This window comes from Microcaecilia unicolor, chromosome 2, assembly GCF_901765095.1.
Source record: "Microcaecilia unicolor chromosome 2, aMicUni1.1, whole genome shotgun sequence".
Taxonomy (NCBI): domain Eukaryota; kingdom Metazoa; phylum Chordata; class Amphibia; order Gymnophiona; family Siphonopidae; genus Microcaecilia; species Microcaecilia unicolor.
In genome coordinates, this window is record NC_044032.1 from 197,737,641 (window position 1) to 198,009,838 (window position 272,198).

General features: G+C 43.4%; 2 protein-coding genes across 4 annotated transcripts; both read right to left on the reverse strand.

Moving 5' to 3' along the window:
* Nucleotides 1–19,957: 19,957 nt before the first annotated feature.
* Nucleotides 19,958–150,263, reverse strand: SECISBP2 (SECIS binding protein 2). 3 transcript variants are annotated; one of them, XM_030193616.1, is made up of 14 exons: nucleotides 150,078–150,263; nucleotides 134,623–134,784; nucleotides 125,432–125,589; nucleotides 120,878–121,027; nucleotides 110,111–110,224; nucleotides 103,905–104,042; nucleotides 94,218–94,356; nucleotides 67,413–67,582; nucleotides 63,995–64,148; nucleotides 49,571–49,712; nucleotides 43,998–44,218; nucleotides 39,278–39,432; nucleotides 30,641–30,824; nucleotides 19,958–20,225 (listed from the first exon to the last, which is right to left on the reverse strand). In XM_030193616.1, the coding sequence occupies exons 1-14, from the start codon at nucleotides 150,103–150,105 to the stop codon at nucleotides 20,116–20,118; spliced, it is 2,025 nt and encodes a 674-aa protein (XP_030049476.1). In that variant the 5' UTR covers nucleotides 150,106–150,263; the 3' UTR covers nucleotides 19,958–20,115. The 3 variants fall into 3 exon arrangements, with proteins under 3 accessions (XP_030049476.1, XP_030049473.1, XP_030049474.1); XM_030193613.1 differs by having other exon boundaries at nucleotides 134,623–134,861; XM_030193614.1 differs by having other exon boundaries at nucleotides 134,623–134,861; nucleotides 150,063–150,263.
* A 31,455-nt stretch (nucleotides 150,264–181,718) lies between these two features.
* Nucleotides 181,719–209,133, reverse strand: CKS2 (CDC28 protein kinase regulatory subunit 2). The gene is made up of 3 exons (XM_030192333.1): nucleotides 208,849–209,133; nucleotides 196,336–196,463; nucleotides 181,719–182,569 (listed from the first exon to the last, which is right to left on the reverse strand). The coding sequence occupies exons 1-3, from the start codon at nucleotides 208,905–208,907 to the stop codon at nucleotides 182,448–182,450; spliced, it is 309 nt and encodes a 102-aa protein (XP_030048193.1). The 5' UTR covers nucleotides 208,908–209,133; the 3' UTR covers nucleotides 181,719–182,447.
* Between the last annotated feature and the right edge of the window lie 63,065 nt (nucleotides 209,134–272,198).

The following is a 272,198-nucleotide window of genomic DNA, read 5'->3' on the forward strand; positions in this document are numbered from 1 at the left end:
TTGATAGTGAGCACATTGTCCTAGTCCTCTCATTAGACTTGTCCTCCGCTTTCGATCTTGTGGATCATGTTCCGCTCATAACACACTGTCATGGCTCTGGTCTATTTGGCATAAAATTCAAAAGATTTCTCTCTTTCCTCAGTGACCATTCCTTCTCAAATAATGTCCACTCTATCCTTTTGTCTCCTCATGGCCTTTTATATGATGTCCCACGGGGCTCTGCCCTTGCATCACTTCTCTTTAAATCTACTCCTCAGCCCTCTTGCTACTGTTATTCATGACCAAGGTTTGCTAATCTATTTCTATGCTGATGATGTCTTATTTTATGCCCCATTGAACTATATTTAAATTGATAGCCTTAAATTGGCTAGAATCATTGAAAGACACTCAAACCCCCCCCCCCCCCAAGTCCACCCTCCTCTTTTAAGTCTAGAGGAAGGATTCAAACTGATGATTTCTGTTCGAACATACAAGATACTGAACTCATAGCCATGTACATTTATAAAAGATTGAGATGTATTAAGTAAATCAATACTAGACTCCGTGGCACCAGTAAAAATTAAATCTAAATTTTAAAAAAAGCCAATCCATTTGGTTCAATAAAGACATCCTATGCATCAAATGAAAATATAGGCAGCTTGAAAGAAAATGGCAAAAATCCAAAACTGAAGAAAATAAATTACATTGGAAATCAGCTCTAAAGGCCTGTTTACTAAGGTGTACTAGCGTTTTTAGCATGCGCTAAACAATAGTCACCCATATGTTCCTATGGGCAACTTAGCATTTAACGCATGCTAATCATTAGCATGCACTAAAAATGCTAGTGCACCCTTAGCACTGCTTAGTAAACAGGGTCCTAAGACTCTATAAATATACAATAAAAAAAAGACTAAAATAAACTAACACGGAAATCTAATTTCAACTGATCCTTTCAATACCAAACGTATTTTCAATATATTCAATTCCATCTTAAATACCCAGGCTATTATTATCTCCAACTAAAAATTCTCAAGGTGAAGATGCCCTTAAATGGGTCCACATAAATCAGTTGAGACTGTGTCATCTCAGTCATTTTGTCCCAGATGCGTGCATTGTTGCATAGGCGCCGACTCCGTGGGTTCTGTGGGTGCTCGAGCACCCCCAATATTTTCACCCGCCGGAAGTCCAAAGTTCCCTTCCCAGCCAGTCTGACCTGCCCAGTGCCCGCCCTCTTCTCCCTCAACAGTCCTCTGCCTTCCTGCGTGCCGCCCAGAATTTTAAAAGTCATCTTACCTCGGGATCCCGGCAGCAGCAGTGAAAGGCGAGCAGGCTTGGCGCTTCAGCCTTCCCTTCTCTCTCAGCTCTGGTCCCGCCCTTGCAGAAACAGGAAATGAGGGCGGGACCAGAGCTGAGAGAGAAGGGAAGGCTGAAGCGCTGAGCCTGCTCATCTTTCACTGCTGCCGCCGGGACCCTGAGGTAAGATGACTTTTAAATTCTGGACGGCACGCAGGAAGGCAAGGGCGGAGGACTGTTGGGGGAGAAGAGATCGGGCTGGGGTCAGACTGGCATTCAAAGGAGAGGGGGGGCCTGTAACTCAGAGGAAAGGAGAGGGGCCTGGAACTCGGAGAGGGAGGGGGGCCTGGAACAAGGAGGAGAGGGAGGGGAGGGGAATGCACCACCTATATAAAAAAAAAAAGTCATCACCCCCAATCATTGGCTCCTATGCATTGTTGAAATGACCCAAACTAACCATCAAGCAGAATGGGAAAATGTGGGATGCAAGTAGACCAAATAAATAAATAGCTGCTGCTTCTTTGTTTTTCAGCAATAGAAACAACTTTTGAAGATTCGGAGCTGTTGCCAAACTGATTGACCCTGTTTCCATACCTGATGTCATTCTTTAAGATGTTCCTGACTTCCTGCTTCCCAATCCATTTGTGGTTTTGAACACTTCTTCCCTTTGTTCCTCATGATTTCCATTGTCTAGTCATGACTACTGGATTTTCTTTTCCCAAGAATTTTTCTTCTTGTTGGGGGAGGTTTTTTTTCTATTTTACCTTGCCAGATCCAGTTGTTCCTGAAATTGAAGTTCTATATGTGTTTTGTGGACATTTTATTGACTTTCTTTTTGAACTGTGTCCAATTCTTATGTCTTAAGACTTTCTACATCATCACCATTATGTGGACCATCTTGTTCCTGTTTGTTGTCTTCTTGGTGCGAGAAGTTGTCCATTTACATCTCATCATTCATCAAGGTCCACCACCACTGACCATGAGATTGCAAGATTTTGTGCAGGCCAATCATGAGTAACTCTCCACTATGCAGCATCTTTGTTTCATTATCAAGTTCTGTACTAATTTTTGCTGATGCTTTTGCCATGCATTATTATGCTTTGATTTTGACTATAGGTTCATGTGTTAAGACATTTTACTAACACCATATTATTTGTTCTAGCATTCAGTAATTTGCTGTATTAGCATTTTTGAAATTACTTTTGAACATTGTTCTATGATCGCATGAAGTATTTGCTTCTAGTTTTCATTTTTACAGAGTGTTAGTTTTGAGTTTGCTGATATTTACTGTTTATGCTTCTCTCTAGTCTTGACCATGAGTCCTGGTTCTAACCTGTCTAGTTGTATTGTTAGTTAGGTTGGAGATGGCATTTACTCCTTTGTAGTAATTTCCATCTCCAAGGGTGGGGGGGGGGGGGGGATCTGTAGGAGTATTTACCTGAGATCTCACCTTTGCTGGTCTTGGCCTATACAACCATTCTGTTATAATAATATGGATTTTACAGCCTGTGGCCTATATGCATCAGTAACCATCAGAAACCAGCTTTGTTACAAAAAGGAAAATTACTGCTGAGCATACCATGATGACTTCATCCAAGGACATATTATTTGTTGCCAACTAGCCAGTTATCTTCTGGGAAGAATGGAGGAGAGAGACACCCATGGCTCCAGGAGTATGGGATCCAACAGGAGGTTTACATGCCATCGATAACAGTTTCATTGCTACAACAAAGGCTCTCTTCATGACCGTGAAGCTGGCTGGACATTATTACATTGTCTATGATTGGTCCACAGGTATCATCTGACCCATGGATGCCAAAAAGTTGGACTGAAGAAGAGGAGGAGGACCAGAAGACTGGCAGGAGGATAGAAGGCTCAGAAAGAGCAAGAGACTGATTTCCTAAACACCAGTAAACTGCATACCTTGTAACAAACTCACAAGGTTATCTCAGCTACAATATGCGGCCTTACCTAAAGACTGTGTCATCTGCATCCAGAACACAGATCTCAGACTTTATTCCTTTACTGAGAGACTCGCTGAGGCTTCAGCTTGAGTCTCAGAGGAGGAATCCGCTTCTTTACCATTGGAAGTCTGCCACAGACGGCAAGGTGAGATAACAGGACATACTACCTATGGTCATGGGGATAATTAGTCCTTGGCTTTTATCTGAGACAGATGGGTTTTATGTCATGAATTATGGTCTGTGAATTTAGCTGCTAACTGTGTATTTTGCATAAGACGTGTGGTGTAAGTTCTCATAATAATCATTAGGATATCAGTATTGTGATTGGTTGTGTAATCACTCATTTAGTTAGTCCATTAGGATAATCATATATCATTATTTATATTTTGGTGATACTCTATTTTTATAGCAAGCTATTTTGTATTTTGCTTGGCATTTTGCTTCAGAACTATTTATATATATATTTCTTTACCTAATAAATAATATATATTCCATCTGTGGCATTATTCCTTTTTCCAGCACAGCTAGCTAGCCATTGGGCCAAAGAGGTACGTTTCCCTTAGGCACAAGTGCAGAATAATTGCTATTTAGTAGTGCTTTGTCAGCTAAGTACCTCAGGATATATATATTAGGAGTTGTCGTCCTGGATATTTACCCTTACAATCCCTAAGATCACATATCTCTTTTTTGCTATCCTTAGGTCATTTCTCCTCAGAAAAAGGGTCCATAACGTTAACCCCCATCCTGGCAAAAATAAATGATTTAATAAATTACAGGCCAGTGGCCTCTATCCCTTTACTAGTAAAGGTGATTGAGGGCATAATCACTCACCAATTTATGGATTACCTGTCCTCCTTTTCCCTTCTTCACCATAAACAATCTGGCTTTAGACCCAATTTCAGCATGGAAACAGTCCTAACCACATTAATTGTTAACGTCAGGAAAGAAATTAGCCTACGCAGGAAAATCATCCTTATGCAATTTGTAGTAGACCATAATTTGCTACATGCACTAATGAACAACTTAGGTATAGGAGAGTCTGTCCTAAATTGGTTTGAGGATTTGGCCTATCAAGGTTTGTCCTATCAAGTCAAAGTTCCTAATTCTATCTCACCCCAATGGATTCCAGACTGCAGAGTCCCCTAGGGACCCCCCTTTCACCCATCTTATTCAATATTATGATGTCCCCTTTAGGAAAGGTGCTGGATACCCATGGTTATAATAATTTTATTTATGCAGATGATGTAACCATCTACATCCCTTTCAAAGATTATGTTGAAGAAGTGCTATCATCAAATCTGGTCTAGACCTGATGGAGAATTGGCCCTCCACCTTTAAATTAAAACTGAATAGAAAGAAAACAAAAAGTTCTGTTATTATCTAACCCTCACCGTGTCGAACAGTCAAAACTTCACAATTGGTAATGTAACATTTATTAGAGTCCCAACTAAAGATACTTGGTATAATAATTGATTCTTACATGTTATTTGACATCCAAGTCCAAGCAGTCATCACAAAAACCTTTAAAGAAATGTGGAAACCAAAAAGGATCAGGCATCTCTTCCTTAATGATACGTTTAGAACCTAAATACAAACATTAGTATTATCACACTTTGATTATTGCAATGCCATTTATGCTGGCTGTAAGGAATCTTGAGCAGACAGCTCAAAATATAGCAGCCAGATTAGTCTACAAACAAAGCTATGAGATTTGAAAGTGCAGCCCCTTTACTTATAAAGTTACACTGGCTTCCAATCAAAGCCAGAACAACATTCAACTATGTACACATTTGTTTTTAAAACTCAATATGCCGTAACCCCTGATTATATGCAACCTTTAATTCATCTCCCGCTTCGCAACACTCTTCCTGGTTCAAGAGATTACCTATCCCTCCACTATCCCAGTTGCAAAAATGTGGTCTGCAAGTCAATCTACATGTCAAGATTCCCTTACCTCTGTACCAAATGGTGGAATTCCCTCCCGAAATTTATCAGATGGGAACCTAATTATTTGATATTCCGTAAATACTTTAAAGCCTCTCTGTTTAAGCAATTTCTCATGAATGATCATAATTAATTTAAACCCTTAATTGTACAATTATTCCAATTTCTCAGTTCCATTCTAATTGTTATTATACATGGATGACTATAAATTACTTTTTTTCATCTAACATTTGTTTCCATATTACATATTGTAATAATCAATCCTCAATTACTTTAATACTTCTTAATGTATACTATCCCGTATCACTTTTTGTACTGTTAATTACAATAAGCTGTTAGCCACATTGAACCTGATCTATTGGGATAATGTGGGATTATAAATGAAATAAATAAAATATATCTCTGGATCTCTCTCATGTTCAATGCTGCTTTGACAAAGTTCATCTCTAGTTACAAGACAACCATCTTATTTTGAATCATTTTATAACTGTAGCTTGCTGGATCACAGTTACAAAAGACCATCCCACTATTTTGCCCACTTAAGCAGGAATACCTATTCTTCTTGTAGACTCATGTAAGTACCTTGGAATTTATATTGATCAATAACTTTCTCTTGACATTCAAATTTCTCACGTGACCTGCATCTGTTTCTGGGTGCTATAATATCAATCTGCTTATTTTTTGACATTGACTCCCAATTCACACTCCTCTAACAAGGTTAGATTACTATAACACTGTGTATGCCGGACTCTCTCAAGATCTTATCAAATGTCTCCAGTCAGTTCAAAAGACAGCCATCTGTCTTCTTTGTCATGCTCACAATTCAGATCTATTACTCCCCTTCTCTCTCAGCATCACTGGCTTGCTATTGTCTTTCAAATTCAATTTAAACTGCTGATTCTTGCACATGACTATCTACATTGGTTGTCCTCTGTACCATGCATTTCTCCTCACACCTTGTCTTCTCACCTCCTTCATTCATCTAATACGTTCCATCATTATATTCCTCCTCCATCATTAGCCCGCCTTGAAACCATACGAGACTCAGCATTTTTCTTTGTTACTACTACCGTATGGAACCTCCTGCCACCGTCACTCCAACTTGATCCATCTTCTGCTAAATTTAAAAAGACCTTGCTAACTCACCTTTATAGGTAAGCTTTCAAAGTATTCAGTCTGTGGAGATGGCATGCACAGGGTGGCTCTTTCTTCCCCCCTCTTCTCTGTGCTCCTCCCCAGTCCCTTTTCTCTGCTTCTCTTTTCTCCTCTACTGTCCTTTATCATAAAATGTTGTTTCTTTTTAGTCTCTTGTTTGATTGTAAACCAGCTTGTTTTGTTTTCAAGAAAGGCAGTATATCAAATGGAATAAACAAACATGAGGTAAAATGAACTTCAAGATCTCATTGCTCCCTAACTGGAAAAATAGGTGACAGTGAGGTAAGGGGAGGATTTGTGGCAGGGATAGTATAGATGTCACTGAAGTGAAGATAAGAGGAACCAAGCCAGCAGTAAGGACTTGTTTTTATGCAGCAAAAGCACATTCTTGAGAGGAAGGTGACAAAAATGATATGGGGCTTGTGCCATAAGACATATGAGAAAAGACTGGAAGACCAGAATATGTATAGCATAGAGGAGAGGAGGGACAGGGGAGATGTGATACAGATGTTTAAATACTTGAAGAAAAAAATAGAAGCAAATCTTTTCCAGAGAAACAGTAAAACTAGAGGACATGAGCCGAGGTTGTGGGTTGGTAGACTTAGGAATAATATTTGTTTTTCACAGAGAGGGTGGTCGATGCCTGGAATGCCCTCCTGAGGGAAGTGGTAGAGACAAAAAATGGTGATGGAATTCAAAAAGGTGTGGGATGAACACAGATGACCTCTATTTAGAAAATGGATGGTATATTACAAAAAAAACCTTAAATGGCTGCATGTATGTAGATGTGTGAGTAACGCTTATATGGCGACTCCAGCTGTGAAGAACCAAGGCCGATGCCGGTCAAACTTTGTAGGTTTTTGTTATGTATATGGCAAACCAGTTTAGGATTGGTTGGAAAGAGCTTCAACGGCAACTTCAGTAGTCGGAACCAAGGACAGTGTTAGGCAGACTTTTACAGTGTAAAACATTAGTAAAAATATTGATATTTAAGAACTGGCTGATATGAAGGTTAATCTTCAGGCTTCTGACATGGCAACTTTGGTACTGGTGTAATTTATTCCTGTCAGTGGTTATTCAAAGGATTATGGTATCAAAAACATCCTCCTGTGGCTCAATTAATGAGACAGGCATTAGAAATTCCAAATCTGCTAGATTCACTCACTCTGATCCCATAAATTCTAACAACCTTTAAAATTTGTCACTATCACCTACGGCACCTCCGAATTCTCTCTCCATATATTGAAAAGACGAGTCTGACCACAGTGGTCCATGCCATGATAACATCATAAATAGACTACTGTAATGCCCTATACCACTGGTCAAACCAAAAAGAGTTTGTATCAGATCAAACTAATTCAGAATGCTGCAACATGACTGATAGTAGGCTGCAAATGACACATCACATCCTTTCTGCAAAAACTACACTGGCTACCAGTATCTTACAGGGCTAAATTTAAAACTCTATGCTCGATTTTCAAGACCCTCAACAAAATAGGCCAGAGTACTTAAAGAGTAAGTTAGCCATTTACACACATTTGAGACCTCTAAGATCATCTCAAGGAGCATCACTATCTGTCCCCTGATAAAAAGAAATTGTACAATGTGATACCCGCTAGCAAGCCTTCTCAGGAGTAGCCCACATGCTCTGGAATTTACTCCCAGAGGAGCTACATATAACTCGAGACTACCTCTACTTCAGGAAGCAGGTAAAAGCCTGGCTCTTCTCCCAAGCCTTTAATACATAGGGTGACTGACTATACACTCATTCTGCACCTGGACTAGCTTGCTACTTACATTGTAACTTAGATCAGTTCCTTATCTCTTGCTTAACTACACAAAGAACATGCCTTCAGTTTAGTTAACCGTCTAATTATCCCAATAGACTCTGTACCACACATCTTTTGTTCCCATCATATTTCTGCACTTGGTCCCTTAGCTATATGTTAAGCTGTATTGTAGAAAATCATTAGCATCATCTGTGCTAGTTGAATGTTCTAATGCATGCAATATTAGGTGTATCAGTATTATAATGCTAACATTGTTGCCCCTACAAAATTCTTTTACTTCATTACAGCACTGTGATGTTCTTGAAAACAGAACGGAAGCCACAGAAAAAATAATAAAAGTGGAACAAAAAGATATGAAGGTACCCAAAGAGAAAAGAAACCCCCAAATCACTAATGTTGAAACGCATACCAGGAAATGTAGATGGAAAGCGATGACCACAAATGCTCGCAGTCTAAGCAATAAAGTTCATGACCTTCAGGCCCTGATGTTGGAGGCAGACTTGGATGTTGTTGCAATCACAGAGACGTGGCTAAATGGTTCCCATGAATGGGATGCAAACATACCAGGCTATAATCTATTTAGGAAGGATAGAGAGGGTCGTAAAGGTGGCGGAGTAGCTCGTTATGTGAGGAATGATATCACTGCAACTGAAATGACAGGGACCTGGGGAAAGGAAGAAGTGATATGGATCACCTTAAAAAGAGATGACAGTACCTCTGTCCACGTGGGTGTTGTCTACAGACCTCCGACACAATTGGAGGAATTAGATAAAGACCTGATCGCAGATATTCAAAAGTTGGGAAGCAAGAGAGAGGTGCTGTTGCTGGGAGATTTCAATCTGCCGGATGTAGATTGGAAGGTTCCGTCTGCGGAATCGGAAAGAAGTAGAGGGATCGTGGATGCTTTCCAAAGTGTTTTGCTCAGACAAATGGTGATGGAACCCATGAGGGAGGGAGCGACACTGGATCTGGTGCTCACAAATGGGGATAGCGTGTCAAATATCCGAGTGGGTGCCCACCTGAGCAGCAGTGACCATCAACTGGTTTGGTTTGATATAACAGCTAAAGTGGAGAGCGGCCACTCAAAACTCAAAGTCCTGGATTTCAAGCGTGCTGAGTTTAGTAAAATGGGGGAATACCTGAGGAAGGAGATGATGGGCTGGGAGGAAGTACGAGAAGTGGAAGGACAGTGGTCCAGGCTGAAAGAAGCTATAAATAGGGCCACAAACCTTTATGTAAGGAAAGTAAATAAAAGCAAGAGAAAAAGGAAACCGATATGGTTGTCCAAGCAAGTGGTTGAGAAAATAAAGGCTAAAGAGTTGGCGTTCCAGAAATACAGAAAAACTCAAGAAAAGGAACACATGGAGGATTACCGGATGAAAATGAAAGAAGCCAAGAGAGAGATACGACTGGCAAAAGCGCAAGCGGAAGAACAAATGGCTAGAAATGTAAGGAGGGGTGACAAAAATTTCTTCAGGTATATTAGTGAAAGGAGAATGACTAAAAAGGGAATTGTGAGACTAAAAGATACTGCGAACCGCTATGTGGAAAATGATGAAGAAAAAGCAAATTTGCTAAATAGATACTTTTGTTCTGTTTTCACAGAGGAAAATCCTGGAGAAGGACCGTGATGGTCCAAGAAAGCACAAAGGCAGACGGTCTGCAAACTCCAAGGTGGAAGATAAAAAAAGCAGATCGTGTAAAAAGATAAATGAAGTTTATTTCAAACAATATACTGGTATAAATATAGATAGCCCGACACAGGCCGTGTTTCGCCCAACTGGGCTGCTTCAGGGGCTATAAAAAACATATATATTAACAGTTATAATATTGAACTATACATATAGATACATATATACACACATACATATATGTACACGCACAACAAATATAATGTCTATATCACTATACATATATAGATCTAAGCTGATATATACCAAAACATGCTCTATATAAAAACCATAACAAAAGATTATATTAAATATTAACAGCAAATTACTAAACAAAAATACTAAATATAGACAATAATAAATAATAAATAATAATATCCTATATTTATAGTGATTTACCTATACTATATATGTAATGTTTCATTTGTACATATAGTAACAAACAATATTGAAATTATTAAAACAAACCAGGATTATAAAAGCAAACCGAAATTATAAAAGCAGACCGATATTATAAAAAAGACCGATATTATAAAAAAGAAGTTAAGACACCCACCTATATAAGACTTCTTTATTACCAAATATAAGGCGCTCTTTGCTACCAGATATAAGGCACATGTAAAATGTCCTATTAGCCACTACAAAACAAAAAGACAGTTTTTGCAATTAGAAGATGTGGAAGACTGAATTAGTGCTGTTGAAAAATTGCTGTTGAATACAGACTCACGTGTATGAAGAATAGATCTTGTTTGAGAAAAAAAACAGCTGAATCAGAGATGCCAAACGCAAGCCTTGCTAATCTAATGAAAGAAAAAATAGAAAAAAATAGAAAAGGAAGAAAAAATGAGAAGGTGATGATCTGTGTACAATCATGTATGACCAAAGCTCTTCTCATAGAGTAAATCTCAAACAGCATATGATACTTGCTATATGGAAAAAAAAGCTTACTATTTGGATAAAAATTTTTACTATTTAGATAAAAAATTGAACTATTTAGAAAAGATCTTTAACTTTAAGCAGGACTATTATTGTATACAGATCATCACCTTCTCATTTTTTCTTCCTTTTCTATTTTTTTCTATTTTTTCTTTCATTAGATTAGCAAGGCTTGCGTTTGGCATCTCTGATTCAGCTGTTTTTTTCTCAAACAAGATCTATTCTTCATACACGTGAGTCTGTATTCAACAGCAATTTTTCAACAGCACTAATTCAGTCTTCCACATCTTCTAATTGCAAAAACTGTCTTTTTGTTTTGTAGTGGCTAATAGGACATTTTACATGTGCCTTATATCTGGTAGCAAAGAGCGCCTTATATTTGGTAATAAAGAAGTCTTATATAGGTGGGTGTCTTAACTTCTTTTTTATAATATCGGTCTTTTTTATAATATCGGTCTGCTTTTATAATTTCGGTTTGCTTTTATAATCCTGGTTTGTTTTAATAATTTCAATATTGTTTGTTACTATATGTACAAATGAAACATTACATATATAGTATAGGTAAATCACTATAAATATAGGATATTATTATTTATTATTTATTATTGTCTATATTTAGTATTTTTGTTTAGTAATTTGCTGTTAATATTTAATATAATCTTTTGTTATGGTTTTTATATAGAGCATGTTTTGGTATATATCAGCTTAGATCTATATATGTATAGTGATATAGACATTATATTTGTTGTGCGTGTACATATATGTATGTGTGTATATATGTATCTATATGTATAGTTCAATATTATAACTGTTAATATATATGTTTTTTATAGCCCCTGAAGCAGCCCAGTTGGGCGAAACACGGCCTGTGTCGGGCTGTCTATATTTATACCAGTATATTGTTTGAAATAAACTTCATTTATCTTTTTACATGAAGGACCGTGATGGACTGGAAATAGTACAGTTGAGAATGAAGTGGATAGAGCACTGTTCACGGAAGAAAGTGTGTATCAACAACTTGAAAAGCTAAAGGTGGACAAAGCCATGGGACCGGACGGGATCCACCCCAGGATATTGAGGGAGCTCAGAGAGGTTTTGGCGGGTCCTCTTAAAGATTTGTTTAATATATCCTTGCAGATAGGAAAGGTTCTGAGGGATTGGAGAACGGCAGAGGTGGTCCCTCTTCACAAAAGTGGTGATAGGGAAGAAGCTGGAAACAACAGGCCGGTAAGCCTCACTTCGGTTATTGGAAAAGTAATGGAAGCGATGCTGAAGGAAAGGATAGTGAATTTCCTGGAAGCCAATAAGTTGCAAGATCCCAGACAACATGGTTTTACGAAAGGGAAATCGTGCCAAACAAATCTCATTGAGTTCTTTGATTGGGTGACAGGAGAACTGAATCAGGGACGAGCTATGGACGTAATCTACTTAGATTTCAGCAAAGCTTTTGACATGGTTCCCCACAGGAGGCTCTTAAATAAACTGGAGGGGCTGAAGATAGGACCTGAAGTGGTGAACTGGATTAGGAACTGGTTGACGGACAGACGCCAGAGGGTGGTGGTGAATGGAATTCGCTCGGAGGAGGGAAAGGTGAGTAGTGGAGTGCCTCAGGGATCGGTGCTGGGGCCGATTCTGTTCAATATATTTGTGAGTGACATTGCCGAAGGGTTAGAAGGTAAAGTTTGCCTATTTGCGGATGATACTAAGATCTGTAACAGAGTGGACACTCAGGAGGGAGTGGAAAACATGAAAAAGGATCTGAGAAAGCTAGAAGAATGGTCTAAGGTTTGGCAATTAAAATTCAATGCGAAGAAATGCAAAGTGATTCACTTAGGGAATAGAAATCCATGGGAGACGTATGTGTTAGGCGGGGAGAGTCTGATAGGTACGGGCGGAGAGAGGGATCTTGGGGTGATAGTATCTGAGGATTTGAAGGCGACGAAACAGTGTGACAAGGCGGTGGCCGTAGCTAGAAGGTTGTTAGGCTGTATAGAGAGAGGTGTGACCAGCAGAAGAAAGGGGGTGTTGATGCCCCTGTATAAGTCGTTGGTGAGGCCCCACCTGGAGTATTGTGTTCAGTTTTGGAGGCCGTATCTTGTTAAGGATGTAAAAAGAATTGAAGCGGTGCAAAGAAAAGCTACGAGAATGGTATAGGATTTGTGTTACAAGACGTATGAGGAGAGACTTGCTGAACTAAACATGTATACTCTGGAGGAAAGGAGAAACAGAGGTGATATGATACAGACGTTCAAATATTTGAAAGGTATTAATCCGCAAACGAACCTTTTCCGGAGATGGGAAGATGGTAGAACGAGAGGACATGAAATGAGATTGAAGGGGGGCAGACTCAAGAAAAATGTCAGGAAGTATTTTTTCACGGAGAGAGTAGTGGATGCTTGAAATGCTCTCCCACGGGAGGTGGTGGAAATGAAAACGGTAACGGAATTCAAACATGCGTGGGATAAGCATAAAGGAATCCTGTGCCGAAGGAATAGATCCTCAGGAGCTTAGTCAAGATCGGGAGGCAGGGCTGGTGGTTGGGAGGCGGGGATAGTGCTGGGCAGACTTATACGGTCTGTGCCAGAGCCGGTGGTGGGAAGCGGGACTGGTGGTTAGGAGGCGGGGATAGTGCTGGACAGACTTGTACGGTCTGTGCCAGAGCCAGTGGTTGGGAGGCGGGGATAGTGCTGGGCAGACTTATACGGTCTGTGCCCTGAAGAGCACAGGTACAAATCAAAGTAGGGTATACACAAAAAGCAGCAAATATGAGTTATCTTGTTGGGCAGACTGGATGGACCGTGCAGGTCTTTTTCTGCCGTCATCTACTATGTATCTCTGGTACTTGTTCCAGTGCTGTTAAATGTGTATATTTTTGATACTGTTTCACGATAGTTCTATTATTAGGTTTGAATTTACTGTTTTCAAGTTTACCCCATTCTGCACCTGGACTAGGTTGCTACACACACTCTTAGATCAGTTCCTTATATCTTGTTTAGCTATACAAAGAACTTGCCTTTAGTTTTGCCACCCATCTATTTATCCCAACTGACTCTGTCCTCATCTATATATCTGCACTTGGCCCCTCAGCTATATGGTAAGCTGTATTGTAGAAAAGCATTAGTATTGTAGCTATATTATTTGAATGTTCTGAGTGCTTATTAGATATTTACATAAGTACGCAAGTATTGCCATACTGGGATAAACCGAAGGTCCATCAAGCCCAGCATCCTGTTTCCAATAGTGGCCAATCCAGGTCACAAGTACCTGGCATGATCCCAAAAAAGTACAATACATTTTATTCTGCTTATCTTAGAAATAAGCAGTGGATCTTCCCCAAATCCATTTTTAATAATGGTCTATGGACCTTTCCTTTAGGAAGCCATCCAAAACTTTTTTAAACCCTGCTAACTGCTTTAACTACATTCTCTGGCAACAAATTCCAGAGTTTAATTACATGTTGTGTGAAGAAAACTTTCCTCTGAATCGTTTTAAATTTACTACTTTATAGCTTCATTGCATGCCCCCTAGCCCTAGTATTGTTGGAAAGAGTAAGCAAGCGATTTACGTCTACCCGTTCCACTCCACTCATTATTTTATAGACCTCTATCATATCTCCCCTCAGCCATCTTTTCTCCAAACTGAAGAGCCCTAGCCGCTTCAGCCTTTCCTCATAGGGAAGTCGTCGCATCCCTTTTATCATTTTCATTATTACGCTGACATTGTATTATATCTCTATTTGAATTTAAATGCTGTTATACATGTTTCATGGTAGTCCTATTATCATGTTTCAAGTTTAACTCATTTATTGTATTTATGTTTATACTTGGTCATTTTACTATTGTTATACTGTTAACAAATTATATGTTAAACTGTACCTGCTGTAAACCACCTTCGGCAAAACTCTTCATGAATGAAGTTAATAAATCCCAAGAAATAAATAAAATAAATCATTCACAGTTCAACAGAGATTCCCTATTTGATGTCCTGGCCTTTCTTTTTCGTTTGTGGTTAACTGGAAACAATTTTTTGCTTTTAGTCATGTGAACCTTGAAGATTGTTGCCATAGGTTTCATTTTGTTTTGGACCGCGATGTGAAATGTGTAACACCCTAGTGACCTAGGGAGGACTGGGATGTTTTGGCCTCCCCACAGGGGCTTGCCCTGGGGAAAAGGTATAAAGAAACCTTAGTCCAAATGGGGACCTGAATTCAGTGTTGGAGGTGGACTGGGTGACTGTTGATAATCCATTTTGTGTGCGAGTGCCAGATTCCACACACAGTAACTGTTGGTCAACCGGAGGATATTTGCAGCCAGCTACCATTGAAAGGACTTCAGAGCATAGGATGCATCACACACTATCACCTCCATTCCTGTACAGAGTCCAATGTCAGACCAACTTGAAGTTGCATTGGTGTATCCAATGTCTATGCCAACACCAATGCAAGTTCCTTGTCGAGTGCCGAATCTCCTCCAATGCTCAATGCGAACACCGAACCAAAACGATTTTCACGCTGGACTCTGGGGGCTTTAAGGGTCCTCACTTGCATGCACAGGCAGAAGCTACACTGTATAATCCTAGTGCTCCAGACCCAAACACTGAGCACACCAGTTATGGGGTCTGTGCCTGAAATAGTCAATGCACTGATTCTTAAAGCCACTTGGCACCCTCATTGACATGGAGGGAAAAAAAAACCAGCCGACGTAGTCAAAAGGCTCTATAGTCCAGGGAGCTTGAGTAACATAGTAGATGATAAAGACATGTACAGTCCATCCAGTATGCCTGAGTGAGAGGAGAATTATTACATAAAGTATGAGGTGATATAACATGAGAATTATTACATAAGGTATGAGGTGATATAACATGTGTGTACCTGATCTTGATTTGTCCATGTAGTCACATACCAGAAAATGGTCAATGCTTCCCAGGGAAAAAGAAGGGCTCAGAGGCCCCAAGGGCTGAAAAATGAAACAAACTGAACAAATTATAAGGGAAGGCAACAAAAAGGGACAATTCTGATGTGCTGAGATAAAAAGAAACTCTGCTCCGCAGAAAACAATCCTTCTGGTCCCATGCTTGACCATTAGGCAGGAAGGCATCCACGAATGTACAGTGGAGATACTGCCTCAAAGACTTAAAGTGACAGTGGACTTGGTAGTGTCCACACTGGGATCCATGGATGATGTCACCCACATGTGAGATTATGATGCCCGCCTGCCCTCGGAGAATGGACAAGAGCCCCGGTGCAAGTTTTGGCCAGCATTTTTGCTTATTTTTCCAAAATGACAAAACATCATTGTCAGCACTACTTGAACCTAAACAACTTTCCAATTCCAGACATGCCAAGACATGTATTCAGCATGTGCCATACGCATTTATGCATTCTGGCTCCTGGTCAACATTCCCTCTAGGCTGCGTACCATTTTTTTTTTTGAGTTACCAGGCTGCAGTTTTCCACTACTGCACAGGACTTTCCCCAGCAACTTCCTACTGCTGTTGCTTCTCTAGATAAGCAGCAGTGATAGGAAAAGCAGCTACACTCACTGAAGGGACTGACTCTACATAGGCATGGCTGCTGGTCCCATCTCTGTGGATGTCACTTCATGTTCTGGGGAAGATCCAAAAGCAGCGCAATGGAGAGTCTGGCCCCATGCTGAGTGTAGCTTCTTTTGCTGCTTCTCATCTAGAGAAGCAACAGCAGCAGAGGTGTAAGGGCAGAACAGAGAGAAGGCAGATGCTGGATTGGGGGTAACAAAGAGGGGACAGAGGCTGGATGGAAGGAGAGAAAGAACACCCTGGATGGAACGGGACGAGAAGAGCAGATTCTGGAGTGGGAGATAAGTAGATCAGACAATGGATGAAAAGTGGGGTAGAGGAGGGCAGAGGCCAGATGGAAGGGGCAAGAGAAAGAACACACACTGGATGGAAGGGGGAGATAGAAAGGGGGCAGATGCTAGTTTGAAGGCACAGTGGAGAGCAGAGGCTGGGTGGGAAGAGGACACATCCTGGATGGAAGGGGAGAGGAGGCCAGAGGCTAGATTAAAGGTGGAAGAGAAAGAGGGCAGATGCTAGATGGAAGGGTGGAGAGAAAGAGAAGGAAGAGAGATGCTGGTCCAGGGGGAAGGACAAGTGGGAAGGAGGAATAAGGGGAGAAGTTGAACATGAGGGATAGGGACACGGAGAAGCGATGCTGGACTGGGCAAGAATAAAAATACAGAGACATGGCAGGAAGATAGGGGAAAGTTGAATGATGGTCAGAGAAGAAATGCCAGATGGACCAGGAGACCCTGGCAAAAGAGAGTTACAGAGGAAGGCACTGGAACCAACACAATTAGAAAAATAAATAAAAAGGCCAGACAACAAGATAGAAAAATAAATTTTATTTTCTATTTATTGATTAGACTTAGTTTTTACACTGTACATATGCCAGAACTGGTGTTAGACCTTTCTGGGGCCCGTGAGAAAAAACCCACTTATTGATTTTCAATCTCCCGCACAGCAGTGTTAAATCTTGGGATGGGCCACCCTTGGAGTTTCTGCAATTCCTAAACAGCCTTCAGAGACATTGTTCCATAAGAGTGCTCAGAAAACTGCTAATATTCATTTTCATTCTTTGGGGAGGGGGGGGGGGGGGACTAGATTACCAGGTAAACCAATCCTTCTATGCTGCCTCACACCTGGTAGCAAATTTCTCACATTGCAATGTCCTGTGTATTTTTCTGCATTGCTGAACAACAAATAATAGGTTTGTTACCATACTATGTGCCCATCTACTGCACAAATTAATTCAAGCGCTGAACCCCTTTTTGCATCCTTCATCCCCAACCTAATCTCGCCAACTTCCACCCCCAATTCTGTTCTGACTTAAATACCAACCTCCCATCCTTCTCTTTCCATCTCTCCTTAATTTTATCTCTCCTTACCCTTTCTCCCAAATTACACTATCCTATTCACCCTCTTCTATCCTAGTCATATATTATCTAGCTCAACTTATCATACACTACTAAGCCCAACTTTACATTGTTTTACTACTGTTTTATTAAAATTCTATTAACTTTGTATTTCAAATTACTACGTAAGCTGCATTGAGCCTGCATTGTGTGGGAAAGCGCGGGGTACAAATGTAATAATAATAATCTGCTAATGTGGGCGTTGAGCCCTCATTTACATGCTTTCGCCCACAGTAGCATTCTGCATTGACACAACCATAGGCACAAAATCAGAAAGAAATGCCCTTATGAATAAGATTTTGTGACTGGTTGGGGTTCACTCAGGACAGGTTTGGGAATTACTGAGTTAGGTGTTAGGAAAACCCCTATTTAAAGCATATTCTAGGTATATACTTATGGAATATCTCTTAGCTTGTAATTTCTCATTAGAGAATGACATAAGGACAAATGTTTGTCCCCAACCCTGCAAATTCTGTTTAAATTACTACCATTACTGCATATTTACCGTGGGTACCCATCTCGGTGTCACTAGCCACAAGGTCATACTGATTTTTCCTTCCTACTGCTTTCTGAAGCAGTTTGTCACTGCTGAGCTCAGGACCAATTAGATGAGGTAGAAGGAGGTCCTGGGAGGGGACTATGTGGGATAGAGTATTCAGGAAATGTATAAAAATTATTCAGAAACAACCATGGAGGATGGGTGGGAGATTACCCAAGTAAAGTATGGAAGCTGCTTGGAAAGGAGCCAAGGGTGATTATCTAGGTAGGGATCAAGGAGGGCAGTAGGTAGGGAGGTGGTCTAGGAACAGCTCATGGAGGGGGGGGGGGGGGGGGTATGGATATGAAGGAGAGGGCTCAGAAAGGGTCAGTGGTGGTGCAAGGAGGGGTGAAACAACTCAGGAAGGGATCATGTGAGAGAAAAAGATCCATAAAGATTTTGAGGTAATAGCAGAGGATACCAAGGAAGGTATTTACCAAGCCACTGCAATTTCTTCAGATAGTGATGATCCCCTTCCCCATTTTCCCCCACTTCCAACTCAATAGAATGGAAGTCCCTCCTCTGTTTCAAAACTTCCATCTCTGATATTTTTGCTTGGGGGCGTGTGGGAAGGGAAGGGATAGGTTTAGAAGTCAATATTGAAAGAAATCCAGTTGGCTAATTAAAGCAAAGTAAGGGTCACTAGATGGCCAAACTTATCCTGACAAAATCTGGGAGGACCTGAGGCTAGAATTTAGGGGCAGAAAGGCAGGTGACTAGTACTGAATCTCAGAGGTAGCCATGCTACATGGCTAGCCAAATTTAGGCACAGCAATAGCAGACAAATTCATCTGACAAAATCAATCCTGTTAAGTTTTTAAGAAAAGCCCCTTCCGTCAGCCCCACTAGTTTCCTCCCTCCCATTAAAAAAAAAAAAAGATTCACCAAGAAGCTCAGCCTTTTACCTTCCTCCTCCCTGAAATGTTAAATAGTGCCCCATTCATCAGCAGTCTGCTTTCTTCCCTTCCTCCACTCTGCCTGTCTAAGCCAAAATTGTGGCAGCTCTTTTCTAAAACGGAGAATGATGGATGTGGATACCATCTTCCCAGTCAAAAAAATTATTTTAAACTTAGTACAGGATGCTTAAGTTTCCCCAGCCTCTCCCAACACAGTGCTATCAAGCCTCTGCCCTAACACAGCAGTCATTGTCACTTCTATGCTTCATTGCATCAGCTGCTCCTGCTGTTCTGAATCGGAACTGCTACAGCTGATAGTGTTAAACCTCAGGGTTCACACTCAATCTGAACTCCTATGGTTTCTATACTCCAGTACTGTTCTCATGACCTGCAACAGCCTTGAGGAATGGCAAGAGCAGTGGCGGAGAGACTGTAATGATGACAGTCGCTGTAAGGTTTGACTCAAATGCACTAGAAGGATTGGGAGGGGAGCAGTCAGAGCAACAATTCTGGTCCCTTTAAGTTAACTACTCAAATTTTTGAGTTGACATTTGTTAAAACTGATAACACCCATTTTACATAGGAGAAGGAAGCTATAGAGATTTATCAATTGATAAATCAGCAACCATAGATACTCTAATCACAGGTGAGAAAAGGCTTTCAGGTAGGCTCAACATTTCACCACTAAGCTGAGCAAAGTTTTTATAAATGACTTTTTGTGGAAAGTGACCCATCTAAGACTTAATTCTATTTTTTTTCAAGTTAATTTACACCTTTCCTTCAGGTACTAAAAAAAATGAAAATACACAAATACAAATCTAGAAAATCATTTGTATTCAAACATAGTAAAAATAAGCATATTTATTAGAGAGGTGGAGAGAATTAGTTGCACTTGAATAGATATATATGGTGCGCAATAATAATTATCTTTTTATGTTACAAATGTACATTTTGACACAAGTAATATATGACTGAACAGAGAAAACAATGTCCAATGATTTCTTTAAAGATCTCCTCGCGACTTTAAGTTTAGTGTGTCAGTAGTTGCATTTTCTTCAGAGGTCAAAGAATATGGTTCGTACTCTTCATTAAGCATTCTCTTCCAGATTTTAACTAAAATAAAAGCAGATAATAGTAAGCAAAACTTATTAAAATTCAGTGTTATATCTTTCAATGGTGCATTTGCATATCTGAATTTCTTTAGTAATCCACTTAGACCCCAATGATCAAACCCCCCATGCTATTCTGAACAGCGTTAGAAAGCTAGCACTGGAACAGCATGGGGGATTAAAGCCCTCATGATCAAAACTAACAGCATGAAAATTTATGCAAAATAAGTTTTGATCATAGGGGGAAACTGGTTGACAGGTCCAGGCTGTCAAAAAAAATAAAAAAAGTCTGGACCTATAAAAATAGGAGGTCTCCCCCACCCCCCCATGCAAGGGGCTGGAGATCCGGTGGACCTCCAAGTCCCCTAACAAGTTTACCTGGTAGTTAAGTGGCTCCCCCTTATCCCCCAGACACGGGGGGGTGGGGGTGGGGGTGTGTGGATGTCCAGTGGACTGCAGCCCGCCCCCGACACCAAATAAACTCCCTGGTGGCCCAGGGGGCAACTCTACTCCCACCCGCCCTGGTGGTCTAGCACTCCCCAACTCCCTCCCTGTACCCTGTAATAACGGAGAATGGAGAAGCACTCACTCCTCCTTCCAGCGCCACCTCCAGAATGGCGGCGCTCTGGGATGCACTGGGTAAGACTTCCCTACCATGTAAGAGAGAACCCTACCCTCACCCCCCAAAGTCTAGCATCCCCAGAACCCCCCATATCTTGCAATGGGATGCACTGGGCAGGGTGCCACCATTTTGGAGGCAGAGCTGGAAGGAGGAGGAAATGCTACTCCCCCCTCTGTATTACAAGGTGTGTGTGTGGGGGGGGGGGGGGGGGGGGGGGGTGATTAGATAATCTCCAAGAGCATTATTTGAGTCTGATTCAAGAGACGCTACAGCTCCATTACAAGATCCACAATTGTAAGACGAACACAAGATTTGACATATCTGATGGTGAAAGACTCCTGATGCAGGCCCTGTAGGCCGAAACACAGCTGTGTCGAGTCTTGCTCATCAACCATCCAAACTGTATTTTTTATCTTACTCATCGACCATTAAAATTGTATTTTTAACTGGACTTTTATATGAAGCGTCGTCCTTTTTTTATTTTTTAGTCATCTTCGCTGTTTTGTAGCATATTTTTTGTGAAGACTTGTTTCTTCTGTTTTTGTATTGAATTACAAATATCAACACACATAAGGAGAATTACCCATGTGAGGGAGTCTATAGGATGCGGCCCCTCTCCCTTAATAGCACTCCCTCAATGTCAGAGCCACCTTAAAACCCATAGTCCTGCCCAAGTGGGAAGTGACATAGGTGGTGTGGAGCCAGGAGGGCATGGTCCAGGAATTATCTAAGATGAAGCCATTGCTAGGTTTAAGGAGGCTCAGAGGGTAGCAGTGATCCCCCACAGCATGCGCCGCCACCACTTGCATGTGAACTGCAACTGCTACAATCAAGTAGGCCAAGCTTCACTTGGAACCTTGCAGATATTATGCTTTGACCTGGGTAATTGCTAGAGACTTCCCTGGTATCTTTGAGGAACCAGGACAGGGATAAGTGAAGTGTGCTGCTGTACTGAAAGGCAATAAGATACATAGTGGTCCTGTATAGGGTTACCATATGTCCGGTTTTACCCAGTCATGTCCTCTTTTTGAGGACATGGCTGGGCAACTCGGCGGGTTTTGCCAGCCTGCCCGCTTGTCCTGATTTCGGGACAAACGGCAGGCTGGCGGGCGGGCCTAATGGTGTCCTATCCTAGCCTCCCCTTACTTACTCTACTGCCCTGGTGGTCTAGTGACCTCTTCGGGGCAGAAAAGAGCCCTCTCTTTCCTGCCCGGAGCGCTGCCCTGCATCCTGTTCCCCTTGCAATGCTGAGTACTGACGGTTCTGGCGCCGATTCAAAATGGCCGCCGAGAGTTTAAGTCTCACGAGGCCAGTTTACCTATCGGCGGCCATTTTGAATCGGCGCCTGAACCATCAGCACTCAGCATTGCAAGGGGAACAGGATGCAGGGCAGCGCTCCGGGCAGGAAAGAGGGGGCTCTTTCCTGCCCCGAAGAGGTCACTAAAACACCAGAGCAGTAGAGTGAGGGGAGGGGAGGACACCCTTAGGGGGGTGTGATGGGGGGTGTGAAAGCAGGAGGGGTGTGGTGGTGGACGGGGCATGTGTCCTCTTTTTGGGGGGGGGGGGGGACCAAATATGGTAACCCTAGTCCTGTAGGAGCAGGCCACATTGTTACATTTACAGACTAGTTTTATGTTGCCTTTTTCCTCCTACCTGTGAATGGAACAGGACCCCTGATCTAACAGCTTTAATAAATGCTCTTTTCCTTTACCTGCAACTGCTGTGTGGCTCTGTCTCACCTGGGCACTTGGCCCGCCCTTATTCACGTTACCACACCCCATAATACCACAACCATCTTGGAAATTCAAACACATTCATCCGTTAAATAAGTCTCCACTGGCTTCCATCTATGAAGAATTTTAGAATAATGATTAATCTATTGGTAATTCAGGATTTTACTGCAAGCAAACTGCTGGTGTCATAGTATTTCAAAAGGATTCCCTTAGTTGTAGTCGGATCTTTCACATCAAATCGTTCCACTATCAATATGATCATTTGGGAATGTCATTGTTGTAGAATGGGAGCCTCCACTACTATCCAAGAGGACAGTATAGATTTCTTAAAAATTAAAGTAGAATATTTCAGGAAACCCCAAACTCCCTTAGGAGTTGGAGAAGAGACATCAAACTTCTGAAGAAATGTAAAAATCATGGGATAGAAGGCACTGTCCTATTGTAGATTAAGAACTGGTTAAAAGAAAGAAAACTGAGTAGGGTTAAATGATCAATATTCTCAATGAAGAAGGGGAAATAGTGAAGTTTCCCAGGGATATGAATTTTTGTTTTCACTCAACAAGTAATTAAGCTCTGGAACTCATTGCTAGAAAGTGGTTAGCATAGCAAGGTGTAAAAAAAAAAAAAGTTTGGATAAGTTTCTTTAAAAAAAAAAAAAAAAGTCCATACACCATTTTAGTGTGGATTTGGGAAACTCTACTGCTTATTTCTGGGAAAAGCAGCCTACAATCTGTTTTATTCTTTTGGTATAGGGTATGATACATACCTGTAGCAGTTGTTCTCCGAGGACAGCAGGCTGATTGTTCTCACGACTGGGGTGACGTCCGCGGCAGCCCCCACCAACCGGAAAGAAGCTTCGCGGGACGGTCGGCACGCAGGGCACGCCCACCGCGCATGCGCGGCCGTCTTCCCGCCCGTGCGCGACCGCTCCCGCCAGTTGAATGACTAGCAAAAAGATGAAACACACAACTCCAAAGGGGAGGAGGGAGGGTAGGTGAGAACAATCAGCCTGCTGTCCTCGGAGAACAACTGCTACAGGTATGTATCATACCCTTTCTCCGAGGACAAGCAGGCTGCTTGTTCTCACGACTGGGGTATCCCTAGCTCTCAGGCTCACTCAAAACAAGAACCCAGGTCAATTGAACCTCGCAACGGCGAGGGCATAACAGAAATTGACCTACGAAGAACAACTAACTGAGAGTGCAGCCTGACCAGAATAAATTCGGGTCCTGGAGGGTGGAGTTGGATTTACACCCCAAACAGATTCTGCAGCACCGACTGCCCGAATCGACTGTCGCGTCGGGTATCCTGCTGGAGGCAGTAATGAGATGTGAATGTGTGGACAGATGACCACGTCGCAGCCTTGCAGATCTCTTCAATAGTGGCTGACTTCAAGTGGGCCACCGACGCTGCCATGGCTCTGACACTATGAGCCGTGACATGACCCTCAAGAGTCAGCCCAGCCTGGGCGTAAGTGAAGGAAATGCAATCTGCTAGCCAGTTGGAGATGGTGCGTTTCCCGACAGCGACCCCTAGCCTGTTAGGGTCGAAAGAAATAAACAATTGGGCGGACTGTCTGTTGGGCTGTGTCCGCTCCAGATAGAAGGCCAATGCTCTCTTGCAGTCCAATGTGTGCAACTGACGTTCAGCAGGGCGGGTATGCGGCCTGGGGAAGAATGTTGGCAAGACAATTGACTGGTTAAGATGGAACTCCGACACCACCTTCGGCAGGAACTTTGGGTGGGTGCGGAGCACTACTCTGTTGTGATGAAATTTGGTATATGGAGCATGAGCTACTAGGGCTTGAAGCTCACTGACCCTACGAGCTGAAGTAACTGCCACCAAGAAAATGACCTTCCAGGTCAAGTACTTCAGATGGCAGGTATTCAGTGGCTCAAAAGGAGGTTTCATCAGCTGGGTGAGGACGACGTTGAGATCCCATGACACAGTAGGAGGCTTGATAGGGGGCTTTGACAAAAGCAAGCCTCTCATGAATCGAACGACTAAAGGCTCTCCAGAGATGGCTTTACCTTCCACACGATAATGGTAAGCACTAATCGCACTAAGGTGATTCCTTACTGAGTTGGTCTTGAGGCCAGACTCTGATAAGTGCAGAAGGTATTCAAGCAGGTTCTGTGCAGGGCAAGAGCGAGGTTCTAGGGCCTTGCTCTCACACCAAACGACAAACCTCCTCCACTTGAAAAAGTAACTCTTTTTAGTGGAATCCTTCCTAGAGGCAAGCAAGACCCGGGAGACACCCTCAGACAGACCCAACGCAGCGAAGTCTACGCCCTCAACATCCAGGCCGTGAGAGCCAGGGATTGAAGGTTGGGGTGCAGCAACGCTCCGTCGTTCTGCGAAATGAGAGTCGGAAAACACTCCAATCTCCACGGTTCTTCTGAGGACAACTCCAGAAGAAGAGGGAACCAGATCTGACGGGGCCAAAAGGGCGCTATCAGAATCATGGTGCCGCGGTCTTGCTTGAGCTTCAGTAAGGTCTTCCCCACCAAAGGTATGGGAGGATAAGCATACATGAGGCCGGTCCCCCAATGAAGGAGAAAGGCATCTGACGCTAGCCTGCCGTGTGTCTGAAGTCTGGAACAGAACAGAGGCAGCTTGTGGTTGGTCTGAGAGGCGAAAAGATCCACCGAGGGGGTGCCCCACTCTCGGAAGATCTTGCGTACCACTCTGGAATGGAGCGACCACTCGTGCGGTTGCATGACTCTGCTCAATCTGTCGGCCAGACTGTTGTTTACGCCTGCCAGGTATGTGGCTTGGAGGAGCATGCCGAACCGGCACGCCCAACGCCACATCCCGACGGCTTCCTGACACAGGGGGCGAGATCCGGTGCCCCCCTGCTTGTTGACGTAATACATTGCAACCTGATTGTCTGTCCGAATTTGGATAATTTGGTAGGACAGCCGATCTCTGAAAGCCTTCAGTGCGTTCCAGATCGCTCGGAGCTCCAGGAGGTTGATCTGTAGATCCTTTTCCTGGAGGGACCACAGACCCTGGGTGTGAAGCCCATCGACGTGAGCTCCCCACCCCAGGCGAGATGCATCCGTCGTCAGCACTTTCGAAGGCTGCGGAATTTGGAATGGACGTCCCAGGGTCAAATTGGTCCGGATGGTCCACCAGAGCAGTGAAGTGCGGCAACTGGTGGAGAGGCGGATGACATCTTCTAGATTCTCGGTGGCTTGGAACCACTGGGAAGCTAGGGTCCATTGAGCAGATCTCATGTGAAGACGAGCCATGGGAGTCACATGAACTGTGGAGGCCATATGACCCAGAAGTCTCAACATCTGCCGAGCTGTGACCTGCTGAGACGCTCTGGTCTGCGAAGCCAGGGCCAGGAGATTGGTGGCCCGCGCTTCGGGAAGGTAGGCCTGAGCCGTCTGGGTATTCAGCAGCGCTCCTATGAATTCCAGAGACTGGGATGGCTGGAGATGGGACTTTGGGTAATTTATCACAAACCCCAGCAGCTCCAGAAGTTGAATAGTGCACTGCATGGACCGGAGGGCTCCTGCCTCCGAGGTGTTCTTGACCAGCCAATCGTCGAGATATGGGAACACGTGCACTCCCAGCCTGCGTAGGTACGCCGCCACCACCACGAGGCACTTCGTAAACACTCGTGGGGCGGAGGCGAGCCCAAAGGGCAGCACACAATACTGAAAGTGCCGTGCGCCCAGGCGGAATCTGAGATACTGTCTGTGAGCTGGCAGTATCGGGATGTGAGTATATGCATCCTTTAAATCCAGGGAACATAGCCAATCGTTTTTCTGAATCATTGGCAGAAGGGTGCCCAAGGAAAGCATCCTGAACTTTTCTTTGACCAGGAATTTGTTCAGGCCTCTCAGGTCTAGGATGGGACGCATCCCCCCTGTTTTCTTTTCCACAAGGAAGTACCTGGAATAGAATCCCTGCCCTTCCTGCCCGGGTGGTACGGGCTCGACCGCATTGGCGCTGAGAAGGGCGGAGAGTTCCTCTGCAAGTACCTGCTTGTGATGGGGCTGAAGGATTGAGCTCCCGGAGGACAATTTGGAGGCAGGGAGGCCAAATTCAGGGCGTATCCGCACCGCACTATTTGGAGAACCCACTGGTCGGAGGTTATGAGAGGCCACCTTTGGTGAAAAAATTTTAACCTCCCCCCGACCGGCAGATCGTCCGGTACGGACACTTTGAGGGCGGCTATGTTCCCGTGGATCCAGTCAAAAGCCCGTCCCTGGCTTTTGCTGTGGAGGCGCAGGGGGCTGCTTAGGCGCACGCTGTTGACGGGAACGATCGCGCTGGGGCTGTCCCTGTGCCTGACGAGGCCTTCGGGCCGGCTGGTTGTACCTACGCTTTGCAAAAGAATAGGGTGCAGCCTGCCGGGCCCGGGAAAAACGTCCACCTGCTGAGGTGGATGCTGAAGGCGCCCGGTGGGAGAGCTTGTCGAGAGCGGTTTCCCGCTGATGCAGTTGGTCCACCATCTGCTCGACCTTCTCACCAAAAATGTTATCCCCCCGGCAAGGGACGTCAGCCAGTCTCTGCTGGGTGCGGTTGTCCAGGTCAGAGGCACGCAGCCATGAGAGCCTGCGCATCACTATACCTTGGGCCGCAGCACGAGATGCCACGTCACAGGTGTCAAAACTACCCCTGGACAGGAACTTTCTGCACGCCTTCAGCTGCCTGACCACCTCCTGATAAGGCCTGGACTGCTCCGGCGGGAGCTTCTCGACCAGGTCCGCCAGTTGTTGCACATAGGTCCGCATGTGAATGCTCATATAGAGCAGGTATGACTGGATGCGGGTCACGAGCATGGAGGATTGGTAGGCCTTCCTCCCAAACGAGTCCAGAGTGCGAGACTCCCGCCCCGGGGGCGCCGAGGCGGTATCCCTCGAACTCCATGCCCTCTTGAGAGCAGAATCCACGACCGCTGAGTCATGGGGCAATTGGGGCCGCATGAGCTCTGGGTCAGAGTGGATCCTGTACTGGGACTCTGCTTTCTTGGGAATGGTGGGGTTAGTTAATGGTCGCACCCAGTTCCGGAGCAGCGTCTCCTTCAGGACATTGTGCAGCGGCACCGTGGAGGACTCTCTAGGTGGTGATGGATAGTCGAGGACCTCGAGCATCTCGGCCCTCGGCTCTTCCACAGAGACCACGGGGAAGGGAATGCTGATAGACATATCCCGCACAAAGGAGGCAAAGGAGAGACTCTCAGGAGGTGAGAGCTTCCTCTCCGGTGAAGGCGTGGGGTCCGAGGGAAGGCCCGTAGACTCCTCTGAGGAGAAATATCTAGGGTCCTCCTCTTCCCCCCACGAGTCCTCATCCTCGGTATCGGACATTAGCTCATGTAGCTGAGTCCTGTACCGGGCCCGGCTCGACGTCGAGGCACCGAGGTCTCGGTGTCGTCGAGCGGTGGACTCCCGCGCCGGCGGGGACGGAGCTCCCTCCATCGACGTCGACGGGGACTCCACCTGCGTGGCAGTCGAGACCGGCACCGCAAGCGGCGGCGGTGTCGACAGCCCCGGCGCCGGGCTAGAGCTCGCCGGCGCCACAGTCATCGGCGCCGAGGGCGCAAGCACCCCCGGCGCCGGCACAGCCTGGCGCATCAGCCCTTCCAGGATCCCCGGAAGGATGGCTCTGAGGCACTCGTCCAGGCCCGCTGCCGGGAAAGGCGGTGGGGCCGGTAAGGATGTCGGTGCCGGAAGCTGCTGGGAGCCAGGAGACGGCACCGAGGTGCCGGAACCCCGACGCGTCGGTACCTCCACAACCGACGGAGACCTCTCCTCTCGACGATGACGCTTCCGCGTCGACTCCTCTTCGGGATGCACCGAGGGCGTCCGGTGACGACGCTTCTTATCCTTTTTTCGATGCACGTCACCGGCGCCGGAGGGCATGGAGGAGGAGGAGGTCGATCCCCCTCGGTCTCGAGGCACCGGGTCAGACAGGGGTCGGTCCCGTGGCTCACGAGCTGAGGGAGTGACCGGGGCCGACTGCCCACGCGGCCTCTCAACCCCACTCTCACCGGCGGACCGGCGGGCCAACGGGACCTGTTCTCCTGGGGTCGCTGCCATCGGTGCCGATGTCTCGGGCATCGATACCGGTACCGAAGAACCGGCCTTCGATACCGATGCCGTCGAGGTCGACGTCGAGGGGCCGGCGCAAGTTCCAAAAAGACGGTCCCGCAGAACTTGCCTCGCAACCTGAGTCCGTTTCCGGAGACCGAGACACAGAGCACACGACTTGAGATTGTGCTCCGGCCCGAGGCACTGGAGGCACCAAGCGTGGGTGTCGGTCTGCGAGATCGGCCGGCCGCAGCGACCACACTTTTTAAATCCACTCGGGACCTTCGAGGACATCGACGGAAAAATCGCGTCGGCGAAGTCAAAGTCGTCAATGGTGGCTAAAATCACACCACGAAAAGATAAACGACCGAGCGACCACTAGGCCGCAATGTGGCGTCCCCGCTGGAAGCGAGGGAAAAGGGGAGCGCGTGCTCCACACGCGCAGAGATTTTCTTTTTTTTTTTTTTAACAAACAAGAAAAAAGGAAAACCGAACGGTAATCCGAAGCGAAGCGACGATCCGCGTAAACGCGGTCGAAAAATCCGGCGGCTGAAACAGAGAGAGTGGCAGAAGCACAACTCTCTCCAGTCGCGGAAAAAAAGGAACTGGCGGGAGCGGTCGCGCACGGGCGGGAAGACGGCCGCGCATGCGCGGTGGGCGTGCCCTGCGTGCCGACCGTCCCGCGAAGCTTCTTTCCGGTTGGTGGGGGCTGCCGCGGACGTCACCCCAGTCGTGAGAACAAGCAGCCTGCTTGTCCTCGGAGAACTGTTAGATACTTGTGACCTGGATGGCCACTGTTAGAAACGGAATACTGGACTTGATATACCTTTAGTCAGCTCTTAGGGGGCGATGCATATGTACTTACATACTTAATAAAAATCATGAAAACACCTGCTTCTCTTGATGCTTTTAACACTACAAATATACTGTAACTATTAGACTGAATACCAACAATAGCTTCCATGTTGCAGCTGGCTACTAATAGGGGGCTCTAGAGCCAGATTAAATAGTAGGGGGGTGGGGGATAATGGGCACTCTTGTCTTGTGATGCAGCCCAGGTTACATAGGCAAGGATAGTATAGTGTTGTCTTGTTTTCTGGACATGAGAGAGTTAAAAAAAAAGTGTAATAGTAGCAATGGACTGAGAATCTGGGGAAGTGGGTTTGATTCTCACTGCAGCTCCTTGTGACCCTAAGTTACTTAACCCTCCATTACCCCAAGTATAAAACTGATTGTGAGCCCACTAGGAACAGTGAAAGTATCTGCACATACTGTAAACCACTTTGGTTGTAGCACAGGAAAGCAGTAAATCAAATCTATGACCTTTACCCTTTATTTAATAAACGCAGTTCCTAGGCCAAACCAGTGAAACACTAAACAGATTTTCCAATTCAACTCTGTTGAATGCCTTTTCTCTGTGCTTTGGTTTTTATTCTAGATTCAGGAGATAGTGTCTAAGGAATACTACTGCAGAAGTTTCAATCCTGGTTTTAGTAACAGCGCTGCTCTGTGATCTCATTTACCAAATGAGGGAACACATTCTAATGCTACCATGGACAACAGTAGAAAGAGTGGGTCATATGAGGCAGTACTCTATGGCAGATGCTCCACATTGGTACTGACCACCACCCATATATGTGGTTCGTCATTCTGTTTATCCTTGGAAGGCAGACACTTGTTCTACAACATATGGCCAGAGCAGTATTCAACTTTCAGACAAATCGTTCTTTAAATTCGAGGCTAAAAGGGAATTCTGAGTAGTGTTCAGCTTACTATGCTTGCCACAAGTTTCTTGAGCTTTTTTGCAGACCAACTGTCTGGTGTCCTCCAATTAAAATATGGGTTGCCTCTGAAATTGCTGCATAGCCTCAACAGCTGTATGCAAATGTGGTATATCAAGCAAAATTAAGTAAACATACCTCACCGCTGTAAATTCAAGGTACTAGAAAGCTAACTGTTCGGTGTGCTGCAGGGAAAATTTAAAAAATACAAAGGAAAAGATTGGTTTATTACTTACTATAATTTGGCTCATCTTCTAGTGCTGTCTGATTACTTTCTGAAATGTTTTGGCTTCCTTCAAGATTATTCAATAAGTCCTTTTTGTTTTCATCTTCAGCCTGCTCGTTCTCTAAAGCTGTGATCATGTCCTTGTAGGCCTGCCTACCTTTCATTGTAAGTTCAACCATCTTGTGAAAATAATCCTAAAAAAATGCCACAAAATCACAAACAAAAATAAGCAAATCCCAACAATTATAGTATGAAAACAATGTACTAGCGAGAAACAGTTATCACAATTCAATTTTAATGCGGGTATTTGTCTGACAATATAAATAAAATAAACTAGGGAAACAATGGCAAAGACTGAGCAGAGTCTGTAATTTCCCCACAATTTAGAGTTCATATGATTGTGACCAGTGATCCCAACACAATAATCAAAGCCCACTTGTGAATACCCAGATTAGAAGTGTAGACAAAGCAAACATTCTGCCCATTATTTATAGTACCTTGTAAAGTCTCCTCATTCTACACTACAGGTGTACCATCCCAGACGTATGTTAAGATCGGAATCTACTCTGCGTATTTCTGTTGATGCAGTAATGCAATTGCACTATGCTGATACAAGAGCTTTAGCTTTTGTGTCAGCTGGAATTTCCTCGTGGAATGAATTATCTGGCCAGCTTTGTTGATGCTCTGACCTTAAGCAGTTCAAAAAACTTTGAACACAAAACTGTTTCTGCATTTTGGTAATTATATACGAGTATGCTGTGTTATGCTGATTAATGTCTTTGGCATTGTAGTTGATTATGAATGTTTTTATGGAAATCACCTAGTTATAGGTGGTATATAAGTTTTTAAATAAATAAATTATAGAAATACTCAAAAATAAAAGCAGAAAGCCTTAACTGCCCGAGCCTTCACACCCCCTTAAAATTCAAATCAGCTTAATTTTCAAAAATTGCCTTAACATCACCATTAAATAGAACCCACCTGTTTCCATTCACAATAGTTGAGCTGATTCAAATAATCTTGACTCATTCAGCTGTTCTTATTGTATGAGTGGATTTGAAGGAAAGGTCTAAACATTTCTAATATGGAGACCCAAAAACTGGGATAAAGTTATTCAAAGAGACATGTTGGGGAAGGCTATAACAAAATTTCAAGTTTCCTGAAAACCTCCTTAGGGCACTGTTAGGTCCGTCACTAAAAATGAAAGCATTCTGAGACAAAGAAGACACTGCTCCAATCTATGGTTACTGGCTTTGGAGGTATGGCCTGACTAAGGAAACTGCCGAGGAAGAACACCAAGAGGCCAAAGATTATTTTAAAAGAACTATAGAGGTATCTAGCTGCGAATGGTGAAAAGTTCGACTCCCAACAATTTCAAGATTACACCACAAACATGGGAAAAGAGCAAGAAACTGAAGAATGTGAATGAATAATGCCCTAGTACATAAAAAAGTGTAAGATGGACCATCAGAAAAAATATTGCTCCCCCTGGTAAGAGATACACAAGGTCCAGATGGGGGGAAAAAAAACTGCTAGCAATTCCCGTGCAGTGAATGCAATGCAGCCCACTCAAAATGAATGGGCTGCAGCACATTTGCCATGCCGAGAATCGCTAGTGTGGTTTAGTAAGAGGCCCAAAATATGCCAATGCTTCTTCAAAATATGGGTAATTTGTGGGGCCAAAACACAACATTCCAATACAGAGATCTAATTTGTCCAAACTATCTCTATGATGATTGGCGTCCTATTGGCCTCTGCTCCAATAATTCACAAGTACCAACATTTAGCCACGGGGGGGAGGGGGGGAGAACATGTGGCCAAGCTTACCTGGAAGTAGCAGTTTTGGATCTATGACTATTGGACTGTTCAAAAGAATAATTACTTTATAAACTTTATTTCACATTCAGATACATACTCTGCAGTTTGTTGCATCAATCTCCTGAAGGGACATTTGATTTGTATTTGTCTGTTTCAACAAAGGGTTTTTTTTTGTTTTTTTTTTTAACACAAGCCATGACCTCATGATTTTTATGTATACTCTGGTCAATATTCAGCCACTACTGGCCAGCAGTTTTGTGTTTTTTTTTTTTAAGCACTGACAGACTTCAGCTAAATTAGACCTGGATATTCAAGGCAGTTGTATATCAGCTGGGATCCACATAAAGGGAGTCTGTCAGGTCCTCCACTCTTCCGATTCTCATCTTCTTTCCTGGCTGATCCATCAAGCCATGATCCCCCCGCAACATGAGCATTGCCCCGCTATGCAAGACTGCTGCTAGAAGTTGTGGCAGTCATTATTTGAACCCAGAGCTGCCATGAACAGGAGCAAGTGGGGATTGCTCTTACTCTTCCAGCACTAGACCATATGGGACTCTTAAAGAAGGCCTGCAGGAGGGAGGTCTTTAGGAATGAGGCAAAGCTTGTGGGGACAAGCTCTTGTGGTGAGGGAGTATGCTCTTGTTGGATGTGGTAGGGTGGACGGGACAGCAGAGGAATAGTCAGGCCGCTATCTGAAGTTACATGGATGCCGGCTGATATTCAGTATCAGAACCTGCATAGGTACAGTGGGGGAAATAAGTATTTGATCCCTTGCTGATTTTGTAAGTTTGCCCACTGACAAAGACATGAGCAGCCCATAATTGAAGGGTAGGTTATTGGTAACAGTGAGAGATAGCACATCACAAATTAAATCCGGAAAATCACATTGTGGAAAGTATATGAATTTATTTGCATTCTGCAGAGGGAAATAAGTATTTGATCCCTCTGGCAAACAAGACCTAATACTTGGTGGCAAAACCCTTGTTGGCAAGCACAGCGGTCAGACGTCTTCTGTAGTTGATGATGAGGTTTGCACACATGTCAGGAGGAATTTTGGTCCACTCCTCTTTGCAGATCATCTCTAAATCATTAAGAGTTCTGGGCTGTCGCTTGGCAACTCGCAGCTTCAGCTCCCTCCATAAGTTTTCAATGGGATTAAGGTCTGGTGACTGGCTAGGCCACTCCATGACCCTAATGTGCTTCTTCCTGAGCCACTCCTTTGTTGCCTTGGCTGTATGTTTTGGGTCATTGTCGTGCTGGAAGACCCAGCCACGACCCATTTTTAAGGCCCTGGCGGAGGGAAGGAGGTTGTCACTCAGAATTGTACGGTACATGGCCCCATCCATTCTCCCATTGATGCGGTGAAGTAGTCCTGTGCCCTTAGCAGAGAAACACCCCCAAAACATAACATTTCCACCTCCATGCTTGACAGTGGGGACGGTGTTCTTTGGGTCATAGGCAGCATTTCTCTTCCTCCAAACACGGCGAGTTGAGTTCATGCCAAAGAGCTCAATTTTTGTCTCATCTGACCACAGCACCTTCTCCCAATCACTCTCGGCATCATCCAGGTGTTCACTGGCAAACTTCAGACGGGCCGTCACATGTGCCTTCCGGAGCAGGGGGACCTTGCGGGCACTGCAGGATTGCAATCCGTTATGTCGTAATGTGTTACCAATGGTTTTCGTGGTGACAGTGGTCCCAGCTGCCTTGAGATCATTGACAAGTTCCCCCCTTGTAGTTGTAGGCTGATTTCTAACCTTCCTCATGATCAAGGATACCCCACGAGGTGAGATTTTGCGTGGAGCCCCAGATCTTTGTCGATTGACAGTCATTTTGTACTTCTTCCATTTTCTTACTATGGCACCAACAGTTGTCTCCTTCTCGCCCAGCGTCTTACTGATGGTTTTGTAGCCCATTCCAGCCTTGTGCAGGTGTATGATCTTGTCCCTGACATCCTTAGACAGCTCCTTGCTCTTGGCCATTTTGTAGAGGTTAGAGTCTGACTGATTCACTGAGTCTGTGGACAGGTGTCTTTCATACAGGTGACCATTGCCGACAGCTGTCTGTCATGCAGGTAACGAGTTGATTTGGAGCATCTACCTGGTCTGTAGGGGCCAGATCTCTTACTGGTTGGTGGGGGATCAAATACTTATTTCCCTCTGCAGAATGCAAATAAATTCATATACTTTCCACAATGTGATTTTCCGGATTTAATTTGTGATGTGCTATCTCTCACTGTTACCAATAACCTACCCTTCAATTATGGGCTGCTCATGTCTTTGTCAGTGGGCAAACTTACAAAATCAGCAAGGGATCAAATACTTATTTCCCCCACTGTAAGTGACGAAAGTTAGAACAGCTTTTTGTGCGGTCGTATCTGGTTGCTTAGCTATTCAGACACTGGCACTGAACACCGTCGGTACTCTAACTCCCGGCTCTTCCCCAACTCTGCCCTCAGACTTGTAAGGTATATTCAGGAGGGCAACTCCTAATATATATATCCTGAGGTACTTAGCTGACAGAACACTACTAAATAGCAATTATTCTGGACTTGTGTCTAGGGGAAGCGTACCTCTTTGGCCCTATGGCTAACTAGCTGTGCTGGAAAAAGGAACAATGCCACAGATGGAATATATATTATTTATTAGGTAAAGAAATACATATATAAATAGTTCTGAAGCAAAATGCAAAGCAAAATACAAGATAACTTGCTATAAAAATAGATCATCACCAAAATATTGATAATGATATATGATTATCCTAATGGACTAACTAAATGAGTGATTACACAACCAATCACAATACTGATATCCTAATGATTATTATGAGAACTTCCACCACACATCTTATGCAAAATACACAGTTAGCAGCTAAACTCACAGACCATACGTCATGACATAAAACCCATCTGTCTCAGCCAAAAGCGAAGAAATAGTTATCCCCTAACTAATAGGTAGCAAATCCTGTTATCTCACCCTGCAGTCTGTGGCAGACTTCCAATGGTAAAGAAGCAGTTTCCTCCTCTGAGACTCAAGCTGAAGCCTCAGCGAGTCTCCCAGTCTAGGAATAAAGTCCAAGGTCTGTATTCTGGATACAGGTGGCACAGTCTTTAGGTAAGGCCGTATATTGTAGCTGAGCTAACCTTGTGAGGTTCTTACAAGGTCACTGGTGTTTAAGAAATCAGACTCTTGATGTCTCAGAGAGCCTTCTATCCTCCTGCAAGTCTTCTGGTCTTCCTCCTTCTAACTTTTGGCATCCAAGGGTCAGATGATACCTGTGGACCAATCACAGATGGTGTAATAATGCCCGGCCAGCTTCATGGTCATGAAGACAGGCCTTTGTTTTAGCAAAGAAACTTATCAATGGCATGCAAACCTCCCTGTCATATCTCATACTCCTGGAGCTATCTGTGTTGCTCTCCTCCATTCTTCCGAGGCGATAACTGGGCTAGTTTGCAACAAATAATATGTCCTTGGATGAAGTCATCATGGTATGTTCAGCAGAAATTTTCCTTTGTAGAAAAGCTGGTTTCTGATGAATACAGATGTATGCAGGCCACAGGCAGAAGTGTCATATTGGCTTTAAAATTAATTGGGGGCAAGACCATTAGGGACATACCTTTTGGTAAGGAGTTGTTTAAATTGGCTCTTTTTGCTGATGACCTCCTTATGGCCTACACATCTCCCGAAGTCTCCCTCCCTAGATAGATGTGCTGTTAGAACATGGACAGGATTCTGGCTTGTAGATAAATGCAGACAAATCTGAGACATTATGATTGACAGAAGGCCTATAGAAATGGTGGAGGGGAACTTTTCCCCTTTGCTGGGCTGAGAACCAACTAGAATACTTAAGCCTTATTCATCTCACCTTTATACCACGAATGTTTCTCTCCTTTTTCATGATACCGAATATCTTGGTGCTCGATGGGGACCCCCTCCCACTATTGTTATGGGGTTGAATTGCACTATTAGAGATGCTGTTGTTATCTAAATAAATACCTGTTGCAACGTCTACCAATTGTCTTAACACACACTGAATTGGTAAAGTATAATCATGTGACCAGAAAGTTTGTTTGGGGTACAAAAAAACCTCACCTCGCCCTCAGACATTTACAACTCTTCTGCACCGATGGAAGTTTGGGGCTCCCTGACCTGCGCGCCTACAATGCAGCTTGTCATCGACTTTGTGAGAGATTAGAATTCTGAATCCTCGGAGTTTTGTGATTATCAGTTCGAAAGCTGTATGGGTAGAGACCTAAATTTATCCTATTTGATTCATGCTCAATATGGCGCTTTTCCTCCCCATCTTAAACATTTTCTTCAGCCCATGAAATGGGCATGAACGGTTCGGAGAAAGAAGTATGGATTGCTTTCTAATATACCTAAATACTTACCCTTAGTAGGTAATCTGGATTTTCCTCCTAGAATGACTGATATGCACTTTCAGCAGCAGGCCTTCCCAAGTCTGGCTTTAAATACAAGACGCTCGAGGGTGAAGAACCATAGATGTCTTATGAAACCTATTTATTACAGTCCCATATCACCAGACGCAATGTTATATTTCAAATGCTCTTGCACTCTCATCCTGCGGATTTTTCAGAATCTCAGCTTGACGAAAAATGGCCACAGTCGGCCTTGTTGGTCAATACTATGCTGGGATTCAGAAATCTTTAACCATGTCTCCACTTCAGAGAATAGAGGACCACTGGACTCAGGACTTCAGGCCTTATACACTGGAGGTTTGCCTTAATAGCCTGAAGGACGGTCCGCGTTTGGTGCATAATATAGAATGACAGGAGCTCCATTATAAATGCCTCATGCGCATGTTTATACATCCATCTACAGCTAAGAAAATGGGTCTCGCTTCTGATGGGATCTGTCTCAAACGCCAAGCAGCTGAAATCTTCTGCCCAGTGTGTGGCAGCAGCCAAAATAATAATTCACAAGTGGCTCAGTTGTCAGCAATGTAGGAACTGTGAGGCCTGCTATAAGTTCCTGCATTGTATGAAATTATAGATGCAGCAATAAACAGTAAGGCCAAGTGCACTGTGCCTCAGTTACTAAGGATGACGTGTGGCTGGATATATATGAGAGAGAGACACTGCTAATAGCACACTTGGGAAAGTGCATCAGCACATGAAAGGACTGATTCACTACACTTTCTTTTCTTATAGATTCAGAAGGGGCAATTCAAATTCTAGGCGCCCACACTTATGCCAGCAGGAAGGATGTATGTTTGAATCTGCTTGATGGTGGGGGAGAATGGGGAGGAATCTGTTATTTAGAATAGCTCCCTATCAAGAATAAATAAAATCTTGCTGGGGGGGGGGGGGGGGGAGTTATATATATATATATATATATATATATATAATGTTGTTGTTTTTTTGAAGGACAGAAGCAACTCAGAAGAGAAAGATCTCAGAAATTATTGTTGAAAAATAGCAAAAGCAGTCGAGTAGTACTGTTGTACTATTGTTATAGCCTTGTTGAAGTACATTAAGTTGTGTTATGCTATTTTATAACTCCAGAAAAATTACATAAAAATAAAGTTTAAAAAAGAAAAATAGCAAGAACAGGAAGGAAAGCAGTCCATGTAGTAGCTTGCACACACACAAAAAAAAAAAACACACCTGAAGGAGGCTCAAAGAGCGCAGCTGCACAGCAACTCCCGCACATACTCAGACCAGCTGTGTATGTGCGGGAGTAACATTAGAAATTTTACCAGATCAGATACTAAAACTAATGCGAGACTGGCAAATGGCATTAGAAAAAAAGATAAGTAAACGGGAAAATACCTTCCTGGAGACAGACTACATTTATTATATTCCCTCAAGTTTAAGGCATAGGATTTCCTTACTATAAGAACAGCAGAAATTTCTCCAAATTTGGTATTTATCTAATTCTTCAGTCTAGTGGCCATGTAACTGGCCACTGGATTTTTAGTGTCTTTGCAACTTAGCTAATATACTATACTATTTATTTTCTTTCTTGAATGATGTAAGCATATGAGAAAGCACAAAGTAGCTTCCCACTATAAACTTTTCTAGAAGCTCTCTAGTTTTCTTTCTATAGCCTAGTGGTTAGAGCACCGGTCTTGCAATCCACAGGTGGCCGGGTTCAAATCCCGCTGCTGCTCCTTGTGATCTTGGCCAAGTCACTTAACCCTCCATTGCCTCAGGTACAAACTTAGATTGTGAGCCCTCCTGGGACAGAGAAATATCCAGTGTACCTGAATGTAACTCACCTTGAGCTACTACTGAAAAAGGTGTGAGCAAAAATCCAAATAAATAAATAAATAAATAGCATACTGAACACTTCAATTTGCTGTAACAATGTCAAGCCATGTAACACTGTGCGCTTCTTTTTATTTCCTTTGGTATTGCCAACATTTTTTTAATCACCTGAGGTGTGACAGCTAAGGTAGCACTAGTCTACTCTTTTTCAGAATTACCTATTGAACGGCCTTTCATGATTTTGAGAAGCTGCAGCAGAGGAACTAGGTACATGGTGTTACCAATCTTAAACTTTAAAGTTCTCCTAGATTTCTGCTCTTTTCATACCAATTAGTTTGAATGCTGTAAACCGTCTACTTTATTTCTTATTAGTCACTATTATTCCCATACTCCTTGATAATACTAACTTAAATTAAACTTAAAATCGTGTTATGAAGCCTGACTGCAAAAAGGCAACATGAATAAAAGTTTCTTGCACAGGAAAAATGAGATTCTCAATTTAACAAAAAAGGAAATAGACTAAAGAATGTTACCCTGCAAGTGTGTCTATAAAAACAATCAAAAGAAATGATAAAGTAACAACCCTGCTCAGCTCACCTGGGCACCATCATAGCTGAAAATTCCCACCACACTGACAGGCACTGCTTTATTCAAGCAGCGCCCTAGAGCTTTGCGATTGAGAGCAAAGACAAATGGGATATTTTGTTCACAAGCACAAGTGATAATGGTATGTAGAGTCTCATCCAATCCACCTGGAGCAAAGACAAAGGAGTGTATCACTAGAGAGGTACAGGAACAATACAATGCAATCTAAAATCTTAAATACTGCTGTTCCCCAAAAACAACTGGATCAAAATGTTTTTTTAATACAAGATATTTCCACTAGATATTTATCAACATATTTTAGAAAAAAAAGTTTTAATTTACTCCTTAAACTCAATTTCTGAACTCAATTCTGATGGAAAGGAATTCAATACCAAAGCTACTTGATACAACAATGTTAAAGATGTCTTTCAATGTAACCTGTAAAAGTGGTGGAAACTGAAGAACTAGATAATTATGTTGATGCAGATTCTTGTTTCCAACCGGAAAGGAGAAAAGAGGAAACAGATAATGAGAGGGTTTATAATGAGAGGGTTTATTCACTGAAAACTTGAAATGTAAAAGTGCACAATTTGAATAATAATCTAAGTTCAATTGGAAGCCAGTGCGGTTTCAATAGAACTGGGGTTGCTTTCTCATATCTTTCCACTTTATAAACAAGATGCCCTGCAGTATTCACTTCAATAGCTTTTTTGGAACATCCTATATAAAATATGTTACCACTAGTAAAAAAGGCCCGTTTCTGACACAAATGAAACGGGCGCTAGCAAGGTTTTCCTCGGAGTGTGTGTGTTTGGGAGAGTGTATGTGAGAGTGAGTGTTTGAGAGTCAGAGTGAAAGTGTGAGTCCAATCCATGCTCCTCTGTCACCTGGCCCCTCCATTCATCCCTATCCAGCAATTCCGCTGTCTCCCTGAGGCCTGCCCTGCAATCGATATGCATCCATGGCCATCTGTCCCCTCCATTCATCCCTATCCAGCAATTCCCCTCTCCCTGAGTCCTGCCCTTCCAATCCATGCCCATCCATGCTCCTTTGTCACCTGGCCCCTCCATTTTTCCCTATCCAGCATTTCCCCTCTCTGCCTGAGGCCTGGCCTGCAATCCATATCCATCCATGGCCATCTGTCCCCTCCATTCATCCCTATCCAGCAATTCCCCTCTCCCTGAGTCCTGCCCTTCCAATCCATGCACCTCTGTCACCTGGCTCCTCCATTCATCCCTATCCACAATTCCCCTGTCTGCCTGAGGCCTGCCCTGCAATCCATATGCATCCATGCCTATCTGTGCCCTCCATTCATCCCTATCCAGCAATTCCCCTCTCCCTGAGTCCTGCCCTTCCAATCCATGCCCATCCATGCTCATCTGTCACCTGGCCCCTCCATTCATCCCTATCCAGCAATTCCGCTGTCTCCCTGAGGCCTGCCCTGCAATCCATATGCATCCATGGCCATCTGTCCCTTCCATTCATCCCTATCCAGCAATTCCCCTCTCCATGAGTCCTGCCCTTCCAATCCATGCTCCTTTGTCACCTGGCCCCTCCATTTTTCCCTATCCAGCATTTCCCCTCTCTGCCTGAGGCCTGTCCTGCAATCCATATCCATCCATGGCCATCTGTCCCCTCCATTCATCCCTATCCAGCAATTCCCCTCTCCCTGAGTCCTGCCCTTCCAATCCATGCTCCTCTTTCACCTGGCCCCTCCATTCATCCCTATCCAGCAATTCCCCTCTCCCTGAGTCCTGCCCTTCCAATCCATGCCCATCCATGCTCATCTGTCACCTGGCCCCTCCATTTTTCCCTATCCAGCATTTCCCCTCTCTGCCTGAGGCCTGCCCTGCAATCCATATCCATCCATGGCCATCTGTCCCCTCCATTCATCCCTATTCAGCAATTCCCGTCTCCCTGAGTCCTGCCCTTCCAATCCATGCCCATCCATGCTCATCTGTCACCTGGCCCCTCCATTTTTCCCTATCCAGCAATTGCCCTGTCTCCCTGAGGCCTGCCCTGCAATCCATATCCATCCATGCCCATCTGTCCCCTCTATTCATCCCTATCCAGCAATTTCCCTCTCTCCCTGAGTCCTGCCCTCCCAATCCATGCCCATCCATGCTCCTCTGTCCCCTGCCCCCTCCATTCATCCCTTTCCAGCAATTGCCCTCTCTCCCTGAGCCCTGCCCTCCCAATCCATGCCCATCCATGCTCCTCTGTCCCCTGCCGCCTCCATTCATCCTTTTCCAGCAAGTCCCCTGTCTCCCTTCCATGACCCCCTCTTGCATCCATGCTCCTCTCTCTCCCATGTCCCAGCCTGGGCCGCCCTCTTCTTCCCCCCCCCCCCCCTTCGCATCCATGGTGTCATTTCTCCCCTGCCCTCCCGCTCCCATTGTTTTTCTTTTGTGACCACCCTCTTCGCTCCCCCCAACATGGTTTTTATTTTTTTTTCTTGTTTTTAAATGTACCTCCGTGGTTCCGGCAGCAAAGCGTCAGGGAAGGAGGCGGTGCTCCCGACGTCTAGGTTTCCCTTCGCTGTGTTCCGCCTTCTTTTGACGTCATCCTTGACGTCAGAAGAAGGCGGAACACAGCGAAGGGAAGGCTAGACGTTGAGAGCGCCGCCTCCTTCCCTGACGCTTCGCTGCCGAGCGTTGCGATTGGATGAGTGTCATTGCTCCGCCCTCGACGTCATCACGTTTGACGCGTGGGCGGGGCAGACACAATGCGATCTCACCCCCTTCACTTTTGGCTAACAGAGGCTTCATTCGAACGTTGGAGGTGCGTTTTATATAGAGAGATATATATTTTACTCTAAGCCTAGATTTTTCGGCTCAAACAAAAATAAAATCAAATAATGAAAAACAGACAATACTAGTCCACATTTGTCTCAAACTGGATTTGACAAGAGGCGGGAGAAAAAGCCTCAGTTTCACAAAGGGAACGTGTGACAATCACAGTCAACATTCAATGGCTGGGTAACTGTCCTTTTGTAATTGTTGAAATCATGGGCAAAACCCCTTCCTACAAATACAATGATAAATATTTTTGTCAATGATATTTTTTTAGTGTTTTTTTAAATTATTATTCTCAATGTGACAGGTACCCGTTTCACTAGGGCTTTATCAAAGAGATCTGAGCCTGTGTGAACGCATTGGTGATTAACTGTCAATGCATTCTGCCAAAAAAAAAAAAAAAAAAGTTTAAGAATGATGTTCTGGTAATCCCATAAGACAGCATATAGGCATGCTGATTTGAAAGACACCCCTGAAGAAGACTATATTGGTTGAAACATGGCCCGTGCTGGGTCATTTTATCAGCTATTTCTTCTGAAAATAAACCTTGGTCATCCTGGACATTTTGGTTGGCTATTTCCACTTCTTTAGTTTTGATTTGTGAGTTGTGTGGAACTCGTTGGTGCCCTCTGGTGTCACTATTGCTACTCTGTTTGACTGGATTACTAAACAAGAAAGTCTTAGAACTTGATATTGTTAAGCAAAGAATTTTCAAATTGTATCTGAATGCAGAACAGCTACAGGTATTTGGTCCTGAAATGCAATCTAGCCTTCTGTCAAGTATATCGTTCCTACAGTTTGATGGCTGCGCCTTTGTATAACTCAGCCTTTAACTCTTGCTTTTTATTTCTCCTTATTCTGCCTCTGATCTCTGTTTTCCAACATGAAAACCAAATCAAGAAATACACTCGCATGTGAAACATTCAGTTTACAAAAGTCCATGAAAATAAAAGTTCATATCCAGAATCAGGTGCTGTTGATCTTTCAGACACATATTTTGCTTAGAGACAGAAAGATATGGGCAATTTCAGAAGTTTTATTGTGTAAATGTGGCTATTTTCATTAGGAGAATTTTTTATTTTATCTGTGTTTATTAAAAGAATAAAACATGAGAACTCAGTAGGAAAAGGAGAGACTGACTTTTCTAGGGAGTTTATTTTGGTGGATAGAAACCAGGACAGTAGAAATTCAGTAGATTAAGCCATTTTTGTGAATTCCCTACAGCCCCTATTTCTTGCTATTTGCCCCTCCTGCCTGGTTCTCATTGCTCACTTTGGGTTGTGAAATGCTAGTACTTAGTACTTCAATGCTTCACACCAAACACTGTGAGAACAGCATGGGAATATGGGTACTATGCAGCTCAAACTTAAAAGCCACATGGAGCAAGGTGTTGGAAGTACAATGCTGCACCTCTCCCATCCTCCTTCCTATTTAACATAACCAGAGCCACAACTAAGCTTTCAAAAACACAGCTTTAGATAGCTGAACATTGTTTTAAATTGACAGTGCATACCATCAGGATGATAAAGAGGGAATAGTGCAATTGAAAATGCAAATTTAGTGCTAGTCAATACTTGATACTTAATAGTTGATAGCTGATCATTTTCCAGAGAACTGAAGGCATTTTGAAAAAAAGACTGTGCTCTGAAAATGAGTTGCTTCTTTCCTCAACCTAGAGAATGTTTTCCTGCAATGAGCTAATTCCAATCCCCTCCTTCCCCCCAAATTTTGAGCAGGAAGTTCAAAGCCTTCCTAGCTCTTCTGTATCATATGAGCCCCCCCACTATATCTATATGTCTTTCTACCAGTATATATAAACAAAATAATTCAGAATAACTTGCTTCCTAAGTTTGAGAGCAAATTTGAATTAGTGAAAATCTGCTACTGAATTAGTGAAAATCAGCCAACTGTCACGTCTCACAAATGTAAATCTTTACCTTTGGACTGAATCTTCTCACAGTTTGGGGAAATAATAACACATTCCAACTTTCGCAGCTTTAGATGCTTCAAGACTTCTCTGAGCCCCATAACAAGTCGGCGTTTGGTCTTGGCTTTTATTGGGTCCTTCTGATACACACGATCCTGGAAGCGGACCAGCTCCTTGAGCAGCTCTGTTACACAACTGTCAACTTCTTTACTTAGTACCTGGCTGCAGTACCTGAACAATTGAATGGATTAGTCAATTAAACATGTTCTCTTGCCAAATATGTTCACTAGTCAATAATACGGTAGAAATAGGCCTCAAAACTTTTTTCACTGAATCTAGGAGCCCAGTCTAAAAATATAGGAGCCAACAGCTGAAACCTTTTTGTTTCTCCTCTACCCCACACCCAACCTTGGCCATAGTGAAGTTCAAATGGAGAGGTGTGTGTGTGGAGAGGGGGGGGGGGGGAATCCTCTCTAAGATCAGCAGCAGCTACTTTAGAAACTGATTTATTAAGGCTCTTTTCACATTCTGTCTCTGTAGGCAATGAAAGCTTAGTAAATTTGTCCCTTAAATACCACTGCACATCACTGCAAAAAAAAAAACAGTAGTCTCCCTTCTGGAGGCATGGTGTCAGCTGTGTAACATCTGCGTAACATCTATGTAACAGATGAAGCAGAGAGGTAATTGCCTCTGTTTCACATATCACCTCTCTTCTCCATGGGTTTCCACCTTTCACACACTAGTCTCTCTCTCAAACCCCCTCCCAACTTTTACTCAGCCTCTCTCATACCCCCGCAGCCTTCACCCAGTTTGTTTCTCACCCAGTTTGTTTCTCAGATCCTGCCAACTATTTCCCCTCACCTTACTGACTACAGCTGCAGAAAAAAAACCCCCCAGTAAGTTTCCTACTTCCCCACTGCATTCAGCAATCTATGAGCTTGAGCCACTCATTACAGGAAGTTCAGGCTAGTCTTGCAATTTCAAGTCTCATGAGACTTTAAACTGCAAGATTTCCAGAACTTCATGTGCAATGCAGATCAAGCTTTCAGAGAGCCAAATCACAACAGGGAAATAGAAAACTTGTTTTCTGTATCAACACACACACAAAAAAATCATTAGTGCCAGAGTACAATTTCTAGGCACCACAGCTATCCAGTACCTAGGATTTGTCAAGCTCTGGGTTGGAGTTTTCATGTCATTATATCTTACTTGTAGATCAGAACGGGAATGAACACTCAAATAGGGTTACCATATGGCTCCAGAAAAAAAAAAAAAAGAGGATAGATTGAGCCAGTCTGGATTTTACTTCCATTGAAAGCAATGGATGTGAAACCCAGACTGGCTTAATCTGTCCTCCTTTTTCTGGAGCCATATGGTAACCCTACTCTCAAAGCTTTGGTAAATAAACAAAAAATATCTCCTCTCTTTTGAAAACAGTTAGCACAATGATATGCAAAGGGTTGGTTTTGTTGTCAGACAATAAAACAGGATTGCACTTTTGTAGTAGGTGCTCTCTCAAGAAACACGTTCAATATGTCTTGTGACCACTCATGGCATCACTGATGCATTTACATCAGTGGAAGAACACAGTTACTCCTGCCAGAATTCTGTGCAGAATTTAACATTTCTGTGCAAAATCTGTGCTCTGCCTCTGAGGGGAGCTGGCTGGTTCCCCCTGCTGCCCCTCTGAGTCTGCGGTGCTGGCTGGTTGGTTCCCCGGCTGCCCCGAGCCTACTTGAGCATACCCTGGTGGGTCTAGTGACCTCTTCAAGGGCAGGAAAGAACCCTCCTTCCTGCCCACTGTCGCTGTTTCTTCAAAATGGCCGCCGAGACTTCAAGCAATAATCTCATGAGACTACCACAAGAAGTCTCAGCAGCCATTGTGCACTGGCATCCGAGATTTGAGGCTAACGAGAGAGAGATAGAGAGAGTGTGTGTGATAGAGTGTATGAATCCCTGAGAGAGAGAGAGAGAGATATTAGCTGAAGGTTGGGGGGGGGGGGGGGTATTTACGAGCTAGATAGACTGGGTGAAAGATTGGGGGGGGGGGGTAGATGTTTGAGAGAGAAAGAGAAATACAAAGAAAAAGAAAGGCTGGGTGAAGGTTGGGTATTTGTGAACAAGAGAGAGAGAAATAGAGACTAGGTAAAGTCTGAGGGGGTGGATATTTGTGAGTGAGAGACTGTGTGAATGCTAGGGTGGAGGGGTATTTGCAAGTGAGTTACAAACTGGGTAAAGTCTGTGAAGAGAGGTGTATTTGCAAGCGACAGAGAGACTGTTGGGGACCCAGGCTATGGTGACACATGAAACAAAAAGAGGCAAATGCCTCCATTTCACCTATCTAGACGGTGTTGTCACACAGATGATAGCATGCTTTGGGAAGGGAGACTACCTGCTTTTGCCAATGATTTGCAGAAACACTAAGGAAATTGATTTAGTAAGGCTTCTTTGCCCACAGACACACGATAGGAAAAGAGCCTGAGTAAGTCAGTTTCTAAAAGAGCTACTGCTGATCTGGAAGGAGTTCCTCCATCTCCTAACTTGACTAGGATGTCGGAAGGATGGGAAAGGAGAAGAGAGGTTTCCACAGCTGGCTCCTAGATTTACTGAAAAGTTGTCAAGGCCTGTTTCAAAGAACAGGGAAGGGCCCTGCTGGGGTTAAACTAATGATTTAGTGTCAAGCATCATGTCTCTGACAGCAGTCATCTCGGATCATTTGAAGTTTCTGGCAGATCATAATAGCAAAATCCATTCTCTCCTATGTCTGTAATGAACAGGAGGTGGCTATCCCTATGAAAAAAGGTAAAAAATTTGGGTTCTTCAGCTTGGAAATGAGATGGCCAAGAAGACATAAATTATACAATGAATAGATTAAACAGGTAAACAAAGAATGGTCATTTTCCCATTCAAATTGTACAAAGATGAGGGGATGCACTATGAAACTGATAAGTAGAACACTTAAAAGCATATCAGAGAAAGGTTTTTTTTCACTCTGTATACAATTAAATTGTGGGAATTTGTTGCTGGAAGAAATGGTTAAGCCGTCTCACCCACAACAATTCCAACATTCTTTTCTTGGGTCAGGACTCTAAATATGACCACCAGCATCATATACAGATAGTTAGGATTATTTTTTTTTCCTCTGTCATCACTTTGCAATTCTTTAAATTTCATCTGCTATTCGCATCATCAGAGATCACATAATGTGCTAAACATGGGAGGTGCGCCAACCATCTCCTTGCCCATGATGCTGCTAGTTCTCCTGCTTCACAACTTCTCCCACAGAGGTGGTTTATATCTGAGAGTGTGGGACCAACCGAACTAGCAGCATCCTGCACAGGGAGATGGACCTGCTCATCTTTCTGTTATTTTTACTGCTGCCACTGCCACCACTGACTTCAGGAAGAAGCGGGTCCAGAAGCAGTTGAAGCAGGACAGAGAGAAAGATTACAGTCTGGGCAAGGGAGGCTTAGCTTCCTCAAGACTCTTATATAGGGGGCCTATGTGTATCTCTTTCTATGAGGATAACATATCACACATTATCTCCTCTCCCTCTTCTTCAGATAATACTGCATGGTACCAAAAAAGAAAGAAAAAGCAAATCTTTCCTCCTGCCCCCTCTGCGATCTGCCTAGGTAGGGAGGGGTGCACATGCTCAGTTCAGAGACAGCAGTGGCAGGGCCATGGGGATTGATGCAGCCATGGTCACTTGATGAAGGCAAAGGCTGCATACAATGTGGAGCAAGAGACAGCCAGTGAAAAAGAAACGCAGGCTTGTTGTATGAGTTAGTTGGCCATAAGCTGTCAGCTATATGTACATTGCTGCAACCCCAAATGAGGATTTTACAACCCAGTTTAGGAACTACTGCTGTATAGCATGATTTGTTCAACAGCCAAGACTGTAAAATAATGGAAGTGATATTCCATGAAAGAGGGAGGGGGAATGCACCACCAGGAACATATGCAAGAGACTGAATGTCTTTCATGATTCTATCAGGATATTTAACTGTCTGGCTCCTGCTTTCTTCTCTCAGTTGGAGTTTGGCAGGCTGATCAGAGGACCCCCCATGGAGGTATCCAACCTGATAGGGCAAAGGCTGTTTCTGCCAGTCTTTACATTTAGGAATCCCAAAATGCCAACTCAAAAAAAAAAAAATTTAAACTTGTACAACAATGATGTTGATCATGTGAGATGCTCCTAGGTGCCTAAGGGGGAACACTATGCCAACCAAATCTGATGCATTTACCAAGGTACTCAAGGGCTACTTAGTTTCCCACAGCTATCAGGAGGTAATGCCCTGGAAAATAAGGGTCTCCTTTTCTAAGCATCCTTCCCACCATCTCCTGAACCTCCTCTTAACCATCTGATTGCTTACACTATTCCAGCCAGTCAAGAGTTCTAGCATCTAACCACTGCCAAGACAAGCGTGGGCTTCCTTCTGTGTGGGGACATGGAACATGAAGGCACACCCTATTCTCAGACTGCAGCAAACTTCATGCACCCCAAGACTAAAATCATGTTACAAGGCATTCTGTGACATTTCATCTGTATAGAGGGGAAAACAGCCAGTCTTGCAGGCTGTTTGTCTTTGTTCTAACTGAAAGCACACGAAAGATAGGCTCAAAATGCACCACCTGCTGAAATAACTTGGGAGAATACTGGAGCTATGTGGACTTTGTTGTGTCTGAGGACAGATATGCAGCCTATATGAACTCCCCATTCATGAACTCTAGGGAAACTACCCAGCTTCATTTTTGGCTAGGAGCCCACCCTGCTCATAAGATAGACCAAATGCAGTGGCTGACATGTTGTGCCACTGACAAAGGAGGTGCAGCACCTCCCATAACTTGCCCCCTCCTACCCCCCCCCCCGAAATACCAGAAGCAATCAGTTCAGATCCCCGTCACCAAATCCAACTCAGCACCAGGAGGCAGTCTAGGGAACAGACTGTATTGTAGGTCTTTTTTTTGGGGGGGGGGGGGGGGGGGGGAGGAGTAATCTTTAGTGCCTCCAAGAATATTTGATCCACCATCAGTAAAAATGTCAACAGAAACCACCCTTTGCTGGACCTATCAATATGGGAATTCGGACACAAACAAGTTGGTTTTCAAGGGTGAAGGGAATTCGGTCTCAACAGAACTGTTCCTGAGAGTATCCAGACTAAAGTCTATGCTCTACCAAAAACTGGGTTCTAGTCTTCCCAAGAGTAGCCTACTCCTAACTGCTGCACCATCTGCTGGAAACCGAGAAATACAAAGTAGCTGAAGTCATTTTTGACTCTCTCTATCAACTGGAAGGGTGACGTAACCCACTGTAGAGAGAAAAAAATCTCAAATCTGATTTTTGAAAATCACGATTTGCACATTTTTCAGATAAAAATCCACATGCCACTTTATGCCATTTTTGAGATGTTTCTCTCTTTTGAAAGTGAGCCCCACAATGTTGTCTGTTTCTGGTAAGATTGTTCCATATGCAGAAGCTGCAACCAAGCTTTTGGAACTATACAAACAACTTTTATATTGTCACCCATGGAAGTAAAAAGCCCAAACTATTTGAACCTTCTATGATCATACTGTACTTACTCTCTAAATCTTCTGCTATGAATTTTGGGAAGATTGGATGGTGGTGGACCTGAAGAGTTAACATCTGTAGAATCCTGAAGAATCTGTGATCCACTCTGAGACACAGAAATAGGGGAGACTGCAGTGCTGTCTTCCGTCGACACTATCATAGAAGACAATATTATTCAGTATGTGGAAAAATTATGTCTTACCTGATAAGTTCTCTGTCCTTTAGTCCTACCAGACCAGTCCAAAAATTGCGGGGTACGTCAACTAGCAGAGAGAGACAGAGAAAGCAGTTCTGTGTGATTCACCCCTTAAGGGAATTGTGCAGCCCTAAAATGCTTAGTATTCCGAATGACAAAGCAATGGAGCTCATATGCGCATTTCTGGCCAGATCCCATAATCATGCATTATCCATACTAAAGAGGTACTATTGAGCTCTAGTGAAACAGTTGCACCAATTGAAGCAGGAGCTATTGTACTCTACTGACATACAGTTCTGTATCAGAAGCTTGAGCTATTGAACACCACTGGTACACAGCTCTCCAACTGAAGCAGGAGCTATTGTTTAGTAGAGAGACACTATTCTTCAACTGAAGGTGGATTTGAATGAAGAAAACAGAAGAGAAATTCCATAATAGAAGCAAAACAAACTGTAATGGGAAGAAACGGGAGAACAATTCAGAAAGGAGGTAAACAATGTAAGAATCCAAGAGAGCAGTCTTCTGGACTAGTCTGATAGGATTAAAAGAAAAAAAATTAAGATAATTTTTCCTTCCTTAGTGTACATAACATAAGAACATGTGCTGTCCATCAAGCCCAGTAACCTGTTTCCAACAATGGCCAATCCAGGTCACAAGAACCTGTCAAAATTCCAAAAGAGTAAAACAGATTTTACATTGCTTATCGCAGGAATGGTTTATGGACTTTTCTATTAGGAAATTATCCAAACCTTTTTTTAAACCCTGCTAACTGCTTTTTCCCACATTCTATGGCAACAAATTCCACAGCTTAATTATACATTGAATAAAGACCTATTTTCTCCAATTAGTTTTAAATTTACTACGTAGTAGCTCATTGATTATTCTTTCCAAAAATATGAGAACTAAGGGACAAACAAGTGATTCACATTCTGCCCATTCGACTCAGTATTTTGTAGACTTCTATCATATTGCCTCTCAACCAACTTCTCCAAGATACCCTCTTCAGCCTTTTTAGGGAAGTCATCCCATCCTTTTTATCATTTTTGTCACCCTTCTCTGTACCTTTTCTAATTCTGATATATCTTGAGATGTGGTGACCAGAACTGCATACAATATTCAATTCCTAACACTGTTTGCTTTCTTAGCTGCTGCTGCACACTGAGCAGAGGGTTTCAACCTATCAATGATGACTTATAAATCTTTTTCCTGGTCAGTGTCTCCTAATGTGAAATCTTGCATCAAGTAGCTACAGTTTGGGTTCCTCTTCCCTATATGCATCACAATAAATGTCATCTGCCATTTGGATGCCCAGTCTCGTAATGTCCTCTTGCAATCTTTCACAATCCTCTTGTAATTTAACAACTTTAAATAACTGTGTCAAGAGCAAAATTTGAACACCTCGTTCATTATTACTTTTTCCAGATCATGTATAAATATGTTGAAAAGCAGAAGTCCCAGTGTAGATCCCTGAGGAACTCTACTATTTACCCTTCTCCATTGAGAGTATTGACAATTTAACCCTACTCCTCTGTCTTCTAGCTTTTAAACGGTTCTTAATCCACAATAGGACACTGCCTCCTATCCCAAGATTTTTAAATTTCCTCAGGAGTTGTTTATGATATACTTTGTCAAATGCCTTGTGAAAATCCCGATATACAATATCAACTAGTTCACTTTATATCTACGTTTGCTCACTCATTCAAAGAAACATAGCAGATTGGTGAGGCAAAATTTCCGTTGACTAAATCCATGTTGGCTTTGTCCTATTAATACGTGCCTACGTATATGTTCAGTAGTCTCTACTAGTTTAAAATAGTCTCTACTATTTTGCCTGACACCGTCAGACTCTCTGGTCTACACTTTCCCACATAACTTCTAGAACCCATTTTAAGAACTGGCATTACATTGGCCACTATCCAAACTTCCAGTACCACAGATTATTAATTACAGTTCTGCAGTTTCATTTTGTAGTTCTATCAGTACTCTGGAAAGTATACCATTTGGTCCAGGTGATTTGCTACTCTTTACTTCCGGGGTTTTCAACCCAGTCCTCGGGGCAATAGGGATATCCTGAAAATCCCAACTGGCAGGGTGTGCCCTGAAGACTGGGTTGAAAACCTCTGCTTTAGTTTGTCAAATTGCCACATTACATCTTCCAGGTTTACAAAGGTTTGTTTCAGTTCCTCTGCCTTATCATTAAATACCATTTCTGGTACAGGATCTCCCCTACATCTTCCTCCGTGAAGATCACAGCAAAGAATTCATTTGGTCTTCTACTATTGCCTTGTCCTGAGTCTTTGGTAATGTTGGAATGGAAACTGAACCAATAAGGTGCCAGGAAGCCTCAAATCAGAAGAGGCTCATAGAACTTGGAGGGAAAACAGTAGTTAGGTAACTGAACCTCAGAGTTAGCAGCCATACATGATCTCAGAAATTTTCAGACACACAGACATCCAAGGATAATATGGAAGACCTGGGTTTAGAGTGCTACTAGACTGGGCAAAACAATTCAGCAGAGCAGGAGAACCAGATCAACTTCTCAGCCAAGAAACAGTTCAAAATAATGTTACAGTAAGAACCAGAGAGAAAGGAATTGTGGTCATTTAATACAGTTACAATTGTTTAGATTACTAGAATAATAATAAGGAAACATATTTACTCTAGAAATAATGAACGGGGGGAGGGAGGGAGCAAGCATAAAAGCCAGATCCCAAGCTTAACAGCTATGGAGCGCTAAGAATGGAGCCCACCACTTAGTCTGCTCCTGAAGCAGAACAAACATGCCTTCCGAAAGCCACCTGTAGAAACGGAGGATGCCACAGCAGAACAGATGTATACAACCATTCTGGGAGTGATTATCCAGTGGACATAGTGTCTATGCCTTGTGACAGAGCAGCAGTATTACATCAATAAGAAAGAAACCTTACAGAAGCATATAGCAAGGGTTGTAGTAAAACAAATGGCTTGACAGAGGGATGATATGAAAATGGGATCCACTTCAGAAGGATACCTCCTTTTTTTTTTAAAGGAAAGTAAATTCCCAACAGAACCACACTGAGCTCTGTAAAATCTTGCTTAATCCCTGAGAGGTCAAAGCGCCATTCTGAGCTCTGTGAGGCTAACCACAGCTGATCTTGTGATACCTGAGGCAGAAGCAGAGAAAATATTAGAATCTAACTTACAGATAATACTTAAGCATGGTAATAGGCTCCTGAGTTTTGAAGCTGAAACATGGATAATCCCATGAAGCTGAAGAAGAGCTGAGATTTGCAGTCTAAAAATGGGTAGAAAGCAGAACAGCAAAAACATTGACATATGGAGTAATAGTTCCCAAAAAGATTTGAAAAAAAGAGGCTGCACTGTGCTTCCAAAATAAGCTTGGTGAGGGAACTCTAAGCTGGTCAGATACCCCCAAAACAACTGAAGGAACCAGGAAGGGAAAAGCCTTCTAGTAGAAAAACTACTAACAATACAATAAAAGTTCCCATAGACTGCTAGTAAGAAAGAACAATGGAGTAAAGTTGAACGGGCAGAAAAAGTTCTGCACTTAAAGCAAGGAGACCAAGAAAGCTGCTGGAATGCACAAGAAACCATACTGGAACTTTAACAAGGTTTCCTTAGTTGTGAACTGCTGGATTAACTGAGACTACTCCTCCAGGAAAGGAAGGACAGATAGCCAATTAGAAATCAAGGACATATGGCTCACAAAGCAGGACAACCCAAACAGGCTCTAGCAGGGAAAAACAAGTAAGAATATTCTGAAAACTACAGTTTCAGCAACCAGGAGAGGAACTGTACAGCAAAGGAAAGGCAAGCAATGGCTATACATCACCAGGGCTGATGAGTGAATACATGAAAGTAAAGGGGGGGAAAATTGCTGATAGAAAAAAAAAAAACAGTCCCCTACGTTCATTGCCTTTTGGCTAGTGCTTATCTAGCAATCTAATATAATAATTTGCTCCTCCAACATTCCAATGTGTCTCACTGGGATCGTAACCACCTGTTGACGTCACTCCTCCAAAGTTCTCCGTCCCCCCTCCCTCCCAGTTCCATGGGACCCTGGAACTGGGAGGGAGGGAGGGACAGAGGGAGAGGGGACCCTGGAACTCGGAGGGAGGTGGAGGGGGCAGGGGAGAGATGGTGCACATGGATGGATGGAGGGGGCAGGGCACAGAGGACGTTGCCTGCATATGGATGAATGCAGGGGAGAGAGCATAATGTACACACTCTCATGCTCACACACACACTGTCTCTCTCACAGACACACTCGCACCCAGTCTCACACACACACTCGCACATTCACTCTCTCTCTCTCTCTCACACACAGTCACTCTCTCAAACATACACACTCCGAGGAAAACCTTGCTAGTGCCCATTTCATTTGTGTCAGAAACTGGCCTTTTTTTACTAGTTTATTTAGAAAGTGAATGATACATACCTGTAGCAGGTGTTCTCCGAGGACAGCAGGCTGATTGTTCTCACGACTGGGTGACGTCCGCGGCAGCCCCCACCAACCGGAAAAAAGCTTCGCGAGACGGTCGGCACGAAGGGCACGCCCACCGCGCATGCGCGGCCGTCTTCCCGCCCGTGCGCGACCGCTCCCGCCAGTTGAATGACTAGCAAAAGATGAAACACACAACTCCAAAGGGGAGGAGGGAGGGTAGGTGAGAACAATCAGCCTGCTGTCCTCGGAGAACACCTGCTACAGGTATGTATCATTCACTTTCTCCGAGGACAAGCAGGCTGCTTGTTCTCACGACTGGGGTATCCCTAGCTCTCAGGCTCACTCAAAACAAGAACCCAGGTCAATTGAGCCTCGCAACGGCGAGGGTACAACAGAAATTGACCTACGAAGAACAACTAACTGAGAGTGCAGCCTGACCAGAATAAATTCGGGTCCTGGAGGGTGGAGTTGGATTTACACCCCAAACAGATTCTGCAGCACCGACTGCCCGAACCGACTGTCGCGTCGGGTATCCTGCTGGAGGCAGTAATGAGATGTGAATGTGTGGACAGATGACCACGTCGCAGCCTTGCAGATCTCTTCAATAGTGGCTGACTTCAAGTGGGCCACCGACGCTGCCATGGCTCTGACACTATGAGCCGTGACATGACCCTCAAGAGTCAGCCCAGCCTGGGCGTAAGTGAAGGAAATGCAATCTGCTAGCCAATTGGAGATGGTGCGTTTCCCGACAGCGACCCCTAGCCTATTAGGGTCGAAAGAAACAAACAATTGGGCGGACTGTCTGTGGAGCTGTGTCCGCTCCAAGTAGAAGGCCAATGCTCTCTTGCAGTCCAATGTGTGCAACTGACGTTCAGCAGGGCGGGTATGCGGCCTGGGGAAGAATGTTGGCAAGACAATTGACTGGTTAAGATGGAACTCCGACACCACCTTCAGCAGGAACTTTGGGTGGGTGCGGAGCACTACTCTGTTGTGATGAAATTTGGTATACGGAGCATGAGCTACCAGGGCTTGAAGCTCACTGACCCTACGAGCTGAAGTAACTGCCACCAAGAAAATGACCTTCCAGGTCAAGTACTTCAGATGGCAGGAATTCAGTGGCTCAAAAGGAGGTTTCATCAGCTGGGTGAGGACGACGTTGAGATCCCATGACACTGTCGGAGGCTTGATAGGGGGCTTTGACAAAAGCAAGCCTCGCATGAATCGAACGACTAAGGCTCTCCAGAGATGGCTTTACCTTCCACACGATAATGGTAAGCACTAATCGCACTAAGGTGATTCCTTACTGAGTTGGTCTTGAGGCCAGACTCCGATAAGTGCAGAAGGTATTCGAGCAGGTTCTGTGCAGGGCAAGAACGAGGTTCTAGGGCCTTGCTCTCACACCAAACGACAAACCTCCTCCACTTGAAAAAGTAACTCTTTTTAGTGGAATCCTTCCTAGAGGCAAGCAAGACCCGGGAGACACCCTCAGACAGACCCAACGCAGCGAAGTCTACGCCCTCAACATCCAGGCCGTGAGAGCCAGGGATTGAAGGTTGGGGTGCAGCAACGCTCCGTCGTTCTGCGAAATGAGAGTCGGAAAACACTCCAATCTCCACGGTTCTTCTGAGGACAACTCCAGAAGAAGAGGGAACCAGATCTGACGGGGCCAAAAGGGCGCTATCAGAATCATGGTGCCGCGGTCTTGCTTGAGCTTCAGTAAGGTCTTCCCCACCAAAGGTATGGGAGGATAAGCATACAGGAGGCCGGTCCCCCAATGAAGGAGAAAGGCATCTGACGCTAGCCTGCCGTGTGTCTGAAGTCTGGAACAGAACAGAGGCAGCTTGTGGTTGGTCTGAGAGGCGAAAAGATCCACCGAGGGGGTGCCCCACTCTCGGAAGATCTTGCGTACCACTCTGGAATGGAGCGACCACTCGTGCGGTTGCATGACTCTGCTCAGTCTGTCGGCCAGACTGTTGTTTACGCCTGCCAGGTACGTGGCTTGGAGGAGCATGCCAAACCGACACGCCCAACGCCACATCCCGACGGCCTCCTGACACAGGGGGCGAGATCTGGTGCCCCCCTGCTTGTTGACGTAATACATTGCAACCTGATTGTCTGTCCGAATTTGGATAATTTGGCAGGACAGCCGATCTCTGAAAGCCTTCAGTGCGTTCCAGATCGCTCGGAGCTCCAGGAGGTTGATCTGCAGATCCTTTTCCTGGAGGGACCACAGACCCTGGGTGTGAAGCCCATCGACATGAGCTCCCCACCCCAGGCGAGATGCATCCGTCGTCAACACTTTCGTGGGCTGTGGAATTTGAAATGGACGTCCCAGTGTCAAATTGGACCGGATGGTCCACCAGAGCAGTGAAGTGCGGCAACTGGTGGAGAGGCGGATGACATCTTCTAGATTCCCGGTGGCTTGGAACCACTGGGAAGCTAGGGCCCATTGAGCAGATCTCATGTGAAGACGAGCCATGGGAGTCACATGAACTGTGGAGGCCATATGACCCAGAAGTCTCAACATCTGCCGAGCTGCGATCTGCTGAGACGCTCTGGTCTGCAAAGCCAGGGCCAGGAGATTGGTGGCCCTCGCTTCGGGAAGGTAGGCCTGAGCCGTCTGGGTATTCAGCAGAGCTCCTATGAATTCCAGAGACTGGGTTGGCTGGAGATGGGACTTTGGGTAATTTATCACAAATCCCAGCAGCTCCAGAAGCTGAATAGTGCACTGCATGGACCGGAGGGCTCCTGCCTCCGAGGTGTTCTTGACCAGCCAATCGTCGAGATATGGGAACACGTGCACTCCCAGCTTGCGTAGGTAGGCCGCTACCACCACGAGGCACTTGGTAAACACTCGTGGGGCAGAGGCGAGCCCAAAGGGCAGCACACAATACTGAAAGTGCCGTGCGCCCAGGCGGAATCTGAGATACTGTCTGTGAGCTGGCAGTATCGGAATGTGAGTATATGCGTCCTTTAAATCCAGGGAACATAGCCAATCGTTTTTCTGAATCATTGGCAGAAGGGTGCCCAAGGAAAGCATCCTGAACTTTTCTTTGACCAGGAATTTGTTCAGGCCTCTCAGGCCTCTCAGGTCTAGGATGGGACGCATCCCCCGTTTTCTTTTCCACAAGGAAGTACCTGGAATAGAATCCCTGCCCTTCCTGCCCGGGTGGTACGGGCTCGACCGCATTGGCGCTGAGAAGGGCGGAGAGTTCCTCTGCAAGTACCTGCTTGTGATGGGAGCTGAAAGACTGAGCTCCCGGAGGACAATTTGGAGGCAGGGAGGCCAAATTCAGGGCGTATCCGCACCGCACTATTTGGAGAACCCACTGGTCGGAGGTTATGAGAGGCCACCTTTGTTGAAAAAATTTTAACCTCCCTCCGACCGGCAGATCGTCCGGTACGGACACTTGTAGGGCGGCTATGTTCCCGTGGATCCAGTCAAAAGCCCGTCCCCGGCTTTTGCTGTGGAGGCGCAGGGGGCTGCTTAGGCGCACGCTGTTGACGAGAACGAGCGCGCTGGGGCTGTCCCTGTGCCTGACGAGGCCTTCGGGCCGGCTGGTTGTACCTACGCTTCGCAAAAGAATAGGGTGCAGCCTGCCGGGCCCGGGAAAAACGTCCACCTGTGGAGGTGGATGCTGAAGGCGCCCGGTGGGAGAGCTTGTCGAGAGCGGTTTCCCGCTGATGCAGTTGGTCCACCATCTGCTCGACCTTCTCACCAAAAATGTTATCCCCCCGGCAAGGGACGTCGGCCAGTCTCTGCTGGGTGCGGTTGTCCAGGTCAGAGGCACGCAGCCATGAGAGCCTGCGCATCAGTATACCTTGGGCCGCAGCACGAGATGCCACGTCACAGGTGTCATAGATACCCCTGGACAGGAACTTTCTGCACGCCTTCAGCTGCCTGACCACCTCCTGATAAGGCCTGGACTGCTCCGGCGGGAGCTTCTCGACCAGGTCCGCCAGTTGTTGCACATAGGTCCGCATGTGAATGCTCATATAGAGCAGGTATGATTGGATGCGGGTCACGAGCATGGAGGATTGGTAGGCCTTCCTCCCAAACGAGTCCAGAGTGCGAGACTCCCGCCCCGGGGGCGCCGAGGCGGTATCCCTCGAACTCCGTGCCCTCTTGAGAGCAGAATCCACGACCGCTGAGTCATGGGGCAATTGTGGCCGCATTAGCTCTGGGTCGGAGTGGATCCTGTACTGGGACTCTGCTTTCTTGGGAATGGTGGGGTTAGTTAATGGTCGCACCCAGTTCCGAAGCAGCGTCTCCTTAAGGACATTGTGCAGCGGCACCGTGGAGGACTCTCTAGGTGGCGATGGATAGTCAAGGACCTCGAGCATCTCGGCCCTCGGCTCTTCCACAGAGACCACGGGGAAGGGAATGCTGATAGACATATCCCGCACAAAGGAGGCAAAGGAGAGACTCTCGGGAGGCGAGAGTTTCCTCTCCGGTGAAGGCGTGGGGTCCGAGGGAAGGCCCGTAGACTCCTCTGAGGAGAAATATCTAGGGTCCTCCTCTTCCCCCCACGAGTCCTCATCCTCGGTGTCGGACATAAGCTCATGTAGCTGAGTCCTGAACCGGGCCCGGCTCGACGTCGAGGCACCAAGGTCTCAGTGTCGTCGAGCGGTGGACTCCCGCGCCGGCGGGGACGGAGCTCCCTCCATCGACGTCGACGGGGACTCCACCTGCGTGGCGGTCGAGACCGGCACCGCAAGCGGCGGCGGTGTCGACAGCCCCGGCACCGGGCTAGAGCTCGCCGGCGCCCCAGTCATCGGCGCCGAGGGCGCAAGCACCCCCGGCGCCGGCACAGCCTGGCGCATCAGCCCTTCCAGGATCCCCGGAAGGATGGCTCTGAGGCACTCGTCCAGGCCCGCTGCCGGGAAAGGCGGTGCGGCCGGTAGGGGTGTCGGCGCCAGAAGCTGCTGGGGGCCAGGAGACGGCACCGAGGTGCCGGAACCCCGATGCGTCGGTACCTCCACAACCGACGGAGACCTCTCCTCTCGACGATGACGCTTCGGCGTCGCCTCCTCTCCGAGATCCGGATGCACCGAGGGCGACCGGTGACGACGCTTCTTATCTTTCTTGCGATGCCCGTCACCGGCGCCGGAGGGCATGGAGGAGGAGGAGGTCGATCCCCCTCGGTCTCGAGGTACCGGGTCAGACAGGGTTCGGTCCCGTGGCCCACGAGCTGAGGGAGTGACCGGGGCCGACTGCCCACGCGGCCTCTCACCCCCACTCTCACCGGAGGACCGGCGGGCCGACGGGACCTGTTCTCCTGGGGTCGCTGCCATCGGTGCCGATGTCTCGGGCATCGATACCGGTACCGAAGGGCCGGGCGTCGATACCGATGCCTTCGAGGTCGACGTCGAGGGGCCGGCGCAAGTTCCAAAAAGACGGTCCCGCAGAACTTGCCTCGCAACCTGAGTCCGTTTCCGGAGACCGAGACACAGAGAACACGACTTGATATTGTGCTCCGGCCCGAGGCACTGGAGGCACCAAGCGTGGGTGTCGGTCTGCGAGATCGGCCGGCCGCAGCGACCACACTTTTTAAATCCACTCGGGACCTTCGAGGACATCGACGGAAAAATCGCGTCGGCGAAGTCAAAGTCGTCAATGGTGGCTGAAATCACACCACGAAAAGGAAAAACGACCGTGCGGCCACTAGGCCGCAATGCGGCGTCCCCGCTGGAAGCGAGGGAAAAAGGGGAGCGCGTGCTCCACACGCGCAGGGTTTCTTTTTTTTTTTTTTTTTGAAAAAAAGAAACCGGACGGTAACTAGACCGAAATAAACAAAGAAAAAAGCACGATCGGCGTAAACGCGATCGAAATCCGGCGGCTGAATCCGAGAGAGCGATCGAGGCACGACTCTCTCCAGACGCGGAAAAAAAGGAACTGGCGGGAGCGGTCGCGCACGGGCGGGAAGACGGCCGCGCATGCGCGGTGGGCGTGCCCTGCGTGCCGACCGTCCCGCGAAGCTTTTTTCCGGTTGGTGGGGGCTGCCGCGGACGTCACCCAGTCGTGAGAACAAGCAGCCTGCTTGTCCTCGGAGAATACGATATAACAGTAAGTTGACAGCTATTTGAATGGTTCAGTTCCGCTTCCAGGTAGGGAAAAGGTCGGCATCCTGTAGCCAGTAAGTACCATGTTTGAAGTCTGCGTGGATCAGAATGCAGTAAGTTTGTATACTCTTGAGATTACTATTTGAGTATACTGAAGGCACTAAAATGTTGCTATATATTTTATAGGTGATGTGATTTGAGCACTTAGTCCCCTGTTGAAGCTTGATCAAAAAGTGAAACGGAGAGCCACATTGGGCACAAGAACTAAGCTAAGTGCTTTATTTGCTTGAAGTTGCAATATTTTATGAAGAACTAGAAAAGCAATATTTCATGAATATTTGAATTATAAAGGTAGAAGACACCTGGAGAAGTTAAAGTGCACAATATATATATATAAAACAAAAAATGATTACTTTGGAGGTTTTTTTTCGACCGATGAGAATATTGGAGTCCAGTAAGAGCTGGCACCAAGATAGTTTATTTGCTGCCAAGCCGGGACATTTGAGATCTTTTTCCTCCACGTGTGATGACAGTCAGAGGAATTAGAACACTATATTGAATATGATTTAAGATGAGAGATATATAAATAGAGTGACATATTCAGCTTATAAATTTGTCATATAAACTGCAGACAAAGCCATGAAGTGAATGGTGACACAGACTCCTCAACAGGGAAATCCCTCTCTAAAGCTGCTTTCATGGTAAAACAGTGCTTTAAAAAAAAGAAAACCCATAGTTTAGCCACACAAAAACCAAGAAATTATAATTACAGGCGATGTCATCAGATTGTGTGGGGTGGGGGGAAGAACCCAGACCTGTCTGAGTATTCCCACACAGTACTTCAATCTTAAGCTGACCTTAAAACTGAAGAACCACCAGAATTGAACTGGCAACCAGAAAAAAAAAAATTAGGTCCAGGAGCCAGCTACACATAACCATTTCTTCCAACTCCAAGGTACCTCCAGGTACCTCAACTACAAGTATTAAGGTCCTCAACAGGGAACAAGGGCAGTAAAAGAGAAGGAACTTGGATCCCTCCAAGTATTCCCACACTCCAAATCCAGCTTGAATTCCATGATGAAAAGAAGCGTAGCTCAACTGAACTGGTGGAAACTGCCTAAGGAGCTTATAAAATCATTCAGTTCAGAGCCACATGGCTATCTGTTCCATCCAGTGGAGACAAAGAAATACTTAGCATTCTAGGGAAAGTGAAAGGGGATGGCACTTGATATAGCACCTTTCTGTGGTTACAATCAAAGCGGTTTACATATTTGTACCTGGGGCAGTGGAGGATTAAGAGATCTGCTCAGAGTCACAAGGAGCTGCAGTGTAGTTACCATATGGGAGCTCATTTTCAAAGCACTTAGCCTTCCAAAATCCCATAGGTTTCTATGGAACTTTGGAAGGCTAAGTGCTTTGAAAATATGTATATGTCCTCTTTTTGGACTTCTTCAGATATGTCTTCCAGGATTTTTAATTTTTAGGGAAATGTCCTCTTTTTATTTTATGTGCCTATGACCAACACATCTATCCACATAATGAGAGAAACCATCTGTGGTCTATTCTCAATGGGGGTGCTAAAGAGAGAGAAAGGCATTGTTGATCCCTTCTCTGTTCCCCTGCTGGTTGAATCTGTAAAAGGAATTTTGTTTGTGCAGCACAACTTTAAGAATGTGTCATGCAAAGACTTTCACACATATCTCAGAAGCAGACAAAGTTGTTCAGAGATATGCGATCTTCTGATAAGTATGCTTGGGCTCAGACTCGGTCAAACTCAAATCCTGAAGTTTTCAAAAAGTAGATCGTCTACTGCTGTACTGTAAGTCACTATTTAATGTGTGTTCATTAACTAAAGGCTACAATTAAATATTTCTTTAGCGGAGGTAGCAACTATTTTTATTTGTTCTGTCCTTTTTTTTGTTTCCGTAAATATGGTAACCCTACTGCAGTGGGAATCAAACCTAGTTCCCCAGGATCCAAGGCCACTGCACTAACACTAGGCTACTCCTCTGCTCCAGGGCTGCACAGTGCCCTTAAGTAACAAATCACATAGAACTACTACTATTTTGTTTTTTTTAAATCTCCACCCACTGGTGAACTGACATAATGCCCAAGTTCTGGACTGTTAACGGACACAAAGGAAAATTATAATTTAATGAAAACTAGATTTAATTTGTATTCTTAAGTGAAATCCTGAATTTTATAAACTGTACGCTTGTCATGTGCCCCCCTCCCCTACTCCATTTTATTTACAAGGCATTGCTAGAAGATTTCTTCTTTTTGTAGACTATTTTTGAATTCATTTTTCATGGGGAGGGAGGGGGGGAGATCAGATTCCAAGACTGAGCTTATCATCTTTCCTCCTAAACCCACCTCTCCTTCTCCTAATCTCTATTTCTGTGGATAAAACATCCTCCGTCTTGTTAGCTCATAACCTTGGGGCCATCTTTGACACCTCTCTCTGTCTATGCACACATCAGACTGCTAAAACCTGTCATTTCTTTCTTTATATCACCACCAAAATTCACCCCTTAATTTCTGAACACACTACTAAATCCCTTATCCACACTCTTGCCTCAAGCTTAGATCACTGCAACTTGCTTCTCACAGGTCTCCCACTAAACCATCCCTCTCCTCTTTAGTCTGTTCAAATTTCTGCTGTACAACTTATATTCCGCAGTGTCGCTTCACTCATATTAGTCCTCCCTTCAAGTCTCTTCATTGGCTCCCTATCCATTTCCACATACAATTTAAACTCCTCTTATTGACTTACGTAAGTATATAAGTATTGCTATACTGGGACGGACCCAAGGTCTATCAAGCCCAGCATCCCGGTTCCAACAGTGGCCAATCCACACAATATAAGTGTATTCATTCTACAGCTACTCAGTATCTCTCCACTCATACCTCTGCCTACACCTCTCCCTTGGAACTCCATTGGGTAAGTCTCTCCTGTCTGCACTTGTATCCTCCACTGCCAACTCAAGACTCCGTTCCTTTTACCTTACTGTACGTCTGGAATAGACTTCCTGAGTCGGTATTGTCAAGCTACGTCTTTGGCTGTATTCAAATGCAGGCTAAAAGTCTAACTTTTTGTTCAGTACTCATCTCTTTAAATCATTCCCACAATAATCTCTAATCCCTTATTTGTCCTGTTTGTCTGTCTTGAATAGATCTAATCTAATACAAACATTTAATGAACACCAATTCCAAAAAGGTCCTAAGCAGTTTACAAAAATTGTAGCTCTGTCAAGCAGGGGCAGTCTCATAGGTGTTTAGTGTAAAGCGGTGCATATGTCTAGAAGCATATAGAAATTTTTAGTAGTAGTAGTAAAGCATCGGGGAGGAGGGATGGGTACACTGAATGCCGTGCAAGCTATCACTTTACTATTTTGAGTGCTATAGCTGTATTTCCGTGAGAATGTTTAGCATGCTGTTTTATTCTATAGGGAACATATATACTTGTCCTTTCATGAGATCAAGTACAGCACATCTGATCTTGAAAGTTCATGGGGATAATTCTTATGCTGATCAAGAAAGATGCCCTGAAATGCTTGTTTAAATTTAGACTTTTGACCTTTTTGCCTAGCCCCTTTACTTATGGAGAGCCAAAAAAAAATTTAAAGGGCTGATGCAGTCTAACACTAATGTTCCCACACTTTTTACGTTTGGCACTGTTTAGAAATAACATCAACATAAAACTAATGTAATTAAATATAGCAGCAGCAACACCTGTTTGAAGTACGTTCTCCTGGACAGCCTCATGTGTCCTCTCTTCAAAATTCACTTGCTGATCCTGTGGAGCAATGTCTTCACTCTTTGCTACCACTTCAGGCCCTTGTAATAAATGCTGCTGCTTTCGCTGTTCTCGCTCTTTCAAAATTATCTAAAAAAAAAAAATAATAATAATAAAGTCACTTTGAAAAACATTCATTAATACACAAAGCATTCAGCTGTTCACTAATCTTGCCTCACCAATCTACTACATTTCTTTGAAGGGGTGAACAAACATGTGGATAAAGGTGAGCCGGTTGATAATGTATATCTGGATTTTCAGAAGGCGTTTGACAAAGTACCTCATGAAAGACTCCAGAGGAAATTGGAGAGTCATGGAGGTAGTGTTCTATTGTGGATTAAAAACTGGCTAAAAGATAGAAAACAGAGAGTAGGGTTAAATGGTCAGTATTCTCAGTGGAGAAGAATAGTTAGTGGGGTTCCCCAGGGGTCTGTGTTGGGACCGCTGCTTTTTAACATTTTTATAAATGACCTAGAGATGGAAGTAACTAGTGAGGTAATTAAATTTGCTGATGACACAAAGTTATTCAAAGTCATTAAATCGCGGGAGGATTGTGAAAACTTACAAGAGGACCTTACAAGACTGGGAGACTGGGCGTCTAAATGGCAGATTACGTTTAATGTGAGTAAGTGCAAAGTGATGCATGTGGGAAAGAGGAACCTGAATTATAGCTATGTCATGCAAGGTTCCATGTTAGGAGTCACAGACCAAACAAAAGGGGTCTAGGTGTCGTTGTTGATGATACGTTGTAACCTTCTGCTCAGTGTGCTGCTGCGGCTAAGAAAGCAAATAGAATGTTAGGTATTATTAGGAAAGGAATGGAAAACAAAAATGAGGATGTTATAATGCCTTTGTATCTCTCCATGGTGCGACCGCACCTCGAATATTGTGTTCAATTCTGGTCACCGTATTTCAAAAAAGATATAGTGGAATTAGAAAAGGTGCAGAGAAGGTCAACGAAAATGATAAAGGGGATGGGACGACTTCCCTATGAGGAAAGGCTAAAGCGGCTAGGGCTCTTCAGCTTGGAGAAAAGGCAGCTGATGGGAGATATGATAGAGGTCTATAAAATAGTGAGTGGAGTGGACTAGGAGGCATGCGATGAAGCTACAATGTAGTAAATTTAAAACGAATCGGAGAAAATATTTCTTCACTCAATGTGTAATTAAACTCTGGAATTCGTTGCCAGAGAATGTGGTAAAGGCAGTGAGCTTAGCGGAGCTTAAAAAAAGGTTTGGATGGCTTCCTAAAGAAAAAGTCCATAGACCATTATTAAATGGACTTGGGGAGAATCCACTATTTCTGGGATTAGCAGTATAGAATGTTTTGTACTTTTTTGGGATCTTGCCAGGTATCTGTGACCTGGATTGGCCACTGTTGGAAACAGGATGCTGGGCATGTACTTATGTAGAAAGCTTGTGTTTGTATCAGTGGACTATAGATCTCCACTAAACCAATAAAAGGATTTTCCCCATTTTGTGGCCCATGGAAAATGTTCAGCACACCTGGCTTTAAATGTGAACCAGAAGCAGTCAAACCCAGATCATATATTACAAAGCAAAAAGACATCTTGGTTTTACATTTAATTGAGCTAGAACTGCATGGAATCTTTTGTGCGCTAATCATCAGATACTAACACAGGGCATTGGTTTTACCTAGACTCGCTGATATTTTCATTTCTGTGCAATGCAATGCATAAAGGCCCAGATGATCAAAAGCAAACGCGGGTGCTAGAGGTCATTAGCGCTTGAGTAGTGCCCGTGTTTCCTTGTGTCCTAGGATCAGAGCCAGCGAGCACATGTAATGCTGGCTCTAAATGCTAACAGCATGCAAATGCGTGCTAAACAGGGACCTTAGCATTCCTCCCCAATGCTCAATGGGCAGAGCACCAAACTACCGTGCTACCACTGTACACCTTACATTAAGAGTATAAAGAGCATTGGGAAGGAATGGTGAGCCCTGTCCAGCATGCATCTGCATACTAACAGGCCCCCCCATCTCCCCACAACAGGAGCCCCCTAACCCCCCACACCCAAAAAGTTTCCCTGGTGGACCAGCGGGTCAGAAACCCAACCCCACCACCACCTGGTGGTCTAGCACACGCCCTCCTCTTCCAGCACCGCCTTCAAAATGGCGATGCACTGGGGGGGCTTCACTACCATAAAAGGGAGAAACTCCCTTATATGGTAGGGAAGCCCCCACCCAGCACATTGCAGGGTTCACTGGGCAGGGTGCCACCATTTTGACGAAGGCGGTGGGATAACTTGTGAGCAGCTATATGTCCTGAACTCCCCAGATACTATTTAGATAGTAAACAAATGTTTAGATAGTGTTACTGTTTGCTGATTGAACCTTTTCTGTTCATTTTTCTAATTTTTCAAGACAATAAACATGTTTAGTTTATTGTCTGTGCTTGTCTGGACTGACTAAGAATCCTATTGGTTTGTATATTGGGTCTGTGAGTGCTTTCTAGGAACTGTGGGACCACTGGGAGTGTGGTTCCAGTAATCTAGAAATCACTGGGGAATACCTTGAGAGTAAGAGACATGCCCAGAGGCACGTAGGGACCCAGTTAGTGGGAGGAGGGTGCTAGTGTAGAGCACAAGCAGCAGGTGCAGGCAGACTTGAGCTGTGCTGGGGATAGACCCTCAAAGTGGCCATGGGGTATCCCCAGGTGGGTGGCTAGGTGTTCTGTGACAGATACCCCAAAGCTTTAGTTTACTAATGAGTCCCAACCCTTACCCACCCCCAAAACAATATTCATGGGACTCAACACTAAACTACTCCAAACAACACTTCCCCCAAATTCTGCAGTTCTCAGGGTTCATCTCTGGTCTAGTTTTCATATTTACTGTGGATATTTATATACAGTGAATTAGACACATTTTCATGTACCACTCATGCATATTCAGCACTATAGATACCTTGAGCACTAGAACAGTTAAGAGAAGTAAGAATTAGCTATTAAACCATTTTACCTACCTAATTTTAATGCTATCAGTGTTAATTACAAAAGCTTTTATTTTTAGACTAAATGGCTAAAAGTCAGAAGTTTTCAAAGACAGAAGCAATCTGTGCTGTAACTACCTGGTGCATGAATGTTCCAAAAGCTGCTTCATATCCTGTGGCAAGTTTTCCACAAAAATATAAACACATTCACTTTTAAACACAGTAACATTGTAGATGACAGCAGATAAAGGTCTGCACAGTCCATCCAGTCTGCTCAACAAATATACATAACCTGTACTCTTCACTGTAAACCAACAAAATGAAAGGAAGAATTTCTGGTACCATAAAATGTACATTTAAAGAAAATAAAAGCTTTATATTATACTCCTTGAGTTGATACATCACCTTCTTAAGTGAGGTTGGTTTCTTGGCTTTGGGGACTTCTCTCTGCTTCCCTTTCTTGACCAGAGGAGCGCTAGAGTCCAGCGGGTTATGAGGTAACAGCCCCTGTTTTAACTGCTGATGCCTGGCTGCAGTCGCAGATTCCTTAGCGAGCACTGGGGCAGCACTACCAACTGAAGTAAAAAAAAAAAAAAAAATGGTAACAGGCAGCAAGAATGCAATATTAAAAAGATAAAGCTGACCAAAATTTTTACAATTTGACTCACAAACTCAAATCATGATGAGTACACAGCAAACGAGTAAGTGCTGTAAATGTTAAGGCAGAGAAGGAGAAATTAGATCTTACCTGTCAAGGGAACAAATGGCAACAGACACAAAAAACCAATTCAGGAAAATCAGAATTGTAGAGAGCCCCAAGACAGAATGCCTCATACTCCCACCTGAGCACAGGTCATCTACTCCTCAAACCACTTCTCTTCCAATGCATCTCTGTAGGTGACCGTGACTGCAACCGGACAGATTCTGGACTGGTCTGGCGTGATTAAAGGAAAAGAAATTAGCAGGTAAGATCTACATTCTCTTTCCTTAGCATCCCTCAAACCAGTTCAGATGCGTGAAACATATTAAAGCAGTGACTCTTAAGGGTGGGATGCCATGTCTGCAGTCACATTTGCTTCAAACTCCACATTCTGACTAGCCTGCAGATCCAGCTTGTAGTGCTTTACAAAGGAATGTAGCAAACACCATGTGGCTGTCCTACAAATATCCTGAGCTGGGACCAAAGTAGATCAGCCCATGAAGCTGTCTGACCCTTAAGTAGAATGAGCCTTCAACAATGCAAGAGCCTCATGCTGTTTGAGAATACATACCCAGGCAATGGCCTCCTTAATTCACCAAGCCAACGTGGCTTTTGAGGCTGCCTCTCCTTTCCGTGCCCCCCCCTCTCCAAAAAAAACCCCAAAAACCAAATGATCTGACTGATCAAACTCTCTGCTTTTTTCAGATAATTATATGTATCAGGGTCCCTACACTGCAGAGCTTACAACTCAATCACTAGTACTACACAGGGCGTTCCATCCCATTGCCTCTACCAGTAGCTGTCATGTAGATTGCATATGTTGTCTGAGAGATTTTATTTTTATCTTGTCTCTAGAAACTCTGAATTGTGTGGCACTCAGAATATGCGCTGCATCTCCTATCTGGTTGTTCTTATTAGTCTGGCCTATCCTTTCTGACAATACACACCTCAAACAACGGATGGCTCAAGCAGAAGCACCACCTTCTCCTTCGAGAATGAAAGGAATGGCTCTCTGCAACATAAAACCTTTAACTGTGGGAGAGCAGAGTTAATATGGCAGCAGTTTGCAATCTAACCGCTAATACTTTCTTGCTGAATTCTCTTCTCTATGGGAAAGAAAAGAAAAGTGGCTCGGGCTTCATTCTCAATGACCCTAGCATCTACGGGGATGATCCAATGGACCAACATATGTTCTTCGCGGAATTCCTCCGACGAGCCAAAAGTAAACTAGCTAGTGTTGAGCTGGTGCCGGCTGCAGCTGCAAGCATTTAGGTCGGAGAAACATCCCTAAGCCCGACTCAGCGATTCCCTCTGCTGCAACCGCCAGCTTCCCCGGCTACAGTGATTAGACCTGATGAGATGAGTTCCAAAGTGATCGATGTTTCTCAGGGCCCAGGTGTCAATTCAAGAACAAGTTTGCTGATTTAGTGACTTGTGACAGCAATTCCAGCAGTGAAGGAGGAGGAGTGGTCTAGTGGTTAGGGTGGTGTACTTTGGTCCTGGGGAACTGAGGAACTGAGTTCAATTCCCACTTCAGGCACAGGCAGCTCCTTGTGACTGTGGGCAAGTCACTTAACCCTCCATTGCCCCATGTAAGCCGCATTGAGCCTGCCATGAGTGGGAAAGCGCGGGGTACAAATGTAACAAAAATAAAATAAAATATACTTCTACAACCTGGGAGATCTCTCTCTCCTGGAATCCCAGACTCTTTACAACAGCACCTAGATGTTTCTTTGGGGCAGAGAGGACAGTCTACAGTTCTAAAAAAATTTGAATTTACCTTGCAGGATCCAGACTAATTCACTTTGGAATCTATATGGTGCGTTAAACAGTAACTTGTCCTCAAATTAATTTACATCAATCACAAACATAACATAAGAATAGCTATAATGAGTCAGACCAAAGGTCCATCTAGCCCAGTATCCTGCTTCCAACAGTAGCCAATCCAGATCACAAGTACCTGGCAGAAACCCAATTAGTAGCAACATTCCATGCTACCAATCCCGGGGCAAGCAGTGGCTTTCCCCATGTACATCTCAATAACAGACTATGGACTTTTCCTCCAGGAACTTGGCCAAACATTTTTTTAATCCCAAATATGCTAACTGCTGTTACCATATCCTCCGGCTGATAGTTCCAGAGCTTAACTATTCTTTGAGAGAAAAAAATATTTCGTATTTGTTTTAAAAGTATTTCCACTCAATGAATAGTTAAGCTCTGGAACTCTTTGCCGGAGGATGTATTAACAACAGTCAACTTATCTGGGTTTTAAAAAGGTCTGGACAAGTTCCCTGGAGCGACAGTCCATAGTCTGCTACTGTGACAGACAGGGGGAAGCCATTGCTTGCCCTGGGATGGTATGACTATTCTTATTTATTTGGATTTTGCTCACACCTTTTTCAGTAGTAGCTCAAGGTGAGTTACATTCAGGTACACTGGATATTTTCTGTTCTCACAACCTAAGTTTTGTACCTGAGGCAATACAGGTTTCAGTGACTTGCCCATGCTTATGTTCTTATGGACTACTCCAAAGTGAAAAAGTGTTTGATCAGGTTATTCCTCTTTTTCAAATTGAGCACTGGCTCCCAGGCGGTATATCAAATGAACTTTTATGCACACCAATGAAGTGGACCTCCTCCTGGAGCCTAAGAGTATCCTCTCTTCTGCAATCTTGCCCTCTGAAGAGCAAAAGGAAGGAAATTCTGGAGGTAGAAAATTATAAAAGGTAATCTTAAAAATCTTTGTTATGATAGATTAAAACGCTGCCTGACACAGCCGTGTTTCGCCCTACATGGGCTGCTTCAGGGGCTTAAACTATATTGTAAAATAAAACAAAATATATATCACTAATAAAATCACAAACCTTAAATCATAAAACAGACTATACACATGCAAAGCACTAAAACTAAAACCATATTTTTTTTATATTTTTTGTTACATTTGTACCCCGCGCTTTCCCACTCATGGCAGGCTCAGTGCGGCGGGCAATGGAGGGTTAAGTGACTTGCCCAGAGTCACAAGGAGCTGCCTGTGCCGGGAATCAAAATCAGTTCCTCAGTTCCCCAGGACCAAAGTCCACCACCCTAACCACTAGGCCCACTAACCCTAACCACTATGCATCCAGTTATGCACATAACTGGATGCATATAATTTTGAGCTTTATACATTTTATACACATTTTTTCAAGCAATCTTATGTTTTGAGCCTCACTGTTCCTTATTAGTATGTCACTGCAGATCATGTGAACCAGTCAGTGCTTAAAGGTAGAAGTCTCAATGACAGGCAAAGTTCATGATGCCCAGAATGGAACTCCCCTTTGGAGCTAGGAAGTCGTGTTAAGTCATTGCATTTTTGTTTAAGCAGCTCTGCCTAGAAGAAGCAACCGTAAGTAAGGCTTATTCACTGTATTGTTTTTCTTTATAACCTACAGTAATGCCTCATGATGATGTGAATCCCTAACATCATAAGGGTATGGAGTGGAGGAGTAGCCTAGTGGTTAGTGCAGTGGACTTTGATCCTGGGGAACTGAGTTCGATTCTCACTGCAGCTCTTTGTGACTCTGGGCAAGTCACTTAACCCTCCATTGCCCCTGTACAAAATAAGTACATGAATATATGTAAACCGCTTTGAATGTAGTTGCAAAAACCTCAGAAAGGCGATATATCAAGTCCCATTTCCCTAAGGTTCCCACACATTCTATATGTTTATACAAGGAGTCTCCACACAATCTATGGGGCCCTTTTACTAAGCTGTGCTAAAAGGGGCCATGCGCTATGATCAGCTTGTAGGTTTCCCCACACACTAAGGCAATTTTAGCAATGGCTGCATTTCCATTTTTTCTATTAGTGGCCAGGTGCTAATTTCCCAACTAGCACATGAGCCCTTAACGACACCTATTTGGTAGGCACAAAGAGCTCACGCGCTAACCATGTGCTAATCAGTTGGTGTGCACCAATGTAGCTGTGCTAACCGATTAGCACAGGGCACGCCTACTCTTTGCCCCCCCCCCCCCCCCCCCCCCCGATGGCGGGGAAGCATGTACAGATGCCTGAACTACTTCCAGGCGCCTAAGTGTGTCCCAGGGTAGTGCATTTTGGTATGAGGGAGGACCCCTATATGTTTTACGAATGCAGTTATGTACATATTTTTGCTTACTTATATATTTATGTGGTTTTAGTGCTTTGTTTTGCACGTGAATTAGTCTATGTTTTATGATTTGTTAAGGTTTGTTATCTATTAGTGATATATATATTGTTGTATTTTACAGTATAGTTTAAGCTCCTGAAGCAGCCCATGCAGGGCAAAACATGACCTTGTTGGGCAGTGTTTTAATCTACCATAATAAAGATTTAAGATTTTATCTACCTCCACAATTTCCTTCCTTCGGGACCTAGAAGACAGTTTGCCTGTTTCTTGGGACCTCTTAAGAGCCAAGCAGTAAAAATATGGAGCTGGAACTTGCATTTGAGCCGGCTTCTGTCTCATGAGACCCTCCAGAATGGGAAACCTAATTGGCTAATCCTCTGCCAGCCACACTAAATCCCTGTACTGAGGTCTCCTTTGTCAATCTGAGGCAAACAACACTACCATCCTCCCTGTGGATCTCTATCTTTTGCCCACCATAGGCCAAGAAGGAACACATACAACAGACACCCCGGGTCATGGTTGTACCAGCGCCATCTGAACCCTCCGGCTGATGCTCTCTTCTGTTGCTGAAAAACCTGAGCATTGGTGCAATGCCTGCCATCTTCATGAGACCTGTCAACAGCTGACTTATGCTGAATGATACTAGAGAATGCTTCTGGCACCAGTCTCCACTCTCCTGGGTCCAGAGGTTTCCTGCTTAAGTACATTTGCACATTTCCACTCTTACCATGTGCACTATGAATAGTTCCACCAGAAGTATCTCTGCTCAGTCCATCAACTGTGCTGCTTCTTCTGCTTTGTAGACTCTTTGAGCTGCCTTTACAATTCACACATGCTACTGCCATCATGTTAGACATCACCCTCACAGCCTTGCCATGGATCAGCAATCAGAATGTTTACAAGGTCAACTGGATTGCTCATGTCTAGCTGGTTAATTGCCTCCTCTGTCAACCAGCGGCCCTTGCCACCTCATCCAGGAAATGGGTTCTCCAGTCCATCATTACCACCATCCACTCCAGTGTCTCAACAAACACTCATTCTTCTCTCCAGGAAAGGACCGTGTAACCATCACTCCAGACTAGATTAGTTTAGTTTATTTGGCATTTGATAAACTGCCTTTCAGAGGAAAATCGAAGTGTTGTACAATATAACTAAAGAATAGAGAGAAAGGGAAACTAGAGGCAAGATGGTGGCTTGAAGGGAGCAGTGAGAAATTGCTCCTAAACCTTCCTACCTTAATTCTTTGAAACGTCGAAATTTCCTCATCCTTATGCCGAAGAGGAGGGGCAGACAGTGTGCTAGTCCCGCAGCTGCCAATGGCAGGTTCCTTGGACCGCTTCTCTCTCTCTCAGGCACTTCATCAGGATCTGTCTCTTCGTTGCTGGAGGGCGAAGGGAGAGGTTTGCTGCACTCCCAGCCAGAAGCGGAAACATCGTTGAGTCCCGAGATGCAGGTAGCTCCTCCTATGCCAGTGGACGTGCCAAGCAGGGGCCAGGAGACCCTAGCCCCCAAGTGGTGCTGGAGCTTCCAGGCACGGGATCCAACTCGGGGAGTGTACCGCTGACTACCGCTGCACAGAAAGCGGCGGTTCAACAGGAAGAGAAAACTCTTGAGGGAAAGAACTTGAGGACGAAGACACAGCCTTCAAAAGAACCATCGATTGACTTTGGTTTAAGTAAGTCTTTCTTACAAAAACAAAACAGACACCATTACCTTAGACGCTATTTGGGAGGCACTTATAGGCCTAGAGACTTCCTTTTCTCAAAAACTTTTGTCTTTAATTCAGCAATCAAACTTCATTAGAACTACCAATATTAGAAAATAGAATTTCAATTATGGACAAAACGGTGGGGACTAACACAAAAGAAATACAATCTCTTCAACAAGTTCAGTTAAATTTGATAAAAGAAAATATGGTTCTTCAGAATAAAATTGAAATCTTGGAAAATCAACAAAAGTCTAAAACATTAAGATTAATGAAATTTCCTAAACAGGAGTCAATTGCCCCTCTTATAACCATTAAACAGTATTTGTTGGAAATTCTGAAGATACCAGAACAAGCATTTCCCCCGGTATCAAAAAATTATTTGTTACCTTATAAAAAAAAGGAACTGACCAATTAGCTGAAGGAACTGAAGTACCTTTTGAGACGTTGAACCTGAATTTAACATAGATATTAGAAGATGACAATCTGGGTGTAATCCCAGCAACACTTATAGTGACATTTGTATTGCAACCAGATAGCGATTGGATCTTGAAACAATTTTTTCTTCATAGAGATCAGTCTTTTCTGAATTGTAAAGTCAGAATGTTTCCGGATGTCTCTAAAGCAACCCAAAAGAGGCGTCAAGAATTTCTTAAATTTCGCCCAAGAGTAATACAGTTGGGCGGTCTTTTCTGGTTGAATTTCCCCTGTAATGCATGTTGAAACTAAACTCAGTTAAATATGTTTTTTTTCCTCAACAATTCAGTGATTTTTGGGATTCTAAGTCAGCTGTGACTCCTTCAACACAACCAAGAGTAGTAATTACATCGACTCCGTAATCCAATAATTTAGTAATCCTGGAATCTCCTTTCTAGCAGTATATTTCTTTTTGGTACAGTTATTCTTTATATATCCACAGATATTGTGATGCCTCCCTTATTATGGACTAAAGATTTATAAAAGGTGTATATTTTCCTTAAATGTTATTTATAAGTATCTTTTCTGTATCAACATCTGTTCTTGTATTAAAATTGTAAATTTCTTTAAAAAAAATAGAAAAAAAACTACATAATTTTACAGTAAAGAACAGAGAAGAATATTGAACGAGGAAAAAAAAAGACACCACTCGCACCTTCAACTCCTAAGACTGCAGTGACCACTGGGACAAGAGCACCCTCTGCAGGGGGTTATATGTGGACCCTAGCACAGGCACCATTTCCAACATGGCTGCCATGGACCCCAGCACCTGTAGGTAATTCCACAAATGCATCTCCCCCCCCCCCCCCCACACACACACCAAGAAACTCCTGAATCTGTGCCTGTAGCTTGAATATTCTCTTCATCAAAAAAACCAAAGAAAACAAAAAACTTGCTCTTGATTCATTCCCAGATTCTTGATCACTTTCAAAGTTCTGAGGCTAGTCGTGCCAAGTTAACCACTTAGCATAAATTCTCCAACAACTGCACCATTCTGCCTGCAACTCACTCGCTCTCCTCACAAGACTGCTCAAATCAACCAATAATCCAGTAAGGGCTACATTAAGATTCCCTGCTTGCATAAAGCTGCCACCGACACCACTACTTTTCTGGTTTGTGGTGCTACCACCAGACCAAAAGGCAGGGCACAAAAGGAAAAGTGCTACCCTAAAATCGCAAAACAGAGGAACCACTGATGACTGGGATATATAGGAATGTAAAGAATTACCTCCTTTGACCTGATGGAGGCCTGAAACTTCCACCCCTCCTCCACCCATGGACTGCTACAACGACCGGATCTGAGGGTGGCCATACAAACACATGAGATGTTTAGTGCTCTGTGCATCCGCTTGAGATCCAACATGGGCCACAAGATTTCCTTTTCTTTCTGGTCCTGAGATGCCTCTGCAAGGCATCTCTGACCACTCTTGCACTTCTGCGACAGCAACAAGGAGACTCCACAAACTGTCTACCTGAGGCAATGCAAGTTCTAAGGTGTAGTCATTTCGGATCACCTCTAGGACTCTGTGGTGATTTGTACTCACCTCAGGTAAAATCTTCTTGATCTCTCTCCTACTGCTATTACCAAAGGATGTTTCCTGAAACCTTTATTGGGTTTCTTGGAACTGCCCAGAACCCAAAAGGACTGTGATCTCCGGGAAAAAAAAAAGTGTACAGTTGTATGCCACTCACTTTACCTGCATGTAACTTCCTAGCCTCTCACCTATGGCCCCTGGTTGAAACAAACCACCTGATTCCTCTTGATCTATCCTCTGAAAGTCAGAGCACCATGGAAAACAGAGGTTATGATCACATGGAACACCTTTATCCTTACTGATGCCAAAAAACCAGATATAATAGTAAAGGAGAAAAAAACCCCACCAGAACAGTATTGATTATAGAGGCATCGGCCCAAGCGATTAGTCTGTAAATTACGTGGCGAGAAGGAAGAGCCTAAGTACCAAGAAACGCAGTCCGAGACCAAGAAAATGTGGCAGAAAGATACAGAAACATTGCCCATAACTTTGGGTGCCAACGGCTTGATCAAAAAGAACTTCCAAGCACAACTGGATAAGTTGCCTATACATGTTACATCTTTTGAACTCCAGAAAGAAGCTCTCTGGCACAATGCAAATACTACAGTGAGCATTAGCAGTAAATTTGAGAGACTGAGATCATACTCCAAATATCCTGGCTTAGAAGTAAGGTTCATTCCTGTCATGGTATTTGTAAAACTAAAAAAAAGGAAGAGTAACCAGCAAAGCTCTTCCAGAAGAACCACAGAAGGACAAATAGATGAAAATATAACACTTTATTCCATGGAGGACCCAACACGGCACCGTGTTTTGGCTAAATTGCCTGCCTCAGTGGTCTGTTCAAAGGGTCTCAACAGTATTTGACCTTAGTTGATAAAAAAAAAAAAGCATGCTGTCTTTAAAAAGACACAGTATAGTGCATCAGTTGTGTTCCATTTGCGCATCTCTGCTGCATCTGTTTTCCTTTAAACTGTCTTTTTAAGACAGCGTGCATTTTTATCAACAGAGGTCGGATACTATGAGACCCATTGAATGGACCCCTGAGGCAGGAACTTTAGCCAAAACATGGTGCCATGTCTGGTCCTCCATGGAATAAAAACTGTTATATTTTCATCTATTCGTCTTTCTGTGGTTCTTCTGGAAGAAATTTGCTGGCTACACTACTCTTCTTTTTTTGGTGTTTGTGTACATAATGTATCATGGTCCTCCATTCCTGCGGTTTCTATGTGAAAACTAACCCATTTGGAGAAACTGCCCCCCAGACATATCTTTTCATGAACAGATCATTTTGTTATTTTTAAATTGACCCAGACTGGGTTTACACATAATACTTCAGGAGCACCAACCTATTTCCCAAGAGCCCTACAAAATGTTGATTGTACACAGACAAATCTTTTATTACCTTTCCTGATAATTTCCTTAATATGCCCCTGGAAGAACAAGTAAGCGTTTGGAATAGAGAACTGGGTTAAGAAGCTAGACTTGATTGCTTCTATCCAAAAGAAAAGTTACTCTAATACCAGAAAGTTCCCTTGAAATCATAATGGTCTCAAATTGTATAAAAAATAAAATAAAATTGAGACACGCTGAACACCAATGATGTAGGTATTGCACACCTGAATTAAGGAGATTGTGTTGGGAATTACAAAAGTATTACAATGGCCAAATAAAACTGGCTAAAAAAAAACCCAAACAAAAAAACCACTATGATGTTATTATCTAAAATCTCTTTAATCGACTTGTTGTCCACTTGTTTTTTTGATTGAAAATTATTGCATCCAATGCTATCGATTTGATTTTGCATACTAACAGTATTACTCTTTTTCCCTTTCCTTTCTTCTTGTTCTATTGTTATTATTGAAAATTATTCAATAAAATATTTGGAAAAAAAAATGTTTGGTGGGTGGCAATAATAAACTATTGATTATACCCTCCGTTGATGAATTAGGGAATTATTTTGTTTCTAAAGTGTGTTCTTTAAAGCATCCCTTCCTATGGACATGTCCTCATCAGATTGTCTGGTTAATTATTCCATTCATGAAAACATATGGGATTTAGGTATCTGTGATACAGCACATGTTGGGAGATACCAATGGCACTATGGCATTTGTTTATTTGATATCCTTATATCTATGAATATAAAACTTATTGCTTTCTTGATCCCATTACATCAAAGTGGATTATTATCCTCAGACATGGATTCATGCCATTATTACTATTAATGATAAAATCAAAGCTTTTCTGATGGTCTAGTACTTTCCTTCTACAAGCATGCAGCAGTTTAATCAAATCTTAAAACTTGTTACTCGATCCTCTTGCTCAAGTTAGAGATCGATTTCAACTTTATGCTTGGTATCAAAGATGTTGGAATAAGTAGTATCTAAACAATTGGTCAACCTTATAAAAAATAACAATGTGCTGCATCCCCCAACAGACGGGCTTCAGGGCAGGCCATAGTATGGATACAATTCTGGCTTTCCTGTCAAGTGTGGTGCGTGGTGCTCTGGAAGGTGGTCAAATTATTCTGGTGGTATCACTGGACCTAGCTTCAGCCTTTGAACTACTTCTCAGGTTTAGATTCAATAGGGGTAGGCAGTTTAGTATTAAAATGGTTCAGTTCTCTTTGATAGATTATTCCTTTATTGTAACATCATCTTCTGCAACATCAAACACTTTTTCTTTGGATTGTGGCATGCCCCAGGGCTCAGTGTCATCATCTATCTTGTTCAACATTTTCTCGTGTCCTTTGATAACTACCTTTCAAGATTTTGGAATTAATGTTCATTGCTATGCAGATGACGTACTTCTAGTGAAAGTGTCAGCTTCTTACCTTGATTTGATCAATTTACAGAACTGTTTAGATGCGGTCTCTATATGGGTCATTGAACATAGGTTGATATTAAATACTACTAAAACTACTGCACGCTGATTTACATGAAATTTGGACTGCCCCTCCTTTCTACCTAAGAGGGCCTTTTACTAAGCTGCGAGAGCATTTAGCACGTGCTAATCATCAGCGCGTGCTAAAAACACTACCGAGGTTAGTAAAAGACCCTCTAAGTTATTAGGGAGGGAAATAATAGGTTTCTTACACTCAAATATTCAGGGGTTCTTATAAATTTCAGCAGTGGTAAAAAAAAACAACAAAAAGGTTATTTTGTTCTTCATCAATTATGTTCAATGAAATATAGCTTGGATGAACCGGCATTGTTGTATACTATAATTCATGCCCTTTTGATATCCTGTTTGGATTATGGAAATGTGATATATACAGGTGTATCAACATTAAATGTAAAGAGATGCAAACTTTACAAAATGCAGCCATACCATCTACTGGGCAACATCCATAAATTCAATCGAGTTTCTCCTTTATTTGTACATTATGACTGGCTTCCAATCAAATACAGGATTGAGAAAGTTATTTGTTTTAGTCCATAAAGCTTTCTATGATGCTGTTCCTTCATACTTGGCTTCAATACCATTCCGCTTTCCTCACTTCTTTGTTTCATAACTCACGGTACCGTGAGGGTTTTCACCTCCTTTTTTGTTGTGGCTTCAATACCATTCCCACATGTTCCTGGGAGGGCTTTACAGATCCTTAAATAACCATCAAACGATTGTTCCTCCTATTTTCAAAGCTCACTGGAAGTAACAAAATTGCATATTTCTGGTTTGTACCGAGTTTATAGAGCTGCCTTCTTGTCACAATACAGGCAGAATGTTCTCCAATTAAATGTAAGGGTTTGTTAAAGATATTTTTTCACTCAAGCATTTGGGGGTTTCAGGGTTTACATAAGGTGGTTGCATTAAGCTTAGCTGTAGGTATGTTTCCTTTCTTTTGTGTTTGTCCTAGAATGAATGTGTAGATCATTCCCATTTTTAATGGAGCTCCTTTCTTAAAATGTGTCTTTATGTAAATTTTATATAATTACAAACCATTGTGACCTGCAGAAGCCACACGATAAAGCACACTTTAACATAAGAACTGATGCACCATCACCAACAGCCCTATGTTTTTGGTCATGGCCTGAATCAGAACATACTAGTCATCTGCCAAAACTGCCAAGTCTCTCTATCAATCTTGTTAACCTCTGTTCTACCACTGCCGGAACCCTCCTCTGGCCCAACCTTGCTCTATCCACTTGTCATGATTGTGCTACATAACGTCCACAAATCAAAACCTGTAACTCCAAGGCAGGGTATGATACATACCTGTAGCAGTTGTTCTCCGAGGACAGCAGGCTGATTGTTCTCACGACTGGGTGACGTCCGCGGCAGCCCCCACCAACCGGAAAGAAGCTTCGCGGGACGGTCGGCACGCAGGGCACGCCCACCGCGCATGCGCGGCCGTCTTCCCGCCCGTGCGCGACCGCTCCCGCCAGTTGAATGACTAGCAAAAGATGAAACACACAACTCCAAAGGGGAGGAGGGAGGGTAGGTGAGAACAATCAGCCTGCTGTCCTCGGAGAACAACTGCTACAGGTATGTATCATACCCTTTCTCCGAGGACAAGCAGGCTGCTTGTTCTCACGACTGGGGTATCCCTAGCTCTCAGGCTCACTCAAAACAAGAACCCAGGTCAATGGAACCTCGCAACGGCGAGGAAACAACAGGAATTGACCTACGAAGAACAACTAACTGAGAGTGCAGCCTGACCAGAATAAATTCGGGTCCTGGAGGGTGGAGTTGGATTTACACCCCAAACAGATTCTGCAGCACCGACTGCCCGAACCGACTGTCGCGTCGGGTATCCTGCTGGAGGCAGTAATGTGATGTGAATGTGTGGACAGATGACCACGTCGCAGCCTTGCAAATCTCTTCAATAGTGGCTGACTTCAAGTGGGCCACTGACGCTGCCATGGCTCTGACACTATGAGCCGTGACATGACCCTCAAGAGTCAGCCCAGCCTGGCGTAAGTGAAGGAAATGCAATCTGCTAGCCAATTGGAGATGGTGCGTTTCCCGACAGCGACCCCTAGCCTGTTAGGGTCGAAAGAAATAAACAATTGGGCGGACTGTCTGTTGGGCTGTGTCCGCTCCAAGTAGAAGGCCAATGCTCTCTTGCAGTCCAATGTGTGCAACTGACGTTCAGCAGGGCGGGTATGCGGCCTGGGGAAGAATGTTGGCAAGACAATTGACTGGTTAAGATGGAACTCCGACACCACCTTCGGCAGGAACTTTGGGTGAGTGCGGAGCACTACTCTGTTGTGATGAAATTTAGTATATGGAGCATGAGCTACTAGGGCTTGAAGCTCACTGACCCTACGAGCTGAAGTAACTGCCACCAAGAAAATGACCTTCCAGGTCAAGTACTTCAGATGGCAGGTATTCAGTGGCTCAAAAGGAGGTTTCATCAGCTGGGTGAGGACGACGTTGAGATCCCATGACACAGTAGGAGGCTTGATAGGGGGCTTTGACAAAAGCAAGCCTCTCATGAATCGAACGACTAAAGGCTCTCCAGAGATGGCTTTACCTTCCACACGATAATGGTAAGCACTAATCGCACTAAGGTGATTCCTTACTGAGTTGGTCTTGAGGCCAGACTCTGATAAGTGCAGAAGGTATTCAAGCAGGTTCTGTGCAGGGCAAGAACGAGGTTCTAGGGCCTTGCTCTCACACCAAACGACAAACCTCCTCCACTTGAAAAAGTAACTCTTTTTAGTGGAATCCTTCCTAGAGGCAAGCAAGACCCGGGAGACACCCTCAGACAGACCCAACGCAGCGAAGTCTACGCCCTCAACATCCAGGCCGTGAGAGCCAGGGATTGAAGGTTGGGGTGCAGCAACGCTCCGTCGTTCTGCGAAATGAGAGTCGGAAAACACTCCAATCTCCACGGTTCTTCTGAGGACAACTCCAGAAGAAGAGGGAACCAGATCTGACGGGGCCAAAAGGGCGCTATCAGAATCATGGTGCCGCGGTCTTGCTTGAGCTTCAGTAAGGTCTTCCCCACCAAAGGTATGGGAGGATAAGCATACAGGAGGCCGGTCCCCCAATGAAGGAGAAAGGCATCTGACGCTAGCCTGCCGTGTGTCTGAAGTCTGGAACAGAACAGAGGCAGCTTGTGGTTGGTCTGAGAGGCGAAAAGATCCACCGAGGGGGTGCCCCACTCTCGGAAGATCTTGCGTACCACTCTGGAATGGAGCGACCACTCGTGCGGTTGCATGACTCTGCTCAGTCTGTCGGCCAGACTGTTGTTTACGCCTGCCAGGTACGTGGCTTGGAGAAGCATGCTGAACCGACACGCCCAACGCCACATACCGACGGCTTCCTGACACAGGGGGCGAGATCCGGTGCCCCCCTGCTTGTTGACGTAATACATTGCAACCTGATTGTCTGTCCGAATTTGGATAATTTGGCAGGACAGCCGATCTCTGAAAGCCTTCAGTGCGTTCCAGATCGCTCGGAGCTCCAGGAGGTTGATCTGCAGATCCTTTTCCTGGAGGGACCACAGACCCTGGGTGTGAAGCCCATCGACATGGGCTCCCCACCCCAGGCGAGATGCATCCGTCGTCAGCACTTTCGTGGGCTGCGGAATTTGGAATGGACGTCCCAGGGTCAAATTGGTCCGTATGGTCCACCAGAGCAGTGAAGTGCGGCAACTGGTGGAGAGGCGGATGACATCCTCTAGATTCCCGGTGGCTTGGAACCACTGGGAAGCTAGGGTCCATTGAGCAGATCTCATATGAAGACGAGCCATGGGAGTCACATGAACTGTGGAGGCCATATGACCCAGAAGTCTCAACATCTGCCGAGCTGTGATCTGCTGAGACGCTCTGGTCCGCGAAGCCAGGGCCAAGAGATTGGTGGCCCTCGCTTCGGGAAGGTAGGCCTGAGCCATCTGGGAATTCAGCAGCGCTCCTATGAATTCCAGAGACTGAGTTGGCTGGAGATGGGACTTTGGGTAATTTATCACAAACCCCAGCAGCTCCAGAAGTTGAATAGTGCACTGCATGGACCGGAGGGCTCCTGCCTCCGAGGTGTTCTTGACCAGCCAATCGTCGAGATAAGGGAACACGTGCACTCCCAGCTTGCGTAGGTAGGCCGCTACCACCACGAGGCACTTTGTAAACACTCGTGGGGCAGAGGCGAGCCCAAAGGGCAGCACACAATACTGAAAGTGCCGTGCGCCCAGGCGGAATCTGAGATACTGTCTGTGAGCTGGCAGTATCGGGATGTGAGTGTATGCGTCCTTTAAATCCAGGGAACATAGCCAATCGTTTTTCTGAATCATTGGCAGAAGGGTGCCCAAGGAAAGCATCCTGAACTTTTCTTTGACCAGGAATTTGTTCAGGCCTCTCAGGTCTAGGATGGGACGCATCCCCCCTGTTTTCTTTTCCACAAGGAAGTACCTGGAATAGAATCCCTGCCCTTCCTGCCCGGGTGGTACGGGCTCGACCGCATTGGCGCTGAGAAGGGCGGAGAGTTCCTCTGCAAGTACCTGCTTGTGATGGGAGCTGAAAGACTGAGCTCCCGGAGGACAATTTGGAGGCAGGGAGGCCAAATTCAGGGCGTATCCGTACCGCACTATTTGGAGAACCCACTGGTCGGAGGTTATGAGAGGCCACCTTTGGTGAAAAAATTTTAACCTCCCTCCGACCGGCAGGTCGTCCGGTACGGACACTTGTAGGGCGGCTATGTTCCCATGGATCCAGTCAAAAGCCCGTCCCCGGCTTTTGCTGTGGAGGCGCAGGGGGCTGCTTAGGCGCACGCTGTTGACGGGAACGAGCGCGCTGGGGCTGTCCCTGTGCCTGACGAGGCCTTCGGGCCGACTGGTTGTACCTACGCTTCGCAAAAGAATAGGGTGCAGCCTGCCGGGCCCGGGAAAAACGCCCGCCCGCGGGGGCGGGTGCTGAAGGCGCCCGGTGGGAGAGCTTGTCGAGAGCGGTTTCCCGCTGATGCAGTTGGTCAACCATCTGCTCGACCTTCTCGCCAAAAATATTATCCCCCCGGCAAGGGACGTCAGCCAGTCTCTGCTGGGTGCGGTTGTCCAGGTCAGAGGCACGCAGCCATGAGAGCCTGCGCATCACTATACCTTGGGCCGCAGCACGAGATGCCACGTCACAGGTGTCAAAAATCCCCCTGGACAGGAACTTTCTGCACGCCTTCAGCTGCCTGACCACCTCCTGATAAGGCCTGGACTGCTCCGGCGGGAGCTTATCGACCAGGTCCGCCAGCTGTTGCACATTGGTCCGCATGTGGATGCTCATATAGAGCAGGTAAGATTGGATGCGGGTCACGAGCATGGAGGATTGGTAGGCCTTCCTCCCAAATGAGTCCAGAGTGCGAGACTCCCGCCCCGGGGGCGCCGAGGCGGTATCCCTCGAACTCCGTGCCCTCTTGAGAGCAGAATCCACGACCGCTGAGTCATGGGGCAACTGGGGCCGCATGAGCTCTGGGTCAGAGTGGATCCTGTACTGGGACTCTGCTTTCTTGGGAATGGTGGGGTTAGTTAGTGGTCGCACCCAGTTCCGAAGCAGCTTCTCCTTCAGGACATTGTGCAGCGGTACCGTGGAGGACTCTCTAGGTGGTGATGGATAGTCGAGGACCTCGAGCATCTCGGCCCTCGGCTCTTCCACAGAGACCACGGGAAAGGGAATGCTTATGGACATATCCCGCACAAAGGAGGCAAAGGAGAGACTCTCAGGAGGTGAGAGCTTCCTCTCCGGTGATGGCGTGGGGTCCGAGGGAAGGCCCGTAGACTCCTCTGAGGAGAAATATCTCGGGTCTTCCTCTTCCCCCCACGAGTCCTCATCCTCGGTATCGGACATTAGCTCATGTAGCTGAGTCCGGTACCGGGCCCGGCTCGACGTCGAGGCACCGAGGCCTCGGTGTCGTCGAGCGGTGGACTCCCGCGCCGGCGGGGACGGAGCTCCCTCCATCGACGTCGACGGGGACTCCACCTGCGTGGCGGTCGAGACCGGCACCGCAAGCGGCGGCGGTGTCGACAGCCCCGGCGCCGGGCTAGAGCTCGCCGGCGCCACAGTCATCGGCGCCGGGGGCGCAAGCACCCCCGACGCCGGCACAGCCTGGCGCATCAGCCCTTCCAGGATCCCCGGAAGGATGGCTCTGAGGCACTCGTCCAGGCCCGCTGCCGGGAAAGGCGGTGGGGCCGGTAAGGGTGTCGGTGCCAGAAGCTGCTGGGGGCCAGGAGACGGCACCGAGGTGCCGGAACCCCGACGCGTCGGTACCTCCACCACCGACGGAGATCTCTCCTCTCTACGATGACGCTTCGGCGTCGACTCCCCTTCAGGGTGCACCGAGGGCTCCTGGTGACGGCGCTTCTTGTCCTTTTTCCGGTGCACGTCACCGGCGCCGGAGGGCATGGAGGAGGAGGAGGTCGATCCCCCTCGGTCTCGAGGTACCGGGTCCGACAGGGTTCGGTCCCGTGGCTCACGAGCTGAGGGAGTGACCGGGGCCGACAGCCCACGCGGCCTCTCAACCCCACTCTCACCGGCGGACCGGCGGGCCGACGGGACCTGTTCTCCTGGGGTCGCTGCCATCGGTGCCGATGTCTCGGGCATCGATACCGGTACCGAAGATCCGGCCTTCGATACCGATGCCGTCGAGGTCGACGTCGAGGGGCCGGCGCAAGTTCCAAAAAGACGGTCCCGCAGAACTTGCCTCGCAACCTGAGTCCGTTTCCGGAGACCGAGACACAGCGCACACGACTTGAGATTGTGCTCCGGCCCGAGGCACTGGAGGCACCAAGCGTGGGTGTCGGTCTGCGAGATCGGCCGGCCGCAGCGACCACACTTTTTAAATCCACTCGGGACCTTCGAGGACATCGACGGAAAAATCGCGTCGGCGAAGTCAAAGTCGGCAATGGTGGCTAAAATCACACCACGAAAAAACTAGCCGACCGAGCGGCCACTAGGCCGCAACAAGGCGTCCCCGCTGGAAGCGAGGGAAAAGGGGAGCGCGTGCTCCACACGCGCAGTCTTTTTTCTTTTTTTTTTTTTTCGTAACAGAGAAATACTAAAAGGAAATTAAACGAAGCGCGATCCGCGTATACGCGATCGCAAGAATCCGGCGGCTGAAGTAGAGAGAGCGGCAAAGCACGACTCTCTCCAGGCGCGGAAAAAAAGGAACTGGCGGGAGCGGTCGCGCACGGGCGGGAAGACGGCCGCGCATGTGCGGTGGGCGTGCCCTGCGTGCCGACCGTCCCGCGAAGCTTCTTTCCGGTTGGTGGGGGCTGCCGCGGACGTCACCCAGTCGTGAGAACAAGCAGCCTGCTTGTCCTCGGAGAATGAGACATCAATAGCGCATCCAGTTGGCAATCCTGTAAGTCCCTCAACACTGCCTCCACCCTTCCACGGGGATCACAGTTCTTTGACATTACAGACACTACCGCATCTATCTTTGGGGACTTAAGAACCTCCTTTTCTTCCAGCGGAATAGGGTAGAGCTGATCATCACTCTGTTAATCTTGAAGCCTACATCTAGGGAATACTTCTCTACCAAAATCATATCCTTTATGGCTCTGTTGACAGGGAAGGCTCTGGAGGACTTCCTAATCTCCTCTAACACGTGATTTGCAGCCTGAGTTTTCTTCACAGGATGTTCCTCTGTGAAGGCAGAAAAGGTACCAGAGCACTCAACTCTGGGAGCTCATCCCTATGGAAAATTCTAATCACAGAGGGATCCTCACACAAGGAACTTCATCCTCTCAGGAGCCATGTCATCCTCTTTCTGCTCCTGAAAATCCCAAGAACCCTCAGACTATACCTCCTCCAGTTCAGGATCCCAATCCAGCTTAGGGGCTTCTGGGGCCTCAGCCAATCCATCCAGGTACTAAGGACCCTGCTTCCCAAGCTGCTTCAAAGAAAAAGCTCTATAAACAGAGGACAAACTTCAGTGGAAACTCAACCCACCCACCCCGCCACCTCCCTGGATTTGCTGCATTTCCCTGGGGTCTCCAACAGATCAACTATGGTGCAGCTGAATTTACAAGGATGGTGGTGGTTCCTGCCAAAGATGGGTCTGCTGACACCCCAGAAAGCCGCCCCACTCTAGCCACAGGGTCCCCCAAACAGCCCTCATTCCCTGGAGTGACTTCCAAAGCACCGTGACCTCCAAAATGCACTGGTTCCCTCTGCACCATGACAGCTCCAACACGAGCAGCAGCTCTGTGTATGCCACCTCCTTGACTGGGACACTCTGCCAAGGATTGGAGGACATACCTCGCCCCCTCCAAATGAAGGCGAATTGACCAATGCAAATGTGCCAAGAAGCACAACCACACTCCTAGGGTCTTGAAATCTTTTTTTTTTTTTTTTTTTGGTCACCACCTGTTCATTCACTGGGCACCCAAGGTTTCTCCTGTCATCCCAGGAAGAGAGGAGCCAACTCTCCACTCTCAGCTCCTGAGGGACAAGATCCAGAGGAGGGAGGGAAAGGAACCCTGCCACCCATATGCATCACTCTCAAGCTAAGGCTGGACCTACCAAGTCCCTACTGCCTTTTTCGTATTTGGAAAAATTTTGTCTTTGGGGGGGGGGGGGGAAGAGTTAATGCACCTGAGGAGCCCCCCTATGGAGACCCTGTGGCTGGCCCAGAGGTTACATCACCTACACCTGGCCCCCTTGATCAAATCCAAAATGCACAGAAAACACACAGCTACCATCTGCTAGAAATGGAGAACTACAGAGCAATACTAGCTGGCTGTGAGCTGCAGAGGACACTTATAGGTTCACTTCAGTCAGTAGTTCTGTGTCTCCATCTGCTGGTAGGAGTGTGTATACCCACACATCTGGACTGGTCTGGAGGGAAGCTCAGGAACTGTATTCTATTTCAGCATTGAGCCTGCCATGAGTGGGAAAGCGCGGGGTACAAATGTAACAAAAATAAAATAAATAAAAAAATATGCACACTAAACCTACACAAATAGGACAAATTTAGCTAGGTCAACGGGCCACCTCAAACCTGGCATCCTAGCAGAGTTAGCTTTCTTCTCTCAGTATGGATCCAAGACTAGGTTAGCAAAACTAATCAGGGTTGTAATCGAAGCTTTTGATAAAGCTTATCGGTACATGTTGCACCATCCACCTCCCGTCCCACAAGGCGTACTAATCCCCAGCCCTGGCTGACCCCTTGCATCCGTTACCTTCGCTCCTGCGCCCGATCTGCTGAACGCCTCTGGAGGAAATCTCGCACCCATTCAGATTTCCTTCACTACAAATTCATGCTATCCTCCTTCCAGTCCTCACTATTCCTTGCCAAACAGGACTATTACACCCAATTGACTAATTCTCTCAGCTCTAACCCTCGTCGTCTCTTCGCCACCCTTAACTCCCTCCTCAAAGTGCCCTCCGCTCCCACCCCCCCGTCACTCTCTCCTCAATCACTGGCTGACTACTTCCGCGACAAGGTGCAAAAGATCAACCTTGAGTTCACTACCAAGCCACCTCCTCCTCTTCACCCTTCAACCCTCTCCCTCAACCAACCAACCCAGACCTCCTTCTCCTCCTTTCCTGATATCTCCGAGGAGGAAACCGCCCGCCTTCTTTCCTCCTCAAAATGCACCACTTGTTCCTCTGATCCCATCCCCACCAACTTACTTAACACCATCTCTCCTACTATCACCCCCTCCATCTGTCATATCCTCAACCTCTCTCTCTCCACTGCAACTGTCCCCGACACCTTCAAGCATGCTGTAGTCACGCCACTCCTCAAAAAACCATCACTAGACCCTACCTGTCCCTCCAACTACCGCCCCATCTCCCTCCTACCCTTCCTCTCCAAGACACTTGAGCGCGCAGTCCACAGCCGCTGCCTTGATTTTCTCTCCTCTCATGCCATCCTTGATCCGCTTCAATCCGGTTTTCGCCCTCTTCACTCGACAGAAACAGCACTTTCTAAAGTCTGTAATGACCTGTTCCTTGCCAAATCCAGAGGCCACTACTCCATCCTCATCCTCCTGGATCTATCCGCCGCTTTTGACACTGTCAATCATGACTTACTTCTTGCCACACTGTCCTCATTTGGGTTCCAGGGCTCTGTCCTCTCCTGGTTCTCCTCCTATCTCTCCCACCGCACCTTCAAAGTTCACTCTCATGGATCTTCCTCCACCCCCATCCCCTTATCTGTTGGTGTTCCCCAGGGATCGGTCCTTGGACCCCTTCTCTTCTCAATCTACACCTCTTCCCTGGGCTCCCTGATCTCATCTCATGGTTTCCAGTATCATCTCTATGCTGATGACACCCAACTGTATCTCTCCACACCAGACATCACCGCGGAGACCCAGGCAAAAGTATCGGCCTGCTTATCCGACATTGCTGCCTGGATGTCCAACCGCCACCTGAAACTGAACATGTCCAAGACCGAGCTTATCGTCTTTCCACCAAAACCCACTTCTCCTCTTCCTCCACTTTCTATCTCAGTTGATAACACCCTCATCCTCCCCGTCTCATCTGCCCGCAACCTCGGAGTCATCTTTGACTCCTCTCTTTCCTTCTCTGCGCATATCCAGCAGATAGCCAAGACCTGTCGCTTCTTCCTCTTTAACATCAGCAAAATTCGCCCTTTCCTCTCTGAACACACCACCCGAACTCTCGTCCACGCTCTCATTACCTCTCGCCTGGACTACTGCAACTTACTCCTCACCGGCCTCCCACTTAGCCATCTATCCCCCCTTCAGTCTGTTCAGAACTCTGCTGCACGTCTCATATTCCGCCAGAACCGATATACTCATATCACCCCTCTCCTCAGGTCACTTCACTGGCTTCCGATCAGATACCGCATTCAATTCAAGCTTCTCCTTCTTACCTACAAATGCACTCAGTCTGCTGCCCCTCACTACCTCTCTACCCTCATCTCCCCTTACGTTCCCGCCCGTAACCTCCGTTCACAGGATAAATCCCTCCTCTCAGTACCCTTCTCCACCACCGCCAACTCCAGGCTCCGCTCATTCTGCCTCGCCTCACCCTATGCTTGGAACAACCTTCCTGAACCCTTACGCCAAGCCCCCTCCCTGCCCATCTTCAAGTCTTTGCTTAAAGCCCACCTCTTCAATGCTGCGTTCGGCACCTAACCCTTACCGTTCAGTGAATCCAGACTGCCCCAATTTGACTGCCCCTATCGGACCGACCGTTCACTTGTCTATTAGATTGTAAGCTCTTTGAGCAGGGACTGTCTCTCTTTGTTAAATTGTACAGCGCTGCGTAACCCTAGTAGCGCTCTAGAAATGTTAAGTAGTAGTAGTAGTAGTACATGATAATCTTACTCTCTCAGTTTTATGAACTCTGACTGGGAAAACAATGATATGGAAAAGTGAAAAACATCCTGGCAACTTAATGGTGGCATTGCAAAACAAAAACACATCAGTGTTGTAGAGCACATTTTTCTCTTTCAGATGATACTGTTCACAAGCTGATTCAGGCACACTCTTTTTTAATAATTGGCTTTGAACTTTGGTACATTTTACCATTTGCGCTGACAGTGCCAACTTTGAAGAGATCCTGCAGGGCGGTTATAGATGCTGGTTAGTTGCAAATCTGGCAGTAATATGTCCAGCACAAGCATAATGCTTGTTCAAAATTTCAAGTCCGTATCTTTTTTTGAATGGAAGTTGTTGCAGTCTGAATATTGGTCCAAATATGTTCCAATGAGTCGCAACCAATTTTGATGCACACAGGGTCAACTTGTTTGACTGGATTTTGCATCCATAATGTTTAAATGTATTTCATTGGAATTAGCATCAAAAACTGTACAGGATTTGAATTTTTTAGCCACTCTTATAAATGTGTTTAGATTTTATTAGACCCCAAAAATGGCATTTTGGTAAATGTCGCGCACTCATGGACTGACAACCTTTCAGAAAAGGGGGTCTAGATCTGCAACTACTGCAGTTAGAGACCTCAAATTTTGGGAAACTTCGTTTAACACCTGACTCGTGCAACAGATAAAATTTGAACAAAATTGGAGAGATGATGGTGGGAAGGTTTAGACCACTTGGGATGGAATGACCCTACAGGAAACTAACTGAGGATCCCACACAGGATTATACAAAACAGCTGAAAGACCTTATCAGAACATTTCCTAAACAAGTACAGCCACATCTGAAGAAACTCATACCAAACCAGCCTTCTGTGGGCACATTCTACATGCTACCCAAAATCCACAAACCTGGAAACCCTGGCAGATCAATCATATCAGTTATTGGCACACTCACGGAGGAAATATCTGGACTTATAGAGGGGATTCTGAAACCTCTCGTGCACAAGACAAACAGCTTCATACAAGACACCACAGACTTTCTGAATAAATTGAAAAATATCAAGCAATTACCACCAGGTACCCTTCTGGGCACAATGAATGTAGAATCACTACACAGCAACATTCCCCATGCGGATGGCATAGCTGCATGCGAGAAGTTCCTAAAAACATCCACACTGGACCATGAATACTCACCAGAAACTATTACAAAATTAATCAAATTTATTCTAACTCACAACTATTTCCGCTTTAACAATGATATCTACCTACAAATCATGGGCACTGCGATGGGCACCAGGGCCGCACCCCAATATGCTAACTATGTCTGAACTGGAAGAGACATTTCTGAATACATATCAGACCACACCCCTAAAATACTACCGTTATACTGATGACATTTTTATGATTTGGACTGAGGGGGAAGAAACAAACAATTTTACAGTTCTTTCAGTACATATCATCCTACAATCAGATTAAAAGTGGACTATTCCCCAGAAAAAGTCAATTTGTTTTGACACCACAGTTTCAATCAGCAATGGCTACATACAAACATCCATATATAGGAAACCCATAGACAAATGCAGCTACCTCCATGACTCCAGCTTCCACCCTTTACATACAAAAAAATCCATTATTCACAGCCAAGCCACAAGATACCACCGTATCTGCTCTGACCCAGGGGACAGACATAGGCACCTCAAAATCCTGACTGCATCCTTCAAACAGGAAGGCTATAGCCCCAAAATTATCTCCAAGAATATTGTCTCCTCAAAACACCCAGGGAAAATCTGCTACAGTACAAGGAAAAGAAAGCCACGGACAGAACCCCACTTGTAGTGACATACAACCCAGAGCTGGAAAAACTGAGGAAAATCATAAAAGATCTGCAGCCATTACTCCAGGAGGATGAATTACTGAAAGAGATACTCCCATTCCCACCAATGCTGGCCTTCCGACAGCCACCCAATTTAAAACACAAGCTAGTGAGAAGCAAGCTCTCAACAGAGACCCATAAAGAAGTGAATGGCACACATCCTTGCAATATATCCAGCTGCAAACTATGCCAAAACATTTCACAAGACCCCACAATCATTCACAAAGGAAAAATATTCAACATAAAAGAATCCTTCACATGCTCATCTTCCAATGTAGTATATGTCATCCAGTATAAAAAATGTAATGAAGGGTGCTATATTGGAGAAACAAGCCAGATGCTGAAAAAGAGATTTAATTTACACAGACATCACATGAAAATGCCAGTGCCAACCAGGATGTTACCTCTGTGGGACAGCACTTTACTAAGCCAGAAAACTGCACCAGTGATTTTATGGTGAGAATACTGAAAGGAAACTTTATTCCAACAATTTTTATTGATAAACCAGCATGTTAAACACAGCCAACTAATTCAATATATCATACACTGAATACCAAAACCATGCTGCAAAGGGCAACAGCCAATATCACGGATATAACAATTTTCTCCCCTCTCCACTCATCTCTCCCCACCGCCACCCCCTGAGAGGTACAATCATTACCTTAAGCATTAATATTAATAATAGCATAAGCCATACAAAACTGGTCAAAAGTTCAAAAGGTGTGAACAAAATCCTATTAACACTAATCCACCCCTCCAAGGTGAACCTCCCCCCCCCCCCCCCCCACCTGTGCCCCAGGAGGTCTGGACTCTTATGATCTCCCAGAACACTGGACGGAAAGCAACCTACCCTACACTAGTCCCGATCCCCCCCACCCCCTATAGTTTTGCTGACAGCTCAACAGATTAAAAATAAGACATCTACCTCTTGGTGACAGGGACGCCAAATAGGGATTCAAAATTTTCAAAAACCGGGATTTACGCCTAAAAGAGCCCTTTACTTCCCATGCCTCCCAAGATAACAAAACGTGTACCATATTATACTGAAACTTTAAAACAATACAGGAACGTAAGACCTTTGAAGTCAAAATGATTAAATATTTTGACACCCACCAGACAGGACTTAACAAAGATCTGGGTTTTCTAGCCCATTATAAACCATGAAATTTCACTGCTTTGTCACCCTCTGATCACCATGCATATCTCCCTGTCCCTCATCCTCTCAGCCCTCGGTGTTTCTCACCTAGCCTACCCCTCCCTCATTCCTCCAGACTGTCACTGAAATACTTTGATGTTTCACTTATATATGCTGATACTTATCAAAATTTGCTTATTTCTGATCTGACAAAAAGGGCTACCTTCAAAAGCTAATCAAAAATGTATTAAGTTAGTCCAATAAAAAAGGTATCATCTTATTTTCTTTTCTATGTTTTATTTTATTCTATTTCTATTGATTACCTATAAAATATATAAGTAACTGTAGAGAATATGCATACCTCTATACATTCTTCAGAGCAATTGCAGTAAGCTCTGTGTGCCTGTTTTATAAAAAGGCACATAAGTGCCTATGCTACCTTTATAAAATAGGCACCATTTTAGAACTTTGCCATAGGCACCCTGTTATAAAATTATCCCCTAAGTCTATTAAGAGCGAAACTTATACCAAAGATCTTATCTACAATATACTGATCAGATCTGGTACTAAGACTGATAACCTTCTTGACTGGTGCTGGAGAAAATGCAGTGAGAGAAGGAAACTCTGGAACATATGTCGTAGCATTGCCCACGGCTACAAAAATACTGGCAGAATGTATGGGAGCAAGTGAGAACAGACTGGGGAAGACAGGCTAATAATAAAAAGGAATGCCTTTTGGGGGTGATACCAGGATAGAATCTCCAACATGGGTCAACCTACAGGTTTGGGTCATCTACCCATTCTAGCAGCAAAGATGGGAAATGCGCAGAAATGGAGACACAAAGAAGGCCCCTCTTGGGGGATTTGGCAAGGTATAATTCAAGAACTATGATCAACTGTCAAAAGACCTGAAAGGAAAAGGCAAGGAACATGATAAACTGTGGGAGCCTATAGTTATAGAATTTGCACCCTAAACACTTATCCAGGAACACACACCGTTATTGAATCACATATCGTATATAATGCCTACTTTTTTTCTATTTCAAGAGGAACTCGTTCATCTCTGGAGTTAAGTAGTATTTTTTTTCTTTTCCTTTTTGGGTGGGAGGGAGGAGTTGGGTAATTGAAATTGTGTGGTGAGGAATAAAAAAAAGTCATAAGCTACATAGTAAGGGGATGTATATCTACTGCAATATTACAGCAGAACTTGGGTTGGAATTGTGACAGTATACTTGATTAGTATACAACATTTGAACTGTACTTGGTTTTTGTCTTTACCTCATGTGTGATCCCTGTTATTTTGGTTATTTTGGGTTAATCTGTAGTTACTGTTTTATTTTTCAATAAAAATTTAATGATGGGAAAAAAAAGCTTCTTGACTGGATACTCAAATATAAAAAAGGAAATTCAGAGGGTGTGGCTCACCTGACATCACAATAGGTTTGGAAGATGGCTTCTGTTTTTCAGTGTGCTGCCTCTGTTCCAGTGCAGCCAGAATGTCACCCAAATCTAACTGCACAGGAGCCTTACTCTTCTTACCACTGCTCTTATTCTTGGAAGCATCCTGAAAGACAGAACTTGAAAAATAAATATCACTTCACAGGGCTCAAATGGCATGACAATACACTAAAATCATTAAAAAAAAAAAAAAACAACCCTCAAAAGTGACAGATAAGCCTATTTTATTTTCTGATTTTAAGGCAAGTTCTCAAATTCAAAGCAGTGGTATGAAGCCAACATTTTGATCTCAGAAGGATCTAGTCCTTAGTGGAATGTAAGGCGTAGTATGAGAGGTAACGGTGCTGGGCTTGCTGGGAAACAGTGATCATAACATGATCAAATTTGAGCTCCTGAGTGAAGTCACAAAGGAAATCTATTGTAGCAGCATTTAATTTTCAAAAGGGCAACTAGGATAAAATGAGGAAAATGGTTAAAAAGAAGGCTAAAAGGATCAGATGCAAAGGTTAGGACTTTAAATCAGGCATGGACGTTGTTTAAAAATACCATCTTGGAAGGCCAGGCCAGATGCATTCCATGTATTTAGAAAAGTGGAAAGAAGAGCAAACAGCAGCCAGCATGGTTAAAAGGTGACGTGAAAGAGGCTGTTAGAGCCAAAAGAACATTCTTCAAAGAATGGAAAAAGGATCCAAATGAAAAAAATAAGAAGCAATATAAGAACTGACAAGTTAGATGCAAAGCATTGGATAAAGGAGGCTAAAAGAGAATATGAAGAGAAACTTGTCACAGAGGCAAAAACTCACAGTAACAACTTTTTCAGGTACATCAGAAGCAGAAAGCCTGTGGGGAAATCCATGGGGCCATTACATCATAAAGGAGCAAAAGGGACACTCAAGGAGGACAAGGCCATAGTGGAGAGACTGAAATAATTCTTTGCTTCAGTCTTGTAGTGGGATATACTGCCCATATCTGTTTGTACGCACAAGGCCTGATTGGCCTAACTGAGGCCTATGAAGCAAACTCTGACTAGGACAGGAACCACCTCTAGGACAATACTGTCATGGCTTTTACACGTTCCTGCAGCACTGGACACTGACATTCCAAGGAACATCTGCATTTTTCTCTCTAGTGTGAAACCTACAGAGTGTGATTTACCTTGACACTGGTATGTGGTAATTTTGCAAGGCGCCAGCTATACCAGCTCTGATAAGGAGGACCATCACCAAGACCAGAGGCTTCATATCATCTGCATAGACATTCCTGTGCCCAGCTAATGTCAATTACCATCTGGTTACTCAGTGATCCTACTGGACCAAAGCTTTACCATTCATTGCCCGAATACACAATTCATGCCAGCAGTCTGTCTGCTCAGCTCATCCAATCTGATGCACGTGTGATATGATGTGCACTATATGAGGAACACTGACAGAGAAGGGGAGAGACAGACACCTTTCTTTGTTGGGTGCTATTTCACTAGCCAACATGTAGTCCCTCCGAGTACTATAGTTTATTAAATTTTGTATACCACCTACTTCGTAAACAAATTGAGGCAAGGTATAATTCAAGAACTATGATAAACTGTCAAATAAACAAATATTAGGAAAGAGCAAACACACAACTTACACTCATAAAACAATTTAGTATTTAAAAATTAAACCACTCATACCAAGTGTACAGATGCGCAAGAATCAAATCAGCCAAACCTAAAGGACAATTCAATCATCACAGGAGCAAACCGCAATCAAAAGCAAGTTGAAAAAGAAAGGTCTTCATGGCACCACAAAAAGACAGGTAAGAGGTGTCTAGTATGTGGTATTAATATAACAGTAGTATTTGTATACTGCTATAACCGAAAAAGTTCTAAGCAGTTCACAACACTTATTAAGAAGCCAGGACAATCTCCCAGGAGTTATAATAGAACAAAATACACAGTAAACTCTAAATTGTTTAAACAAAGCACATTTCTGGAAAACTTAAGTCTTAAGTTTCCTCCTAAATAAGACATAAGTATCAAACTTGAGAGAAACAAGAAGAATTCTTGCTAGAACTTAGGAGCCTGATAAACCAAAAACAGCATGTGAATTTTTAACCTCTTACATCATTTAGCAAAAAGGAAAACTAAAATGAGAGTTACTGTTGATTCGCTGAGACGTAACCAACAATAAGAACTGCATGCTATCCAGCATATAATTTGGAACTGCACCAAAGGAAATTCAAGAAAAAATAAGGCACTAGCCCTCGTAGAGTCCCACCTTGCTTTCAAAGAGCATAAAGTAGATGGAATATACAGAATTATCAATGATGCCAAGTAAGAAGGAATGTTGCTGCACAGAACTTTGAGAGTCATAGTAAGAACTTTAAATTTAACTTGGCATTCAATTGGCATCAAATACAGGTGATGGAGAAACGGTGAAGTATGATCATAATGATTTGTCTTGCAAACAATGCATGCTGCTGTGTTCTGCAAAGTTTGTAATCATTTCAGATTTGGACTTGCTGATCTAATGGGCTAATCAACTCCCTCACAGGCTCCCTGCTTCCCTGAAGAAAAAAAAAAAAAGTTATGAGTTTTTCCAGTGCTTATGCTACATCCTAGATCCTTTTTGTGTTTTTTGAACGTTGTTCTTTTAGCTAGATTAGATTCTTTCTTCACCTCACCATTTAACCATTCTTGTCGTTTGGCCTTTCCACTTTTAATACAAAGAACACATCTGGTCTGGACTTTCAAGATGGTATTTTTAAACATAAATGTTTGATTTAAACATTTAAACTTTGCAGTTGCTCCTTTCAGCGTTTTTTTTAACCATTTTATCATCATTGCCCTTTTGAAAGTTAAATGCTAAAGCAGTACCTTTCTTTATTGTCTTCACTCCAGTTATAAACTCAAATTTGATCATGCAATGACCACTATTGCCAAGTGGCCCCAACACAGTTAACTATCATACCAATCCCTACATTCCACTAAGGACTAGATCTAAAATAAATCCCTCCTCTTGTCAGTTCCTGAACCAGCTGCTCATGAAGCAGTAATTTTGGAGGTGCTAGTGACAGCTGCTGCGAACAAGGCACACTGAGCCATCAGTAGTGCAGGTGTGAACTTGACAGCTACCTGGAATGAGGATTCCCTTCTGACCAATATCATCTATAAAGTGCCTGGAAGGATTTAAGCAGCACTGATTGCAGTGTGCAGCTGTAGGCACATGCCCAAAGGAGCCCAACATGATTCCTTTGGAGCCCCTTCAGAGCCAGGTTGGAGCCAGAGTTGAAGATTCACTCATTGGAAGTATTCTGATGTTTCCTTGCATCTTGTCAGAGCACTGTTAGAATTAAGTGGAAAATCCTTCAGAGGTATAAGTTTGGTAATTTTGTTCCCTCCACCCTCCTTAGTTGTGAATTATGTATCTTTTAGTATGGGGAAAAGACCTAAAGCTAGAACACTCTCCTGGTGTGGCTGTCTGGAATTCAATGGACAAGCATTCTGGTACCACCAGAATCAATAGGGTCCCCCCCTCCTTTTTTTTTTGTTTTTTTAAACACATCAATTTACTTCAGACCCTCCATCTAGTTTGGGGAGGTCACCCAACTCAATCTCCACCACTGACCTCACCAAAGTCTTGGGGGTGGGCCTGAAGCCTGGACCAGCAGTAGGATATAAGAAGGTCTGCCCTTAGCTCTTTTCACTCTTCCTTGTCCTGTGACTATTCTTGCTCATGAAGCAGTACCCTACCCTGAAGGGTGGGATGTGCCTAGAGTGAAACATTTGGGTCAGCAAGATTTTGAAAATTTTCTAAACAATTGTCAGATATATATCTACATTAAAACACAACAGTCAATTCTGCAGGCCACCAGTGCCAGTGTCATTAAGGATAGTCTGTTTTTCATTATAAATAAGAGGACATATAAAACTTTATTAAGTCTAGAAATGACTTTTGTTTAGAAAGTAATAGAAGGTAATTTTATCACTACCTAAAACTGACTGAAATCTCCCTTTCAAATGTGTATATTTATCATCAAAAATTCTGAAAGAGGGGGAGTTTTGGGGGTTTTTTTTTTACATGTTGCAGGTTAATATTGATTTTGATCTTACAAAGTTTCTTGAAACCTCCCAAGAAGAAGTTCAGATACGTGTGATCTTTTTGGTTTCTTTTGCTTCTGAATTAGATAAAACATTGGTTCTGAATAAGAAAGATTTCCTTTTATTATGGTAAAAACCTTCAGGTATTTCCAGATGAGTAAGAGCTACTCAATTGAAGTAAAGATCTTTTCCTCAGTTGAGGGCTAGGACACTTGCACTGGGAGGTTTTGGGTTTGTTTTTTTTTTTTTTTAGTTCCCATTCAAGTGTCTGGTCTAAACATCTCCATACTGATTATGTATCCTATGATCATTTGCAGTTACATTCTTGATTGAAGTAGAAACAGCAAATGGTTGAGTCTCTTTATTGGAGACTAGTATAAGATGTATTTAAGGGTAGAATATGCAGCATTAGGGATATCTTTTTGAATCCTTATATCTTCTGTGATGCAGGCTTGAAACCTAAGTATAATGGATTATGATGGAGAACAAATTTCATAAAAATATGATTCATCAATTTGGGTTAATCTAATAGAATTTACAACCCTGAATAACTTTGCAATATTTCTGTCACGCAGGGTTTGGCTGAAATGGGTACTTCACTGTCCACATAGAACAAGTGGCACTGGTCTCAAAGCCGATGGCAGAATAGGACATGAAATTAACTTTTTATTATTGGAAGAAAAGCCTTAAATACTTGTCAAACTGAAGTAAGTCTGATGATTTTCTGTTCTCTCCATATAACTGGGACAGCAAATGTCATGGCTGACCGTGAACCTTTGGTCCAAGCTCTCACCGGAAAGTAAGGTTTTTTGTTTCCATAATGAGACTGGGTGCTTCTTGTAGATTTTTGGATGCTGATCACAGAAATTACACTTTTTTTTAATTCTTTTTAACAAGATATAGTTTTCTAGAAACTTACAGAAATTTGTTAGGACACATATGCATCAACATATCACTAGTAAATGAATTCTATTCAGTTTAAATATGACATCATTCAGCCCTATTTTTATGTATTGCTCATAGGTGAAATTGATGAATAGCCAGTTTTTGCATGAACTGTTAAACTGAAGATATCACAAAAATGTATCAGTCATACAAGGTAAGCTTTGCCTCTTTGCGGATAACACTAAAATCTGCAATAGGGTAGATCCCCCCCCCCCCCCCCCCCCCCCCAAGGTGGAGTGGATAACATGAGAAGGGGTTTAGTAAAACAAAGAATGATCAAGAATTTCACAGCAAAGATTTAACATTAAAAAAATGGAGTCATGCATTTGAGCTGAAAAAACACAAGGAGTGGTACAGGAGAGGGTCCTGCACTTTAATTGCAAGGCTTATGAACCAAGCTCCTCCACCCACTTCTAAAGGTGGAAGCGATACCTGATCACTCCTGCCTCCTGTTGTAGAAGTATCTCACCTTAGCTGATCTGGGGCCTATACAAGCCTGAACCACTCTCTTATAACAATATGGGCTCTACAACCGGAGGCCTGAATACATCTGTAACCATCAGAAACCAGTTTTTCACAAAGGAAAAATTATTGCTGGGCATACCATGATGACATCATCCAAGGGCATGTTTACTGCAAATTAGCCTCCAGTTATCTCCTGGGAAGAGTGGCAGAGCGTACCTCACACAGACCATGGCTCCAAGTTTTTAATGAGAATTAAAAGGGAGGTTTGTTACCATCTGCTACTGTCTGATAAGTTTCTTTGCTAATAACAAAGCTCTCTTCATGACCATGACTTCTGCTGGACAGAATTACTACACTGTGATTGGTCCATAGGCATCATCTGATCCAGAAAGATGCCAATGTTGGACTGAAGAGGAAGAAGAGAGAGGAGAAGACCAGAAGACTGGATGGAGAACAGATGGCTGAGAAAGAGCGAGAGACTGATTTTCTAAACACTACAGTGAACTGCATATACCTTGTAACAAACTGACAAGGTTAGCTCAGCTACAATACACGGCCTCACCCGAAAGACTGGGCTATTTGTATCCAGAGTACAGACCTTGGATTTTATTCCTGGACTGAGAGACTCGCTGGGGTTGAGCTTGAGTCTCAGAGGAGGAATCCGCTTCTTTACCATTGGAAGTCTGCCATAAAGATGGCAAGGTGAGATAACAGCATATACTACCCATGGTCAGGGACTAGTTTATCTGTGACAGATTGGTTTTATTTCAGACTGGTGGTCAGTGAATTATTAGCTACTAAGTGTGTATTTTGCACAAGACATAAGTAAGTTCTCATAATAATCCTTAGGATATTAGTTGTGTGATCAGTTGTATTATTACTTATTCTTAGAGTTTTGGCTAATCGTATCTTTGTATATACTTTTGGTGATAATCTATTTTTGGTGGTACAAATCTATTTTTGAGTTGCTTTGCATTTGCCATATTATTTTTCTACCTAATAAATAATATATTTTATCTGTGGCATTGTTCCTTTCATTGGTTCAGCTAGTCAGTCAGAAGAATCTGAGGACATATAAGAGGTATACGCATCCCCTAGAAATTAGTCCAGAATAATTGCTATTTAGTAGTGTTCTGTCAGCCACGTACCTCTGATTATATTTTAGAAGTTCATCTTTCTAATATATTCTTACACTGTGCTGCCACCTTTGAGGCAGCAGCTGACTAATGGTGCATTCTGATGCATTGCTAGGGGTCAGCCTGCTAAGTCAATTCTGGTATTGCTTTATTTGGCAGACTGACCCCTAGCAGTGCATCAGAGCACACCACTAGAAGTCCGGCACCCCCACTTTGAGAGATAGTGGCCCTGGAGGCAGGAGTAATCAGGCATTGCACTACCTTTAGAGTTGGATCTGGATCAGTTGAGGGGGGGAGAAGAGGGAGACATGCTGGCCCTGATTGATAGGACAGGAGAACAAAGAAGACATGATGGACTGGATGGGGGAAAGAGGGAGAATAAGAGATGTTGGACCTGGTTGGCAGAGAGGAGAGAGGGGGGAGAGAGAGAGGAGAGAGGGGGGAGAGAGAGAGGGGAGAGAGAGAGGAGAGAGAGAGGGGAGAGAGAGAGAGAGAGAGAGGGGAGAGAGAGAGGAGAGAGAGAGGGGAGAGAGAGAGAGAGAGAGGGGGAGAGAGAGAGAGAGAGAGGGGAGAGAGAGAGAGAGAGAGAGAGAGAGAGAGAGAGAGAGAGAGAGAGAGGAGAGAGAGAGAGAGAGAGACTGTGGAATAAGCCTAGGCATGGGAGTGCATTCAAGACACAGACCTTTGGGGATGTATGTCATTAGCACACATTGGTCAGATCATGGCCCTATTGATAAAGCCAGGAGTTCTTCAACTGGGGGCTACTTTTTTTTTAAGATACCCCTGTAAATGTGTAATTAAATACCAGTCAATTAAATATGTGTTTTATGAACCGTCCCAACTAACAGCTTTTTTAACAGCAAAAAAAGAAAAAAAAAAAGCATTGGGAGGTCTCAATGTTTAGCTACTACTATTATTTGTTAATCGGTTCCTTTAGGTATGTCAAGAGAAGCAAATTCCTGTAATGTATATTACTTTATAATTTATTTCCATCTTGTAACATCTTGGATCATTTAATGTGGACTTGAGGAATGTCTGGTTAAGAAAATGTAAGGTTATTTTTCTTTTTTTTTTCCTTTGAAATATTATCGAACTAGACTATACTTTTCTGTACAAGTTTTATGCTTGGTTTATATATGTATAAGTCGTTGGTGAGGCCCCACCTGGAGTATTGTGTTCAGTTTTGGAGGCCGTATCTTGTTAAGGATGTAAAAAGAATTGAAGCGGTGCAAAGAAAAGCTACGAGAATGGTATGGGATTTGCGTTACAAGACGTATGAGGAGAGACTTGCTGAACTAAACATGTATACTCTGGAGGAAAGGAGAAACAGGGGTGATATGATACAGACGTTCAAATATTTGAAAGGTATTAATCCGCAAACGAACCTTTTCCGGAGATGGGAAGGTGGTAGAACGAGAGGACATGAAATGAGATTGAAGGGGGGCAGACTCAAGAAAAATGTCAGGAAGTATTTTTTCACGGAGAGAGTAGTGGATGCTTGGAATGCCCTCCCGCGGGAGGTGGTGGAAATGAAAACGGTAACGGAATTCAAACATGCGTGGGATAAGCATAAAGGAATCCTGTGCCGAAGGAATGGATCCTCAGGAGCTTAGTCAGGATCGGGAGGCGGGGCTGGTGGTTGGGAGGCGGGAATAGTGCTGGACAGACTTGTACGGTCTGTGCCAGGGCCGGTGGTGGGCAGCGGGACTGGTGGTTGGGAGGCGGGGATAGTGCTGGATAGGTCTGTGCCGGAGCCGGGGTTGGGAGGCGGGGATAGTGCTGGGCACACTTATACGGTCTGTGCCCTGAAGAGCACAGGTACAAATCAAAGTAGGGTATACACAAAAAGCAGCAAATATGAGTTATCTCGTTGGGCAGACTGGATGGACCGTGCAGGTCTTTTTCTGCCGTCATCTACTATGTTACTATATGAAAACTTGATAGGAAGATATTCATCAGCTCTCCTTTAGTAGTTTTGGGGCTAAAGCGGCCCAGACTTAAAAAACAAAACAAACAAAAAAAAAAAACCATCATTGAAGATTACTGGGCTGCATCGTTAGAGAAGGATCACACCTTTATCACTCGGGGCTGTGCGCACCATCTGCTTTATCCAGCGCAAGTTCTGGCTCTCACATTGAAGTCTTATTGCCAATGTGGCCCTCACTTCAAAAATAGTGACGATCACTGTATAGGAGCAAAAGCCAGAAGAATGCTTGGGTGCATAGGGAGAGGAATGGCCAGGAGGAAAAGGGAGGTGATAGTTCTTCTGGATAGGTCTCTAGTGAGACCTCATTTCAAATACTGTATACAATTCTGAAGGCTACGCCTCCAGAAAGATATAAACAGGATAGAGCTGGTTCAGAAGGCAGCTACTAAAATGGTCAGTGGTCTGTCAAAGAATCTGGGGCAAAAAAGATCTCAATATGTGTACTTGGAAAAAGGTGAGAGGGGAGATATGACAGACATTTAAATACTTCAGTGGCATAAATGCACAGGAGATGAGCTTCTTAACTAAAAGGAGTCTCTGGAATGGGGAGGGGGTATAAGAAGAAGATAAATGGGGATAGACTAGGAGTAATTTAAGGAAATACTTTATGGAAAAGGTGCTGTATACATGTAATGATTTCTTAGTGGAGGTGTGGTGAAGATGAAGACTGACATCAAGAAAGCATGAGAGAACGGAGGATCTCTCAGGGAAAGGTTTGTACAGATTAGTAGATGGTATGGATCGGCAGACTGGATAGGTCAAATGGTCTTTATCTGCTATCATTTTCTCCATTTCTATTAATCATCATTTATTTATTTGGCCTTAAAAAAATTTTGTTCATGAGAACAATCTAATGTTCTACTGCGTAAGTGTTGTACAAGGGTGACTCCTGAAAAACCTACTATAATAACTTCCCTATTTACCTACTGTACCTGAATATAACTTGCTTTGAACTACTACTGAAAAGGTGCGAGATAAATCCAATAAAAGCACATGGTGGCATTCCCTTGAAAAGCAATTATATTAGAAATCTGAATTAAACTCACCACCTGTGTTTTCTTGGTTTCCAATGCTGTTGATCTCTGTGGCTCAATTTTTTTTCCCAGTACTTTATCTGATTCAGGAGTTCGTAGATGAGAAAAATTATAGTTATCATTGAAAGCAGGCACTCTTCCAGTGTAAGACTAAAAAAAGAAGAGAGAGAGTCTAACAACAACAAAAACACTCATTTCACTCTTCTTTGGTCAGTCAAAAGTGAATGGAGTCTGCCTACAGATAAGGTAGAAAAACAAACAAGACACTATTTTGGGAATGAAAGACTTTCAAGAATGTTAACAGAAGCTCTTGAAATTCCCACGCTAATTCCCCTAACCTCAAACCACCATCACAATTCATACAGGATATATTTGATAATGCTTAAGTTACAGCCCACTTGAAACTCACAAAAAGTCTATAACTTGAAAACAACTTACCTTTGTTGTCTCAGTTCTCTCCTATGTTTTCATTTTGTTTTCTCTTGCCTCCCTTTTATCTCTCTTTCCACATTTGATCGCTAGCCCTCCACATCTTGACATTTTTTTGTATTCTATAAGCACTTCTTACTATTGTCTTCCACCACTATTTATGGACTTCACCTCCACATTTTTTCCTGTTTTAGCTCCCTACTACCTCATGCCCTTTTCTCAGCCTCCATTTCCTCCTTTCTTCTCCCCTTCAAAAGTCTTCACTTCTCATCTAATGCCAACCCTCTATCCTCCCTTCCTTGTCACTCTCCTCACTTCACAGGGTCTACATAGCTATTAGGTGAAACTAAGTAGTCACCCAAGACAGCAGCTTCTAGGGGAGTAGAGCTGCAGTCAAAGAAAACCATCAAGTCCAGACAGTCACACAAACTCAAAGAGCCATTAGTGCATACTTTCACCTGAAGAAGAAGGATAAGCAATGTTCAAATAGCCCTTTTCCCTGAGTAAATTACTTTTGGAAATACCCCTCGTTCTGGAGTTGATGCAGAAAGCTACCTGCTTGTTAATAGTTGCTAAATGTTAAAAGGGTTTCTGTGCCGAGGTTAACTCCTGTGGTAGACATCATCACACAGCATAGTAAAATGCATGCTAAAGAGCCTATTAGGTAGCCCACAGCAATGCAGGGCTATGGTGCTGATGTCTACCTTGGCACCATAATGAGAGAAACCTACTGCCAGGTCTAAGGCTAGCGTATAGAGTCACTGCAGTCTGAATCGGCTCCATTTCCCTCCCCAAAATTAAAAATAATATCCCTCCCACCTCCACCCTCCTGACATGATTGGCACCTTCCCCCCAAAAAATTTTCCTGTTGTCTACTGGCTCCCATACCCCACTCCTCAAGGACCAACCGACCGACCAACTGGCCCCCTCCCTCCTTCCTTAAAAATATTGCCAAACCTGAATTAAACAAAAATAGTCCCTCGTGGTTAGTGGGGACCTCTCCATCCCCTTTCTCTGAGGCAGGAGCAATGCCTACTCGCTTCTGCCTCTGGCGCCACGATCTCCAAAATGGCAGCGCCCTTTTAATTGCACAATTGGTCAGTAGAAGGTGTTTATGTTTAAAACTTGACATACTGTCTTTACATTGTGGAGGGAGAGGGCATCGCTCTGCAAGTCCGTGCTTATTCTGGCTCATCAAATCAAGCTTTTAGCAGCAGGCAAGCTCAGACTCATGCACAATTCCCATGGCAGCATCTGCTGAGGTGGTGAAACACTTCCCAGCATGGGCCAGGTGTTCAGTGTCAAGGCACTGCTCGTCGTGAAGCTCTCTTCCTCACAGTTGGTGGTGCTGGACAGTCCTGAGAAGGTTCGGGAAGGCATGAAGTAGAGCAGTATAACATGATGGCAGATTCTGAAGTGCCCTATGGCTTCTCCTCAGTGACTGCAGGAGTGACAGCCGTCTTGAATGCGTATGTTTCATTTGTTGCTGCATTTGACTCTCAGGACACATCTCCCATGGTAGAGGTAGAGGGGCTTGGCAGTAAGTTCAATCTTTTCTTCTCACTGCCTTGCTTATACACCAAGCATATCTCCTAAAGTGCAGTCAAGCCTCTCAGGACTCCCCTTCTGTTCCTATGCCCCTGGAAATTACAGCAATCTAGTGATGCAGATTCTATTTTTTTTTCTGCCCCCTTCTTAGGCCGAGTGTCTCTGGCAACAAAGTCTTTTCTCTGCTGAAGGGCCCTCCAGAAGAAAGTGAGATCCCTCTGGAGGAAGGAAATGACTAAGCCGCACTCAGTGCAAGGAGATACCATCCTGGTTGGGCTTAAAGGTCTGCCCAAAGCCCTTCCCCTCCATCATGCTATACAACAGTGGAGTGGGAGTCTCCTGGTTCAGGAGTCAAAGTGGGTAGATCTATGACTCGCCTGTATCCACTGCTCCCAGAGAAAAAAAGAGAAACTGAGTCAGCCCAATCCTGTTGTGGAAAGTATGGCCTTTAAGAATCTCCAGGAGTGCAAGGTGGAAGCAGCGCAGAAGCAGTCCTTTGAAGTGGTGGCACTGGGCCTTCAGATCTTCATTTGCACCATCTTCAGGGCCTCCTTGCGTGGCTAGAGCATGTCTCTGCTGGTGTCAGTGCATTGTCTCCTCAGATGAGACTGAGGAACAGCTAGAACACGGCCTGGTGACCAAGATGAAAACTGGCAGATGCCCTTTATGATCTCACTTGGGCATTAAGCAAAGGGTATTGCCCTCTCAGTTATGGCCTGTGATTCATGTGAGGAACTGGGTGGCAGACTCAGCTTCTAAATACTGGTTAAGTAAACTCCTCTTCAAGGGTAAGCTGTTTTTCAGGACCAGAGTCAACTGGTGGAGAAATTGGGTGAAATCAAGCCTCAGCAACTACAACAAGACAAGTCCAAGTCCTCTTCCAGGTGTTCCACCACTAGGTCAAAGCTTAGGGAGCTCAGGTGCTATAATCTGGGGAGATTATTCTATAATCACCAGTCACAGTTTCAGCCAAGGCAGTCTCTTGAGAAAACAAGAAATTGAGCTCCCAGGGTGGTCCCTTTAAAGCTACCTCTTGTGCCAACCAGGGTCCAGTCCTAGTCCTAAGGGACTCTTATAGACGGCCTTCTCTCCATCTTCCTTGTGGAGTGGACCAGGATTATATCCAATCAAAAGGTTCTAAATAAAATCAAAGAGAAGTATATGCTTGAATTTTCCCATCCAGTTGTCTTTTTGGAATTGCCCTGCCAGCATCCAGTGAAGCGAACAGCAGTAAAATCCACCCTGGTTTTCAGGGTCAGACAGCATTTTATTTAAACATCATTGCCATCTTTGTATTAGTTGTAAGCAGGCAGTTGCCGCAGAACCTGTTAAGTAGCGAGTTAAAAAGTTTGTAGTTTCTCTTTTTCACGTAAAGCTTGCTTGTGGTTTAACCTATTTTTTGTCTGTTGTAGGCAGAAATTAGCCAAGGGCAAAGCATAACACTACTCCTGAAGAAGCTGCTAGGTGGAACATTGAGCTTTGAAGGTAAGTGCTATTTTTTGAGCTTTGAAAATAAGTGCTAGATTTCTGCTGGTTAGAAGTGCCATTGATGTGAGCCATTGAAACTTTGCGAAAGTTGGTATAATTTTTAAATATAAAAATATATTTTTAATCTCCATAAAAAGTATTAAAAATTGACAATTTGGTATTATAATAAAGTAAGAATCTGGAGGGTTTTGACCAATGAAAGAAAATGGTAACTCTTAAATGAGCCAGTATTTTTAATGGGCTCAGAGTACACGAGGTCTTTTCCTCCTTTTAAATATTTTGTGAAGTGGGATTCTTCATTAAGAGACTTTGCATAAATATTGTATGAAAACAAAATCCTCAAAATAATGCAAAGAGACTCTTGCAATAAACAGTGTATGCCATTTCGAACATAGCAATTTCTCTGTATAATAATATAGTCTAGCTATAAAAGGAGATGTAAAAATTTTTCAGAGATGTTGTGGCCTTCCATAATCAGGAGATCACTTACGATTAAATTTAAGTGACTGAGACAACAGAAGTAATCATTGGTCCTTCTTAATAGGTATATATAAAAATCTTTCTTCTATAACATATAAATATACTAGTAAAGAAATAAAATAAAACTTACAATTAAAATTATTCATCTGTTGCCTCGCGTTATTTCTAGATGTTGTACAAGTCCAACATGGTATCTTATTTCAAGCTTAGCTTCAGGGATAATTTTCCAGCCCTGCTCATCCATGATATCATATCGGGTATGTGGTGGGAGCTTTTTAATGAAACCAAAGCCATGACTGGCCATGGATATCACTTCAGGAGACTACCAGTGCAGATCCCACAGCTGTGTGGGAGTTGACTGAGTAGGACTCAAGTGTTCTGTTGCAGGAGCAGAGACACTTTTTGTGAAAGCAATGGGCCACTTTCTTCCCCACATGCTGTGAGGACAGAGGATGGTCCTCTGTTAGGTCCTGCTTTGGAGGATGGGGTATTGACAGCCAGCAGCGTGAGCTGCCGGGAGCCCTGGGCTGTTCCCTTGTGGGTCTCAGTAGCCTGATTTCCCTGACCTTTGCTTTGTTTATATATGCCATTCTTTTAGGCTGGTGCAAGAGATAGGAATGGGGGGGGGGGGGGGGGGGCAGGGAACTGTGACTCCCTATGGTCCTGGGTTATTCCAGTATTGGCAGGGGTCTCTTTTCCTTCTTCTACCACCCATCTGTCGCCTAGTCCTTAGGTGCTGGTAATTTTCCTTCTCCTACCACTCATCTGTCGCCTAGTCCTTTGGTGCTGGTCATGGAGGCCTCAAGGGCCAAGCAATTGATGATAGATAGTAGCCTGGGTTGTGGCAGGCTTAAGCAGGCTTTTGGAGCCTGGGATTCATCATCTAGTGCTACATGGTCAGTTTCAGAGGATGTCCTAGAGAGGGATTGGTCCTCCAGGGCACTGAAGTTGAGAGTAGTTTGAGCTGAGGAGGACGACGCTACGATGATCCGTTTGTTCCACAAAGAGGAGCTCTCAGCTCTTATATTCCAAATGGTTACAGCTGTGGGTATATAAACAGCAAGCAGTGGATGCTGCACCCCGCCAGACATTTGATCCTTTCTGGGGTTCGGAAGCCTTCCATGGTTTTTTCTGCTCCATCCAGCTAATAGAGGAATTGATTTTGGCAGCATGGCAAGCAAGCTCCGGACTGAAGGTCTCTTATTTTATTTTTATATGCTTATATACATTATTCTTCCAAAAGAACATATTTTGATCCAGAAACAAGAAATGGTTCCAACAGAAAAACTCAAAATTAGGTAACAATAAATTTTAAAGGAATGTTTATCAATTTATCCCTTTAACCCAGTCTACAAGTATCAGGGGGAGCAAGGAAATATATCAAAAAATTACTATTACAAAGAAATACCCTAACAGAAGGCAGGTGAGCAATGAATCATTTATATGGAGTAGAAGCTGAGGCTCCTTGTGCAGTGGTTAAAATGTTACAGAACTATTATCCAACAAGATCCTTCCGATCGCAGGATCAAGAATTGTTAACTGTTCCCTCTGTCTGCAATATTTGACTGCAGGCTGTTCGTGTGCAGAATTTTTTTTCCACTGTTGGACCTTAATTGTGGAATGCTTTGCCTATTTCTGTATGGCAATTGACTTCTTTGGTGGTATTTATGAAACAGATAAAGGCTTTGCTGTTCCAGAGCACATTCTCTGAAGTATAGTTGGTGGGAGGTTTGGGCTTCCAGATCAAGCTTAGGACTCTGTTAATGTTTATTGAGTGTATTGATGGTGTTTTATGTGCTTTAATTATGTTTGTTTTACTGTACTCCATCCAGGTTTTTGGATGGGCGGATTATAAATTTTTGTAAATAAATAAAATAAAGGTCTTGCTGGCTCAGCTGTTAAAAGAGGAGGCTCCCTATTCTAGGAATTCAAAAAGGTAGACAACTGATCAGGATCAAAGAAAATGCATACAGATTGGTATTTAATAAACACATTTGAAGGAATAATTCAAACAAAGTAATAAGCCTAGCTGTATCACAAAAAAAACTAAAAAAAAAAAAAAGAAAAAGAAATTGTTGCCTCCTTTCCTGCATTGGATGTGAAACATCTGGAAAAACACTTGGACTTTGCAGTTTCAAGTCCAGTGCTACAACAGTCCTTACACCCCCTTGCAGCAGAAAATCCCTCTTGTCAAGAAATGGAACACGGTACCATTAGATTACACAGGTTTACAGGAATACTTACATATATCAACTGTTTCAAGTGGTTCTTACCTCTGGCTGCTCCTGGGTTAGTTCACTGCCTGAGAACAACTTTGAATCCTTTACTTTTAACACCCTGTCCAATTTACCTGTGGATGCTGCAAGGTCAGGAAACTCTTCAATATCCTAATAAACCAACCACCAAACACAGAGAAACCTTTAGCCATTATGGTAAAATAATGTTTAACGAAAACACAAAACATGAAAATTGTTTGTTAGAGGTGGCAACAGGGTGTAAGACAGAAACTTGGGGGGAAAAAACTCTTAGAACTTACAAGTATTTAATTAACAGAACAGTAGTTATTAGCAGGTAAGTAATTTGGCTGCCACAAGAATAATTTAGTATATTAATTAGGAGTAATTTTGTTACAACCAATTTGATGGGAATTCTGAAAACAGTAAAAACCATAAACTGTCAAACAAGGAGTATTTGGCAGGTACCAATAAAACTGGAAGATCAAAGAAGCCAGAGAAAGCACTGGAGTTGAAAAGTGAAAAAGGGGCAGGGAGAGAAAAGATGAAGGAGACGAAATGAAGTAGAAAGAAAAAAAAAAGAAAGCATTTCATTTTAAAGTTCTTTATGACCAAACTGGAAAAGTACAAAATGAGAACTGCATACTCCAACAATGTTTAGCTTTTTAAAGTTGTCTTGGCTTAGCCCAACACAAACTGTATTCTAAGAATAACAAATGCAAAAAAATAAATAATTCATCAAAAAGAACACACTACTCAAAATATATTGGAGACTGGCAGATGTTTAAATCAGCAGCATTTTCTTTACCAGCATGTCTAAAGAAACACAAGTATTCACACCTCTGGGTTTACGTGGTCTGAAAAATGAGTTGGTGCCAATGATTCCATGAACTACTTTTTGCCAGAGATTTTCTGGGTGTACTGGAACTGGAGGCCTGGTTTTCCAAATGCACCTTTGACAAAGTATGTGTTAAAGCATTCCAATATATCATGCACCATATTTAGGGACTTCACTGTGAGAACAGATTTTGAATGTTTATTATGAATTGGAAATAAACCATTGGAAAGCTTCATTTTTCACATATTCAGACAGGCTGCACTGATAAGCAGCTCATTACCACACAACTCAGTTATACAATTGCTACTTGTGTTTAAGCTTATGGGTTTCAATGGTAACTCAAGGAAAGCTACTTTTCAGGTACAGTATGTATATCCCATTCTCCAGAAAGGAGGAAGGGAATTTATTAAACTGCCTTAATGCTACTAACATGTTTACCTGCCGAGGATGTTTAGATCGTGGGGACTATAAAATGTTATTAGTGAATAGGTCCCACTGTATAAAGAGAGACTTGCAATACTCAAGGTAGCACCTTTTAGTATTCTAGCCCTAAGTTTTGGAAGGTGAAGCGAGTTGCCCAAGGTCACAAGGAACCTTGGCAGGCTTTGAACCCAGGCTTTCCTGGTTCTCAGCCTACTACTCTATTAGACTACTTCTCCCTGTTCCTAAAAATCAAGAACACTAATCTAGCCCACTGATTCTAAGGAAAGCTATTCTATTAAATTGCAAGAATATAAGTTGGTGATTACTAAGGGAGTTATTACCAAAAAAGGATTAGTGACTCATTCAATCGCCCCCCCCCAAAAAAATGTTTTCAGTGGTTCGGTCATTAACACAAACACATTCATTAGAAAGTAGTACAGTTTTGAATTCGGATGAGTTTGCTGATTTTGAGGTTAAAGTGCCAGATTTGGCAAGTGCTTTTCTGCAATATCCAGATATGAACAAGGTTGTTATAGATTACCCAGATTGTTGGGATAGATTTGAATTAGTGAGACAGAGGTGATATCCTATTTGAAACTGTGCTGTCCAACAGAATCAGTTATGGATCCTTGTAGTTCATATTTATTGAGGAACATGTCTAGCTTGGTTGTTCAAACAGTGACTGTTATGACTAATAAGGCTCACAGAACTGAAGGATTAATAGCTGCCACATTGGATGAGATATATTTTGGTGTTTGGTGTCTGGGCAGCATTTAATACTCTTGACCATCAGATAGTATTGTGTCGATTAAAAGGTTGTGGCATTGCGGGATCTGTATTGGAGTGGTTCAGATGCTACATCTTTCGTGTAGGAAAAGCGAATGATACATACCTGTAGCGGGTGTTCTCCGAGGACAGCAGGCTGATTGTTCTCACGACTGGGTTGACGTCCACGGCAGCCCCCACCAACCGGAACAAAACTTTGCGGGCAGTCCCGCACGCAGGGCACGCCCACCGCGCATGCGCGGCCGTCTTCCCGCCCGTGCGCGACCGTTCCCGCTCAGTTGAATGACAAGCAAAAAATGAGTAAAACGCAACTCCAAAGGGGAGGAGGGAGGGTAGGTGGGAACAATCAGCCTGCTGTCCTCAGAGAACACCTGCTACAGGTATGTATCATTCGCTTTCTCCGAGGACAAGCAGGCTGCTTGTTCTCACGACTGGGGTATCCCTAGCTCTCAGGCTCACTCAAAACAAGAACCCAGGTCAATTGAACCTCGCAACGGCGAGGGCATAACAGAAATTGACCTACGAAGAACAACTAACAGAGTGCAGCCTGACCAGAATAAATTCGGGTCCTGGAGGGTGGAGTTGGATTTAAACCCCAAACAGATTCTGCAGCACCGACTGCCCGAACCGACTGTTGCGTCGGGTATCCTGCTGGAGGCAGTAGTGTGATGTGAATGTGTGGACAGATGACCACGTCGCAGCCTTGCAAATCTCTTCAATAGTGGCTGACTTCAAGTGGGCCACCGATGCTGCCATGGCTCTGACACTATGAGCCGTGACATGACCCTCAAGAGTCAGCCCAGCCTGGGCGTAAGTGAAGGAAATGCAATCTGCTAGCCAATTGGAGATGGTGCGTTTCCCAACAGCGACCCCTTTCCTATTGGGGTCGAAAGAAACAAACAATTGGGCGGACTGTCTGTGGGGCTGTGTCCGCTCCAAATAGAAGGCCAACGCTCGCTTGCAGTCCAATGTGTGCAACTGACGTTCAGCAGGGTGGGTATGCGGTCTGGGAAAGAATGTTTGCAAGACAATTGACTGGTTAAGATGGAACTCCGACACCACCTTTGGCAGGAACTTAGGGTGAGTGCGGAGCACTACTCTGTTATGATGAAATTTTGTATACGGAGCATGAGCTACCAGGGCTTGAAGCTCACTGACCCTACGAGCTGAAGTAACTGCCACCAAGAAAATGACCTTCCAGGTCAAGTACTTCAGATGGCATGAATTCAGTGACTCAAAAGGAGATTTCATCAGCTGGGTGAGGACGACGTTGAGATCCCATGACACTGCAGGAGGCTTGACAGGGGGCTTTGACAAAAGCAAGCCTCTCATGAATCGAACGACTAAAGGCTCTCCAGAGATGGCTTTACCCTCTACATGAAGATGGTAAGCACTAATCGCACTAAGGTGATTCCTTACTGAGTTGGTCTTGAGGCCAGACTGTGATAAGTGCAGAAGGTATTCAAGCAGGTTCTGTGCAGGACAAGAATGAGGTTCTAGGGCCTTGCTCTCACACCAAACGACAAACCTCCTCCACTTCAAAAAGTAACTCTTTTTAGTGGAATCCTTCCTAGAGGCAAGCAAGACACGGGAGACACCCTCAGACAGACCCAATGAAGCGAAGTCTACGCCCTCAACATCCAAGCCGTGAGAGCCAGAGACTGAAGGTTGGGGTGCAGAAGCGCTCCGTCGTTCTGCGAAATGAGAGTCAGAAAACAGTCCAATCTCCACGGTTCTTCGGAGGACAACTCCAGAAGAAGAGGAAACCAGATCTGGCGGGGCCAAAAAGGCGCTATCAGAATCATGGTGCCACGGTCTTGCTTGAGCTTCAGTAAGGTCTTCCCCACCAAAGGTATGGGAGGATAAGCATACAGGAGGACGGTCCCCCAATGGAGGAGAAAGGCATCCGACGCTAGTCTGCCGTGTGCCTGTAGTCTGGAACAGAACAGAGGCAGCTTGTGGTTGGTCTGAGAGGCGAAAAGGTCCACCGAGGGAGTGCCCCACTCTCGGAAGATCTTGCATACCACTCTGGAATGGAGCGACCACTCGTGCGGTTGCATGACTCTGCTCAGTCTGTCGGCCAGACTGTTGTTTACGCCTGCCAGGTATGTGGCTTGGAGAAGCATGCCGAACTGGCAGGCCCAACGCCACATCCCGACGGCTTCCTGACACAGGGGGCGAGATCCGGTGCCCCCCTGCTTGTTGATGTAATACATTGCAACCTGATTGTCTGTCCGAATTTGGATAATTTGACAGGACAGCCGATCTCTGAAAGCCTTCAGTGCGTTCCAGACCGCTCGGAGCTCCAGGAGGTTGATCTGAAGATCTTTTTCCTGGAGGGACCACAGTCCTGGGTGTGAAGCCCATGGACATGAGCTCCCCACCCCAGGCGAGATGCATCCGTCGTCAGCACTTTCGTAGTCTGTGGAATTTGGAATGGGCGTCCCAGAGTCAAATTGGTCCGAATGGTCCACCAGTGCAGTGAAGTGCGGCAACTGATGGAGAGGCGGATGACATCTTCTAGATTCCCGGTGGCCTGGCACCACTGGGAAGCTAGGGTCCATTGAGCTGATCTCATGTGAAGACGAGCCATGGGAGTCACATGAACTGTGGAGGCCATATGACCTAGGAGTCTCAACATCTGCCGAGCTGTGACCTGCTGAGACGCTCTGGTCTGGGAAGCGAGGGACAGGAGGTTGTGGGCCCTCGCTTCGGGAAGAAAGGCCTGAGCCGTCTGAGAATTCAGCAGAGCTCCTATGAATTCCAGAGATTGGACTGGCTGGAGATGGGACTTTGGGTAATTTATCACAAACCCCAGCAGCTCCTGGAGGTGAATAGTGCACTGCATGGACCGGAGAGCTCCTGCCTCCAAGGTGTTCTTGACCAGCCAGTCATTGAGATATGGGAACACGTGCACTCCCAGCTTGCGTAGATACGCCGCGACCATCACGAGGCATTTCGTGAACACCCGTGGGGCAGAGGCGAGCCCAAAGGGCAGCACACAATACTGAAAGTGCTGTGTCCCCAGGCGGAATCTGAGATACTGTCTGTGAGCTGGCAGTATCGGGATGTGAGTGTATGCGTCCTTTAAATCCAGGGAACATAGCCAATCGTTTCTCTGAATCATTGGTAGAAGGGTGCCCAAGGAAAGCATCCTAAACTTCTCTTTGACCAGATATTTGTTCAGGCCTCTCAGGTCTAGGATGGGGCGCATCCCCCCTGTTTTCTTTTCCACAAGGAAGTACCTGGACTAGAATCCCTGCCCTTCCTGCCCGGGCTCGACCGCATTGGCGCTGAGAAGGGCGGAGAGTTCCTCTGCAAGTACCTGCTTGTGATGGGAGCTGAAGGATTGGGCTCCCGGAGGACAATTTGGTGGAGAGGAGGCCAAATTCAGGGCGTATCCGTACCGCACTATTTGGAGAACCCACTGGTCGGAGGTTATTAGAGGCCACCTTTGGTGAAAAAGCTTTAACCTCCCCCCGACTGGCAGATCGTCCGGTACGGACACTTTGATGGCGGTTATGTTCCCATGGATCCAGTCAAAAACCCATCCCCGGTTTTTGCTGTGGAGGCGCCGGGGGCTGCTTAGGCGCATGCTGTTAACGGGAACGAGCGCGCTGGGACTGTCCCTGTGCCTGAGGAGGCCTTCGGGCCGGCTGGGTGTACCTACGCTTGTTGTAGGCGTAGGGCGCAGCCTGCCTGGCCCGGGAAAAACGTCCACCTGCTGAGGTGGATGCTGAAGGCGCCCGGTGGGAGAGCTTGTCGAGGGCGGTTTCCTGCTGATGTAGTTGGTCCACCAACTGCTCGACCTTCTCACCAAAAATATTATCCCCCCGGCAAGGGACATCGGCCAGCCGCTGCTGGGTGCGGTTGTCCAGGTCAGAGGCACGCAGCCATAAGAGCCTGCGCATCACTATACCTTGGGCCGCAGCACGAGATGCCACATCACAGGTGTCATATATACCCCTGGACAGGAACTTTCTGCACGCCTTCAGCTGCCTGACCACCTCCTGAAAAGGCCTGGACTGCTCCGGGGGGAGCTTGTCGACCAGGTCTGCCAGTTGCTTCACATTATTCCGCACGTGTATGCTCGTGTAGAGCTGGTAGGACTGGATGCGGGTCACGAGCATTGAAGATTGGTAGGCCTTCCTCCCAAACGAGTCCAGAGTGCAAGACTCCCGCCCTGGGGGCGCCGAGGCGGTATCCCTCGAACTCCGTGCCCTCTTGAGAGCAGAGTCCACGACCGCTGAGTCATGAGGCAATTGAGGCCGCATTAACTCTGGGTCTGAGTGGATCCTGTATTGGGACTCCGCTTTCTTAGGGATGGTGGGATTAGATAAAGGTCTCAACCAGTTCCGAAGCAGTGTCTCTTTGAGGACATTGTGCAACGGTACCGTGGAGGACTCTCTAGGTGGTGATGGATAGTCGAGGACCTCTAGCATCTCGGCCCTCGGCTCATCCACAGAGACCACGGGAAAGGGAATGCAAATAGACATGTCCCTGACGAAGGAGGCAAAAAGAGAGGCTCTCAGGTGGCGAGAGCTTCCTCTCTGGTGAAGGAGTGGGGTCGGAGGGAAGGCCCACAGACTCCTCTGAGGAGAAATATCTGGGGTCCTCCTCCTCCCCCCACGAGGCCTCTTCCTCGGTGTCGGACATGAGCTCCTGTAGCTCAGACCTCAACCGGGCCCGGCTCGACTTCGAGGCACCGAGTCCTCGGTGGTGTCGTCGAGCGGTGGACTCCCGCACCGGCGGGGATGAAGCTCCCTCCATCGACGTCGACTCCACCTGCATGGCGGTCGAGACCGGCACCGCAAGCGGCGTCGGTGTCGAAGGCCTCGGCACCGGGCTAGAGCACGCCGGCGCCTCCGTCAACGGCGCCAAGGGCGCAAGCACCCCCGGCGCCGGCACAGTCTGGCGCATCAGCCCTTCCAGGATCCCCGGAAGGATGGCTCGGAGGCACTCGTCCAGGCCTGCTGTTGGGAAAGGCGAGGGGGCCGGTAGAGGTGTCGGTGCCGGAAGCTGTTCGGGTCCAGGAGACGGCACTGAAGTGCTGGTGCCCTGACATAACGATACCTCTACCACCGAGGGGGAACGTTCCTCCCGGCGCTGCCGCTTCCTCGGCGTCGATTCATCTCTGTAGCCGGTAGCCACATGCGCCGTGGACAACCGATGTGTCTTTTTTCGGTGCCCGTCATCGGCGCTCGGTGGTACCGAAGAGGAGGAGGTAGATCCCCCTCGGCTTCGAGGGATCGGGTCCGACAGGGTTCGGTCCCGAGGGCCCTGGGTAGAGGGAGTGACCGGGGCCGATTGCCCACGCGGCCGCTCACCCCTGCCATCTCCGGAAGACCGGCGGGCCAACGGGACCTGTGCTCCTGGGGTCGGTGCCGTCAGTGCCGATTTCGTGGACATCGGTACCGGTACCGAAGATCCAGCCGTCAACACCGATGCCGTCGAAGTCGACGTCGAGGGGCCGGCGCAATTTCCCAAAAGACGGTCCCAAAGAACTTGCCTCGCCACCTGTGTCCGTTTCCGTAAACCGAGACACAAGGTGCACGTCTTGGTATCGTGCTCCGAGGCACTGGAGGCACCAAGCATGTCGGTCTGCGAGATATGCCGGCCGCACCGACCACACTTCTTAAATCCACTCGGGACCTTCAAGGACATCGACGGAAAAATCACATCGGCGAAGTCAAAGTCGTCGATGGTGGCGGCAAAATTCACACCTCGAAAAATAAATCGACCGCTCGGCCACAAGGCCGCAACGAGACGCCCCCGCTAAAGTACGAGGGGAAAACAAAATTTTCTCTTTTTTTTTTTTTTGAAACAAAATAAAACAGAGAAAACAACGAAGAAAAAAACAACGAAGAAGAAAAACTCGCGGCAAAAGCGCGATCCGGTTTCCGGGGCTGACAGAGAGAGAGAGATGAACACGGCTCTCTCCAGCGCGGAAAAGAAAAGACAGCGGGAACGGTCGCGCACGGGCGGGAAGACGGCCGCGCATGCTCGGTGGGCGTGCCCTGCGTGCGGGACCGCCCGCAAAGTTTTGTTCCGGATGGTGGGGGCTGCAGTGGACGTCAACCCAGCCGTGAGAACAAGCAGCCTGCTTGTCCTCGGAGAAATACAAGTACATGTGGGTTTACTTTCCTCACTGAGAGAAATAAGTAGAGAGGTGCAGCAGGGATCAGCTCTGTCTGAGATACTATTCAATGTGTACTTATCACCTGTCGAGATTCCTCCCTGAATTACTCTATTGTTTGTCTCTTCCCTCTCTCTCAAATTTATGGAGCTCTTCCCCCCATTCCTTCACTTTCTCTTGATTGTCTACTCACACTTATAATATTTTCTCTTTTTTCTTTTATTTAAAACTTTGTGAGCCATTTAGATGGCACAGCCAGCTGGCAGATTAGAGAAAAACTAATAAACTTGAAACCATTTGGATTGTAGTACTGCATTTATGTGGATGATATTCAGTTTTCTCTGCCTTTAATAAGAGTCTGTTCCAGTTGTGGTGGCTCAGTTGCAGAGCATCTTCAATTAAATAAATCAACAGATGGCTGAGAATCGATTGACACTCAATGTGTCTAAAACAATTATTGTTGGTGAAATTGTGTTTATTTATTTATTGCATTTGTATCCCACATTTTCCCACCTGTTTGCGGGTTCAGTGTGGCTTACAATACATTGTGAATGATGGAAATACAATGTTACAACTCGGTTATGGATTACATTGTGAGGAGTTATGCGAAAACAAAGTCAAAGTATCGTTAAGGGAATAGAACAATGGAATAATGGAAAAGAACAATGGAAAGGAACAACGGGAAACTGATAGGGCAACTAAACAATAGTAGGAGAAAATTCGGTATAACATTTTTCTGTGAGTAGAGGCATAAATGTGGTAAAATTACGGGGATGGGAATTCAGAAGAGAATGTATTGCTGCATTACTAACAGTGTGTGTGGACTTCATGTGTTTTGATCCTTTCAATACATTTTAATCAAAGAGAGAGTTTTCAATGATTTGCGGAAGTTGGTTAGTTCGTAGATCGTTTTCAGGTTGCGTGGTAGTGTATTCCAGAATTGCGTGCTCATATAAGAAAAGGTTGATGCGTTTTGTATTTTATGCCTTTGCAATTAGGGAAGTGAAGGTTGAGGAAAGTTCGGGATGATCTTTTAGCGTTTCTGGGTGGTAGGTCTATTAAATCAGACATGTAAGCTGGGGCTTCACCTTGAATGATTTTGTGGACTAATGTGCATACTTTAAAAGTAATGCGTTCCTTGAGTGGGAGCCAGTGTAGCTTCTTTTGTAAGGGTTTGGCACTTTCGTAGTTTGGTTTTCCAAAGATGAGTCTGGCTGCTGTGTTCTGGGCTGTTTGAAGTTTCCTCAGTATTTGCTCTTTACAACCTGCGTATAGTGAGTTGCAGTAATCCAGATGGCTGAGCACGAGGGATTGCACTAGGCTGCGAAAGACGGATCTTGGGAAGAATGGTCTTATTCTTTTCAGTTTCCACATGCAGTAGAACATTTTTTTTGGTTGTGTTGTTTGCATGAGTTTCAAGTGTTAGGTGGCGGTCAATAGTGCCTCCAAGGATTTTTTTTTTGTCTGATATTGCGATGAAAGTTTTTCATATGGTAAAGAATTTAGGGATAATTTTCGATTCTGTGACGTCTTAAGCCACAGATTCAATCTGTTGTGAAGAACTCTTTTTCAAGCTGTGACTATTAAGTAAGTTACATCCCTTGATCTCTCAAATGGGTTTCCAAAAAATGTTGCAAAGTTTGATATTGTCTAATTTAGATTGCTGTAGCACTGAGTATGTTGGATTGTCTGCTATCTAAATTCATTCTTTGCAGGTTGTGCAACTCTACGGTTCGTCTTACCCCTTTACCCTTTAAGGAACTACACTGGTTATCCTTGACAGAACAGATCTGATTTAAATTGTTAGTGCTGGTTCACCAGAGTTTATACCAGGAGTTGTCTCAATAACTGTCTTCACTGGTACAGACCACAACAAGCTCTCCACTCTGAGGACTGCTGTATGCTGGACGTGCCTAATTTTTAGCTCCCTCGACTTCAATACATGCAGAGGATTTATTCCATTGCTGATTCAACAGAATGGAATAAGATACCCATTGCTTTTAGGAAGCAGAGGAATTTGAGTGTGCTTAAAAAACTGCTAAACAGCAACTGTTGTCACAGGGTGGTTATGGAATTATGATTGCAATGACTGTAGGATCAGTGTCTGGTTGTCTGTTACCTTGTTTTTATTGTCTGCGGTTTGAATTTGTTGTAGAATATGTTTTATTATATACTAGTAAGAAATGCCCGTTTCGGGAAAAAATGAAATGGGCGCTAGCGAGGTAATCCCCCCCCCCCCCCCCCCCCCGAGTTCCAGACCCCCCCTCCGTCCATTCCTTCTGAGTTCCACACCCCCCTCTTCCTCCCTCACTTCAGTTGCGAGTTTGCGATGAATGTTCGCAGCGCTCTCCCCACTGCTGTAAGTGAATGTCAGACTCGCGCGTTGTGCCTTCGCCGCCCCGCCCTCGTCATCGTGTTTTGACGCGAGGGCGGAGCTACAGAGACTGCAGGCCAAACCAGATATCTCGGGTGCCTCATCCGGCTTGAGGCTTCATTGGAACATTGGAGGTGCCTTTTATATATATATAGATGTTATGTTGTAATTTGCTTTGGACAAAAGCAGAATATTAAAAGTGAAATAAAGTCTACCTCTTCCCTTCAATCTTGAGCACAATACAAGTACCTCTAGCTTTGGTGGATCCTGTATAAGATTTTCATTCTGTGGTTTCTCACTTTCAGTACCATTTGGCTTTGCTTTCTTTTTATTTTTCTTTCTTTTTTTTTTCCTTTCTGCCAGTTCTTCTGCTTCCCTGGCATTATTATGTGTTGGCATCTGAGGAAATGAACAAAACTGACTGGTTACAAGAATGGTACAAGTAGGTACAAAGAACCACCACCATACACATAGAAAGATGAAAGCTACAGTAGTAGGAAGGTACTGGAAACACTGGAGAGAGAAAAAATACCAGAGAAAGTGAATCAATATCATTCAACAAGATTTTGAGGTTCACTGTACAAGCGAGAGAACTGTGCTTGGCTGAGTAGCATGAGTGGCTAGAATAGTGGACCCAGCATACGTAAAAAACACATAAAAGAAACAAATATCAGAACAGATCCAGTAGTCAAAATTTGTTTGACCAAAACTTAAAAAAAATACATAAAAGTACTGTCAATCACCACCCAGACTTACTGGGGGGCTAAAGCAAAGATGCTTACCTGTAATAGGGGTTCTCCACAGGGAAATAATGGCCCACAGAATAAACACAATGGTGACAGTGAAAATGTCAGTGTGCAAACGAATTTCATAAACAGCTTGGATAAGCGTGCAGTCCAAGACATGCCATTAGGCCAAACAATAATGCTTCAAAAAAGTGTGTGTAGAACCCAAGCAGCTGCCTTACCCTGAATGAAGATTGCTCAAGAGCAGGAACCCAGTCCTCAGGGACCATCTGGCCATACAGGTTTTCAGGATACCCACAATGAATATACATTGGCGATATTTGCATTCAAAGGAGGAAGTGCATGCTAATGATCCATACATATTCATTATGAATATCCTGAAAACCCAACTGTCCAGGTGGTTCCTGAGGACTGGGTTGAAAACAAGAGTAAAGCAATGGAAGCTGCTTTAGCCCTGAGTTGAGGAGCATTGATTTACCCAGGCGGTTGTCAGCCTGACTGCTCAGAACAAAAGAAATACATTACAAAATCCATTGCTTCTGAGGCCAGATTGCATGGGTTATTAGGATTATAGGTAAAAAATAACAATTTTTTTTTACATCCTTTGTAGCTTTGAGACCACACAGTAATGTTCTTCTGCAGTCCAACAAATGGAGAGCTTGATCTGATGGAGCAGAATTTCAAAGTAACCTTGGGGAGGAACTTAAGATAAATTCAGAGTACAACTCCATTGTGGTAAAACTGAATATAAGGGAGAGAATTCATTGGTACTTGTAGCTCACTGATTTTTCTGGTTGTAGTGATGACCAACAGAAAAATGATTTTCCAAGAGGTGTTTGAGACAAAGTCTAAGGTCTTAAAGGATGAGTCCAGGGGTCTAGTGAGGACACTATCCAACCACAATATCCCACCAGCATGATCCTCTTGAAATTATCTCCATCCACTTACTCACTACAACTTACGCTACTCTCAAAACCCCTTCAACTGAATACAACATGACACCAATCCTTCAACACAATTTAAGCACTCACATAACTCTCACTCCCTCACAAACCAACAATAACAATGGAAACCCACCATTATCCAGGATACCATACACAAAAACAGAAATAGTCCCACACAATCCCAAAAACACCTAAAATAAGACAACTTATCATGAAAGGGCAGAGAGATGGTTCTGAAGGCTGTTCCTATCATTGCTCCCCTAGCTGGAAGAGACAGGAGAGGAGGTCCGACATACACATAAGGTTGCCTGCTGAATTATTACTGTGCAGGCTCAGCCATACCCGAGGATAGATACATAGCCTTCTTATATTTCCCCATTTACCTGTCAAAGGTAAAGGAGGATATAAATGGACCACCATACTTCACACTTAGCAACCATTTTTATTGCTGCTTTGTGCCAATCCCACCAATACAGGAGCGCTCAAAGTTTTATTCCATGTTAACCACACTGGCCACAGTTCAATCTGGAGAACCTCTCTACCTTTGCTTTTGGATAGAAACATAGAAAGTAGATAAAGACCATATGGCCTATCCAGTCTGTCCATTCACGTTACGTCAGGCGAGGGCGAGACACGGAAGGAAGGAGTGGCCTGCCCTGCTGCTGCTTGCTGCGAAGGTGAAAGGAGGTGTTTAAGGTTAGTTCCAGGAGCGACGGAGGGCGGGCAGACCAACCCCGATGTCTCCCCAAAAAACAAGACAGCCCCTGAAAATAAGACCTAGCGCATTTTGGGGGGCAAAAATTAATATAAGACAGTGTCTTATTTTCGGGGAAACACGGTATTTGTGTTTGTCTTCTGTGGTCCTGTTCCCAGCCCTTCAGCTGTGAACAAACAAATATTTATTAAGCAATTCTGCCTTATCTTTATCAGCTTCTACATATTCCTCCCCTTCACCTTTGAGTCTCACAATGCCACTTTTGCATTCTCTTCTATCACTAACATATCTTTAAAAAAAAAAAAAAAAGTATTTTCCTCCCATTTTACCACATTGGCTATTTTCTTCTTCCATTTGCATCTTTGCTGTCCTAACTACTCTACAAACTTCTCTTAGCTTTTCCAGATATTGTCACTTTTCTTCCTCTTTCTGCGATCTCTTGTAGTTTATAAAGGCTTATCTCTTTTTCCTTACCTTTTCAGCTAAATCTCTTACAGATCACACTCACCCACCTGGTGCCTGCTTGTTCATTTGCCTGCCTACTCCCAAGTAAAGCCAAATGAACCGGCAGACATGCTGAACTTCCATGACTTACCTAAAACATGTCAACTCCCTTTTTCCTGACACAATAATGTGTATTAATATAGAGGCGTCATACAGCTATAAGAGTCTGAGTGGTGGTGATGTGAAAACTTGTATATATCGAAACAGTGGAGTGTTTTTGCTGATCTTTGATGTTTTGTTGCTTTGGATAATGTATATGTATACTCTTCTTGTCAATAAAAATTAATATAAAAAAAAAAAAAGAAATACATGGAAGAAGAGATGAGGTAGTGTGATCATTTCAGACTCCTTGATAAAGTTCAAATCCAGCACAGCACTGTAAGAGTAGGAAGCAGTCTAGGAAGACTTGTCAGTAGTTTCAGCTGTTGGATCCACCAAAGAAGGGGGAGGGGGGAAATCAGTCCCTACAGCATCTTCTGGACTCCATGATGTACTGGGAATCTGAGCCTATAGTCTTCCCAAAAGCAGCCTACTAGTAGTTGCTACACCAGGCCACGTTTGACCCATCTGTTGGAGTCCGAGAAATACTGACAGAAAAAGCTCCCTGTAAGGGGAGTGGAGTCAGCTCTGAACTCCATTTCTTTGCCTCTGTCTGCTGGTAGGGAGACACAACCACCCGACTGAACTGTTCTGGCATGAACAATATGGAAAGCCCTATTATTTATTTATTTGTTATTTGTTTGTTGCATTTGTATCCCACATTTTCCCACCTATTTGCAGGCTCAATGTGGCTTACAATATTACATCATGTCAAGCGTCATTCAAGAGTAGATACACAATTAATTACATACAGAACAAGTGTAACATAGTGGATATAATCAATTCAGTAAGCAAGAAAAAAGTCAGAGTATCAAGTGACAAGTGGTCTGTTAGAAATCCTATTATTGATTATTATGGTAAGTCTTGTTGAAAAGGTAAGTCTTTAATGATTTTCGAAAGTTGATTATGAGTGTTACACAGCTCCTCAGGGTGAGAAATAGTTTTATCGATCATACCAAATATAACAAAACCAAAAATTCCTTTGCCATAAATCGGGTAATAACCTCTTCTAAGTAAGATGCCTGAAGTTTGAATCATGAACTAGATGCAATTCCTTAAGGATACTGGTACCAAGAATGTTGCATGAAGTGCTACCCAGGAACGATGTATATAGTTAATTAATTCTGCTGAATAAGCTAAAGGGAAGTACAAAATACAGTCTCATAGAAAACCATGTTACTACTCTAGCTGATCAAAGAACAAAAGAAAAAAGCAAGATAGCGGCTAGACATAAAGATTAAACCTAGTTAGCAAATAAAGGCAGATAAAAAGGAAAGTAAATAAAGAGAGACTTTTTTTTTTTGTTTTGCTGGTCTTCTTTCCATTATCCTCTGGCTTTCACTGTAAAGCCCGATTTAAAGCTTCTATTTCAGAAACTCAAACTGTTCATATTGCCCAGCCAAAAAAAAGGAAGAGAAAATGAACTACCAGTTATTCATTCAGGTCCAAATAAACGTTAAACACTGCACAAACATCTTTTTGATTACCCTGGCCAGGAAAACACATTCAAGCAGTTTTAACTCCTCATTATACTAAGAGAGGCCCTCCTGCTTGGGAGCAATTTTTACTTTATTTTTGTAAGGAAGATAGACTTCTGTTTTAATATACTTAAAAAAAATAATGTACTTTAAAAAAATGTGATACTTGTGATTAAGCTTTCTACAACAGTCACAAATGGACATGGAGGTAACTGTGGAATAGAGAGTAGAAAAAGAAAATCACAGAAAAACATAAAAGAACAGTTATATAAGCAATTGCAAATAGCCTTAAAACTGATTCTTCCCCATCTATCTACCTTCCCAACATCTTGACCTCTTTGTCCTTTTTCAGGAGGTGAGAAATCCAAACAGCTTCCTGAGATAGGTGAAGTGACAGTTTTCTTGGGTGGCTGCGATACTATGCTGGCCCAGGACAACGAATGAGTGGAATTATTTGGAGATGGTTGCAATGGCCCTGTTGGTAAACAATCACAATTAAGAAAAAAATAATTACATAAGATTAGTATATCAATCTAGTTGCAACAATATAAAAGATATCTGAACGATGTATTTTACTCAACCAGGAGGTGACGTGAAAGGGATGCTAGCGGGAACAAAAGAATGAACCAAAAGGGACAGAGAAGACAGGATCCTATGCTAAACACCAAGAAACAAGGATTGAAGGAAATAAACTGCGCTACATCTTGAGGCAAAGAGACATCGGGAATAATTTTCAATCGACTGCCCAGTTGCTAGGTGCATGGCTATAAAAGTGCCTGTCCACATTTGTTAATTGCCTTTAATGACAATGGTCAATGTGGCGATATAAGAGCTTTATAACTTTATATCTACTATGTCTGTAGGTAGCTGACAACTGGAGGAGCAGGAAAAAGCACGGTTTTGAAAATTAAATCTATATGACAGCAGAAACAGACCAACTGGCTCAATCTGCCCAGTTATTTCCACTCACAGTGCAAAATATATTCCATAGACAGAGCATGACCACTTGTAAGATTACTCTTTATCCAACATACAGTTTATTGCCCATTAAATTCATACCTAGTATTCCCTTCTTTTCCATGGATAATCACTTACCTTTATATTTATGTAACTAGCTACCAATACTAATGCAACTACTGTCCATTACCCAGTTTCCTATGTTCATTACTACTACTACTACTACTTATTTCTAAAGCGCTACTAGACGTACGCAGCGCTGTACACTTGAACATGAAGAGACAGTCCCTGCTCGACAGAGCTTACAATCTAATTAAGACAGACAAACAGGACAAACAAGAGATAAGGGAATATTAAAGTGAGGATGATAAAATAAGGGTTCTGAACAAGTGAATAAGGGTTAAGAGTTAAAAAGCTGCATCAAGGGGTGTGTCCAAAGATGGCGGCATGCTGAGTGCTAGCGTTGGAGCTCTCCGTTTTTCTGTTGTATCTAGCAATTTTCCTTTATCCTGATGCCCCATACCAAGCGTAAGGGGATAGTCAAAGTAGCAGCCTCGGCTACTAGGACGTCCTCCCCTGTTCAACAGTCTATCGTGAGATATACCACGCAGCCACCTACCTTAGTATCCGAGAGGGGCCCTGCTGTCTCCGCGGGTGAAGACTCCCTAGCTGACTTGGGGCTTGAAGTTACACTCTCCCCTCCGGAGCTTCTACCACCGCCGAATCCCGAAGTGCGCCCTTCCTGGCGTGACCTCCGTGACCCGGAAGAGGTCGACGTGGCGGTCCCGGCTCGAGGAACAGGAGCAGCACAGGCTGAGGGAGGACCGATGTTGAGGGCTGAACATCAAGCCCGAACGCCGGGGGATAAATCGGCAGTGACCCTGGAGAGCATTTGGAGTGCTCTCCAGAGAGTGGAATTAGCGATGGCCAATTCGGCAAAAGAAATTACAGATCTTGTAAGTATTGTAGCGACTTTATCCCAAACATTTACTACAGCACAGCAAGAAACTAAGGAACAATTGGATGGTCTTAGGCAAGATGTCATCAAACTAAATGAAGTCTCCGTATCATTGATAAAAGACAACTCGTCTACACAACGTAGATTAGAACAAGTACAAAATTTCAATCGGAGACTTAATTTGAGACTCTTGAATTTCCCGAAAGAATTGGGGATTAATCCTATGGATGCCTTTAAATCATACCTCTTGGAAGTATTAAGTTTTTCCCCGGAATCTATTTCACCAGTGAATAAAGTATATTATATTCCTCAAAAAAAACCATCTGTAACTTCTCTTCCAGCTATCCCAAAGGAAAATCAAGAGGACTCTTTAAATATCACTGAGATATTAGAGACAACTTTAAATGTGAACTCTGAAAGATCAACACTAATTGTGTCTTTTGTTTTTCAGCAAGACTTAGATGCTGTGCTACGCTTATATTTTAAAAAAATGCAGACACTGTTTAGGGGTAAAAAGTATGGATATACCCTGACATAACTAAACAAACTCAAGACAGGAGGAAGTTGTTCTTATTATTGAGAACAGAGGTTATATCTTTAGGGGCTTCCTTTTACCTTAACTACCCCTGTAAATGCATTGTAAAGTTTCAGTGTTTAAAATATATTTTTTATCAACCAGAGCAGTTAAAGGCATTTATAAGTGCGAAGAAATTGACCAGCCGTTGATCCACTTGAAGATAATAGAAATATAATTAAGATAGGTTGCATGCTATGCATATTACCGCTGTTTAATTACTTGTAAAATTTAGTCTTCTTTATTAGGTTGACCTCCCCCTCTATATTGTGGTCTAAAGAAGAGTAAAGTGTTTTTTCCTCTTTGTTAATTTTCCTCCCTTTATGGGAGAAAATAATGCTCTCCAAAAATTTTTCTTCTCTGTATTAACCTGTTCAAATTTAATAATTTGTTTAATTTGATTTAAAATGATAAATAAATAATTAAAAAAAAAAAAAAAAAGCTGCATCAAAAAGGTGGGCTTTTAGCTTAGATTTGAAGACTGCCAGAGACGGAGCTTGACGTACCGGCTCAAGAAGTCTATTCCAGGCATATGGTGCAGCAAGATAAAAGGAACGGAGTCTGGAGTTAGCAGTGGAGGAGAAGGGTGCAGATAAGAGAGATTTACCCAGTAAACGGAGTTCCCGGGGAGGAATGTAGGGAGAGATACTGAGGAGCTGCAGAGTGAATGCACTTATAGGTCAATAAGAGGAGTTTGAACTGTATGCGGAAACGGATAGGAAGCCAATGAAGTGACTTGAAGAGAGGGCTAATATGAGCATAACGACACTGGCGGAATATTAGTCATGCAGCATAATTTTGAACAGATTGAAGAGGAGAGAGATGGCTCAGTGGGAGACATGTGAGAAGCAAGTTGTTAGTCTAAGCGAGAGGTGATAAGAGTGTGGTTGAGAGTTCTGGTAGTGTGCTCAGAAAGGAAAGGGCGAATTTTGCTGATATTATACAGAAAGAAACAACAGGTTTCAGCAGTCTGCTGAATATGTGCAGAGAAGGAGAGGGAGGAGTCGAAGATGACCCCAAGATTACGAGCTGATGTAACAGGAAGGATGAGAGTGTTACCCACAGAAGTAGAGAATGGGGGAGGAGGAGAGGTTGGTTTAGGGGGAAAGATGAGAAGCTCAGTCTTGGTCATGTTTAGTTTCAGATGGCGCTGAGGCATCCAGGCAGCAATGTCAGACAGGCAGGCTGATACTTTGGCCTGGATTTCGGCTGAGATTTCTGGTGTGGAGAGGTAGATGTGGGAGTCATCAGCGTAAAGATGATATTGAAAATCATGGGACGAGATCAGAGTACCAAGGGAAGAAGTATAGATGGAGAAAAGAAGAGGTCCCAGGACGGATCCCTGAGGTACACCAACTGACAGTGGGATAGAAGTAGAGGAGGATCCACTAGAGTATACACTAAAGGTACGCTGGGAGAGATAAGAAGAAAACCAGGAAAGAACAGAGCCCTGAAATCCAAGTGAGGACAGCGTATCAAGGAGTAGGGTGTGATCAACAGTGTCAAAAGCAGCAGATAGATCTAGAAGGATGAAGATCAAAAAGAGACCTATGGATCTGGCCAGGAACAGATCATTGGAGACTTTAGCAAGCGCTGTTTCAGTTGAATGAAGGGGGCGAAAGCCAAATTGAAGTGGATCAAGAATAGCTTGAGATGAAAGAAAGTCAAGGCAACTGCGGTGAACAGCACGTTCAAGTATCTTGGATAGGAAAGGGAGGAGAGAGATGGGGTGAAAAGGAAGAAAAGCAGGCAGGGGTTGGAGGGTTGAGAGAATGGACTAAGGGAAGGAGAGTTGGAGGTGACCTGGTTGAGAATTCAAGTTTAATCTTGTGAACCTTATCATGAAAGAACTCGGCCACAATCTGGGGAGAAAGTGAAGTGGGAGTTAGAGGTGAAGGCACTTTGAGGAGAGAGTTCAGTGTGGCAAAGAGACGTCAAGGGTTTGAGCCAAGAGAATTTGTCAACTGGATGTAATAGTCCTGTTTGGCAAGTAAAAGAGCAGACTGGAAGGAGGTCAGCAAGAATTTGAAATGCATGAAGTCAGCATGGGCACGGGATTTCAGCCAAAGGCGTTCTGCAGAACGGGCACAGGAACGTAGGTAGCGGATTCAGCTCTCATCCTATTTGTGCAGGTCACACCGTGATATCTCCAATCTAATTTCTGTTCCTCTCCTCCCCCCTCCTTCCCTGCCTTTCCCTTGCGCTCTGTGGAATGCCCGCTCTGTCTGTAACAAACTTTCCTACATCCATGACCTATTTTATCTCTCGTACTCTCCATCTGCTTGCCCTAACTGAAACTTGGCTTTACCCGGAAGACTCTGCTTCAGTCGCGGCCCTATGCCATGGAGGTTATCTTTTCTCCCATACTCCTCGCCCGGTTGGCCATGGAGGTGGTGTCGGGCTACTACTTTCACCCTCTTGTAGATTTCAACCTCTTCTTCTACCTCAGTCTCACTGTTTTTCTTCCTTCGAAGTCCACTCCATCCGTCTATTTGCTCCTCTGCCTCTCCGAGTAGCATTCATTTATCAACCCCCTGAGAAGTCCCTTTCTTCCTTTCTCCCTGACTTTGATGCTTGTCTTTCCTTTCTGGAACCTTCATCTTCTTCCCTCATTTTTGGGGATTTTAACATTCATGCTAATGATCCCTCTGACTCTTATGCTTCGCAGTTTCTTGCGTTAACATCCTCTTTCAATCTTCAACTGTGCTCCACTGCCCCCACTCACCAGAATGGCCACTGTCTTGATCTTATCCTCTCCTCAAACTGCTCACTCTCCAGTTTCTGTGCCTCAACTCTTCCCCTCTCTGACCATCATTTGATAACTTTCACACTTAAACACCCTCCTCCCCAGTCCCGTCCAATCTTAACCAATACATTTAGGAATCTTCAGGCTATTGACCCTTCTACTCTGTCCTCCAAAGTTTCTAATCTCTTCTCTACCACTATGTTATCCAAGTCTGTCAATGAGGCTGTCTCTTCCTATAATACTATTCTGTCCTCTGCTCTGGATACTCTCGCTCCTCCCATTCCCCGTTCTGTACAATGTACCAAATCCCAGCCTTGGCTGACCTCTAGAGTCCGCTACCTACGTTCCTGTGCATGTTCTGCAGAACGCCTTTGGCTGAAATCCCGTGCCCATGCTGACTTCATACATTTCAAATTCTTGCTGACCTCCTTCCAGTCTGCTCTTTCACTTGCCAAACAGGACTATTACATCCAGTTGACAAATTCTCTTGGCTCAAACCCGCGACGTCTCTTTACCACACTGAACTCTCTCCTCAAAGTGCCTTCACCTCCAACCCCCTCTTCACTTTCCCCCCCAGACTCTGGCTGAGTTCTTTCATGATAAGGTTCACAAGATTAAACTTGAATTCTCAACCAGGTCACCTCCAACTCTCCTTCCCTTAGTCCATTCCCTCAACCCTCCAACCCCTGCCTGCTTTTCTTCCTTTTCTGAAATCACTGAAGAGGAAACTACACATCTTCTTTCCTCCTCAAAACTAACTACCTGCTCCTCTGATCCTATTCCCACCCATCTACTTAACACTATCTCTCCTACTGTCATCCCTTTTATCTGTCATATCCTGAATCTTTCACTGTCCACTGCGACTGTTACTGATGCCTTCAAACATGCCGTAGTCACACCACTCCTTAAAAAAACCTTCATTGGACCCTACCTGTCCTTCCAACTATCGCCCCATCTCTCTCCTCCCTTTCCTATCCAAGATACTTGAATGTGCTGTTCACCGCAGTTGCCTTGACTTTCTTTCATCTCAAGCTATTCTTGATCCACTTCAATTTGGCTTTCGCCCCCTTCATTCAACTGAAACAGCGCTTGCTAAAGTCTCCAATGATCTGTTCCTGGCCAGATCCATAGGTCTCTATTTGATCTTCATCCTTCTAGATCTATCTGCTGCTTTTGACACTGTTGATCACACCCTACTCCTTGATACGCTGTCCTCACTTGGATTTCAGGGCTCTGTTCTTTCCTGGTTTTCTTCTTATCTCTCCCAGCGTACCTTTAGTGTATACTCTAGTGGATCCTCCTCTACTTCTATCCCACTGTCAGTTGGTGTACCTCAGGGATCCGTCCTGGGACCTCTTCTTTTCTCCATCTATACATCTTCCCTTGGTACTCTGATCTCATCCCATGGTTTTCAATATCATCTTTACGCTGATGACTCCCACATCTACCTCTCCACACGAATCCAGGCCAAAGTATCAGCCTGCCTGTCTGACATTGCTGCCTGGATGTCTCAGCGCCATCTGAAACTAAACATGACCAAGACTGAGCTTCTCATCTTTCCCCCTAAACCAATCTCTCCTCCTCCCCCATTCTCTATTTCTGTGGATAACACTCTCATCCTTCCTGTCACATCAGCTCGTAACCTTGAGGTCATCTTCAACTCCTCCCTCTCCTTCTCTGCACATATTCAGCAGACTGCTAAAACCTGTCGTTTCTTTCTCTATAATATCAGCAAAATTCGCCCTTTCCTTTCTGAGCACATTACCAGAACCCTCATCCACACTCTTATCACCTCTCGCTTAGACTATTGCAACTTGCTTCTTACAGGTCTCCCACTTAGCCATCTCTCTCTCCTCTTCAATCTGTTCAAAATTATGCTGCACGTCTAATATTCCGCCAGTGTCTTTATGCTCCTATTAGCCCTCTCTTCAAGTCACTTCACTGGCTTCCTATCCGTTTCCGCATACAGTTCAAACTCTTATTGACCTATAAGTGCATTCACTCTGCAGCTCCTCAGTACCTCTCCACTCTCATCTCTCCCTACATTCCTCCCCGGGAACTCCGTTCACTGGGTAAATCTCTCTTATCTTCACCCTTCTCCTCCACTGCTAACTCCAGACTCCATTCCTTTTATCTTGCTGCACCATATGCCTGGAATAGACTTCCTGAGCCGGTGCATCAAGCTCCATCTCTGGCCGTCTTCAAATCTAAGCTAAAAGCCCACCTTTTTGATGCTGCTTTTAACTCCTAACCCTTATTCACTTTGTTCAGAACCCTTATTTTAGCATCCTTACTTTAATATTCCTTAATCTCTTGTTTGTTTTGTCTGTCCTAATTAGATTGTAAGCTCTGTCGAGCAGGAACTGTCTCTTCATGTTCAAGTGTACAGCGCTGCGTACGTCTAGCAGCGCTTTAGAAATGATAAGTAGTAGTAGTAGGGTGACATGATACAGACGTTCAAATATTTGAAAGGTATTAATCTGCAAACAAACTTTTTCCGGAGATGGGAAGGCGATAGAACTAGAGGACATGAATTGAGGTTGAAGGGGGGCAAACTCGGGAGTAATGTCAGGAAGTTTTTTTCACGAAGAGGGTGGTGGATATGTGGAATGCCCTACTGCAGGAGGTGGTGGAGATGAAAACAGTAATGGAATTCAAACGTGTGGGATAAACACAAAGGAAGCCTGTTTAGAAGGAATGGATCCACAGAATCTTAGCGGAGATCGGGTGGCGACGCCGGTAATTGGGAAGCAAAACCGGTACTGGGCAGACTTCCACGGTCTAAACCCTGATCGTGACTGAATAGATATGGATGGGCTTGAGTGTAAATTTTAAGGGGTTTCGACGTTAGCTTCATAACTTTTAGTACAAGAAGAGTGCTAGGCAGACTTCTACGGTCTGTGCCCTGAGAATGGCAAAGACAAATCAAACTTGGGTATACATATAAAGTATTGCATGCCATGTAAAATGAGTTTATCTTGTTGGGCAGATTAGATGGACTATACAGGTCTTTATCTGCCATTATTTACTATGTTACAATGAGGCTTATTTTCAAAGCACTTAGCCTTCCAAAGTTCCATAGAAACCTATGGAACTTTGGAAGCCTAAGTGCTTTGAAAATAAGCCCCTATGTAACCAAAAAAAGGGATCTAGGTGTCATTGTTGATGATACGTTGAAACCCTCTGCTCAGTGTGCAGCAGTGGTTAAGAAAGCAAATAGAACGTTGGGTTTTAGGAAGGGAATGGAAAACAAAACAAGGACATTATAATGCCTCTGTATCGATCCATGGTACGACCACACCTCGAATACTGTGTTCAATTCTAATCATCACATCTCAAAAAAGATATAGTGGAATTAGAAAAGGTACAGAGAATGGCAACAAAAATGATAAAGGGGATGGGACGACTTCCCTATGAGGAAAGGCTAAAGTGGCTAGGGCTACTCAGCTTGGAGAAAAGAAGGCTAAGGGGAGATATAAAAAAGGTCTATAAAATAATGAGTGGAGTGGAACAGGTAGATGTGAATCACTTGTTTACTCTTTCTAAAAATGCTAGGAATAGGGGCATGCAATGAAACTACAAAGTAGTAAATTTAAAACGAATCGGGGAAAATATTTCACCCAGCATGTAATTAAACTCTGGAATTTGTTGCCAGAGAATGTGGTAAAAGCAGTTAGCTTAGCAGGGTTTTAAAAAGGTTTGGATAGCTTCCTAAAAGAAAAATCCATAAGCCATTATTAAGATGGAGTTGGGGAAAATCCACTACTTATTTCTTGGATAAGCAGCATAAAATGTATTGTACTGTTTTGGGATCTTGCCAAGTACTTGTAACCTGGATTGGCCACCGTTGGAAACAGGATTCTGGGCTTTATGGACCTTCTGTCTGTCCCAGTATAGTAACACTTATGTACTTATGAGGAAGTCTTGGGAGAGGATAAGCTCCAACTAACAAATGTACTTTCTGCCATACAAACCATTCTAAAGCATGGTAAATCGGTGCATTTACTTAATGTACAGTTCTGGTAGAACAACTTGTACATAAATATAAAATATAGCAGATACAAACAGGACATATGATCATTACTTGCTTCTTAAAGATTCTGACTATGCTTATCCACATCTCATATTTATATAGCTGGGGAGTGAGGGTTGGGAGCTTTAGAAAACAGATTATTAGCATTGTATTAAAAGTAGTGTTCTGTTCCATTTCACAATCTTAGCTACTACTTGTTATAAATACAATAGCTGAACAAAAAAATATATAGATATATACCTGGCCACCAACTATCCTTCTCTTTTTTTCTGTTTTTGCTCCTTGCTTCAGGTTTCCCTCGATTAGTAACCTTCAGAGTTGACCGCTCAAGCTTTGGAACCTCAGCATGGGAAGGGGAGAAAGTTGTGTGTTTTTCATGACTTGATCTGGATGACTGGGCTTCTAAAGGAAGCAGGGACATTTCCATGTGACATGACTCCATAGAGCTCATTGTTGAGCATCCTCCTTAGGAAGCTAGGCTAGAAAATAAAACAACTTGATGCAAGTACAGGAAGGAGAAATTATCTTACCTGATCATTTTCTGTCCTTTAGTCAGCGCCACTAATCTGCACAAGTGGGTATTATCCTCTCCTACCAGTAGATAGAGGTAGAGAAAAAAAACCTGAGTTTTACCCATGAACTCACTGGTATTAGCTAACAGTGCTCCATGGAAAGATCCAGTATGCATCTTCCAAAGTAGCAGAAGGACCATTTTTGTAACGCACTCATGCCCCATCAACCATTGCAGCTGCAATGAACAGCAGGCAAGCATAGTACCAGAGTGGTACTTATTATCTTGCATACTCCAGGATATAGCAATATCACAGGAGACCCATATAACAGAAATTGTAACACTTGTGATTTGACTTCACATTTTTCTTTTTCTTTGTTTTTTTTATGTAACACAAAAAGGACAACTGTAGAACACACCCAGAGTCCCAGGCCCAAGTCTTCTGAAGGCAGGTTACAGAACAGTGTAGCTAACTAAAGGAAAGAAAATTATCAGGAAAGACAATTTCTCCTTCCTTAGCTTCAGCTCCACTGTTCTGCACAAGTGGAATGTACCTAAACTGATCTAATGGGAAAGAGAAAACAAAGCCCCCCCCCCCCCCCCCCAAGAATGACAGCACTGCCGAAGTCCAAACGTGCCCTGGCCTCCTCATCCAATGGAGGAGTAGCCTAGTGGTTAGTACAGTGGACTTTGATCCTGGGGAACTGAGTTCGATTCCACTGCAGCTCCTTGTGACTCTGGGCAAGTTACTTAACCCTCAATTGCCCCAGATTCAAATAAGCAGGGCTTTTTTGAGGGGGTACTGAGTATCGGCATCTTTTCCATTGTCTGCTAAAATTGACCCATGGTCCACAAGTTTTAATGAAAGGTCTCAGGCTCTACATACCAATTTTGCCTTCTCATAGATTCTGTGACTGGTTGCAGGGGGTCTGGTTATTATGGAGTGGGTTTCTCAGTGATCACCCTACCCCTGAAGGTTGGCCTGACATTTGAGTACCGCCACCTTTTTCACTAGAAAAAAACACACTGCAAATAAGTACCTGTATATACTATGTAAAGTAGTTGCAAAAACCACAGAAAGGCGGTATATCAAGTCCCATTCCCTTTCCCTGTAGTGCTTGACAAATGAATGGAATGACAACCATGTCACCACCCTACAAATTTCTTCAGAATGTGGCTTGAGCCCTATGGAGTGGGCCTTCAGTGCCCGAGACACCAGACAATTCTTGCAAACAGACAGTCTCGATGGCCAAATTGAGCCACCTTGCAATGGAAGCCTAAGAGGCTACCTGGCCCTTCCATGGGCCATGGAAAAGAACAAAGAGGTGATCTGAGAAGCAAAAACCATTAATCTCTATCAGGTACCATAGCAGCATCCCCCGGACGTCCAGTCTGTACTAGAGCCTCCAGTCAGTCAACTGGAACACAGCTCTCCTCCACAAAAGAGGGCAAACAAACTTGTTGATTAACACTTCAGAGAAAAATGAAAGGACCATGCAAAGGGAAACCGAATCCTCCACAATGGAGAGATACAGGTCCGAGGTGATGGTAACCAGAAAGATTATCTTGACAGTAACTTCTTTATGATGGAGTGTATGCCCCTTCACAGGGAAGTTTGAGTGGAGAGCCCCAGGGAAATCTGACAATACTCAGGCTTACAGACTAAAAACCTGGGTTTGAAGTTAGTTTCATAAGGCAACTGAAGTGGGGCCCTGCTGTGGGTGGTTGTAGTCAGAGGAGGTTGTATGGGAGGTGACGGGGGAAACTAACTCTTCAGGATTTCCATTAGTACAATTCCCTGAATGCTGGGAGCGAACCAAGAATACACAGCTAGTAAACTGTGAACTGGACATAAATCTGCACCTCATTTGACACGCAGAAAGTGAACTGTGAGCATTGCTGAGAAAACCCTAGAGGGAGGTACGGGAACCTGTTAGGACCCAGAAGTGGGTGGGGGCTAAACCTGTCTGCCAACTTGTTAAAAAAAAAAAAAAAAGCCATATAAGGCAGTGGAGAACCAAATCATCACAAGAATACAAAAAAAATCCCTTAGGGCTTTTTTTAAATTTTTTGTAGTACACCCGTCTGCCCTGGGACTCTAGAGAACAGAGACTATTGCTTGGTGGGGAGCGAGGACTTACAACAAATGTACAGGAGGAATAAATAAAAGACCTCCCAGCAAGTAAGCCTAAGCAGGTTGGAGACTGTCTCTCTTTTTTTTTTTTTTAACAGAGAGATGATCCCGTCTTGGAAACGGAGGCCAGATTGGAGAGGTGACCCTTGAGGAGAACAAAGGAACTAAATCGAGGAGCGCTATAGAAATGATAAGTAGTAGTAGTAGTAGGATTACATAGTAGATGACGGCAGAAAAAAGACCTGCACGGTCCATCCAGTCTGCCCAACAAGACAACTCATGTGTGCTACTTTTTGTGTATACCCTACACTTTGATTTGTACCTATGCTCTTCAGGACACAGACCGTATAAGTCTGCCCAGCACTATCCCCGCCTCCCACCACCGGATCTGGCACAGACCGTACAAGTCTGCCCAGCACTATCCCTGCCTCCCACCACTGGCTCTGGCACAGACCGTATAAGTCTGCCCAGCACTATCCCTGCCTCCCAACCTCCAGCCCCGCCTCCCACTACCGGCTCTGCTATCCAATCTCGGTTAAGCTCCTGAGGATCCATTCCTTCTGAACAGGATTCCTTTATGTTTATCCCACGCATGTTTGAATTCCGTTACCGTTTTCATTTAAACCTCTGAACGAGGTCAGATGGTTAGGGATTTCACTGCGAGTGGTTTAGTCAAGAACTATGACATACTAGTAGGTTATTGCAGACAACAAGTAGATGTGGAAGCATTTCAGTTTGCAAAAGCAAGAACCATGAAGCTAAGGTCCTGGTATCTTCAATTCAATGAAGACCTACTAGAATTGCTGTCATCTTTCTGTGCTCCTGTTAACAGAGCTTCAGTTTATTACGCAGACATGTGATTGTACAAATAAAACATTTCCAGTCTATGAATTGCAAAAATGGTCTGTGTTTGATAAGGACTGCTTCTCTCCTCCATTCAATATGGATAATTTACCTTGTCTAACAATCTGGCAAGCTGTTGATGTCCAAAGTGCAATGTCATTTAGAGGCGTATTCTGGACTGATTCTCTGGTTGGAGAAGCAAAGCCACAGAAAACAGTCAACAGTCTTTAATGGAGGCCGAGCACAGAGGCTCAGTCAGCACTTACAGAACTAGGCTTCTTGGAGCAACTGGTCCAGGAACTGACAAAAGGGGGAGACAAATTAGATCTAGTCCTTTAGAGGAATACAGGGCATAGCACGAGAGGGAAACAGCGATCACGCTGGGAAACAGCGATCATAACTTAAGTTTGAGCTACTATCTGGAGTGAAGCCACAAAGGAAACCCACTGTACTAGCATTTAATTTTCAAAAGGGTGATATGATAAAATGAGGAAAATGGTTACAAAGAAGCTAAAAGGATCAGCTGCAAAAGTTAGGACATTAAATTAGGCATGGATGTTGTTTACAAATGCCATCTTGGAAGCCCAGACCAGATGCATTCCAGCATTTACAAAGGTAGAAAACAGAGAAAACGACAACCAGCATGGTTAAAAGGAGAAGTGAAAGAGGCTATCAGAGCCAAAATAATGGACCTTCAAAGAATGGAAAAAGGACCCAAATGAAGAAGCAACATAAGCACTGGCAAGTTAGATACAAAGCACTGATAAAGAAGGCTAAAAGAGAATATGAAGAGGAAGTTGCTGCTGAGGCAAAAACTCATAGTAACAACTCTTTCAGATACATCAGAAGCAGAAAGCCTGCAAGGGAATCCGTGGGACCATTAAATCGTGAAACAGCAGGGCACTCAGGGAGGACAAGGCCATAGCAGACAGACTTTGCTTTGGTCTTTACAGAAGATGTAAGAGATCTACAAGTACCAGAAACAGTTTTCAAGGGTGATAATGCAGAGAAACTGAAAGTGAATCTGAAGACATACTGAGCCAAATCAGCAAATTAAAGTGTAGTAAATCACCTGGACTGGATGGCATGCATCCAGGGGTACTGAAAAAGTCTCAAACATGAATTGCTGATCTACTCTTAGTAATCTGTAACATGTCAATAAAAGCCATCGTTGTACCTGAAGATTACAGGGTGGCCAATGTAATGCCGATTTTTTTTTAACAGTTCAGGGGGTGATCCGAGAAATTACAGAATGGTAAGCCTGTCAGTGCTGAGTAATATAATAGAAACTTATTATAAAGAATGAAATTACAGAACACATAGATAAATATGGTTTAATGAAACAGAGTCAGCATGGATTCAGCCAAGGGAAGTCTTGCCTCACCAATTTGCTACATTTCTTTAAAGGTGTGAATAAGCATGTCGATAAAGATGAGCCAGTTGATGTAGTGTATCTAGATTTTCAGAAAGCTTTTGACAAAGTTCTGCATGAGACACTCCTGAGAAAGTTAAAAAGTCTTAGAGTAGGAGACAACATTCTGTTGTGGATTAGGAATTGGTTAATGGACAGAATACTGAGGGTAGAGGTAAACGGCCATTTATCTCAAAGGAGAAGGGTGAATAGTGGAGTGCCGCGGGGATCTGTACCGGGGCCGGTGCTATTTAACATATTTATAAATGATCTGGCAATTGGAACGAGGAAGGCGATTAAATTTGCAAATGACAGAACCATTCAAGGTTGTTAAAACACATGCAGACTGAAAAATTGCAGGAATACCTTAGGAAATTGGAAGGCTGGTCATCTAAACGGCAGATTAAATTTAATGTGGACAAATGCAAAGTGATGCATACTGGGAAGAAGAATTCAAATCAGCGTTACCTGATGCTAGGGTCCATTTGGGGGGGGGGGGGTCAGCACCCAAGAAAAAAGATCTAGGTGTCGTCATAGATTATATGCTGAAAACTTCCACCCAGTGTGCGGCGGTGGCCAAACAAGCAAACAGAATACTAGGCATTATTAAGAAAGGGGATGGCAAATAAGACTGAGAATACTATAGTACTTCTGTATGACTCCATGATGCAATCTCTACTAGAGTACTGTATTCAGTTCCTGTCACCATATTTAAAAATAGATATAGTGGACTTAGAAAAGATTCAAAGAGGAGCAACCAAAATAATAAAAGGGATGTAACTCTTCTCATATGAGAAATGGCTAAAGGAGGTTAGGGCTCTTCAGCTTGGAAAAAAGAGACAGCCAAGGGGAGATATGATTGAGGTCTACAAAATCCTGAGTGGTGTGGAGCGGGTGGAGGTGAATCGATTTTTCTCTCATTCATAAAGTATAAAGTACAAAGACAAGGGGAAACTCAATGAAGTTACATGGAAATACTTTTAAAATACATACTGGGAAACATTTTTTTTACTCAAAGAATAGTTAAGCTCTGGAACTCTTTGCCAGAAGATACAGTAATAGCAGATAGCATGTCTGGAATTAAAAAAGGGTTGGACAAGTTCCTGGAGGAAAAATTCATAGTCTGCTATTGACAAACATGGGGAAGCCACTGCTTGTCCTAGGACTGGTAGCATGGAATGTTGCTAATATTTGGGTTTCTGCTAGGTACTTGTGACCTGGATTGGCCACTGTTGGAAACAGGATAGGACTGACCCAGTATAGCTATTCTTATAGTCCTATGTTCTAACTAGAATGAGATCCCACAAGGGAAAGGAGAGATGTAATGGGTGGGGGGGGGGGGGGGGGGCAAATGTTCCACACCTGTCAGGAAACGGGACATCTGCTCATGCAAAGCTGGGGAGGTGCATTTCACCTTACCCCCAAAACTAGGCGGAGCAGCCACCTGGACCCTCAGGGAGCCCAATGCCAGAACCTGGATCCAGTCCCTTCTGCAAGAATACCTAGACACTCCAGAGAGACAGAAACCATCTCACACACTAGGTTTCAAAAACTTTCCACATTCTGACATAAGCCAGAGATGTGGAGGACTTCCAAGAGTGCAGCACAAAGTAGAAACCACTGCGGGAGAAAAATCATGCTTCTCTAAGCACCTTCTCTCAATGGCCAGACTATAAGCCAGAAAGGATCAGATCTTCCATTTCTATTGGCCCTTGAACAGAAGACCCTGATCTTTGGGTAATGGGAAAGGGTCACCCTCCAAGAGGCACATGAGGTCTGTGCACAATGGCCAGTGAGGAAAATCCAGAGCCACTAGCAATACCGTACGAGGATGACATGTAATCCTGCACAATAGATGGCCCATGAGAGGCCAAAGAGGTAAGAGACAGAAGAGGGCTCCTCCATCAGCAATGGCTGAACTAGGGTACCTATCCCTTGAGAGGCCGGTTCTGTCTGATGGCTGAACAAACACTCCGCTTTTGCATTGGTTACAGAAGCCATTAGATTGAACACAGAGGGTCCCAGCAGCCCAGGATGAGCTGAAAACCTTTTTTCCTCAGCATCCAGTCTCCTGGATTCAGGAGACAGTGACCAAGAAAGTCAGCTTGTAGATTGTCCTTGCCTGCAATATGGACTGGAGAGAGGGCCTGCAGGTGTCTCTCCATCCACCGACCAACAGACAAGGATATCGCCTGATTCCTGGTACCTCCCTATTTGTTGTTAATGTAAGCCACCATAGTGGCATTGACTGACATCACCCCGAATGCCTTCTCCCAAAGAAGCGGCAGGAATTCCAACAGGGCCAGATGGATCGCCTAGGTCTCCAGATGATTGATGAAGCCACCTCCTGCAGCGTCCAGGTTCCCTGAGCCACATGGCCCAGGCAATGAACTCCCCAGCTGAGAAGACTCATGTCCAGGCAAGCCAATTAGGACTTTTTTTTCCTTTTATTTATTTATTTTATAAAGCCCAGTAGCTGCAGGGGAGCCTGGGGAAAGGACACCCAAATAGGGTGAGTGGGCAAGGAGAGGTGGGGGTGTGGGGACCAGCAGGACTGAGCCACAAACTTCACCTAATGAACACAAAGACGCATGACTGGGGGCAGTAAAACCAATCTCCACACTTTACCAGGTTTGGTTCACTACTACTACTTAACATTTCTATAGCGCTACTAGATGTGCGCAGCGCTGTGGTTCAGGGATTGGATAACCTGGGAGCGGCCAAGCTCTGCAACCATGGAGCTAGGCTAGGGACAGGAGAACTAGACAGCATGACGTACCATCTGCTGAGGTAGAAAAAAAAATATCTTTCCAGGGAGCACCATCAGCGAATACCGGTGAGGTCACTGGTAAAAATCAATTTTTTCCTCTACCTCCATATGCTGGTAGGAGGAGATAACACCCACTTGTGCAGAACAGTGGAGCTGATGTAAAGGAAGCAATATATATTTTTGCAAAATGTAGAGGGCTGCATTTCAATTAAAATTTTAATTGCGATAGTAACATAGTAGATGACGGCAGAAAAAGACCTGCACGGTCCGTTATTTACTATTTTCCCCACTGCAGCTAATTGTGACTCTGGGCAAGTCAATCCTCTGCTGTCCAGAGTCACAAGAAGCTGCAGTGGAGAAATAAAGTAAATAACATACCTTCAAGAATGCAATTAATCACAATTACAAATTTTAATCAAAATGCAGCCCTAAAAAACCAAACCAATAAAAAGCAATTAAAAGGTATGAAATACAAAATACAAATTCAAAAATTACAAATTAAGGAGAATCTAAACAGTATGTAGAATAGCTATAAACAGCCTTACAGTTTTAGAGCCTACTTCAGAAAAGAAAGCCTAAAGCCCAGTATTCCACAAACAAACCGATCTGATTCCATGAGACAGGGGACTATATTTTGCAAGCTTTGCGGTGAAACCTACCTACAAATTTTAATTTGCTGTTTAGTCTCTCCAACAACATTTATTTATGGCATTAGATATACCATCTCTCAAAAAAACATCCAACAAAATGGTTCAGAATTACAGGTCCAGTATGATAAAAATCCAACCAACTCAAAGTAAAATAACTATTCTTCCAAGACGTGAGGGGTATGGAGTGTTAATATATGGCCACTGGAATAGTGATAGGTAAAGCTATGCAGCCTAAAATAACTGAAGAAGTACTGACTAGGCCAAAGAACAAGAAAGTGATTTAATATTTGAGAATCTGCAAAAAGCAGGGATAGAGTAGTATAAATATATAATAGCTGGTGGAGTAATTAGCACTGTTTTCTCCATGTTGACATTGTCTTTCATGTCTATTCAATTCACACTGATTATGCCCACTAAGATATACAGTTATCATTTTGCTTATTCCTTTGCCGGCCTCTGGCTCTTGATGGACTGCTTATGATGGTGTATGCCTAGATCCAACTTTGTACACCACAAGTACGTCTTCAAGATCTATCCAAATGATGTTAGATCCCCCAAGGTTGTGGCAATAATCTTTACACCCCACTAGGTTAAACGTTAGGGAAAGAAATCAGCATAGAAAAGGGCAGAGAAGCAGGTGTGTTAGTGCAGCGCAGGGCATGAAAACATTCAGGGAAGAAAGTAAAAAGACAGAAGAATAAAAGAGTATTTAAAGTAGGGGTGAGGACAGACAGAACAGGAGGTATAACCTGTTGACCTAAAATGCTAATGTAAACTAATATGGGGTCCTTTTACTAAAGCGCCCTAACAAATTAAGCACACGCTAAATGATAAGATGCCCATAGGAATATAGCAGGCACTTTATCATTTAGCATGAGCTAAATCCGTTAGTGCACCTTAGTAAAAGGATCCCTATGTTCTCTTACATTTTTGTAGATTAGAATGAAAGTCACAAAAGGTGGGCTTTCTATATTCAAGGAATAGTACCCATAGAGCACAAGCCAATTGGAGTTTTTTTTTAAGTATCATCAAATCTTTTCCACATCCAATATTTGCTACATAAAAAAAACATATTTTCAAAGCACTTAGCCTTCCAAAGTTCCACAGAACTTTGGAAGGCTAAGTGCTTTGAAAATATGCCTCATAGTGCATTCTGACACTTCACATCCTTATACTGTTTCACATTAAAATACAGTTCAGCAAGCATTAAACTAAGAATGACCACTGATCTATACAACACACTCTACACTTTCAAAATACAAGAATATTACAGATAAAGTCTTGACTGCATAAGTCTTCACATCCCTTGATTCAATACTTGGAGGAAACATCATTTGCAGTTAACAGTCATGAGTCACTGACGATAAGGATAAACTCTGCACAGAACAGGGTGGTATTCGCCCATTCTTCTCAGCAAAAGAGCTCAAACTCACTAATCCTTGGGCTCACCTATGAGTGGCAGTCTTCAGCTTCAAGCCTTTCCACTGAATTTTTATTTAATTGGATTCATGTGGGTTTTGACTTGGCCATTCTGATATTAATTTTCTTCTTGCTCAGCCACTCCATTGGTACTTTTATTCTGTGCTCAGGATCCTTGGCTTGATGAAGAGTGAAACTTTTTTTGCCACTCCCAGGTCTATGATCCTCCAGATCTTCCTATACCTTGCACTATGCATTCTTCCCTCAGTCTTCAAAAGGCTCCATGTCGCTGATGTGAAGCATCCCACCAACTGCCACTGCTCCTCTCTACTAATTTTCTTTGCTTTAGTCCCAACACATTAATCCAGAACCTGTGTGTTCACATCCATCCACCAGCAGTTTGGAGATAGAGAATATTGTGTGAACTACCTTAAGGCGGCAGCGTGCGGCTCCACACTCTCAATATTTCACTAACCAACTAGCATGGAATGGTGAAACCAAAGATCTCTTCTTCCAAAAAACACCCCATATATATTAAAAATTAGTCAAATCATGTAAAGAGAACCAAGTTCAAAGAAATGAACAGCTAGAAAGCTCCAAAACCCTCCTCTACTTATCTCAGTCACCCCCACCCTGTCCCTAAAACATAACCATTCCTCATTCCATGTGTGTCCCCACCCCAAAAAAATTAATTTCTCCTTCCTTAACGTTCTCATCAGACCCTATGGGACATATCAAAGTAGTCCACAAGACAGGTGGGGGACTCAAGGCTCCCACAGATAACACAGCTGCACTAAAATAAGACTCTGTCCTAGCTGCAATGTTTCATAAAAGGTATGAAGGGAACACCAAGTAACTGTCCCACAAATCTCTTCTGGGGAAAACAGCACACAATTTTGTCCATAACATTGCTACACCTCTGGTAGAATGAGCTCTCAGAGCCAAAGGAACCTACTTACCTGAGAATATATAGACTGACAAAATTGGCTCCTTCAACCAGTGAGCAATGGTAACCTTGGATGCTGCGTAACCTTGCAGGTAAGGATAAATCCCAATGCCTTCCTTCCACAGACATACCACCATAACAATCGTTACCTTGGAAAAAGTTCTTGGTACTGTGGCAAGACCAAATGTTAATCACCCGAAATCGAAAATGTTGCCCAATGATTGCAAAGCAAAAGAATCACTGATAAAGTGGCTAAATGAGAATGTGAAGACAGGCCTTCTGACTGGAAGCCTCCTTCTCACTGCTTAAGTCTAAACTTAAGGCTTATCTGTTTACTAAGGCCTTTTATATCTGTGCCACTTAGAGGCATATTTTCAAAGCACTTTGGGAGGCTAAGTTCCATAGGTTTCTATGGAACTTTGGGAGGCTAAGTGCTTTGAAAATGAGCCCGATAGTGTCTGCTGGTTTGTTTATCCCTGCATGATGGCATTTCACCTTTTTCTTTGACCCTCCCCTTCTCCCTTCCTGTTTGCTGGACCCTCCTTCCCTATCCCAATGCTGCTCCTTTACTCTGAACTGCTCTCTACTTCCCCAAATGGAATTCTTTTCATCCTACGGACTCAAAGAGTTCACATCAGAAGTTTATTCCACAAAAAATAAGGGACAACATGAATCGTGTTTCGGCTGCAGAAGCCTGCTTCAGGAGTCCCATGAGAGTAATCACCACAAAGTTTCTATAAGAATGCCACAATCAAAGAAAATTCTCCAATTCCTCACAACCTCGAGAAGGTCTGTAGCTTTTCCAGCAAGTTCACTAAACCATATTTTGGATGGTCTGCAGCGATTTTAGTGTGTTTTCTCTGCACTCTACATCTGCTGCATTGCGATAATCTAGTTGGGACAGTATCAGTGTCTTTACTATTACACAAAATGATTGTCTAGGGAAATAGTCTCCAACAGTCTCAGAACAAGCTGACACCTGGAATACACACTTAGCCAAGACCTTAGAGAAAACATGACCTCTAAAAAGGTCTTATGTCACATTCACAAACACTCACCTTGGTTTTCTCCAGAACTTCAGATCCTTAAACGCAAAGGACAAAAACTGGAAAGGAGATGGCGCAAATCTCGCCTTAACAACAACAAAAAAAAAACAGTATTTCTCTCAATGTGTTGCACAGGCTGCCAATTCAACCAAGCAGTTTGTTCAGTATAGTAAACAGCCTACTGCAACCCCCTCAACAAAACCAGCCTGCCCAGTCTAAACTGAACTGCAATGATTTTGCTGAATACTTTGACAACAAAATTAAAAGTCTCCACCAGGATTTACAGGCAGTCCCACCCAGTCCCCAACCAGTCAACCATGGGTGCACAAACTCACCCTCTCCTAATAGAGACAGATGGGACACTTTTAACCCAATGACAGAAGAGAGCCTTAACAAAATCCTAAGAGACCGTCAACTAACTACCTGCTCCCTCGACCCCTGCCCATCAAAGATAGTGTAGCAGGAAAGTATGGGCCTTATAGAAGGCGCCACAAAAATTGTGAACACCTCTCTTTCTAATGGGCAACTACCAACAGCATTAAAAAGGGCAGCGGTTCGCCCTCTGCAAAAGAAAAAAAACGTGACCAGGACAAACTTGAAAGTTATAGGCCAGTATCCAAACACCCCGTTTCTAGGGAAACTCATAGAACAAACAGTCTGTGTTCAACATAATGATTGGTTAAAAAAAGAGAAACTGGCTGACCCACGTCAATCTGGATTCAGACACGGTTATGGAACAGAAACTGTCCTCATATCTCTACTAGATGATCTTCTCAGAAACCGAGACAAGGGTTTCGCCCCGATGTTAGTACTGCTAGATTTTTCAGCAGCTTTTGACACTGTGGATCATGATATCATGCTAACACGACTGACAGAAACAGGTATCAATGGAACAGTACGTACCTGGTTCAGATCCTATCAGACAGGCAACAATCCATAATGTTTGGCAGTGTGCGGATCCACACTGACCTGCGGGGTACCACAAGGATCAACACTAACCTATTCTGATCAATATTTACCTCAAGCCACTAGCTGAGCTGATTCAATCAATGGACACTCAGTTCTACATCTACGCGGATGATGTGCAGCTACTCATACTCATTGAACTTGGCTTACTTACAGCCTTGAATAAACTGACTACCTGTCTAACATCAATTCAAGAATGGGCTAAACACAATAAACTTTGCCTGAACCCAAGTAAAACCGTACTTCTCTGGGTCCCAAACACAAGTGAATACACACCTGACATAAAAATCCCTTTTGGGAAGTACAAACTCCCCCTCAAATCACAAGTCAGGAACCTTGGAATACAGTTAGATTCATCACTTACTCCGATTACTCAAATCCAAGCAACCTTCAAGAGCTGCTTCTACTATTTGCAACAGCTACGCTGCCTCTCTCCTTACACTGAGAAGGTAAATCTAATCCCAGTTGTGCATGCCATAACATCAAGACTGGATCACTGCAATGCACTTTATAATGGTCTGACTACAAAGGGCCTGCACCAGCTCCAGTTGATTCAGAATGCAGCAGCAAGACTCATAGATGGTTGCAAGCGACGTGACCACATCACACCATTTTTGCAAAAAAACTTCATTGGTTATCAGTACAATACAGAGCTACATTTAAAACTCTATGTCTGATCTTCAAGGCCTTGAAAGGAAATGGCCCTGAGTACCTGACGAATAGGCTGATTCTCCACACACCGCCAAGGACACTAAGGACCTCCCAATGACTTTCACTAAACACACCCTCTCCAAAAGACATTACACAATGTAATACCCACAAGCGAGCCTTCTCCAAAGTAGCCCCCACACTCTGGAATGTACTGCCTGAATGGCTCCTCTTAACACATGACTATCTCTACTTCAGGAAGCGGGTGAAAGCTTAGTTCTTCAACCAGGTCTTTAATGGAAGAAGTAACTAACTTGTTAGTCTCACTCACACACACAAGGAGTGACTCGGGCTGCACATACAGAAGCGGGACATGTTTATCCACTCCTACCCTAGCTGAGATAATATTTAACCATCTCTCTGACCTCATGTGCAACTTTCTTTAAATCAGTCACCTTACTTTCTAACTCTTCCTACTTTCGTACCTATCCATACGTTACATCATTGCTTTTTCCCTTCGCTATCAATTATAATGTTCTATTACGTATAAGTACATAAGTATTGCCATACTGGGAAAGACCAAAGGTCCATCAAGCCCAGCATCCTGTTTCCAAAAGTGGCCAATCCAGGTCACAAATACCTGGAAAGATCCCAAAAAAGTACAAAACATTTAATACTGCTTATCCCAGAAATAGTGGATTTTCCCCAAGTCCATTTAATAATGATCTATGGACTTTTCCTTTAGGAAGCCGTCCAAACCTTTTTAAAACTCAGCTAAGTTAACCACCTTTACCACATTCTCTGACAACAAATTCCAGAGTTTAATTACACGTTGAGTGAAAAAAATGTTTCTCCGATTAGTTTTACATTTACTACATTGTAGCTTCATCACATGTCCCCTTGTCCTACTATTTTTGGAAAGCGTAAACAGACGCTTCACATCCACCCGTTCAACTCCATTCATTATTTTATAGACCTCTATCATTTCTCAAAGCTGAAGAGCCCTAGCCGCTGTAGCCTTTCCTCATGTGGAAGTCGTCCCATCCCCTTTATCATTTTCGTCGCCCTTCTCTGCACCTTTTCTAATTCCACTACTTCTTTTTTGAGATGCGGCAACCAGAATTGAACACAATATTTGAGGTGTGGTCGCACTATGGAGCAATACAATGGCATTATGACATCCTCATTTTTGTTTTCCATTCCTTTGCTAATAATACCTAACATTCTATTTGCTTTCTTAGCCGCTGCAGCACACTAATGGTTTCAACGTATCATCAATGACGACACCTAGATCCCTTTCTTGGTCAGTGACTCCTAACGTGGAACCTTGCATGACGTAGCTATAATTTGGGTTCCTCTTTCCCACATGCATCACTTTGCACTTGCTCACATTAAACGTCAACTGCCATTTAGACTCCCAGTCTCATAAGGTCCTCTTGTAATTTTTCACAATCCTCCCGCGATTTAACAACTTTGAATAACTTTGTGTCATCAGCAAATTTAATTAGCTCACTAGTTACTCCCATCTCTAGGTCATTTATAAATATGTTAAAAAGCAGCGGTCCCAACACAGACCCCTGGGGAACCCACTACCTACCTTTCTCCATTGAGAATATTGACCATTTAACCCTACTCTCTGTTTTCTATCACAGGAACAAGCAGTAGGAGAAGCAGAATTTGAATCCTGGATCCACTCAGCTACTCTTCTACAGTTAGTTACCCTAAGACTAGTACACAAGCACACACATATTCAGGACACCTTATTTGTACGTATATTAAAAAAAAAAAAAAAACACGCCAGTGCTCTGGTTATCGAACCGCACAGCAGCAGCACGATATAAAGTTCTGTCGTGTTCCTATCTCTTTCCCAGCCCTATCGCTCTGAACACTCATGGGCTCGATTCCCTATAGCCCCTCACCAGGCACTGAGTCTGCACGCCTCGAAACTACCCTACCCGTGACTCTGGTATGCCTACAATCTCCCTCCCTCAACACCGTCAGGGAACTGCAGACTTCCGAGCGTCCCAAATGGGCAGGCAATACTAATGTTCTGCTTCCAATAGTGCAGTCAGTACTAAACCCGACGTGGAGTTTAGACATATGGCGAAATCACCAAATTAGTCGCTAAACAACAGAAATGCCAAGTCACATACATCTGACTATGCTCATACGCATTCAAGGATCCAGGACTCCTCTCCGTCGAGATCTAGCATGTATCTCTCTACTTGTCTCAGTACAGTATGCCTCCCCATCCGTGGTATTAGGCTTAGCATCTTCCCCCTACACTCTCCAATTCCATCCCTCAACCCGATTTCTCCCCTCATTCTGAAACTCACCCCACCTCTTCTTACCTTCAAACTTGTCAGCAACTGTAGCCATTCACACAATTCTCCACCAGCCACAGAAAACTCCTTTTTCGATGCCCTGACAAGTTCGGACTCCTGCCCCTTCCTCCCCTCCCTCTCTCAACCCTCCTCTAACACAAATTCCTATTTCCGGAGGCGGGACGCGGAAGAGGAAAATAAGTTGTGTAGAAGCGCTGGGAGCCTGGGACCAAAGAGGGCGTGATTCTAGCGGGCCCATTATCAGGGCTGATTGTAATGGGCGGAGCTTGCCGCCATATTGGCCAGATCAAAACGCTTGCTGTTGCTCTTGTAAATAATAGGAAACTTGTGATGAGGCTTATATATTTTTATTAAACGTCAAAGGTTTTGCATTCTGTCTGTTAGGAGGGGATCGGGAGGGGGGATTGTAAGGGGGATGCGGAGGGTGTTTGGGGAGTTTTCGAGGGATCTGTAAAGGGGAGGATGGTTATATTCCAAATGTATTTTTGTCAATGCTCCAGACTGGCTTGCTTTGTTATTTCCAATGCTGTATCGTGGCTTTCAGTGCTGCGCTATATGCCTTCGTGTTTGCTTATGATAACAATAAAGTTATTTCTGTATAAAAACAATAGCAAATGCTTATGACTGCCTATGCTTGGATTTTATTTGTTTGACAGCTTTATTTATTTGAAAGTTTTACATATAGGATTTATTTACCACCTTTTTGAAGGAATTCACTGAAGGTGTACAGTAAGAATAAACATGAGCAATAGATAATTACAGCACTAAAAATATTTAAATAAATACCAAAGTATGAAATTGTATACTACTTACTGTATCAACACAATACATACTAGAACATTTTTGTTGGGTATAAGCAATGATGGAACATATAGATAGGTGTGTATAAATCATGAAATAGGAAATCACTAAACTAGCATTAAAAAAATTATTGTAGCTTGTAGAAACAGCAGTAATTAACTCTTGTCTTTAGTGCTCATTTTTATACACTGAGCTACACAATACAGTAATACATGGCCAAATCTCAGGATATCCTGTTTCCTGGTGGGTTTATCTTAACTGTTGTAATCTGCCTTGGGAAGTCTGGTGTTATTAAGATGGAATATACTGAAATAAAATTAAACTCTCCTTTCATTGGGGCACATGGAATCACACCTTCACTTCAACTCTTTTGTAGATGTTGACAGTTTAGATACACAACTGGATTATTCTGTTTTGAGCATGATTCAGGGACAAGTTGTTTTATAAGTCAAAATAATAAAAATAAATATATGGTTTCAAGCAGATGTCTCAGTTGTTTAAACATAACTAAATGAGCTATAAGCTTCTAATGCAGCCCAGTGGTTTTCTTATATTTTGCTCTTGTGCTTCTGTCTCTTCTTTCTGGATGGTAATAAGATCATGGGAGCAAGTCAATGGATATGTCTGAAACATTTATCATTGTTGAGATTAGCATATATTCCCAACCTGGCACTTAAAAAAAGCCTGTCCTTTAATGATGCTGCATGTTCAGAAATCATAGCCACAAGTATAGACAAATATTATTACATGCACACACCAGAATCGATATCTGTACCCACATTGCAAAAGTACTACTACTGATCATTCTATAGTGTAAGTGGATGGATGCAGCACTGTACACATTATATGCAGGTACTTTCTCAGTCCCTAGTGGGCTCACAATCTATATTTTTGTACCTGGGGCAATGGAGGATTGGGTGAGTTGCCCAAAGTCATGAGGAGCTACAGTGGGAATTGAACCCAGTTCCCCACGATCAATGTCTGCTGCACTAACCACTAGGCTATTCCCCCACTTCAACAGAGCATATTCAAAATTTGTTTTTTCTTTCCTCTTTTCCATATTCCAAAATTCCAGACACCAGATATACAGATCAGTAGGACCCAAGCAGTCCAAAACAAAGTCAGACAAAACACAATTTATACCTAATTCTTGAAAGTCACTTAACATTGCCTCAGGTACAAAATTAGACTGTAATCCCTCCAGGGACAGAGAAAATAGGCTCCTATTTACTAAGCCACGCTAGTGGCTGCCATTCTCTAATGCTGATAGCCCATTCATTTTGAATGGGCTATGTCGGCATTGCCATGTGGTTTAGTAAAAGGGGAGGGGGGTAACTGAATGTAACGCACCTTGTGTTACTACTGAAAAAAAGTGTGAGCAAAATCCACATAAATAAATAAAACCTACACTTAGGTTTCACCTTTGAGTTTATCAATAGAAATGTTTGATTTCTATTGATAACCTTAAGAGTGGACTAACACGGCTACCACACTCCTCTACCTTTGAGTTTAAAAAGCAATACCATGTGCATGAAAGGTCTGGATAAATAAATTAAGACCATAGTAGCATAGTAACAAAGTAGATGATAGCAGATAAAGACCTGTACAGTCATCCAATCAAAGTTTTAGGTAAATTTCCCAAATATGTAATAATTGGTAGCAATAATGAAACAGGGATGGATTATTCACATAGCAGGCAGTCAACAGATTTATTTTCCACTGAAAATTATTATCTTTGTGTGAACTTGGCAGCTACTAGTATGCTGTTTGCTATTTTGTGGTTTGGTGGCATTTTGTTTGCCTTCATAATAAAATCACACTTGCAAATATTTTTCTGCCACAGCTTTAATTAACAAAAGCATATGATTTACTACTGGATCACATTCATACATCTCATCTGACAAAACAGAAGATAATTATGTTCAGATTTTGGTAATTACTGCTATTACTTCATGCATATACATTGGGGCCAATATTCAGACCATGGGAGGGAGCCCGGCTAATTCCCGTGGTCGGCAGTCAGCCCAGATATTCAATGCCAGGCTATTTCTGGTGACCGGCATTGAATATCCAGTTTATTTTTAGTCAGTTTAAAGTTAACTGGCTATATCAACATTAGAAGATAGCCAGTTCATGTAGTAAACATGAACCTTATTTGACCTTGTATTTGTTTCTCTACCGGAGATGGCGAACACCTCTACGGTACAATGTAAGCCACATTGAGCCTGCAAATAGGTGGGAAAATGTGGGATACAAATGTAACAAATAAATATGTATAATATACCATTGCATTCCACAAAACACAAGGAGCATGTTCCCACTTTCCACCTCTCTCTTTTGAGCTAGGCACAGGGAAAAAAAAAAAAGATTTTAAATGCCCACAGGTTTCAACCTAATTAAGGTTTAAAAAAAACCTTTGTAGTTTTAAATAAAAATTCTGAATGTTCAGCGCCTGATTCTCAGAACATGATGTCTGTTTTGGTTGCCCTTTACTAGGTGAAAACATTTCAGCATTAATACAAAGTATGTTAGGGTGCTAGGGTGTCCCTATAATCAACCCCTCGAAATGACACACCGATTACGATTTAGAAGTAATTACTACTCTAACTGATGAAAGGTAATTCCATTCTGATACTTCCTCTGTGTAGATCCGTATGATGCACAAGCCAGCATGGTTCTGTCATTAAACTTCCTTCTTTCAAACTATAACTCAGATAAAATAACAATGAACGACAACAGTGTGCATACAGCAGCTGATTGTTTTGTTCTGACCAATATGGTGGATGGGGGTTGAGATCCTGGGGAACCAGATTCAATTCCTGCTGCAGCTCCTTGAGACCCTGGGCAAGTCACTTGACCCTCCACTGTCCCAAGTACTACTTAGATTGTGAGCCTACTAGGGACAAACCCAGTACCTGTAAAATGAAACTGTAGACTACTTTGGTCTAAGTGGTATATAAATAATGAAATGAAATGAAATGAAAAAATGAAATGGCTGTGTGGGAGAAGTCTCTTCAGCTCTTTGACATCATGCTGGTTCCTGTCATTAAACCTCCTTGAGTGAAATACTGGAGAAGGAATATTCTAGGTCAATTGTAGGTAGCTTAGATGAATTACAGCCATTGTTGGCAACCTCAAATATAAGGTTGAAGGTAGGATGTAGACAGAGGGTAAAAGAGACAGAAAGATGTCAGACTGGGGATGGAGGATTGGGGTTTTGGGGGATGCAGACAGATGCTAGATTGGAGGGAGTGCAGGTTGTTGAGTGTGTGCTTGTGCTGGTTTGTCTCTCACAGTTGGAAATATTGCTACATTGGGCCAGCTTTGACCTGGTCAAGTTCCAGTGTAGGGGTTGTCCCAGAGCTGCTTGGAGGAAGGGAGCAGCTCCTGTCCAGAACTGCAGATTGCCAAACGCCTTGTGTGTGTCCAGTAAAAGGCATTACAAGCCTGTAAAGCATTTTCTAGATTCCTGCAATTGTACTCAAGTTTTTACACATGTGTAACATAGTAACATGGTAAATGACAGCAGATAAAGACCTGAACGGTCCATCCAGTCTGCCCAACAAGATAGACTCATTTTACATGGTATGTAATATTTTATATGTATACTCGAGTTTGATTTGTCCCTGCCCCCTAAAATAAAATATAAGCTGAAGATGGGAGGGTTCTCTGGGGGTCATTAAGACAATGGAGCTAGTATTGACAGCATGGTGAGAGAATCAGAGTAAACCCCAGCCCAGCCCTAGTGGGCAGGACAAAGCGGGGCTAGTACAAGGGTTTCTGGCACCCCCCTGCAACTTATAAATTAGAGCCCTCTTCTCAAGTTTCAAGTTCATTAAACAGCTTAATATACCACCCTAGGGACAAGCCATTAGAGAGGTTAACAAATCTATAAGGAATAATAAAAGCAGAAAAGAATTCCATATACAATAGGAAAGATATAGGTACAAAGCAGGAAGAAAAGGACATCTAAGGGGTAACAGAAAAAAAATCATCTGGTGGTAACCATAGAATCAGCAGTCCACGAAGTATGGCTAAGGCTGAAATCAGCAACAAACAAATAGGTCTTAATTTGAGCCTTAAAAGCAGACAAAGAAGTTTTCAACCAGAGTGCTATGGGATCAGCGTTCTAGAGCTGTGAACTCATAACACTACATATTCACTTAGGAAAGACAGACATATTAATATTAATAGCAGGTCATACATACCCCTTTTCCCAGAACTCCTGTACCAACTATGTTTGCTCACATGATGCTATCGAATTAAAGGTTTTACAAAAGATTACAGCCACTTAGCTTTTTGTGTTTTCCTGTTTACAAAATTAGCGATCAATTCACTGATGTCTCACTGTGCAGATATATCGTTCACAAGTGTCAGTAATAGTCTTAGAATAATACTTAGCATATCATGCATCTCACACAAAAACCTCTCCATCTACATGCTTTCCATGCCCACACTCTACCCCCCATCCACATATATACACACATACCAACTTCTCCCCACTAATACCACTCTTACTCCCATACACCCAATTCTCAAAGACTCCCATCCCTCACCATATCCCTGCAACACATGCTGGCTAATTCTACATGCCACTAGACTAGTCATCTTCATTAATTTTTAAGTCAAGGCTGCTTTGGGTCCAAAAAGACTGAAGAAGAGCCAACAAATATCTTCCTATACTGGGTCACATCAACCAGTGCGTGCTGACATTCATCTCCACCAGATCACCTGGCCTTGGTCATGCATATAGAACACAGATAGTCCCTCTTCAAATACACGATAAGTGACCACAAACTAAAAGACCTAATGCAGACAAAACCCCCAAGTCCCAGACACTGCATGTGGCACAACACTAAACAAATAGAAATGCATTTCATCTTGTACAGTGCAAAATATAAAGACGGCAGATGTAAATTCTCAAAACTAACATGAAAATAACATTTTTCTACTTTTGCTGTTGGGTGATTTTATTTTTCTAGTCATATTGTTCCTGGTCTCTGGTTCTCCTCCCTGCCTGTGCTCTTAACTCTGATTCCAAGGCCTCCTGTCCATTTGCTATTTCTTTTCTCGCCTTCTTTCTTCTTCACTTTACTTGACATTCATCTCTGGCACTGATCTTTCATGTTGGAAAATTAAATAGATTTGAGAAGGAATCTCTTGTCTTTTCCCATCCCCTCCATCCATACACAGCATCTCCTCCTTCTCTTTTCCTTCCCCCCCCCCCCCCATCCATGTACATCTCCTTCCTCTCTCTTCCCTTCTCCTTCCTTCCATGTGCATCATTCCCCCCTCTTTTCTTCTCTTCACCTCCATTCATCTATAGCATTTCCTCTCCTTCTCCTCCCCTCCATCCTTGCGCAGCATTTCCTCCTTCCTCTTCTCCTCCCTTCCCCTCCATTCAACAGTGCCCCTTTGTGTCCCTATCCCTCCCCCTGTGGCCAGCATTGCCCCTCAATATGCCTGTTCCTATGTTCCCTCTCTACAACTCTTTATTGTCTGTGTCAATGTCCTTCCTCATATCTAGCTTGCCCCTCTCTTTCCTTCCTCCCCAATCCTGCATTGGCATCACATCCTCCTACCCCCACGATACAGCATTTCTTTCTCTCTCCCTCACTCTATGGGTCCAGAATATTTCCCCCTTCGCCCCCAGCCTTGTGTTCCTTTGCATTATACCTGAAATTGCTGCTGCTGCCCATTGCCAATACCTGAACCTCCATTTGAGTTCTGGAAACTGCTGGCAGCGGCAGCAACAACAATCAAAACACTTCACGCTCTGTGCTCTCATCTCCCGAAAAGCCCTCCCTGTCCCACCCCCCCACAACAGGAAGTTTGTGTCAGTGGGGGCAGGACCAGAGAGGGCCTGCCACCACTGACAGAAACTTTCTGTTGTGAGAGGTGGGACAGGGCGTGAAGTGTTTTGATTGCTGCTGCTGCCAGCAGACCCGGAGTGGAGGTTGAAGTGGAGGTACCAGTTCTGGCAGTGGCAGGCAGCTGCAGCAACATGAAGGGAGATCAGCATGGGCTTGTGCAACTGGTAAGGTGATGCTTGGCTTGTGGCAAGCTCTGGCGCCCTGCAAAGGTCGGCACTCCCCTACCAAGCTTATTGCGCTTACCGTGTTGCACTAGCCCTGCAGAGAAGTTAATAAAAGAGATTGTTTGGAGAAAATTCTGGTCTTTGGTTGCCCACCCCCATCATGAGCCATTGTACCAAGGGTGAAGTCTTGGGAACTAAAGCAGAAGTTTTCAGCATGTGACAATTGGATAGCAAATACTAAATAAACTTGGAAACCCTTGCTACAGAGTAGCAGGAGCCTGCAGAGTGTTCCAAAATTGGGAGCAAAAAGTGCTTGGGGGACAATACACCCCAGGTAGAAGTGTGAACAGGTGTGCCTCACTTCTGGCAGGACTTTTATTGCATATGTGAATGACCCCTATTCCGGGATGGGACAGAGAATAACGGAAGAAATTATGTGGAGATGATTGAGGACTGATGGGGAACTGTGCGGAGATTACCACGTGCTGGCACCCTGGTTACAAATAAAGGAGATTGATAAGTACTTTGCTCTGGTTGCAAATAGAGATTTAAGATAGAACTGTGAGTTTGAAAGCCCTGATACGTGGAGACTGTTTTGCGCTGTGCTGACCATCTGAAGAAAAACACCCTGAACTGTACAAACCAAGTTGACAAGTTTATGACCTGTTTTTCAAGTTACTGTTAGTAAAGCAAGTTGAAGTTCAACACGGAGACTGCTGATTAATCTTTTGAGTAACAGTGCCCACAGAAAGAGAACCCTCAGCCTACCAGATTTATTCCAGCCTTGGCCTACCTCCAGCTCAAGAGATCCAGCAAGTGGGAGCTCTGTGTTGCAGAAATATTCTGTTTGTGTGACCCCGGTCCCGGGTGGTGTGGGTGAAACCCCAGGGTGGAAAGTCATCAGAGCTTACTTTGCTTCACACTATCCTCCCCCACAAGAGCACTGGGAAATTCTACAAGGAACTTATTCAGTACAATTCAAAAGATGGCAGTTTCTTATGACCCATAAAATTCCAACGATTAGTTCAATGTGGCTTCCAGCAAAAGAGACTAGACACTTCAAAGCTATACATAGGAACAAAGGGAACACAAGACATGGATTGTAACTTGGTATTTACTTATATGAGAGTGTCATCTGATGAAGCTGACAGCACTTTAAATAAAGACTATAGGAGATTTCAAGGTAGAGTTTCCAATCTGCACAAATGGGTTGTGGGATGGATTTCATTTCTTCTGCAAACATGCTCATTGTGTCCTTTTAATATAACATCTTTTTCAATATTTACCAAAATATAATTTAAAAAACAAATGTAGCAGAAGTGCTTTTTAGCCTGTATGTAGACAAGCTATAATGACCAGCTTCCTATATAATAATTCTCACCTCCAACAGAATGTGCTTGGGACCGTGCCTGCCGGAAGTGGTCTGCTAGGCAGGCACGCACTGACCTCAGTGACATCAGTGACAGACAATTTGGCAAAGCAAAACAATCTGAGTGCTGGCCATTAGGACACAGGGTTGATAGGAGAGTTTTAAAAGACTGAAGGAACTGAAAGTGTTAAATGGGGGGAGGGGGGGAGTTCTGAAAGACATGAACATTTGGGAAAGGAAAACAATCTGAATGCTGGCCATTAGGACACAGGGTAGATAGGAGAGTTTTAAAAGACTGAAGGAGACGAAAGTGTTAAACTGGAGAAGGGGGGCGGAGTTGTGAATGACTGAAAGACATGCACATTTGGGACAGGAAAACAATCTCAATGCTGACCATTAGCACACAGGGTACATAGGAGAGTTTTAAAAGACTGAAGGAACCAAAAGTGTTCAGGGGGGGAGGGGCAAATTCTGAATGAATGAAAGAAATGAAAATGTACGAAAGGAACACAATCTGAATGCCCGGCATTTGTACACAGGGTAGATAGGACACTTTTTAAAAAAAAATGAAGGACGTGAAAGTATTACATCTTGGGGGAGGGGTGAGGAGGAAAGCGGTGGGGTATCCGGATACTGGGCGTTAGGGCCACGGGGGTACATAGACTTTTGAAAGCCTTAAGGAACCCAAAGTGTGGGAAGGAGGAAAAGGAGGGGAGGGAACGGGGTGAGGGGCATTAGGAACAGGGGAGGGGGCCCTGTCACACACTCTCATTCTCACACACACACTGTCACAAAGACAGTCTCACTCTGTCACACACCCGCACATTCACTTTGGCTCTCTCTCTCTCAAACATACACACTCCCAGGAAAACCTTGCTAGCGCCCGTTTCATTCGTTCCAGAAACGGGCCTTTTTTACTAGTAAATTAATAAGTCAAACATGTAGTGTAAATATAGAGAAGAAAAGAAGCTTTTACCTTGTCCCCCCCCCCCCCCCTTTCCTGGGAAGGGGGCATATTGCAGTGAGCAGGGAGACACAGAGGACAAGCTGAGAGCCAGCAACAATGCTAGCACCTTTTGTTAGAATGTTTAGAGTGTTTAAAATGCTCCAGCACTGCTATAAAACAAAGAACTCAGGTGTCCATAAATGCTAGATGTGTGTTTATAAAGTTTCAACAGTTTGTAACTGTGAGAGAAGGGCAGACTTGTTACAAATCTCCTGATTGGCTGTCTGAGAGTACAGTACAAGGCTCCTGATTTGCTGGCTAAAGTACCCAAAGCAAGCTGGGAACTAGGGGAGGGACAGTGTGTGAAATAGCCAATAGGAGCCAGGATCTGCTAAGAGGCACAAATTTGGACCAATGAGGTGGCAGGAGGCAGTCTGATCCTTAGATTGGCGCGAATTTTGAGCCAATCCAGGGGGCAGGAGGAGTGGAACAAAGAAGAAAAAGAGTAGTTACTTACCTGTAACAGGTGTTCTCCGAAGACAGCAGGCTGCATATTCTCACAAGTGGGTGACGCCACGTCGGCCCCGGAGGATTTTAAAGCAAAATCTAAAAATCTCTTCTACGGCGTTCCGTCGCGCGAGCGATCGCACTGCGCATGTGCGCACACCTCTTCCCGCTCGCTGTGCGGACACGCCCCTCAGTTAAATCCAAAAGATGGAGGAGACAACTCCAAAAGGGGAGGTGGGAGGGTTTGTGAGAATATGCAGCCTGCTGTCTTCGGAGAACACCTGTTACAGGTAAGTAACTACTCTTTCTCCAAAGACAAGCAGGCTGATATTCTCACAAGTGGGGTATCCCTAGCTTCCAGGCTTACACAACACAACAAACAGTGGTCAATTGGGTCTCGCAACGGCGAGGCCAGAATAAAAATTGACCTGAAAAGAAGAAACATCTAAATGAGTGTAGCCTGGAACAGAACAAAAATGGGCTTAGGAGGGTTGGAGTTGGATTCTAAACCCCAAAGAAGTTCTGCAGCCCCGACTGCCCAAACCGACTGACGAGTCGGCTATCCTGCTGAAAGCAGTAGTGAGATGTGAATGTGTGGACTGATGACCACGCCGCAGCTTTGCAGATCTCTTCAATAGTGACTGATCTTAGATGAGCCACTGACTCAGCCATGGCTCTAATTTTGTGAGCCGTGACATGGCCCTCTAGAGTCAGTCCAGCTTGGACAAAAATGAAGGAGATGCAATCTGCTAGCCAAGAAGAAATGATGCGGTTTCCGACAGCAACTGGCATTAAAAGAAATAAACAACTGGGCGGACCGTCCGAGGGAGCTCGTCTGCTCCACGCAAAAAGTGCGCAGCTTGCTTTCGCCAGGGCTTGTAAGATGAGGGAGAAAGAATGTTGGCAAGACAACTGACTGGATCAGCTGGTACTCTGATACCAGCGCCAGTAAGAACTTTGTCTGCATGCGGAGAACTACTCTGTTAAGATGAGAAGTAAGGTAAGGCGCTTGAGCTACTAGAGACTGAAGCTCACCGACCTTACGAGTTGAAGGAACAGCCACTAAGGAAAACGACCTTCCAGGTCCAATACTTCAGATGGCAGGAATCCAGTGGCCCGAATTGAGCTTGCAGCAGCTGGATGAAAACGACATTGGAACCCCAAGATACTGGATAAGGAGTGATAGGAACTCTGACCGAAGCATAAGAGCCAACTGTCAAAATTATTGGGGGGGCTAAGCCCAACAGAAATAATCTCCCCTAGACACATACAAGGAATTCTCTCAATATTGGGGGAGAAATAAACCTCTCGTGAAGTGGACAGCTAAAGGCTGACCTTTCACACGTTGATGATAAGCTCTTATTGCACGAAGATGAATACTGACAGAGTTGGTCTTGAGACCAGACTCAGACAGGTGTAGAAAGAACTCAAGCAAGGTCTGTATAAGACAAGAGGCAGGATCTAGGGCCTTGCTGTCACACCAGACGGCAAACCTCTTCCATGAAAAAGAATAACACCTCTTTGTGAAATCTTTTCTGGAAGCAAGCAAGAGTCGGGAGACACTCTGGAAAACTCAACGAAACCCACACTCTCAACATCCAGACCGTGTGAGCCAGAGATTGGAGGTTGGGATGTAGAAGTGCCCCCTCGTTCTGCGTAATGAGAGCTGGAAAACATTCCAACTCCAGAAGAAGAGGGAATCCTATCTGACGCAGCTAGAAAGGAGCAATCAGAATCATGGCTCCACAATCTTGCTTGAGAATCAGCAAAGTCTTTTCCACCAGATGTATGGGAGGATACGCATACAGAAAACCTGTCTCCCAAAGAAGGAGAAAGGCATCCGATGGTAGCCTGCCGTGAACCTGCAGCCTGGAACAGAACTGAGGGACTTTGCGATTGGACTAAGTAGCAAAAAGATCCACTGAGGGGGTATCTCACTTTCGGAAGATCTTTCGAACTATAGGCATGCTCAACAACCATGACTGTAGCATTATCCTGCTCAGCCTGTCGGCCAGACTGCTGTTTACGCCAATTAGATAAGTGGCTTGGAGAAAACATGCCGCGTTGCGGGCCCACCGCTACATCTGCATGGCATCCTGACTCAGAGGGCAAGATCCAGTACTCCTTTGTTATCGAGTGCATCACAACCCGATTGTTTGGTTGAATTAAAATAATTTGGTTGGATAGCCAGGAGGGATGCAACCTTCGTCAGCAGCTTTTGACTGAGTAAGGTGGACGGGACGCCTCAGAATCAAAATGGAGAGAATTAACCACCTCTGAGGGGAATTCCGAAGACTGGCGAACAGTTGGGTTACATCCTCTAGATACCCTAAACTTGATACCACTGGAAAGCTAGGATGCACTGAGCGGATGTCATGTGCAAAAGTGCCATGGGAGTTACATGAACTGTGGAAGCCATGTGTCTAGAAGTCTCAATGTGTACTGTGCTGTAATCTGTTGAGACGGGCAATCATCGTGTTAAGGGAACACATGCACTCCCAGTCCATGAAGATATGCTGCAACAACAGCCAGGCACTAGGGAAAAAACATACTCTGGATGCAAAGAGAGTATAAGTATACTGTAAATCCAGAGAGCATAACCAATCGTTTTCCTGAAGTATGGGAAGAAGGATGCCCAGGGAAAGCATCCTGAACCAAAATCTGTTTAGGCCCCTTATGTCTATGATGGGACGCAACCCACAAGGAAGGACCTGGAATAGAATCTCAACCCTTCTTGCCCTGGTGGAAGGGGTCGACTGCATTGGCGCTGAGAAAAGCAGAGAGTTCCTCTGCAAGTACTCACTTTTGATGGAAGCTAAAGGATTAAGCTTCCAATGAACAATGTGGAGGGTTTGATTCCAGATTGAGAATGTATCCTAACCGGACTATTTGAAAAAACCCACCGGTTGGAGGATAAAAGAAGTCACCTTTGGTGGAGAAAATTTAAACTTCCCCCCCGACAGGCAGATTGGCCGGTACGGACATTTTTTTTTTATTTTTTTTTTTATATTGGCTATGCTGAATTGGAGCCAGTCAAAACCCCTCTCTGGTTCCTGGGGAATAGCTGCAGGGGCCTGATTAGGTGCACGCCGCTGACTAGAACGAGCGTGCTGAGGCATTGCCTGAACCGGCTGTCGAGAAGTAGGAGTATAGGTACGACCCCTTAAGGCACAAGGAAAACTACTCTTCTCTCTAAAGAACTTCCAAGATGAGGAAATGTATGCACAGCATATCTACAATTTTCTGCCGAGTCTCCTCCTCCAGGTGAGAGGCCCACAGTCATGAGAGTCTGCGCATCACTGTACCTAGAGCAGAAATCTAGGTGTTACATTACAAGTGTCGAAAATGCCCTTGGACAGGAACCTGCGACACACCGTGTGCTACCTGACCACTTGGTGAAAAGGTTTAGCCTACTCCGGTGGAAATGCTCGTAAAGATCTGACAGGACTTGATTTTGGACGCGATCATGCCAGCCTGGTACGCCATTCTCCAAAAGAGGCTAAGGATGTATGCTCTGGCCCCGGGGGTGCCGAAGTAAGTTCTTAGAACTCCTATCTGTTCTGAGTGGCAGAAGACTCAGGTGAAGATGGTAGTCCAGGACCTCGAGCATCTGGGCATTGGGATTCACAATCTCCACTGTAATGTCAGATGACCATCATTGAACTGAGCTAACTACTCAAACAGAGCAGCTCAGATCCAAACGCGTCCGATATGGAGGCGCGGTAAGTTCTACTACGGGGTCGAGAAGTTGCCCCAGTAGGGTGCGAACACCCATACCAGAGGCAGCATCGGTGAAGGAGACCAGGTGAAAAGCTAGATGCCGCAGGAGGCGGTAGCACCCATGGCATCCAATAGTACCCATGGTCCCGAAGTCAAGGACAGTCTGGAAATGCAAGGGAATCGAAACCAGACTGCTAGACCATGGCACCGACGGTACCGATGATACACATGGTACTGATGGCCCCCGGTACCAATGGTACCCATGGTACCGATGATAGTCATGATATCTGGTATCGATGGTACCCATGATACCTGGTACCGATGGTACCCATGACATGTGGTACCGATGGTACCCATGATATCCGGCACCAACAGCACCGACGGTACCGATGGTACACATGGCACCGACGGTGCTCATGACACCTGGTACCAATGGCACCCATGGCACTGATGGTACCTGGTCATGATATCTGGTATCGATGGTACTCATGTGCCGACGGCATCCATGATACCTGATACCAATGTATCCATGGTACCGACGATACCTGATACTATGGTACCGATGGTACTCATGATACTCGGTACCGATGGGCGATGATACCTGGTACCAATAGTCGATGGTGCCCATGATACCTGGTGCCGATGGTGCCCATGATACCCGGTACCGACAGCACCCATGGCACCGATGACACTCGGTATCGACGGCACCCATGGTACCGATGATACCCGGTGCCGACGGGACCCATGGTACCGATGATACCCGGTACCGACGGGACCCATGGCACCGACCATGGTACCAATGTTCCTGGTACCGATACTCCTCGGTACCGACGCACCGATGATATTCGGTACCGACAGATACTTGGTACCCGACGGTACCGAAGATACTCGGTACCGACGGTACCCATGACACCCGGTACCGATGGTATCCACGGCACCGATGATACCCGGTACCGATGGTATCCATGGCACCGATGATACCCGGTACCGATGGCACTGATGATACCTGGTACCGGTGTATCGACGTCCAATGCCAGGATACCTCCATAACAGAGGGAGCAACGCTCTCGGCACCGACTGATGTCTGAAGCCCGGATACCTCCATAACAGAGGGAGCAAAGCTCTGGGCATCTCCTTTGGGCATCCCTGGCAGAGTAGAATACGTCTCGTCTTTGAGACACTACTTGCGCTTCACAGGGAGATGATCCGGCCCAAGACACATCTGCCGATGCGCCCGAATGACCTGCCAAGCAGGAGGCGCCGAGGCAGGTGGAGACCTATTCGATGCATAACTATACCCAGCGTGCATCGGTCTCTGTCAGACTCCAGAATGATCTCCTTTGGGCATCCCTGGCAGAGTAGAATACGTCTCGTCTTTGAGACACTACTTGCACTTCACAGGGAGATGATCCGGCCCAAGACACATCCTCCGATGCGCCCGAATGACCTGCAGAGCAGGAGGCGCCGAGGCGGGTGGAGACTCACTTCAAAGGTTACACCACTGATATTGTGTCACCAGGTTGCCCATTCAGTGGCTGACCAGGGATGCACCTGCTTAGGTTCCTGTTTTTTCCTGTGACATACACCTTCACCACTTGTGGGGCTTAAAGACAGTGGTGTGCTGGAGCAGGCTCTCACAGCTCTGGAGAGCCATTTGTAAAGTTTTAATAAATGGATCCTAAAAATGTGGGCTTGTTTAGTTTGCTGGCGAGAGAGAGCCCACAGATAACAATATACCAGCACTTTTATAAGAAAAAAGAAAAAGAGAAGCTTATATGGTTTGTTTTCCTTTCAGGCACAGCCCCTTGTGACTCTGGCAACTACTTAACTTTTCCTTGCCCCAGGTACAAAAAAGTACCTGTATATATAAGCCACAATGAGCCTGCCATGAAAGAGTACAAATGAAAAAATAAAGAACACCCAAAAGGGTAAAATAAAAAAAAAGAGATTTTACTCCGAGGACCTGAAGAAAACACGAAGCACTAACGAACTCCGTGTCTCCTCAGACGCGGAAAAAGAAAAACTGAGGGGCGTGTCCGCACAGCGAGCGGGAAGAGGTGTGCGCACATGCGCAGTGCGATCGCTCGCACGACAGAACGCCGTAGAAGAGATTTTTAGATTTTGCTTTAAAATCCTCCGGGGCCGACGTGGCGTCACCCACTTGTGAGAATATCAGCCTGCTTGTCTTTGGAGAAAAAGTTTTACAGTGCAGAGGCACAAGAAGGCAATCGGCAGACAATGGAGACTGCAAGCATGGCTTGAGAGGAGAAATCAGACTCATGCAGAGGGACATGCTCGGGCAGGCTGGATGAGGAGAAGATCCAATCAAGACAAGGAGAGGTGGCTGCAGGCTGATAGAGGACCCACTGATGAGCCCCAGATCAAATCAAGAGAAAGAGAGAGATGGTGAGTGTGGTCGGGCATTGAAGCATGCAGAGGAACAGAAGAAAGGGGGGCTGAGGTGAGCTGAGCAGAAGATTTGCTGTTACAGTGGTCACAGGGACATGCTGGGAGCAGTGCATAGCTGGATAGAACCCCAGAGGAACCCACCCAGGGCAATCCGTGTGTGTGTGTATGTCTGTCCGTCCAGAGAGCAGAGGAGAAAGCCAGCCATGTGACTGTCCTGTAAACAAGAGGCATTTCCAGAGAGAGACACCCCCTCCTTGCACTGAGTGCCCAGACAAGAAAAGAAACTGCTTTTTGAGTGCCTGCCTCAGGAGGGATCTAGCCCAGAAGCTAGCTGGTTTGAGCATCCACAAAGAGAGAGAGAAGAGGCATCCCCCTGCACTGAGTGGCCAGACTAAAAGTGAACACTGTGTTTTTTTTGTTTATGCCTGCCTCCGGGGATCCAGACAAAAGCCTGCCTTGGGGAACAGCTGCCATGCCTATGCCTTGAGTCCTGTGAGTGCCTGCCTCTAGGGGAGTTAGTGTAGCCGTCCATCAGTGAGATTTGGGGTGGTTGTATAACAGAACGAAACAAAAGGGGTCATGTTTTGGGCGGGTGAGATAGGAGTTTCCCCTGCTTATCTATTTTATTTGAAGTTAGTTAGTCCACCAGTTCCACAGAAAGTCAAGGTTTTCCTTTTTTGAGTTTTTCTGAGTCAGAATAGTAGGTATCGGGAGTCCCTGGACCAGTGGATTGACCTCCCCAACCGAAGAGACGTGGAAGTGAAGAAGACTAAGGTACCCAACACAAGAAAGCAGCGATGCTAGCGAAGATTTGATATACCGGTAATAAAATTGTGTGCACACAAATTGAAAACTATATATATATCAGATCTGAGTACACTAATTAGTGCTGTGTACATGTGTGGGATGTTTTGGGTTACTGCAGATGTGGAGTTGGGGCCTTGATAACTGTGATTCTTGGTGACTGTAATTGTAGTTTAAAAAATTTTTATTGCCTTTATTTCCTTTGTAACTTATCTCAAAGCATTTAACATCTTGCACTGAGTTTATTTAATACCATCAACCTGTAAAAATTGGTACCAACATCTAAGAAACATAACCAACAAGTGTTTCTATTTACTTTACCCTCTATCCCTTTTACCCTTTAATAAAACCTTTAATATTTTTTTTCTTGCTAAATCCCTTGGTTGTGTGGAGTTTATTTGGGAACCCTATTTAAAACTGTGACACTCATATATTTATTTCTTCCATTATTCAAATTTACCTGCTCCACGACTAGGGGGTTTACAGTAGTAAGAAGTTGAATTTGGCATTTACTAGACATTTGTTTAACTAGAAGCAAAGTTTATAGTAGGACTTATTTCTATTATAATTTTGCTTTCTGAATTTAATATTCATTTCCCTTCTTTTCTAGGATGTGCTATGGAATGTTGGAAATGATGGACTAGGAGCAATATCCCTGGAATTTTACAAAAAAGAAAAGTTACTCACCTGTAGCAGACGTTCTTCGAGGACAGCAGGCCAAGTATTCTTACAGATGAGTGAGGTCATCTGACGAAGCCCAGTGCAGAAGCTGACTAGCAATATTTTTTTTGCTCCATTAGAGCACTGTGATTTTTGTTCCATTACAGCGCTGTGATGCCCCTGAAAATAGAATTTTGCTCCATTACAACACTGTGATGCCCCTGAAAATAGAACTGAGGTGGAACAAAAAGCAATGAAGGTGCCCAAAGAGAAGAGACAGCCCCAAAGCACTAATATTGAAACTCATACCAGGAAACTGTTGCTACTAAGGGATTCCATTATCAGAGACATTAATTTTAAAACACAGTTCAAGGGGTCATACAAAGTGAAATACCTTCCAGGCTCCTCAGCTGCCAGGAGTACCAAGCAAATAATGAATATAATCAGAGAAGAAACTAAGGAGTCAAACACTGATGTTGCTATCCACCTGGGAACAAATGATCTGTCCAGTAATACCCCACTTGCAGCACAGAGAGCTTTTCAGGAGCTGGGGGAGGGGTTAAAATCTTTGGTGCAAACATAAGCTTTTTCTGAAGTACTACCTATATTTGGAAAGGGAGAGAAAAGATTGCAAGTACTGAAAATTTCAATAGCTGGCTCAAAGCCTAGCGTCACCAAGAAGGTTTTAGGTACATAGGAAAATGGAGCAATACTTGGAAAAACAAAAGACTGTATTGTAACGATGGGCTGCATCTCACTGTGGCAGGAAAAAAATCCTTGGGAAGAAATTTAGACAATATGTTTCTAGGCCTTTAAACTAGAAGGTGAGGGTGGCATAAGGAGGCAGGCAGGGCCATGCCTACGGTCTCTGGAGCCCCCCTGCAGACTATTAGTTGGTGCCCCCCCCGTGAAAATGAAGTCTCACCACTTGCCACACTGAAAGGAATTGTCAGCAATATTCTTAGAAACAAATTGCTATACATTGCAAAATAAGATAGCAGATGTAAATTCTCAAAGTGGACATATTCCAAACGCTAAAATGAAAATAAAATGATTTTTTTTCTACCTTTGTTGTCTGGTGACTTTCTTTTCCGATCATTCTGATTCTGCTGCTATCTGTCCTCTTAACTCCATTTCCAGGGCTTCCTTTCCATTTATTTCTTTACTTTCCTCCTTTCTTCTTCATTTCTTGCTCTATATCCATTTCCAGCAATTTCTCCTCTCTCCCTGGGTCCTGTCCTCCCATCCATATCCATCCTTGTCCCTCTCTGCCCTTCCCTCCTCCATCCATAGCCAGCAATCCTCCTCTCTCCCCTCCCCTCCATTCCAGCAATTTGTCCTCTCCCTGGGCCCTGCCCTCCCATCCATGCCTCTCTGCCCTCCCATCCATGCCTCTCTGCCCTTCCCTTACCTCAGCTCCGCGCCATGGGCCTTTAAATCTTTTACCTCCAGTTGCAGCAGTGTCAGTGAAAGCGCTGCTGACATCTCCCTTCCCTTCGTGCTAGTTGGTTCCCTCCGTGTCCCGCCTTCTTCTGACGTCAGAAGAAGGCGGGACACTGAGGGAACCAACCAGCGCGAAGGGAAGGGAGACGTCGGCAGCGCTTTCACTGACGCTGCTGCGACCGGAGGAAAAAGATTTAAAGGCCTCGGCGGTGCGGAGCTCAGGTAAGTGGCGAGGGTAAGCACCACGGCGGTGCCCTCCAGATGTCGGCGCCCTCCTGCGGTGCTTACCCCGCTTACCATATCAGCACGGACCTGGAGGCAGGTCACTTCCAGTGGTCACCCCGAGCTAAAGCTAAAGACAAGATGTGACAGTAGAAAAGAAAGCAATGAAAACAGCAATCTTAGCAAATCACTTCTTCCAACACAGCAGGAAGTGAGACTACACAAAAACTAAACAAGACAACAATGCCACTGAAATGTAGATGGAAAGCGATGACCACAAATGCTCGCAGTCTAAGTAGCAAAGTTCATGATCTGCAAGCCCTGATGTTAGAGGCAGACTTAGACATTGTTGCAATCACGGAGACATGGCTCAATGATTATGCAAACATACCAGGCTATAATCTATTTAGGAAGGATACAGATGGCGGTAAAGGTGGAGGAGCAGCTCAGTATGTGAGAAATGATATCGCAGCGACTGAAATGACAGGGGCCTGGGGAAAGGAAGAAGCAAAATTGATCACCTTAAAAAGACATGATGGAATCTCTCTCCACATGGGTGTTGTCTACAGACCTCGACACAATTGGAGGAACTAGATAAAGATCTAATTACAGATATTAAAAAGTTGGGGAACAAAAGAGAGATGCTGTTGCTGGGAGATTTCAACCTGCCAGATGCGGATTGGAAAGTTCCATCTGTGGAATCAGAAAGAAGCAGAGAGATCATAGATGCTTTTCAAAGCGCTCTACTCAGACAAATGGTGATGGAACTCACAAGGGAGAATAAGCGAAAGAATGCTGTTAGAGCATGCACCGGGGTTGTTGTCATCATCGCGGCGGAACTGTAAGACTTTAACACTGGCTGAACGAATAGAAGTTCTTAAAAAATTAGAAAACAAAGTCAAGCATCTATTGCTAAAGAATATGGTGTCAATCCTAGTCAAATTTCACGTATCTTGAAGCAGAAAGACCAGCTTCTGGAAGACTGGCAAAACAATACAAATCCACAACGGAAAAGAAAACGGGCGGGAAACGTTGAGGTGGTAGAAGATGCTCTTCTTCGGTGGTTTTCTTGAGTCAGGAGCAGACAGTTTCCTGTCAGTGGTCCACTGCTTATGGAGAAAGCTAATCAACTAGCTGAAAGTCTTGGACTAACTGAATTCAAAGCCACTGTTGGATGGTTGGAAAGATGGAAGGAGAGGAACAGCATAAAATTCAAGAAACAAGACGCTGATGACTTTGGTGCTGAAAATTGGGTTGTTTCAGTTCTTCCTACCATCTTGAATGAGTTTGCACCTCGTGACATTTTCAATGCTGATGAAAATGGTCTCTACTGGCAAGAGATTCCTGATGGAGCACTTGCATTCAAACATGCCAAAACTACTGGAGGTAAAACATTGAAGGATCGACTGACAATCCTCCTTTGCTGCAATATGGATGGGAGTGAGAAGTTGGAACCCCTTGTCATTGGAAAGAGCAAATAGCCCCGTTGCTTCAAGAAAGTTAAGCGACTTCCTGCATCATACGAGGCTAACGCAAATTCATGGATGACTGGGGATATTTGGAAGCAGTGGCTAAAGAAGTTAGACACTAGAATGCGGGCACAAATGTGTCAGATTTCGCTGCTTTGTGATAATTGTGCTGCACACAGGGATGATGTCAGACTTTCTAACGTCAAGGTGGTCTTCCTGCCACCAAACACTACCTCTCTGATCCAACCTATGGTTCAGGGCATAACAGCCAATTTCAAACAACATTATCGGGCTCTTGTGCTACGTTGTCTGATGAGTGTTATGGATGACCAGATTTGCAAGGATAAATGTGCTGTTGAACTGGCTCGTAATCTATCACTGTTGGATTCCCTACATATGCAGAAAGAAGCCTGGAATCATGTTACACAGGCAACCACTGTGAACTGCTACAAGCGGGCAAGCTTTGTTAAGGATGTGGAGGGGGATGCAGCTGTTGCAAACGTGTCAGATGAAGAGGTTATTGACATACCAGCCGGTGTTACTGAAGAGGAGTTCCATCGCTATGTAGCTGTTGATTACGATCTACAAACAGCTGAAGACAGCACTGATGTCGAGATATGCGCCTACACGCAGGCAACAACGGCTGGTGATGGAACAGATGAAGAAATGAGCAGTGAGGCATATGCTGATGAAATTCAACAACCTCCTGTCACTTTTGCAAGAGCACTGGAGAGTCTCAACACCGTGCGGGCCTATCTAGAGGCCACTGGATGTCAGTGCTATGACAGTTTTTACCGTCTGGCAGATATAGTCTATGGAACTCACAGACCCAACAGTGTACAGAGGACTATAACTGATTACTTCAAGTAAAGCCTAATGTCAGTTAACTGAGACTGTATACTGTACGTATAATAATAAACAGTACTGTACATATGTTTATCAGATGTCAAGCTTCTTTGGGTCACAACGGTTAAGTGCACGCTCTGGTTAACTGCTTGCATTTCTTTGGTCCCAGACCCTTGCACTTAAGTGGATTGCACTGTACTTCTGTTCTGTTTTCATGGAAGAAAATCCTGGAGAAGGACCACGGTTGATTGGCAAAAGTACATATGAGAATGGAGAGCACCGTTCATGGACGAGAGTGTTTATGAACAACTTGAAAATCTAAAGATAGACAAAGCCATGGGACCAGATGGAATCCATCCCAGGATATTCAGGGAGCTCAGAGAGCTTCTGGTGGGTCCTCTTAAAGATTTATTTAATAAATCCTTGGAGACAGGGGAGGTTCCATGGGATTGGAGAACAGCGGATGTGGTCCCTCTTCATAAGTGGTGACAGAGAAGAAGCTGGAAACTACAGGCCAGTAAACGTCACTTCGGTTAATGGAAAAGTAATGAAGCAATGCTGAAGGAAAGGATAGTGAATTTCCTGGAATCCAATAAGTTGCAAGATCTGAGACAACATGGTTTTACCAAAGGCCAAACAAATCTCATTGAATTCTTTGACTGGGTGACCAGAGAACTAAATCAAGGACGTGTGCTAGATGTAATCTACTTAGATTTCAGCAAAACCTTTGACACGGTTCCTCATAGGAGGCTCTTGAATAAACTTAACAGGCTGAAGATAGGACCCAAAGTGGTGAACTGGATTAGGAACTGGTTGACGGACAGACACCAGAGGGTGGTGGTTAATGGAATTCACTCAGAGGAGGGAAAGGTGAGTAGTGGAGTGCCTCAAGGATCGGTGCTGGAGCTGATTTTGTTCAATATATCTGTGAGTGACATTGCCGAAGGGTAAGAAGGTAAAGTTTGCCTTTTTGCGGATGATACCAACATTTGTAACAGAGTGGACACCCCGGAGGGAGTGGAAAACATGAAAAAGGATCTGCAAAAGCTGGAAGAATGGTCTAATGTTTGGCAATTAAAGTTCAATGCAAAGAAGTTCAAAGTGATGTACTTAGGGAGTAGAAATCCACGGGAGACGTATGTGTTAGTTGGTGAGAGTCTGATATGCACAGGCAGGGAGAGGGATCTTGGGGTGATAGTATTTGAGGATCTGAAGGCGATGAAATAATGTGACAAGGCAGTGGCCATAGCCAGAAAGATGCTAGGCTGTATAGAGAGAGGTGTAACCAGCAAAAGAAAGATGTTGATGCCCCTGTACAAGTCATTGGTGAGGCCCCACCTGGAGTATTGTGTTCAGTTTTGGAGGTCATATCTTGCTAAGGATGTAAAAAGACTTGAAGCGGTGCAAAGAAAAGCTAAAGAAATGTTATGGGATTTGCGTTACAAGACATACAAGGAGAGACTTACTGACCAGAACATGTATACCCTGGAGGAAAGGAGAAACAGGTGTGATATGACACAGATATTCAAATATTTGAAAAGTATTAATCCACAAACAAACCTTTTCCAGAGATAGGAAGGCGGTAGAACTAAAGGACATGAATTGAGGTTGCAGGGGGGCAGATTCAGGAAAAATGCCAGGAAGTATTTTTTCATGGAGAGGGTGGTGGATACTTAGAATGATCTCCCATGGTGCAGATGAAAACAGTAATGGAATTCAAAAATGCATGGGATAAGCACAAAGGAATCCTGTTCAGAAGGAATGGATCCACAGAATCTTAGCGGAGAATGGGTGGCAACACCAGTAATTGGGAAACAAAGCTAGTGCTGGACAACAGACAGAAAACCTCCTACACTTAAACAAGTAACACTTCTTAGTGGAGTATTTTCTGGAAGCCAGCAAAATGTGGGAGAATCTCTCCAGCAAATCTAAGGATTCAAATTCTACACTCTCAACATCCAAGCCATGAGGGCCAGGGATTGGAGGCTGGGATGCAGAAGAGATCCCTCATTCTAAGTGATTAGGTTTGGAAAATTACCCAATCTCCATGGATCTTCAAAGGACGATTCCAGTAAGGCACAATTAGGATATTAGCTCCATGGTCTTGCTTGAGTTTCAGCAAAGTCTTTTCTATGAGAGGTATCGGAGGATACACATACAAAAGTCTCTTCCTCCTTTGTAGGAGAAAACCATCTGTTGCTAGTCTGCCATGTGATCTGAGCCTAGAACAGAACTGACGGACTCTGTTGTCGAGATGAGTGGCCAAAAGATCCACCAAGGGGGTGCCCCACACTCGAAAGATCTAGCAGGCTACACCCATGTTGAGAGTCCACTCATACAGTTGCAAAACCCTGCTCAGCCTGTCCACCAGGTAGTTGTCTTTTCCTGGTAGGTATGTGGCTCAAAGTACCATACCGTGAAGGAGAGCTCACTGCCACATTCCTACTGCTTCCTGACACAAGGGGTAGGAACTCATACCCCCCCCCCCCCCCCCGACTGTTTACATAGAACATTGCAACTTGGTTGTTCATTTGAATGAAAATAATTTGGTTCTGTAGCTGATCTCTGAAAGCCTTTAGAGCATTCCAAATGGCCCTCAGCTCGAGGAGATTAATATGACTATTTCTTTCCTGAACAGACCAAGTTCCCTGGGTGTGAAGCTCATCTACATGAGCTCCCAATGCTAGGTTGGATGCATCCAATGTTACCACCTTCTGAGAAGGCAGAATTTGGAATGGTAGTACTGTCGACCAGAGAAGGGCATAAGTTAACTCTGGCAGAATCTGGATTGCATCTGCAAGATTCCCAGCTGCCTGATACCACTGGGTAGCTAGGGTCCACTCGGTTGCTCTCAAATGGAGCTGTGCCATGAGAGTGATATGATATTGATTGGCCACATGTGCAATATTTACCAAGCTGGTTTTGGACAGCGTCTGCTTTCACTTGTGGGAGAAAAGCTTGAGCACGTAATGTATCAAACATGGCTCCTATTTACTCCAATCCCTAGACTGAAAGAAGATAGAACTTGGGGTAGTTTATGACAAACCCTAGTAGCTCCAAATCGAGTAACACCCCGCCCCCCTCTCCGAGGTGGGTACAGGAACCACAGTTCCCAGATCAATCAACCGAAGGAGAGTTTTGCAAATTGCCCTGGCCTTGAGGCGAGAGCAAAACGGAGCTCCCAGAAAAAAAATTGGGAAGAGGACCATCGAACTCTAGGGCATATCCATCGCACACCACTTCGAGCACCCACTGGTCTGACGTGAAGTGGGTCCACCTCTGGTAAAACTGACGTAAGACAAGCACCCAAGCGAACCAGAGGCTGGACCCGCACACCTTCATTGAGAGGCCCGCCCTGGGGCGGAACCCACCGACGATGCATCCCAGCCTCCCCGGCGGCCTCCACGAAAGGGCTGAGTACGCTGAAAAAAACGTTCTCTAGGCGCTCCATTGGACCTACCCGGCTTGTAACACCGAGCATCCCTGAACCGACCACTTACTGACAGGCCCCAACCACCTGCTCTGGGACGCATCTCTGGCAGACGCAGAACCTTAGCATCCCCAAGACCGTGAACCAACTTATCCAACTCTTCCCCAAACAGCATTGAACCCTTAAAGGGAAGAGAACACAACAGACTTAGAGGCCGCATCAGCGACCCAACCTTGAAGCCAAAGAGCCTGACGAGATCCCACAACCAATGCCATATTCTTAGCCAACGCTTGCAACAAATCATAAAGAGCATCCGCTAAGAAAGAAGAGCTCATCTCCAGCTTAGCTAATTCCTGCATCCATGAAGATCTGTCCACCGCCAGATCATCCAGGAGCTTTTCAACCCAGCGGAAACAAGTACAAGCTACTAAACCTCCACACACCGAGGCTTATAGCGACAAGGCGGACAAATCAAAACTACACCTAATAAAGGACTCCAATTTTCTATCCTGAGGATCCCGGAGAGCAGCCCCCCCATCCACAGGAATTGCAGTGGCTTTGGTGACCGCCGTCACCACCACATCTACTGTAGGAGACCTTAAGGAGTCCCTATCCTGCTGCGGAAGAGGATAAAGCCTCGCTGTAGCTCTAGCCACCCTACAGGCAGAATCTGGGGAGGACCACTCTTGCAAAACCATATCCCTGAGGTCTGTATTCATGGGAAAAGAACGGGAAGACCGGCGAATACCCTTAACTAATGGGTCTACCTGCTTTACCTCCCCCACTGAAGTCTCTGAAGAATCAAATTTAAGAGTAGCCACCACCTGATCAATCAATTCAGACAGCTCATCTCTATGAAAGATCCTTACCACCGAGGGATCTTCCCCTGGCAAGGACCCCTCCTCCTCAAGACAAGCATCTCACTAGTTACTCCCAACTCTAGGTCATTTATAAATATGTTAAAAAGCAGCGGTCCCAGCACAGACCCCTGGGGAACCCCACTAACTACCCTTCTCCATTGAGAATACTGACCATTTAATCCTACTCTCTGTTTTCTTTTAACCAGTTTTTAATCCACAATAGAACACTACCTATCCCATGACTCTCCAATTTCTGCTGGAGTCTTTCATGAGGTACTTTGTCAAACGCCTTCTGAAAATCCAGATACACAATATCAACCGGCTCCCCTTTATCCACGTTTGTTCACCCCTTCAAAGAAATGTAGTAGATTGGTGAGGCAAAATTTCCCTTCACTAAATCCATGTTGACTTTGTCTCATTAATCCATGCTTTTGAATATGCTCTGTAATTTTGTTCTTAATAATAGTCTCTACCATTTTGCCCAGCCCCAACGTCAGATTCACCGGTCTATAATTTCCCGGATATCCTCTGGAACCTTTTTTTTAAAAACGGCATTACGTTGGCCACCCTCCAATCTTTTGGTACCACACTCAATTTAAGGATAAATTACATATTTCTAACAATAGCTCCGTAAGCTCATTTTTCAGTGCTATCAGTACTCTGGGATGAATACCATCTGGTCCAGGAGATTTGCTACTCTTCAGTTTGTAGAACTGCCCCATTATATCCTCCAGGTTTACAGAGAATTCATGAAGTTTCTCCGACTCGTCAGCTTTGAATACCATTTTCGGCACCGGTATCCCACCCAAATCTTCATCGGTGAAGACCAAAGCAAAGAATTCATTTAATCTCTCTGCTACGGCTTTGTCTTCCCTGACCGCCCCTTTCACTCCTCGGTTATCTAGCGGTCCAACTGATTGTTTTGCCGGCTTCCTGCTTTTAATATATCTAAAAAGAATTTTAATATGTTTTTGCCTCCAATGCAATCTTTTTTTTCAAAGTCCCTCTTAGTGTTCCTTATCAGCGCTTTGCATTTGACTTGACATTCCTTATGCCGTTTCATATTATTTTGTTGGTTCCTTCTTCCAGTTTCTGAAGGATTTTCTTTTAGCTCTAATAGCTTCCTTCACCTCACTATTTAACCACACCGGCTGTCGTTTAGTCTTCCTTCCTCCTTTTTTAATATGCGGAATATATTTGGCCTGGGCTTCCAGGATGGTGTTTTTGAACAGCATTCACACCTGTAGATTTTTGACCCTCACAGTCGCTCCTCTAAGTTCTCTTTTCACTGTTCTTCTCATTTTATCATAGGGGTAAACGCTAACATATTTGATTTCCTATGTATACTTACTTCAAAGCTAATATCAAATCCAATCATATTATGATCACTGGTAGTACACTCCTATCATTATCCTTTTCCCCTTTACACATGGAATTTCAAACCACAGTGATTCCAAGAAGTGTTTTGTTTCCTGCAGAATTTTCAATCTATTTGATTCAAGGCTCTCGTTAATATACAATGCTACCCCTCCACCAATTCGATCCACCCTATCACTACAATATAATTTGTACCCCGGTATGACAGTGTCCCACTGGTTAGCCTCCTTCCACCAGGTCTCAGAGATGCCTATTATATCCAATTTTTCATTTAGTGCAATACATTCCAACTCTCCCATCTTAGGCTCCTGGCATTCGCATATAGACATTTCAAACTGTGTTTGGTGCTCCTATTTACATCATGCTTAGTACTTGACAGTACTAATTTGCAATCTTTTATCTAATTTTTATTTAGGGACACCTGATCTACTATGGTCTCTTTTGCAACCTCACTATCAAGATACCCTATCTTCCCTGTTTTGGCGATATCTTTGTAAGATACCTGATCCCAAACCATGCACTTTTGAGCGACTGTCGGCTTCCCCCCCCCCCCCCCCCCCCCAATTTCTAGTTTAAAAGCTGCTCTACTTTTTAAATGCCGATGCCAGCAGCCTGGTCCCACCCTGGTTAAGGTGGAGCCCATCCTTTCAGAATAGACTCCCCCTTCCCCAGAATGTTGCCCAGTTCCTAACAAATCTAAAACCCTCCTCCATGCACCATCGTCTCATCCACACATTGAGACTCCGGAGCTCTGTCTCTTGGGCCCTGCGCGTGGAACAGGTAGCATTTCGGAAAATGCTACCCTAGAGGATCTGGATTTGAGCTTTCTACCTAAGAGCCTAAATTTGGCTTCCAGAACCTCTCTCCCACATTTTCCTATATCATTGGTACCTCATGTACCAAGACAGCCGACTCCTCCCCAGCACTATCTAAAATCCTATCTAGGTGACGCATGAGGTCCACCACCTTCGCACCAGGCAGGCAAGTCACCAGGCAATCCTCAAATCCACCAGCTATCTATATGCCTAATGATTGAATCACCAACTACAACAGCTGTTCTAACCTTTCCCTCCCGGGTAGCACTTGGAGACATATCTTCTGTGCAACAGGATAATACATCCCCTGGTGGGCAGGTCCTGGCTACAGGAGTACTTCCTACTTTACCAGGGTGATGCTCTCCTTCTAGGAGACCTCCCTCCTCCAAGGTAGAACAAGGGCTACCAGACTGGAGGTGGGACTTCTCTACAACATCCCTGTAGGTCTCTATGTACCTTTCTCCCTCAGCTCCACAAAGTCTGCTACTCTAGCCTCAAGAGGACACATTCCCCGAGAGCTAGGAGCTCTTTGCATCGGGCACACACATATGACATCTCACCAACTGGGAGATAATCATACATGTGACACTCAATGCAAAACACTGGACAGCACCCCTCTTACTGCTGGACTGCTGACTTCATCTTAGTGTTTTTGAGTTTTTCAATAATTTAAAACTTGCTACAGTATTAAGGATATTAACCTAATATAAGTGTCTTTTAGTTTAGATAGCATGTTGTATGATTTAGTGTTTCCTTCTTAGATGGTAATGAAATGTATTTAAAACTCTGTAAGAACACTCCTTGCTTGTTAATCCTATTTACAATAACTGACTATAAATGAAGAGTTGTCCTAAGGGTGGGCGGGAAGACTAAACTAGATCGTGCAGTGCCTGTTAGTTTTAAAAACTTTGTACCACAGCTACAATCTAAGTGGAAAAGACTATGGAGATTAGTTGATAAAATTTGCTTTTTATGTATATTTTTATTTTGCCCAACACTAACCTACAATTCCTCCTTTAAACCCCAATCTTTAAATTCCCAAAGCACAAAGCAAAATAGCGTTCACTTATCAGCAAAATGTTCTCTTCTCTCAGAACTTCTCTCCAGGGGCACCATCCCTTCTCTCCCCTTCCCTAGGCACCGTCTCTTCCCTCCAGTACACGATCATCATCTCCCTTGTTTTTTTCCCCATCACCCATTTCTAGCATCTGTCATTCTCAAACATCTTTCTCTCAGCAAATCTTCCTGTGCTTTGGAATCCTCCCCCTCATGATCCCCATTCTCACTCTCCCACCAACTGTACCCATGCTACTGAAACCTCCTACACCCCCCCCCCCCCCATTCTGCCAACAACTTTTCCTGTGCTTCCGAGCCCTCCCCATCCCCTTTGTCCCAAACCTTTTGCTCCTAAACCCCCTCCCCCATGGTCCACATTCTGCATTTTTTTCTTTCCTTATACCTGCTCCTCTTGGCCCTCCGACTTGTCTTCAGCGCTGCAACACTTAAGGCATGCTGCTTCTTTCAACTGCCCGAAGCCTCTGTAGCGTCATGCCTCCTCTCACAGAACTTCCTGTTTCCCGGTGGGAAACTACAGAGGCTTTGTGCAGCTGAAAGCAGCATGTCTTCAGCACTGAAGGCAATGTCAGAGCCGAGAGGAGCGGGAATAAGGGAGAATAATCACACTGCACCTCTTCTGGGCCCCAGCAGTGCCGCTGCTTAGAACCACTCCAACCTTACCCCGGACCCATACCTCCACCATTATTTCTGGGTCACGGGTGTGGATCCACCTTCCCCACATTGCTTGGGAACAGCACAGCTGGCCTGGACCCAGACCCAATCTCTGCAACCCAGGTATACCTGCAAAAGGAGCAATGGATGAGACAGCATTAAATGTTCAGCCCTACAACATAATTTTTGTTTGCCATTTGACTGGACTGATGTTGGGTCTGTGAATGATTTCTGGGAACTATGGGACCACTGAGAGTGTGGCCCCCCAGTAACCTAGAAATCATTGGGGACTAATTGGAGAGCGGGAGACTCACCCAGAGGCTGTTGTGACGCAGGCGGTGGGAAGAGGGTGCTAGTATAGAGCACAAGTGGCACATGCAGGCAGACCTGAGCTGTGCTGGGAATAGACCCTCTAAGTGGCTGCAGGGTAACCCCAGGCAGGTGGCTAGGTGTTTCGTGACAATTACATATCAGATGTTTTTAATGACACACTCCATGATAGTTTAGCTGAAAGGATGAAATAGTCCTGAGATTGAGGGAACTCTGCTAACCAAAGTTCACCACAGAGCAGTGTAGAGAAAACAGCCTGTGTCAGTTGCTACGCACACAAAGGCAGTAAGGCGGTGGTGACAAAACATTACATAGTGCAACAGGGAACATAAATTCTATTATAATTAGCACTTAAGATTTAGAAAAACAAATCATACATTCCCTTTTGTATGGATCCAAGTCCGCAGCCCAGTTACACTGACAAGTAACTGACACAAGGCCCCAAGTATTGTTATAACCGGACTCAAGAAGCCAGTTCCTCCCATCAGATGCCGGAGCAGAGAAACTGTTCCTTCCTCCTGGGACACCAACATGCTGTAGGTGCAAGCTATGAGAACCATTCTGGGGAGATATAGGGTAGTGCAGAGACATTTTAGGAGCTGACAAACTCTGAGGCACTGGCAGCTTGGATCCAGTTGTCACCAGAAAAATGATAAGAGATTTGCATATAGTGGAGGTACTGCATGCAAATCTCTCATAAATATTCATTGTGGATATCCTGAAAACCTGCATTAGGAATCATGCTCAAGGCAGTAGTGAAATGTGGATGTGTGGACTGACGACCATGTCACAGCATTGCAAATTTCTTCAACGGAGGCTAACCTCAAGTGGGCTCCCAAAGCAGCCATGCCTCCAACATTATGAGTCGTGACATGACCCTCCAAGGTCAGCCCAGCCTGGGCATAAGTGAAGGAAATGCAATCTGCCAGCCAAATTGAGATGGTGCATTTCCCGATGGCAACCCCCATCTTGTTGGGATCAAAAGCAACAAAAAGCTGGGTGGACTGTCTGTGGGACCTTGTCTGCTCCATGCAATAGGCCAATGCTCTCTTGTAATCCAAGGTGTGCAAACTGCTATAAACAGGATGGGCATGAGGTCATGGAAAGGATGTTGGGAAGACAATCGATTGGTTCAGATGGAACTCTGACACCACCTTTGGGAACCACTTGCATTAAGCATAAGTTAGTGAAGGAAGGAAATATAAGACTTTTAGAAAGCTGGCAACACTACAGGGGGGAAACAGCCACACTACTTACACACATAAGCTGAGGGTGACATTTATAGACCAGAGACCAACCTATATAATACTAGAAAGGATCTTAGATGGAACAGGTCAGTTGTTTATGGCTAGAAGAAAATCACTAAAAGCAGTTAACTAACCTCTTCCAGCTAACAATGGATCATCAATTTTATTGAATAAAACATACCCCCAAATGACTTAAAACCAACTTGCTAACAAAAGGAGACCAAGATAGTAAGTTTAGATATGGCACTATTTAAGCTTGGTGAGAACACTCTCACAGCCTAAATGGACATCACTGGATCCCATCATGAGAAAAGAAAAACTAGGAAAACAAAACTGAAAAAGGCATATGGTTCTACCCCCAAATTTGACTACCACTGAAATTATGGGACAGGAGAGGGGTCATATGATATACGGTTCTTTAGGTACTGAGAAACATCAGACCCTCTTTATGGCTACTAGCTGCATTTTTTATTGTGTAACTACTTGGCATATCAATACACAGAGCTAACAATACTTTAAATGCAAATATATGCTGATCTATCATTAAGCTACTAGCCTAAACAATGTTTTTTTTTATCTTCTAGCTTACAAAGAATGACTGGATAGTAATTCAACAGTCACACAAAACACATTTGACAATTTATTAATTTGTACCAATTTAGGCCACCCTGGAAGTAACAGACTAAATACAAATGTTAACAAGCATTACCCCAATTTCTATTATGTTCTATACATGAAATAAATAGTTAGGTTTCAACTTTGTTACTCTATGCCCCAACCATATAGCCTAACTGGCTCTTCATTTTTACACCAAGTACATTGTCCAAACAGTCTTACTTACTAGTGTTACAATAGTTGATATATTGATCAAATGCAGAAAAATTAACAGATTAACTTGCAACAATTTGATTCTTTAGTCCCAGGGCAAGGCTGGGATATGGTGGAATATTTTCAAAATTAAAACAACGGAAGAGTAACTATAAATAAGCACCCCTTTAATAACTAAAGATCACAAAAGTTTAATATGTTTACCGCTTAAAGAAACTGCATTTTCAGAACCATTTATGCACAGCAATTAAAAATGATTTACATTAATTGCAGCTGTTATACAGAAACCTAAATTCATTTCCAGTGGATACAGAAGAGATTTAAGTAACTCCAAAAGTAACATACATGTAATGAGTAAGCTTTATTGAAGAAATTAAATTCAATACTTCTACAGATGGCATTCAAGAAACTGCACAAAGCAACCTTTTTTTTTAAACCACAGTAGTAAGCTATTTGCAACTGCTAATAACTGAGCTCTGTTGCTGTGAAGAATACAGCTCATGCACAGATGGATGAATGATTTGTACATTAAGTATTCACTGAATACCAATATATATTTGAAGTCCCAAGAGATTCAAGTGAAGATCCAGAAAGCAGTTCATTTTGTTGGTCTTTTGGAAGAGGTCGTCTGAAGAGAAGTATATGAGGTTCTAGAGAGAAACAAAGAACTGTTTTTAAAATTTTACAGGCAATCAATAAAAAAATACAAACATGCTTGACAAAGCAAAGTTGTTTACCTGTAACAGGCATTCTTTACACAACAGAATTAAATCAGGTATACAAGTGGGTGATAGCATCAGAAGGGAAAATTAGGTTCTTACCTTGGTAATTTTCTTTCCTTTAGTCACAGCAGATGAATCCATTACGAATGGGTTGTGTCCACCTACCAGCAGGGGGAGATAGAGAACACTGAAAACCATAGTGCCTCTAGGACGGCTAGCTCCATCTGCCTCTCAGTATTTTGAAGCTTCCAAAGCAGTGTTAAACCGCAAAGCAGCATAACATGAACTTTCTTCACAGCGAACGAAAGCCCCAGAACAGGAGCAATAACAAAAAAGGAGGGACAAACTCAACCTCCTGTAGTAGAACAGAAATCCTGAAGACTGTTTTCCAAGGCATCAGAGATAAGTGCTGGCAGCTCATTGCGGTGGAAAATCTGAACCGCAGTGGGATCATCCAGATCCAGTGGCAAACCGGCACCTTTCCTCTGGCTCCTCAGACCACGAAAGCCTGCCAGATCCCTCAGAGTCCCCACAGTCCGACCACCTGGGGGGGGAGGGGGGTGCGCCACTCTCCGACGGGGAATTTACCCATCCATGCTTAGCGTGCATCCAACGCTCAGAGGCATCCACGTCTGATATCAGCCCCAGGCCATCATCAGTCGGAGGGGGATCAGGTAGCAACGCAGTGTCAGACACCTGCAGCAGAGCTCTTTTCAGCATGAAGGCTTTATGTAAAATAAGCACAAACTCGGGGGAGAAAAGCACACCCTGACCTCCCGTCTCCGAATTAGGAGCCACGGGGAACGGAGCTACTCTGGTAGCCTCGGCCCGAAGCGCTCCTCCGCTCTCAGACTCCTCCGCAACCGCGGGGGTCGAGCCATGCAGCGCTTTCAAGATGGCTCCCACTGCCAGCTCCATCGAGCGGGAAGAAGCCATGCTCGTACTGGCTCTACCGTCTAAACAGCACGTTTTATAGAGCCCCGCTGCTGATCTGTGCTTGCCACAACGGGAACAGCGCTTAACTCCCTCAGCAGCCATCGCCGAAAAACGGCGGAATAAAATTCAAAATTGCGGCTTCACGCCAAAATCCCCCCGATCGGAACGCCGTCTGTGGGCCCTCCCCGGAGGAGCTGAGTACCGCTCTTACTTCAAAGGACCGAGTCCACGAGCTCCGGTCACGTTGCACAGTCAGGAAAAGCCTCAGAAATAGCACTGTGAGGAAAGTTGGAGGCAAACAGCTAGAGGCAGTCCGGAGGCAGAAGAGGGTGGGAAAGGCAGGGAAAGGGCTAACCTATATGCCTGCATCCACACGGGGGGGGGGGGGGGGGGGGGGGGGGGGGGAGGGAGGCAGGGAAAGGGCGAACCTATGTGCCTTTAAAGTGGGCTCCACTTAGCCACAACACCCCTGCTACAACTGGCAAAAGCACAGGAGCCACCCCAGGCAGAAACTTGAAGGAGCTGAACAAGCTGCATCCAACCCTACTGGGAAATAGGGAAATACTGAGAAGCAGACGGAGCTAGCCGTCCTAGAGGCACTATGGTTTTCAATGTTCTCTCTCTCTCCCTGCTGGTAGGTGGACACAACCCATTTGTAATGGATTCATCTGCTGCTGATAAGGACTGTATAGCTCTCAGAACCAGTTAAGTTCTGAGCCTGTGTGGCTCTATGTGCAGCAATCACCTACTCCTTTGGTTAGTTTAATAGTGCAGAAAAAGAAAGAGGTAGGAGGGATTTTATATCTGATTAATTACGTCTGTGCAAAATACCCATTACAGATAATCAACTTTGCTTTTCGTTTCAAGGAATTCTCAATCAGGCACACATGAGTGACTCAAACTCAAGGTTGCTTCTTTTAAGATAAGATCCTGAATGAGGAGCAACCTAGTCAGTTCATAGGGTGAAAAGCAAAGACACTTACCTGTAGCAAGTATTCTCCTAGGACAGCAGGCTTCATATTCTAACGAGTAGACGATGATTCGCGTCGCCCGGTCCGTCATTTATGCCAAAGTAAAAAAGTAAGTGTTAAAGTGCGAGCAATGCTCCAATGCACATGCTTGAGTGCTTTCCCGCCCGCCACGAGAACGCGGTTCCTTCAGTTTAATTTTAAACCATAAACATATAAAAATAAAATGAGACAACTCCAAGGTGGGCGAGATTATGAGAATATGAAGCCTGCTGTCCTTGGAGAATACCTGCTACAGGTAAGTATCTTCACTTTCTCCGAGGACAAACAGGCTTGCATATTCTCACGAGTGGGGAATCCCTAGCATCCAGGCTCACCAAAAACAACAAACATTAGTCAATTGGGCCTTGCAACGGCGAGGACATTACACAGATTAACCTAAAACTATATACAATCTGAAGTGCAGCCTGGAACAGAATAAAACAGGCCTAGGAGGGTAGAGTTGGATTTTAGTCCCCAAACAGATTCTGCAACACTGACTATCCAAACCGACTATCTCATTGGGTATCCTGCTCAAGGCAGTAGTGAGATGTGATTATGTGGACTGAATACCACGGCGCAGCATTGCAAATTTCTTCAATGGAGGCTGACCTCGTGAGCTCCTGAAGCAGCCATGGCTCAGACATTATGAGCCGTGACATGACCCTCCAAGGTCAGCCCAGCCTAGGCATAAGTGAAGGAAACGCAATCTGCCAGCCAAATTGAGATGGTGCATTTCCCGATTGCGACCCCCATCCTGTTGGGATCAAAAGAAGAGTAACACCTCTTAATGAAATCTTTCCTGGAAGCCAGCAAGACTCGAGACACCAAAATACCCAAGGAAGCGAATTCTAAGCTCTCAACATCCAAGCTATGAGAGCCAGAGACTGGAGGTTGGAACGCAAAAGTGACCCCTCGTTTCAGTGATGAAGTTCAGAAAACACTCCAATCTCCAAGGTTCTTTGGAGGATAATTCCAGAAGGAGAGGGAACCATATCTGGAGAGGCCAGGCCAGTACGGTGTGATCAGAATCATGGTCCTGCGGTCAAACTTGAGTTTCTACAAAAAGTTTTCCCTACCAGATGTAGCAGAGGATAAGCATTGAGGAGATCTGTCCCTCAACTGAGGAAGGCATCCGACACTAGTCTGCCATGGACCTGAAGTCTGGAACAGAACCTTGGGTTGATCCAAATGTCAAAAAAGATTCACCGAGGGGGTGCCCCACATTTAGGATATCTTGCAGGCCATGCCCATGTGAAAAGACCACTTGTGTGGTTGCATTATCCAGCTCAGCCTGTTGGCCAGGGTGTTTGCACCTGCCAGATAAGTGGCTTGAAGGCACATGCTGGTGAGCCCAATGCCACAGCCGGACAGCCTCCTCACACAGAGGGTGTGATCCAGTGCACTGCTTGTTGATGTAATACATTGCAACCTGATTGTCTGTTTGAACAAGAATTATTTGTTAGGACAGCTGATTTCTGAAAGCCTTTAGAGTGATCCAGACCACTTGAAGCTCCTGGAGTTTAATCTGAAGATTTGTTTCCTGGGGGGACCAAGTTCCTTGGGTGTGAAGCTTACCCACATGAGGATTCCAGGAGAGATGCATCCATCATCATCACCTTTTGTGGCTGAGGAATTTGAAATGGAAATCCCAGAGTCAAATTGGATTGAACTGTCCACCACTAAGAGCGAACAAGTTCTGGGGACACTTGGATGACATCCTCCAGACTCCCCATAGCTTGAAACCACTGAGAAGTCGGGTCCATTGAGATGATCTCATGTGAAGAAATGGGTGTAACGTACACTGTGGAAGCCATGTGGCCCAGCAATCTCAACATCTGCTGAAAGGCACAAACCTTGGATGCCAGCAAACAAGATTGTATGCTCTGGCTTCCGGGAGGTAGGCTTGAACCTTCTATGTCTCAAGCAGGGTTCCTATGAACTCCAATTGATGAAAAGGGTGGAGATGGGACTTGGTGTAGTTTAATACAAACCCTAGTAGTTCCAGCACCCGAATAATCATCGAATGGACTCCTGAGCACTATCTTCCGAGATGCTCTCCACCAGCCAATCATTGAGATATGGGAACACATGGACTCCCAGTCTGTGTAGAGATGCTGCGACTACCACTAGACACTTGTGAAGACCCTGTGAGCCGACGCAAGGTCAAAAGGCAACATGCGGTACTGAAAGTGATGTGCTCCCAGCCGAAACTGAAGACACTTCCGGTGGGCAGAAGTATCAGGATATGAGTATATGCATCCTTTAAGTCCAGAGAGCATAGCCAATCATTTTTCTGAATCATTGGGAGAAGGTTACCCAGGGAAACCATCCTGAACTTTTCTCGGACTAGAAATCTGTTCAGGGACCTTAGGTCGAGGATGGGACGTATCCCCCGTTATTTTTTTGTGCACATGGAAGTACCTGGAATAGAATCTCTAACCTTCTTCCCCTGGTGGAACAGGTTTGACTGCATGGGCCTTCAGAAGGGCGGAGAATTCCTCTTCAAGTACTTGCCTGTACCGAGAGCTGAATGAATAAGCTCTCAGTGGGCAATTTGGTGGTTTGGAATGCCAACTGGGAGTGTATCCGAGACAAACTATTTGAAGAACCCATCGGTCAGAGGTTATGAAAGGCTACCTTTTGTGAAAAAAAAATTTCGGACACTTTGACTGCGGTCATCCCTTACTATCACTGGGGAGCAGCAGGGGCCTTAGGCACACTCTATTGATGAGAACGAGTGCGCTGGGGCTGAGCCTGAGCAGGCTGACGAGCCAGAGTGTACCTACGCCTACAGTACTAGTAGGGAGCATTCCTTGATTTGCCAAAAAACCTCCTAAATGAGGAGGTGGATGCAGAAGGTGCCCAGCAGGAGAAAGAGAAGAAATACTAGCAGTGTTTCTTGATTTGGTCTGTGAGCTCATCAACCTTCCCTCCAAAAAGATTATCCCGTGATTGGATGCTGCCAAAGGCCTCTTAAAGAGATATTCTGCTAGACAGTGTCTGCACTGGGCTCTGGATATGAAAATACATGTCCTGCTGGCCTCAGATCACCAGCTACAGGAATTAACTTATTTTATAATTAGGAGTTTCAAGCAGGGATATAAAAGATCTTGCTGGCAACATTTTCCAAGTTTCATCACAATTGTATATCTGGTCCCTTGAAAGTGCTCTTTTTTTTTTTTTTTAATAACGCAATGCAATTTTGATTTGAATGAGATCTCTCAGAATCTGTCGACAGGTTTGTTTCTTTTTTTTTGCCAGAAATGTTACTGTCTTATTCCATATCATTTCCTCCTCCACCACTCAGAGTTCAAACTGTCCAACACCAGAAGTGAAATCAGGGTCACCGTTGTTGAACTTTCAGAAAAACAGGGATTTCTCTTGCAGTACAAGCCCTGATAATGGCCTGCCCTTGTCTCTGCGGTGTGAACCATTGAGTAAAGCTTCGCTCACCACCTCGTACTAATTTTTTCATGGATTTTCCACAAGGGAAATGATCCCATACTCCCCTCTTGTTAACGTGGTGCATGGTGGCTGGATTGTCATTTAAGCGTAAGCATAATTTGGTTGGACTGCAGATCTATAAAAACCATCAGAGTGTTTCAAATCACCCAGAGCTCCAGGAGGTTGAATTGGTAGTCTGTCCCTCGGGCCAACCAAGTCCCCTATTGGTGGTTTATGCATTACCGGATGGTTCGATGTGAACCATACATTTTTCTTCCTGGGTTAATTTCTTCCTTTTTTGTGTCACGCATATGTGAAATGTTTTGCTTAGAATTTTTTAAATAAATTAGAGTATGTAAGCTGATCTTTTGAAACAGCACTTATACTTAACTGTAGCATGTATTCTCCGAGGACAGCAAGCTTCATATTCTCACAAGTGGGGGAGAAGAAGACAGTGTCCGAATAAAGGACTAACAGGTCAGATCCCCAACCCAGCTCCAGTTGAGCTGGTAGGAACTAGGAGCGGTAAGAACCTATTGGGTAAATCCCCCCTCCCCCCTCCAAGCTTGCTATCTGTGCAGAGCTAATAACTTACATGGCCATTGTAAAAGTACAGTTCAGCAAAGCACTGGGAAAACACTCAGGCTGATACACAGCAAGGCAGCTACTGGGAAAGATACTGAGAGAAATCATCCAGGCCAACTTCCAGCAATGCTGGACTGTAACAGCACTGAATACAGGAGTCCCGGAGGCCATAGTGCCACAAGCAGCATCCGGCATGGTACAGAAAGAAACGTGGGAACCCAGGATGAGGAACACACAAATTCCAAACACCTCCACCAGTGCCGACTGTGCGCCTCTGGAGAAGCAAAGGCAAAACTAGAACCGCAGAACAGAAAACTGTGAACCAAGGTGGCAGCGGCAAACCACTGCAAAATGGATGCGCAGCCTGCCAAAATCTGCAGTGCAGTCTGTTTATTTTCTCAGAATCTGCCTTTGCTAATCAGGCAGCGGAAGCAGTGGCCCGTCTCATCTCTCTGGGCAAAGTTACATACGCCCTCCAAATATCTAGCTTTCCCAACCTTGAATCTGCTCATGGCAGTTTGGTACAGGCTCAGCTGTAGCTAAGTCTGTAATTAAAGAGGAACCCAGTTTTAATTAGCTAAAGAGATATAGTTTATTAGTATTAATTAGCATTGATACATTACCCAATAATGAGGATACCAGCAATTCAGTCAATCATACAGTGGAACAGAATCACACATCAGCTCTCGGTAGTGCTCTGTCTTTCTCCTCCATCAGCATCTGCCTCTCCGTCTTACACCTCTCGGGGTGCTTCCTTTATACTGTCTCAACCCAATGGATTCCAATGGGATCCAGCTTTGTCAGCAGAACTTGCTATCCCTTATCAGTTGATAAGGAACCGATAAGGGTGACTTCATTGGGTCCCAGGTTCTAACTATACACAAAAGGGGTGCAAAGCACAGGTGGCGAGATAACTTCATCGGTCATTCTGCTCTTCTCAGCTATTCTCAGCTCCCCCCTCCCTCTGAGTACTCTCTAACTACGTACATCTACCCCTTTATCTACTTTCATTAACCCAAAACATCTTTCATGACTCTTCACCGATGCCAGTCCCAGGCATGTTTATAAGAGCAAAGGACCCCCTCCCGTGCCAGCTCCCTGAGAACTCAGTTCAGCTTGTGCTGCAGAAAAATGTATTTGGTATCAGAGATGACTTTGGATTTTTAAGAGAAGCCCAGCTCTTATTATGAGCCATTTGCTTGTAGAGGCCTAGCTCTTTAGCCTGAGCCACTGACCTGTATTTTACTGAGAAAAAGGGGCGGCCATATATATACAAGCCCCCCCTGTCCAAACAGTAGCTTTTGGCGAAAACAAGAACAGGAAAGCTGCAAAGGACCGACGACCGGAGCTGTAGCCAGCGAGGTGCAAAAACAGGGGTGGGGGAATCACCCTTTCCCACACTACCATGCTCCTTGGTGGCTGCTGCGGGAGCCAGGCAACAGACATTGAGAACAAGTACCCCCGGGGATAAAGAGAAAAACACCATGGTCAGCACGACAGAACAGCATTCTTTTTTTTGTTTTTTTAAAGAGGCAGGAGTTCCAGGATCAGAGCATCAGAAGGCCACTAGGGTTGGGAGGTAGGGAAAGAGTAGGGGAGGGACCTGGCACCACCAGGTGTACCCGTACAGGCCAAGGAGAGCCACAACCCCAAAGCTCAACTAAACCTAAGGAAACAGGCTAGGAGCCAGCCTCAATCCAGAAAGCTGAACAAGATATGTCTGCTGAGGCTGAGAGAGAATACTGAAGGTAAAATTAGTTCTTACCTGATAATTTTCTTCCCATTAGTCCCAACAGATCAATCCAGAGACTTGTGGGTTATGTCCCTCAACCAGCAGATGGAGCTTCCCCCTAAAAGGAAGGCGAGCTAGACGAGACTTGGAGGCGACATCTGCCGCCCAATGCCTCAACCAGACCCAGCGGCGGGTGGTAACAGCCAAAGACATCCCTTTGGCTGACGCCCTAAGCACATCATACAACAAATCCGCCAGATATGCCAGCCCTGACTCCAAAACCGGAAGGAAGTCAGTCAGTTCTTCTGCCGAAGCAGCTTTCTGGACCCAAGAAAGACAAGCCCTTGTGGCATAAGAGCCACACACCAAGGCCTGTAGGCATAACGACACCACCTCAAACACCGACTTAAGCGAGGACTCTAGCTTTCGGTCCTGAGGGTTCCTAAGGGCAGTACCGCCCTCCATTAGTACAGTGGTCTTTTCTGTGACCACTGTAATCAAGGAGTCCACAGCTGGCAACTTCTGGTCGTATCGGGTAAAGTCTCAACATCGCCCACGCTACCCTAAGGCCAGTGTCAGGCGTGTCCCTGTGTGCTGCCATCAGCACCTTCATACCATCATGAATATGAAAGGCTCTAGAAGGACCTTTAGTCCCTGTCATAAATGAGGGAGCCGTGCTAGTTGAAGGAACTGCGTCTGGAGGGATATTTAACACCTCCAAGGCCTGCATAATAAACAAAGGGAGCTCGTCCCTCTGGAACAGCCTTACCGCCGTGGGTTCATCACCTTCCCCCGAAGGCAACTCTCCCTCCTCCAGGTCCTCCGCGAGTGCTTGCAAGGATTCTCCTGACCCAAGCCCTTCCTCAGTGTCAGAAGGACCCGACAATTCCTCCCCTGTACACAAGACGTCCAAACGAGGCCTTTTAGGCAGGTTAGCAGAAGAAAACTGCCTGTTCCCCTGAGAACAGGGCTGCAAGTCTGCCGCCCCGGATCCTGCCATGCTTTTCATCTGAAAGGCTCTGTGCATCAACAACACAAACTCAGGGGTAAACGGCGTCGCTGTCGCACTCATTTCTGAGGACGGAGGAACGAGCACCTTCCCCCCCCCCAAGCTACGTCTGCCTGCGGGGCGCCGAACATACTGCCCGCACTATGTGGGGCGAAGAAAAAATGGCGCCGGCGGGAGCATGCACCGCACACACTGGCATTTGCGCCAAAACAGCCTTGGCCCCAACATCTCCGTCTCTCGCACCAGAACGGACGGAGGAAACCAGGGGATCCGCCACCAGCCCACCCCGCGAACTCCCTCCTTGGCTGTCTGATCTTTCAGACATGCCTCACGCACCCACACCGCGAGCTGACATCCCTGCAGCTCCGTCTAACACAGCCCTCCCCCGCGCTGCCGAAGCAACCGTCCCAGAGCCCAATTTGGTCTGAGGGAAAGCCCCGAGGTCTTTTATTTTTTTACCTTGTGAAGAGGCAAGAGAGAAAAGGAGCCGGACCCTGCACAGAAGCAACTGGAGAGGCAGGAAGGGACCTGGCACCACCAGGTATACCCAGAGCTGACAACAGCCCCCTCAACCCGACAACAGGCTCTAAAAAACCCCGAGGGAACGGGAATGGAGCCAGATCACTACAGAGCTGCACTGGTTATGACCCAAAACCTGCTAGATAGAGAGAATACTGAGGTTTGGAGGGCTGCACATGACCACATATAGCAAACCTCGGAGTTCTCTCTATCTCCATCTGCTGATTGAGGGACATAACCCACAAGTCTCTGGGACGAAATGGAAAGTGAGGCATGCCATGCTGGCGAGCCCAGCACCACATCCCGGTACCCCCCTGCTTGTTGATGTAGTACATCGCAACCTGGTTGTCTGTCAGAATTTGGATAACTTGGAAGGACAGCCGATCTCTGAAAGCCTTGAGCGCGTTCCAGACCGCTCTCAACTCCAGAAGGTTGATCTGCAGACCAGATTCCTGGAGGGACCACAGTCCTTGAGTGTGAAGCCTATCGACATGGGCTCCCCACCCTAGGAGAGATGCATCCGTCGTCAGCATCTTGTGCGGCTGAGGAATTTGGAATGGGCGTCCCAAGATCAAATTGGAGCAAATCGCCCACCAGCGGAGTGAAGTGCGAAAGCTGGCGGGCAGGCGGATTGCATCCTCTAGATTCCCCGTAGCCTAGTACCACTGGTAAGCTAGGGTCCATTGAGCTGGTCTCATGTGAAGACGTGCCATGGGAGTCACATGGACTGTAGAGGCCATATGGCCCAGGAGTCTCAACATCTGCCGAGCTGTGATCTGCTGGGATGCTCTGGCCCGGGAGGCGAGGGATAGAAGTGTCTGTGCTCTCGCCTCAGGAAGATAGGCATGAGCCGTCTGAACTCAGCAGCGCTCCTATGAATTCGAGGGACTGGGCTGGGCGAAGATGGGACTTTGGGTAATTTATCACAAACCCCAGTAGCTCCAGAAGTCGGATAGTCCTCTGCATGGACTGTAGAGCTCCTGCCTCCGAGGTGCTCTTCACCAGCCAATCGTCGAGAAACGAGAACACTTGCACCCCCCCGCTTGAGTAACGCCGCCGCCACCACCACTAGGCACTTCGTGAACACCCGTGGCACGGAGGCGAGCCCAAAGGGCAGCACACAATATTGGAAATGCTGTGTCCTCAGATGGAATCACAGATACTGCCTTGTGAGCTGGCAGTATCGGGATGTGGGTATAAGCATCCTTTAAATCCAGGGAGCATAGCCAATCATCTTTCTGAATCATGGGGAGAAGGGTGCCCAAGAAAAGCATCCTGAACTTTTCTCGGACCAGATATTTGTTCAAGCCGCTCAGGTCTAGGATGGGACGCATCCCCCGTTTCCTTTTCCACAAGGAAGTACCTGGAATAGAATCCCAGCCCTTCTTGCCCTGGTGGTACGGGCTCAACTGCATTGGCGATGAGAAGGGCGGAGAGTTCCTCTGCCTGTGGTGGGAGCTGAAGGACTGAGCTCCCAGCGGGCAATTTGGTGGCATGGAGGTCAAATTGAAGGCATACCAGCACCGCACTATTTGGAGAACCCACTAGTCGGAGGTTATGAGAGGCCACCTTTGGTGAAAAAATTTTAACCTCCCCCCGACCAGTAGATCGTCCGGCAGGGGCACTTGTATGGGGGCTATGCTCCCCTGGATCCAGTCAAAAGCCCGTCCCCTGCTTTTGCTGGGGAGCCGCAGGGGCCTGCTTGGTCGCACGCTGTTGACGCGAACGAGCGCGCTGGGGCTGAGCCTGGGCAGGCTGTCGGGAAGGAGGATTGTACCTACGCTTGGTGAAAAATCGCCTACCTGAAGAGGTAGGTGCTGAAGGCGCCCGGTGGGAGAGGTTGTCAAGGGCAGTTTCTCGCTGGTGAAGCTGTTCAACCAACTGCTCGACCTTCTCACCAAAAATATTATCCCCCCGGCAAGGGACATCCGCCAGCCGCTGCTGGGTCTGACTGTCCAGGTCAGAGGCGCGCAGCCATGAGAGTCTGTGCATCACTATACCTTGGGCAGCGGCTCTGGATGCAACATCACAAGTGTCATAAATACCCTTGAACAGGAATTTGCGGCACGCCTTCAGCTGCCTGACGACCTCCTGAAAAGGCCTGGCCTGCTCCGGCGGGAGCTTGTCAACCAGGTCCGCCACTTGCCGCACATTATTCCGCATGTGGATGCTCGTGTAGAGCTGGTAAGACTGGATCTTGGTCACGAGCATGGAGAAATGATAGGCCCAGTCCCCAAAAGAGTCCAGAGTGCGAGACTCACGCCCTGGGGGCGCCGAGGCGGTATTCCTCGAACTCTTGGCTCTCTTGAGAGCAGAATCCACGACTGCCAAGTCATGAGGCAACTGAGTCCTCATCAACTCCGGGTCAGTGTGGACTCTATTCTGGGACTCCGCCTTCTTTGGGATGGTGGAATTAGATAAAGGCTTCACCCAGTTCTGAAGCAGCGTCTCCTTCAGGACATTGTGCAACGGTACCGTGGAAGACTCTCTAGGTGGAGATGGATAGTCGAGGACCTCGAGCATCTCAGCCCTCGGCTTGTCCACCGTAACCACGGGAAAGGGAATGCTCACAGACATGTCCCTAACAAAAGAGGCAAAGGAGAGGCTCTCAGGTGGCGAAAGCTTCTTCTCCGGTGAAGGAGTGGGGTCAGAGGGGAGACCACAGAACTCCTTGGACGAGAATTACCTGGGGTCCTCCTTTTCCTCCCCCCACGAGGCCTCCTCCTCGGTATCGGACATGAGTTCTCTGACTTCTGTCCTAAACCGGGCCCGTCTCGACTCAGAGGAGCCACGCCCTCGATGATGGCGTTGAGAGATGGACTCCCGCGCCAGCGGAGACGAAGCTCCCTCCATCGACATCAGCGGGGATTCCACCTGAGTGGCGGCCGAGACTGGTGCGTGTCGATGGCCTCATCACAGGGCCAGAGCCAGCCGGCGCTTCCATCAACGGTGCTGAGGACGCAAGCACCCCCAGCACCGGAAGAGACTGGCCCAGCAGCCCTTCCAGGATACTTGTAAGGATGGCTCGGAGGCGCTCATCCAAAGTCTCTGTCGGGGAAGGCTGAGGGGCCGGTGCTAGAATCTGCACAGGGCCAGGAGATGGTACTGGACTGCCCGACGACCGACACATCGACACCTCTTGGATGGAGGGGTTGCCGTCCTCCCGGCGTCGACGCTTCTCGGGTGCCGACTCTCGACAGCCTGCAACTCCCGGTACCGTGCGAAGGGGGCGACCGATAACGATGCTTCTTAGCCAACTTCTTTCGATGCACGTCATCGGTGCTCCGCGGTACCGACGAGGAGGACATGGAATCCACACGCCTCCTCGGGGTGGGTCCGAAAGGGATCGGTCCCGATGGCCCTGCCCAGCAGGAACCGCTGAGGCAGGTGGAGGCCCACTCGGCTGCTCACAGCGAAAGATGGTCTTCGGGCCGGTGATACCTGAGCTCCTGAGGTCGATGCCATGTCCGGAGCCGAAGTCGACGCCGCCGGTGCTGATGCTGTCGACGCCGAAGGGCCAGTGCAAGCTCCAAAAATTCGGTCCCGTTGAGCTTGCCTCGCTACTTGCTTCCGCTTCTTCAAGCCGAGACACAAGTTACACGCTTTGGGATTATGTTCAGGCCCGAGGCACTGAAGGCACCAAGCGTGGGTGTCGGAGAGCGAGATCTGCCAGCTGCACCGACCACACTTTTTCAAGCCGCTGGGTATCCTCGATGTCATCGACGAAAAAATCGCGGTGGCGAGGTCAAAATTGTCTATGGTGGCGGCAAAAGGGGCCAAGAGGAGGAAAAAACACGAACGCGCGGCCACGAGACGGCGAAAGGAAAGGAATAAGAAATAGGGGGACCTCTCTCTTTTTTTTAACGAGAAGTAGAATAAGAGAAAAAAGGCGCGAGCGGCGCCACTAAACAAAGAAAAAAAGCGGACTACGCCGCAAACCGGTTTCCAAGGCTGACAATGGAGAGGGACGCAAAGCAATCTCTCTCCAAGCGCGGAAAACGAGAAACTGAGCGGGAGTGGTTGCACACGGGCGGGAAGATGGGCGCGGATGTGCGGTAGGCGTGCCCCGCACACGGGACCTCCCGCGAGAAGTTTTTCTGGTTGGAGGGGGCTGCCGTGGACGTCACCCAGTTGTGAGAACAAGCAGCCTGCTTGTCCTCGGAGAATGTGGAATCCATTCCCTAAGTTACAGCTAGCAAAAGCAGTCATGTTCAAACAAGTAATGATTCACTACTTCAAGATCTATGACTATCACTGATTAAAGTTTAAACTAGCCAACGCGAGCTTACATACACTGGATGGCAAAACTCATGAAAGTAGTCTCTGAACATCAGTTTCTCCTTACTTGAGGAGCTTACCAAGCAAGCAGGTTTTTAGAGTCCCATCACCAAGGCTAAAACTGCCACCCCCCCCCCCCCCCCTTCACCCCACCATTTTGGTGTTTGTTTTTTTTTTGTACCTGGCTCATGTATCATATAGTGGACCCAGCCAAGACTCTGCTGGACACCAAGTCTTCTCCATTCTTCCTCAGACATCAGATGAGTTTTTGGTACTTGCTTTGCCAGCTCTTTGGGCAACATTACATGTCTGTCAAAGATATGAAATTGTACACACACTTAAGTAAAATCAGGTACTGGACATCAGAATAGCACTTAACTACTGATAAAATTGGGGGGGGGGGGGGGGGGGGGGGGGACTATTTTTACCAGTGACCTCACCAGTATTATTGGTGGTGCTCCATGAAAAGATCCAGTATGCATCTGCCAAAGTACAGAAGGTCCCTTTTTGTAAACCACCCATGCACCATCAACCACAACTGCGATGATAAACAAGCATAACACCGGAGTGGCATTTCCCTACCGTCCATACTAAACAAGCATAACACCAGAATGGCACTCTCTACCCTCCATACTACAGCAATCTCATGGGAAATCCATATTGCTATAAATTATGATGTGTAAAGCGCAAGGTAAAGATTATGTATCATACCTGATAATTTTCTTTCCATTAATCATAGCTGATCAATCCATAGACTGGTGGGTTGTGTCCATCTACCAGCAGGTGGAGATAGAGAGCAATCCTTTTGCCTCCCTATATGTGGTCATGTGCTGCCGGAAACTCCTCAGTATGTCGATATCCAAGCTCCATCCGCAGGACTCAGCACTTAGAGAATTACACCCACAAAGGGACACTCTGCCCAGCTCACCACCGCCGAAACGGGGGAGGGGAATTAACCCAGCTCATCCCCACACAAGTGGGGGAGGGGAATCCGTCCAGCTCATCCCCGCGGAGCGGGGGAGGGACACCACACCCGCCGATGCGGGGGGGATCTGGCTTATCCTGCAACCGCAACCGCGGGAGGAGCTGACTGACCCTAACACCGCCGAAGCGGGAGGGGTACAAAGCTGCCCAACTGCCGCACGAAGCGGGAGGGAGCACCGGCAGAATTTAAGTCTCAATCCAGCCCCGTAAAACGGAGGGGAGAGGAATGCAGCAGCTCACTGTAACACAAATTCGTCTCAACTCTTGAAGAATCCATTGAAAAACTTGAACACGAAGTCCTCCTGAACAGGAACTGAAGACTAAACTTGAACCTGAAATGCAACCAGAATATAAACAATACAGATATCTGGGAGGGACTATGGATTGATCAGCTATGATTAATGGAAAGAAAATTATCAGGTATGATACATAATTTTACCTTCCATATCATCATGCTGATCAATCCATAGACTGGTGGGATGTACCGAAGCAGTACTCACCCAGGGCGGGACATAGAAATCCCTGACCGCAACACTGAAGCTCCAAACCGGGCCTCCGCCCGAGCAGCCACAGTCAAGCGGTAATGCCTGGAGAAGGTATGGGCCGAAGCCCAAGTTGCCGCCTTGCAAATCTCTTCCAAGGAGACGGACCCGGCCTCTGCCATCGAGGCCGCCTGAGCTCTAGTGGAGTGAGCCTTCAGCTGGATAGGCGGCACCTTCCCCGCGGCCACATAAGCCGCTGCAATGGCTTCCTTGACCCATCTTGCCACTGTAGGCTTAGCAGCCTGCAGACCCTTACGAGGACCTGCAAACAGGACAAACAGATGATCTGACTTCCGGAAATCATTGGTCACTTCCAAGTATCTGATGATGACTCGTCTCACATCCAGATATTTGAGAGCAGAGTATTCCTCTGGGTAGTCCTCCCTACGAAAGGAAGGGAGACAGAGCTGCTGATTCACATGGAAGCGAGAAACAATCTTGGGCAGGAAGGAAGGCACTGTGCGAATAGTCACTCCTGCCTCAGTGAACTGCAGAAAGGGCTCTCGACATGAGAGTGCCTGGAGCTCGGAAACTCTTCTGGCTGAAGTAATAGCCACCAAAAAGACTGCTTTCAACGTCAGGTCTTTCAGAGATGCCCTTGACAAGGGTTCAAAAGGCGGCTTCTGCAAGGCTCTTAGCACCAGGTTGAGATTCCACGCAGGCACCACTGAGTGCAGAGGAGGGCGCAGGTGATTAACTCCCTTGAGAAAGCGCACCACATCTGGCTGCGAAGCCAGGGAAGCACCCTTCAGGCGGCCCCTGAAGCAAGCCAGAGCCACTACCTGGACTTTAAGGGAACTGAGCGACAGGCCTTTCTCCAGACCTTCTTGCAGGAACGCCAACACTGAAGAAATTGGAGCAGTGAAGGGAGAAAGTGAGCCTGCTTCACACCACGCTGCAAAGGTACGCCAAACCCTGGCGTAAGCAGTAGAAGTAGAGCGCTTCCTCGCTCTCAGCATAGTGGCGATGACCTTGTCTGAGAAGCCCTTCTTTCTCAGACGCTGCCGCTCAATAGCCAGGCCGTAAGACCAAAGGGGGAGGGATCCTCCATTACCACGGGACCCTGATGCAACAGGCCCTGCTCCACTGGCAGCCGCAGAGGATCGTCCACTGAGAGCCTGATCAAGTCCGCATACCAGGGACGTCTGGGCCAGTCCGGACCCACCAGGATTATCCAGCCCGGATGCTTTGCCACCCAGTCTAGCACCCTGCCCAACATGGGCCAGGGCGGGAACACATAGAGAAGCTCCTGTGTCGGCCACTGTTGGAGAAGAGCATCTACTCCCAGGGATCGAGGGTCCCGTCCTCTGCTGAAAAAGCGCGGCACTTGGCAATTGGCCGATGACGCCATCAGATCTAGGCTCGGCTGGCCCCAGCGCTTCGTGATGTCCAAGAACGCCTGAGCAGATAGCTGCCACTCTCCGGGATCCAAGGTATGGCGACTGAGAAAGTCCGCCTTGACATTCATGACTCCGGCAATGTGGGCCGCTGACAGCTGTTCCAGGTTCGGTTCCGCCCACTGGCATAGATTCATGGCCTCCTTGGCTAGAGGGGCGCTCTAGGTACCTCCCTGGCGGTTGACATAGGCCACAGCCGTGGCAATGTCCGACAGGACCCGTACTGGCTTCAACGCCAGTACCGGGATGAACTCCAAAAGCGCCAACCGAATGGCTCTGAGTTCCAGGAGGTTGATAGACCACTTTGCCTCTGCAGGAGACCAGAGCCCCTGCGCTGTCCTTCCCAAGCAGTGGGCTCCCCAGCCCGACAAAGAGGCGTCCGTCGTGACGACAATCCACTCCGGGGTCACCAGAGGCATTCCTGCAGACAACTTGTCTGTCTGCAGCCACCAGCTCAGCGCCTTGCGCACTGCTGGGTCCAAGGGAAGGCGCACAGCATAATCCTCCGACATCGGAGTCCAGCGCTGCAGCAGAGAGTGTTGTAGTGGTCTCATATGAGCCCTGGCCCAGGGCACTACTTCCATCGTGGCCGTCATAGAGCCCAACAGCTGCACATAGTCCCAAGCCCGAAGAGGAGAGGCTACCAGGAACTGGTCCACCTGAGCCTGAAGTTTGACAATCCGATTGTCTGGCAGGAACACTCTGCCCACTTGGGTGTCGAATCGAACTCCCAGATACTCCAGGGACTGAGTCGGGCGCAGCTGGCTCTTCTCCCAGTTGATGATCCACCCCAGGGAGCTCAAAGAGCAATCACCCGGTCCACAGCTTTGCCGCACTCTGCATAAGAGGGGGCTCGGATCAACCAGTCGTCCAGATAAGGATGGACTTGTACTCCTTCCTTTCGCAGGAAGGCTGCGATGACCACCATTACTTTGGAGAAGGTCCGCGGAGCAGTAGCCAACCCGAAAGGGAGGGCTCTGAACTGGAAGTGTCGGCCCAGGACTGCAAAACGCAGAAAGCGTTGATGAGGAGGCCAGATGGGAATATGCAGGTACGCTTCCTTGATGTCCAAGGAAGCCAAGAACTCCCCTGCCTTCACTGCCGCTATAACAGAGCGGAGAGTCTCCATGCGAAAGTGCCGCACTTTCAAGGCCCGATTGACCCCTTTGAGGTCGAGGATAGGCCGGACAGAACCTCTTTCTTTGGTACCACAAGTAAATGGAGTAACGTCCCTTGCCAATCTGATTTTCTGGCACCAGAACGACCGCACCCAGGCGTATCAGGTTGTCCAAGGTCTGCTGCACTGCCACAGCTTTGACCGGAGACTTGCAGGGAGAGAGTACAAACCCGTCTCTTAAGGGTCGGCAGAACTCTAGCTTGTAGCCGTCTCTGATGACTTCCAGAACCCAAGCGTCTGAAGTTACCCTGGTCCACTCGCCCAGAAACGAGGACAGGCGTCCTCCAATCTGCACTGGGCCATGGACCAGGGCCCCGTCATTGGGTACGAGACCCTGGGGGAGGACCGGAGGGCGCACCTCCGGGACGGCGGTCTCTGCGAAAGGAATGCTGCTTGGGGGAGAAGTTCCTTTTGAAGGAAGAGGGGGCAGAGGAGCCCGACTTGCCCGGGCGGTACCGACGGGCTTCCTGAAACCGTCCTCTGCAGTTACCAGGGCGAGCACCACTGGCCCGAGCCCTGACCTCTGGTAACCTCTTGCCCTTAGACGTGCCAAGATCGGTCACAATATTGTCCAGCTCGACCCCAAAGAGCAGCTTGCCTTTAAAAGGCAACTTAGCCAGGCGGGACTTAGATGCGTGGTCAGCAGACCAATGCTTCAGCCAAAGCTACCGCCGCGCAGAGACTGTCTGAGCCATACCTTTAGCCGAGGCTCTCAAGACATCATACAGTAAGTCTGCCAAATAAGCCAGGCCCGATTCCAGGGCCGGCCAGTCAGCCCTCAAGGAAGGATCCGAGGGGGAAGCCCGCTGCACAATCGTCAGGCACGCCCTGGCCACATAGGAGCCACAAACTGAGGCCTGCAAACTTAAAGCAGCCGCCTCGAAGGATGACCTTAAGGCCGCCTCCAATCTTCTGTCTTGGGCGTCCTTTAGGGCCGTGCCACCTTCCACCGGCAACGCCGTTTTCTTAGTCACCGCAGTGATTAAAGAATCCACGGTAGGCCAAAGAAAGGTCTCCCGTTCACTTTCAGGCAAAGGATACAGGCGGGATATAGCCCTAGCCACTTTGAGGCTCGCTTCCGGGACATCCCATTGAGCCGAAATCAAGGTGCGCATGGCATCATGCACGTGGAAGGTTCTAGGCGGGCGCTTCGTCCCCAGCATAATGGCGGAGCCAACAGGGGCTGAGGGAGAGACGTCCTCTGGACAGGAAATCTTCAAAATGCTCATGGCCTGCATTAACAGGTTGGTCAAGTCCTCTGAGCGAAAGATCCGCGCTGCAGAGGGGTCATCCGCTCCATCCGAGCGGGAATCCGTCTCCTCCAAGGAATCCCCAAAGGACCGTTGGGAGAACTCAGATACGCTGCCCTCATCTACATCAGAGGAGACAGAGTCCTCTAAGGCCTGGAAATCCACCCGAGGGCGTTTACTTCCGGGGGCCTCAATCCCTTTAACGGACAAGGGAGCAGGGGCAGCGTCTTGCATAAGGAAGGCCTGATGCAGCAGCAAAATAAACTCGGGGGAGAAACCCCCCCCAGACTGTGCACTTCAGCAGCCTGGGCCACAGCCCTAGACGCACCCTCAACCAGCGCTCGCAAGAGCGGGGGAGAAACATGCTGTGCATCCAAGATGGCGTCCGGCGCGACACTCCGCGAAGGAGCCGCGCGGGAAGAACGGTGCTTAACTTTAGCCGCTTTTCTGCCGTCGCCCAAATGAAGGGCGGCCATGGCATTAACGTCTCCCACCTCAAGGGCGGCCCAAGAAGAAGCCGTCCAAGCAGCGTGGCCGGCCAAGATGGCGGAGGCGAGCAGCGGGGGATGGGCGTTTATGGCGGGAAAAACCGCCACACCGGAGGAAGACCCGGGACACTGACCGGCCTCCAAACTGACACCCAACAAGGGCGAATCAGACTTTAAAACCCCCGCATCCCCGCTAGACGCGCACACGCGGTCCGGAAAGCGATTCTTTGCGCCCTCGCCCTCCAACGCCATCAGCCACGTGGAGATCAATCGGGGAACCCCCTGCCCGCTACAAAAAGGTAAAATTACCTGCTTTCCGCTCCGAGCTGTAACGACCTGGTGTCCCAGTGAGTAGCTGCAATAAACGTCGAAATAAACGCCCTTAAGGACGTCCAAAATTTTTTTTTTTTTTTTTAAACGGAGCCAGCGGGAGGGGGGAGAAAAGGAGGGACCTGGCGCCACCAGGTTTGCACTTGCTCAAGAAGAGCCCTCAACCCCAGGCACTCAACAAAACCTAAAAATTAGGCTTGGAGGCCTAGCCAGAGCTGGTGCTGTGTGTGACCACCACCTGCTGAGATAGAGAACATACTAAGGAGTTTCCGGCAGCACATGACCACATATAGGGAGGCAAAAGGATTGCTCTCTATCTCCACCTGCTGGTAGATGGACACAACCCACCAGTCTATGGATTGATCAGCATGATGATATGGAATATGTCTTTATACTGTAAGGGCACACCCTGAGTCCTGGGCCTAACTCTTGAGGGCGGAGTGCAGAACAGTGTACTGACTAAAAGGAAAAAACGTTAGCAGGTAAGAATTTCTCCTTCCTTAGGGTCTAGTACTCTGCACCAGTAGGATGTACTAAAGAAGATCTACTGGATGGGGAATGGGGGAAGCCCCCCCCCCCCCCCCCCGAATGACAGCTCTGCCAAAGTCTAAATGGATCCTAGCTAACAAGTCCAATCTGTTGTATTTTACTCTGTAAATCTCTTCAAGAGCCACTAACTGGGCTGCTGTCCAGGAAGTGGCATGAGCCTGAGTGGACTGGCTCTTCATGCCAATGTACCAGAAGATTAGGCAATCTCAACAGCTGCCTTGATCCACCTTGCAATGGATGCCTTAAAGGCCACCTGACTCTTCCTAAGACCATGAAAAAGGACAAAAACGTATCTGGGTCTAAGTCTCAGGTTAGTAACAATAGATTAGTGGCATCCATTCCCCTGTTTCCCAATATTTTAGAGGCATCAGTTACACAAGAACTAGTGAAGTGTTTAGATTAGATCAGCACATTCTATCTCCTTCCTAATCAGTGTGATGCAGTGGCTAAGAAAGCAAATAGAATGTTAGGTATTATTAGGAAAGGAATGGAAAACAAAAATGTGGACATTATTATTCCTTTGTATCGCTCCATGGTACAACTGCACCTTAATTACTGTATGCAATTCTGGTCACCGCAATCTCAAAAAAGACAAGTGGAATTAGAAAGGTACAGAGAAGGGCAACAAAAATGATAACAGGAATGAGACGACTTCCCTATGAGGAAAAGCTAAAGCAGCTAGGGCTCTTCAGCTTGAAGAAATGACGGCTGAGGCGAGATACGACAGAGGTCTATAAAATAATGAGTGGAGTGAACGGGTAGACATGAAATCACTTGCTTACTCTTTTCAAAAATACTAGGACTAGGAGCGCGCAATGAAGCTACAAAATAGTAAATTTAAAACAAACTGGAGAAAATATTTCTTCACTCAAAGTGTGATTAAACTCAAATTCGTTGCCAGAGAATGTATTAAAAGCAGTTAGCTTAGTGGAGTTTAAAAAACAAAGTTTGGATGGCTTCCTAAAAGAAAAGTCCATAAGCCATTATTAAGAGGGACTTGGGGAAAATCCACTACTTATTTCTAGGATCAGCAGCATAAAATGTATTATATTGTTTTGGGATCTTGCCAGGTACTTGTAACCTGGATTGGCCACTGTTGGAAAAAGGATGTCCCAGCATAGCAATACTTGTACTTATGTAACAGAACATGCAAAGTGCCATATTCATTGGGCATCGATGCAATTGCTAATCCTGTTCCTCCTTGCTTATGTAGATCATGGCTACTTGGTTGTCTGTCCTGACTGCAACCACCTGGGGTCTGATCCACCACTTGAAGACTCACAGGGTGCTGAATGCTATTCTGAGCTCTAACACTAATGTGAAGAGTACAATTTTGACGAGTCCATAGACCTTCTGTGGCAAAGTGAACAAGATAAGCTCATAAGTACAGGTGGACACATCTGTGGTGAGAGTGGGATGCTGTGGTGAAACAGGGTATTTTCAAGCCTGTGACCTGTATTAAACACTTTCATGAATTGTAATTCTCTTGTTTGGCCAGCAGATGGTGTTTATTTTGTGTTTTAAAGCTGTTGCACAGAAAACTATTTTCTTTTTCATTTTAAGCTTGTGGAAAGGCAATCTACAGTACAATTAGCCAGATACTTTCAAAGTTGGTGCTCTGGGCTCTGATTGACCCTGGAGTTCAAATCTAGCCAGGAGGTACTGGATTTTCCCCAGTCTTAAATAGGGAGTGGAAAGAGAAAGATCTCTTTACTGAGGCCCTGTTCAAACACTGTGAGAAGTCATTTATCCTGAACTCACCATGATCTACTCAGGTAGTAAATCAAGTGTAAAATATTCTTACCTGTTTAATATACCTGTTATTGTTGCTATATTATATCTTTCTCCTCAGTTCACCATTCTTTTATTTTTTTATAACAATAAACCTTATTAGTTTTATTGGCTCTACTTTCCAGGACTAAGGATCCTGGTGGTTTGTATGCTGGTCTGTGGGACCCCTGGGATTGCGGCCTGGTGTCCTTAGAAACCACCAGAAAAATAACCAGTGGGTGGGATTGCACAGGTGGTAGCGGACCTGAGCAATGCTAGGACAAATCCTTTAGGTAGCTGCAAGGTTAACTCTCCAGATGGGTGTTAGGCATTTCATGACAGATGCGGTCTTTGAAAAGAACAGCCTTCAAGGAGACTGACACTGGGTGCACCACTACAGAGATAACAAAATTACTGACTTTATTGGAATTGGCATCAACAGTCCCTCAACAAAAGGATTCCTATATCTCCTGAGATGACACTGGAGTGGCCTCATATGCAATCTGGCCAGAGGCACGACAGACTTTTAGGACACACAGCAGTCACAGTGAATGAGGATATTGAGAGTTGTCAAAAATGCCTGGCTAAGCTTAAATGGTGAGGACTGTTTCTTGGCAAAAAAGCTATTGCTTAAGATGTGGCCAGATGCACACCAGGAAAGAACATGGTCTGTGAAGGTGTGAAATTGAATTTCTGTTTACTGATTAATAAGTCCACTGTTTGTAGAAGGGCGATCATTTGTTGGAGGGAGCACAAACCTTGAAGCTTTCTTTAACAGGCATAAAGATAGCCTTTTTTTTTTTTTTTTTAATTCAAGGTGGGTGCCATCTCCAGAACTGCACATGGTACTGTAAAAGTAGAAGAAAAGGAGTGAGAACTGATTCTGTTTCCACTCTTTTCCTGCTCCTATGACTTTTTGTAGGACACTGTTGATCTTTCCACTTGTAGAAACATAGAAACATGACGGCAGATAAAGGCCAAATGAACCATCCAGTCTGCCATCCTCTGTAACCCCCCCCCCCCCCCCCCCCAATTCTACCTGTTCCTAAGCGATCCCACATGCTTATCCCATGCCTTTTAAAATTCTGGAACAGTCCTTGCCTCCACCACCTCCACCGGAAGGCCATTCCACGCCTACACCACCCTTTCTGTGAAATAATAGTTCCTTAGGTTACTCCTAAGCCTATTCCATCTTAACTTTGTCTTATACCCCCTCATTCCAGAGCTCTCCATTTGAAAAAGGCTCTCTTCCTGTACATAAATGCCCTTGAGATATTTAAACGTTTCTATGAAAACATCTGGAACTAGACGGGCGAACTCACCTCTAAGCCAAGGAGATGTGGGCCCACGTGTCTGGGAGATGGCCTGTCCACCCACTGGGACCACTGAGGGGCCAGCATATATGCCGCTTCCCTGAGGAGCACTAGACTTGAAAGGACCACAACAGAATTGCTGCCTGATGGGCTTGCTCTGACTCCCCCCTCTCTGGCAGGGGAGTGCCACGCGGATTGAAAACGACCAGCCCCTTAAACACTTTGTGCTATATAAGTGAAATTCCATCAGGAAGTGGGTGTAACAGAAACAAAGCCTCCCCTCGTCCCCCAAAAAGTCCCAATACATTTCTAAGCAAAAATATAAACAATTGCAGCATACACCAATTTATGTAACAGAAGGGCTGATGCACAAAGCATTAGCACAGCTTTAAACCAGCTATCATCACAAGTTTTATTGGCTGAGTAATACTCAAATGGTTTTATCGCAAACTACATTAAAACAAATGTAAATGCAGTCATTTAGTATTCCCAGGCCATGTTAAACTATTTTTTTCTCATGTGCATTGGTGCTTGGTAAGCTTTTTGCCAGGTCCGAAAGTATAGAAGGGTTGGTTGAGGAACGGGTGTCTTAACAGCATCCACTTCTCTCCCTCTAACCTGACCACCCTGGTTCACGGTAGCCTCCCTCCCTCTCTAGACCCTATACAAACACCTCTCACCCATCCCCAGCTTAAAAATTATCTCCCTGGTAGTCTACTGCTCACCTCATGATAAATCCCAAGTGCTCTAATGTTCCCTTCCCAACCTGATCCCTTTTACCCTAAGACCTGTCAACTCCAAGACTAGTCCCACAACTCCGTACCATAAGCACGGCAGGAGCAATACCCACTCACTCCTACCTCTGAGCACCATCATCTGCAAAACGGCAATGCACACCTTATATGGTACACAGGCCTGCCCACTGCATCCCAGAATGCATTGCTTGGGCCACTGTCATTTTCCAGATGGCGATGCCCAGAAGCAGGAGCATATGGACATCACTTCTGCCTTGAAGTACAAAGAACAGGAGCTTAAGCTTGCAGCCATGGGATGCGTGGTTGGGAATTTGTGTGTGGTGAGGTATAAGGGGACACCTAGGGCACTTTTTTTTTTATTATTAGGAGATGGGGCTCAGTTACTTTGGGGCAGGGTGGGTACCACTAGACACAAGGGATATGTGGTGGTAGTGGTGGGGGAATACTTTCAAGGAGGAGGTTTGACAGGAGACAGCATCACATGACAAGGCTGAAGTTGTAGCCACCATCATGATACGTTCAAACCAAAGCAAGCTATTGGTCTATGCAAGCCACGCACAGGCAGTTCTTATTTCAAATAAGCCTTTGCTATTATTTTGGATGACTCAATATGGCAGCAAGCTCCACCTAACCAGCTTCAGGCCAGATAATGGGCCAAGCATGCTCCTGCTGTCTCCTGTCAATTAAACCACCTTGATACTTGTCAGGGCATGGGGTCAGTAACTAATGCATGCAATAGCATACCTGTGTGTGCTCCCCTTTAAAGGGGGGGGGGGGGGGGGAGTTAACCCTTCCTGACACTGCATGAAGCAATCACCAATCAAGCAGTAAACTGGAAAGTTAACATTTAACGATAAGCCTGCAGATTTTAATCAAATTTACACACTCAGTTTGACCATGTTACAGTGTTTTAAGGTGGCATTGGTTTTGTGATACAGGAAGACACTACAAGCTAAACTTTGTACATCAGCCCATGAGCGATTAAGAACTGCACCTTTGGGTCAGCCCACCCCTCATCTTCCCCCCCCCCCCCCCCCGATCAGAGACGTTTTAGTTACATGTATTAGAACATTTTAAACACGCTATTTTATATTACAAACATTGGCCACCATAGGATTAGAAGTATTAAGTCATCACAACCTTATTTTGTACCACTACCCATGTTTACTTCACTGAACCCCAGTCACGAATCAAAACGGGGTAACGACAAAACCCTGACGTGTAGCATGGAAGGGGATATTAAAATGAAGAGCACTAAAAATTAATTTACTTGGGAGGGGGGCTTGCAAGGAAACCGCAACAACCCCCCCACACTTGATATTTCTTGTTTCGAATGAGAATATGTTACAGATAGCCTTATCACGTAAGGTGTAACCAAGTCCATACTATTAGCTTACCATTTTAAGACAAAATGGTTTAAAAATAACTCTATACACTGCTGACATACTTATATGTATTTCATCTGCAATCAAAACACAACGTCTTCACAAAATTAATATGCCACGCGTTGGCAGGGTCATGAACTAAAGAACATATATCATCTCATAAAATACTGGTAAGTTCTCTTAGTCCTCAATTTCTGAGCAAAAGTAATAGTGCCATGCAAGTGGGACAGGCTCGCGATTCACACCATACCAAAAACACGTTACTAACTTCAAATCTGATTACAAGGTAGCATCATAATTTTTTTCCCTACAAATGAAAAAAAAAGTATTTTTAATGCAGGGAGAAAAAAATGAAGCCTCAGAGCTAAATAAAAAGGGCAGATAGTAGCTAGTATGTACACGTACTAGCGCTGGGGCAGAAAGAGGGCCACCATCACAGCCTAGCCAAGGAGCGTTAAAAACATAGAAACAGAAATCCAACAGATTAAAAAAAAAAAAAAAAAGACTACGTAGAAAATGACAAACAAAAAAGAAATAAGAGGGAGAAAAATTAAAAAAAAAAAAAAAAGCCACCCATGCGGCCCTCCTCAAAATCCAAACAATTTTCACCTAACCTCTTCTTCCCACCCACCCCCAAAACACTGCCGTATGACGTCGTCTCTTGGGACAATACCACGACAAAAATCAAACTTAATGCCCTTACTAACGAACTAACCTCGCTCGCGCGCACACGTACTCAAACAAGTAACCTTACCTATATTCGAAATGCTCATCGAAGTATTTGTCAGAGTAATATATATTTTTATAAGACATGATAACACACGAAACAAAATAAGCGCCTACTGAAGCCACTTCTAATGCGTTTTCTTCTACAAACTTCGTATTAACGTCCCTCAACTACTATAACCCCTCCCCCTCCCAAGCTGTTTGAATCGAGCGGCCCAAATGTGATTGGAATTCCGCCTCAGCCATTCAGACCTCCGCTTCTGTGATTATGAGGTTTTTAATTCACCAATCATCTGCCTGTTGCGAAGGGGAGAGCGAAGGAGGAGAGAAGTGGGCGGTGGAAGGAGTATCACACGGACGGTTGATGATGAGCGACTTGCGCGCGAGGCGTAGGCGGTACTTTGGCCAAAAATTCTGATTGGCAGCCCCTTCTTTTTTCTTTCTTGCGTTGTTTGTGTGTTGTGTTGGCGCGAGAATTAATGGAGGGACTGGGAGGGCTCAGGCTTTGATAAGGATACAAATGTTGTTTATTTGGTTGGTTGTGCATGTGGTGGCTTGAACTATAATTTTATTGGTTCTTGCCTATTTTTGTTTTTTAGCGTGGTGTGTTTCTTTTATGAATCCGATGCGATTGATCTTTCTTTATTAGTTGCTGTTTAGTGAATGAATCATACAGTCATTATGTGGCTACTGTCGCTGGGAACTTTCTAGCACTCTTCTGTTTGTTGTTTTTTTTTTCTTTTCGGCCTAATGAGTGGTAAGCTGCTGTGGGATTTTTGCGATAGGTTGTATACGTAAACAGGTTTATTATTATTTTCGTCCCCACCGCCCGGATATGTGTAGATGTATATACTGGATTTTCGCCGACCTTTGCGTTAAGGATTAGAGCGCTAGAAAGCGGATCCTGGTTGAAGGTTCTTTAAACAAAGGTAGTCTTGATGGCTGCTGGGCTTTGGTTTTCTTTCCCAGTATGGCGATACTTATCACTATGACTTATACTGTTCAAATGTACAGCGTTGTTATAGGCAATTTTTAAAAAAGAAAAATAAATCCGACAAATCAAAGTCTATCCTTAGTGTGACTTTTGGTCTTCCAGTCGTACTTCTATCTCCTCTTTAAAATTTCTCAATGTTCAGAGGGACAAGTCAGGGGAAGTAGTTAAAAGACAGACCCTCACTCCCACGGGCCTGATGCACTAAGCTTACCATGGGTACGTGTTTGTTTTAGACTGGTTGTAGCCAGTCTAAAGCAAACGTTAATTTAGGGAATAACTCACAAAGGGGTTTTCTGTGGCTCACGTAAATGTAAATGTATATTATTATAGTCAGTTTATTAGTTCTAATGGGCGTTATGGGTGATGCACAGCTCCAGACAGTGTCGGCATTGGCAGGTTCAAGGACCCTGTGCAGATAGTTCAGTGGGGCCACCGCCTAGCACCCCTTGTTGACAGGATGTGTTTTAAAAAATTTTGTTTCAAATAAACAAATCAAGCAAAACGTACAGAAAAACTAATTCAAAGAAGCACATTGCTGTCATAGGAAACCTTTGGGTTTAAAAAGCAGAACTTTGTGCATGTAAGGACTGGATCATTAAATGCCCTTAATATGTAATACTTAGCACCAATAATGAAAGTGATTTAATATTCACATAGCAAGTAGACTGAGCCAACAGATTTATTTTCTATGAACTTGGCAGCTAATAGCTTACTGAACTGTACAATGGTGGCACATTTAGACTGACGCTGGATAGTTCTGCAGGAAAGAAACCTCATTATTCAATACCAAGTGTGTTTTCATAATATACATTACCACTACATTCCACAATGCAAAAGGAACAAGTTCCCACATGCCATCTTTCTTTTGATGTAGGCAGAGGGGGAAAAAAAGATGTTAAATGCTACTGGGTCTCAACCTAATTAATGATTTTTCTAAACTGTACTCATAAATAGTAAGTTGGATTGTTAAGCACCTGATACTCATAATGTCTGTTTTGGTGGCCCTTTACTAGGTGAAAACATCAGAATAGAATGAGTCCCTATAAACCAGCTCCTCCAAATGACACAATGATTATGATTTAAAATTAGATGAAACCAATACTTTTATGTATATCCGTACCCTACACAAGCTGGCATCTTTGAAAATATAAATGAGGTCCAATAAAAATGCTACCGACAATAAAGAGTGATAACATGGGTAGAGCCGCTCATAGATTTGCTTTCTTGGGTAGGGGGTGAAGGGTGTGCAGAGGAGAGGGAAAGGGAGACCAACCTCATGGGCTTCAGCAGCCATATCAATCTAACCACCTTCAGCTGTCTCCTACCGCTCCTTTAATTCCGGCTCGTAGCACCACTTCCTTCTGTTGCAGCATCCCAGCTATGTGGGACAGGAAATTGCAGCAGAGAGAGAGCTTCCGGACCGCCGAAGGCAGTGTGATGCTGCCAGCGGCCCAGATTGAAGAAGGCAGTGTTGTAGGGAGCAGAAAGGGAGTAGGAGAGAGCTGACCAAGGAGGTTATCTTAAGAACAGGAGACAGCAATGACGGCTGAAGCAGGGAGCCGGGAGGAAGATACTAAGGCTGCCCACCTTTGCTGTCTGGTCATTTTATTTTTCCAAGCATGGTGGTCCCAGTTTCTGTTTAAATACACAATATAATTATATGCTGAAGAAAATTATCAAATAGTTACACTCAAGTCCACAATTTAGAATCCAAGATTACATAAGTGGATTTATTATATAGGTAATATTTTTATAAAGAAATAAAACCTGAGTGATTACAAAGTGCCTTTACATTTTCAGAGCAACATTAATAAAAATATTATAATGTTAATATTAACTTGCCCCCACAGATCTTTTGGCTACTAAGAAATCAGTTAGATGTGAGGGCTCAAAGAAAACATATTTAACTGATTGGTAACAGACTACATATTTACATGGATAACGTAAATAAAAAGTAGCACCCATCTGAAGGACTCCTGGTTTAAGCAATAAGAACTGACAATGTCTTTTCTGAGTCTCTCTTGATACATCTGGGAACATTCGTATTTAAGTCCCATGAAATCTTTATCTTTATTCTTGAAGAACATTTTCATCAACCAAATTTTATCTGCAGTTAAAGCCACAGATGCCAATAAAGTTGACGCAATAACCGTTTCAGAGACCGAAGACTCTAAAATTGCCGATACATCTAAAGGAAGATCAGCTTGCTCACCAACCAATTGGCCTTCAATCGGCTTACTCGGTAGATAGTATATTTGAGAAAAAGGAGGGATAGAGTCATCTGAAACCCCAAATATTTCTTTTATATATCTTCTCAACATTTCCCTAAGTGTAATAGACATATCTCTAGGAACGTTCAGGAAACGTAGATTACTACTTCTCAAAGAATTTTCAAGAGATCCAGCGTTTCTCATATTCACTACATCTTTTATCAAGTAATTTGAATTTCCTGAACTTTTCAAGTTCTTTCTCTTGTGTCTGTTTTCTCAGATAAATTTTTCATGCCAGTATCAGCTATTTCCAATTTCTCTTTCAAAGTTTGTGTTTGTTTCTCCAAAACCTGAATCCGGGGACACAAAGAGGCATATTTTCAAAGCACTTAGCCTTCCAAAGTTCCATAGGTTTCTATGGAACTTTGGAAGGCTAAGAGGCATATTTTCAAAGCACTTAGCCTCCCAAAGTTCCATAGAAACCTATGGAACTTAGCCTCCCAAAGTGCTTTGAAAATATGCCTCTAAGTGCTTTAAGCCTTACCCAGATTTACAATTAGGACCCATAAGTTATCAAGGGTGACTTCAGATGGTTTCTCTTCTAAAAAGGTAGGAAAAAGTGGAGTCTGTACCTTCTGAGCAGATGAAAAAGGAGCACTCAAATCACCAATTGTAGTCAATAAGTCTCCCGCAGGAATAGATGACCCTTGAGCAGTTATCTAGGAGTATAGAGAACCTGAAATCCCAAAGTGATGTATCTGAGCCTCAAGTTGTTCCAACCCGGCTGCACCTCTTGGCTGCAGAGAGGAAGATGCCAACAACGGAGAGCTGGTGCTCTTTGGCTGCGGGGGATGCGCTCTATGGTCAGGGCTTAGAGTAACATCCATTACAAGCGTTGCTCCGGGGTCTCCACTCACCCTGGGTGTCACAAGCGTGCCACCTTCAAACCTATTCGGCACTTCGGAGCTCCGCACAAATGAATCCATAGGACCCGCCACCAGAACAGAAGGCCAGCTAGAGGCGACCACAGCTTCCGACCTTCCCCTGCGGTTCGGCATCTCATAGACATTAGGACAGGTAAAAGGCAGAGTCTTCACTCACAACAGGTTCAAACTGCCATCTTGGATTCTGTCTTTATACTGCCATAACTAACTCTAGGTAGTGTACATTAATCCCAAAACAATGTAAGACAAACAGAAAGGAACTACAATAATTGTTAGGAAAGCTTACTAGTCACAACTGAAAGAGCACTCATACCAACTGATACTGAACAGTTGCTGCAGTAGAGGATAATGTCTTCTTCCATTCCCTCACTTCTTCCCTTCACCCTTATGGTCCAGTCTTTTTTTCTGTCCTCCCTTCCTCTCCACCTTTATAGTAGTCCCTACTTCCTTCCCCTTCACCCCTATTATCCAGAATCACTTTGTCTCTCCTACATCCCTATGGTCCAGCAGCTTCATGTCCCCTTTCTCCCTCCTCCCTATAGTGTCACTTCTCCTCCCCCCCCCACCTACAGTCTGGCAGCTTCCTATCCCCTGTGACTTATGGTGCGGTAGCTCTGTGTCCCCTACCCCTTCAGCAGCTCCATGTCCCCTCCCCCCCATGGTCCAGCAACACCCTGTCCCTTCTCTAGGGTCCTGCAGCTTCATGTCTCCCCTCTACCTCCCTCCCACCCCTATAGTCCAGTAACTCCATGTTCCCTCTCCCTCCACCATCCCTGTAATTCAGCAGCTCTGCATCCCTTCTCTTTCCCCCACCCCTATAGTACATCAGCTCTCTGTCCCCTATACATTATAGTATAGCAGCTCTATCAGTTCTCTTCCCCTGCCCCTATAGTCCAGAAGCTCCATGTCCTCTTCCCCCACCCCTATGGGTCAGCAACTCCCTGCCCCATCTCCCTTGATGTCCTACATCTTCAAGTACCCCCATCTACCTACCTCCTTCCCTTTACATCCCTATAGTCCAGCAGTTCCATATCCATTTTCTCCTATTACCCCTTGTAATTCCTCGGGTATTCTCATGTGTTGAGGGTTCTCTGGTGACTCTTATCCAGCATTACAAGCCCTCAACCTCAGAAACAGTTCTCCTCTATAATATCCTGGAATCCCAGTCTCAATGTTTGAACTCCCCTTTGAACTCAGGGTGACTGTTCCCATTTATCACCAATTCTAGGAATCCTTCCCTGCTGTATCCTCTGGTAACCGATTACATTTCTGGTACCCCTGATGGGCCCCCTGTCACCTTTCTTGGGACTATAACCCTGGTTTCTCAGCTTTCACAAATATGCAAATTGGATACACCAGGTGCAAATCCACTTTATTAGCACTCTTCTCCAGTCTTGTGGGGAACAACTTCTTTCCAGCATATCATTCAACTCTCAATAACACACTATTCTATTACTACCGTGTCCATACCAGGTAAGTACCTTCTTGGTTTTTAGAGGGATCCTTCCTGCCTTCCTTGAGGGTGCTCTTTATAGGGTGGCTAATAATCTTCCCCACCTCTTTAGGCCCCTCTCCCTGGTTCCAGAAAGGTCCAGGCCCAGAACTCTCTCCACCTTTCCCTCACCTGCTCTGAGAGTGCCCCCTGGTAGCCTCTTCAGGAAAGGGCAGGTCCTGTACAAAGAGCACCTCCTAGCTGTCCCTTCAGGTTATTACATGGACGTACCTCTTTTGGCTCCCTCAAGGGACCAGATCAGGGCAGTTTCCAGACTTTTCCCTGGGACAGCACCCTCTGGTGGCTCCTTAGGCTAGGGCAGTCCTGTGTTTATCACACCCTATAGTCCAGCTCCATGTCCCTTCTCCCCTATCACTCTATAGACCAGCAGCTCCATGTCCCCCTCTTCCCACCAGCCCTATGGGCCAGAAACTCCCTGTCCCTTCTCCCTTGTCCCCCCCTCTACCAACCTACCTCCCTCACCTCACATCTCTATAGTCTAGCAGCTCCATGTCCCTTCTCCCCTACCATCCCTATAGTCCAGTAGCTCCATGTCCTCCTCCCCCTGCCACCCCTTATGGTCCAGCAACTCTGTGTTCCCCCCAAACCTCTGTAGTCTAGCAGCGCCATGTCCTCTCCCCACCATCCCTACCAACTTCCTGTCCTTTATCCCCCTGCCCCCTTATGGTGCAGCAACTCCCCCTCCCCCCATGTTCTAGCAACTCTGTTCCCCTCTCTCCCAAACCCTTACAGTCCAGCAGCTCCATGCCCCCCCCCCCCCCCAAAAAAAGTGAAGCCTTGGCTCTCGGGGCAGTAGCTGGGAGAGGAGGATGTAGGCAGCAGGAAGCAGCCTGGCAGAGGAGATGTGGCTTCACTACCCAAATACCATGCTCCTTCCCAGTCTGTGCAGGCAGCAAACTGCACTTAGCAGGGTTTTCAGTTTAGGCAACTACTTTGAAGTATCTGCTTCCTAGGTAGCTGAGATTTTCTAGGAGATATGTAGGCAGTCAGCCTTGTAGAACTGCTAATTCTATCTAAATTTTGTGTTTTTAAATCTCGAAACAAGGTAAAATAATTTTTAAAGTCCGGTATCTTAATATCTAACAAGGCACTTCTGATCACTAGAGACATAAATCAAATGGCTATATTTCACTTCTGTGAAATTATTTGGAAATTTTAATGCAGAGTGAGATTCAGCAGAATATCAGACATTTAGAGATGTTAAAGAAATTAATGGTTTCATTTTGCAGTTTCTGATCCTGGATGATTCAATTGATGCAGATCACTGGATGCTTTTTTGTTGTAAATCCAGCTCAGATCATAAGCAGAGAGAAAGGGTGCTTGCTTGAAAAGTGCAGGGAGGCAAAAAGTTGCATTTAACCAAATGAAGTTAACTAGGTGAAGGAAAGAAAACTCACGACTGGTACCCCAACATAGACTGAGCAAGAAGTATGTAAAAATTTGAGCAGTAAATAAACAAATAGTGTATTATTTAACCTGAAATGTAGGAGCTCGATGTGAACACAAACCGTCCCAAGCCTGTCCTTTTTCTCCGCTTGTCAGGAGCATGTCATCTTTGCTGGTAGTGCTGTAGTTGATATGGAGATGTTCTGGGGTTCATTGAGACTGAGATTGGCAGTAACTCTTGTTGGATTATTTGTAGTAAATAATTAGCAGATTTTAGTACACACAGCTTCAGCTTTAGAAATGTTAATTTCTTTCTTCATCTCTCTCTCATTCACCCCTGAATAATTCACTGCTGAGTCACTTTAAAGTTGAAGTAACAAAACATCTGTTTACTCACAGTTTGTAGTTAGATTATAATCAGACAGGCTTATATATACATATTACTATACATTTGTATTATCAGCTCCTTCCATGTGCTTAGATGGTAATGGATGCTCACACCACCATAGATCCTCTCAGGTTAGGAGAGATCATGAGCTCCATGTGCTGCATGTGCTGTGTCTGCTGCATCTATCCCCCACAGGAAGTTGCATAGGTGTGTGACCTCTCTAAGTAATTCACATCAGAGGTCACAGAGTAATCACAGAGAAATAATAGGTGACAGGCAATGCATGTAAAATACAATTACATTCCAACAAACCCCTTCTCATGCATAACTGTCATGCAATTATTTATTCATACAAAGTCCAAGCTTTATACGCAGATTCACAAAATGTTCTCTGGGTAACGGTTTGGTCATGATGTCAGCTGTCATCTCACTGGTGTGACAATAGTGTAGACTGATGACCCCTTCTTTTGCCAACTCTCGCACGTTGTGGTATTTCGTTGCGATGTGCTTGGTGCGTGACTGAACCTTGTCATTCTGTGACAGTCGGATGCAGCTCTGATTATCTTCCATTATCTGGATTGGTCTCTTTTCAGCTATTCCGAAATCCAGCAAAAGTTTTTCAATCCACATCAGTTCTCTGCACGCTTCCGATACGGCCACATATTCAGCTTCTGTAGAAGACAAACTCACAATACTTTGTTTATGACTGGCCCATGAAATTTGTACATTTCCATACATAAACACATATCCACTTGTGGATTTATAATCAGAATGATCCCCTGCCCAATCTGAATCACAGTAACATATTAGTTTTGGATTACTATTGGCTGAAATCTTTAATTTACAATCAATGGTACCCTTTAAATACCTTACCATCCTTTTAACTGCAGTCCAATCTGATTTGGTAGGTGAGCTGACCCTTCTGCTCAAAATTCCTACTGCATTTGCTATATCAGCCCTGTATGTGGTAGCTAGATATAAAAGCTTACCTATGGCTGATCTATATTGGATGTTATCTGGTAAAGGTTCTCTTACTGTTTCATCCTTCAGAAAATCAGTGATCATGGGAGTGCTTACAACTTGGGCATCTTGCATACCTAAACTTTCAATAAGCTCATTTATTTTCTGCTTCTGGCTTAGAAGATAAGAACCATCATTTTGTTTCTCAATTTCTATACCAAGATAGTATGACACATTACCAAGTTCTTTTATCTCAACATTGTGGTTTAAACACTTTACAATGTCCTTGTACTCTTGCTCACTTTCGCTTGCAATGAGCAGATCATCAACAAAAGCTAAAATGTATGCATATTGTCCATTTGTGCACCTAGTGTACAAGCATTTATCTGCTTCACCTTGCTTAAATCCTAAATTTGTCAATATTTCATGCAATTTTTCATTCCAACATTTTGCACTTTGCTTTAATCCATAAAGACCTTTGTTTAATTTACACACTAGCTGTCTTTGTTTTGTATTTATGAAACCTGTTGGTTGTTCCATGTACAAGTCTTCAGTTATTTCTCCATGAAGAAATGCTGTTTTCACATCAATGTGGTTGACTTGCATGCCTTTTGAGACTGCAATGCTCAGAAGTGTTCTGATTGTCGTGTGTTTCACTACAGGTGCAAACACTTCATCAAAATCTTCTCCATATTTTTGAAGATATCCCTTTGCGACTAATCTTGCTTTATACCTTTCCACTTTTCCTTGTGCATTCCTTTTTAACTTGAATACCCATTTGCATCCTATAGCTTTCTTGCCAGGAGGTAATTTTGTAAGAATCCAAGTATTATTTTATCCAATGCATCAATTTCTTCTTGTGCAGCTTTACGCCATTCAGCAGCTTCTTCTGCTGACATTTTCTCAATCTCATCCCATGTTAAGGGCTCTTGAGCTTCTGCTGACTTTGTTAGGTAAGACAGTCTTGGGGGTGGAACACCTTTGTTTTCCCTGGATGAGCGTCTGACAACAGGTTGGTCCGACCTTTCTGCATCCTCTAAATCTGAGAGTCCTTCTCCAATTGATTCCCCTTCTCCAACTGTACTGTCTTCTTCAATGATCCTTTCTGTGTCTGTTTCCTCTGCCTGTTCCTCGTTAGATACAGATGAGTTGCTTTCAGACATCTGCCTTGGTATGGCATTTATATACACTGGCATGTCTATTATGGTTCTAGTTTCATATTCTGGATGATAAGGCTCATCTGGGATAATCCAGCCTTTATCAACCCTTTTGTTTTCATCAAAATATGTAACATGTCTTATGCCAACAATGCCAGTTTTCAGATTCAAAATTCTATATCCTTTGTGTCCTGGAGCATAGCCAACTAAAATGCCCCTTTCTGTTGTGGAATCCAGCTTATGCCTTCTTTGCTTTGGTACATGAGCATATGCTGTACTTCCAAATGTTCTTATGTGTGACAGGTTTGGCTTCCTACCATGCCATGTCTCATGTGGTGTGCGCTCAGCGCCTTTAGTTGGCATTCTGTTTTGTAGGTACACTGCTGTGAGAATGGCTTCCCCCCATAGTCTTTTAGGGAGATTGCTATCTGACAGCATACATCTGGTCATTTCCACAAGTGACCTAAATTTTCTCTCTGCAACAGAATTTTGCTCTGGTGTATAAGCTACTGTTGTGATATGTTGAATGCCTTCTTGTTCTAGAAATGTGCGCATGCTTTGTGAAGTGAACTCACCACCATTGTCGGTCTGAAGAACCTTTGGTTTTCTTTCAAATTTATTGCTCACCATGGCTACGTATTTCTTCAGCATGTCTGTGACTTGACTTTTCTCTTTCAGCAAATAGGCCACACAATATCTAGAGAAATCATCCAAGAATATTAGCACAAATCTGTTATTTCCCAATGATGGGATATTAAACGGTCCACATAAGTCACTGTGTATTAAGTCCAGTACTTTATTACTCCTTTTTCCTGTGTATGCAGGAAATGAGGGTCTCACACCTTTTTGAGTAACACAGTCTATGCATTTCTCCATTTTACCAGCATCTGCACTTATCTGAATGCCAGTGGCTAGTTGCTTACTGTGAAGATCCTGGATCACCTTAAAATCACGATGTCCCAGGCGGCGGTGCCAGATTTCCAGACTACATTTACCATCATTCTTCCTTACTTGCGCCAGATGTGAGGCTTCACCTGAAATGCTCAGTTTATAAACATCATTATGCATAAAAGCTTCAGCATACACTTCATCATTTTTAGAGATTGTGCACTTACTGTTTTCAAAATGAATCACAAATCCCTTCTTATCTAATGTAGATACACTAAGCATATTACAAACTGCTTGGGGAATATACAAGACATCACTTACAGGAATTTCTTTAACTTCATTAGACACTTTGCATTTTAAGAATCCAATACCTTTTGCTTGGATCTTAGCAGTCCCTGCGTTTGCAGTTTTAAGAATACCTTCCTCTGGACACATTTCCTGAAAGAAATCCTTAGAATTGGTTAAATGGCATGTGCTCCCCGAATCCAAAATCCAAGTACTTTCATTTGAATTATTATTTACCATAGTCAAAGATTTTTCTGCCATTAGAAAGCCCTTGTGTTTATCTTTGTCCTTCATACATTTCCTGGTTTGAAAATTCTTTAGTTCCATTGGCTTAGGTGAGCTAGAGGGAGTGTTTTGTGTTTCCTTACACCATTTAGATACATGTCCCTCCTTTCCACATGAGTAGCAAATCAGCTTGCCCTTGGGTGGAGTTTTCCCATAGCTCCGCCTTCCTCTGTTCTTTGCCAAGAAATTTGTTTCATTTCTCTCTGACTTGCTTTGAGAACACATCTCCTCAGAATCATTTATTATGCATTCCTGCCTTAGTTTTGATGTTGTCTGTTCAAAAGATTGCCCTTCAATGGCCTCATTTACAGACCTAAAAACATCAAACTTCTTTGATAGTGAGGTAAAAAGAAATGCTCTTTTCAATGCATCACACATGGGAATTCCTGAAAGTTCTAGCTTTTGAAATGAAGACATAAGATGCATAATGTGATCATTACATTTACTTTTATCCCTTAATTTGGTCTCATTCAACTCTGCTAACCAAATTGGTTGTTGCTTTGCATATGTAGTTGCATACATAGTTCTCAGTTTATATAAAATGTCCTTTGGTGTATCTTTTCCCTCCACTAATATGGCTTGTTTCTCTGAGAGAGCTTCCAAAAGCATGCACTTCACATAATAGTTTGCACTGTCCCATTCAGCCATATTTTCAGCTGTTCTGTCTTGGTCTAAGCATATATCTAATCTTTTTGCTCGAAGGAGACATATGAATCTTAATTCCCACTGCCGATAATTAAACTCAGTTAATTTAGGCACCTTGAGAGAATAGAACAATGGTGAATTTCTTCCCTCAGCCATTTTCTTAGCCTTCTGTCTGCTGTGTGGGGGGAGAGAGAGACAGACTGAATCTTTCCTTTAAAACTTAAGAGAAAAATGTGGCCTTTTTTTCTGCCTGGTAATATTTCTCTTCTTTTTCAATTCCTGGACCCTGGGCCCATAACCCTTTTGTTGGATTATTTGTAGTAAATAATTAGCAGATTTTAGTACACACAGCTTCAGCTTTAGAAATGTTAATTTCTTTCTTCATCTCTCTCTCATTCACCCCTGAATAATTCACTGCTGAGTCACTTTAAAGTTGAAGTAACAAAACATCTGTTTACTCACAGTTTGTAGTTAGATTATAATCAGACAGGCTTATATATACATATTACTATACATTTGTATTATCAGCTCCTTCCATGTGCTTAGATGGTAATGGATGCTCACACCACCATAGATCCTCTCAGGTTAGGAGAGATCATGAGCTCCATGTGCTGCATGTGCTGTGTCTGCTGCATCTATCCCCCACAGGAAGTTGCATAGGTGTGTGACCTCTCTAAGTAATTCACATCAGAGGTCACAGAGTAATCACAGAGAAATAATAGGTGACAGGCAATGCATGTAAAATACAATTACATTCCAACAACTCTTAACCTCCTGATCAGTTTTGTACAGCGCTGCGTAACACTAGTAGCGCTCTAGAAATGTTAAGTAGTAGTAGTAGTTCATAGGGTGACAGTTTGTGACAAGGAGACTAGATTTTTGCTGTAATCCTTTTTCATGACATAATTTCTATTTTGTGCTTACGTCCATCTCTCCCCCCCCCCCCCCACCGTATTCTTCTTCTCCTACATCTACCTCTGACAATGATCCGTGTGTTTCATCTTCCTTTTTTTTTGCCACATTTCTCTTTTTCTTCCTTCTAATATACTGTTAGCCAGATTTTATTCTTCCTTCTTCCCCTCCAGCCTGTCCTATGCTTATCTCTCTAAGCCTCCTGTTATCGTCTTTAAACCACTTTCTAGTCCCCCATTTCCATCCTCTGTACTCATATTCTACCCAGAAAACAAGGCAGACGGTCCGCAAAATCCAAAGTGGAGACAAACAGAGCAGATCAGACAATAATACCAGTCAATCTTTATTTATAGGGTAGACGCCTCAATAAAAAGACACAGGCACATGCTGTCAATCTCTGGAGTGCGATTTTATCTCTGACGTTGCCTGTATGCTGTCTTTTTTGCCTGCAATTGTGCCTTAGTTTTTTATCCATTCATTATTATATTTGGTGGCAACTAGGGTGTATACTTTTTAACATTTGCTGTGAATTAAGATCTTTTTATAGAGCCCCTGATGCAGTTGATCCAGTTTGACATAAAACTTACAATTTCCTTAGCATCCCTCCGGACCGGCCCAGCCCAGCATGACTGATGGGTTGTGCATGCCTTCCAGCAGGGGGAGGCTGAGAATATTGAATCTTGAGAGAGACAATAGGAGTCCAGCTCAACCCCCTGAAGCCTCAGTATTCTCAGTCTCCAGCAAGTGAAAGACATGGTGAGCCCTCAGTCTAATTCTTTCTCTACTTTCTCCTATCTCAGTTTAAAAAAAAATACAGTTTTAGGATATTTCACTCTTTGTGCACTGCTGGGTATTATAAGCTGGCTGAGGCAGAGACCTGAGGGGGGAACTGCGGGGGTTTCAGACGCCTCGGGGGTGCACACTCCGGTGGCCGAGTCCCTCCTCCCCTATATGCCTGAGCTCTCCCTGAGTGCATGTTGCCTCGGGGTTCTTTTTCTTAGCTGTATTCTGGCCTTCACCCATTCAAGGGAAGGGTGCTGCAGGACCGAGGGGAACGGCCACAAGGTCTTTGGAAAAAAAATGTCTTTGACAGAAGTGGAGCACAGATTATTTAAAAAAAAAAAAAAAAGAGACCAACGCTGCTCCACTTTGTTACTTTAAGTGGCTGTGTTCCCCCTCTGAGACTCGGGCCATATCAGTGGGCTCGCTCAAGCGCTGTGGCTGACAAACTGTGCCGGTGCTCAGTTTGTCAGAGGCATGGTCTTACAACGGCCAGTGTCTGCAAAATTTGTACCGCATCAGAGAACACGGGGCCATCAGGCTTGTCAGATGCAGGGAGCTGTGGTATGGAGTCTGTCACTTTAGTGGTGGTCTCAGTGGAGCCGGGTACTGAAGGCAAGACAGGACCCATTTTGGCGGGCACTCCCGCCATGTTGGATTCTCAGGCTCCCTCAGGGCAGCACACAGCACAGCTTTTACAGCAGACTGTAGTGGCTGCAGGGCCTGGAGGATTACAGGGAGGATTTCTGGAGGGGGGGGGGGGGTTCCCTCCAGAGTTTGGCTACAGATGTATAAGGCATTTGTATTACATCAGTCTGCTTCTTTGGCAATCATGGCCCTGGGGCCTTCCTCAGGGGTCGGCTCGGGGACCAAAATATCCAGACTCTCCTGGGAGAGTCAAGACCTCGCTCTAGGGTCTGATATGGAATCTCTAGGAGGCCAACCAGCCGATCTAGCCTTAGATGGAGAAGACGGTACGAAAGAAGAGGATGAGGTTATCACCAAGGGAGGAACCATCAGTGGCAAAGGTCTTTCATAAGGAAGATTTGCAGGTGATAATTTCCTTGGTGATGTATACTTTGAATTTTGAGGAAGTTCAGGAGGTGCCATAGACGTGTAAGGTGGATCCCTTGGTTAAGGGTCTGTGGAAGTCGGGCAGAGCCTTCCCTATGCATCAGGACATAAGGGACATTGTTCAGACACCGTGGGATGCTCCAGATGTGCCTTTTCACCTAGCTTAGTGTATGGTTTGACTTTATCCAGTGCCAGAACAGGATAAAGAATGGCTTAAGCCACCGGTAGTAGATGCAGTGTTCTCGGCAGTGACCAAGAAGAATACAGTACTGGTGGATGGAGGCATAGCACTCAGAGATCCTGAAGACCGTCGGATTGAGACACTTTTAAAGCACTGATGTGATGTTTAAGCCCTAGCGGTGCAGGCGGCTATATCGGTGCATTGGTGGTGAGACTGGTCAAAGAGAGTGCTGGACAGGGACTCGGATGATTTTGACTTGGTAGATCAGGAAGTAGCAAAGATTGAGATGGGTTCGGTGTTCTTGTCAGATGCTCTTTATGATTTGTTGAGAGCATCGGCAAAGTCAATGGCTTTTGGGGTGGCAGCACGGAGAACTCTCTGGCTTTCTGGCTAGTCGACGGACACAGCTTCCAAGTCTAAGCTGAGTAAGTTTCCATTTTGAGGATCTTTGTTGTGTGGTGAGGATTTGGACAAGTTGGTTAAAAGTCTAGGGGAATCTAAAGTGCCTCGTTTTCCAGAAGATCGGCCGAAACCCTTTAGTCGGGGAATGTCGAACTTGCAGGGATGGGGACATGACTCCAGGTGTTTCTGAGCTGGGAGAAGAGTTTCCTTCCAAAGTCCCAGATATTTTCAGCGTTTGCAGCCCTTCATGGGGGCTGGTTCGGAGACCATGACGGCAATTTTGCCTCTCAAACTCAAAAGTCGCCCCACACAATGAAGTTGTATGGGCCCATCCCGTAGGAGCCAGGTTGAAAGATTTTAGTGGGAGATGGTCCCAAATTACTTCAGACCGTTGGGTTCTTGAGATTATTCGTGCAGGATATGCTCTGGAGTTTGCTTACTCTCTGCCGGATGCCTTTTTGGAGTCTCCCTGTCACTCAAGGGAGAAGGTTCTGGTAGTCATGGAGACCTTGTGCAGACTGATAGGTTTGTGGGCGGTTTGTTTGGTTCCAGTTCTTGAACAGGGTATGGACAGATACTCCATCTATTTTGTGGTTCCAAAAAAGAAGGGGTCCTATTGCCCCATTCTAGATCTGAAACAGGTCAATCAGGCACTCTGGGTTTACCTTTCCACATGGAAACGTTGTGGTCAGTCAATGTGGCCATGCGTTCTGGAGAGTTTCTTATGGCTCTGGACTTTACAGAGGTCTATTTGCACATTCTGATTTGTCTGGCACACCAGCGTTTCCTATGCTTTGCCGTTCTAGGTCAACATTTTCCGTTTTGTCTGATGCCGTTCAGATTAACAACAGCGCCGTGGATGTTTATCATGATTATGGAGGTGGTCGCGGCAGCCCTTCGTAAGCAGGGCATTCTAGTTTACCCTTACCTGGATGATTGGCTGATTCGCGCAAAGGCGTATCAGAAAAGTTGTCAGATGACAGCACAGGTGGTGCAGTTCTTGGAGTCCTTTAGGTTGGGTGATCAATGTGAATAAAAGCCGCTTAGTTCTGATACAGATGTTGGAATATCTGGGGGTCCCGTTCGATACTCTTCAAGGATGAGTTTTTCTCCCAGGGCTGTGCATCATCAAGCTGCAGAATCAAGTGCGGGACCTCCTAGGACAGAGAGCTCCATGTGCTCAATACTATCTTCAGGTGCTGGGGTTGATGGCGGCGGCCATAGAAGCAGTACAGTGGACCACAGCTCATATGCGGTGCCTTCAGTTGTCCCTTCTCTCCCAGTGGTCGCCTCAGTCAGATTCCTTGGGAATCAGGTTGCTGGTTCCAACGGCAGTGTGTCAGGATATCCGATGGTAGCTTCGGACAAAGAAATTGTCGAGTGGTGTGTGGCTGGATCCTCCATGTTGGACGGAGTTGACCACGGATGCCAGTCTAATAAGTGGCTGGAGAGCTCTCTGTCTGGGTCAGCTGGCTGAAGATCAGTGGTCTGCGGAGGATGCAACTTGTTCCATCAATCTGCTAGAGACCAGAGCAATTTGCTTGGCGTAGAGAGAATTTTGAAGCCTCCTAGTGGGCAAAGCAGTACATGTCTTATCGGACAATGCTACGGCAGTAGCCAAAGTCAATCATCAGGGTGGGATGAAGAGTCCAAAGTTAGCACGGGAGACGACAGTGCTCCTAGCATGGGTGGAAACTCACTTCATGGACCTGTTGGCCTTGCATGTTGCAGGCGTTCTCAATGTTCAAGCAGATTTTCTCAGTCAACAGACCCTAGATCTGTGAGAATGGTCTCTCAGCTCTGAGGCGTTTTAGGCAATAATCCTCAGGTGGGACTGACTAGTGATGGACTTGATGGTAACTCAGTGAAATGCCAAGGTACCACTTTTCTTCAGCCGCAGAAAGGAACAGAGCTTGGAGGGCCTGGATGCTCTTCTTCATCCATGGCTAATGGATCTGCTGTATGTATTCCCTCCCTGGCCTCTGTTAGGTTGATGACTCAAAATAGCAATAAAGTGAATAAATGGAAAAGAAGATGAAAACAGGAAAAAACCAAAAAATGTACAACGAAAAAATGTAGAAGTGGCAAAAATATACACATAAAATAAAAGGAAGAAAAAAGAAGAAAAAAACAAAATATGTGTATAAACAAAATCAAAAATCAGAAAAGGACGACACAAGAATAATACAAAAAATGATGAATAATTAAGATAATTTATTAAGGTGATATGACTCGACACAGCTGTGTTTCGGCCCAACCGGCCTGCATCATTATGGTTGAAACTTTCAATGACGTCCAATCTTCAAAATTGCTAAATTGACTGCTCAATTATGAGTATAATCATTTCGTTTAATTATTTAATTATTAAATTATCAACTTCACAACCTAAAGGTATTGCACAATACAAGTACTTATTTAATAAATAATTTATAATACTTTAACGAGTCTACTTCATCATTTGTGTTCCATCTTGATTATACGAAAAGAATTTACATTTGTAATCATCTGTGATTTGATTGAGGCAATATATATCATTACTTAAGTGAGTCAAGGTATAGGAAGTGACATGGATAGGCTACAGTTCACTTTTGGCGGGAATAGACACTTCAAAAAATGCGGATATGACGTAAACAGTGACGTTTTCAGAAGTGGTCAAATCTCTATAAAGGAAAATACACACGTCATTTAAATTGATTGCCAGTGAACGCCAGCAGCGTGGAATCTCTGCTCCACAAGATATAACTACATTTTTCACACTAGAATTCTTTATTACGGTAAGAAATCAAAACTATATTCATAGTATTTACCATAGCAGCCATTTTTATTTAAATTCCAGTGATCAGATCTCTCTATAAATATTACACTTCATGCAGTTCAATAAAGAAAAAATCTTCATTATTCACAATTTTTGTTCTACTATTAGATCCGTAACAGCTAGATTCAGTTGGAAGACGCTACAAGTAATATCTACAAGTTTTTTGTGGATAGATTACTTTGTCATCAAGACACCTGTTATCTATGTTATAAGAAACATCGTGTTCCGTTATTATTACAAAACATCATATCATTGTTCTGCCTAAAGATAATGTAAACGATCCTCACAAGATTTTTATCTGCAGACACAACACTCCGTTTCTTAGACTCCTGTTGTATATGTTACAGTAACATCGTTCCCTGCCATTATTACAAATATATGTATTTCCTAATAAATAGAATTATGTTTAAGATAATATACGATTCACAAAAAGAAATAAAAAGAACTATAGTAAGATTTAGAACATCTATCTCTATAGTTGACATATTCTCTCCTTTTTTATCATATAGATTGTTGTCAAATTACACACACAGCCTTTATAAAGGTAGAGTGTTGTTGAATAAAATTTTATTGATTTCCCTGCAAGAATTCAGATTGCCAGAGAATACACACATGGTGTAACAGGTAAAAAATTTTTTTAAAAATCTTCTTCTTTTGAATATGTATTGTAATATTAAGACTATATATAACTTTGTTCATTTTTAATAATTTAACTTCACAATGATTATTAATTTGCATCATATCATATGTATATATACATTTAAGTCTTAATACTTGCAGAAATTCTGTCTTTTATATAACTAATTAATTCTCACTAATGACACGCGATTTACTGTTAGATAAAATGAAAATTGAGTTCTGGAGATATATATATATAATTTCTCTACAGTTTTTAACAAGTATGTAATTTATTCACGTATCTCTTTGTCATAACATTGATTTTAACCTTTTAAAAAAATAATATAAGAGAAATGGACTATTTATTGTAATATATTTGTTTCTTCATTGTTTGTTGTTTGTTTCCATTATATATTAATTTATAGTTCAAGAGATAAAAATTGAGATGTTTTAAATTAAATTAAATTTGTTTTATTTAGACTCCTGATGCAGGCCGGTTGGGCCGAAACACAGCTGTGTCGAGTCATATCACCTTAATAAATTATCTTAATTATTCATCATTTTTTGTATTATTCTTGTGTCGTCCTTTCTGATTTTTGATTTTGTTTATACACATATTTTGTTTTTTTCTTCTTTTTTCTTCCTTTTATTTTATGTGTATATTTTTGCCACTTCTACATTTTTTCGTTGTACATTTTTGGTTTTTTCCTGTTTTCATCTTCTTTTCCATTTATTCACTTTATTGCTATTTTGAGTCATCTTCGCTGTTTTTGTTTATTATTGTTGTTTTTGCGAAGACTGGTTTCTTCTGTATTTGTCACAGTATTTTTTTGAGGAACGACCATGTCTTTCGACCCATGGGAGAATGTGTTGAGTTTTAATGAGGAAAGATTACAGAGACTTTTACAAGAAAACAATTTTTTAGACGATGGTGATGTATCGGATACACAAAGTTTAGAAGAGAAATGGATGGACACTATCCAACTTAACAAAAACATGATCCAGAATGAATTACATTACCTCACTATTTTACAGTACTTACGTATTCAACACATCCCCAGGGGTTTACGTATTATGAAAGAACCAAGACTTTTTCTTGACGACCAAGACTTTTTAAATCAATGGTGTGCTATTTTAAATAAATGCGCACTAGACTTAATGATTTTAATAGTTGAAACATCTAAAAAGAAAAATGATGCACTACGACCTTTAGTCGAAGATAAATTGAATGCTCTTAAAAGAGAAGATAGCAAATTTGACACTGTTATTGTAAGTGTCAATCAGAGACTTGAGACTTTCAAAAAAGACATCAAAAAAGTCAAAATTAATAAATTACATAGAGATGCGAATGACTATAAGAAGGGATCTATTTATCCCTGGTCAAAATCAAAAGTATATCTACACAAAAACAGGAAACAAACTCAATCAAGATCACGACCAAGAGATCCCATAGGACCACCTATCAACAATCAGCACGTTACTACCACAGCACCACATTCCCGGAAACGTATCCGTAGTGATTCCGGAGATTTGTTTACCTCACCTCCAAGTAGTCCTATGGTTCACCATAGAGAAGAAACAGCAGAAGCTTTTTTAGATCGGATTCTACCTATTCAGCGACAGAGACACACAGAGAGAGACAGACTCCCCTCTCAACCCTACGATCATCCACAAGATTACCAACAATACAACAAACCTTACACACACAACAGAGGCAGAGGAAGAAGCCGAGGAAGAATACGAAGACCTTACAACACTTACAAATGGACTTAAACTATGGTCATAATAGATGTGAAGATGAAATTCCTATTTTCAACTTATCACAGCTTCAACTGTCAGAATCACATATACAAGTTTTGCAGAAAGGTCTGTCTTTTGTGCCAACATCCAAATATGATCCATTTCAAACTAGAATAGATCTCTTTAGATTTTTTAGGAAATTACAAATCACACATTTTTTTAGAGACGCTTCAGTCACATCAGATACTTCTATTCTGAAACGCAACACAAGATGGTTTCCCCCTGGACCACCCGATCCTATCATTAGTACATTCTATCAATGCACTTTAAAAGAGATAGAAAGCATAGAGAAAAGTCATCACCGAAAAAGTTTTTACAACTTGACACAAGCTGAATATTCCGCTTTACAAGATTTGTCAAGAAACACACAAATTGTTATTAAACCGGCAGATAAAGGAGGAGGTATAGTGATCTTGGAAAGATCTAAATATATACAAGAGGTAAATAGACAGATTACTGACAAAAATTATTATATTCCATTAGAAGAAGATCCTACACATCAAATACAGAAAGAAATCGAAGAAATTACTGTTTTAGCATGTGATGCAGGCTATCTCACAAGTAAAGAAAAAGATTTTCTTTTAGTTCCGGCCCCAGTCATACCTACTTTTTATATTTTACCCAAGATCCATAAATCAACGTCAGACCCACCAGGACGACCCATAGTCTCAGGGAATGGATCCGTTTTAGAACCTCTATCACAGTTCGTAGATTATTTTTTGCGTCCATATGTGCCCCAAATAAAATCATATGTGAGAGATTCTACTCATATTCTCAATATGTTAGAAGACTTTGATAAAGATCTAACTAATGTCATATTAGTAACTCTAGACATAGATGCTTTATATACGAATATACCCCAACTTGAGAGTTTAGCAATTATAGAGAAAACTTTACAGAACAGAACCATTTTAAAGAGAATACCCAATTTTTTAATTATGGCTTTTGCAACATATGCCTTAACTAAAAATTATTTTGAATTTCAACACAATATTTACCAACAGATACGAGGCACAGCAATGGGTTCTCCTATGGCTCCGGATGTTGCAAACTTATATGTGGCAGATTTTGAAAATAAATTTCTAGTGAACCATCCTTATACATCCCAAATAATCTTTTATAAGCGGTATATAGATGACATTTTGATCTTATGGGAAGGTGATGAAAATCAACTTTTAGAGTTCTATGATTGGATCAATAGTCTAGACCAACATTTACAGTTCAAGATTCAATATGATATGCGCCAGATTTCATATTTAGATATTCAGATTATTAAAACTCCTTATAGATTAATTACACAAGTCTTCAAAAAACCAACAGACCGCAATACTTATTTGCATTTCCAAAGCTTCCATAATAGAAGTCTCAAGACTAATCTTCCTTATTCTCAATTCTTAAGATTAAGAAGACTTTGTACAACTTTCGAAGATTTTGAATTTCATGCACAAGAGATGTCCCAGCGTTTTATTCAAAGAGGGTATCCTTCTAAAGTAGTAGAACAATGTAAAAACAAAGCAAGGATACAAGAGAGAGAGCAATTACTCACTCACAAAAAAGAGAGGAAAACTCCAGAATTAATCTGTACTTTAAAATATTCAACATTTTCAAATCAGATTAGGAAAATCATACATAAAAATTGGCACATTTTAGAAACTCATACATGTTTTAAAGAGTCTCGTCCTACCATCGCATATGCAAGAAACAAAAATTTAAAAGAACACTTAGTCCCTTCAACACTCCCAGAAGAAACTTTAGGAGACACAGTATTCTTCGGACACTATCCGTGTGGGAAATGCACAGTGTGCAAACATTGCATTACTTTACAGAATTTCACACATCCAGTGACCAAAAAGATTTTTTCATTACAACATTCCACAAATTGCACAACTACTCATGTCATATATGTAATCAAGTGTCCGTGTGACCGTCTATATGTAGGCAAAACAAAAAGGATGATTAAAACAAGGATCATAGAACATAGGTCCTGCATAAGTAGAAACATTACGACAGCTCCGTTAGTCAATCACTGGTATGAGGCAGAACATACCATAGATGATTTAAAATTTTTTATCATTAAACACATTCAAAAGAAATGGAGAGGTGGTAATATAGATAATATTTTATTGAAAGAAGAACAACGTCTCATTTATACACTTAACACTGTCTCACCACATGGTCTTAACATGGAACTAGATTTAATTCCTTTTGTGTGATAGTACACACTGTTACATACTATTAGGTTCCCCGGTCCACTTCTGTTAGGTTTTTGTCATTTTACATTAGTTTTATAGAGGTATGTATCTATTTCAGACATTAATTGTTATACATAAACTATAATATATTTTTCATAAAGATTCAGATTAATTTATTTTTTATTTTTTATTTTTATTATTATTTTTATTCCCCGTATCATTTTGTTTTTAATTTAATATGTTGTTCATTAACACCTGTTCAAATTCTATTTACACAAATACAAGATTACAATATTTCATATTTTATTAGTATTGTATGGTTACAATATTTAAACTATTACTATTGAAGTTGCTTAAGAGTAACATAAAAGATTTTGTAATATTGTTTATCAACAAATTTGATTATTAAAAGTACAAGATTATAATATTATATTTCATTAGTACTTGATGGTTATAATATTTAAATTATTACTATTGAAGTTTTTACAAGAGCAATACAAAAGATTTTTAATTTTGTTTATCCATACAATTGATTTCAAAATTACCAACACATCTTGATTTCGTCAACATATTGCAGTTTTCTAGTTAGATAATATACAACACTCTTATACACATTTTAGCTCGTTAGAACATCTAAAAACTACATAAAGTCTTCACGTTAAATTTAATGAGCAGTAATCTTCCATTCACTTTCCAGATTAACATTTTTAAGTTTTTTTAAATAAACAACGATATATTTACATCAACCTCACAATGCATTATTTTTTTAAAAAAAATATATATCGGTAATTGTACATTTTGGACTACATCGAATGTTTTTATATAAACATAATGTGTTGATTTGTAGTTAACTACATAAGAAGAATCGTTACAGATATTAAACCAATAAAAGATACGTAATGCAGCCTAATCTTATCTCATCGAGTTAGTCAATGTTCGCTTTATTCAAAGCCACACATTATGGTTGAAACTTTCAATGACGTCCAATCTTCAAATTGCTAAATTGACTGCTCAATTATGAGTATAATCATTTCGTTTAATTATTTAATTATTAAATTATCAACTTCACAACCTAAAGGTATTGCACAATACAAGTACTTATTTAATAAATAATTTATAATACTTTAACGAGTCTACTTCATCATTTGTGTTCCATCTTGATTATACGAAAAGAATTTACATTTGTAATCATCTGTGATTTGATTGAGGCAATATATATCATTACTTAAGTGAGTCAAGGTATAGGAAGTGACATGGATAGGCTACAGTTCACTTTTGGCGGGAATAGACACTTCAAAAAATGCGGATATGACGTAAACAGTGACGTTTTCAGAAGTGGTCAAATCTCTATAAAGGAAAATACACACGTCATTTAAATTGATTGCCAGTGAACGCCAGCAGCGTGGAATCTCTGCTCCACAAGATATAACTACATTTTTCACACTAGAATTCTTTATTACGGTAAGAAATCAAAACTATATTCATAGTATTTACCATAGCAGCCATTTTTATTTAAATTCCAGTGATCAGATCTCTCTATAAATATTACACTTCATGCAGTTCAATAAAGAAAAAATCTTCATTATTCACAATTTTTGTTCTACTATTAGATCCGTAACAGCTAGATTCAGTTGGAAGACGCTACAAGTAATATCTACAAGTTTTTTGTGGATAGATTACTTTGTCTTCAAGACACCTGTTATCTATGTTATAAGAAACATCGTGTTCCGTTATTATTACAAAACATCATATCATTGTTCTGCCTAAAGATAATGTAAACGATCCTCACAAGATTTTTATCTGCAGACACAACACTCCGTTTCTTAGACTCCTGTTGTATATGTTACAGTAACATCGTTCCCTGCCATTATTACAAATATATGTATTTCCTAATAAATAGAATTATGTTTAAGATAATATACGATTCACAAAAAGAAATAAAAAGAACTATAGTAAGATTTAGAACATCTATCTCTATAGTTGACATATTCTCTCCTTTTTTATCATATAGATTGTTGTCAAATTACACACACAGCCTTTATAAAGGTAGAGTGTTGTTGAATAAAATTTTATTGATTTCCCTGCAAGAATTCAGATTGCCAGAGAATACACACATGGTGTAACAGGTAAAAAATTTTTTTAAAAATCTTCTTCTTTTGAATATGTATTGTAATATTAAGACTATATATAACTTTGTTCATTTTTAATAATTTAACTTCACAATGATTATTAATTTGCATCATATCATATGTATATATACATTTAAGTCTTAATACTTGCAGAAATTCTGTCTTTTATATAACTAATTAATTCTCACTAATGACACGCGATTTACTGTTAGATAAAATGAAAATTGAGTTCTGGAGATATATATATATAATTTCTCTACAGTTTTTAACAAGTATGTAATTTATTCACGTATCTCTTTGTCATAACATTGATTTTAACCTTTTAAAAAAATAATATAAGAGAAATGGACTATTTATTGTAATATATTTGTTTCTTCATTGTTTGTTGTTTGTTTCCATTATATATTAATTTATAGTTCAAGAGATAAAAATTGAGATGTTTTAAATTAAATTAAATTTGTTTTATTTAGACTCCTGATGCAGGCCGGTTGGGCCGAAACACAGCTGTGTCGAGTCATATCACCTTAATAAATTATCTTAATTATTCATCATTTTTTGTATTATTCTTGTGTCGTCCTTTCTGATTTTGATTTTGTTTATACACATATTTTGTTTTTTTCTTCTTTTTTCTTCCTTTTATTTTATGTGTATATTTTTGCCACTTCTACATTTTTTCGTTGTACATTTTTTGGTTTTTTCCTGTTTTCATCTTCTTTTCCATTTATTCACTTTATTGCTATTTTGAGTCATCTTCGCTGTTTTTGTTTATTATTGTTGTTTTTGCGAAGACTGGTTTCTTCTGTATTTGTCACAGTATTTTTTTGAGGAACGACCATGTCTTTCGACCCATGGGAGAATGTGTTGAGTTTTAATGAGGAAAGATTACAGAGACTTTTACAAGAAAACAATTTTTTAGACGATGGTGATGTATCGGATACACAAAGTTTAGAAGAGAAATGGATGGACACTATCCAACTTAACAAAAACATGATCCAGAATGAATTACATTACCTCACTATTTTACAGTACTTACGTATTCAACACATCCCCAGGGGTTTACGTATTATGAAAGAACCAAGACTTTTTCTTGACGACCAAGACTTTTTAAATCAATGGTGTGCTATTTTAAATAAATGCGCACTAGACTTAATGATTTTAATAGTTGAAACATCTAAAAAGAAAAATGATGCACTACGACCTTTAGTCGAAGATAAATTGAATGCTCTTAAAAGAGAAGATAGCAAATTTGACACTGTTATTGTAAGTGTCAATCAGAGACTTGAGACTTTCAAAAAAGACATCAAAAAAGTCAAAATTAATAAATTACATAGAGATGCGAATGACTATAAGAAGGGATCTATTTATCCCTGGTCAAAATCAAAAGTATATCTACACAAAAACAGGAAACAAACTCAATCAAGATCACGACCAAGAGATCCCATAGGACCACCTATCAACAATCAGCACGTTACTACCACAGCACCACATTCCCGGAAACGTATCCGTAGTGATTCCGGAGATTTGTTTACCTCACCTCCAAGTAGTCCTATGGTTCACCATAGAGAAGAAACAGCAGAAGCTTTTTTAGATCGGATTCTACCTATTCAGCGACAGAGACACACAGAGAGAGACAGACTCCCCTCTCAACCCTACGATCATCCACAAGATTACCAACAATACAACAAACCTTACACACACAACAGAGGCAGAGGAAGAAGCCGAGGAAGAATACGAAGACCTTACAACACTTACAAATGGACTTAAACTATGGTCATAATAGATGTGAAGATGAAATTCCTATTTTCAACTTATCACAGCTTCAACTGTCAGAATCACATATACAAGTTTTGCAGAAAGGTCTGTCTTTTGTGCCAACATCCAAATATGATCCATTTCAAACTAGAATAGATCTCTTTAGATTTTTTAGGAAATTACAAATCACACATTTTTTTAGAGACGCTTCAGTCACATCAGATACTTCTATTCTGAAACGCAACACAAGATGGTTTCCCCCTGGACCACCCGATCCTATCATTAGTACATTCTATCAATGCACTTTAAAAGAGATAGAAAGCATAGAGAAAAGTCATCACCGAAAAAGTTTTTACAACTTGACACAAGCTGAATATTCCGCTTTACAAGATTTGTCAAGAAACACACAAATTGTTATTAAACCGGCAGATAAAGGAGGAGGTATAGTGATCTTGGAAAGATCTAAATATATACAAGAGGTAAATAGACAGATTACTGACAAAAATTATTATATTCCATTAGAAGAAGATCCTACACATCAAATACAGAAAGAAATCGAAGAAATTACTGTTTTAGCATGTGATGCAGGCTATCTCACAAGTAAAGAAAAGATTTTCTTTTAGTTCCGGCCCCAGTCATACCTACTTTTTATATTTTACCCAAGATCCATAAATCAACGTCAGACCCACCAGGACGACCCATAGTCTCAGGGAATGGATCCGTTTTAGAACCTCTATCACAGTTCGTAGATTATTTTTTGCGTCCATATGTGCCCCAAATAAAATCATATGTGAGAGATTCTACTCATATTCTCAATATGTTAGAAGACTTTGATAAAGATCTAACTAATGTCATATTAGTAACTCTAGACATAGATGCTTTATATACGAATATACCCCAACTTGAGAGTTTAGCAATTATAGAGAAAACTTTACAGAACAGAACCATTTTAAAGAGAATACCCAATTTTTTAATTATGGCTTTTGCAACATATGCCTTAACTAAAAATTATTTTGAATTTCAACACAATATTTACCAACAGATACGAGGCACAGCAATGGGTTCTCCTATGGCTCCGGATGTTGCAAACTTATATGTGGCAGATTTTGAAAATAAATTTCTAGTGAACCATCCTTATACATCCCAAATAATCTTTTATAAGCGGTATATAGATGACATTTTGATCTTATGGGAAGGTGATGAAAATCAACTTTTAGAGTTCTATGATTGGATCAATAGTCTAGACCAACATTTACAGTTCAAGATTCAATATGATATGCGCCAGATTTCATATTTAGATATTCAGATTATTAAAACTCCTTATAGATTAATTACACAAGTCTTCAAAAAACCAACAGACCGCAATACTTATTTGCATTTCCAAAGCTTCCATAATAGAAGTCTCAAGACTAATCTCCTTATTCTCAATTCTTAAGATTAAGAAGACTTTGTACAACTTTCGAAGATTTAGAATTTCATGCACAAGAGATGTCCCAGCGTTTTATTCAAAGAGGGTATCCTTCTAAAGTAGTAGAACAATGTAAAAACAAAGCAAGGATACAAGAGAGAGAGCAATTACTCACTCACAAAAAAGAGAGGAAAACTCCAGAATTAATCTGTACTTTAAAATATTCAACATTTTCAAATCAGATTAGGAAAATCATACATAAAAATTGGCACATTTTAGAAACTCATACATGTTTTAAAGAGTCTCGTCCTACCATCGCATATGCAAGAAACAAAAATTTAAAAGAACACTTAGTCCCTTCAACACTCCCAGAAGAAACTTTAGGAGACACAGTATTCTTCGGACACTATCCGTGTGGGAAATGCACAGTGTGCAAACATTGCATTACTTTACAGAATTTCACACATCCAGTGACCAAAAAGATTTTTTCATTACAACATTCCACAAATTGCACAACTACTCATGTCATATATGTAATCAAGTGTCCGTGTGACCGTCTATATGTAGGCAAAACAAAAAGGATGATTAAAACAAGGATCATAGAACATAGGTCCTGCATAAGTAGAAACATTACGACAGCTCCGTTAGTCAATCACTGGTATGAGGCAGAACATACCATAGATGATTTAAAATTTTTTATCATTAAACACATTCAAAAGAAATGGAGAGGTGGTAATATAGATAATATTTTATTGAAAGAAGAACAACGTCTCATTTATACACTTAACACTGTCTCACCACATGGTCTTAACATGGAACTAGATTTAATTCCTTTTGTGTGATAGTACACACTGTTACATACTATTAGGTTCCCCGGTCCACTTCTGTTAGGTTTTTGTCATTTTACATTAGTTTTATAGAGGTATGTATCTATTTCAGACATTAATTGTTATACATAAACTATAATATATTTTTCATAAAGATTCAGATTAATTTATTTTTTATTTTTTATTTTTTATTATTATTTTTATTCCCCGTATCATTTTTGTTTTTAATTTAATATGTTGTTCATTAACACCTGTTCAAATTCTATTTACACAAATACAAGATTACAATATTTCATATTTTATTAGTATTGTATGGTTACAATATTTAAACTATTACTATTGAAGTTGCTTAAGAGTAACATAAAAGATTTTGTAATATTGTTTATCAACAAATTTGATTATTAAAAGTACAAGATTATAATATTATATTTCATTAGTACTTGATGGTTATAATATTTAAATTATTACTATTGAAGTTTTACAAGAGCAATACAAAAGATTTTTAATTTTGTTTATCCATACAATTGATTTCAAAATTACCAACACATCTTGATTTCGTCAACATATTGCAGTTTTCTAGTTAGATAATATACAACACTCTTATACACATTTTAGCTCGTTAGAACATCTAAAAACTACATAAAGTCTTCACGTTAAATTTAATGAGCAGTAATCTTCCATTCACTTTCCAGATTAACATTTTTAAGTTTTTTTAAATAAACAACGATATATTTACATCAACCTCACAATGCATTATTTTTTAAAAAAAAATATATATCGGTAATTGTACATTTTGGACTACATCGAATGTTTTTATATAAACATAATGTGTTGATTTGTAGTTAACTACATAAGAAGAATCGTTACAGATATTAAACCAATAAAAGATACGTAATGCAGCCTAATCTTATCTCATCGAGTTAGTCAATGTTCGCTTTATTCAAAGCCACACATTATGGTTGAAACTTTCAATGACGTCCAATCTTCAAAATTGCTAAATTGACTGCTCAATTATGAGTATAATCATTTCGTTTAATTATTTAATTATTAAATTATCAACTTCACAACCTAAAGGTATTGCACAATACAAGTACTTATTTAATAAATAATTTATAATACTTTAACGAGTCTACTTCATCATTTGTGTTCCATCTTGATTATACGAAAAGAATTTACATTTGTAATCATCTGTGATTTGATTGAGGCAATATATATCATTACTTAAGTGAGTCAAGGTATAGGAAGTGACATGGATAGGCTACAGTTCACTTTTGGCGGGAATAGACACTTCAAAAAATGCGGATATGACGTAAACAGTGACGTTTTCAGAAGTGGTCAAATCTCTATAAAGGAAAATACACACGTCATTTAAATTGATTGCCAGTGAACGCCAGCAGCGTGGAATCTCTGCTCCACAAGATATAACTACATTTTTCACACTAGAATTCTTTATTACGGTAAGAAATCAAAACTATATTCATAGTATTTACCATAGCAGCCATTTTTATTTAAATTCCAGTGATCAGATCTCTCTATAAATATTACACTTCATGCAGTTCAATAAAGAAAAAATCTTCATTATTCACAATTTTTGTTCTACTATTAGATCCGTAACAGCTAGATTCAGTTGGAAGACGCTACAAGTAATATCTACAAGTTTTTTGTGGATAGATTACTTTGTCTTCAAGACACCTGTTATCTATGTTATAAGAAACATCGTGTTCCGTTATTATTACAAAACATCATATCATTGTTCTGCCTAAAGATAATGTAAACGATCCTCACAAGATTTTTATCTGCAGACACAACACTCCGTTTCTTAGACTCCTGTTGTATATGTTACAGTAACATCGTTCCCTGCCATTATTACAAATATATGTATTTCCTAATAAATAGAATTATGTTTAAGATAATATACGATTCACAAAAAGAAATAAAAAGAACTATAGTAAGATTTAGAACATCTATCTCTATAGTTGACATATTCTCTCCTTTTTTATCATATAGATTGTTGTCAAATTACACACACAGCCTTTATAAAGGTAGAGTGTTGTTGAATAAAATTTTATTGATTTCCCTGCAAGAATTCAGATTGCCAGAGAATACACACATGGTGTAACAGGTAAAAAATTTTTTTAAAAATCTTCTTCTTTTGAATATGTATTGTAATATTAAGACTATATATAACTTTGTTCATTTTTAATAATTTAACTTCACAATGATTATTAATTTGCATCATATCATATGTATATATACATTTAAGTCTTAATACTTGCAGAAATTCTGTCTTTTATATAACTAATTAATTCTCACTAATGACACGCGATTTACTGTTAGATAAAATGAAAATTGAGTTCTGGAGATATATATATATAATTTCTCTACAGTTTTTAACAAGTATGTAATTTATTCACGTATCTCTTTGTCATAACATTGATTTTAACCTTTTAAAAAAATAATATAAGAGAAATGGACTATTTATTGTAATATATTTGTTTCTTCATTGTTTGTTGTTTGTTTCCATTATATATTAATTTATAGTTCAAGAGATAAAAATTGAGATGTTTTAAATTAAATTAAATTTGTTTTATTTAGACTCCTGATGCAGGCCGGTTGGGCCGAAACACAGCTGTGTCGAGTCATATCACCTTAATAAATTATCTTAATTATTCATCATTTTTTGTATTATTCTTGTGTCGTCCTTTTCTGATTTTTGATTTTGTTTATACACATATTTTGTTTTTTTCTTCTTTTTTCTTCCTTTTATTTTATGTGTATATTTTTGCCACTTCTACATTTTTTCGTTGTACATTTTTTGGTTTTTTCCTGTTTTCATCTTCTTTTCCATTTATTCACTTTATTGCTATTTTGAGTCATCTTCGCTGTTTTTGTTTATTATTGTTGTTTTTGCGAAGACTGGTTTCTTCTGTATTTGTCACAGTATTTTTTTGAGGAACGACCATGTCTTTCGACCCATGGGAGAATGTGTTGAGTTTTAATGAGGAAAGATTACAGAGACTTTTACAAGAAAACAATTTTTTAGACGATGGTGATGTATCGGATACACAAAGTTTAGAAGAGAAATGGATGGACACTATCCAACTTAACAAAAACATGATCCAGAATGAATTACATTACCTCACTATTTTACAGTACTTACGTATTCAACACATCCCCAGGGGTTTACGTATTATGAAAGAACCAAGACTTTTTCTTGACGACCAAGACTTTTTAAATCAATGGTGTGCTATTTTAAATAAATGCGCACTAGACTTAATGATTTAATAGTTGAAACATCTAAAAAGAAAAATGATGCACTACGACCTTTAGTCGAAGATAAATTGAATGCTCTTAAAAGAGAAGATAGCAAATTTGACACTGTTATTGTAAGTGTCAATCAGAGACTTGAGACTTTCAAAAAAGACATCAAAAAAGTCAAAATTAATAAATTACATAGAGATGCGAATGACTATAAGAAGGGATCTATTTATCCCTGGTCAAAATCAAAAGTATATCTACACAAAAACAGGAAACAAACTCAATCAAGATCACGACCAAGAGATCCCATAGGACCACCTATCAACAATCAGCACGTTACTACCACAGCACCACATTCCCGGAAACGTATCCGTAGTGATTCCGGAGATTTGTTTACCTCACCTCCAAGTAGTCCTATGGTTCACCATAGAGAAGAAACAGCAGAAGCTTTTTTAGATCGGATTCTACCTATTCAGCGACAGAGACACACAGAGAGAGACAGACTCCCCTCTCAACCCTACGATCATCCACAAGATTACCAACAATACAACAAACCTTACACACACAACAGAGGCAGAGGAAGAAGCCGAGGAAGAATACGAAGACCTTACAACACTTACAAATGGACTTAAACTATGGTCATAATAGATGTGAAGATGAAATTCCTATTTTCAACTTATCACAGCTTCAACTGTCAGAATCACATATACAAGTTTTGCAGAAAGGTCTGTCTTTTGTGCCAACATCCAAATATGATCCATTTCAAACTAGAATAGATCTCTTTAGATTTTTTAGGAAATTACAAATCACACATTTTTTTAGAGACGCTTCAGTCACATCAGATACTTCTATTCTGAAACGCAACACAAGATGGTTTCCCCTGGACCACCCGATCCTATCATTAGTACATTCTATCAATGCACTTTAAAAGAGATAGAAAGCATAGAGAAAAGTCATCACCGAAAAAGTTTTTACAACTTGACACAAGCTGAATATTCCGCTTTACAAGATTTGTCAAGAAACACACAAATTGTTATTAAACCGGCAGATAAAGGAGGAGGTATAGTGATCTTGGAAAGATCTAAATATATACAAGAGGTAAATAGACAGATTACTGACAAAAATTATTATATTCCATTAGAAGAAGATCCTACACATCAAATACAGAAAGAAATCGAAGAAATTACTGTTTTAGCATGTGATGCAGGCTATCTCACAAGTAAAGAAAAAGATTTTCTTTTAGTTCCGGCCCCAGTCATACCTACTTTTTATATTTTACCCAAGATCCATAAATCAACGTCAGACCCACCAGGACGACCCATAGTCTCAGGGAATGGATCCGTTTTAGAACCTCTATCACAGTTCGTAGATTATTTTTTGCGTCCATATGTGCCCCAAATAAAATCATATGTGAGAGATTCTACTCATATTCTCAATATGTTAGAAGACTTTGATAAAGATCTAACTAATGTCATATTAGTAACTCTAGACATAGATGCTTTATATACGAATATACCCCAACTTGAGAGTTTAGCAATTATAGAGAAAACTTTACAGAACAGAACCATTTTAAAGAGAATACCCAATTTTTTAATTATGGCTTTTGCAACATATGCCTTAACTAAAAATTATTTTGAATTTCAACACAATATTTACCAACAGATACGAGGCACAGCAATGGGTTCTCCTATGGCTCCGGATGTTGCAAACTTATATGTGGCAGATTTTGAAAATAAATTTCTAGTGAACCATCCTTATACATCCCAAATAATCTTTTATAAGCGGTATATAGATGACATTTTGATCTTATGGGAAGGTGATGAAAATCAACTTTTAGAGTTCTATGATTGGATCAATAGTCTAGACCAACATTTACAGTTCAAGATTCAATATGATATGCGCCAGATTTCATATTTAGATATTCAGATTATTAAAACTCCTTATAGATTAATTACACAAGTCTTCAAAAAACCAACAGACCGCAATACTTATTTGCATTTCCAAAGCTTCCATAATAGAAGTCTCAAGACTAATCTTCCTTATTCTCAATTCTTAAGATTAAGAAGACTTTGTACAACTTTCGAAGATTTAGAATTTCATGCACAAGAGATGTCCCAGCGTTTTATTCAAAGAGGGTATCCTTCTAAAGTAGTAGAACAATGTAAAAACAAAGCAAGGATACAAGAGAGAGAGCAATTACTCACTCACAAAAAAGAGAGGAAAACTCCAGAATTAATCTGTACTTTAAAATATTCAACATTTCAAATCAGATTAGGAAAATCATACATAAAAATTGGCACATTTTAGAAACTCATACATGTTTTAAAGAGTCTCGTCCTACCATCGCATATGCAAGAAACAAAAATTTAAAAGAACACTTAGTCCCTTCAACACTCCCAGAAGAAACTTAGGAGACACAGTATTCTTCGGACACTATCCGTGTGGGAAATGCACAGTGTGCAAACATTGCATTACTTTACAGAATTTCACACATCCAGTGACCAAAAAGATTTTTTCATTACAACATTCCACAAATTGCACAACTACTCATGTCATATATGTAATCAAGTGTCCGTGTGACCGTCTATATGTAGGCAAAACAAAAAGGATGATTAAAACAAGGATCATAGAACATAGGTCCTGCATAAGTAGAAACATTACGACAGCTCCGTTAGTCAATCACTGGTATGAGGCAGAACATACCATAGATGATTTAAAATTTTTTATCATTAAACACATTCAAAAGAAATGGAGAGGTGGTAATATAGATAATATTTTATTGAAAGAAGAACAACGTCTCATTTATACACTTAACACTGTCTCACCACATGGTCTTAACATGGAACTAGATTTAATTCCTTTTGTGTGATAGTACACACTGTTACATACTATTAGGTTCCCCGGTCCACTTCTGTTAGGTTTTTGTCATTTTACATTAGTTTTATAGAGGTATGTATCTATTTCAGACATTAATTGTTATACATAAACTATAATATATTTTTCATAAAGATTCAGATTAATTTATTTTTTATTTTTTATTTTTATTATTATTTTTATTCCCCGTATCATTTTTGTTTTTAATTTAATATGTTGTTCATTAACACCTGTTCAAATTCTATTTACACAAATACAAGATTACAATATTTCATATTTTATTAGTATTGTATGGTTACAATATTTAAACTATTACTATTGAAGTTGCTTAAGAGTAACATAAAAGATTTTGTAATATTGTTTATCAACAAATTTGATTATTAAAAGTACAAGATTATAATATTATATTTCATTAGTACTTGATGGTTATAATATTTAAATTATTACTATTGAAGTTTTTACAAGAGCAATACAAAAGATTTTTAATTTTGTTTATCCATACAATTGATTTCAAAATTACCAACACATCTTGATTTCGTCAACATATTGCAGTTTTCTAGTTAGATAATATACAACACTCTTATACACATTTTAGCTCGTTAGAACATCTAAAAACTACATAAAGTCTTCACGTTAAATTAATGAGCAGTAATCTTCCATTCACTTTCCAGATTAACATTTTTAAGTTTTTTTAAATAAACAACGATATATTTACATCAACCTCACAATGCATTATTTTTTTAAAAAAAATATATATCGGTAATTGTACATTTTGGACTACATCGAATGTTTTTATATAAACATAATGTGTTGATTTGTAGTTAACTACATAAGAAGAATCGTTACAGATATTAAACCAATAAAAGATACGTAATGCAGCCTAATCTTATCTCATCGAGTTAGTCAATGTTCGCTTTATTCAAAGCCACACATTATGGTTGAAACTTTCAATGACGTCCAATCTTCAAAATTGCTAAATTGACTGCTCAATTATGAGTATAATCATTTCGTTTAATTATTTAATTATTAAATTATCAACTTCACAACCTAAAGGTATTGCACAATACAAGTACTTATTTAATAAATAATTTATAATACTTTAACGAGTCTACTTCATCATTTGTGTTCCATCTTGATTATACGAAAAGAATTTACATTTGTAATCATCTGTGATTTGATTGAGGCAATATATATCATTACTTAAGTGAGTCAAGGTATAGGAAGTGACATGGATAGGCTACAGTTCACTTTTGGCGGGAATAGACACTTCAAAAAATGCGGATATGACGTAAACAGTGACGTTTTCAGAAGTGGTCAAATCTCTATAAAGGAAAATACACACGTCATTTAAATTGATTGCCAGTGAACGCCAGCAGCGTGGAATCTCTGCTCCACAAGATATAACTACATTTTTCACACTAGAATTCTTTATTACGGTAAGAAATCAAAACTATATTCATAGTATTTACCATAGCAGCCATTTTTATTTAAATTCCAGTGATCAGATCTCTCTATAAATATTACACTTCATGCAGTTCAATAAAGAAAAAATCTTCATTATTCACAATTTTTGTTCTACTATTAGATCCGTAACAGCTAGATTCAGTTGGAAGACGCTACAAGTAATATCTACAAGTTTTTTGTGGATAGATTACTTTGTCTTCAAGACACCTGTTATCTATGTTATAAGAAACATCGTGTTCCGTTATTATTACAAAACATCATATCATTGTTCTGCCTAAAGATAATGTAAACGATCCTCACAAGATTTTTATCTGCAGACACAACACTCCGTTTCTTAGACTCCTGTTGTATATGTTACAGTAACATCGTTCCCTGCCATTATTACAAATATATGTATTTCCTAATAAATAGAATTATGTTTAAGATAATATACGATTCACAAAAAGAAATAAAAAGAACTATAGTAAGATTTAGAACATCTATCTCTATAGTTGACATATTCTCTCCTTTTTTATCATATAGATTGTTGTCAAATTACACACACAGCCTTTATAAAGGTAGAGTGTTGTTGAATAAAATTTTATTGATTTCCCTGCAAGAATTCAGATTGCCAGAGAATACACACATGGTGTAACAGGTAAAAAATTTTTTTAAAAATCTTCTTCTTTTGAATATGTATTGTAATATTAAGACTATATATAACTTTGTTCATTTTTAATAATTTAACTTCACAATGATTATTAATTTGCATCATATCATATGTATATATACATTTAAGTCTTAATACTTGCAGAAATTCTGTCTTTTATATAACTAATTAATTCTCACTAATGACACGCGATTTACTGTTAGATAAAATGAAAATTGAGTTCTGGAGATATATATATATAATTTCTCTACAGTTTTAACAAGTATGTAATTTATTCACGTATCTCTTTGTCATAACATTGATTTTAACCTTTTAAAAAAATAATATAAGAGAAATGGACTATTTATTGTAATATATTTGTTTCTTCATTGTTTGTTGTTTGTTTCCATTATATATTAATTTATAGTTCAAGAGATAAAAATTGAGATGTTTTAAATTAAATTAAATTTGTTTTATTTAGACTCCTGATGCAGGCCGGTTGGGCCGAAACACAGCTGTGTCGAGTCATATCACCTTAATAAATTATCTTAATTATTCATCATTTTTTGTATTATTCTTGTGTCGTCCTTTTCTGATTTTTGATTTTGTTTATACACATATTTGTTTTTTTCTTCTTTTTTCTTCCTTTTATTTTATGTGTATATTTTTGCCACTTCTACATTTTTTCGTTGTACATTTTTTGGTTTTTTCCTGTTTTCATCTTCTTTTCCATTTATTCACTTTATTGCTATTTTGAGTCATCTTCGCTGTTTTTGTTTATTATTGTTGTTTTTGCGAAGACTGGTTTCTTCTGTATTTGTCACAGTATTTTTTTGAGGAACGACCATGTCTTTCGACCCATGGGAGAATGTGTTGAGTTTTAATGAGGAAAGATTACAGAGACTTTTACAAGAAAACAATTTTTTAGACGATGGTGATGTATCGGATACACAAAGTTTAGAAGAGAAATGGATGGACACTATCCAACTTAACAAAAACATGATCCAGAATGAATTACATTACCTCACTATTTTACAGTACTTACGTATTCAACACATCCCCAGGGGTTTACGTATTATGAAAGAACCAAGACTTTTTCTTGACGACCAAGACTTTTTAAATCAATGGTGTGCTATTTTAAATAAATGCGCACTAGACTTAATGATTTTAATAGTTGAAACATCTAAAAAGAAAAATGATGCACTACGACCTTTAGTCGAAGATAAATTGAATGCTCTTAAAAGAGAAGATAGCAAATTTGACACTGTTATTGTAAGTGTCAATCAGAGACTTGAGACTTTCAAAAAAGACATCAAAAAAGTCAAAATTAATAAATTACATAGAGATGCGAATGACTATAAGAAGGGATCTATTTATCCCTGGTCAAAATCAAAAGTATATCTACACAAAAACAGGAAACAAACTCAATCAAGATCACGACCAAGAGATCCCATAGGACCACCTATCAACAATCAGCACGTTACTACCACAGCACCACATTCCCGGAAACGTATCCGTAGTGATTCCGGAGATTTGTTTACCTCACCTCCAAGTAGTCCTATGGTTCACCATAGAGAAGAAACAGCAGAAGCTTTTTTAGATCGGATTCTACCTATTCAGCGACAGAGACACACAGAGAGAGACAGACTCCCCTCTCAACCCTACGATCATCCACAAGATTACCAACAATACAACAAACCTTACACACACAACAGAGGCAGAGGAAGAAGCCGAGGAAGAATACGAAGACCTTACAACACTTACAAATGGACTTAAACTATGGTCATAATAGATGTGAAGATGAAATTCCTATTTTCAACTTATCACAGCTTCAACTGTCAGAATCACATATACAAGTTTTGCAGAAAGGTCTGTCTTTTGTGCCAACATCCAAATATGATCCATTTCAAACTAGAATAGATCTCTTTAGATTTTTTAGGAAATTACAAATCACACATTTTTTTAGAGACGCTTCAGTCACATCAGATACTTCTATTCTGAAACGCAACACAAGATGGTTTCCCCCTGGACCACCCGATCCTATCATTAGTACATTCTATCAATGCACTTTAAAAGAGATAGAAAGCATAGAGAAAAGTCATCACCGAAAAAGTTTTTACAACTTGACACAAGCTGAATATTCCGCTTTACAAGATTTGTCAAGAAACACACAAATTGTTATTAAACCGGCAGATAAAGGAGGAGGTATAGTGATCTTGGAAAGATCTAAATATATACAAGAGGTAAATAGACAGATTACTGACAAAAATTATTATATTCCATTAGAAGAAGATCCTACACATCAAATACAGAAAGAAATCGAAGAAATTACTGTTTTAGCATGTGATGCAGGCTATCTCACAAGTAAAGAAAAAGATTTTCTTTTAGTTCCGGCCCCAGTCATACCTACTTTTTATATTTTACCCAAGATCCATAAATCAACGTCAGACCCACCAGGACGACCCATAGTCTCAGGGAATGGATCCGTTTTAGAACCTCTATCACAGTTCGTAGATTATTTTTTGCGTCCATATGTGCCCCAAATAAAATCATATGTGAGAGATTCTACTCATATTCTCAATATGTTAGAAGACTTTGATAAAGATCTAACTAATGTCATATTAGTAACTCTAGACATAGATGCTTTATATACGAATATACCCCAACTTGAGAGTTTAGCAATTATAGAGAAAACTTTACAGAACAGAACCATTTTAAAGAGAATACCCAATTTTTTAATTATGGCTTTTGCAACATATGCCTTAACTAAAAATTATTTTGAATTTCAACACAATATTTACCAACAGATACGAGGCACAGCAATGGGTTCTCCTATGGCTCCGGATGTTGCAAACTTATATGTGGCAGATTTTGAAAATAAATTTCTAGTGAACCATCCTTATACATCCCAAATAATCTTTTATAAGCGGTATATAGATGACATTTTGATCTTATGGGAAGGTGATGAAAATCAACTTTTAGAGTTCTATGATTGGATCAATAGTCTAGACCAACATTTACAGTTCAAGATTCAATATGATATGCGCCAGATTTCATATTTAGATATTCAGATTATTAAAACTCCTTATAGATTAATTACACAAGTCTTCAAAAAACCAACAGACCGCAATACTTATTTGCATTTCCAAAGCTTCCATAATAGAAGTCTCAAGACTAATCTTCCTTATTCTCAATTCTTAAGATTAAGAAGACTTTGTACAACTTTCGAAGATTTAGAATTTCATGCACAAGAGATGTCCCAGCGTTTTATTCAAAGAGGGTATCCTTCTAAAGTAGTAGAACAATGTAAAAACAAAGCAAGGATACAAGAGAGAGAGCAATTACTCACTCACAAAAAAGAGAGGAAAACTCCAGAATTAATCTGTACTTTAAAATATTCAACATTTTCAAATCAGATTAGGAAAATCATACATAAAAATTGGCACATTTTAGAAACTCATACATGTTTTAAAGAGTCTCGTCCTACCATCGCATATGCAAGAAACAAAAATTTAAAAGAACACTTAGTCCCTTCAACACTCCCAGAAGAAACTTTAGGAGACACAGTATTCTTCGGACACTATCCGTGTGGGAAATGCACAGTGTGCAAACATTGCATTACTTTACAGAATTTCACACATCCAGTGACCAAAAAGATTTTTTCATTACAACATTCCACAAATTGCACAACTACTCATGTCATATATGTAATCAAGTGTCCGTGTGACCGTCTATATGTAGGCAAAACAAAAAGGATGATTAAAACAAGGATCATAGAACATAGGTCCTGCATAAGTAGAAACATTACGACAGCTCCGTTAGTCAATCACTGGTATGAGGCAGAACATACCATAGATGATTTAAAATTTTTTATCATTAAACACATTCAAAAGAAATGGAGAGGTGGTAATATAGATAATATTTTATTGAAAGAAGAACAACGTCTCATTTATACACTTAACACTGTCTCACCACATGGTCTTAACATGGAACTAGATTTAATTCCTTTTGTGTGATAGTACACACTGTTACATACTATTAGGTTCCCCGGTCCACTTCTGTTAGGTTTTTGTCATTTTACATTAGTTTTATAGAGGTATGTATCTATTTCAGACATTAATTGTTATACATAAACTATAATATATTTTTCATAAAGATTCAGATTAATTTATTTTTTATTTTTTATTTTTTATTATTATTTTTATTCCCCGTATCATTTTTGTTTTTAATTTAATATGTTGTTCATTAACACCTGTTCAAATTCTATTTACACAAATACAAGATTACAATATTTCATATTTTATTAGTATTGTATGGTTACAATATTTAAACTATTACTATTGAAGTTGCTTAAGAGTAACATAAAAGATTTTGTAATATTGTTTATCAACAAATTTGATTATTAAAAGTACAAGATTATAATATTATATTTCATTAGTACTTGATGGTTATAATATTTAAATTATTACTATTGAAGTTTTTACAAGAGCAATACAAAAGATTTTTAATTTTGTTTATCCATACAATTGATTTCAAAATTACCAACACATCTTGATTTCGTCAACATATTGCAGTTTTCTAGTTAGATAATATACAACACTCTTATACACATTTTAGCTCGTTAGAACATCTAAAAACTACATAAAGTCTTCACGTTAAATTTAATGAGCAGTAATCTTCCATTCACTTTCCAGATTAACATTTTTAAGTTTTTTTAAATAAACAACGATATATTTACATCAACCTCACAATGCATTATTTTTTTAAAAAAATATATATCGGTAATTGTACATTTTGGACTACATCGAATGTTTTTATATAAACATAATGTGTTGATTTGTAGTTAACTACATAAGAAGAATCGTTACAGATATTAAACCAATAAAAGATACGTAATGCAGCCTAATCTTATCTCATCGAGTTAGTCAATGTTCGCTTTATTCAAAGCCACACATTATGGTTGAAACTTTCAATGACGTCCAATCTTCAAAATTGCTAAATTGACTGCTCAATTATGAGTATAATCATTTCGTTTAATTATTTAATTATTAAATTATCAACTTCACAACCTAAAGGTATTGCACAATACAAGTACTTATTTAATAAATAATTTATAATACTTTAACGAGTCTACTTCATCATTTGTGTTCCATCTTGATTATACGAAAAGAATTTACATTTGTAATCATCTGTGATTTGATTGAGGCAATATATATCATTACTTAAGTGAGTCAAGGTATAGGAAGTGACATGGATAGGCTACAGTTCACTTTTGGCGGGAATAGACACTTCAAAAAATGCGGATATGACGTAAACAGTGACGTTTTCAGAAGTGGTCAAATCTCTATAAAGGAAAATACACACGTCATTTAAATTGATTGCCAGTGAACGCCAGCAGCGTGGAATCTCTGCTCCACAAGATATAACTACATTTTTCACACTAGAATTCTTTATTACGGTAAGAAATCAAAACTATATTCATAGTATTTACCATAGCAGCCATTTTTATTTAAATTCCAGTGATCAGATCTCTCTATAAATATTACACTTCATGCAGTTCAATAAAGAAAAAATCTTCATTATTCACAATTTTTGTTCTACTATTAGATCCGTAACAGCTAGATTCAGTTGGAAGACGCTACAAGTAATATCTACAAGTTTTTTGTGGATAGATTACTTTGTCTTCAAGACACCTGTTATCTATGTTATAAGAAACATCGTGTTCCGTTATTATTACAAAACATCATATCATTGTTCTGCCTAAAGATAATGTAAACGATCCTCACAAGATTTTTATCTGCAGACACAACACTCCGTTTCTTAGACTCCTGTTGTATATGTTACAGTAACATCGTTCCCTGCCATTATTACAAATATATGTATTTCCTAATAAATAGAATTATGTTTAAGATAATATACGATTCACAAAAAGAAATAAAAAGAACTATAGTAAGATTTAGAACATCTATCTCTATAGTTGACATATTCTCTCCTTTTTTATCATATAGATTGTTGTCAAATTACACACACAGCCTTTATAAAGGTAGAGTGTTGTTGAATAAAATTTTATTGATTTCCCTGCAAGAATTCAGATTGCCAGAGAATACACACATGGTGTAACAGGTAAAAAATTTTTTTAAAAATCTTCTTCTTTTGAATATGTATTGTAATATTAAGACTATATATAACTTTGTTCATTTTTAATAATTTAACTTCACAATGATTATTAATTTGCATCATATCATATGTATATATACATTTAAGTCTTAATACTTGCAGAAATTCTGTCTTTTATATAACTAATTAATTCTCACTAATGACACGCGATTTACTGTTAGATAAAATGAAAATTGAGTTCTGGAGATATATATATATAATTTCTCTACAGTTTTTAACAAGTATGTAATTTATTCACGTATCTCTTTGTCATAACATTGATTTTAACCTTTTAAAAAAATAATATAAGAGAAATGGACTATTTATTGTAATATATTTGTTTCTTCATTGTTTGTTGTTTGTTTCCATTATATATTAATTTATAGTTCAAGAGATAAAAATTGAGATGTTTTAAATTAAATTAAATTTGTTTTATTTAGACTCCTGATGCAGGCCGGTTGGGCCGAAACACAGCTGTGTCGAGTCATATCACCTTAATAAATTATCTTAATTATTCATCATTTTTTGTATTATTCTTGTGTCGTCCTTTTCTGATTTTTGATTTTGTTTATACACATATTTTGTTTTTTTCTTCTTTTTTCTTCCTTTTATTTTATGTGTATATTTTTGCCACTTCTACATTTTTTCGTTGTACATTTTTTGGTTTTTTCCTGTTTTCATCTTCTTTTCCATTTATTCACTTTATTGCTATTTTGAGTCATCTTCGCTGTTTTTGTTTATTATTGTTGTTTTTGCGAAGACTGGTTTCTTCTGTATTTGTCACACTCTGTTAGGTTGAATCATTCAAAAGATAGAAAGGCACGTGGGGCTTACGATTCGCGTAGCTCCAGATTGGCCTAGGCACCCTTGGTATGCAGATCTCAGGCGACTTCTGGTAGCTCCCAAACTGTGGCTTCTGGAGTTGGTTGGTCTCCTGTCCCAAGGGCCGGTTCTCATGCTGAATACGGCTCGATTTTATCTTACGGCTTGGCTCTTGAAAGGACCTGGCTAAGAAAGCGTGATCATTTGGCTGATGTAACTGGTACTATGCTTCGATCTTGCCGTACTTCTGCTTCTTTAGTATATGTTCGTATTTGGAGGATTTTTGAGGTGATCGTGGGATCGCATCATTCCATGCTAGTGTTCCACAGGTTCTGGATCTTCTGCAGGCTGGTTTTGTTAAGGGATTAGCCTTAGCTTCCCCGAAGGTGCAGATAGCAGCGTTGACTTGCTTTTGGGAATGGGTCAAGGGAAGTCCTTGGCCAGTCATCCGGATGATGTTCGATGTTTGAGAGGAGTGACTAGATTGCATCCACCTCGACGATCTACTTTTTCGTCTTGGGATCTTAATTTAGTCCTCTCAACTCTTCTTCATTCTCCCTTTGAACCATTGGCTTCAACTGCCATCAAAGATTTTACCTTAAAATCTGTCTTTTTGGTCACTATTTCGTCAGTGAGGTATGTTTCAGAATTGAAAGCTGTATCATGCAGAACACTTTTTTTGGAGTTTCGGTCGGGTTGGGTGGTATTACGACCTGTTCTGTCCTTTCTTCCAAAGAGTTTGTCATCCTTTCATGTTAATCAGTCTCTAGTCCTGCCATCCCTTGGCTCTTCCAAGGGTTCAGAGGAGCAGAAGTTATTGCGTAAGCTGGATATCAGGAGGGTGCTGCAAGAGTATGTGCGGCAGACAGAAGCATTTCGCAGGTCAGACCGTCTTTTTGTCTTGCTAGTTGATGGTTGCAAAGGTATGGTGGCTTCAAAGGCTACCTTAGCCAGCTGGATTAAAGAGGTCATTGGCTCAGCCTACATTCTGAAAGGTATGCCGATTCTGGATGGAATTAAGGTTTATTCTACTAGAGGACAGGCTGCGCCGTGGGTGGAATTGTCTTTGGTGTCGCCGGTGGACATTTGCAAGGCAGCCGCTTGGTCTTTGCTACATTCATTTGTACGGCATTACAGAATCGATGTACAGGCGCGTCGGGATACGGTTTTTGGTCAACGAAGCTTATGGTGAGACTAGTTCGGTTCCCCCCCTTTACTGACTGCTTTGATACTTCAGTCATACTGGGCTGGTCCGAAGGGACGCTGAGGAAGGAGAAATTAGGTCCTACCTGCTAATTTGTTTTCCTTTAGTCCCTCCGGACCAGCCCTACTCCCTCCCTATTCAGATTCACTTTGTTTCAGAAGAGTGGTTAGGTAGTCTATTTTGTCCTGGTTTCTCTGGGTAGTTTTTTGAATGTAAAAAAAAAAAATTTAAAATGCATAGATCAAATACATGAAATAAATAAAAGTATATATCTCAAAACAAAACAAAGACATTTCTAGTAATGAGATGTCCTTTGGTGTTGGTTGCTTTGCCAGCATGCTTTTGCTCTCTCATTATCTATGGCTGTATCGTCCAGTGGTGCACAGAGGTTCTGTTTTTTTTCTTCTAGCTTTGTTACTGATATACTGTGGCTTGAGGGGGCTGAGCTGGACTGCTATTGAATCTCTCAAGATTCAATGTTCGATACGGGGGGGGGGGGGGGTGGCAGTGGCAAGATGGTGGCATGACCGTGATCCTGGTTTTTCCTTTTTCTACTTCCGAAAATATGCCTCATACAAAGAGAAAAGGGACTGTGAGGTTTGTTCCCCCACCTACCTCAATGTCGTCCCCAATCCAGCAGAAATTGGATCGTTTCCTCGCCGGAGCCTCTCCATTAGAGCTGAGGGAGGTGAGTCCTGCTGCGGAGGAAGTCAAAGGAGCGAAACCTCTGCTGGGACATGAAACGTCTCTTTCTCCCCCCTCTGCTTCCAACATTCCTCTGTGTCTGGTGTCAACTGCTTCGCTGGGAGATAGCCTGCATGTTTCCGGAAGTGTGGTGTGCAGGGCCTCTGGCGAGGGTCCAACGTTGCATCGAGAGAGCCTGGAGAGTGGGATTCAGGGTGTGACTGGAGTCCCTGATACACCATCGGAGGTGAACCTTGAAAAGATCTGGGTGATGCTTCACAAGATGGACTCAACATTCCAGAAATCCTCAGGTGAGGTAACGGCCTTGAATCTTAAGTTTGAAGAACTTGTTAAGACAGTTGAGTCAGTGAAAGAAGATCTTTCCACTCGGGTCAAGCAAATTCAAGATGATGTGAAACAGCTTCAAGATTTTAAGTTTGCCTCGGCTAAAGATAAACTAGCTCTCCATAAAAAGATTGAGCAGATAGAGAATTTCAGGCGCTTAAATCTCCACCTGTTTAATTTTCCTGAAGTTCCTGGGACTTTGCCTTTGGATTTATTTGAAAATACCACAGGACTCTATTCCTCCTCTTAATAAGATTTTTTATCTGCCTAAGAATCCCAGGAAGAAGGAAGGAGAAGGTGGAGAAGATATAAATATTGATGTGAATAATATTTCTGCTATTTTGGAACAATCAATAGAAAATGCTACAGAGAGAGCTACTCTTCTAGTTTCCTTTGTGTTTGAACAAGATCTTAATGCCATTTTAAGACTTTATTTATTCAAATGTGTTCTTTGGAGGGAAAAAATTTGGATCTATCCGGATGTTACTAAACTAACTCAAGAACGGAGAAAATTGGTTTTCGCTATAAAACAAGAAACATTGAATTTAGGGGGAACATTTTTTCTTGCTTATCCATGTAAATGTTTGGTCCGATATGGAGAGATGAAATATATTTTTTATTCCCCAGAGCAATTAAAAGCTTTTCTTGATTTAAAAAAGATAAAAATAATAATAATTTTGGAAATAGAAGTATAGGACAGATAACCACATGTAGCCTTTATGTTTGTATCTATTGCTACTTATTGCTATATATATAGTTGATATATGTAAGAGAATAATCTATGATGTAGCCGTGCTTCCTAAATGATGGTAGTCTAAGAAAGTTGATTTTATTTGCCTTCATGATGTTTAATTCATTTGCCTTTGTTTCCTACTGAGTTTCTGAATAACAAGAGTATGTCTTGTAAATAATTTTGTAAATTCATTATAAATTAAAAAAAAAATCAATGTTCTCAGTCTCCACATGCTGGAAGGCGTGCACAACCCATCAGTCAAGCTGGGCTACTTGAGTCACCATTGATCGACACCTAACTCTAGAGAGCCACGCGAAAAACACAACCAAGAAGATGTTCCACTCGATGTGGAAACTAAAAAGAATAAGACCTTTCTTCCCAAGGAGTGTTTTCCGCAACCTGGTACCCGCAACCTGGTACAATCAATGGTGCTCAGTCATCTAGACTACTGCAACGCACTATTTGCCGGCTGCAAAGAACAAATAATCAAGAAACTACAGACAGCCCAGAACACTGCAGCTAGACTCATATATGGCAAACCAAAATTTGAAAGTGCCAAGCCTTTATGAGAAAAACTACACTGGCTCCCACTTAAGGAACGCATCACATTCAAAATATGCTCACTAGTTCACAAAATCATCCATGGAGACGCACCAGCTTATATGTCTGACCTGATAGACCTACCACCTAGGAACGCCAAAAGATCATCCCGCACATTCCTTGATCTACACTTCCCCAGCTGCAAAGGAATGAAATACAAACTAATGCACGCATCAAACTTTAGCTACCTGAGCACACAGTTATGGAACGCACTGCCGCGCAGCTTAAAATCGATCTACGAAAGAACGAACGTCCGCATATCACCGAAGACCCATCTCTTTAATAAAGCATACCACAAAGATCAACCAATGTGAATATGCACAACTCGCCTATCTGTGTTTTAGAACTGTTTCTCAAATATCTGCTTGTATACTATAACTTTGTTTAATTATCATCATGCTGACCAATACTCTGTAATACTAAATGTTTACTTACTAACATTCCTCCACTACTCATGATGTATTGTAAGCCACTTTAAGCCTGCAAAGAGGTGGGATAAGGTGGGATACAAATGCAACAAATAATAATAATATGGACACTTATTATGGGAACATTGGGCACTAATGGGTTAAAGAAATTTTTTCCCCTGAAGCAACCTGATAAAGGCGAGACAGGGCTCTCCTGTTGAGATGACTGTGGATTATTAAAAACAAGGAATAAGGCAAATGAAAAGGAATATTTCTGCCATCCAAGATAAGTAAATCAACTTTTCAAGATACTCGCTATTAAATTGAGTCTCTTCTTTATTGTATCCTTGAAAGGTGGTCTTGTTTTATGAATATTTACTTATGAGTGGAGGTTTTTTTGTAGACTGATGATTAATAGGAGTCCCCTTTATTTATGAAGGTGCATCTTTCAAACTGAGTTGCCTCCGATTTGTACTGAAGTCTTTTTTTTCTCCTCCATTTTTTCACTGAAATATACAAGACTTACCTTCAGATACTAAGATAGTACATGTAGAAGTAACTTTATATTGTTGGTTTTGAGTTCTACAGATTCCATAATTTTGAGGTAATTGAAATCACCCATTATTATAGCATTGCCCAATTTGACAGTGTCCCATCCTCCTTCCACCAGGGGTCAGAGATGCCTATTATATCTAATTTTTCATTTAGTGCAATATGTTCTAATTCTCCCATCTTATTTCTTAGGCTTCTGGCATTCGCATATAGACATTTCAAACTATGTTTGTTGTTCCTATTTATATCTTGCTCAGTGTTTGAGAGTGTTAATTTTCAATCTTATGTCTGATGTTTATTTAAAGACATCTGGAGGGGCATAATCGAAAGGGGCCGCCCATCTCTAAGGGCACCCATCTCCAGGAACGGATACGAGAAGGGGCGGTCCCAACCGTATTATCGAAAAAGATGGGCGGCCATCTCTTCTTTTGATAATACGGTTGCACCCGGCCAAATGTCAGAGATGGGCGGGTTTGAGATGGTCGGCATCGGTTTTCAGCGATAATGGAAACCGAAGGCGGCTATCTCAAAAAACGAACAACTCCAAGGCATTTGGTTGTGGGAGGGGCCAGGATTTGTAGTGCACTGGTCCCCCTGACATGCCAGGACACCAACCAGGCACCCTAGGGGGCACTTTTAAAAATTTAAAAAAAAAAACATTAAAATACCTCCCAGGTGCATAGCTCCCTTACCTTAGTTGCTGAGCCCCCAAAATCCCCCCCAAAACCCACTGTACCCATATGTAGATGCCCCCCTTCACCCATAAGGGCTATGGTAATGGTGTAGAGTTGAGGGTAGTGGGTTTTGGGGGGGGGGGTTGGAGGGCTTACATCACCACAAGTGTAACAGGTAGGGGGGGGGGGGATGGGCCTGGGTCCACCTGCCTGAAGTGCACTGCACCCACTAAAAACTGCTCCAGGGACCTGCATACTTCTGTCATGGAGCTGGGTATGACATTTGAGGCTGGCTTAAAGGCTGGAAAAAAAAGTTTTTAATGTACTTTTTTTTTGGTGGGAGGGGGTTAGTGACCACTGGGGGAGTCGGGGAGGTCATCCCTGATTCCCTCCGGTGGTCATCTGGGCAGTTCGGGCACCTTTTTGGGACTTGGACCTAAAAAAAAAGGGCTCCAAAAAAAGCGACCTAAATTCTCGCTACGGGCGCCCTTCTTTTTTCCATTATGGCCTGAAACCGCCCATCTGTTAACCACTCCCATGCCTGCCCCTGTCCCGCTTTCACTACTGTGCCGACATTATACCAATTTGGGCGCCCTCGGGAGATGGGCGTCCTCCTCCTTTCGAAAATAAGCTGGCTGGTCTACTATGGTCTCTTGCAATCTTGCTATCCGGATACCCTATCTTCCTTGTTTTGGTGATATCCTTGAAAGATTCCTTATTCTGAATCATGTGCTTTTGAACGACTGTCGGCCTTCCCCCAGGTTCTAGTTTAAAAGCTGTGTTTTCTCCTTTATAAATGCCGATACCAGCAGCCTGGTCCCACCCTGATCAAGGTGGAGCCCATAACTCCAGAATAGGCTCCCCCTTCCCCAGAATGTTGCCCAGTTGCATACAAATCTAAAACCCTCCTCCCTGCACCATTGCCTCATCCACACATTGAGACTCTGGAGCTCTGCCTGTCTCTTGGGCCCTGCACGTGGAATGGGTAGCACTTCAGAAAATGCTACCCTAGAGGTTCTGGATTTGAGCTTTCTACCTAACAGCCTAAATGTGACTTCCAGAACCTCTGTCCCACATTTTCCTATGTCATTGGTACCCACATGCCCCAAGACAGCCGGCTCTTCCTCAGCACTATCTAAAATCCTATCTATGTGACACGCCACCTTTGCACCAGACAGGCAAGTGACCAGGCAATCCTCACATCCACCAGCCACCCAGCTATCTGCATGCCTAATAAATCACCAACTACAACAGCTGTCCTAACCCTTCCCTCCTGGGTAGAAGCTACTGGAGACACATCCTTGGTGCAAAAGGATATTGCATCCCCTGGTGGGCTGGTCCAGTCTTTAGGAATTATTCTACCTGCACCAGGGTGATGCTTTTCTTTTAGAAGACCTCCCTCCAGCCAGGGGCTGCCAGACTGGAGGTGGGACTTAACACAGTGGCCAGATTGATATACAACAAAACAAAATATGTTAGTGCTACACCTCTTCGCCTGAAACTGCATTGGCTCCCTATGATGTCCCGCATTACCTTCAAACTTTGTACTCTAGTTCACAAGATACTCTACGGTGATGCCCCTGGGTATATGATTGGCCTAACTGATCTACCAGCCAGGAATAGTATCAGCACATCTTGTACCTGTATGAATCTTCACTATCCTAATTGCATTGGCCTTACATATAAGACGACCTATGCGTCCAATTTCACCTATTTAAGTACACAATTGTGGAATGCATTACCAAAAGCAGTGAAAACGATACATGACCATATACAGTTCAGGCGAACTTTGAAGACCTATCTGTTTTGTAAGGCCTATCCTGCTGTTTCTGATTAGCAACTTCAACTTTGCACTGATTTAAAGGACAATGTTATTTCTTATATCTTTGTCATTTATTGTTCCCATTTACCCCTACCTTCCCTTACCTTGATTCTATTTGTATTTGTTTAACATCGACCGTATTGGAGCTCCCAAATACATAAGTACATACAGTGGGGGAAATAAGTATTTGATCCCTTGCTGATTTTGTAAGTTTGCCCACTGACAAAGACATGAGCAGCCCATAATTGAAGGGTAGGTTATTGGTAACAGTGAGAGATAGCACATCACAAATTAAATCCGGAAAATCACATTGTGGAAAGTATATGAATTTATTTGCATTCTGCAGAGGGAAATAAGTATTTGATCCCCCACCAACCAGTAAGAGATCTGGCCCCTACAGACCAGGTAGATGCTCCAAATCAACTCGTTACCTGCATGACAGACAGCTGTCGGCAATGGTCACCTGTATGAAAGACACCTGTCCACAGACTCAGTGAATCAGTCAGACTCTAACCTCTACAAAATGGCCAAGAGCAAGGAGCTGTCTAAGGATGTCAGGGACAAGATCATACACCTGCACAAGGCTGGAATGGGCTACAAAACCATCAGTAAGACGCTGGGCGAGAAGGAGACAACTGTTGGTGCCATAGTAAGAAAATGGAAGAAGTACAAAATGACTGTCAATCGACAAAGATCTGGGGCTCCACGCAAAATCTCACCTCGTGGGGTATCCTTGATCATGAGGAAGGTTAGAAATCAGCCTACAACTACAAGGGGGAACTTGTCAATGATCTCAAGGCAGCTGGGACCACTGTCACCACGAAAACCATTGGTAACACATTACGACATAACGGATTGCAATCCTGCAGTGCCCGCAAGGTCCCCCTGCTCCGGAAGGCACATGTGACGGCCCGTCTGAAGTTTGCCAGTGAACACCTGGATGATGCCGAGAGTGATTGGGAGAAGGTGCTGTGGTCAGATGAGACAAAAATTGAGCTCTTTGGCATGAACTCAACTCGCCGTGTTTGGAGGAAGAGAAATGCTGCCTATGACCCAAAGAACACCGTCCCCACTGTCAAGCATGGAGGTGGAAATGTTATGTTTTGGGGGTGTTTCTCTGCTAAGGGCACAGGACTACTTCACCGCATCAATGGGAGAATGGATGGGGCCATGTACCGTACAATTCTGAGTGACAACCTCCTTCCCTCCGCCAGGGCCTTAAAAATGGGTCGTGGCTGGGTCTTCCAGCACGACAATGACCCAAAACATACAGCCAAGGCAACAAAGGAGTGGCTCAGGAAGAAGCACATTAGGGTCATGGAGTGGCCTAGCCAGTCACCAGACCTTAATCCCATTGAAAACTTATGGAGGGAGCTGAAGCTGCGAGTTGCCAAGCGACAGCCCAGAACTCTTAATGATTTAGAGATGATCTGCAAAGAGGAGTGGACCAAAATTCCTCCTGACATGTGTGCAAACCTCATCATCAACTACAGAAGACGTCTGACCGCTGTGCTTGCCAACAAGGGTTTTGCCACCAAGTATTAGGTCTTGTTTGCCAGAGGGATTAAATACTTATTTCCCTCTGCAGAATGCAAATAAATTCATATACTTTCCACAATGTGATTTTCCGGATTTAATTTGTGATGTGCTATCTCTCACTGTTACCAATAACCTACCCTTCAATTATGGGCTGCTCATGTCTTTGTCAGTGGGCAAACTTACAAAATCAGCAAGGGATCAAATACTTATTTCCCCCACTGTAAGTACATAAGTAGTGCCATACTGGGAAAGACCAAAGGTCCATCTAGCCCAGCATCCTGTCACCGACAGTGGCCAATCCAGGTCAAGGGCACCTGGCACGCTCCCCAAACGTAAAAACATTCCAGACAAGTTATACCTAAAAATGCGGAATTTTTCCAAGTCCATTTAATAGCGGTCTATGGACTTGTCCTTTAGGAATCTATCTAACCCCTTTTTAAACTCCGTCAAGCTAACCGCCCGTACCACGTTCTCCGGCAACGAATTCCAGAGTCTAATTACACGGGTGAAGAAAAATTTTCTCCGATTCATTTTAAATTTACCACACTGTAGCTTCAACTCATGCCCTCTAGTCCTAGTATTTTTGGATAGCGTGAACAGTCGCTTCACATCCACCCGATCCATTCCACTCATTATTTTATACACTTCTATCATATCTCCCCTCAGCCGTCTCTTCTCCAAGCTGAAAAGCCCTAGCCTTCTCATCCTCTCTTCGTAGGAAAGTCGTCCCATCCCCACTATCATTTTCGTCGCCCTTCGCTGTACCTTTTCCAATTCTACTATATCTTTTTTGAGATACGGAGACCAGTACTGAACACAATACTCCAGGTGCGGTCGCACCATGGAGCGATACAACGGCATTATAACATCCGCACACCTGGACTCCATACCCTTCCTAATAACACCCAACATTCTATTCGCTTTCCTAGCCGCAGCAGCACACTGAGCAGAAGGTTTCAGCGTATCATCGACGACGACACCCAGATCCCTTTCTTGATCCGTAACTCCTAACGCGGAACCTTGCAAGACGTAGCTATAATTCGGGTTCCTCTTACCCACATGCATCACTTTGCACTTGTCAACATTGAACTTCATCTGCCACTTGCACGCCCATTCTCCCAGTCTCGCAAGGTCCTCCTGTAATCGTTCACATTCCTCCTGCGACTTGACGACCCTGAATAATTTTGTGTCATCGGCGAATTTAATTACCTCACTAGTTATTCCCATCTCTAGGTCATTTATAAATACATTAAAAAGCAACGGACCCAGCACAGACCCCTGCGGGACCCCACTAACTACCCTCCTCCACTGAGAATACTGGCCACGCAATCCTACTCTCTGCTTCCTATCTTTCAACCAGTTCTTAATCCATAATAATACCCTACCTCCGATTCCATGACTCTGCAATTTCTTCAGGAGTCTTTCGTGCGGCACTTTGTCAAACGCCTTCTGAAAATCCAGATATACAATATCAACCGGCTCCCCATTGTCCACATGTTTGCTTACCCCCTCAAAAAAATGCATTAGATTGGTGAGGCAAGACTTCCCTTCACTAAATCCGTGCTGACTTTGTCTCATCAGTCCATGTTTTTGTATATGCTCTGCAATTTTATTCTTAATAATAGCCTCCACCATCTTGCCCGGCACCGACGTCAGACTCACCGGTCTATAATTTCCCGGATCTCCTCTGGAACCCTTCTTAAAAATCGGAGTAACATTGGCTACCCTCCAGTCTTCCGGTACTACACTCGATTTTAGGGACAGATTGCATATTTCTAACAGTAGCTCCGCAAGTTCATTTTTTAGTTCTATTAATACTCTGGGATGAATACCATCAGGTCCCGGTGATTTACTACTCTTCAGCTTGCTGAACTGACCCATTACATCCTCCAAGGTTACAGAGAATTTGTTTAGTTTCTCCGACTCCCCCGCTTCAAATATTCTTTCCGGCACCGGTGTCCCCCCCAAATCCTCCTCGGTGAAGACCGAAGCAAAGAATTCATTTAATTTCTCCGCTACGGCTTTGTCCTCCTTGATCGCCCCTTTAACACCATTTTCGCCCAGCGGCCCAACCGACTCTTTGGCCGGTTTCCTGCTTTTAATGTATCTAAAAAATTTTTACTATGTATTTTTGCTTCCAACGCTAATTTCTTCTCAAAGTCCTTTTTTGCCCTCCTTATCTCCGCTTTGCATTTGGCTTGGCATTCCTTATGATCTATCCTGTTACTTTCAGTTGGTTCTCTTTTCCACTTTCTGAAGGATGTTTTTTGGCTCTAATGATTTCCTTTATCTTACTGTTTAGCCACGCCGGCTGACGTTTAGTCTTTTTTCCCTTTTTTCTAATACGTGGAATATATTTGTCCTGAACCTCCAGGATGGTGTTTTTAAACAGCATCCACGCCTGATGCAAGTTTTTTACTCTGCGAGCTGCTCCTTTCAGTCTTTTTTTCACCATTTTTCTCATTTTGTCGTAATCACCTTTTCTATAGTTAAACGCTAGCGTACTTGATTTCCTAGTTTCACTTCCTTCAATGCCAATATCAAAACTTGTAAGTCACATTGAGCCTGCTAATGTGTGGGAAAACGGGGGATACAAATGCTGTAAATAAATAAATAAACTACAACATCTCTGTAGGCCTCCTCTTTGTACCTTTCTGTCTTCCTGAGCTCCTGCAAGTCTTCTACTCCAGCCTCAAGAGAACAGACTCGTTCTGTGAGAGCTAGGAGCTCTTTGCATTGAGCACATACATATAACTGTAAGAATATATTAGAAGGATAAACTCCTAATATATAATCAGAGGTACTTGGCTGGTAGAACACTACTAATTGATCTTGGGCAAGTCACTTAACCCTCCATTGCCTCAGGTACAAACTTAGATTGTGAGCCCTCCTGGGACAGATAAATATCCAGTGTACCTGAATGTAACTCGCCTTGAGCCTCTACTGAAAAAGGTGTGAGCAAAATCTAAATAAAATACATAATTAGCAATTGTTCTGGACACATTTCTAGGGGAAGCATACCTCTTTTTGTCCTAGATTCTCCTGACTAGCTAGCTGTACCAATGAAAGGAACAGTGCCACAGATGGAATAAATTATATGTGGCAAATTGCAAAGCAAGATTACAAAAATACGCTTTTATTACAAAAATAGATTATCACCAAGATATATGAAGATATATGAGTAGCCAAAAACTATCTGGATAAGTAATAATACAACTAATCACAACACTGATATCCTAATGATTATGAAAACTTATACCACTAACATGTCTTTTGCAAAATACACACTTATCAGTTAATGATTCACTGACCACCAGTCCTGAAACCAATCTATCACAGATAAAACTGTGGACTAACTATCCCGAGACCATAGATAGTGTATCCTGTTATTTCACCTTGCCATCTTTATGTCAGACTTCCAATGGTAGAATTGGATCCCTCCTCTGAGACTCAAGCTGCTGAAACCCCAGCGAGTCTCTCAGTCCAGGAATCAATAGAAATCAAACAAAATAAAACATGGAAAAGAAAATAAGATGATACCTTTTTTATTGGACATAACTTAATACATTTCTTGATTAGCTTTCGAAGGTTGCCCTTCTTCCTCAGATCGGAAATAAGCAAATGTGCTAGCTGACAGTGTATATAAGTGAAAACATTCAAGCATCAGTCCAGGAATAAAATCCAAGTTCTGTACTCTGAATACTGATAGCACAGTCTTTCAGGTGAGGCTGAGTATTGTAGCTGAGCTAACCTTGTCAGTTTGTTACAGGGTATACAGTTCACTGGTGTTTAGGAAATCAGTCTTTTGCTCCCTTTCAGTGCCATCTATCCTCCAACAAGTCTTATGGTCTTCTCTTTTCTTCTCCTTCCTATTCAGTCCAACATTGGCATCTTCCATAGCGTCCCACAGATCAATCCAGAGAGTTGTGGGTTATGTCCCTCTACCAGCAGATGGAGATAGAGAGAACATAAGAGGTTTGCCATATGTGGTCAAGTGCAGCCATTCCAACCTCCGTATTCTCTCTATCTAGCAGGTGGGAGGTCATAGCCTTGCAGCTCTGGATTGATCCGGCTCCTGATAATCTCTGAGGGTCCAATGGAGCCTGGAGTGGGGTTGAGGTCCTTAGGTGGACATTCGGGGTGCACACCTGGTGGTGCCAGGTCTCTCCCTCTCTCCCCCTGACGCCCCCGTATCCTCCATATCTAGCTCTGTCTCTCCTGCCTCTTAAAAAAAAAAAAAAAAAGACCCTGAGAGCAGCTGTTTGAGGTAAGCTGTGATTATTATTAATTTTCAGTGTGGAGGATCCCTGTCTAGAACTCCGTTTGGCGTAGGTGGGGGAGGGGGGCACTTGTTTTTTTTATTATCAGCGGTGGTATATCGGCTTCAGAAGCCGTGAAGCGCTGTTCTCGGTGTGAGGCCTGTCTGAAGCAGACCGGATCTGAAACACAGCTTGGTTCTAGTTCACTGGCGGGCCGGGTTTGGGAGCTGTGTTGGCAGGAAGCTCAGGGTCCACATTGCTACATGCGTTTGCGGGCACCATCTTTTTGGTGCTCCGGCATCCAGAACACGTGCAGCCAGGGCAGCTGCCCTCAGCTCTTCCTGCAGATTGGGAAGATTTCTCATGTGATGCTGATGTGGTAAATGCCTCGGGGGTCAGCAGCTGAACCTTTCCCCCTGGAATTTGTGCTGTTAATGCACAAAGCCTTTGTTTTAAAGTGCTCGTGCAGTTCAAAACAGAATAATCCATTTGTGTATCTAAAAGGTAAACTTCTACAAAACAGATGAAGATGTGATTCCATGTGCCCCAATGAAAGGCGAGTTTAATTCTACTTCCATTTAATTTCAGTATATTCCATCATCAGTATAACACCAGGCTTCCCATGGTAGATTACAGCAACAGTTAAGATGAATCCATCAGAAAACAGGATATCCTCACTGAAATCTGGCCATCTGTATTGTACAGAAGAACAATGAGTACAAACTACAAAGGTTGCTGTTTCTACTAGCTAGCAGCTACAATAATTTTTGAAGCTGTTTTACTGATATTCAATTGTTATTTCTTTTCTCCTCCACCTTTTAAGGCGCTGCCTATACAACTGAAACAACTTTAGACTTGTTACAGATGGACCAACAATAAAGAACAACAATGTGGATGTTGAGACATGGCTCCATGTTGAGTCCTTGGATACTGCAATTAATTTTTATTTTGTACCCCGTGCTTTCCCACTCATGGCAGGCTCAATGTGGCTTACATATATAGGTACTTATTTGTACCTGGGGTAATGGAGGGTTAAGTGACTTGCCCAGAGTCACAAGGAGCTGTGCCTGCAGTGGGAATCAAACTCAGTTCCTTAGAACCAGAGTCCACCACCCTAACCACTTGGCCACTCCTTATCCCTTATTTGTTCTGTCTGTCCTGAATTAGATTGTAAGCTCTCTTGAGCAGGGACTGTCTCTTCTTCATGTTCAATTGTGAAGCGCTGCGTACGACTGGTAGCGCTATAGAAATGATTTGTAGTAGTAGTAGCTCATGGGTTTGCTTGCTTTGTTTTGAGTGAATGGCAATGACGGCTGCGTGGGGGAGTGGAAATAGAGATTAACCAAATTGGCTTCCTGTCATACAGTGGACTAGATAGCCTCACTTCCTCTCCTGTCTATTAAACCTCCTTGAGGCTTGCCTTGTGCTTGAGCAAGAGCTTCCCCCACTTTCCTTGTGTTACATTGCTTTTTTTACTGGCAACAGGAAGCAGCTGCACCAGGAAGGTTTCAGGGGAAGAAGGGTGGAATGAGAAAGAAAAAGGAGAGCTGTGGGGGGGGGGGGGGGGGGGGGGGAGGCATTCCATCCTGCAGTGCATGGGGAGAGGACAGTGCCCACTCCCCATTATGCTCATAGTATGCAGTACATTAATATTGATAAAAAGTCAGCAACCAACAGCTGTTTCATGCAAACAACTGACTGAAGTAGAAATGTTTGCATTTATATTCTCTGATAAGGTAAATCTATTCTTTCTTGTCATAGTGATGGCTATTAGTAGAATGATAAATGTGATAACAGTGGCACAGATGAGGGAACCAATTTAGAAAAGCAGATAACATTTCCCTTTAATCCCCAAGGGCTGCAATCTAGGATATCCATAATGAAATTTAATTGCATGTAAGTTTCTCATGCATACTTATTTGGGACATCTTGGACACTTGACAGTGTCTGATATACCTGACGTTAGGTTAATGCTGATAAAGGAAAGATACGGAAGAACCTGTGTAAGGCCAAAGCAATTGAGACCAATAGACACAATGGCAGAGTTACAGGTAGGAGGAATTGTAGAAAGCCTTTGTTTTACAGGTCCCATCAAAATGCATATATCGGAGGTGGTAAAAGAAAAGATTTTATGTAGTGGATACAGTACATTTACATTTTTGAATTGCTAGGGAAAAAAGGGAAGGAAAAGGATGAAGTGAAATTCCACAAAGTCTGCAAGATAACTGAGAAGGATACACCAATAATGGCTTAAATATAGGTTAATGGATCTTGTATGTGTCAGCATCTCTGGGAAAAAGGCGTCCAAAGTCACCAGAAACAAAAAAATTGAGGTTTTGATGAATTCTGTTAAACAATTTGTCATACAACAAACCAAACCCTATCCTTTTATGTGAAAAATATTAAAAATGATACAAAGGTTCAAACATGTAACTTTTGCAGATTGCTTATGGACCCATGACATGAAAAATTGGCCATTCTCCGTATATTGGATATTTTGCTTTAGTCACCTTTTCCCAGAGACAGTCAACATATATGTCATTAGCAAGCATAATATAGGGATATTATCACCAAAAATACTTTGCTTTATTTGGCCACCAGTAGGGGGAATCTGCACGACCAGCATGGAAGAGAGAGTGTTCCAGTATAAGCCTGGGATTTTAGAAAGTCACTCAGGTAATGAGAATTTGCTTGCCTTGTTTTTAGAGGGTTAATTAGTCTCCTGACTCGCCAAAGTAGGCACCTGAATTACTTGAACTACTGGGCTTCATAGGTATGGGGTTGGGAGGGGGCAATAATCTTGCTAACCAACATGATGGAATTGCGTGTTAACATTTTCATTTTACCAAAATATTGAAGATGGGCCTAGAGTTGGTAAGGGACGAACCAGAATATTTTTGGTTTATGGTTTATTTACTAATATCCTGCTTATACTTAAGTGGTATACAAATCACACACATAAGATTCAAAATGTACAAATTTTTTTTTTTTTAGTTATATTTGTACCTTGTGCTTTCCCACTCATAGCAGGCTCAATGTGGCTTACATATACAGGTACTTATTTGTACTTGGGGCAATGGAGGGATAAGTGACTTGCCCAGAGTCACAAGGAGCTGCTTGTACCTGAAGTGGGAATTGAGCTCAGTTCCCCAGGAGCAGAGTCCACCACCCTAACCACTAGGCCACTCCTCCACTCTAATTTAAATCAAATCAGTAAAAACATACCATAAAAACTAATCTTCACATGTAGAAACACACCAGCCATGACAAAAACTCCAAGACAAGGCTTTTTCCACAGGCATTTATCTCCCGAATTGAGCTGGGTCAATGTCTGGCAGCACTACCTGGAAACCTTAGCTATTTTCTTAGTGTGTGTACATAAGTACATAAGTACATAAGTAGTGCCATACTGGGAAAGACCAAAGGTCCATCTAGCCCAGCATCCTGTCACCGACAGTGGCCAATCCAGGTCAAGGGCACCTGGCACGCTCCCCAAACGTAAAAACATTCCAGACAAGTTATACCTAAAAATGCGGAATTTTTCCAAGTCCATTTAATAGCGGTCTATGGACTTGTCCTTTAGGAATCTATCTAACCCCTTTTTAAACTCCGTCAAGCTAACCGCCCGTACCACGTTCTCCGGCAACGAATTCCAGAGTCTAATTACACGTTGGGTGAAGAAAAATTTTCTCCAATTCGTTTTAAATTTACCACACTGTAGCTTCAACTCATGCCCTCTAGTCCTAGTATTTTTGGATAGCGTGAACAGTCACTTCACATCCACCCGATCCATTCCACTCATTATTTTATACACTTCTATCATATCTCCCCTCAGCCGTCTCTTCTCCAAGCTGAAAAGCCCTAGCCTTCTCAGCCTCTCTTCATAGGAAAGTCGTCCCATCCCCACTATCATTTTCGTCGCCCTTCGCTGTACCTTTTCCAATTCTACTATATCTTTTTTGAGATACGGAGACCAGTACTGAACACAATACTCCAGGTGTGGTCGCACCATGGAGCGATACAACGGCATTATAACATCCGCACACCTGGACTCCATACCCTTCCTAATAACACCCAACATTCTATTCGCTTTCCTAGCCGCAGCAGCACACTGAGCAGAAGGTTTCAGCGTATCATCGACGACGACACCCAGATCCCTTTCTTGATCCGTAACTCCTAACGCGGAACCTTGCAAGACGTAGCTATAATTCGGGTTCCTCTTACCCACATGCATCACTTTGCACTTGTCAACATTGAACTTCATCTGCCACTTGCACGCCCATTCTCCCAGTCTCGCAAGGTCCTCCTGTAATCGTTCACATTCCTCCTGCGACTTGACGACCCTGAATAATTTTGTGTCATCGGCGAATTTAATTACCTCACTAGTTATTCCCATCTCTAGGTCATTTATAATACATTAAAAAGCAACGGACCCAGCACAGACCCCTGCGGGACCCCACTAACTACCCTCCTCCACTGAGAATACTGGCCACGCAATCCTACTCTCTGCTTCCTATCTTTCAACCAGTTCTTAATCCATAATAATACCCTACCTCCGATTCCATGACTCTGCAATTTCTTCAGGAGTCTTTCGTGCGGCACTTTGTCAAACGCCTTCTGAAAATCCAGATATACAATATCAACCGGCTCCCCATTGTCCACATGTTTGCTTACCCCCTCAAAAAAATGCATTAGATTGGTGAGGCAAGACTTCCCTTCACTAAATCCGTGCTGACTTTGTCTCATCAGTCCATGTTTTTGTATCTGCTCTGCAATTTTATTCTTAATAATAGCCTCCACCATCTTGCCCGGCACCGACGTCAGACTCACCGGTCTATAATTTCCCGGATCTCCTCTGGAACCCTTCTTAAAAATCGGAGTACATTGGCTACCCTCCAGTCTTCGGTACTACACTCGATTTTAGGGACAGATTGCATATTTCTAACAGTAGCTCCGCAAGTTCATTTTTTAGTTCTATTAATACTCTGGGATGAATACCATCAGGTCCGGTGATTTACTACTCTTCAGCTTGCTGAACTGACCCATTACATCCTCCAAGGTTACAGAGAATTTGTTTAGTTTCTCCGACTCCCCCGCTTCAAATATTCTTTCCGGCACCGGTGTCCCCCCCAATCCTCCTCGGTGAAGACCGAAGCAAAGAATTCATTTAATTTCTCTGCTACGGCTTTGTCCTCCTTGATCGCCCCTTTAACACCATTTTCGTCCAGCGGCCCCAACCGACTCTTTGGCCGGTTTCCTGCTTTTAATGTATATAAAAAAATTTTTACTATGTATTTTTGCTTCCAACGCTAATTTCTCTCAAAGTCCTTTTTTGCCCTCCTTATCTCCGCTTTGCATTTGGCTTGGCATTCCTTATGATCTATCCTGTTACTTTCAGTTGGTTCTCTTCTCCACTTTCTGAAGGATTGTTTTTTGGCTCTAATGATTTCCTTTATCTTACTGTTTAGCCACGCCGGCTGACGTTTAGTCTTTTTTCCCTTTTTTCTAATACGTGGAATATATTTGTCCTGAACCTCAGGATGTGTTTTTAAACAGCATCCACGCCTGATGCAAGTTTTTATTCTGCGAGCTGCTCCTTTCAGTCTTTTTTTCACCATTTTTCTCATTTTGTCGTAATCACCTTTTCTATAGTTAAACGCTAGCGTACTTGATTTCCTAGTTTCACTTCCTTCAATGCCAATATCAAAACCGATCATATTATGATCACTGTTATCAAGCGGCCCTCGTATCGTTACCCCCTGCACTAGATCATGAGCACCACTAAGGACTAAGTCTAGTATTTTTCCTTCTCTTGTCGGCTCCTGAACTAGCTGTTCCATGAAGCTGTCCTTGATTTCATCAAGAAATCCTATGTCCCTTGCGTGTACAGATGTTACATTAACCCAGTCTATATGCGGGTAATTGAAATCCCCCATTATTATTGTGTTGCCCAGTTTGTTTGCGTCCCTGATTTCCTTTAACATTTCCGCATCCGTCTGTTCGTCCTGGCCAGGCGGACGGTAGTACACTCCTATCACTATCCTTTTCCCCTTTGCACATGGAATTTCAATCCACAATGATTCCAAGGAGTGTTTTGTTTCCTGCAGAATTTTCAATCTATTTGATTCAAGGCTCTCGTTAATATACAATGCTACCCCTCCACCAATCCGATTCACCCTATCACTACGATATAATTTGTACCCCGGTATGACAGTGTCCCACTGGTTATCCTCCTTCCACCAGGTCTCAGAGATGCCTATTATATCTAATTTTTCATTTAGTGCAATACATTCCAACTCCCCCATCTTATTTCTTAGGCTCCTGGCATTCGCATATAGACATTTCAAACTATGTTTGTTGTTCCTAAGTACATCATGCTTAGTACTTGACAGTATGAATGGTGCTTTCCTATTGATTGTGTAGTTTCTTTTCTTTTCTGATGTTTTATTTTGTGAACTGCTATTCTTTACTCCATCAGTTAATAGCGGTATATCAAATACCAAATAAATTAATTAATTCCTGTCTGCCCAAATCTAATCCACTTACTATCCAGTGTTATTCATCTTCTTTTCCATAATAAGATTCATGCTCCTTTTCTTGTTCTTATTCTCAACCATATTCATGTTCTTACTCTTAATGAAGCCTGTTGGACATTTCTCTTGTTTGTGTCAATTCCATAACCTCTAATAAACAAGTGACTTGAACATTTTTTTTAAATTGCCCTGTATCTACAGTTTTAATTTCATTTTTGGCAGCACTGGATGACATTACTGCAAACAGGTTGGGCTTGAATTTGTTATACTGCCATTAAC

Bases quoted from the DNA above. Each gene is read 5' to 3' on its own strand.
- CKS2 (XM_030192333.1), bottom strand. From the start codon at position 208,907: ATGTCTTATAAAAATATATATTACTCTGACAAATACTTCGATGAGCAT. The intron at 196,464-208,848 runs GTAAGGTTACTT...TATCTTTGACAG, and splicing joins GATGAGCATTTCGAATATAG to ACATGTAATGTTGCCCAAAG. The intron at 182,570-196,335 runs GTACAAAAAAAA...GTTTCTCTCTAG, and splicing joins CTATATGATACATGAGCCAG to AACCTCATATACTTCTCTTC.
- SECISBP2 (XM_030193613.1), bottom strand. From the start codon at position 134,833: ATGAGCTCTATGGAGTCATGTCACATGGAAATGTCCCTGCTTCCTTTA. The intron at 125,590-134,622 runs GTATATATCTAT...GTTTACCAACAG, and splicing joins GAAGGATAGTTGGTGGCCAG to GGCCATTGCAACCATCTCCA. The intron at 67,583-94,217 runs GTGAGCCACACC...TTTTTACTTCAG, and splicing joins CAAACCTATTGTGATGTCAG to TTGGTAGTGCTGCCCCAGTG.